Source organism: Desmodus rotundus, chromosome 1 (assembly GCF_022682495.2).
Source record: "Desmodus rotundus isolate HL8 chromosome 1, HLdesRot8A.1, whole genome shotgun sequence".
In the NCBI taxonomy this organism is placed as follows: domain Eukaryota; kingdom Metazoa; phylum Chordata; class Mammalia; order Chiroptera; family Phyllostomidae; genus Desmodus; species Desmodus rotundus.
In genome coordinates this window covers 112661055-112949412 of record NC_071387.1, presented here as the reverse complement: position 1 = coordinate 112949412, position 288358 = coordinate 112661055, and the positions used below count along the sequence as shown (strand labels likewise).

The window sequence follows — 288358 nt, the reverse complement described above, 5'->3', positions numbered from 1 at the left end:
GAGCCATCGAAGATTTTCTTCCCACTTGGAGAAGGCCGAATCCCAGCTGAGTCCGGCTGATCCTTATCTGGCTCCTGGATCACGTCCTCTTTGGATAATTGGCATCAGTGAGCTCAAAACACTCCAGCCTTCCTCCTGGGAGACCAAGGAGCCTGTCTTGGAACTACGTGGCAGTAAAAGTACTTTCTTGATTCAGGGGGCAATACAGCCAGGCTCCAGGTTCTCCATGAGACATAGGTCGGGCCTTCACACCCTCGTTCTCAGCATCACTGAGAACAGCAGTGTCCTCAGGAGCAAAGAAGCTGTGTTCTCAAATGGAACCCGACAGATCTGCAGTTAGAAGTAACTAGAGATATTATTTTATCAGTTATCACTGATAGCTCCAACTGTATATGGCCAAGTCTTCTGGGACCAATCTTCCCTTTAATAAAAGTGCTTTTAGCTGGAAGCATTAGAGCTTGCAGAAAACCCAGTTCAGCCGGCCTTAGACAATGATAAATGTGTAATCTCATATAACGAGATGAAATCATAAACAAAACAAAAATGGTTATTCTCCCCACTTTTATTCAGCGTTGTACTGGCAGCTCTGGTCATGGCAGGAGGGCAAGAAAAAGCAATAAAAGCATAAAGATCAGAAAAGAGGAAGTAAAACTCTATTTGCAGATGACATGATTATTTACTAGAAAAGCCTAAAGAATCTAAAAACAACTATTTAGAACTGATAAGTGAGTTTAACAAGATTGCAGGGCATGGGGTCAATACATAAAATAATTATATGACAAGATGCCCACAGGGAAGGAGGTCTCAGCGTTGGGCAATGTCATGGAAGTCCCAGGTTCTTCCGAGCTTTCCACAGTGCGGACACAGTGTTGTCCCTCGTGGGTGCATGATGACTGACAGCCCCAAATGTCACATCGCTGCGAAGCAATGTCCAAAGGTCAGAGCGAGAAAAGAGGACATGCTTCTTCCTTGCGTCCACTTTTAAGATGAGGAGACTTTCAGAGCCCCGCCCCCAGGCTGTCCTTCACTGGCCAAAAGGGTGTCACATGCCCATTTATGAACCAGTCACTGGCCAAGGAAGCAGAATTGTCATGATCGGCTTGAAATACTCAGGACTCACCTCCTGTACCCACCCCCATTCAGTGGGACTGGGGAGAGGGCCAGCATTCCTTAAAGCTCAGGAACACAAGATATCTGAACAACAGCAGAATTTGATGGATGAGTAAAAAAGGGAATGTGACTACCAGGTGAGCAACAAAGAGTGTCTGCCAGATATTCCACACACAATTTCCAGAAGCAGCCATGGGAGGGCTCTGACCTGGTCATGAACGAGTTCTTAGCTTCTGTCCGCTCTGGTGCCCACTGCCTCCGGTGGCCTCCAGCCCCTCTCTGGCTTCCAACTCAACCAGCAAAAGCCTGCATTTATTTATTTATGTATTCTTGAATGTTAAAAATTATAAGTACATTTTTAACTTTTCAAGGCAATTCCTCATCCTTTGTATCATTCTCTCTACACAGCCAACCCCAAGAAGCCCCAAGAGATTAAATGATGTCCCTAAAGTCACCAGAAACACAGAAGCCACCGTGTATCGATGACCTTGTATGCCCCAGAATCTGTGCTAGGCCCTTTCCTCACTACAACCCAGTCAGGTGAATTTTACTACTACCCCCATTTTATGAGAGACAACCAATGCACAGAAAGGTTAAGGACCTTGTTTGTGGTCACACAGCTAGTGGGCGGCAGAGCCACGACAGGCCTCAGCTCCTCCTGAGCCCCCCATCCCATGCTCTTTAACCTCTAAGTTAGATTTTCCCCCCTTTTTAATCATCTGGCCCCAAATACCTATGCTCATCTTGACTTATTTAGAGATGAACTCATCCCGTATTCCTCTTGAAGTTTCTCCTGGTTTCACTGCAAACAAGAACAGTCTAGGAAGGCAGAAACAATGGAATGGGGGGGAGAGAGAGGCCGCTGGTTTCTTTAACGGGCCCAGCCCCCCTCTCACAAGCCCTTTATACCCTCCGGCCCTCCCCACCCTGCCCCCAGCTCCACACCCTCCAACTCCCCAGAGACCTCGGCCAGCCACACACCCTGCACAGTCTTGGTCCCGTACTATCGGTCCCAACTTGCTGGTCACTAAGAGCGGATAAATTCTGGACCTTCCTGACTTCCAACTCGGAGAAGAATTTTTCTTTTTTCCAGCCATATATCACTTCTTGAACCCAGTTCTTAATGCTGCTTGTCTGGTGTGGCACTCTGGGGACCTGGCTGTGTTGCCCACCCCTCTGTGGGCAAAGATCCTGCTCGAGCCTGTGCAGCGCCCGAAACCCACCCCACACCTAATGCGACCTCCCTCCCTGTCAGGGTGGAGAGGTCATTTGCACTCTATCCCATCTTTCATATGCTGTGCTTAAACCTTTAGCCTGGAACTCGGCTCCTCCAGCAAATGTATGAGAGGTGGGGGGAGGGGTGCCATTTGAGGTGAGCAAAGGGTTGGATGTGGTAAAAATGGCTCTCTCTCTCCTAATGGGAAATTCACCGACACCCTCCTCTCCCTCCTTAACCACTGCCATCCCTGACTCTCTCGTTAGCCAGTCACACATAGCCATCCCCAAACAGACCAGAAGCCAGGCCCCTGTTGCCCCTGCTTTTTAAAGAACACGTCCTATCCTCAATTTCATTAAAAAGAGTAATATAAAAATATTACTCCACCTGTACTTCTCCTATCTCTCCAGCACGATTTGAATTCAATTTTGCTAGGAGATGAGGAAGAACTCTCAATATCCTTCCTCTATTCTCTGATTTCATTATAAATTGTGAGAATTAAAGCAATATAATTTTATCATTTAGGGAAGATTTTTAGGAAATTGACATTAAAAGGAAACCGAAGAAAAAGAAATCGTGTCCACTTTTTATCTATCTAGTGACATTTGGAGGGAATAATACTCAGTACCCAGACTTGCCTGTTCTCGCCCACAGATTCTTTTTAACACCATTGAGAGAGTGAATGGCATCAATGCGAAAAGGGGAAACGCATCCTGTACGAATATCCTCACTATTTCAATCAAAAGAAATAGTTCAGCAAGAAGTTTAAAGTCATTAAGGCAAATTGATGGCTTTCAGGCTGGATGTGGTCCATAGATGTGGTGTGTTTGCTCTAAATGGTGGAATTTTTAAAAACTAGCTTCGCGGCTGGTGACCCTGATGGCTATTCCCAGCTCCCTTCTGTCTTGCCCACATATAGAGATTGTCCACTTAGAGACTGAAAAAAGCCAGATACATGGATTAATGTGTCATTTCCTAATTTGGATTATTGTGCCTTGGTTATATATAAGAATGAACTAGTCCTTGGGCAATGCCCTCTGAAATGTGTACAGGTAAAAAACATTCTGTTTGCAATTTATTTTTAAATAATTTAGAAAAATATTAAAAATAGGGACTTACGAAGCAAATACAGCAAAAAGTTAATTGGGGAATGTGGGTGAAGGATATGTGGAAGTGCTTTGTATTATTCCTGCAACTTTGCTATGAGTCTGAAATTATTTCAAAATCAAGTTACCAAGAAATAATGAAAGTAAGGAAAAAAACTTTTAAAGAGAAAGAAGAAGGTCAGATACTCACAGTCCTAGCCTATCTTGAAGCTAACAGTGTTCATGTGACCAAAGTTTGGCCCATGAGATATAAGACAAGACCTGGCCAGTCTTTGGTTTACTCAGATAAAATGGACAGCCTCCTGAAAGCACTCAGGAGTGCCATCCATCCTCTTCTTCAAAACTGGAATGCAGGTGTGATGCTGGAGCTGTGGTAGCTCTCTTATGATCATGAGGCAATAAGACTAAGGACAAAAAATGCCAATATGTGAAAGATGACAGTGCAAAGAGAAAGAGCCTGGTCCTGGATGACACTGGAATTGCTGTGTCAGCTCTCTGACTGCCAGTCTCTGGTTTCTCGTGTCTGTGTTTTAAGCTGTTCATAGCAACTTGCAGCTGAAAGCATTCCTAATACAGCTGCTGTGCTCAACTTTTTTAAACCTGCCATAGGTAAACACACAAAATAGGAATTCCAAAATAGATTTTCTTGCCCACTTCAAAGTCAAAAGGGAAAGATATTTCCTTTCTCAGTTTCCCAAGAACCAGGTACTGGGACATGTAACCAAGGTGCTACCAGTCGAAATGCACAACCAGCATTGTGAACATCGTGGGCAACTGGAAGCTGTCAAGGGTGGTGGGCTTGATGGGCTAGGGCAGCACGGCCAGCCAGTGTTGGCTTTTTATCAGCCTGCTCCCTTGCCATGACCCGGCTGTGTCCCCAGCTGCTGGGCCTCTTGTGGTTCTTGCCCATTTCCTGAACCAGTTCTCTGCTGTCTGTGCTCCCTGACATACCTTTCCCACAAACCCTTTGCCTGCTTAAGGCAACCACAGAGCATCCTATTAGCAGTTGATACCACTGACTGGGATAACTGCACACATCTGAGAATCAGAAAATTCCCATCAAAGTCTACACTCCTGGCTTATCCTGAAAAATGAAAAGGTTACGCAACGGTGGAGCTCACTTCCCATAGGGCCACGATACACTGGTGCTGAACAGCAGCTCCCATCCCCCTTTAAATAATATAGTTGGGTTATCTAACCAATACTTGGGCTCATGTCTTCCAGTCCTAGCTATTCACATTAAATGTTGTCTTTCCTTCATTTATGTCTTATCAAAAATATTCAGAATTGCCCTGGCAGGCTCAGTCAGTTGGGTATCGTCCCACAAAGCAAAAGTTCACTGGTTTCATTCCCGGTCAGGACACATGCCTGGGTGTGGGCCTGATCCCCAGCTGGGGCGAGAGGCAGTCTCCCCCAGTCTGATTGATTGTCCGGTTGTGAAAGAGGCAGTCTGATTGATGTTTCTCTCTCACATCGACGTTTCTCTCCCTTTCTCCCTCCTTTCCCCTCTCGCTGAATAAATGAATAAAATCTTTTAAAAAGTACTCAGAACTAAATTCCTGTAATGGCTGCTTCCTGGCAGGTGCTCTCACGTGGAACCTCTTAGCCTCCACATTCCGAGATCCGGGGAGTCAGGTAGAATTACACGTAAACATCATTCCTTTGAAACTTTCAGCGCTCAAGACCCAGCCACCTCAGGCCCCAACATTGTGACCTCAGTTTCAGCACGATTGTTCTTGGTCCTCACTTCACGGCTTGTGGTGCTGCCTGATGTTGAAGCTCTGGACACCGGAGAGCCAGTTGCGGTCTTGTTAGGTGCGGTTCTCAGCAGACAGGCACCGGTGCTTGTTTGGGAGTGTGTGCAGGGAGAGAAACGGACAGGGTGACTCTGAATGGCCTCCTGAATCAGACTTTGCCCTGAGAACATTTGTGCTATCGAGGTTAAACACTGAGCTTTGGTGTCGGAAAGTTTCCGAGAAACAGTAAAGAGGGTAATTTTACATTCTTAGTTTCCCTGTAAATAGGAATAAATTGATATATATTGAGTGGGGGAAATTTTTTTTCCCCCACAGCAAATAATGCACTGAAGACTGCAGCCTGTAATTTGTATTTGCTAGTTAGAAAGGACCAAAGAAGTCCGGTGGCTGAAACTGGCATCAGTAATGTTCAATAGTCGTGGGATTCTCAAAGCACATGGCGTTGGAAGAAGGGAGCGCTTGCCCAGAATCTGAGGAAGCCACGCCGATCGGCTGTGATCACTGCCTCCTGCATCGTTCAGGAGACTTTCCTCCACAGTTTTACTAGGCTTTTGTTTTAACTCCCAAGGTAATATTGTACCTAGATATTAGATACCAAATATAGTCAGTCAAAACTTAAAGCTTTTGTTCCTTTGGGGGGAAAAGGTTTAAAATGCATGCAATGTATCTAACATTGAAATGGAGAAAAGACTTAATGTTAAAGAGAAATACTTTGTATTGACATTGAAATAAAGAAGAGATTTAATGTTTAAAAAAGACTTTAAATTAACTGAATAACACCCCCATAGTGAGGAATATTACATTAAATATTAACCCCTTATGTTGTAAAAAACAATAAATAACTGAGAACTATAATATCTAGCTAACCCATTTTAACTCCATGTTGAAATTTTTGAGGTAAGTCAAGTTCAGCAACGGGGTGTAGTCAGGATGAATAAATATATACCAAGTGGGTGAATAAATGAATATAAAGAGTGATTATAGCATGTGGAGGTGTTCAGCCTGGAGAAAAGGCCACTAAGTCTGTAAATAACCAAAGAGATATTAGGTGAAAGAAGAATTTGTGTGCTTTGGATTGACCCAAAGTCAGAACTAGACCCGCAGTGTGGAATTTATACAAAAGCAAATTTCCACTGAGACCAAGAAAAACCAAATAACTTGAATTGCTCATCACAGAAGGGGCTGGCTGCTGAAGCACAAAAAAAGATCCCCATGACTGGAGGCATTTGTGCAAAGACAAACTGGGTACTGGGCTGGGATGCAGGGATTCCTGCCCTCTGTGGAGGGCAAGAGAAGACTCCTCACAGTTGACTGGGCAGCGGAATGCCCTTGGATTCCTGTGACTGGGCAGAGTGACCAGTAGGTCTGGGGTAGGGCCTGAGGTTCTGCATTTCTGACTCCTTCTCAGAGGATGCTGATGACCTGGTCCACAGACCACACTTCCAGTAGCTGTGCATGAGATCATCTCTGGGCCCCTTAGGACTCTGACGTTCTGTGAATCCAGGGCGGCCGCCTCTAAGCTCCAAACCAACAGAGACCGAATCTGTCTTGTCTTTTGTTCCACCTTCAATATCTAGCACAGCGCCTGCCAGTACTCAGCAATAAAAACCGAGTGATAGAAGCCAGTCTCAGAAGATTATCTAATGTGTGATCACATCTGTACGACATTCTTGAGAAGACGGAGCTACAGTGACACAGAGCCTATCGCTGTTTGCCAGGAGTCAGGGGCGGGAAGGGGGGACGGAATTATGCAGGAAAGCACAGTGTGGTTTCTCGGCGCGGGGCAACGGCTCTCTACTCTGATTGCGTGGTGGCCATAGAATCTGTCCGTGTGCTCAGATGCATAGATCTGCACCCCCCCAAAAAGGTTGGCTTTACTGTCTGATCATTTTTAAAGCAAAATAAATAATTTTTAAAGTAAGAATTATTATTGAAAACAGACATTTTCTGAATCACATTAGTGGAATACCTGCCCTAGGCCAGGCCAGAGCCAGGTGTTGAGGATTCCAAGAGGAGTAATAAGAAAAACCACCCCCCTCCAACCTGCTTCCACACTGTGGGCAAAGCTCCTCTATGGAAACAATTACCCCAGAGTCTTCAGTGACAAATGGAGGCACAGAAACCATCTAATCCCCATCAGGTTGTAATCATTGTTGTTTACGCTGGGAGTTGAGATGACTACTAATTATATTCTGTGCTTTTGATGGGCTTAGAAAAAATTCCAGAAATGCTGCTCGGATTGCCTTGTTTATTAGCCTCTCCCCACTTAACAAACCCAAGAGTTTGCCTCCACACTTAACCTTGTCCACCGCAAATCTACCCAAGGGGAAGCCAGTTTGCATAATCCAGTCTAGCAGCCGACGGACAGACGGAACATCACACAGAGCAAGCAGAATCTTGACTCCAACTTTGTAAAATCTGAAACAATACAGAAGTCTGAAATGCAGAGAGAGCCGCTACTAGAAGTTTTCTATATATTCCCCTGTGATTTTCCCTGCATAGAGGAACATGTTCATAAATCATTTGTTTTACAGCAATGTGATCATACTGAATAAACTATTCCACAAACTTGGGTTTGTTTTTTTTTTTCACTTAACAATATGAGCAATTTTCCATCTCAGTGATAGAGATGGACTTTGGGGGGGGTTAGGGCCGCGCTAATAAACTATTATTGAAATGTACCATAATGTATTCACTTAGTCCCCTATGACAGATATTAGCATTCCTTCAGTTTTCACTGTTACAAACTCCATCAGTCTGGATGTGCCGGGCTAGGCTGCTGGGAGGAGTATTTCAAGTCTTAGACATAGCTGAAAACAAGAAGGGTTTATGTTTTGCTTACGATAGTTTTTCTCTGTTGGTCGTCTGGCCTGTGCCATCCTCACTCCAGGAACCAGGCTGATGGAGCAGCCGTTATCTGAAGTCTGTAGGACAGTGTGAGATACAGAAAAGGCAGGTGACCAGACGCACTGGCTTAAAGCTTCTGCCAGGAAGTGGCCCGTGAGACTTGCTCACATTTTCTCTTTCCTTCTTTTTTGCTTCTTTCCTTCCTTCCTTCCTTCCTTCCTTCCTTCCTTCCTTCCTTCCTTCCTTCCTTCTTTCCCTCTTCCTTCCTTTTTTTCTTTCTTTCACTGAAATAAGTCACATGGTCTTGCCTGAGTTGAAATGGCAAAAAAGCACACTCCTTCCACAGGAAAGGGAGCCAAATATTGGCAGAGTCAGTCTACTGATGACCACCTTGGCACATGTATCTTTACATTCTGAGGGGAGTTTTTCAGTAGGATAAATTCCTACCAGACTCCCCGCATGCCCCATTGGCCAGATCAGGGCCAAGTGCCCATTGCCAAGCCTGGCATGGAAGGCTTAAGCCAATCAGGAGTTATTCTGGAGTCATCCGGGGAGGACTGGGGAGATGGGATAAAAATCGGGACTCAGGCTGCAGGAAGGCAAATGTGGCCTTTTGAATGCGAGCAAGAATTGAAAGAACACTTTCTTTCATGTGTAATTAGAAAAGCAAGTTAATAATCGTTATCTCATCCCTATCACTTATACCCCCAAACTAGATTTTTCTCTGTAAACTGGGATATACAATGTCCTACCCGAATGCAGAGCAATGAAAAAGATTGCCATTTCAAGACCCTTCTAGTCTGAAGAGACTAAGATTCTGAGACCTCAGCTGGTTGCATGACCTTGGACAAGCAACTGCCTTCCCTCTGAGCTCCAATGTCTTTGACTGTAAACTAAGTATGTACTACGTCCAACTCCCCACTCTCTTGAGCTCACTGCTTATTGACATTTCTTCTGAATGTACAAATGTGATCTAAATAATATCTTGTCATCAATATTATTACATTATTAAACAGACAGTACGGCCAGCTGATTAAGCATGCAAACTGTATGAATAAAAATCCTAAGTTTACTAATCCATTATTAATGTCAGTGTGACATTAAACAGATTAATTAACCACTATGAGCTTCAGTTTTCTTGGCTATAAAATAACATTTACCCTCTAGAAGAATTTTATGAGATGAGGCTTGTGATGTGCTTCAAATGTGTCTGGCACAAAAACACTCAATAAATCTGAGCGTTTGTGTTCACATTAGAGTCAATATGGTTCTCATAGTATTATCTTCTCTCCTGCCATCATGTGGGGAACAGTAGGATGACCAGGTGAGTGCCGGAGGGGCCTGTGGTGGGAGGGACAATGGTCCCCCCGAAGATGCCCTCGTCCTCATTCTCCAGGACTTGGAAATGGGTTACCTCACATGGCAAAATGAACTTTGCAGATTTAAATTATGATCTTGAAATGGGGAGACAATCCTGGATTATCCAGGAGGGTCTGATCTAATCCCGTGAGTCCTTAAAGGTGGAAGAGGGAGGTAAGCAAAGGGGTCAGAGAGATTCAACATGAGAACCTCTCCACTCACCATTGCTGGCTTTGAAGATGGAGGAAGGGAGCCGAGGAATACGCCAGCCTCCAGAAGCGAACAGCCCTCGGCTGACAGCCAGCAAGAAAACGGGCTGTGGCCCTACAGCCACGAGAACTAAATTCTGCCAACCACTCAAATGAGCAGGTGACTGAATCTCCCCTAGACCTTCCGGAAAGGAACGCAGCCTGCCAACACTTCAGTTTTAGCTCGGGGAGACCCATTTTGGACGTCTGGCCTGCAGACCTGGAAGATAATAAATCTGTGGGTGGGTTTTTTTCTTATTATTATTGTGTCAAACACACATAACACAAAACGTGCCATCGTACCCATCTTTCTTTAATTGTGCAGTGTAACTATATGTACATCGTTGTGCAACAGATCCCTACAACATTCTTATTTTGCAAAACTAAAGCTTCAAACCCATGAACCATTTTTCCCTCCCCTGGCCCCAGGCACCCAACGGTCCAGTTTCTGTTGCCCAGAACTTGACTCCTTCAGATTACTCACGCAAGTGGAGGCAGCCGTGTCTGTCCTTCTGCAGTTGGTTCACTCCACTTAGCGTTAGGTCCCCAGGGTTCGTCCACGTTGTAGCATCTGATGTAATTTTTTTCTCTTTTAAGGCTGGAAAACTTTTTGCATGTCTGGACCACATTTTGTTTATCCGTTCATCGGTTGACGGATATTTAGGTTTGCTTCCACCTCTTGGCTTTTGTGAATAATACTGCAGTGACCATAAGTGTGCAAACATGTCTTTGAGACTTTGTTTGCAATTATTTTGAATATGTACCCAGAAGCGGGGCTGCAGGATCATATGGTACTTCTGTTTACTTTTTTTGAGGAACGTACGTGCTGTCTTACAGAGCAGCTGGGCCATACATTTGTGTTGTTCAAGCCACTCAATTTGTGATAATTTGTTATGACCTCAATAGGGAACTAATATTGGGCCTTTATTGACTTATTTTTTACCCTTTTTGAAGAACACCATACACAAAGAAAAGTCATACAGCTTTATAAATTTTCACAATCTAGGCACACCTGTATAACTAGCACCCAGATTAAGAAAGACCATTTTTCAACCCGCCCCCCCCACCCTATCCAGGACCACCCCACCCCTTCATGCATGGAAAGGACTTTGGAAACCATCTTTTTGACCTCTATTTTGCAAAAAGATAAACTGAGGCCCAAGAAAGTGCAAGTAGTACCACATTTATTTACCACCATATTTTTAAAATATGCACATTTCAAATACCAAGCACTCTGAAAATACTTAATAAATGAGATTACTGGAGGAAAGAAAAATCATTCCTTTTCTAGGGAAACTCATTTGACATTTTCATTTTTAATTAGTTTAAAAAGTTCCCCAAGAGAGTTTTAAATGTGCCATAAATATAAATCATTCCATAAATTTGTGGGCTTGTTCATAAGAACCATTTTTAAAACTATAAACCCACCCATGATCTAAATTCTAAATCTAAGGAAAAATGGTAACAGATTATTTTAGTTCTCAACTGTGGCTTGGCCTCTTGCGCCACCTGCTGGTGAGTTGTGGGAACCTCACCACCACATCCTGTTGTAGGCATTCGTTTACTTCTTCAGCACACTGAACTCATCATTTGTGCCAGACACACACAGTCTTATGTCTATGAGGTTCATGATCTTGCACAGGAGGCAGACATTCATCCATATATTATCAATGTAAAGTTGCAAGTGTAATAAATTCAACAGTGACAAGTGATTCCCCAACCTGGCCGTTCATCAGGTCCTTTGTAAGAATATTGTTAGCATAACCTTTACCAAAAACTCCCCACCCAGAGATTTGAGTCCATAAGCCTAGGGTGGGCCCCAGGGAATCTGTATTTTCTACCAACACCCAGTAAGACCTATGATGCGCAGGTGAGTGTGGACACAGTAGATTAGTTTTGGAAGGGTTAGGTGTAAAGGGAACTTGGAAAGTTGAATTTGATTTGAAATGCACGAAGAGTAAAAATCTGAGTAAAGCAAAAACGTCCATTGGAAATCATCATGGAAGGAGGGCAGTTATAACTGGAGAAAGTTGTAGAGTATTTTGAGAGCGACAGACAAGTAAATAGAGAGACGGAGAGAGAGAGGGCAAGGCAGAGAATGGATTTTTACGTGGACGAAGAGGAAGGAGAGAAAGAACAAGGGGGCAGAAGTCAGATCTTCAAACAAAATCGCAGTCCCGTACTACCGGAAAACCACACCAGGGTGCTCAGCCTCTGCCCCTGTGGAGCATAGCTTTGTGTGGAAGGCCCAAAAGGACTGGAGCAGCACCAGACTTCAGCACCCCCGGAGCACAGGGCCGTGATGACAAAGTGAACTCCAGAATTCTGTATTTTGGCAATCCACAAAACTATAAAAACAAATCTATTTTTCATTTCCTCACTTTAGAGCAATTATTTGGTAAGCACTTATTGTATGCTGAGCAATATGTTACATGCATTATCTGTTAACAACTTTACACGATAATGTTTTGTCTCCATTTTTCAAATGAAGAAACCAAAATTTACCAGAAATTAAGCAATTTGTCCAAGGTCAAACACCCAGGAAGTTTGAGATCAAGCTTAGATTTGTTTGACTTCAGAGTTCAAGCTCTTAATTAATGGCTAAACTGATTTTCATCCATATGATTATGCACTAAACACATCCCCAGTGCATTACAATTTCTTTGAAAACAGCATTTTTTTAAAGATTTTATTCATTTAGTTTTAGGGAGGGGAAAAGGAGGGAGAGAGGGAGGGAGCAAAACATCAGCGTGAGAGAGAAACATTGATCAGCTGCCTTCTCTTACCTGCCCCAGCTGGGAACCAAACTGGTGATCTTTCGGTTTGTGGGATGACACCCAACCCACTGAGCCACCAGTCAGGGCTGGGATATCTTCAATTTATGCCTTTATAAATGGCATTTTGTTCTAAATATGTATCAGCAAACTATGGTTTTGTGGGCCAAGTTCCCTTGGCCTATGTTTCTAAATAAAGTTTTATTGGGACACAGCCACACACATTCTTTTACACATTGTCTGTGACTGCTCTCACTGCAGAGCTTAGCGTGGAAAGAGAGACCGTATGTCCCACAAAGCCTCAACTATTTATGATCTGGCTCTTTATAGACGGGTTTGCTGGCCTCTGTTCTACATGCTGATTATTTCTGAGAATAAGCATGGAGGGTCCAGCCAAGCTGATTTCTAGAAAGTTAATTCTGAACAACATGCCACCAGCAGTTTGTTTGAAGCCCGTTTCCCACACCTTCCAGCTTTGCCAGCGCTGGCCACTGTGTAAATAGATGTCAAGGAATCCCAGTGCTCAAGGCACTGGGGACACAGCCGGGACCAGAATATACAAGTCCCTGCCCTCATGGGGCTCGTAATCTACTGAAGGGGTGAGGAGATAGAATAACCTACTTGACAAGTAAACATACCACTTGTCAGTCGGCGCTAGGTGCTAGGAAGTCAACTAAAATGGTAGAGGGAACGGTGACTATGAGCGGCATCGAGTGGGGTGCTAGTTGACACAGGGCGCTCACCCACCACCTGTCTCTGGAAAGGTGACATTTGAGCAGAGACCTGAAGAAAGAGTATCCCAGATGGAGGAAAAAGCAAATATAATGAACACGGTATTTTCAGATTCAAGGGGCGAAATAGTGACAGTATTTTTTCGAGTATTAGTTACAGTACTTTTAACTCCACGGTGGGGTTATGCTGCGACTTGCATAGCTCCAGAGAGCCAGGGTGTCGCTTGTCGTTTCTAGTTGGCTCTGAGTCCCTGGTACTCGGGCGATAGCAGCAGCAGCTGATTTGCCTTAAGATTGGGTTTTGCTAAAGCTACCACTAAAATTAGTTTTTACTTCCTAAGTAAACAGCAGCTGGCAGTACATTTGGGGGTGGAGCACAGCCCAAATGAGCTGGGTACAAGACAAGACTCATCAGAGGGTTTGTATTTTCTGGGGAGGGAGAGGCATGTATCAGCCAGTACGTGTTCCAGACCTCGGGAGAGGTGTCTTCTCAGTGGTAAGTCAGAAACATCGCTGTCATCCGAGAAGATGTTTGTCCTCACCCCCTCATTCATTCAGTCACCAAATCCTATTGTATCTCTCTCAGAAAGAGCACTGGATTCTGGGATCTCACCTTGCTCCCGGTCACCACAGGACAGGGAGGGCTGGTCGTCCTTAATAACCGACCTCACCTTCTTCCTCCTGAATTTTAGTTGGGCACATGGCCATTCAAATTAAAGATCACATCCCCCAGTCTCATTTGCTGCTAGTATGGTCATGTGACTAAGTTCTTCCCCATGAAATGTGAGCAGAAGTGATGTGTGTGGTTTCCAGGTTGTGCCCTTCCAGGTTGGGAGCATGACCTCCAACGTCCCCTTTCCTCTGCTGTCTGGCTGGAATGTGGACATGCTGGCAGGCACTGGGACAGCTCTCTTGGATCACAAGGTGAAGGCCCGGTGCTTCGAATGCAAAATAGGAAGTTGAAAGGGTTGTGTCCCCAACCCTTTCATCCCACGATCCGAGCCCTAGGCTTCCAAGATGGACTGTTAGGTGAGAGAGACAAACAGGCTCTTCTCAGGCCTCTTTGCTGCAGCCCCCCACCTGTCTCCTAACCACCTCACTCTCTCCACTTACTCGATTACGACACTGCCCAGACAGACCTGCTACCTCTAGTCCCTCACATCTCTCTCCGCCTTCTAGAGAATGAGCGTCCTAAAACTGGTCATGTCTCAACCCTGTATTAATAACGTCTGATGGATTCCAGTTAAAACTCTTACACGTGGCATACGTAAGTCCCACATCCCCAGCCCCAAACTGCTTTACCTGCCCACCGCTGCCCCGAATGCTGTCATGTCTGCCCCTGGCTGGGCTCTACCAGACTCAACTTCTCCAGAATGTTCCTGTGGTGGCCAGCCTCCAAGACGGCCACTGGTGATCATGACCTCCTGGTGCTCGTGCCCCTCGTCGTCCTTCCCCACACTGAGCAGGGGTGGGGACCTGGAGGGTATTGGGAAAACGACAGCATGTGGCTTCCAAGTCTTGGTCAGTGAAGACACTGTGGCTGTCTCCTTGCCCTGCCTTGAGCCCCTCCCTGGGGGACACCGGCATTCACGTAGTGAGGACCCTGACACAACCCTGCGGACATGCTCCTGTGGCAAGAAGCTGAGGCCTCCGGTCCGCAGCCCCGCCAGTGAGCTTCCTTGGACACCTGACTCCCCTCGGCCGTGTGACAACGTCTGACAAGTCTCCTGAAGCACCAGGCTGTTGGCCAGTGTCCTTGCTTGTCATACTCATTCACCTGCATCCTAGTCCCTGACGTGGAGGGAGGAAAAAGTGTCCAACCATGATGGATTCAGGGTTCCAGTGGGTGCAACTGGCATCCGCACAGGCTTTTTAAATGACAATACCTGAGGCCCGAGGTGATCTGGTGAATCTGCCCCTTCTGTAACTCTGTGAAATGCAACCTGATCAATCAGGACTTATTCTCACATAATTTGAGTCCCTTACACACAGAGAGCAGAACTATTCCATGGTCCCAAAGTTTGGCATCTTCTGATGAGAAAAGAACCTTCCTGAGTGGCAATGGGTGCTTGGTGTTTGCCCTTAAAAAGGGAGCCCTTCCCCGCAGTTTCCACAGCTGCTCCAGCGTCAGCAGCCAAGTGAATGGGTCCAGGCACTCAAGCCCTGGGCTCTGCTGCTCTGTGGAAAGACTGGCCCCCGGCACTGGTGGTTTTAAAGACGGCTCAGGCTCCTCCAAGCGAAAAAACGACCCCAAGCGTTTGAGCCCAGAACAGCCTCTCGGCCTGACCACTCCCTGGAGGTCCCGGAACTGCCACTGGCCGATGTCCGTGCCTTAGTAGAGGACTGGCTGGCCAGGGAGAGAGGCAATGCACCTAGCAGTGAAGGGCACAGCCTCTGGCGCTTCAGTCCCAGCAGGGGTTAACGCACTAGGTCCATGGGCCACATCTGGCCTCTTACCTGTTTTTGTGGATAAAGCTTTCTTGGGACACAGCCACGTCTATTCGCTTACATGGTACCTGTGTCTGCTTTGGTGAAGCATAAATTACTCACCGTCTGGCCCTTTATGGAAAAGGTTTCCTGACCCCTGAGAGAGCATTTACGAATTAGCCCGCTTGACTCTCGGCTGACACTCGGGGGAAATACAGCTTCTTGTCACAGGGTTTGATGAACGACGTGCACTGGGTCCAACACGGTCCTTTCACTGCCCTGTGAGGCTCTGGGCTCAGAGCCCAGGAACAAAGTGAGCCCCAAACATGGTTTTTGAGTTTCATCCATAGAAAACTAACCAGCTTATAATTTAGCAATCTAATTTATTTCACTCTTTTTCTGACTGACATAGAAAGCTTGTCCCTCCAATACTCTTCAAACCAGTTTTTGTCTTTTTGTTTTGTTTTGCTTCTGGTTGTTTCTCTGTAATAACGGTCCGTGCAAGAAATATCCAAACCTGTAAGAATTTCTGTGAGTTTATTTGAGCCAAACTAACAATAATTGCCAGGAAACGATATCTCAATGGACTGAGAAAATGCCCCAGGGAATGTGGTTTTGCACCTTATTTTAAACCTGTGAGTCAAAGGAGGAGAGGTAAGAAGGGTTACATGAAATTCAATGGTGATAGATTAGGGAGGTGGGAGAAAGCAAAGCGGGAAATTTCTGAGATTGGATACAGAGTAAAACGGAGAGACAAATATTTCTTGTACATTGGTGGGTACAGGAGAGTTAACAGTGCAGGTTTACAGCACATAGAGATGGCACATGGGCAACAAGATAACAGTGAGGGTTCAGGTTTCCGTGGTCTCGAGCTCTGGTGGGAGATTGTGCCTTGAGGGGTCTGGAAAAGACAATTACTCTGATGTCCCGCAGATGTTACCACAGATGCAAAAAGACAATAGACAGGCTCGGTTAAGGTAAAGACAGACCATTGTCGAGGATGATACCAGCCTAGGACTTGACTGCCCACCGCGACTCCATTTTAGTTAGGAAGTTTCCTGTTCAGACCATCCTGTAGGGTTCCTTTCACCTCCGAGTTTGTAGGCCCACCATGCAGGCCTCCCCTGAGCTTGTCAGGGTTAGTGTGTGGCCCCTTCTTTGTCCACGTAACCTAAATAAATGACGGTACCTGAAAATGAACAATTATACATTTACAATTGCCAACGGCAGAGTCTTCAGGCTGTGTAGTGTACCTAAAATGGCCCAAGGAACTTGATTTAAAAATGCAGATGCCAGAGACATTGAAATTAAGAATACATTGACAGTAACCAGAGGGGAGGTGGGAGGAGCTAATGGGGGGAAAGGGGGAAGGGCTGTCAAGGAACTTGTATAAAGATTTCATGGACAAAACCAAAGGGGGTTAGGATCAAGGGTGGGAGGTGGGGATGTCTGGGGTGGGGGAGAGTGGGGGGGGGAATAGAGACAACTGTACTTGAACAACGATAAAAAATATTTAAAATAAAAAAATAAAACATAAAATAAATAAAATGAATAAATCAATCAAAATGCAGAGTCCACCCTGGCTGGTGCAGCTCCGTGGATTAGTGCCAGCTTGTGAACTGAAAGGTCGCTGGTTCGATTCTCAGTCAGGGCACATGCCTGGATTTCAGACCAGGTCCCCAGTTGGGGGCGCACGAGAGGCAACTGATCGACGTATCTCTTGTACCTCCCTCTCTTTCTCCCTCCCTTCTCCTCGCTCTCAAAATAAATAAATAAACTCTTTTTTAAAAAATACAGATTCCAAAGCTCTGTCTCTGGAGACCATATGCTTCAGGAGATCTGAGTGAGTCCTGGGAATCCCCACTTTTAAACAAAGAGATCCTGCTCCGCTAGGGGATTCCGAAGTAGCTGGTCTCCAGAGTCCTACAAGATGAGAGCCGAGCTCCCTGGTTTATATGGCCCCGCCCCTTCTTGCCTAGCTCCCCCATCTTAGAAAGTTCTGACATCTAAGACTGGTCGCAGCTCCTCTGAGGTGCCTTCCTGACTTCCCCCAGGTTTGAGCACAGATGTCTTTTGTGTCCACACAGTACATTCTTTCTATCTCTTACATAGACCGTGTGACACTACAGCTGTTGATTTGCGGAAGGGTCTATCTGCCCAAATACACTGTGGGCACCTTAGGGTGGGGGCCAAGACTTATGGTTCCTGTAGCCTCAGTTCCCAGCCCAACAACCAACTAGGAGGTGCTCAGTGAATGCTTGTGACTAGAAGGGAGGGAGGGGAGAGGCATTTGCAGGGTCGTCATTGATCATTTCAACAGGAATGTGCCCATTGCACTGCCAGGAATATGTGCACAGGTACAAGGGTAACTGCTGCACTGTTGTGACTGAGAAGGAGAAGGGGGAGGGGGGGCAGGAAGGGGAAGAGAAAGGAGGATATGCATAGGAAAACTCCGGGATTTTCTGAAATACACAAGTGATCCATCCATCTGAGATGCGGAAAGCTGGTCCAGGAACATGACTTTTCATGTTCTATCAAAGCTACTTGAAATTACAATTATAATCATAATTAACGTTATAATTACAATTTTTAAAGTCTGTTGACCTAGATAGCTCTACGTGCACCCCCGAGTGGCACATACTGAGACGTACTTTCCAGTTTTAGTGTGAATTTGTGGTTCCACCCCACTGTGACTGGAATTGACTCCTGTTTTTGCCTGCGATGGGAAATGGAGGGCAATTGCCGAACCTTCCACCCATGGCCACGAGAGGGCGCGCCAAAGCAGCCAAACCCGCTAAGGACCTGTAGGTCCACTGGGAACCATTCCGAACAAAAAGCCGTCTTATTTTCAAAAGGCTGATAGGGGTCCCCACAGGGTGTTCACACTCCTTCTCTTCATAAGTAAACGAACATAATTGCAATTTAATTTCTTCCAAATTGCATCAACAATTAAAGAGAAATAACTTCCCTTGCCTTTTTTTTTTTTTTTTTTTCCCAATAGGCGCCTTGGTAATTTCAGCAATGTAACAAACTCCTTTGTGGGGAAGCAATCGGATTGCATTGCAATGACTTTGCTCCTCTGAGCTCGCCCACAGGTAGGATCTGCCTCCTCCGCCTACTTTTGATTTACTGTGAATCTCCCAAAACCTTAATGCATCATTCGTTTTGCCTTTGCTGTCTGATGATAGATAACCTCCTTCCTAGGAACCGGGCGTATAAATACGTCTGTCTGTTCCCATCATGATTCACTTTTTCAAATTCAAAAGGGAGAAAATAGAAAGCTTTTTCCCTGGTTGAACCCCTCCCTTCCTCCCTCCAAGTGGTTTCTACTGTTATCGCCTGTGTGATCATTTATTCTTTTGATCTCAGATCTACAAGCCTTTTAGTAATACTTGTTATGTACCAGGAATGATAGAAATTAATAACACCTGGCCTAATCTCCATTCCTCAGTTGCACTGAGGAAAGTGCCTATTCCCATAGGCACTGGGGAAAGGGAGTGGACCCCCCAAAATCCTACCTTCTTCACAGTCACCAAAAGATAGAAACAATGAAATGCCTGTAACAAATAAACAAAATGCGGTCTATCCATGCAATGGAATATCATTCAGCCATAAAAGGGAATGAAATACGGATACGTACTACATCATGGTAAATCTCAAAAACATCATGCTAAGTGAAAGAGGCCAGACACACATTGTATGACTTCACTTATACAATACCCAGAGAGAAAGTAGGGGAGTGGTTGCCAGGGGCTGGAGGGAGGGGGATGGAGAGGGTGGGGAGTGCTCAGTTCATCCCGGGCCTGCTTTAGGTCGATGGGAACATTTAGGAACTAGATGGAGATGATGGCTGCACAACGCTGTGAGTGCACTTAATGCCATGAATTAATAAACACTTTGCAATGGTTAACTTTATGTTATACGAATTTCACATCAATTGAAAAGAAAAAAAATCCTGCCCTTACAGAGTTTGCATCCTAGTGGGAGTAGATTGAAAATAAACCAATAGGTAAATAGATAATAAATATGTCACATGAGCTCGCGGTCACATGGGAGAGACAGATAAGTCACCAAATCATTGCCGTCTAGTGTGGTCAATGCCCTGGCAGCCACAGGCTAAGGGAAGAGAATTTCCAGATGACTCAACTGTACTGCAGAAGTTTCCAGCAGCCTCAGCTGCTGCCCCAGGGTTGAGCTCCAGCCCTGGCTGAGTGGCCCTGGACAAGTCATGTGTCTTTATTCATTTATTCACATGAGATACATTGAATTGACAGAGATGGTGGGAGTTCCTAAGTCATTCTGTTCTTTCTGGATGCATCCATCTTCTCTGTTTTCAAAGTCTTAAATCCTGTTTTAACCAGTCTCAGCTTGACAGCTATATTGAGTGGTACTACTCAGGGACTCAGAGTACACTGGGGTTTCCAAGAAGCAGGGGGACCTTTTTATATGAGGATGCGGAGAGAGAAACCAGACAGGGAGCTCGCTGGGATTTCCCCTGAGAATTCCCGCCTTCCTGGTTGCTGCTTCTTTAGGGGACTTGAGGGTGTTGGTTTGAGCGACTTGCATGAATCTCCAGGCACACAGACGCTCAGAAGCCAATGAAGACCAGTGGGCAGGACCCCCTGGAGAGTAACTTCCCACGCCTCAGTGACACTGAAGATGGGCAAGCCCGGCCCTACCGTGATGTCCATCCCTGGTTTATTCCAGGGATTCGGGTGACACAGCCAACCCTGGCTGCTCCTGTGGAAACTTTGTGGCTATTGGAGGCACAGGAGTAGTTTATATTTATATAAATATAAAAAGTATATAATTTATATGTTACATAAATACATAATTTATAGATGATATAAATATTAAGTATTACATATACTATATATAAATTGAATTAGGGCCTACCCTAATGATCTCAATTTACCTTAATTACCTCTTTAAATGCCCAACTCCAAATACTGGTGCTAGGGGTTAGGATGTCAATGTCTGAGTTTTGAGGAGACACAAATCAGCCCATAACACCCCCTAACATCCATAAACATCTAGAACTCTTAAGTCCTCAAAAACCAACTCAGAATGATTTCTGACTCTCCCTCTCTAGCCTCCTCCTGGTCCAACCACATTAGTCAGGTGGTCTGGCCACTGAATGAATGCCGCCGTCTCCAGAGAGGAACCATCTCCTCTCTGTCACTTCCAGAATGAAAGAGGTAGGGGGTCCCTTATTTTGGAAATTCAGAATTCCACTTGACCATTTCTGTGCTAATAGAAACCCAAGCTGTCTCCTCCTGGAATGTTACTAGTCTGGGTTCTCCAGAGCAACAGAAACAATAGGAAACAGTAATTACAGTCGTACGGTTATGGAGGCTGAGAATCCCAAGATCTGTGATTGGCAAGCTAGAGACCTAGAGAGCCGATGGTCTAAGTTCCAGTCCCCATCAGGGTGTGGAGGTGGAAGAAGACTGGTGTCCCCATTAGAGGCCAGAGGGAAAGGATTCCTCCCTTACTTAGGCTTTTATTCTATCCCTGTCTTCCTTGAATTGGCTGAGGCCCGCCCACATCCGGGAGGGCAATCAGCCTTCCTCAGTGTACTGATTCAGATGTGAATCTCAGTCAGAATCACCCTCACACCACCCCCCCAAAATAATGTTTGACCAAATGTCTGGGTGTCCCATGGCCCAGTCAGGCCAACACATATAATTAACCATGGGAGGGTGGAAACCTGGAAATGCAAACTTAATTCTTCTCCAGCCTCCTGAACTCTCTTATTGGTTAACATGGTCCTGACCATCAGGGTAACGGGCAACTCATTGAGCACCCTGCTCAGCGAGCCCCCTGAAGTGGGGCGACGGTGGTTCTCTGAGTTTTAGCACAGTGCCTTGTCCTTGCACCAGCCTCACAGACAAGAGGGCAGGGTGTGAGCAGGGGATGACTAGAAAAGGCAGGATTATAGGTACTGAAAGGGATGCACATTTTGTGGCAGTGGAGGGAGAAGCCACCGAGGCACCCGGGGAAGGAGCACCCTGGACTCCGGGGGGCAGGGAGAAGGAAAGGGCATTAACAGTCCTTGTCTTTCAGAGCCCCCTCTAGAGCTTACCTTACAAAAGAAAATGCCCCGGTCTCCAAGATGCTGCAAATGCCTTACATCTGCCTACTGGTTCTGCTGCCCCTCCCCCCTCCCTAGATGGTTCTGATCATAATTTGATCACTGTCTCCTTACCCCTTACCGAGAAGTCTGTTGAGAACAGCAGGGGCTGGCCCCAGCTCCTTCATCCCCAACACAAAACACCTGCCAGCCTCTTGTCCATCTCCATTCCCACAGACATCACTCAGTTGTTCTGTGGGGCAAATGCCCCAGCTAGTGGCAGAGACAAACAGGACAGGCTGGACTGACGGCCCTCAGGTGGTTTCTCGATTATTCAAACCATACTGGCACCTCTAGGTTGGCCTGCTGGCCAAGAGACCAGGAGGCCACAATAACCGTGAGCAACACTCTCTTTCCAGCAGCACCGTGTACACCCCTGGACTGTACTTCTTGTGTGCAAGCCAGTCACGAGCTTAACTCCCACCTCAAAACACCAGGACTTGGGTCGTCGTAAGAAATCTTCAAGTGTTTAAGAAAAACTCACAAATAGATCCTATAGCTTTCCGATGACGGCAGAGATCTCTCCAAAGTGAGGCTACGCTGATATTCCTCGAATGATACCCAACTTAATTTTCTGCACCCTGTGGACAGCTATCCCTATGATGGAATTCATCCATCCAATTGGAATAGGTGGCATGAAACTTGTCCCTGACTTTAGCTAAAGTGATCAATGACACCACTTCGTCCCTGGGAGACGTTCAGGTCAGCCTCAACTCACTGACCGGGGTTGCTAGGGCTGAGATCATTGCCCTGGGCTTCTATTCTGCGGGCCCTGGGGAATCTGCAATCGCTAGTCCATCCTGTTGTACCTGGACTGATGCCTTGGCCGAAAGGAAAGCTCAGTACAAACGTTTAAGGAGAAAGCCACCTACCTGGCTTTCTCAGGTTGACCTGGGTGGTTTATGGGATTTGTTCAGCTGGCTGAGTTCTTGACCATGGGTGGGGGACTTGCCGAGGCCAATGTTGTTGCTTGGAGTCCTCATGCTGCATGAGACGAAGTATGGATTTGACTGGCTTTGGTTCTAGCCTCCGTTGGTCAGATTAACTGAAGTGGCCAATGGAGTGGAATTCTCCTGGGGGAGTTTTTCTTAATTTATTGATTTTTTTAGAGGAAGAGAGAGAGAAACATCGATTTGTGTTCCATTTGTTTATGCATTCATTGGTGGCTTCTTATATGTGCCCTGACCAGGGATCAAACCCTCAGCCTTGGCGTATTAGGACGATGCTCTAACCTAACTTAGCTACCTGGCCAGGGCTCATAGGAGAATTTTCCAAAAACCAAGACAGTGTAAAAATAAGGGATGAATGGAAATTTTTGGAAGACAATTCTCCATGGGTCTCTTGTGTTTCTGCATGTTTCATGAATAGAGTTTTTCCAGAGTGTCTTTTTAAAAATGAATAGCAAACAGCCTTGGAAGATAGAGTATGTCTCTCTGTTGCAAAGAGCAAATTTGTTTCCTGTCCAGTGCAGAAGGTAATGTCTCTTTCTGGGCAAAAGCCAGGTAGGCTTATTGCCCATTTTGCAAGATTTGAGGTAGCTAAGCTGAAGCTTCCTTCTCTGTAACACACCCCATTGAATATGCAGGTACCCCACAGCCCTTTTGCGCCGCCCTTTGGGAATGGGGCTTGGAGACTGGTAAAAATGCCACTGCAATAATAAAGTCCTTTGCTTCTGACCTGGGAGTCTTGTTCCATGCACTAGCATCCCCGCAGGTGTGGCGGGCCAACTCTTGAACCTCCGAGGAAAAAAAGATCTCAGACCCTTCAACGTTCTTGACAAACCCATCCAGCGTATTTTTATCAAGAACCTACTATTTTCTCAGTACTATCATAGATGTTGGGTGCACAGAAATAAACAAAACCAAGTCTCTGTCTTCATGAAGCTCGTAATCCGACAGAAGGTGGGAGAATAAATCGGGCACCCTTTATGCGGAGCAATTTGGCAGATTGTATTTAAAACCTTAGAAATGTGTCTACCTCTCAAGCGATTATAAGAACGCATCCCAAGGAAAACATCAGGCAAGTCCATCAATGTATGTGCCCAAGAATATTTATTATAGCGTTATTAATGGAAGTGTTTTCTTTCTTTCTTTTCAGACACATTTATTCACTATCCTGATCAGACTATTACATTTAGCAGCCAACAGCATGGGTGCAAAAAAAAAAAACTTCATGGAAACCCTTTGTTGGAATGCTTTACACTTCCCACAGAGTGGAAACTAAGATAACCTGTTACACAATTAGTCACAAACACAGACCTCGAGGTTTTTTGCCCATCACACAAGTGTTGTCTAGAACATGTCTTCTTTGTAGCAGCTAGGCCCCGCCACCACTGTGCTTGGCTGAGTCCCAAATCTGTTGTAACCTGTACCTTTCCTGTCTCCTCTGGCCTTCCTCTCCTGCTAAGCTTTGCTTCTGGAAGTAATTAAAGCCACTGCCGCAGCTGCTGCTGCTGCTGCTGGAACCGCCAGAGTCACCTGGGTTTCGTGGTTTGGCAAAGTATTGGCCTCCACCACCACAGACGGGCAAGCTCTGGCGAGGCCTAGGGCTTCTGGTTCCAAAATTTAAAGATTGATTGTTGTAATTGCCAAAATCATCACAGCTTCCACCACCTTCCAAACGGCTTCCATCATTACCAAATCCATGGTAGCCATCCCCACTGCTTCCATATCCACTGCCACCACGGCTGCCGCCAAAGCCACCCCAACCACCGAAGTCTCCTCCACGACCGAAGTTGTCAATCCCACCAAAACCACCTCCACAACCACCTCCGAAGTTTCCAGAACCACTTTCATTCTTTGGCTGCATGAAGCGCTAGCCGTCTCTTGCTTAGATGGGGCTTTCCTTACTCGCAGTGGTGGCCGTTCACAGTGTGGTGTTCCTGCACGACAGTCTTGTCTACAGAGTCATGGGCGTCAAAGGCCACAAAAGCAAAGCTTCTCCTTTGCCACTGCCTCGGTCAGTCATGATTTCAATCACTTCAACTTCCCCACACTGTTCAGAATAAGCCCTAAGGTGATGTTCTTCAGCGTTTTCTTTAATACCGCCGACAAAAATCCTCTTCACAGTGAAGTGGGCACCAGGGCTTTGAGCATCTTCTCTTCAGACAGCCCTCTTTGGCTCCACGCCCTTCCACCCTCCTCGTGCGGCCTCACATCCATGGCTGCATCCACCTCCTCCCCAGTGACCCAGGTGACAAACCCAAAGCCTCCGGAGCCCTTGGTGTTCGGCTCCCTCAGCACCTCACAGCCTGTGAGCGTTCCCCACTGCTCGCCACGGCTCCCAGATCTCATCCATTGTTTCAAAGCCCAGACCTCGGATACAGAGCCCCCGCAGCTGCTGGGCTCTCAGGGAGAATCACGCCCAATGACCACTGTGGGAGGGAGACTTCAGCGATGCTTACTCAGCAGCATCCACCTGCAGAAAGCTGGAAGTGCTTTCTGAATGTCTCTCATTCAAGCACTAAGTTCACGGTCTGTGTTACAGCCACCATATTATTATCTTAGTCCTTCAACTAACTGAAGATATTTGATGGACACATTTTACTCTTTTTTGTGAGAGAGAGACAGAGAGAGAGATAGGATTCCTGTATGTGCCCCAACCAGGGACAGAACCTGCAACCTTAGCATATCAGGACAACGCTCTAACCATCTGAGCTATCCCGCCGGGGCAAATACACTTTATTCTTAAACATTATATGACTATGAAAAAGGCTAGTTACATTTTTGTCAATAACTATATAAGTAACTATATAATATACTAAATATAATTATAGTTTAAATTATGATTATAATTTAATATGCTATCCAGTATATTAAATATACTATTTAAAAGTTTAACATTTATCAATGTATTATCCGAAATTGCCCTGTATGACTCCAGTTACACATACCACATTTTGGAAAATTACTGCTTTAACACTAAAAACTTGGAAACAACAACAATTAAACAAATTGTAGTATATTTGTATAAGTTATATTTGTATAAAGGAATGTTAGCAGGCATCATAGATGATGATATAAAGTATATTTATTGTCATGAAAAAATCCTCATGATAAAATATAAATAGAAAACAAAGCAGATTTAAAATATGGCCATTCTATTTGAATATGCTAATATATAGTATACATATTATATACATTTGTTTATATATGTATAGAAAATATCTAGAAGCATTAATTGCCTTTGAGTGCTTGGAACCATGGTTAATTTCTTTTTGGTTTACCTAAAAAGAAAATTAAGGGGGTTTTTTGTATTCATTTCTAAAATTAGACAGAAATAATTCATCACGTTTATGTGCTCTGGGAGAAAGCATGATGGCTTATGTAGATCTAAACACCAATTTCTCTGTGGTCCTGGTCTCCGTAGATCACCAGGGGAGCTGGTAATTGAGAGGAGCTGGAGGAGGCGCTCACCCCCATTCAGACTTGAAATTTGGGATTCACACACCATGATGGACCGACTTCCTCTTCAACCGCTAATGTATAATAAAAGTGCAGGGATGGAGGGTTTATACTTTCATAATTTACATCAGAAGTGCCTCATAAAGCCACAGAAAACTCAAGCGTGGAAAAGTAATCGTAAAGTTACTCTGTCCCCAACATTGGGAAGATGGAGAGATTGAAACTCACTCATATTGGCTGACATGACCACACATTTGCATTAATGACAGAGAGAAAGACAAGACCCCTGGTGTCTTGTGCCCCTGCCCAGTGGGAGAACATGGGTTGTTGTGGGATGCACATGGTGGTGATGATGGTGTGTTCAAATCCCAGTCCTGCTGCATCCTCATATCCTAGCTGAGGCCCCTTGAGTGAGTTAATTTAATTTCTCAGAGCCAGGGTTTCCTCACCTTTGGAATGGGAATAATGCTTAGCTCAGAAAACTTCAGGGACACTTAGACAGCATTGCAGACACTACCCAATGTCTACTACTCTTTCCTAAAAGGATCTCAACTTTGTGTGGGGCAGCAATGAGACTTTGTAAGCACACTCATGTCCGTGATGGCCAATGACACAGTTTCTGTCAATGACTAATAAGCTGAAGTTTCTGGGAAAGCTTTGGCCTGTGCAATCAGGCCCTGCCCTTCACTCTTCCCATTTGTTCCAGCAATGCAGATAGGGCTGGAAGGGGAACAGCCATGTTGCAGTTATGGAAACGTATGTGTGAAGGCAGAATCCAACACGCTGAAGATGGTGAGGAGGGAAAGAAACTGGGATGGCATTGTTGTTGAACAGCATCACCACCCATGGGCTGTCTACCTCCAGACTTCCTGTTGTAGAGAAAAAGAACCCTTGTTTGGCTAAGCCACAGAGATTGGTCCCAATTATTTCCTGCTGTGCAGTAGAATCATCCATCTACACTCTTGGCCTCAAGGGAAGGGTAGAGTGTCTTTCCCCAAAGACCTTGACTTTGGTCTTGGTCATAGGACTTGCATTGGCTAGTGAAATACTACTGGCTGATGAAATGCGAGCGGAGCCTTAAAATAAATATGCTCGTGCAGCTGGGCTTGCCCTCTGTGCCTCTGCCATCGCCATGAGAAGAATGTGCATCAGCAAACCTGCTGGTTGGCCTCAGCCCTGGCTGGCTAACTCACTTGGTTAGAGCCTCGTCCCAATTCACCAAGGTTGCAGGTTCAATCTCCAGTCAGGGCACATACAAGAAACAACCAATGAATACAAAAATAGTGTAACAAAAAATTGGTGTTTCTTTCACTCTTCCATTCCCCCTCTCTCTTCCCTTCTCCTCTCTCTAAAATCAATCAATAAAATTTTTTTAAAAAAGGAAACTGATGGTCTCAGAAAAGGTGTGGGAAGCAGGACTTAACCAAACTCAAGCCCTGGCGCTAAGTCCACCCTTGAACAGTCAACTCCAGTCAATGCACAACTGTATGAGCAAGAAAAACATGTTTGCTATCAGAGGGTGAATTATTCATTACCCAGCAATAGCCGATGAAAGACATCCGCTACAGTCACGTGTTCTGTTACTTGTATCCAACAGGATTCTTAACAAATAAAAACAAGTAACCCATGAAGAGTGCCTGGTACCTATGAGATGTTCAGGAAGTATCGATGGCTTTCTTTTTACTCTCCCACACATTATCATTTCTAGAAAAGGAAGAAATTTATTTGTGTGTTAGTTGGCCTTTGATTTGGGTCTGTGGCTCTTTCAATAGGTTTTCACCTGGAATTCAATCATTCCCATTGTGTCTATTTTTCTAATATAACATTATTCCAGGATTCAAGAAAGAAATTAAAACAAGCCTTCAGCAACATGGGCTATGGACTTAAAATTCAAAGAGCTGAGATTTCTGGCATGGGATTAATAACTATAGCCAAAAGTTTTATGGAAAGCATTAAAAACTGACTTTTTGCTCAGCCATAAGAAATAGTGAGTTAAATCAGTCTGTGAACTTTCCTTTATTTTACTTTGTTTGTACGTTTCATGTGTGAGCTGCGGCTGTAATACGAGGCAGCTGCTGTATAATGGTCTCTTGCTCCTCGTAAATGCCCAGGCCACGCCACAGAGATTGTTTTCACAACAGGAGACATTGATCTCGTGACACTGTCCCATTACAGTGACTGTGTGTATTCTGCTCCATGACTGAGGGGCTGAAGTGCACTTGGCTTCAGGGTCCTGTTCTTGGACAGCTGCCCTTTCTTCAGGAGCTCAGGGGAAAGAACTGCAGTGTTGTGTAAGCTGAACTGCTCAACCAGGGGCAGGCTACAGCGTAGACCTGCCTCTTAGTATGGACCAGCGGTGCCAGCAGGAGCTGGGGGCTTGTTAGAGATGCAGAATTGCAGGCCCCCGCCCTGAACGTACTGCCTCAGAATCTGCATTTTAACAAGATCTCCAGGTGAGTCTTTTTGTCATTTAAAAAATTGATATGTGATTCATATACCATCAGTTCATCATTTTAAAATGTACAATTCTGTGGTTTTTAGTACAGTCACAAAGATGTGCCTCCCTCCATCACCACAATCTAATTCCAGGACATTTTCACGACACCCAAACAAACATCACGCCCGTTAGTGGTCACTCCCCACTGCCCCCCACTTCTCCCAGCCCCTGGTAACCAAAGTATAGATACTTTGTGTCTCTATAGATTTGACTATTCTGCGTGTCACACACGTGGAACCCAATATTCTGTGACTTCTTTGTGTCTGGTGTCTATCACTTAGCATAACATTTTCAAGATTCAACTCTGTTGTAGTGTAAACAGCTCTTCATTTTTTGTTGTGGACGAGTGATCCACCGTTGTATGGATATACCACATTTCCTTTATTCATTCATCAGTTTACGGACATCGGTTTGTTTCCATTTTTGGCCATTATGAATAATGCTGCTATTTGTTTAGACACAAGTTTTTATGGGGACAAATGTTTCCATTTTTCTCGGGTGTGTGCTAGGAGTGGATTTGCTGGGTCGAATGGTAACTCTGTGTTTAGACTTTGGAAGAACTGCTAGACTGTTCCTGCTATTGCACAGTCTCGCCAGGGGTATCTGAAGGTTTCAACCTCTCCACATCCTCACCAACACTTGTTATTGTCTCTGTTAACATTTTGATAAAACATTTATAATGCAAAATTTATCATTTTAATCACTGTTAAGTGGACAGGCCAGTAGTGCATTCATATGACTGTACAGCCATCACCACCCGTCTTTAGATGTTTTTATCCCGCAGAACTAAAACCCTGCACCCACGGCACACTGACTCTGTGTTTTCCTCCTCTCTCTCCCTGACAGCCACCAGCCCGCTGTCTGTGTCTATGATTTTGATGAAATTATACAGGATTTGTTTTTGTGTGGGTGTGTGTCTGACAGTTCATTTAGCATATGAATTAAAGGTTCATTGGTGTTGTAGCATGTGTCAGAATTTACTTTCTTTTTGAAGCTGAATACTATTCCATTGTGTATGTATATGTCACATTATGTGTATCCATTCTTCCATGGAAGGAAACTTGGGTTTTCCATCCATGTTTTTGCTGTTGGGAACAATACTGCTATGAATGGTGGGTGTACAAATATCTCTAAGAGACCCTGCTTTCAATTAAAAAATTTTTTCTTTCATTGATTCTAGAGAGAGGAGAGGGAAAGAGAAAGAGAGGAAGAGAAACATCGATGTAAGAGAGAAACGTTGATTGTTTGCCTCTTGCGCACACCCCAAGTGGGGACTGAACCCACAACCCAGACATGTGCTCTGACTGGGAATCGAACCTGTGACATTTCATTTTGCAGGACAATGCCCAGCCAACTGAGACACACCAGCCAGGGCCCTGCTTTTGATTCTTTCAAAAAATTGAAATTCAGAATTTCAGAAGTCAAATTTCTGGATTACGTGGTAATTCTGTGTTTAATTTTTGAGACACCACCATACACAGCTGCTCCATTTTACCTGCCTACCTTCAATACACAAGTGTAACGACTTCTCTTGATCCCTCCAACACTCAGCACTTTCTAGCTTGGGGTTTGTTTTCACTTTATAACGGTCATTCTAACGCACATGAGGTGGTATCTCATTACAGTTTTGATTTGCGTTTTCCTAATGATTAGTGATGTTGAGCATCTTTTCGTGTGCTTATTGACCATTCCTGTATCTCCTCTGGAGAAATGTCTGTCCAAGTCATTTTTTATTTGGGGCGTTTGTTTATTTGGGATGTTTGGCAGGTGCCCAGTAAGTGGTAGCTATTTTTATAATTATAAAATCATTATAGTCATTATTACCAGCTCCCTACTCCATCCAACCTCTGCAAACTTCTATAGAAATATGTATATTTGCCATTACTCTTTCCTTCTGCACGGAATTTAAGCCAATTTAGACATTTATATTTTTGATTAAGGAAATAGAGATAATGATCGAGCCTGGGTCCAGATCTTAAGACTGCTCTTTGAAATTTTCTGAAATTGTCCATTTCAACACCTTTGGAAGGAAAATGCACCAGGATGGTAAAACCAAAGCAAACAACTCCATATCCATTTAATGATCAAAAAGTAAAGGATAAAAATACATTTTGAGATTAAAGCAGTCTTCTGAACATGGGAGAGGAAGGCAGAGGGCACTTCCAGCCAATTTAATTGAATATTTTCTTCTCATCCTTGACTGCTAAAAGTTAATGTTGGTTTTGAAGCCAGGGCACAGTGGCTGGGAGAAAATGCAGCGTGAAGTTTACAACTATAAAAATTGTGGAGACACCAACTTGGAGACGCTTCAGGGGGGACCAGAGGAGCAGAGATTGTATTCAACTCAAGGCCAGATTAAGTCCTTCAGGAGCCGGAAGCCCCCAGAAAGTGTCGCAGCATATAATGCTGTGTGTCTTCCTGATACGATGCACTCTGAGGGATATATCACCTATGGAACCTTCTTGCCCCTGAAACAGTTAGCCTGGATGTAACCACGCCTCTGGAACTAACTTCCAGTTTGCAAGAAAGATGGGGAAGTGCGTTAACCCAAAAGGAAGCCATCAGACACATTCAGAAGGTGGGATACTTTTCACGACAAGTGGCCTGATTCTTTTAAAAGTCAGTTTTTGGAAAGTTCATTGTTAGTGTAAAGAAACTGCTGATTTTTGTGTGTTGATTTTTTATGCTACAACTCTACTGAATTCATTTATTAGTTCTAACAGCTTTTTTATGGAAACTTTAAATTTTCTTCTTATAGGATTGTGTCATCTGAAAACAGATAATTTTATTTCTTCCTTTCCAATTTACATGTCTTTTATTTATTTATTTTTTCGTGCCTAAATGCTCTGGTTGGAATTTCCAGTACTTCGTTGACTAGAAATGATGAGAGAGGACATCCTTGTCTTGCTCCAGATTTTAGAAAAAAAACTTTGGTTTTTTTTTTTACCATTGAATACGTTAGCTGTGGGCTTTTCTTACATGGCCTTTGTTGTGTTGAGGTAAGTTCCTTCAATACCTAATTTGTTGAGATTTTTTTTTTATCATAAATGGGTGTTGGATTTTGTCAAGTGCTTTCTCTGCATCAGTTGAGAGGATCACGTGGTTTTTATCTTTTATTCTGTTCACTAGGTGTATCACATTGATTTGGGTATGTGAAGTCATTCTTGCATCCCAGAAACACATCCACCTTGGTGAGGTTGTATGATTCTTTTAATGTGTTATTGAATTTGGTTTACTAATATTTTGAGGATTTTTGCATCTATATTCATCAGGGATATTGGCCTAAAGTTTTCTTGTAATGTCTTTGTCTAGCTTTGGTAACATAGTGATGCTGGTCTCATAAAATAAATTTGGGAGTGTGCTCTCTTATTTTTTGGAAGAGCTGTAAAAAGGTTGGTATTAATTCTACAACGTGGATGAACTTAAAGGACATTATGCCAGGTGAAATAAGCCAGACACAGAGGAACAAGTGCTACATGATCCCACTTCTATCAGGAGTCTAAGATACTCAGACTCATGGAAGCAGAGAGTAGAATGGTGGTTGCCAGGGGCTGGAGGGACGGGGAGCCCAGGGCCTGTTGGTTAAAGGGTACAGAGTTCCAGTTATGCGCGATGAATATGTTCTAGCTATCCACTGAATAGCACAGTGCATGTAGTTCATGGCACTGCATTGTATTAAAGTTTTGTTCAGAGGGTAGATCTTATGTTCAATATTCTTACCACAACAAAAGAGGGAGGGAAGAAACTTTTAGAGATGGTGGTTATTTATATTTACAGCACTATTTATGGTGACAGTTTCACAGATGTATACTTACCTTCAAACACAGGAAGATGTAGACATTAAATATTTACAGTGTTTTTATACGTCAGAAAAGTCCGTGTCATTCAGAAAGTAGATTGGTGGTTGCCAGGGGCTGGGAGGAGAATGAGTAGGGAGTTACTATGTAACGCATGACGAGTTTCAGTTCTGCAAGATGGAAAAAGTTGTGGAGACGGATGGTGGTGATGACTGGACAACAGCGTGAATGTACTTAATACCACTGAGCTGAGCAAACACTTGAAAATGGCTCAGAAGGCAAAATTTTGTTATGTATATTTTACACAAGTAAAAAAAAAAAAGATGGAAAGAGATGAGAGATGAGAGGACTGTTCTGAATAAAAAGAGACTGAAGAGACAACAGTCATGCCAAACTTGAATTTTAGTGGCATCCTGGTTTGAGAAAAGAAAGCAGTCATGGGCGGCATTCTGAAATGCGAATGTGGCCTTGACATTGGACGACAGCATGGAGTCGCTGTTGGTTTCCGCAGGTGACGGGATGGCATTGACATTGCGCCGGAGAGGGTCTTTAGTCCTGCAGGACGCATGCTGAGTACTGAGGAATGAACTGTTCCCAATGGCTGCAGCTGACTTTCAGATAGGTCAGAAAAATAAGCCAGCTAAAACAAAATAAGTAATAATAGAAGGCAAAAATGACAAAAGGTTTGACATTGTTGCATACAAATGGAAAGCGTCCTGGCGTTCGTCGTGTCACTTCTCCCACCTTTAGGGGTGTCCCAGCGTTTCTAGAAAAAAGATGATGGGATGAAATGATTGTGATTCCTTTCTGTCCTTTTTCTTATGTAATTCAAAACAGAAGCAGAAGTAGGTGTGGGGGACAGATATGCAGTGAATCACCGGGGATTTTAGGGCAGTGAACTATTCCGATGTTGCTGAAACGGCGGACCACGGCATCACGCATTTGTCAAAGCGCAGAGACTACACAACACAAAGAGTGGACCCCAATAGAAGTTACAGACTTTTAGTTAATACTAACATGTTGCTATTGTATCATCAGTTGTAACAAACAGACTTGCCAATGCAAATTGTTAATCACAGGGGAAATTTCTGGGGAAGGCATATGTGGAAACCCCCTGTACTTCCTGCTTGATTTTTCTGTAAACCTGCTATTTCTATAAAATGGTTCTAAAACATAATCTATTAACTAAAAATTTTTTAACCATAGTATAGCTAAGTGTGAAAAATAAAGGTAAAAAAATCAAAAGAAAAAATAAAAGTTAAATAATAATCTCTGAAGTTAGTGGTCAGAAACGCATGCACTGTATTACTATATAATTATAAAATATGGACCACAAATCAGCTCTGAGCTTCATGGAAGCTGAGCAAAGAGGGAAACACAAGATAAAAAACGTAAATTTACTCAATAGAGGTTAAGATGTTTTTTAAAGGAAAGGGAAGAAATATGAAAGAAGTCTTTCCCATGGGTCCTAATTAAAAGAAAAAGAAAAAGCTAATAAAAGGCTGTATAATTGTTCATATCATCCATATTCAAAATAAGTTTTATTCAAAAATTACATTTATTCAAAAACAAGTTTTATGTGTCAATTATGACAAGTAAAAGTGAGAACATAAGAATAGGAAATAAAACCCTAGACAGCAAAAGGCATGTAAAGAAGTTCAACAAAATGTTCATTTCCTCATTTTTTCAGAATGATGACTTCATTGCTTTTATCTAACTATCAAATATCAAATTCTTTCCCAATAATTTGGGGTACAGGGTTCCCCTGTTTCGGCACTGGCCCTAAAGTCTGCTGGGAAATCCTGCCCTGGTATAGCTCTTTTCTTTAGCAAACATTTATTTGTTCAACAACTGTTGACATTTTGATATCTGCCAAGTGCCAGGCATTATGTTTGGTTCTGAGATGACAAAGGTTAAAAACAAAAACCCCTGTTCTCCAGGAATTTGCTCGATGGGAGGAAGGGAGGGGACTGACCAGCAAATCTCATCCTGGTGCAATGAGCCCAGAGCATCAGGTACCGGGAGGGGATTGCGGCAGCAGCCAGGAGGCTTCATTGCATAGGCAGTGACTCCCTGAGGCTTGAAGGAGAGCAGCCACCTGCCACGTAGGGAAGGAAAGGGAAAGGAGGGAGGTGTGTCTGGTGGAGGCAACAGCCTGGGCCAGGGGGAGGGCAGGGAGGAACAGTGTGGGGGAGCGGAGGCAGGGAGTGCCTTCAAGTGCTCAAAAGGTTAGAATGTAGGCTGCACCCGAGTTAAAGCTGCAAAGGTGGGCAGGCTCCAGAAAGCCTCTTCTCTTAAGTTTAGACTCTAACCTGATGGTAACCGAGAGAGGCTGCTATGTGGAGAAGTCCCCCGGTCAGAAATGGGTTGTTTGGGGAAGTGTCTCCTGCCTGTTTTGGACGCCAGACTGAAGGCAGCTAGACCAGTTCTGGGCTGTTGCTGCAATGAAGGCCTGACCCAGGATGGAGAAGGAGGAAGGGGTGGACTCACTGGGCGTTCTGGAATAGAACCAACGGGACTTACTGACGGATTATGGGGTGGAGAGGGTGTCAGGGAGGAGGTAGGCAGACTCCCACATTCCAGCCGGGGCCCTTGGTGGGGATTCCGGGTGAGGAAAACAGGCGAAGAGGTGCAGGAGGAAGGGAGGAAGTACCCAGTAGGTCTGCGACATGTGGAGTCCCAGGTGTTGCCAGAGGAAATAGCATTATTCCACAAGATCGCAGGAAATGCATTTCATGGAATCACGCAGAGGATTTGAGGTATAATGGCAAGATTTATAGGAGTGTAAACAAAGGAAGGGTAAGGCGATGTCTCATCCATGACCAGGTGGCTCAGCTCCGTCTCGCTGCCGATGACTTGCAGCCTCTGGGGCCACAGGCCTGTACTTGTCCCCACCAGGCCCAGGAGGAGGGCCAGGACCCAGAGCTGCCATGCCTTTAGTCTGGCATCCAAGCTCCGGTAGTCCAGCACCATCTCTGTTCCTGTTCGGACCACTACTGGGGCTGCACTTTGGCTTGTGCAGCTGCTGAAGGGAGAACATGAGCCTCAGGCCTTTGTTAAACTTTGATTATATTTCCTTGGGCTTATGTTAGAGTAAGCTTTCTATCAAACTGTCCTGGCTCTTTCCTGGCTATGCCGGTGTCTCCCCCTATCCAATCCCTTTCCTAGGTTTTTCTCCTCCCCTTTACGGTCACCATTTTTGCTCCTACTGCACACGCACTTATAGTAAATGGACCTCCCCCTGCACCATCCTGGGTCCTACTGCACATGTCTCAGCAGAGGAATTTGCCCCTCACTGTTTATCCCTCCCCCTGTTAATCTGGGGGAGCTGTCCAGTTGTTCCCTAGGGAAATTGGGAAACTGGTCTTTCATGCCCACTTGGACGTTAATCCATTTGGCAGGGCAATTTCAACAATTCTCTGGAGTTTCTGCAAAACTGTAGTCTCCCAACTTAATCAGGCTTAGCCAGTTTTCTTGCTTCTCTTTTGTTAATACCTAACCAGCTATCTGCCCATCATAACACAGGGGCCTGTAGATGTCCAGGTAGAGATGGTGAGTTGTCCCCTCTGTGGGCAGGTCTGGAGTTAGAGAGAGGATGGGGCTGCAGTTACACCAAAGAGTGTGCTGTGGGCTTGGGTGTCCCAGCAGGGGAATGAAAAGACTGCACTGACCCCTCCTCGGCAATGTGTGGTCACATCATGCACAGTGACTGTCCGGATGCCCTCTGTGTGCCAGGCCCTGTCCAGGTGACGGAGGTTGTGGACATTGATAAAGACTACCCACAGGAGAACAAACAGAGCTCTTTATTCACAGGTTGTTATAGCAAGGACTCAGCCACCATATTTGTGCTTTGGCAGACTCAAAGGCTGACAGAAGGGTGGGAAAACTTCATAGTGGAAAAAAGAAAGGCTCCATGTGCACCCAGATTGAAGGCTGTCGGCATGGGGAAGCTGGAGACACCCAGCTAGAGGTAGGGCATCCTAGGTGATTGGCTAGGAGTGCACATTTGGCTTCCTCTGGTTGGTCCAGAGAAAGGTAAAATTTAGGGAAGTTGTCAGTTATTAATCAATTTCTGGCCATTGGGAGCTCAATGATACAGGGGTACCATAATTGTTTGGCTTCCTAGGGTGGTTGTTAGAGATAGTGGTCTGACTTCCTCCAAGTCTGACTTAGAGATAGCAAGATGGCTCCCTGGGCTGGTTACTATAGATAGTGGGATGGTTTCCTGGATTGGTTGATGCACATTGTGGGTCAGAAATTTATTTTTATATGTGGTCAGGCCACTGTCAGTGAATTCAGGCTCTCAAGGTGCAGAAGTGAACATATCACATGCAATCCTGGCCCTCACGGTGCTTGCATTCGAGAAGGTGAGACAGGTACCAAGCAAGCAAACAAATGCATTATCAAGACCTTTCCTCTGGCCTCAGTTGATTAGAGCACCCTCCCCATACACCGAGGTTGTGGGTTTGATCCCCAGTCAAGGCCCACATAGAAATCAACCACTGACTGCATAAATAAGTAGGACAACAAAGTGATGTTTCTCTCTTTCCCTTCTCTCTGTCTCTAAAATCAACTTAAAACAAGAAAAGACCCTTTCATCGAGGTCTCAGTGTTTTTTTTAATCCTCACACGAGGATATGTTTTTTGATTGTTGTTGTTGTTTTATTGAATTTAGACAGAGAGGAACAGGGAGAGAGAGAGAAACATCAATCAGTTGCCTCCTGTACACACCCCACCTGGAGATCAAACCCACAACCTTTTGGTGTCCTGGACTACGTTCCAACCAACTGAGCCACCCAGCCAGGGCGAGGTCTCAGTCTTCTACTGTCCCACCAACTAGTTCATATTTCTCAAAGACACTTAGCACTCACTTAAAGGGTCTTGATGCTAGAATTCTGACAGGTTTTCAAACAAAGACCTGTACCTGAATGTCCATGGTAGCGTTAACCACAGTAGCCCCAAATGTCTATCAACAGATGAATGAAAAAACAAAACATGGGATATCCATACAATGAAATATTGTCCAGCCACAAAAAGGAAGGAGGCACGGATACTGCAACAACACAACATGGGAACCTTAGAAACCCGATGCGTACTGAAGGAGACCTGGCACACAAGGCCCCAAACTACATGATTCCACTGAAATGAAACATCCGGAACAGGCAGATTCTTAGAGAAAGAAAGCAGCGTTTTAGTGGTCTCAGGGGCTCAAGAGAAAGGAAATAGGGAGTGACTGCTGAATGGGCCCGGCTTTCCTTTGGGGGCGATGAAGAGCGTCTGGAACTAGACTGCGGTTGCAGCCGCATGGCGGCGCTGTGAGTGCGCTTAGTGCCACACGACCGTACACTTCAAAACGGTCCGTTTTACCTTCCGGGTATTTCACGTGCGTGATCAGTTCTGATGATTTAATTAGATTAAACATATTTATATCCAAGTCTTTTGTTTGGCCAACTTTGATCCAACAGAGGGATACTCATTTTTTTTATTGAGAATATCAGCTCTTGGATAATTAATACACTTCAAATGTACAATGTAATATATATCATAGAAAAGACAGCTTTTACCCAGCATGGGCTGTTCACTTTCTAAATTATTATTCATGCAAAAGACAATAATTAATAATGATGAGTAAAAAGGTGATTTTCTATTTGGTAAATATCACAGTTTTTACATTGAAAAGATATGTAGGACAATAACTCAATTTGAATTATTTCAGAGAGACTTTAATAATATAACACTGTAACCTTTTTAAGGGAATAGCAATGAACATTTTTTTCCTCCAGTTAAAGAACTCTGGTTCTTTTACACTATTCATTGAAAACCACCATGAGTTTCAAAAAGGATAATTTTCGGTCTCACTCTTCTGTTGGATACAATTTATTCTGCACTTTCAAGGCACTAATCTGTGGGACATACCCAGCCACCTAATTCACACCATCACAGTCCCCTGCGTTTTGTGGAGAGGTGACATAATTCGCCCAAGTTCTCTCAGGTGGTTAATAATGGATCTGGGGTTCGGAGCTTGCTTTCTTCAATTCCAAATCCTATTGTCTCAGCTGACAAGCTTTCTCTGCACAGGGCCGGATAGCAAATATTTGAGGCTTTGCTGCCATGTGGTCTGTTGCAACTACTCAACTTTGCCCTTGTAGCACGAAAGCACCACAGACAGTTCGTAAACAAGCGTGGTCATGGCCTCTGTTTCAATAAGGGCATGAAATTTAAATTTACCTATTTTTTCATGTATCACAATCATTCTTTCCCTTTCCTCCCATCAATTTCAAAATGTAAAAACGATTCTTAGCTCGTAGGCCATACAAAAACAGGCAGCGAGCCAGATTTGGCCCAAGGGCTATGGTTTGCTGACCCCTCCTCTTGATCCCTGGGAGGGCCCCAAATCCAATGTCTGCAGTGGACAGGAGCATAATAAAATGAGTGAAACAGGCTGGGCAAACCTTAGAGGTTAGTGGAGACTGTAGCTACTAGAAGAACCCACAGCTTCCTCGGGGAAGCTCTTAACTGTTGCTGTCACGTGAGAATGTGGGCCTGGTATTGCCAATCCTTGCAGGTTCTCCAAGGAGAGAAGCTGGAAGTTCAGGTTTGCCACTTACAATCTTCCTGTTTCAATATTAGCAGTAAATTCAAATTTCTGGAAGATAATACTGTCTGTGAAAACCCAACATAGATCAGGTATGGCCCTTGTGTGCAACCTCTTCACTAAGGTTGCATGGGTTCCCCACCCTGGCTATTTCAGGGGGTCATTTTAGGTGCTTAAAAAAAATGGAGATGTCTGGGCCTCACCCCCAGAAATCGGACTGAAGTGGTCTGCAACGGAGCCACTGTGTATTTTTAGAGCCCCCTGCTGACTCTGAAGTGTAGCCACCCCTGCCTCTGTCTGCCAATTACACCAGCTTGTCTCCGGAGCCAAGCACACGCAAACAGAGGGAGGGCAGATTTCCAGCTGCTCTCGGTCCAAAAGTCAACTCATTTAACCTGTTCCTCTACCTGCCCCACAGCTGTTGCCTATAAACACCACCACAAAGGACTTCGGTCTTTTACTCATTAATCCCATTCGTTGGAAACAAACAACAACAACTGAGGAGCAAAGTCATAACGATTACTTGCCAGTGAGGTCTGAACACACAGGGAACCAGCTGTGGGGCAGATTTGGGACAGAGTATGATGGCATTTTTTTTCTGCCCAGTGCTCTGTCCTGTTTAAAATGCCGGGGGGCTTGAACACTGGCTGCAGACAAAGGAGCCCCAACCATAGACATAGGCCAAATGCCTGGTTCAGAGCCTTCAATAGCTTCCCTTAGCCTTCACCTTGGCCTGTGTGGTGTGGCCCATTGTATCAGTCAGGGTTCAGTGAAGAAACATTATGGGTCATAGGATGAGATTCATTCTACGAATTAGATCCTACAGAGCTGTAGGAAGAGCCAAGGAACGGACAGTCTGAGAGGGAAACTGCAAGATCAGAGAAGGCACTAACCAGTCCATCTGACCAACCAAGCACATTTGGCCACCAAAATCAAATTTGACCAAGGAAAGCCTCTATGGCAAGCTGTTACTCCATGCCGCCATGTCATTATTGCCACGAAGCATCTGGCGGTGGGACAGGGGCCACTGCTGGTCAACACGGTCAGCAGTCAGGAAAAGAGCTGGATACAGAGCTGAGGAGAGCAAGGGCAGGTGAAACCCACAGGTGTCTCTGCATCTGAGTATCACTGTGTCTGACCATTGCAACCTTGGTGATGGCTGCTGCTGCACTTGCCTCTCCCAGCTAACCTAACAGGGAATAGGATTCTAGGAAACATTTCCAACTTAACCAGGTTGACACAGTACAAACCACACATCCTTGCCCACCTCTTTTGCCTCTTTTAACTGTCATCCTCTGTGATGGTTAATTTTATATGTCAACCTGGCTGGGCCACAGGACACCCAGATATCTAAACATGATCCTGGGTGTTTGAATCAGTAGGCTGAGTACAGTAGATTGCCCTCCCTGATATGGGTGGGCCTCGTCTATTCAGTTGAAGGCATGGGTAAAACAAAAAGAACGGGGCGGGGGGGGCGATAGGAGAATTCTCACTTTCTGCCTGATTGCTGAACTGGGACAACAATCTTGCCTTTGGCTGGAAACTTACGCCGTTGGCTCCGCTGGCTCTCAGGCCTTCACGCTTGAACTGGAATTGCACCGCCGGCTTTCCTGGGCTTCCAGCCGTTTGTGAGACTCTGCCTTCATAATCACATGAACCAATTCCTTATAATACCTTCCTCTCTCTCCATATATATCCTGTTGGTTCTCTTTCTTTGGAGAACTGTTACCGATCCACACTCTTTCCTCCACGGTTCTTCTTTCAGTTCCCAGAGGTTGCCAAGTTCTTTCCCACCCCAAGGACATTTCACTTCTAGCTGAAATGTTCTTCCCCTCACCAGGTCCTCACCTACCTCCTGTTCCTCACCCTCTAGGGTCCAGGGAATGGCACATTCTCTAGACTTCCAATACCAATGATCTCCTCATTCTTTTTCTCTCACCGGTACAACTAGGGGCTGTATCTCTGCACAGAGTGACAAGTCTCAGCACACAGCATTGGGTTGTATGTTTACTCACAGTGTCTCTTTTGCAGGCTCTGAAGCTCACTGAAGGCAGGGACTGTGTCTATTTTGTTCACCGTTGTAAACCCAGTGCCTAGCATGTAGTAGGTTCCAAAACATACCTGTTAGATGAACCAACATAGTCATTTTTCAAGGTCAATGTTTGACATAGTATTTAGGAGGGAAAAATAGTATCACCTGCCTCATTCATGGCTTCATCTTGCTATATAATTTATGGTTTACATGTAACAAAACAAAACATAAAAACACTGAAAGTCTCTGCCAGCAGGCAAAAATTAGCCTTACCACCCCCAACCCTTCCTGGGTCCCCTGTAGGCCTGGAAAAACCATTAAAAGCAATTACTAAAACTTTGTTGTGTCATTACATAACCAGCTCTCAGCAGGAGTTTTAATGGCTACCGCATGAGGCCCAAAACTTTCTATGGCCTCGTGGCCCACATACATTCCCAGCGCTACATGTTTAATATGTGCATCCTTTGCTCTGTGAGAATGTTTTATCTAAGTAGGTGATTTTGCATAAAAAATTTTTTTCAAAAAAATTCCAGACACTCATGTGTCCACTGATAGCAGTGCTTTCTACTGCAATTCGTGAGCTAATGAAGACGAAGCGGTTTGTGGCATCCTTGAGACATAGTAGGTGCTTCATAAATGTCACTTTCCTACCCACACCCCTGGGGCTATTTTCTTCTAAGGATTAAACCAACTTGCAACAGGCAGGAAGTAAGTCCTAGAGTTCAAATGCACGCTGTAGTGACTACAGACAACAATATTGTATTATAGTTAATCAAACTTGCTAAGAGACTAGATTTGAATTATTCCACTCACTAAAAGGAAGTGATAATTATGTGACATGATAAAGGTGCTAATTATCACTCCAATGGCATCATATTACACTATATAAATATACTAAGTTAACATGTTATACACCTCAAATTTATGCAATGTTATATATTAAATTTGTTTAAAATTTTAAAGAAAGATTAGTTAAACTCAGACTACTGATTACAAAAATGTCCCTGAAAGAAAAGAAATAGGAAAATAAAGAAATTTTCTTTGGGGAAGATAAAAATAGGTATTTTAAAAGATCTGCTGGACCTCACCTCTGCTCCATCTTAGTTGTATATGTATAGCATGCTTTTTTCTTATTTTTAATGTAAAAAATTAATTAAAAGCTGGAGGAAAGATTGCACTGATTCAGAAAATAACCCTTTGGAGTAAAGAGCTCAGTGTTTTTTAGGGATAATCTTGATTCTTCCATCTTACTTCTTCTACCATATCTCAGTATCCCTGTGGTTGTTATAGTGAAGCTCTTCTGCCCTTTTCACAGGGTAGTGAACCATCTCTGTGGGTGGCCTCACGGGCTCCTAAAGAAGCCAGGGTGGATAGATGTTCTACCAGCATCTATACTTAGTGGGAAATCTGCAGCTTGTTGGATGTGGACAGTCACCCTCCCTGTCAGCACCACCTCTCCAAAGACAAGGCTACCACCCTGTGTTGTAGAGGGGCTACAACTGGCCTGAACTACGGCGAAAGGGGTTGTCCACTTGGAGCGGACAGGTTGCAGTGCTGGCAAGCCTTGTAGCATAAAGCACGGGCCATAGGCTGCCTGTCGGTGGTGAACAGTCCTCTCCAGGTAGCGGGACAGTCAACATAGCTTCTTTACGTGAAGATCAGTGCCTCCCCGTGGTGACACAGCTGCGGTCTGTGTGGTCTCTCTCCTCTTCCCCAGCCTACCTGCAGTGGGTCTCAAAACACGACCCCCACACCAGCAGCAGCAGCTGCAGCAGCACCTTGTTAGCCTACAAATTCTCAGGCCCCACCCAGACCAGTTGAAACCCTGCAAGGTGGGGCATCTGTCTGAGCGACCCCCCAGGTGACTCCAGTGTGTACTACAGTGTGAGAGCTACTGCTCTAGTGCGTCTCCAGCTGTGCTTCATACTAGCATTTCCTGGCAAGCTTTGAAAAAGCCTAAAGCCCAGGCTTCGTCCACACTTATTAATTAAATCAGAGTGTGGCAGTGAGAGCCAGGTGTCAGTAGTTCTTAAAGGTCCTGCAGGTAATTCAGAGAGGCAGGCAAGTGTGAGAACCAGTGATTGGCTCTGGGGCCTGGTTACTCTGAAGTGTGGTCTCTGGACCTGAAGTATGGTCTCCAGACCTGCAATGTCAGCAGCATCTCCTGGGGGTTTGCTAGAAATGCAGAATCTCGAGTCCCAGCCCAAACCTGCTGAATCAGTCTGCACTTCAGCAAGATCCCAAGAGACTGGCAAACACAATAAAATGTGACAAGCACTGGCCTAGGGTACAAAAAGTGCAATCGGAGAGCGTGTGTCTGAAACTTTCTGACTTATAGATCAATGATTCACGGAATCAGGTTCAGAGGTTGTTGCTTTTGTTTTCCTGGTTTTCTGGTGATTTCCTCCCCGCCCCGCCCAGTGAATGGATGCTTTGGCTGGGGGGTGATGACGGGGAGAGGAATTAAATTCAGTGAGCAACTCTAGAAGGGCCTACAGAGTGAGTAAGGCAGGAGGAAACACTTTAATTCACATTTGGATATATTCTAGACAATCTGTTCACCATATTATTAATTACCACATTGTCTAATAGCTGCTCCCAGGAGGCCTCCTCCTAAACCAGCTGTCTCTTACTCTCTGTCCACCCCACCCTCCAGTTCCTTCTTTCATTCATTTCTCACCAGATCATTACCCAGTGATTTAGAAAGTGAAACCAAGGCTGTCTCAGAATTGGAATAAATATTAACTTGGACTTACTATATTTTTAAGGAAGTGAAAAGAAGCTCAGATTAGAATAAGCTAACTTGTGATGAAAGACAGTAGAAAGTTTATTGCCCTGCAATTGTTTTAACTGACAAGATCTTTTTTTGTTAACCCCCATAGTTCGTCTTTTTCCTCATACTGAGAGTAAAATGTGGCTGTACACCCATCTCGGTATATGTGTAGTCACGAGAAATAGTTTTTCAAGATGCCCATGTACCTTGTGTAGGGGGGCTGTGGGGTGGGGCCACGTGGGGAGTGAGAACACCTGGATCCCTCGTAGCAAGTCACATTGCTATGCTGGGCCTCAGTTTTCTCGCTTCTATAATAAGGGAGTTTGACGGTTGAGGTCGCAAATTCAAATGCCTACAGCAGCCGGGGTGGAAATCTAAATGGGACTAAGAGCAGCCCCTATTCTGCCCTTCTCTCCCTGTTTACCTTGGGAATGTGGGTCCAGTGTTATCAGAGGTCAAGGGAAACAAAAAAAAAATCTGAATTTTTGTTTGCAACTTTCCAACTTTTGAATGCTGAAAGCTAATAGACCTTTTTATTTTTCAGAATTTGAAAACCACTCAATACACTCCTGAGGCTACAGTTCACCTGGGGCCAGCCAGGTAATGACCTCTCGGCTAAGTGATATCACAGGACGTTTTCTGAATTCCACCTCTTTTTTTTTAAATTATTGATTTGAGAGAGTGAGGGAGGGAGGGAGGGAGGATGAGAGAGAGGGAAACATCGATTTGTTGTTCCACTTAAGTTGTGAATGCAATGGTCGCTTCTTGTATGTGCCCAGACCAGAGATTGAACCCGAAACCTTGGCGTATCAAGACAACTCTAAGTAACTGAGTTACCCGGCCAGGGCCCCAGATCTACCCCTTTAATGAATCTGGGTTTTTTAAATGTGTGTTGTCATATCTGTGTCTCTAGTTTATTCTTTCAATAAACATTTGAATACCCATTATAGGCCAGAAGCCGTAGTTGATTTAAAAAAGAATGAGATGGGATTTCTACTTAGGTGAGCACATGGGAGAGCTAAGTGAGATGCTCCAGTAAATAATAAGGCTTCCTGAAAAAATTAGACTTCCAGAAAGCTAAGGAAAGGCAGATTTGCTTCTTTAACAAGACATAGTCTTATTAGTCTTGGTAGTTTCATCTGTGAAATGGGGAAAATAACACCTCCCCATCAAGCCTGTGTGAAGATTAAAATTGTGTCTATAAAGTGCCAGGCACATAGTACATGCTCAATAAATAATGCTGTCTAGTGCTACTACTTCTATTGTTATATTATAAACTCCTTGGAGTAGGGTTGGGTCTGATTACAGTCATGCAATGGCAGTCGGTAACCTGTAGCAGCAAGCAGGTGTGTTCCCACAGTGAATGCCTCAGAGCTCGTTTCCCATGGAGACAACATCCATTCGTTACTTCCCCAAGGCAAATCTGGGAAAACCTCATTTAACTATACTATGGCCTAAATATTGCCCAGTTGCAATTTTTTAAAAATCAAAAAGCAGCACTGATGGGAGGCAAATACAACTGAAAAAGCTCTTTCAGGTTCTTTTTTAAACAAATGAAGTCACAGGGCTTTTTGCTTGTTGTGAGTGGTGTTTGAGGTTCTAAGGCAGGTTTACTTAGAAGACGAAGCAAGAGTTGCACACTTGATGATCCTGGAGGGGGCTTTGAGGGGTGCTGGAAGGCCTTTAAGATGGATCATTCCAGGTTTTTAAAATTTGTCTAATTGCACTTAAAAGCACATAACTTTCCTTTTCTTTGAGTCACTTATCTCTGACATTGTTTTCATACTCACCCTTAAAGTACCATCTTTAGGGTAATGACTCTCAAATTTACATCTTTAGGCCACACTCTGACATATTCAGCTCTTAGCTTGGAATATTTACTCAGAGATCTCATCCACATCTTGGATTTAACATGGCCAAAACAGAACTCTTGACCCAAATTTGCCTCCTTTCAAGCCTTTCCTATATCAACAAATGGCATTGCCATACACTGGTTGCTCTGGTCAAACCCTGGGAAATATTCTTATCTTCTCTTATTCCCATCACGCCCCACATCCAATCCCTCACGTAGTCGTGTGTACTTAGGCACCAGTATCCCATGGCATTATGTGCAAAATGTAATCTGTTCTCACCATGTACACACTCTCTCTGACACAGACCTCTAGTTCTCCCTCAGTTTCTACTCTTCTCCTTTCTCCCCAGAATGGAAACTCCTGTTTTTAGCTAAGTCCAAAATAGGCCAGTTCCCCTTAAACTGTTCATGGCTACATGACTAAGTTCTGGCCAATGCAATATAAACAAAAATATAATGTGGTAGCTTTTAGGAACCATCTTTAAAAGATCATTGGCATATACCCTTTGCCTGCACCCCCCTCCTTTTATTTATTCTGTTGACTGGAATGTGATGTGATGGCTGGAGTTGGAGCAGCTATACAGACAATGAGGTAACCTTGGAAATGCACAGCAGAGCAACAAAATAGAAGGAGCCTCTATTGCTGAGGACTTCAAGGAGCAGAATGGTCATAGCCAACATGGATTACTTGCTTCTGGACTTCTACTTGTGAGAGAAATAAACTTTTGTCTTGTTTAAACCACTGTTATTTTAGATCCTGTTGCCAACTTAACTCTAACTAATAGACTATTTTAGCTAAAACAGCCCTCTTTCATATTTATCTGTATTTTTTCTTCAAAGCACTTAGTAACTGAAATTACCCTACATATTTACTTATTATGCTTTTATTTATGTTTTTATTATGTGCCTTCCTCTCTCTGAAGTAAACTCCTTGAGGCCAGAGATTATCTGCTGTTCAGTGCTGTATCCTTATTCCCTGGAGGTGCGCCTGGCACATAATAGGTACTTAATAAATGTTTGTGAAATGAATTGGTGAATGAACACCTACTACCAGGGAGGGAAGATACAAAGATGATTAGCACGTGTTTCCTGCGTCCCTTGCTTGCGGAGTTCACTGTCTAGAGGGAGCTGCCTCTAATTTGAATGGCAGTCATCCTCATTGAATTCATCTACTGTAGAACAGTGATTCTCAGCCGAGCCAGTTGTGCTCCCCAAGAGGCATTTGTCAACATCTAGAAACATTTTGACTGTTGCAATTTGGGGGATGCTACTGGCATCCAGTGAGTAGAGGCCAGGGATGCTGCTGAACATCCTACAAGACACAAGGCAGCTCCCGCAACAGAGAATTATCCGGGCTGAAATGCCACAATGCGGAGGTTGAGAAACTCCGACCTAGTAAAAGTTGGTGCCAATTAGCTTTGCCAGAGAGAAAGCTGTTTGGGCTGTAAGAAAGTAAGAGCCATGGAGTGCGGGTACGCTTCCCATGTGGCCTCTATAATGGTATTAGCGAGAACGTGAGATTAAGCCCGAAGCAGAGGTCTGCTGAATTGTCGAATTCTGCAAAGCACTCCATTAAGAGGCCAACTGCAACAGTTAACCTTTACTTGTCACAGGTCCCATGTTTTAAGGACAATGTGAACTCAGAACAGGTAAAATTATGACCGGAACTCTAGACACCAAGACAGAGAAGCTCTTTGAATGGTATCATCATTAATATAAAGAGCTCCAAATGAATTTTCACTTTGCCTGGTTTCCCTGGGAAGGCTGAGAGAGCTCCGAGGCTTTGAGGCTGTAATAAATTTCTTCTCTATATTCACAGCCCTCCTGCAAAATGCAATTTTCTCTTGCAGGTAAACAAATGATAGATGAAGGTAGTGCAAGGGACAGGAGATTATGGAGGTGATACTTCTGAGCCACTTCATATATGTTTTTAACTTTCCAATATGTTAGACATTGATGCTCTTGGTGACCTAGGGCAGGAAACTTAATCTCCCTGAACCTCTGTTTCCTCATCAGCAAACTCAAGGGGTTGGATCAGGCCATGACTTAGTTGCCTTCCACTTTAAATAAGGGATTCATCTCTTACCTGTTGCCATGAGATAACTGATAGCAATAAATGCCTGGGTTTAAAGAAATAAATTTAAAAATAAAGGGAAGACTACAGTGATTCCTACCATCAACATAAAGCTCCCCCCCATTTTCAAAAATAAAAAAGGCATTAATTTTTGGAAAAGTATTTCCTAAACTATATTTCTTAGAACACAGCTCCTTAAGATATGAAAATGGGACTCTATTTCAAAAACAAAACAATGGGGAGGATACCAGATCCCCTTCTTGGAGAGTAACAATAAATCATTTTAACTCTGTATAAACCCAACATTTCTCACTTATTTGAATAGAGAATCCATTTTTTACTGAATATTTATTAATACCCTCTAGAACCAGTATTCTTTGAAGTTCACTTTTGGACACCCTGCCTTGGTATACAATGCCATTACCCTTTGTTCTGTACCTGTTAGGAGAAGGAACGATGGGACCTGCTAAAAAGAATCCCAAAGAAGACAGGCAGCATACTTCCCAACATCTCTGGCCTTCTTTAGAAACATGGGAATTACCCATATACCTGATATCAGGCAACAATGTCATACTTGGACACACTATTAACAAAATCTACTTATTGGACTCATTTTGTTGTTGCATAACCTGTAATGCAAACAGAGAAAAATTTGAACTTGTGCTTCTTTGCTGAATCTACTCTGTCAGTCCTATTCACTAAGTGTCTCTATTATGTGGATGGCAAATACATAGGTTCTTTTCTCTCGTGACAAGTTTGATCAATGGATAGTAGCTGCCTGGAGCTCTGAATTGAAAACAATATTAGACCTTCAATGGGCTTGAAGGGAAAAATATGCTGTGATTGATTCCTAATGTCTGTCATGGGTATAGTGCTGTGATTGATTACTGATGTCTGTTGGGGGTGTTGACTAGATAGAATGAATAGGATGCTTACTGTGTGTTTCCTCACCAAAAATCAGAGGCTTCTTATAAACTACCCACATTGGTTTGGTTGGGGAATTAAGACACTATACTGAAATGCCTTAGATGAGTGGCTAAGATAATTCTATAGGGGGAAAAGGGGGAGTTTCTTTAGGCATTAAGGCAAAGATAAATTTTATGGAAGACTTGACTTGTGCCTTGAAGGGTAGAAAAGTTAGGTCTTATAAAGAGACCTCGGGATGTAATTCTCAGCAAGGACTGCTGATGAGCTGCCAGTGCCCCAGGAATAGCTCATATCTCTAGAGCTGCCCAGGTACAACGTAGGCATCACTTACACATAGAGAAACGGGTGACATCAGTTTTAATAATATACTTTATTTAAACCAATATATCCCAAATATTATCACTTCATGTAGTCAGCATAATTTACTAATGAGATATTTTACATTTGATTTTTGGTGATAAGTCTTTGAAAGTTGGTGTATATTTTACTTACAGACATGTCTCAATGGGAACCAGCCACACTTCAAGTGCTCAGCAGCCACAGGGGGCTAGTAGCTATCATATTGAATAATGTCAGACTAACCTACAGCTCTTGTTCATAAAGTTTGAATACAGTTAATGAGGTTTCCAGCAGTTTTCCCAAACTCTATTCTCAAGAACAAATTGGTAGTAGCAATATTTTTTGATTTAAAAATTACTTCTATAAATAACATACAAAAAATCTATTAATTCATTACTTTAAAGTAATTTAAATAATTAATGATTTGTAAATGAAAGAGACTGTTAATTTTGTTTACTGTTAACATTAGGAAGGCAATGCTATTAAATAGAGAACAGTAATGGTTCCTGCGACTTGTTTTCTCTCTCTCTCTACATTTTTTTCATTGTGGTAAAATATACATAACATAAAACTTACCATTTATGTGCACAGTTTAGAGGCCTTAAGTACATTCACCTTGTTGTGTTACCATCACCACCATCCATCTCCAGAAACTTGTCCTCCTCCCAAACGGAAAAATCTGTACTGGTTAAACAATTACTCCCCATTTTCCCCTCCCCCAACCCTTGGCACCCACCATTCTACTTTATCCCTATGAATTTGACTACTCTAGCTTCCTCATATGGTGGAATCGTACAGTATTTGTCCTTTTGTATATGGTTTATTTCACTTAGCGCAATGTCCTCAAGGTTCATCTATATTATAGTATATGTCAGAATTCCCTTCCTTTTTAAGGTGGAACAATATTCCATTGTATGGATAGCCACATTTTGTTTATCCGTTCATCCATCAGTGGACACTTGGGTTGCTTCCACCTTTAGGCTATTATGAATAATGCTGTTAGGAACATGGGTATAAATATCTGTTCGAGTCCCTGCTTTCAATTCTTTGGGGTATACACTCAGAAATAAAATTCTAAATCATATGGTAATTCTATTTTTTAACTTTTTGAGGAACTTCCCGAGTGTCTTCCATAGTGTCTACATTATTTTACATGCCCACCAGCAATCTACAAAGGTCCTAATTTCTCTACAAGCTCACCGACACTTATTTTCTGTTTGTTTGTTTGTTTATAATAGCCATTCTAATGGCTATAAAGTGATATCTTATTGTGATTTGCATTTTCCTAATGACTGGTGATATTGAGCATCTTTTTGTGTGTGTATATTGTACATTTGTGTATTTTCTTTGGAGAAATGCTTATTCAAGTCTGTTGCCCATTTTTTAGTGGAGCTGTTTGTTTTGTTGTTGTTGAATTGTAAGAGATTTTTGTATTTTCTGGAGATGAACCCTTTTCAGATATATGATTTGCAAATACTTTCTCTCTTCCATGGGTTGCCTTTTCCCTTGTTGATAGTGTCTTTTGATGTTTGTCAGTTTGGTTCATTATAGGATGGTCAGAAAAATGCTCCTCCTCATACGCCCCTCACGACGTTTTCAGGTAGGGGGATATCTTTGATATCAGAAAGCCCAGGGTTCAAAACCAGTTTCTGCCACTTTCTAGCTGGGTGGCCTGGGGCAAGTTACTCACTAAACTTCCTGAGTACGGTTTCTTCCTACATGCAAATGAGTGTTTGATGATATTTACCTCCCAGAGTTTGAGGAATGGTGGTTGGAAATAAATACAATTAAAATTCTCTGTAAGTAGTCATTACTTTAACAAAATGGTGAAAAAGGTAGTATCTGTTTTTAAATTGGGAGCACAGGGCCAGGCTTTGTCATTTATTAGCTTTCTTCCATCCTGCTATTTGCTGGTAGTAAACGTTTCCCAAACATTTACTGATGATTTGGAGATTAGGCTATTCTTTGTCTACAATTCTATTATTTTCATATTTCTGTTTCTCTTACCTAAAGTGATGTCATTCATACTTGGCCATCTGCTTCCCCTGCTTCCAAAAGCTACCTCAAGTGTTTTTCTGAGATGTTTCTTCCAGGGCCCAGCAGGTAGGACCTCTAAGAGGTGGCATGCCTGGGGGATGGTCCAAACACCATGCCAAGCATAGTGACCTTCAAAGCATTTTAGCATAAAAGACCTTCCAGAATAAACCTTTATTTGCCTCCTTAGCATGGTACGAAGGGATCATTTTAGTTATGACACGTATAGCAGACCACCAAAGAAGCTGAATATTTCTAATGTCTTAGCAGGAAGCTCTGGAGGAAAATATTTATTCTTGGCCCTTACTTGGTACACTCTTTAACTCTCTAATTATAATGAATTAAACTTGTGACACTCAAATTGCTTTTAAGAAAATGGGCTACTCATACAATCACAGGTAAAGTTGATTGTTGGCTGAAGTAAACTATAGGAGCCACATGCAGACAGGCAAGGCAACCGCCTGCGGTTTTAAACTTCAGCTGTGTTATTTATTGGCTATGTCACCGTGGGCAGGTTGTACCCTCTGCAAGCCTCTGCTTCATCATCTGTAAAATAGGAGTAAGAGGAGCAAACAACTTTATGTGGTCATCTTGAGGATTCAACTAGCAATGAGCTAGTTATATAAAGACTGGCAGGGAACAAGAGCCCAGTAAATGTTAGCTATTATTAGTATGAATTGTATCATCATCATCATCATCATCATCATCATCATCATCATCATCAACGGATTTGGGTGACTTCCAAGTGGTGACAGCAAATACCGAATGCACCGCTCTCCTTCACCCTGGCTTTAACTTCCATCTGCACACTTCCTCCTCCCGCCTCCACCACACATTAATATCTTTTCTCTCCAGCCCAATCCTGGTGGGCCCTGACCTTTGGCAAGATGTTTAAGAAGGCTGGAGTTGGGCAAGAACCCAAGGAAAGACACCAGAAGCCATAGTTTAAAGTAAAAGTCATGGGAATATAAAGCACAGCACAGGGAATATAGTCAATAAGTAATAACTACGTATGGTGTCAGATGGGTACTGGAAATATTGGCGGGGGAGACACTTTGTCAAGTGTGATTGTCTAACCACTATGCTGTACCCCTGAAACTAATGCAAAATGCTATTGAATGTAAACTGTAATTGAAAAATAAAATGCCCTGGCTGTTGTGGCTCAGTGGATTGAGTGCCGGCCTGCAAATTGAAAGGTCGCCCTTTTGGTTCCCAGTCAGGGCATATGCCTGGGTTGTGGGCCAGGTGCCCACTTGGGGGCATGTGAGAGGCAACAGATCAATACTTCAATGTTTTTCTCCTCTCTTTCTCTGTCCCTTCCCCTCTCTCTAAAAATAAATAAATAAAATCTTTTTAAAAAATGAGTAAAAAACCCAAAGGCTACATTGCTGCAAGCTCCTTCTGCTAAAAGCCGGAGAGAAAGGGAGATGCACCCTCTCTGGCCAAATAGTTCAAAGTAAAAAGTCTGGCTTCCATAAAATCCAATTCTTCATAAACACATTTACTACAATATGCATGTTAAATGATAGCTGTACAAACAATAGATGCAATGACTTGCTGCTGGAGATTTTATTTACATAATCTGCATTTTATTTACACGTGTCTCTGATATTGCTTTAATCTTGAGAAGCAGAGGAGGTGGCTCCTTTAGAATCCCCACACAAATCCTCGGGCCTCACTGGGCCAAGCATGGGGCAATCTCACCCTCTCCTTTTCTCCACATCATAAGTCTCGAATAGCTTTGGCCGGGCAGCATTGCCCTCCTCTTTTATTGTTTGGAGAGTGCATGAGCCACTGGGCAGCACATCTTGTGTCCTGATTCACAGAAGCTTGGCCCTTGCCTCAAGCTGAGGCAGCCTGAGTGGAGGTTTCAAATGTGTCATGAGGTTTCCCAGCCAAATTTCTCCAGTACCAGCTTGAAAACTGGCTATAAAAATAGCTCTTGCTAAGGGAGCCTGACCTGTGACAATTTCCTATCTGGGAGTAGGAATAGAGGACTGCTGTTTTTCTTTTTCTTTTTTCAAAAAAAATCTTCTGTAATGTCTCTCTGATATGGATTTGCTTTTAAGATTGCATTTTAAAATCCTCCTGTACTCAAGTCTCCTGTTTGGGAATGAACTTCCTACATGCTTGGTGACTAATTGGGGTTAGTCCAGCATTGGATATAGGGATTAAAGGGAACAAAAGAGAGAACCTTATTTTCTGTTTATCAGGATATAAATTTGCGTATTTACCTAGGAAATTTGGAAGATCTGTTTAGGAAAATCCTGGTGGTTAAGGACTCTGGGGTGGGGGGGTCTTTCAGAAGTTAAGAAAGGCTCAGGTCAACTCTCAGTGTTTGAAGCTCTAAAAATTTAAGAAATAGCAAACAGGGCATACAAAATTTATGGTAGATTTTTAAAGTTTTTCTTTTTACAACTGAATGCTTTAACCACAAGGGGAAAAAACTACAATACAATATAATGACCTGTAGAGACCCTAGAGGTGTGTGGGCCAGAAAGGGGCCACAGGTTTGAAAATCCAGACTTCTTTCCTGTCACCATGCCTCTGGGACTCCGTATAACCTCAATAAGCCATAATGCCAAAGGTATAAATCTGAGGCCTCTGACAAATGTAAGGTCTGGATCAAATGTCTCTTCCATCCCTTCCTGGGACAGTTCCTACCTCCCACCAGTGGGTGACCTTGGACAGGCTGCTCAGCTCCTCCTGGCCTCACTCAGTGATACCTACCTCACAGAGTGGTTTTGGAGAATTCCATGAAGTAGCCCACACAGAGGATTTGGCTCAGTGCTTGGCATTAGTAAATGCTCAATAAATATTAGCTAGAGTTGGTTTATTTAATTGGGCTATGTGGGTCAGCACCACACCCCATGAGTATTCATTCTTTGTCTATTCATTCAACACATACTTACTGAATGCTTAATTTTAGTTTTTAAAATTTTTGTTTTATAACTACCACTTCTGTATTAAGAAACTACTGATAATCAGGGAAAAAAATCACCCATGATCCCACTTATCATAGGACATTAGTACTAGGTAAGTTTAATATTTTAATACATTTTCTTCTAATCTTTTCTCTGTGAAACATCCCCCTCCCTTTTTTTTTTTCTATCCTTACCCAAGGACAACTTTTTTTTTCTTTGCTCAGAGAGAGAGAGAGAGAGAAGGAGAGAGAGGGAGAGAGAGAGAAAGAAACATCGATGTGAGAGAAAAACATTGATTGGTTGCCTTCTCATACACACTTGAACCAGGGATCAAACCCGCAACCTGGGTATGTGCCCTGACTGGGAATCAAACTCGTCTACTGGATGATGCCCCAACTAACAGAGTCACATTGGTCAGGGCTCTCCCTCCCTTTTTTAACTGAGTTGAGGTCCTAGCACATGTTTACTTCTAAATCTCATTTAAAAAAGAAAACAAACAAAAACAAGTTCACATATTTTCCTGATTTTATTAAAAATTCTTCATAAATATAATTGTAATGACTACAGAAAATTCTAACTACGAATATACTGTCTCCTAATCAGTTTCCTATTGTTGGACATTTTTTATTGCTATTAATGAGTAAAACTGAGATGAACACTTTAGTATTAATCTTAGTCCATATTTTAGTTAATTTCTATTTCATCCCTCATGTTAACAGCTATTTTTGAGTGCTTATTCTGGGTCAGGTGCTGTGCTATGTACTGGGGATCAAAAGGGTAGAGGTGGGATAGGTGTGGACTTTGCTTTCACAGGCAGAGTTCACATCCTAAGGGTGTGACAGATGAAAAAATCTTAAACTTGCAGACGGTGTTGGGTGCTACCAAGGAAAGAAATAGGGTGTGTAACAGATTACCTGGAAAGGGTACTGGCCAGCTTTTTGGGGTTGGGAGGTCAGGGAAAACCTCTTAGAAGAATTGGGATGGGCCATGGAAAGCTGCCAGGACTGGGGTGAGGCAGGGTTGGCACTTGCACAATCCTGAGAATGAGCGTTTCCTTGAATTTGGCACCGTAAGCAATTCACTCTCATCCTAACTGGAGAAGGAGCTGTCACACCCACGACGGTTTCAAAAGCCCTACAGGAAGAACTCTATGGTTATAACAGCACCCCCACCTGCAACTTCCTCTTCCCCTCTATAAAAGAACTTCCTCTCCTTTGATTTCCCCAGACTTGAACATGGCTTGCCATAGCTACACATGCTGGCTTGCAATCCTTCCCCACCCCCATGCCCACCCCACAACTCCCCACCCCAAATAAATCCTTTTTGCTGAAGGATGACGTGGCTGCCTTTCTGGTGGTCAACACAACCCTGATGGCAATCGTGTAGGAAAAACATTCCAGGGAGAGGGAACAGCAAGCGCAAAAGCCCAGAGGCTAGAGAGGCTTGACGTGTTTCTGGAACAAAAATTGGTCCCTATGACTGGAGTGAAGTGGAGAAGTGCTAATGGAACCACTGAAATAGAACTACCAAAAGAAACGAAAAGAAAAATGTTTGAGAGTTTTGAGACTTGATCATTTTTGATATATATATTTTAAAGTATCCAAGTAGTTGCCATGGTAAAAACAAGAATTTCAATTCTTTTCTTCACAGTGGTTTAGAATTGTCTTTATAACCCACATATGTTGGGAAGTGAGGTTGGGGGAGGCACTGATAACATTTTCAGTGCTGAGGGGCTCAAAAGTGGTGTTTCTAAACTTTGGCTGCACATTAGAATTCCCTGTGGAAGTCTTAAAAAATACTGATACCTGGGCCCACCCTGAGAGATTTGGATTTAATTGGTCTGGGGTACAGCCTAGGTGTAGGGATTTTATCGTGAAGAAAAAATTGAGACTTATCTTCAGTGTCCTGATCTGGGTATGAGCTGCTGTGGGATATTTGCACTGTAGGAGAAATCAGCTTTTACAGGCTCTGGTGACAAGTCTGGATTCTATTCTAAGAAGAATGGGAAGCCCTTGATGTGTCTTAAGTAGGATAGTGACATGATCAGATTTTAGTATATGTGCTGCTGAAGCAAGAACGATCTGATTTTTATTTTAAGAAAATCACTTTGGCTGCAGTGTGCAAATTCTTTTAGGGTAGATTCCCAGAAGTGGAATTACTGGAGGAAGTGGTATTAACAATTTTAAGTCTTTGGATACGCACTGTTAAATTGCTTTCCAGGAAGTTGAGCCAAATTACACCTATCTGCTGTGTCCTTATACCACCCCTTTGCCAACACTGAGTATATTTAGTGATTTCTATGTGAGAAGTACAAAAAGCAATGATAAATAATGCCCCGGCTGGTGTGGTTCAGTGGATTGAGTCCCAGTCTGCGAACCAAAGGGTTGCTGGTTCGATTCCAGACAGGGCACATGCCTGGGTTGCAGGCCAGGTCCCTAGTTGGGGGCGTGTGATAGGTAACCACGCACTGATATTTCTCTCCCTCCCTTTCTCCCTCCCTTCCCCTCTGTCTAAAATAAATGAATAAAATCTTTAAAAAATGATATCTTTAAAAAAGATTAAAAAAAATAAGAAGCGTTTGAGCAACTGGGTACAACCCCTGCCAGTTACTTTTTTTTTCTCCTTCATTGGACAAATATTATCCAAATAACTATGTATTTCAGTAAAGTTGTAGATATGATTTTTAGTGATCATTTATTGATTACTGTGTGGCAGACCCTGGGCAAATTATCAATACTTTACATGCAATATTTCTATTAATCCTCTCAATATCCTTAGGGGGTTGGCACTGCTGTTATCATCTCCATTTTAAAACATTTTCATTTTACTTACTGATTTTTAGAGAGAGAGGAAGAGAATGAGAGAGAGAAATACCTATTCATCATTCCACTTATTTATGTATTCATTGGTTGATTCTTATGTGTGCCCTGACCAGAGACTGAATCTGCAATTTTGACATCTCTGGACCATGCTCTAGCCATCTGAGCTACTCGGCCAGGGTATTATCATTTCCATTTTACAGATGAAAAACTGGGGCACTGTGAGAGTCAGGAGGTTGCCAACACTCCCTCAGTGTTTAAGTGGAGGACTTAGAATGTGAACCTAGAGTCCTTCCTCAAATTACTCTGCTGTTGTTCTGTAATTTGGAAAGGTTAGAAGACTCCTGTAATTTTTCTCAGGGGTCTAAGGTTCTGGTAATATTCTGCCGCAAATCATTTTGGAATATGAATAATGGACATGATTTGGTCACTCTATCGTTATTGCAATCAACTATTTTAAAAAGTAAAAATGATTTCTCAGCCACATCAGCCATTTCCTCATGAGTCTGAAGGTCCCAAACAAGACAGAAGCATCAAAAGGAAAGGATCTGAGGAAAATAGCAAGGGCATTTGGAACTTAAAATTAAGAAAAGGCTTTGGGAGAGGGGGACTTTATAGTCAGATAGCAAGACAGGCTTGCGTGGTGGTGGAGAGAGGGCAAACCTAAATATGTCAGTTATTTCTTATAATAAATCTATCTTTCTCACCCCTACCTCCGGAGTTACTTGAGGACAGGAATTGAGTCTTGATCAATGTCCCTGTCCCCAACTGCTTGATTAACAGATGCTCAATAAAACTTACTGAATGTTGAATGAAAGAATAAATCATGATTAGGCTGAACATTAAAACCATGCATGAGGAAAATGTATTCATTATTGCTTATGTAATTAAACATTAACTACAAACATACAAAACCAAAATACCCTTGTGACAAGAATAACAGTCTCCCAGAGAGGACCATATTAACAAGGGGACCCTAATCTTGGGGACTTGATTCGGGGCACTTTTTCTCTTCATAGAAGAATAGGGAAGAGGAAATGATAAACAGAGAAGGACACTTTTTTTTTTTTTTACAACTGATAGAACCCCTCCTCATATCCTCCCATCAGCAAGAGAAAGGTGGGAAAGTATGGAAGTACTAGGGCAAATTTCAGGATATTCAGGATAGAGTATGTACATGTACAGTATATCCCTCTTAACTCGGTGTATTATTATATTTTTACACATGTGGGTGACCATGGCTGGGTCTGACCTAGTGGGAATTTCTTCATTGAGTTAGGTATCAGCTCCAGTGCAGAGCAGGAGTTTCTTTTCTCCTGAAATGGGGAGATGGGGATGGCTCATTTGAAAATCTAACTTCCCATCCTTTACAATTGTCAGGATCCCAGGTAGAAAGCAATTGGTGGGGATAAAACAAGGAGCCAAAGGGTGACAGGTATGTGTGTGGAGATATCAACGTTTCTTATAATCTTCAAATACTTTTGGTAATAACTTTAAATTACACAAAGAGTCTTTCTTGCAACAAAAATAGGCTAAAACCCTCTGGACAGATAAGGTTAAGACCCTTTGACTATTCTCCCAAAGTTAACTCCAGTTACCTGTTTGATATGAGTCTTGCCTACCTTTTCTTTCTGTGTCTGCATCCACAGTATGTATTAGGTGCTTTTGTAAAGAAAGTCTTCTAAGGAGACTGTGTGTGTGTGTGTGTGTGTTGGGGGGGGTGGGGTTGGAGAATGCTCAGGTTTGCCCCTCTCTAGCCAACCTCTTTCTGGTGGGCAAGATGGACAAATACTAGGGTGAGATGATTTCAAAGTACAGTTCACGTTGTGCGGATGGATTGGTGGTCACTCTCCTTTCTCCCTCCATTTAATGTAGTTTTTCACAATGTGAAGAAATGGTCAAGGTATTAGGACTCCAGGGCACACTATACAGGTGGTGGCCGGGTAGGTGGATATCCACTCCCTTTCTTTTTTTATTATTTTTATTTCTCACCATACATGGTGGGCACGGTGGGCGCACGTGAACCCTGAGAGCGCGCACGCACACCCCAAGTCCTTGATTGGATGCCTGCTTACCCCTGATCGCCGGGCCCTCGAGGGTCAGGTGGTTTCCGAGGCAAGCCCGGACCGTGAGCGTGTAGGGTGGTAGCGGACATCCCCTCTCCCATGAGCCCATGCGGCAGGTCTTGGACTTTGGCGCGTTCTGCTGGAGTGCGGGCGAGCCCTGGGCACTGGAGGGCTGTCCGCTCGTCACGCCCACCGGCCCCGCCCCCCTCTCCCGACCCCGCCCCCTCTCTCGGCCCCGCCCCTGTGCCCTAGCCGAGCGGGCGCCGGCTTCGCTTCCCGCTCCCAGCATGCCGTGCGGCAGCGGCGGCGCGGCGGGCGGAGTCGGGAGGCGGGGAAGCTGTAGCTGTATGAGCGTAAGGAGGTGCTGCCACCGCTTCCTCCTCGCTGTCCTCCTTCTGGGCCCCGGCGTCGCGGGCCGCGCACGGGCCTGGGAGAGACGTCGACTCCCTTTCCTCCGCCTCCCCTTCGCCGCGCCGCTCCCGCCTCCTTGTCCTGCGCTGCGGGCTCAGGCGGAACCCGGAACGGCCGTCTGCCTCCCCCGCCCTCCGCCGCCTCCTCCTCCTTCTCGGTTTCCTCTTCATCCCCGGGCCGGAGCGGGGTCTCGGCGGCGATCGGTTCGGGCGGCGACTCGCGCTTCTTCGGGCGGCGGCGCTTGGCCATGTCGTGTCGGGGAAGGTAATGAGCCGCAGAGCCCCGGGGTCTCGGCTGAACAGCGGCGGCGGCGGCACCAAGTACCCGCGGAGCTGGAATGACTGGCAACCCAGGTGGGTGAGCTGGAGCCCAGCCCGCTGCCCCGAACCCCTCGGCCCCGCCTCAGGCGGGCCGAGGCCTAAGGCCGCTGGGCTGGGAGGCGCGGCCTAGGCCCTTTACCACCCCCCCCCCTCCGGGAACCGGGCGCGGCTTTCTGGGTCTCCTCCCGCCCCGGCTCGTGGAAGAAGGCCACTGGGAGGCTAGGCCTAAATGTCTCCTCTACACCCGGGGTTGGAGCCGAGACCCTGAGCGCCCGGCGGAGGCACTGGCCTAGGAGTTTGTTCTAGGGTGGTGAAGAAAAGGGCCTGGTGATGGGGACACTTTCTAGTTATCATCCCCCTTGTTTGGGATAAGAGTTGGGGGACCCTGATAGTCCAGGACTCTCTGTGTTACCTTTTCACTTCCTTGGTCTCTCGCCCTCTCAGCTCCCATGTGAAAGACTTTAACTGATCTCTTCTCTGACCCCTTCCCCACGTGTTAATACTTAAAAAACCAAACAAAACACCCAACTCTTAAGGTTTTCCTTTGATTTTAGGCAGGATAGTTGTGGGGCACGAGATGAGAGTGGGAGTGCGTTAATGGGACCGACCCACCGTGGTCCTGGGAAATGAAGTCTTCCCAAGTGCAGGGCCAGTTAACCTTGGTGGAGAGCAGTTCATACCTGGCCATTCACTTAAGAGTAGTACAGATTTTCCTCTAGTATGGAGGATTTGCTCTCAGATCGGTTTGGGGCCTAGTTGGTATGGATATAATAAGTAGGAGCATCAACTTAAAAAAATGTGATGGTGTCTTTCTGATTAATCATGGGGCAGTTGTGCTTAATTCAGTAGTGATTTATTTTTACCTCTCTTATTAAGTGCTTGTAATATTCAGAGACTATTTAAAATTTAGCCTGGTACCTAGAACTCCCTAAATATATATATTTTAGGATTAGTTGATTCATGGAGCATGCATACTTTGAAGCGTACTTGCATTATGATTGTCCAGGAACTAACCAAATACATGTAAGACACACAGGTAGTTGAGATAACTTCTTTTTCCTGATGTTAATTCCAGCAGTGTTTGGAAAGAAATAATTTGGTAAACTGTTAGTGCTTAACATTTTAAGACTTGATTAAAAAAAATCAAAATAATCTCTTGGCTAATGAGTGGTGTGCATCGTGTTCGATTTAATATGCCTTGCCAAATCCAGTGTCTGTTGAGAACTGATGTGTATAACTAGATGACTTTAAAAATTAATGTCTAAATCTAGAATTAAGATGTTATCTAGTTTTTAAAAAATGGTTTGAAAACATATAGTCAGGTAGGGTTTGTGAGTGCTTTAAATAAAATCAGTTGACTAGCTCAACTATTTTTATCTGCAATTGACATTCTTCGTTTTGTACTTTTGTTGAAATGTGTAATTTTTTGCATCTAACTAATTAGATAATAAATGGATGTGAATTTGACATTTGAGAGCTCTTCTTTGACATTGGGTTTTTCATTATTTTTAGGTATTGTGGTCAGCCTATATAAAATAATTTAATATCCCTTTAGAGTATTCTATAAAGTGCCCTTCTCAAACATCCTAGAGCTTTTGGAAAAGAATAAATTATAGCTTATAATTCTAATGAAGTAGCTGGGGTCACCTGCTGGGGTCACCTGACTTTTATTTGACAGATATGAAGCAAAATGGTTTATGTAGTTGTGGATATGTACATGTGTTGTTAATATTATCCATGTTTCTTTTTTAAAAATAATTTTCATTTATTGATTTCAGAGAGAGAGGAAAGGAGAATCATTGATTTGTTGTTCCACTTTATGCATTCATTGGTTGACTCTTGTGTGTGTGCTGACTGGGAATCGAACCTGCATCCACAGTGTATCAGGATATACTCTAACGAACTGAGCTACTGTGCTGGGGCTTCCTGTTAATTCTTATGTTTTTCTTTTTTTGTTGTTTGTTTTAGGATTTTACTTACTTTTAAAGATTTCGGAAGGGAGGGAGCAAAAGGGAGAGAAATATCAATGTTGTGTGAGAGAAACATCAGTCGGTTGTTTGACCTACACTCCCAGTTGGGGCGAAACCCAGGCATGTGCCCTGACTGGGAATTGAACCATTGCCCTTTTGGTATGCAGGACAGCGCCCAGCCTACTGAGTGACACCAGTCAGGGCCCCATAGTTTCTTTTTAAAAGTGCTTTATTTCTTGGCTGTTTGTGGGGTGGGGTGAGCCAGAGTTGGGGAGGATGTAGTTTTCTTTGAAGCTATGCTCTGTCTCAGAACTTAAGCCTAGGTAGACAGGTACTGTGAGATATACTTGGTTACATGGAGTAGCACTTGGTTAGGATGTTGAAATACTTGATTTTTTTTTTTTTTTTTTTTTTTTTTTGTAGGAGAGGGAACAGAGAAGTATGGACAATACCCCATAACTTTATTTGAATGATCACCTCAGTTGTTTTGTTAAATAGCCCATAAAAAAACCTCAGATGTTAGCCAGGTCATAAACTTTCTAGGTTAGATTTGAGGTTGTTCTGTCCCCACTTCACTTCAGGAGAGGTGACAGTCTCCAGTTAACTGACAGAGCGGAGCTTGATCTTCCCCCTTGTTTAAATGTGTTTTATTTTTTTAAACATCTTCAAATGCAGGCGGATTCCTGTGGTTCACTTGAACCATTTTGGTTTTTAAAATTTTTTTTGCCTTTCTGTGCCATTCCTCCTTTGGTTTCTTTGGTTCTATTTCCTAAATATAGGCGTTTGAGAAAAGTAAAATTTAAAGTGATATTTGTTGGTTTCTTTTAGTCAGTGTGGAAACCTACTGTTGAGTCAATCATGGCCACACATGATACTTCACACATATTGACAGGAAGTGTTCCAGGTGGCTGAATTAGACTAGTGTCTTATGGGAGCAGAGGAAGCCCACCTTCCCTAGAAGCATACCTGAGCAGAAAGCATGATCTAGTACTGGATTGTAGTCTTCCTTTCTATCACTGTACTCTTCAAAATTTAAGAGTGATTAGGCAATTTTTTTTTAAAAAGTCATTGCCATTAGCCAAAGCCTTTCCTTTTTTTCACTTATTTTGGGAAGTAATCAGTTGTAGCAATCAAGATAGAGATCAGAATGATTTGTTTTAAAATTAAATGTGTAATTAGTTATTGTGCACTTCAGTATTCCAAATGACATGATGAATTTGACATTGAAATCAAATAAACATGAGTTCAACAAGAGGAAGCATTTAGGTCAACAGAAAATAAATAGACTTTACTTATACACTTTAGGAGTCTTAGGGCTTTATTCGTTTAACACATATATACTGGGTGTCTTACAGTGCCCAGTATAGGATCTTTCTACAGTTCTGAAAGGATGAAAATGTATGTTAAAACCAGCTTCCATTTTTTTGGTAAAATCTACATATACTAAAGTTCTCAAAAGTACAGATACCTTTATTCTCTATTGTCATAGACCAAAGGGCAAGGCAGAGCGCTGTGAGATAGTGTAGGAAAGCTGGAAACTAATGTCTGACATTGTGAGAAGCTGGGGTTTTGAAGTCAGAGTTGTCTGTTGAGCCTTTTATGAGTCTATACTGTGTAATGTCCATAGGTACATAATATGGTAAACTGCATAAGGGGAAGAATTCAGTGGAATTACATATTTTATAACTATAAGTAGAGCTTTAAATAGAATTTAATGATTGCCAATTCTGTACCACAGATTTCCAAGCACACTAAGGTTTTTCAGATAGAATGTGTATGGGTGTTTAATTTGAGGGAGAAAGTTTATTTTTTCCATTATAAAATAGATGTGTTGTTTATGAAACAATTGGCAATTGTATCTTTAAATTGAGCCCTTTTCCCCCTTCTGTTTTGGTTCCTTTTTAGATTGGAAATACAACTGAAGGTTGTTTTTTTTTTGTTTTGTTCTGTTTTTTTGGTTAATAGGAGATTATGAAATATTCTAATTCATTGAAAATATTCCAGTTCAGGAAATACTGATGCTTTAGGGATTTTATGACTAATAGAGGAGGTTATAGTTAGTTAGGCAGATAAGAAAGGACTTTGTAAAAGGTAAAGCATTATATGGATATTAATTGTGATGTAATTCTCGGTGTAGTGATTTTTATATGTGATTAACAGAGTTTAAAACCTGGAAAGTCAGCCCCTGCTGGTGTGGCTCAGTGGATTGAGTGCTGACATGGTAACCAAAGGGTCGATGGTTTGATTTCCAGTGAGGGCACATGCCTGCATTTCCGGCCAGGTCCCCAATAGGGGGTGTGCGAGAGGCAAGCGCACATTGATGTTTCTCTCCCTCTCTTTCTCCCTCCCTTCCCCTCTCTCTAAAAATAAATAAATAAAATCTTTTTTTAAAAAAACCTTGGAAAGTCAGGAGGGAAAGCTGTGGTTGAGTTGGGGGAATCAGTGAGCCATGAAATTGAGCTCTCCTAATTTGACAGTAAATGGTGTGTGTTTGGGGAGTGGTGCATCTTTAAAAACAAAAAACAAACAAAAAAACCCCAGAAGAAAGTAGGGGGGTGGCAAAATGTAAGTTGTCCATATTTCTAGTTTGTTCAGAAGGAAGGGGTACTTCTGAGGAGTGACACAAATAAGAGAGAAAGCTCCAGAGTTGGACTGGAGCTGGACGGTAGGCCTTGAATCATAGTTTAAGTGTATGTATTTGCAGTGGCTTTAGGGAACAATTGATGTTTTACCAGCAGGAAAGTGGCATAATTTAGGAAGATTAAAATTAGTTGGGTGTGTGTGTGTGTGTGTGTGTGTGTGTGTGTGTGTGTGTGTGAGTGTGTGAGAGGGGGCGGGTAGGGGGAAGATACATACCACAGTAGGAGGCAATTGGCAAATAGTCTAAACAAGAGAGTGCTAAGACCTGAATATTCTATTCATAATTCATGATTTTAACTCAGACAAAAGTATTCAGCCCAGTATTGGGAATTTTCATAAGCAAAAGTTGGTCATTTGTTATCTGGTTTTGATTTTGAGGATGATCACTAAAGTACTTTTTTTCTGCTCACACTTCAGGTTAGGACACTTGACATTACATGGAATAGTCTTACACATACAATGGAGTGGGGTCCGTGGTATCTTTTGGGAACGTTGAATTCTCACAACTTTTTAACTTAAGATTTCTTTCCTTTACTGCCTGGTATATAGTAGCACTTGCTTGCTTACTTTTCTTTCCCTATTCTAACCACCTAAAATAAATCGGTAGGGCTCGTTTTAGAGGACTTCGATTTGTGGATTCACACAAGCTGTTATTTGTTTGGTTTCTCCTCATATTGCTGTTATTTTGGTTACTTGTTTTTGGCTGTTTTAAAGTTTTCTCTGAACCCATTTTATTTTGAGGACTACAAAATAAAACACCCCCCGCCCCTTGTATAGAGTGCTAACATTAAAATGTAGAGTGTTAACTGTTAAATTCATATAGCTTTTTGATGTAGAGACATTTGTGTTTTTAAAATAGATGTACTCCATCTTGTATTAGTTGAGTGTAATTTTCTTCTTAGGTGGATTCTTTTTTGAATTCCATTGTGTTACTTTTTTGAGATAAAATTTACATATGTTTAGTTCTTAAATTCAGTGTAACCATGACCCTAATTAAGGTGCAGATACACAATGACTTTTTAGTTTGGTTGCACTCCCATCCCCGTCACAGCGCCCAAAAAACCATCGCTGGAGTGTACAGGTAGATTTTGCCTTAATTTTTTTTTTTGTAGAAAGAAAATCTTTGAATACTATCTATAATTTATTACCAACTTAATGGTTTCTGAGGATTGACAGCCTCATCGTCTTCAACATATTTCTTTTATTCCTCTTTTGCTATAAACGTACTTAATTGGGATATTTGAAGATCCCTGTGAAATCAATTTCAAATAATGGATCTGCTGTTAACCTTTGCAGACATTTATGTCCTGGAACACAGAAGAGCTCCTCTGCTTGGCTAAGTTTATTTCTATGAGCTACAGGTTCGTGTATTAATATCTTTCTCCACCCTCTCCATGCCTACTTTTGCTTAGCTCTTGTTTTTCATATACTCAGCAATATAACCCTTGTGCTTTCCTTAAGACTCCTACCATGCTACCTCTGCCCTTGGTTATCCCTCTGCTTTCTGAATCCTGCAACAGATCTACAGTAAAGCTGACTGTGCTTATCACTTTAATCATTGATCTCTTGTTCCCCAATTGGTTTTAAGTCCTTAAGGGCTGAGCCAGAGCCATATTCTCCCCTGCTTCTTTGTCTTTCTTGCCCCAACGTACTAACTACTCAAGCTCTTTTCTGCCTTAGGGAGTTTCCATGTCCCTTCTTGCTGCCTGCTACTGCACAGCTTGCTGGTCTTGGAGTATTTGACCTGGGGTACTCATGCTGTCTCAGCCTAAATGTTACTCCTTAGGGAGAAGAAGTAGCGTTCTCTTAACACTTCACTGTAGGTTTTTAAAAAACATTTTTATTGATTTTAGAGAGAGTAAAGGAGGGAGGGGAAGAGGGAGACAGACATCGATTTGTTCCACTTATTTATGCATTCAGTGGTTGCTTCTTGTATGTGCCCTGACCGAAGACAGAACCTGCAACCTTGGCGTATCTGGACAGTGCTCTAACCAACTGAGCTACCTGGCCAGGAGTGGGTTTTCTTCATAGCACTTAGCACCACCTGAAATTTTCATTTATCTTCCCCGGGAAAACATAACCTTCATATGTACATGCACTCCCTACTATAGTGCATCAAATAATGTACACTCTATTGTATGCATTTCTATTTTCCTTAAGTAGATACATGAAAATGGAGTTCTGCAATTTTGTTTCTGCATTTAGAGTTAACTTCAAAGTTTACAACACTTTTACTGTAGGAGGCATTTTGAGAGGAACTATTCATTGTACAGCAGCCTGGTTAGCCTGAGACAGCAACTTAAATAAGCTGATTGAACGGGTTCAGGGGGACAGTGTTCTAGTAGACTTAGGTGGCCAGATCTTTTATAGAAGAGAGAATATAGTCATTGAAGAGTCAGAAGTTTTATCTATTTTGGAAAAGTACCTTGCTCGCATATTTAAAATTCTTTTACACATTATCTTATCCTGTATCTATTGCATCTACTTGTACATTCTTTAAATAATCTAATCACTTCAAAGTTAAGCACAGGGTTGAGCTGGCTGGCATTCCATCAGAGTGACAGGAGGAAACAGACTTCTTGCCAGTTGTATGCCTGCTGATTAGGGAATAATGGAAACCCAGAATTTCCAGATTTAACAGATTTCTAAACAGTGAATTACTTATTATATCAATCTTTATATCCTTCCAAAAAAGGAAATGGTATTCCTGTTACAAATGATTGCTTTGGAGATTAATGTTGTTACTTACATTGTTATTCATAGTATGTCTAGGACCTCATGTTTATTACTTAAAGACCATTTACAGACTTTCTGTATTAATTATTTAAAAAAACTTTTTTTCAGAGGGGTTTCTGATATCAGAATTGTAGTTTTGTTTTTTTGGTATGGAACTTCCTAAGTGATGCTATTTCTTTAATTATAAATAAGAGACACTACTTTTTTTTCCTTTATCTTACTTTTTATCCTAATAAAGAACCTCAGCAGCATTCTTACAGGCTGTGTAGGTCAACAAGAAAGTTATTAATGGCTCTGCAGTGGCCTGAGGTAATTGTATACTCATATATACCGAGGTCTGTCCAGAAAGTATCCAGCCATGCACGATCAAAGAGAGAGACATTTATTAAAGAAGGTACAAGAAACATTGTACATAGGACAATGATGCCTCAGTCCCCTTCAAAGTGTAGGCACCTTTGGACCTCAGAGTTCTCTCAGCATCTCTTCCACTGTTCAAAATGCTCTGCAAAATCCTTTGTGGGAATCACCATCAGCTGCCCCATTGTATTTTCCTGCATGTCATTGATGGTCTGAAATCTCTTCCATTTGAAGGTGATTTTAGTTTTGGGAAAAGCCAGAAGTTTCAGGGCACCATATCTGGGCTGTAGGGAGGCTGAGTCAGAAAACTGCATGAGATGTGATGCATAAGAGGGCACTTTGTCGTGATGAAGCTGCCAATCACCAGTTGCTCATACCTGCTGCCGTTTTCGTTGTATTGCCTCTCTTAACCGACGAGGAACATTGAGGTAGTACTCCTTTTTAGTTGGTTGGCCTGGAGCAGTGTACTTGTGATGGACAACAACTTCCCAGTCAAAAAACACAGTTAACATGGTTTTGGTCTCTATGTGACTTTGCTGCAACTTCTTTGGGGTGTGGAGAACCAGAAGACTTCCATTGGGACGGCTGGGCCTTTGTTTCTGGATCATGGCTGTAGACCCACAATTCATCTCTGGTTATGACCTTCTTGAGGAAATCTGGTTCATTGGTAGTGGTTTGAATCGAGTCATTAGCAACTACAGCATGATGTTCCTTCTGCTCTGGTAGCAGAAGCTGTGGAATGAATTTTGCCACTACACATTTCAGGCTAAGAGCCTGCGTCAAAATCTTGGACTCAGTACTTTTTGGAATCCCCAGATCAGCTTCTAGTTCTCACACTGTCAGTTGCTGATCTTTGTTGATTGCTGCGCATACACATTCAACATTCTGGGGTGTTCTCCTTGTCGTAGGACTTCCAGAAAGTGAATCACTTTCAACATACTCTCTACCATCTTTGAAGTGTTTGTGCCACACTTTTATTTGGGCTTCACTCATTGCATTGTCCCTAAAAGCCTTCTGATTCATCCAAATAGTTTCCACAAAGGAATGTTTAGGCTTAACACAATTTTTTTTTTCTTTTTTCCTGTTTTTTTAAAAAAGTGTGTTTTATTAATTATACTATCACCATTGTCCCCATTTTTTCTCCCCTTTATACCCCTTTGCCCAGTACCCCCATTTCCTGTAGCCTTCTTCTTTAGTTCATATCCATGGGTCGTACATATAAGTTCTTGAACTTCTCATTTCCTATCCTCTTCTTAACCTCCACGTGTCTGTTTTGTACCTACCCATTATGGCTTCTTATTCCCTGTACCTTTCCCTCATTCTCCTCCCTCCCTCTCCCCACTGATAACCCTCTATGTGATTGCCATTTCTGTGATTCTGTTCCTGTTCCACTTGTTTGTTTAGTTTTTGCTTTTATTTTTTGGGTTTGGTTGTTGATAGTTGTTTGTTGTCATTTTACTGTTTATTGTTTTGACCTTCCTTTTCTTAGATATGTCCCTTTAACATTTCATATAATAAGGGCTTGGTGATGATGAACTCCTTTAACTTGACCTTATCTGAGAAGCACTTTATCTGCCCTTCCATTCTAAATGATAGCTTTGCTGGACAGAGTAATCTTGGATGTAGGTCCTTGCCTTTCATGACTTGGAATACTTCTTTCCAGCCCCCTTTTGCCTGCAAGGTTTCTTTTGAGAAATCAGCTGATAGTCTTATGGGAACTCCTTTGTAGGAAACTGTCTCATTTTCTCTTGCTGCTGTTAAGATTCTCCCTTATCTTTAATCTTGGGTAATTTAAGTATCATGTGTCTTGGTATGTGTCTTCTTGGATCCAACTTCTTTGGGACTCTCTGAGCGTTCTGGACTTGCATGTCTAGTTTCTTTGCCAGATTGGGGAAGTTTTCCCTCATTATTTTTTCAAATAATGTTTCAATTTCTTACTTTTCCTCTTCTTCTGGCACCCCTGTGGTTCTGATATTGGAACATTTAAAGTTGTCCTGGAGGTTCCTAAGCCTCCTCTCATTTTTAAAAATTCTTGTTTCTTCGTTCTGTTCTTGTTGAATGTTTATTTCTTCCTTCTGCTCCAAACCGTTGACTTAAGTCCTGGTTTCCTTCCCTTCACTGTTGGTTCCCTGTATATTTTTCTTTATTTCCCTTTGCATAGCCTTGTTCTCTTCTACCCCTCCTCCTCCCCCCTCCTTCCTTCCTTCCTTCCTTCCTTCCTTCCTTCCTTCCTCCTCCTCCTTCTTTTTTGTCGATACTCAATCATTTCTGTAAGCATCCTGATTAGCAGTGCTTTGAACTCTGCATCTGATAGGTTGTCTATCTCCTCATTGCTCATTCCTTTCTCTGGAGTTTTGATCTGTTCTTTCATTTGAGTCATATCTCTTTGTCTTCACACACCTGTTGCATTGTAAGGGGCAGATTCTTAGGTATTTGCCAGGGCAGGCAACCCACTTCCCTGCGTTGTGGCACTGTGTGTGGGGTAGGTGTCAGAGGGGAGAGGGGGAACACTGGCACTTGCTTGGCTCTTGCCCTGCTTTCAGTCACTTCACGTACTTCCCACAAGTGAATTGTGCCGTTTTTGGTGCTGCCCTTGTTCAGATTCCCAGGTGGATGGGCTTGTATATGTTCTAGGACCCCGTGGGCCCCTCCAACAGACTTTCCTGTGAGACTGGCAGTTTTTCCTGTGACCGCATCCCCCATAGATTGTTACAGCTAGAGGTTTTGATACTTTATTTTCCCTGCACTGGAACCCTGGGTTGGGTGGCCTGTCTTGCTCCTCAGTTGTTCCTTCCAGTTTATCCAGATGTGAATGTGGACTTACTGGTCTGCCAGCCACTGCCTTGCCCTATGTCTTCTCCACCCTGGCTGCCAGTCTCTGCTCCTCTAATCAGTCTGGATGAATGTTTCTTTAACTCCTTGGTTGTTGGACTTATATACAGTTCTGTTTCCCGGCAGTTCTGGTTGTGTTTGTTTTTAAATTGTTTGTTATCCTTCTTTTGGTTGTGCAAGGAAGCGAAGCGTACCCATCTACGACTCCACTTGGCTGAACTTAACGCTGAAGTTGATGCAGATTCATTGCTCCATTTGCTCAGTCATTTTGAATGCGATGGCCACAAAGTACACATGCTCTCTCAGTGGCATCTACTGCGCCTACTGACTAGTACAGTGAAGTCATCACTGTTCTCTCATGTGCATTCCAGTCCACTCTCTGGCTGCCAGGTTACATTGATGTCGTGCAAACCGTTCTCATTACATTAATGGTGGGCTTTTTCTGGACAGACGTCGTATGTCCACAGATTTAAAAAAAAGTTAAATCAAATATTTATAAGATCTTTGTTTTTGGTTGGCATCCGGTGTACAATGGGGGACCCAAGGAAAACCAGAATTACTTTCTGGAGAGTGGGCCTCTTGTATACAGGCCTCCTCTGATGAGTGTTCTGGAACCTGGCTGTATTAGTGTGCCAGCTGGCGTTGTTATAAGAGGCTGCATTTGGCTTCAGGGAATTTTGTTTTTTAAGATTCCTTCAGTGCCTTTGTCCAGTTCATGATGGGTGATTTATGAGTGCATCTGCCCACACAGTGGTATGTGTTCAGTTTTTGACCAAAAAACGGCATGACCCCCATGCCTCACCCTCCCTATTCACCTGATCTTGTCCCGAACAACTTTGTTTCCCTGATGAAAAAAGTCCTGAAAGGGAAACATTTTGTTGATGTGGAAGAGGTGGAAAACCAAAAAGAAAAAAAGGTAGAAGCACTAAAAGGCATCAAAACAGACAAGTTCAAAAACTGTTTTGAGCAGTGGAAGAGTCTCAATAGGTGCATTGCATCAAATGGAGCATATTTTGAAGGTGACTGAAGTTTGAACATTAAGAATAAATGCACAATTTTTTCTAAATAAATTCAGGGGTTTTTTGGGTCCCCCCTCATATTAATACCTTTTCTGTTGATTAGGGAAAAGGCTCCACTAATAAATATGCCTTGGGCTTTAAGTGACATAGATTAGGGTTTTTTCTCCATATTTGACAGCACTGGCAACATTTCATTTTTTTTTACTGAAGTTCTTTGAATATAAATGTTTTCCTTTTTATTTAAATTCATTAAAAGTTGTCTTTATTCTCTTTAGCATTTTAATCTGATGATTTTAAAAGAGGCGTGTTGTGTGTTTGAAATTTTAACTTTCATCTTGAAATACTTAGTTCTTTGAAACAATCCATTACTCCTGCTGTTCAGTTTCTTGAGGGTTTCCTTGGTTTATATTCCTGATATGAACCCTTTCTTGTCTGAAAGGTAACACTTCATTTCCAGATTCTTTGTTTTGATTCTAACCCTGGAAATCCAGATTCATTGCCCTAATGACAGATTCTGTGTTGATGTGGGGGCTAAAATTTAAAAAAAACGTTCTCCCACGGTATACATTCTTCTAGCTGGGCTAATAATCACTGTAACAGAAACAGATTAACAGGAGAAAAATCAACTTTTAATATGTGCACATGGGGAATTCACTTAAGCATGAAATTCTAAAGACAGGCAAAATTGGGTGTATATGTCTTTTTGGACAGAGGAGAAAGACAGGGTAGTAGTGATGGGATTTTAAAGGAACTAGGCAATTTACAGGTAGTTGAGGAAGACTGAAAATGCTTCAGGTAAATTCTTGTTTCAGTGGGACACAAGGGGTGATCTAGCTAACCAGGCCCTTGCTTGAAACCTTCCTGTCTACCATACTTGATTTAAATTAAGCCAAGGTGAATAAGCTGAGATTTCTTTCCTGTAGCAGGTCTTTCATCTGACTCTTTTGGTCAGGAAAGTGGGAAAGTCTTTTGTTTCTTAATAACCACCTTAAATCAGCATCCCAAAGGGCAGGACTTTGGTCCCCTTCACTGACCTCTGAGGTTTGCTAGAATTTAGACAGAAAATCCTATTAATTTAAGGAAAGACGTCAAACTTTCTGTTGCCTTCATAGAATTGGACTGTTTCCTGATTAGATTAAAAAGATCCAAAGATGACCCTATCACATAGTATGGCACAGTTGAATTAACATATATTTAATTAGAAAGAAAACACATCCTGGATTTTCTTTCCTAAAACTCTGATTGTTTTTCTTCCCTGACTTACATTCTTTGGATAAACCTGAAGAAAAATAAAAATGTAGTCGGCCCAGCAGCAGGACTGAAAAACTTGAGATTTGGTGTTTATTTGTTAGTTGGGTTTAAAGGAATCTAAAGACAGTTTGTATTGTTTTTGAATGACTTGAGTTAGTATTTTGTTAAAAGTGATTAATTCTGTCATTATTTGAAATACTGATAGCATTTTATTAAGTGGAATCTTGTCCCTTTTTGGAAAATATTTTGAAATTAAAAATTAATTTAGGTTGTGTGTGAGGAATTACCAATTAACTGACTACAAAACGAAGTTTTGTAAAAAAGAGAGAGAGAGAGAGAAAAACCTTTTATTTAAAATCGCCTTTCTTGTGTAGTTACTATAATGCTAATGTTGCCAGTGTTTTTATTGTAATCTTACTGAGGATGTGAAAATTACACCAATAGCGCTCTTCTCCCCTCAGTCCATTGAAAAGTTGTCTTGCTGTCATGGTAGAATTGCATTGGAGAAGATAGAAATAGAACCCCACGGTGTTTGAGAATCTTCTCTAAGGAGTATTTATTTTTAATAATGTGTGCATTTTTAGTATTTATCCTTCACAAATATTTATCTTAGGAAAGGCTGGTGTCATCAAAATAGCAGTGGACTAAGAATGGGAAGACAAAGGTCTTTTGTATTGGCATTACCAGCTGTCCCCCTGAGGAGGTCATTCTCGCCTTCCTAAGATGTGGGGTTAGAGTTTGTTAAAGATAAAGTTGGGAAAGTTACTGTCAAAGCTGTTAAAGTGACACACAAGCGCTAATGTTGCCATGTCTGACCACGTGTGGAGTTTTATCTCTCTTCCTCAAAAAGTTTTAGAATTTACTACAAATGTACATGCTCACACTTGAGTTCAAATTTCATTGGTCTTTTCTATACTGAGTGAGTGTGTGTGTGTGTGTGTAATAACTTCTAAAAATTTTATAACAGCTATTTATATTGAATCTCTTAGAGTGTACGAGAGTGATGTGAATAGAAGCTCATAATTTTAAAATTTCTGTTAAGTATGGCATATGACATTTGTGTTATTGTTATATGCATACTTAAAAAAGATTCAGTGGAGATGCAGTTAATTGCCCTCTAGTATAGTAGTGGTTTTCTTTCTACATTTTCTACTCCATTAGACTATAAGCCTGTTTCAAGTTGGGCTTATGAGGAATTTGACTGTAGATCTGCATCATTTTTAATTTTTTCTTTATATTTTTTTCTTCACACTTTAAAAACTTGGTACCAGTTGAAATCCTGATCCAACAAAAATAATCTTTGTGACTACATATATTGGAGGGCAGGAACAAATAAAATTAAATAGAGAAAAAGGGCAGATTAAAAGGTAGCTTGTAGCTTTCTTAATTTTTGTTATGTCTTTGGAATTTAAGAACTAATCCTTATAAGATCATTACTTACATGCTTCTTTGCTTTCTCCCAGCCCCAGTCGGGGGGGGGGTGGGTGGGTGTGTGTGTGTGTGTGTGTGTGTGTGTGTGTGTGTGTGTGTGTTAAAGGCGGTAGGGAAATGGATCCATGGAATCATGGAAAAGATAATTCTCTGCCAGTCTCTAAGCAAAGATAGGAAGTAGTGAAATTTTATACCATTATACCAGTATCTATACAGTATTAAGCTATCATGAGATTTTGGTACTATTTTAAATTATGGCCTTATAAATTTACTCAATGAGTAAATGATGTTTCCTAAGGAACTTGATATCTAGTTCTCTTTTGTTGTAAAAGGGAATTATAAAAGGTTCTTATTTTTAAACCATTTAAATCAATCTTATTAAACCATTTCCTATACAATATAAAAAAAATAGGGTTTATATAGACCTTGTGGGTTTAAAAAGGCTTAAGTGATTTTGAACTGTTCCATAGCTTTCTGAAACTTAAGGCTACTTTAAATACCTCAGTATGTTATTTCTGGTTACTGATGAGCACAGCGGGAACATTGTTTCCTGGCTCTTGGTGCCTCTTGTATGTTTCAGTAACTACAAAAACTGTCTTCATTTAGTAAATTTTTCTACAGTTAGAATAGTGTGATTATTCTGAAAAGTATCTTTCTTTCCCAGCTATTTGATATAGGAGATCATATCTTTTGAGATTTTTCTGTGAGACCTTTTTATTTCTTTATGTTTTAGAGGTAGGAAGTGGCTGTTTCAAGATGGCCCCTAAAAGATATTCTAGTGCTTAGGTAGGAGCTTTCACCATACATATTCTGCCTCTGAATACGCATAGTGTGTTTCTCTACCAGTTTGTTGTTTTACGTTGTTTTAGAGCATATTCCCTATCTTAGGATACCTAAGGAGATAGGTCCTATAGGAATTACTGAGGATGTTGAAAGGAATCAGAGTCCATTTAAAAATCCACTAGCTGTCTTAGTATAAATGCATTAGGAAAGTTAGAAGTAGAACCCCAGGGTATTTCAGATTTCTTCCTAAGGTATATTTATTTTTTAAGAGGGTTGGAGTGGAGGTCATGTGTGTAATTTGAGAATTCCCTAAAGATATTTCTAGTAATGTCCTCATCTTTTTTGAGAATTACTGGTGTGGAGTATGAAATTCAGTTAAATGTCTTCTTTATATTTGTCATTTAACATGTGTTAGATGTTCAACGATGCATGATAGAATATTGATTGTTGTTTTGATGCCCCCAGACCTTGACTGTGCCCAAGGTTTGTCGGGTGTACTATATACCATTGTGGCAATGTAGTGCCTAAATTGCTGTTAGTTTTCTTTAGAAGTACCTATATCTGAATTGCATATTTGTTTCTTCATAATGTGTTTACGAGTGATTTTTGGAACCATATTTTTGACCAGTTTCACCTGTTAAAAAAAAGAAAAAAAGTGGTGGTAATGTTATATGTTACACAGTACATTTATTTTTAAAGGCGACCATAATACTTTTTATTTTTAAAGATAAGATTTAAAATATGTAATCGTTAGAGAATCTCACATGCATGTCAGCCCCTTGAGGATATGCTTGAGTCTATGAGCTAGAGGAACTTTATCAGATTAACTCTACAGTCATTATTTGCCTGTTTTTAGGACTTTATAAAAGTGGTTGTACTCATTTCTTATATTAATAAAATACTCCGCCTTTTTCTTGATTACAGAGTCCTGGTCTGATTTTAAGATTCTTTCTTTTAGGATTCCTGTAGTATGTAGCTCTTAGTGATTCTTGATCTCCTCTGTCCTTACGGTGCTATGCTTGGCTTTTAACTGAAGAGCCTGGGGTGGGACATGTTTCTTTGTAAACTTTGTCTTTTTGTTCTTCTGCTAGGGAGGTTCTGGAGTAAGAGATTTCCTTTCGATCTTGGCCATTTCCCAGGCTGAAATGGACGTTTCTAAAGTACTTCCAGGAGCTGCTAACAAAAGAGGAAGAAGCGATGCAAATTGGACCTGAAGCAGAGTTTCTTTTTAAGTTTGGAACCTAGTTTAGGTTAAAAATAAAGGCCAAGAGAAAGTCAAATTAACAAGGTGCCTTAAATTCAGGAGCCTTTAGGTGAATGATTCTTTAGTATAAACAAAATTGTTTTTGTTAAATACTGAATGTTGAATTCACATTTGTATTGGAAGTTAAAAGCATACAGGATTTTGTAACTACCAATATTCTTGATCCTAGTAAGATACGAATTTATGCCAGTTGAGGTACAGGCCCTTAAAATACTTAAATTAGCAGTGGATTTTATGTCTCTGACTCCGCCAGTGATTTTTCTGACTTTATCAGCTGTAGTACTTTGACTCTAATTTTTTTACATTGTCTCAGTGGTTAGTTAATAAGAACTAAGCCACAGTTTTGAAAGCTTATCAAAATGGGTAAGCAGTAAAATATTAAGAACGTATAGTGCATTTCTTTTTAAAAAAACTAAGTTCTAAAGGACTGTCAGGTATTTCTTGGGCATTAATAAAGAGTAAAATTTCTCTTTTGCTGTAGATTTAGAAATTATTATCAGTATAGGTAAGAGTTATCTTTTACTGGTATAAATGCACTGTTTGTTTCTTTCTGTATCTCCGCTAAGTTAATCTTTTTTCAAGTTGTAAATTCCAGCTCTTCTCATATCCGATTGATTAATTCAGACACTAACCGTCCTTGGTTTCATTGGAAAGCAGTGACTTTAAGCCGGTGCTATGTTACCTTTTTGCTTTTCCATTTAGAATGGCTAAATATGGTAGGTAATACAAGACAGGAAATACTGAATTATTAAAAGTAAATCAAGTCTTTTACACCTTTACTGTAAAGAAATATATTGTCTTTAAAGTGAGCTTTATTGAGGTATAATTTACATGCTGTATAGTTCGAGTTTTGACAAATGCATATAGTATTGTAACCCTGACCACCACAATCAAGCTTATAGCAGTGATTTTCAACTGGTGTGCTGCAAGAATTTTTAAAAGATGCAGTACCTGACTATTTAGTCAGGGGCACTGACCTCTTTTCCCTTAGATTGTCAAATAAAAAAATGACAACAACTAACACAACAATAGCTGTCCTTTGTGAATGAATCAAAATTATACCTATTTATTTTGGTTAGATTGGCAAAAAATACATTTTTGGTGTTGCAGATTTTTAGTAATTAGTTTATGTGTGCCATGAGATGCAAATGGTTGAAAATCGCTGAGCTGTACAATAGTTCCATCATCCTCCTCAATTTCCTTGTGCCTCTTTGCAGTCAACTTATACTCCTTGCCCTTGGTAAACACTAGTCTTTTACCCCCTGTAATTTTATCTTTTCAAGAATATCTTAAGTAGGAGTAGGGGTTGAAGGTAGAGGGATTGAGCAAAAAAAGAAGAAAGGAAAAAAAAATCATGAAGTTCTTTAAATTGTGGTAAAATGAATATAAAATTTACTATTTCAGAATTTAGTGTTATTAAGTACATTTACAGGTGTCATGCAACCATCATCACTATCTAGTTCCAGAACTTTTTATCATGCTAAATGGGAAGCCTGTACCCATTAAGCAGCCACTCTGCATTCTCCCCTTTTCCCAGCCTTTGGCAACCACAAGCCTACTTTCTCTATGGATTTGCCTATTGTGCATATTTCATATACATGGAATCATACAATATAGCCTTTTGTGTGTGGCCTCCCACTTAGCATAATCTTTTCAAGGTTTATCCATATTGTAGCAGGTATCGGCACTTCATTCCTTTTTATGGTTGAATAATACTGCACTGTATGGATATACCAGTTTTGTTCATCCATGCCATCCTTTGGTGGACATTCGGGTTTCTGCCTTCTGGCTATTGTGAATAGTGTTGTGGTGTCATCTGCATACAAGGTTTTGTTTGAATACCTGTTTTCAGGTCTTTTGGGCATATACCTAGTAGTGGATTTGCTGGGTCTTATGGTAATTCTATGTTTAACTTTTTGAGTTACTGCCAAACTTTTCTAGAGTGCTTGTACCATTTTACATTCCTACCACTAATGTATAAGGTTTATAACGTATAACGTATAAGGTAAACAAAACCTCTCCATATCCTCACAACACTAGTTATTTTTCATTTTTAAAGAAAAGTATGGCTATCCTAGTGGGTGTGGCTTGTCATTGTGGTTTTGATTTGCATTTCTCTACTCACTAATAAAGCTCAGCAACTTTTTGTGTGCTTATTGGCCTTTTGTATGTCTTTGGAGAAGTATTTCCATTCAAGTCTTTTCTCCATTTTTAGTTTGGATTGATTGTCTTTTTTGTTGAATTGTAGTTCTTTATATATTTTGGATATTAGATTCTTTTTTAAAAAACATATTTTTTGCCCTGGCTGGTGTAGCTCAGTGGATTGAGTGCCAGCCTGTGAACCAAAGGGTCGCCGGTTCGATTCCCAGTCAGGTCACATGCCTGGATTTCAGGCCAGGTCCCCAGTAGGTGGTGTGTGAGAAGCTACCACAAATTGATGTTTCTCTCCCTCTCTCCCTCCCCCAGGAATATAAATAAATAAATCTTTTAAAAAACATTTTTTATTGATTGATTTGAGACAGGGAGAGAGAGAGAGAAAGAAACTTTGTTTTTATTATTCCACTTATTTATGCATTCATTGGTTGCTTGTTGTATGTGCCCTGACCAGAGATCGAACCTGCAGTCGTGGTATATTGGGATGATGCTCTAACCACTGTCTTGATATAGTGTCCTTTGATGCACAAAAATAAAGCTCTAAAAATGCATATTGAGTATATAAATTCAGAATTTATTTAAATATATTGCTGAAGCCACCCCTTTTTCTTTTCTGGCTTCCTTTTTTTTGTGTGTTCAGAAAATTTACTTTTTTAAAAGTTTTTTTAAAGACTATTTATTTTTACAGATTAGGAAGGGAGGGAAAAAGGAGGAGGACAGAAACATCGATGTGTGAGAGAAACATTGATTGGTTGCCTCTTGCACACAGCCCAACTGGTACCAGGACCAGGCCTACAATCCAGGCATGTGCCCTGACTGGGAATCAAACCGGCAGCCTTTCGCTTTGTGGGATGATGCCCAACCAATTTTGCCACATAGGTCAGGGCAGAAAAGTTACTCTTAAGATCATATGCGTAGACCAAATTTTAATTAGGGAAGTCTTAAAAGACAAAATTTTTATTTAATTTAAACAGTGATAATGGTCATTTTCTAATCCATTGCTGTCCCCTCTGCCCAACAACCATTTGTTCTGTTTTTCTTGTGAAAGGTGTGTGGTATAAGTTAGTACCCCTGACTTTGGTACTAACATCTGAAACAAATTAAAAAATTAAAGCTAGTATGTAACTAGTAAAGTACAAACTTGTGTTGTACATGCTTTTTGAGTGCTATAAGAGTTTGAAGGATGAGCTGAATGATGGGCTTTTTTTTTTCCTTAAAATCACAGCTTTTAAAAAAATAATGTATTTTTAAAAGATTTTATTTTTAGAGAGAAGGGAGGGAGGGAGAAAGAAACGGAGAGAAACATTGATGCACGATAGATACATTGATCAGTTGCCTCGCACAGGGCCCCAACTGGGGGCCTGGCTCGCAACCCAGGCATATGCCTTGACTGGAAATCGAACCGGCGACCGTTCGGTTCACAGGCCAGCACTCAATTCACTGAGCCACATCAGCCAGGGCAAATCACAGCATTTTATACTATTTTTAAAAGATTTTATTTATTTATTTTTAGAGAGAGTCAGGGAAGGAGAAAGAGAGGGAGAGAGAAACACAAATGTGTGGTTGTCTCTCATGCGGCACCCCCCACTGGGGACCTGACTGGCAACCTAGGCAATGTGCCCCGATCTAGAATTGAGCCTGTGACCCCTTTGTTCACAGGCCAGCACTTAATCCGCTGAGCCACACCAGTTAGGGCAGCATTTTATATTCCTAATTGCAATTTAATACTGACAGTTCTGTTCTTTCTGGGTTGTAAATTCATAGAGGGTTGGAACCGTCTTAGTTTACCTTTTGGAGTTGTTAACTTCTAATTAATGCCTTTGTTTTAGTAAATGATCAAGAAAATATTGCTGATTTTAATAAAACATTTTGGAGAAGAAATGTGGGTTGCAGGTGAATCTTGAAGAAAAGTAAGTTAGTATTGGGTTAGATTAGGGGACTGCATTCCAGGGTCAAGAGAAAGGCCTCAGTTATGAGAATAGGCAATCATTTTCAACAGGTAATTTATGTGCCATCTAGGTGACTGAAATACAGTGATAAGCAAAACTGACAGGACCCTGCCCTTCTGGTGTTTATAATCTCCTGGCAGAACACAGTTTAAATAAACTTTTCAAATGGTCCAAGAGCTAAGGAAACTGTTAGGTTCTCTAGAAGCAAATATGTATATGAGGGACTTTTATCCAGTTTCAGGGGAATCAGAAACTTTCCCAAGGATAGCTGAAGCTTGAAGGATAAAGAGAAATTGGCTAGGGTTGGCTAGGGTCGGGGACAGGCTGTTCCAGGCAGACGGGCTGAGCAAGGTGATTCTGTCCATGGCGCTGAAAGATTAGGATGGGGTATGGAGTGTAGAAGGGGTGGTTGGTAGAGACTTAGCTGAAAAGGGAAGTGAGATACGTAGGATAAGGGCAGTGGGAGGACATCATATTTGTGTTTTAACAAATTAGCATTATTTTTGTTGAAATGTGAAGAAGAGATGAGGATTGGAGATGGGACACATCTGACTGATCAAATAGTGCCATTTATTAGAAAATAGCTAATGATTGTACTCTTTATTAAAATGGGGATTCTGGGAGCAAAGGAGCCAGTTGTGTTTGAGGCATTAGGACACTGAGATCTTTTTAAAAACAGTTAGTATATACCATAGGTCTGGACCTCAGAGTAGACCTCTATGATAGAGCCCTAGATTTGGGAGTCAGTGGAATAAAGGTAGGTGATAAATACTGCTATCAGCATGTATTGAGGGAAGAGTACAAAGGGAGGAGAATAGAGGGCCAAAGCTTTGAGAAACTCCAAGATTTGTGGTTTGGTACAGGAGACTGAGCAAACCTTCAAAGGCTCCTGAGAAAATAGAACGAGAGGTGGGACGTAGTACGGAGTGTAACATCTCATAAGCTAAAGGAAGGGAAGAATCCAGTTTAAATTCTCAGGATCTGTGCACAGTGCGTTATTATAAGAATTTTTAAATGTGGTTTTCAGCCCACTTCATTCCTCTGCAAGGCTTCTTTGGTGTAGGCCATACTCAGCCACACTGTGAAAGCTGCTGGAGATCATGGTTGGTTTGGCCAAAAGTGATGCAGTAGAAGTTGGATCAGTGTGGATTTGAAGGGCTAGCAGAGGTGAAGAAATGGGAGTGGAGAGTAGAGACAACTCCTAGTTTGACTGCAGAGAGCAAAGGCAGATTGTTTGGTGGAAGGACATAGAAGATTGATGAAGTTTTTGTGGTTTAAAAAAAATACAGGTTTTTGTATTTCTAAAGGAGGGGGAGACCTTAGAAACTTTTACATGTTTAAGGAGAGGATTCAGTTTGGTGGGACTCCCCAGGACAAAGAGTATTTGAAAAGAGATAAAAGTAGATGAAATTTTAATCAAGGCGTCTAGAATTGGGTGCAGATGTGTTATGGTATCTTTTTTTTTCTTTTTCCTTGGTGACTGCAGATAGTATGAGAAAGTTTATGAGTGTGAGAGTGTTTGAGAGAGTGTAGGGTGGCAGTTAATTTTGGGATCTGAAGACAGTGGGGAAGGCCTGCATAATGCACGTAGCAAATGGGAGATGGGACATCAGAGGACCTGGGAATGTGGTGCTTACTGATGGATAATGTGTAATTGATAGCTGGGTTTATCCATGGTTGGATTTTGCCAGATTGGTGTGAGTAAAATATTAAGGGAGATTTAGGGGGTTGGCAAGAGTTATTGAAATGATAGACCGTGAACTCTAAGCTGGTTAAAGGAGGAGGAAAAAAGCACTTGAACTAGGAAAAAGTAGAGTCACTAGAATTTGAATTACTAAAAAAGCTTTAGAATGGTAGGGGGAGAGGAGTATAAGGAGGTTAAATGGTAATGGAAAAAATACAATAAAAAAGACATGTACAGTTATAAAAAAAACCTTGAGAGTGGTGTTGAGAAAGAATGTGAATAGATAGTTGTCAAAAGCAAGTCACTGGGGCGTTGAGCAAGGTGAACTGAAAAGGGTGTATGGGATTTGAGAGACAATAGGCCATGAGTGGAAGTTTCTGCTTTGGTGGGAACAGTTTCAGTGGAGTGCTGATGATGGAACCCAGGTAACAGTTAGTTGAAAAGTGAGTGAAGGCAAGGCAGATAAAGTTTTCTCAAGAGGTTCTCTGTGGTGTGTATACACACTTAGAATTAGGAGGAAGAGAATTAAGAGTTAGATTTCTTCGAGAGTGCTTATATGTTGATGATGTGATGAGCAATAGGAAAGTGGGAGATTACCTCAGAAGTTGGGGGGAGGTCTGGATCCACAGGGTTACTGTAGGTAGGTGGTTTACGTGTTCCATTATGTGATGGAAAGGTTGTGTGTGCACATGTAGGTGAATTTGTGGATTTAGTGGAAAGAGGTTGGTAGGCAGTGGTGAAGTGCCGAAGAACTCTAAAGTTAGAACTGAGTTTGAGTTCTTGCTCTGCCTTTTACAAGCTGTGCAACTTTAGGTCAGTTATGGAACCTTGGTTACCTCATCTTTAAGGTGGTAACCAATAAGATTATGTGAGGGATCAAATGACATAATAAATGTATGTTAACTGCTTGGGTAAGTTGCGTACCATACTTCGTAGGAGCTCAAAATTATTAGCTCTAATTGAGGCTGCTATAGAAGGAATGAATGGCTTCTTCACCAGGGGTTTTCTCCTGAAGCAGGGATCTTTGTAAGGTCATCCACAGGTAGTGCTGGGGAAAGGAGGAAGGTACAGAAAGTTTGAAAGCTGTTTTGGAAAGGTGAGACCCCTGGCCAGGAAAACGTGGGCAGCATTGAAGACCTCGTCAGAACTATATGGGAGTGGTGTCTTCATCAGCCTTTTCAATGAGGATAATTGTGCACATGAGGCAAAGGTTAAAATCTGATGTAGTGTCCTCCTAGAGTTACTTGCTTTGTTACTCCTTTCTTGTTAATTAGATTATAGTTCTGTCAGTACAGGATTTATGAGATTCCTTGGAAGAGAAATAAACTATAGCAGGTCTTCAAATAACATCGTTTTATTACAATGTTCATAAGATGCATAGGATCTTATCTCATTTATATCAATTAGGTAATACTGGGTTTGTCATGTCATTTCACTTAAAGTTGCAGAACCTACTGATAGTGTGAAGTGGTGACTGACTATACTGAAAGTTAGTTCTTTATTATGTTTGCTAAAGATGTTATTAAAAAACAATTTACAGTCTTGTGAATTTGGGGTTAGGGTTCAGTAATTTTTAAATATAGATGCAGAGTTAGAGAGGCTATGATTGATTCATAAGACCACCTTTACTTCTGACACCAGTTGCAAGTTTGGAGGCCCCAAGACTATTCTTAGGATACTTCACCAGAAGGACTTACAGAACTTGTTGAATGCTGTTATACTCATGGTCACAGTTTATTACAACTAAAGGATATTAATTAAAATCAGCCAAAGGTAAAGGTGCATAGGGCAGAGTCCAGGAAAGTTCCAAATTTGGAGCTTCCAGTTGTTCTTTCCCTGTGGAGTTGTGAACAGTATTACTTTCCACGTGTTGATGTGTGACAATGTGCATGGAGTATTAACACCCGTGGAAGCTCATCCCAGCTTTGGTGTCCAGAATTTCTGTCGGGGCTCCATGATTGACTGCCCACATGACTGAACTTAGTTTCCAGTCCTTCTGGAGATGGAGGTGATTCATCTGACTAAAATCCCTTACCTTAAATCACATGGTGAATAAGAACACTGTTATTAGGCATGACATTCTAAGAGTTTAGAGATTACTTTCCAGAAGCTCAGGGCTTAGGAAAGGTAAAGTTCTTACAGTTTTACAGTAGTTAAATATATTTTGTATATTTTGAGTCTACAGTGGCACTTTAGTTGAGAGTTTAAATAATGATTAAAAATTGGTAATAAGGAATCCATAAATAGGTTGGTATTATAGATACTTAAGGAGCTAAGGAAGTGTCAGCAAGAAATTATATAAACTTAGTATTTTAATATTGTAAAACAGATGCAAACTCATTTATAACTTTGACATGATGGTTCAATTCTTTCACTAACTTTGAACTTAACTATTTTCTCCTGAGAGGAGTTTCATGTAATGAAGTCTCTGAGTCTCCCAAATGAGATTTTTGGCTGTAGACTCATTTCAGAGCAGTGTTTCTAAAGTGAAAGTGAGGTACATACAAAAGGCCCAAGGTTACACAGTTCCACTTTTTTTTTTTTAATCCCTCATGAAAGCATGTCTGAATCCAGGTGAGTAAGAGACACCACAGGGATAACCTTGAATTTATTTCTAAAAAAGATAAACCACTTTCAAGTGGTATTAACTATTAGTGTGAAACACTCGGCATATCCTACAACTGCTTTGTGACAGTGATACTGTCTTTGAGTACCACTGTTGTAGCAAATAAATGTATTCCCACCTCATTGGCTTTAGTGCAAATCTCATTTCCTGGTTGATACCCATAACAAATTAGATCTCACTAAGAGAGCAAAATCCCTTAATAAGCCTACTTAAAAATAACTTGAAGCAATTTGATGCTTATTCCAGTGGCACCACCAGGTGTGGTGTTTGCATCAAGTCATTTTGGGGTGCTTTATTTCTGGGTGCTTTATGGAAATGTTCCTTATAGGGAATTCCCTGACTCCATAGTTCAGAGTGGCTCTTTTTCTTTTTGTTATTCTTTATAGTGCTTACAAGAACTGGACCACATTTAGCCAGGAGATGCTGTCCTCTAACACATGATAGATTGTTGATGTGAGGTCTGAGGATTTGGTCATGCAAAAATGAATGACCTCTCAGATTTGTTACATTTTCTGTATACTGAGAATAGGTCACTAAAATATTGTAACTATATTTGCATGTGATTTGTATGTTATAATGAACATTTAAATTCTTCTTTGTATTAATTTTTTTTTTTTTTTGGTTGCCACCTTAAGCCTCTCCCCTAAGGCACAGAGTGGCTTTCCATTTAAATTTTTGCTTCAACATATGAAACCTAGAGGGCCATAGTTTGACTAAAAGCACCTAGCCCATGGATGGTATTTGCTACATGTTTGAACAACAAATGTTTTAACCCACTGCCTTCACTAATATTGTAACTACTGTCTTACAGATTGACTTGATGCAAAACATCACAAAGGCTCCATATTATACAGTATGCGATTTTTGAGGTATGAGCTTTAGAAACTTACCTCGCGTGTGGCATGTACATCAGGCTTTTAACTTCAGTTTAATCATTTTGGGGAAATTTATGCATTTTTTTCTCTCTCTCCATAACATTTTTAGAATATTAAAGGGGCTAAGAAGGTATTTTGGGATCCTTGCTCTAGGATTCTTATTCTTAACAGATACACTTTCTTTTATCACTAAATTGAGACACTAATTCTGTCAGATAATAGCTTTTTCAGCCCCTATAAACTAGTTGAATATTTTTGCCTGCCTCTTTGAGTTCAAATCTGCATTTCTATTTTGTGCATTTGATTGCCTCATTTTAAGTGCTCATTTCTCTTCTTTAACAGTTTTCTCTTTATTGGACTACATGATCTTGGTGATTACAGCCTGATACTGACAGTTTTTTGGGATCTAAGCAGTCTAGATATTAGAAAATAGAGATTTTGTGTACATGCTGAACCATTTTGTGCTTTTGGGTTCAGAACACCAGTAACTTGAATTGGGAAGTTGCTCCTGGTTTTATTTTTTCCAGTTTAATTTGAAATCAGTATTTGCTAGTTAGAAATGTATTTTTGGTAGCAGTAGATCACTTAATTTCTTCAATGAAGAACTAAAATTAATTGCCATATAGAGGGCATAAGAACTTACTTTGATTGTATGTTCATGAACTACTTATACTTTATTTGTTAGACTGGAAACCTTGAGTTTATTAAGTAATATGGCCATAGTTACTGAGTGTACACTATAAGCACAGTATTCCTAAAGAATTCATTCTCTTACTTCAGCCTCACAATGGCCTTCCATATTAGATAGGTATAGCCCCTATTTTACACAAGAGACAACCAAGGTTTGGAGAGTAAGTACCTTTTGCAGAGTCACACGTACCTTTTTGGTACTGGAGCTGGGATTTGAGCCCAGATCTTTTTTTAAACCTGTATTCTCTGCTGCCTTATGTTTACTGCTATGCCACCCGAAAACAATACAAATATTTAACTCTTACTAGTAAGGGAAATATATGTGATACATGAGCATAATGCAAACAGGAAGTTCAGACATTTAAATATTGGTAGACTTCAGTTATCTAGGTGTTTCAGAATTATTTTATTCATTTCCTAAGAGCTCACTTTCCCAGATTGTGTTAGATGCCATACATACAAGAAAGTTCAAAACCTGTCAGAAAAGCTCATATGCTCTCTTTAATTTTTCATTTCCTTTCAGGAATTATGTTATAGTATATTATGCATTATTATAGGTGAACATTTGATGTGGTATTTTTAGATATGTGGGTAATGTTTTTACATTAGTTTTTTAAAGTGCTCATGTTCCACTTAGTATTAAAGGTACTGAAACGTTTGTAGACTCAGTATACTTTGAAAATGTCCTCATACATTTTTCTTGAAATTCCAGAGATTTTATTTTCCCATATGTTGAAAGTACTGAGCTTCATTTATTAATTAGTGAACTCTGTTTGTTTGAAGAAGATACACTATTATGAAGTCTTAGTTGTTTTAGTATGCTAAGGTTACAGAATTTTGTTTCAAATTGAGAGCCTTTAGGAATACTTTAGACTTGTGCCACTTAGGTATCCAAGCTTAATTGGACCTATTATTTATATTCTATATTAACAGTAGTTACAGTAAGTACAAATCAGGGTGTCTGATTGAGCCTATGCAAAGTTTCATGTTTTAGTATTTTTGTGGGTGAGGGCACTGAAAGGCTAACAAACTAGATGAAATATATTTACAAACACTGCAGTTATTCTTATACATATATTCTTATGCAGTTATATAGTAGAGAGGCACAGGGGTTGAGGAATAGAGTAGTTTCTGCTCCTGCCAGTGTCCTTAAATTTTTCCAAGTAATTATGAGTTCAGAAGGTGTTTTCAAGAAACATAGAACTGATTTATATTTCAAAAGGTTTTTCCTCTCAGAAGAAATAGCAGAACTTTTTTATGCTGCCACGTAGTATGTAGTATTGTCTTACTTCTTGAGCTGTATGATTGATGGTTGGAAGAATAAGGTTCACGAGAAATTAAACGAAGTTCAGCTCCATGTTTTACTGATGAGGACATGGAGGCATAGAGCTGATCCTCGGAGAAGGGCGCTGATTTTACCCTGGAACTGTACCTGTCGTTTATTAATATCTAAGGATCCAGGGTTATTTTGGATAATACTTGATTTTTATATAGATTATGAACTGTAGCCTTCAAATTTAGCTTTATTAGATTCCTGATATCTTTCATTTTCTTCACTTTTTAGAATTTTAATAGATATTCTTTATAGTTAAGAAATCTTCAAAGAAGTCTTTAGTATTGCAGTTCATCAAAGTAATCTTACTTTGTAACTAATGTGTTCTAATACCCCACTGAGCTTGCTTTCAAATATCATTCCACAATTATTTTCCATCAAGTAGTCAAGTTACAGATTTAGGTGAGAGAGAGAATGCCTTATTGCCATGAGGCAGTACTTTAAAAATAATTCGGTAACACATCGCCTCTGCCTGGTACGTTGCCAGTGTTTTTTATGACTGGGAAGATTAATTTTTCCAGTGATTACCTATCCTGGGAGGAAGAACTACTTTTTTCAAGTCAGGGGAAGAGAATCCTGGACCGGGTGACCAAGTGTCCCAGTTTGCCGAGGACTGAGGGAGTCACTGGGACACAGGATGTCCAGGGCTGAAACCAGTGAAGTCTTGAGCAAAGCGGGATGAGTTGGGGACCTTAATCCTTGTAGTTATTCATATTTCTAACTGGGTCCTTAGAATAGTAGCAGAAAGGGCTCAAAAACAGGCATTTCGTCCATTGACAGTCCCTTACCAATTGAGACTTACTAGACACAGGAGTGCTTATTTATAATTGTAATGATTCAAATAATTAAATAGGTCGAGAGAGGAGAGAGGCTTGTGTAAAAGAAAGATTTCTGATTTAGGCCAGTGATTTTCAACCTTTTTCATCTCACGGTGCACATAAACTAATTACTAAAATTCTGCAACACACCAGAAAATGTGGTTTTTTTTGGTCGATCTGACAGAAAAAGACCTGACAAAAAGAAAAAAACTGGTATAATTTTGATTCATTCACACCGGACAGCTATTGTTGTGTTGGCTGTGTCATTTTATTTTATAGTTTAAACTTGATAATCTATGGGAAAAGAGGTCAGTGCCCCTGACTAAATAGTCAAGTATTGCATGTTTTTAATAGTCTTGTGGCACATCAGTTGAAAATTGCTGATTTAGGCTATTATGATATTTAAAAGTCTAATCTTATACTCTTCTCTCTTTACAGAACTGATAGTGCATCAGCCGACCCAGATAATTTAAAATATTCTTCATCCAGAGATAGGGGTGGGTCTTCTTATGGACTGCAACCTTCAAATTCAGCTGTGGTGTCTCGGCAAAGGCACGATGATACCAGAGTCCACGCTGACATACAGAATGACGAAAAGGGTATATAAATTTCCTTATTGGTAGAGGCATGTTTTCTTATTTGTTTTTTAACCTACCCATCCCTCCACCCCTTCCTCCCCTACCCTTCCTCACCCCTCTCTTCTAATAGCTTGAGATATAGTTATTTTATACTTGTATAAAATGTTAAAGTAAAAAGCTCTTTATAATAGGCAAGACAATTTGGTGCAGAGGAAAGAAACCCTGGACTTAGAGCTATGTGGCTGACAACACACACACACACACACACACAGAGTGAGATTTTTGAAACTTCACTAAGTTTACCTCCTTAATTTTTTAAAATTAAAGTACTCTTTACATACATGTAATACATAAGTGAAGTTTCCTTGCCAGAAAAGAAAAATACACTATCACTAAGGCTGAAGTCTCAACTACTCTCCCCTCTAGACTTCCCAAAAGTTTTAAGACAGCAAATCTGACTTTAGTTTTCATTTCTCTTACCTTCCATTGATGATACTAAAATGAAATCAGGCCCTGACTAGTGTGGCTCAGTTGGTTGGGCATCAGCTAGCAGTGATGGGTTGTCACTTCAGTTGCCAGTCAAGGCACATGGCCTAGGTTTCAGGTCCCATCCCTGGTCCCCTGTTGGGTTGCTTTCGAGAGGCAACGGATCAGTGTTTCTCACATTGATGTTTCTTTCCCTCCTCCCTCTCTCAAAATAAATAAATAAATAAGTAAGTAAAAATCTTTAAAATGAGATGAAAATATAGTTTCAAGGCAGGCAGGACAGGGACAGGTAGGAGAAACAACGGCTGGTTGAGCTGTAGAATGGGTGGTAAGATCCTGAACTCTCAGGAATTCATTGAGTGAAACAAAGAGCCTTATTAAAATAATGTAAATGTTGCTGTTTTCAGGTGGTTACAGTGTCAATGGAGGATCTGGGGAAAATACTTATGGTCGGAAGTCGTTGGGGCAAGAGCTGAGGGTTAACAATGTGACCAGCCCTGAGTTCACCAGTGTTCAGCATGGCAGTCGTGCGTTAGCCATCAAAGACATGAGGAAATCACAGGGTAAGCCTGGGCAAGCTGGGGACCAAACACAAACGCCTCCACAACAACCTGTATCTTCTCCTCTACTGGACAGTTTCTTTCTTTCTTTTTTTTTTTTTTAATTTTAATTTTTTATTGTTATTCAATTACAGTTGTGTGGCTTTTCTCCCCATCCCTCCACCCCACCCCAGCCAAACCCCCGTCTCTCCCCCACTTCCACCCTCCCCCTTGATTTTGTCCATGTGTCCTTTATAGTAGACACTTTATTTCTTACTAATGCTTTTGCACATGTGTGAGTTAGTTTACTCTGCGTTGAAAACATGTGCAGGTGATAATTTTTTGCATTCCTTTTCCTGTGAACTGTTTCTTAAGATTAAGTTCCTATGAGAAAGGTTTTAATACTTTTTAGAAGAGAATTCTATTAAAATAAGATTAGAAGACTGGATAAAATTTTAAAGAAAGGATTTTCCTGATTATTGTGGCTACCGAATGTATAGTGGGCTCTTACTGTAGCAGGTCCTTGAACCCTAATGCCTGTGGGGGGTATGGGTATCTATGGAGTGGATCCTTTCTGAAGTTAAATACTTCAGAAGTGACACCACTTTCTGCCTTATAATACAAGCCTCAGTGTATAGGTGAAGTGCCCTGAAAATTCAGAGGATTAGAGGTAATGATTTTTTTTCTAAAAGAAAAATTAATTTCATTGGTGAAGCTGAGTATGAAATCAGGATTTGCACACTTTGTTGGATGTAGTTACTGTGGACTTTTAGTTTATGAACTTTTCCCACTGGAGTGTGTGTATGTGTGTGTTGTGTAGATCTTGGTGAACATCTTTGTGCATCTAGGTCTTCTGGTGTATAGCTTTTAAACAATTATTTCTTTTGGATGAATTTTGAAAAGTAGAAAGCTGGATCAGAGGCTATACTGTTTCTTCGTAGTGTTTGAAGTTAGACTTATGTATTATAAAGCTAGAAAGTGACTCCATGCTAACTTGGTCCAATTCTTCCTCCTCACAGGCTTAGAGGTATATAGTTTGCTAGTGACAGAATTGTAAATAGAGCCTAGGTTTCCAGTCTGGTATCCTAATGACATTTTCCGTATGCATCCTTACTGAAATACTCAAGAAATTCCTATTCCTTTTCTCATATGTTGTAATTTCTTTTATTGTTAGTATTCCTTTCATGCCATGGAAAGAAACGAAACTGTCATACTCTTTGATGTGGTTTGTTAATATCCATTGGTTAGTTATGATACATAGCAGTTGAAAACTTACAAAGAGAATTTTTATACCTAAATGCATTTTTACTTATTGTCAGGCATTGTTTGAGCATTCCTGCTTATTCTTGTCATTAAAAAAAATAAAGGGAGGAAAGGTTCTGATCTGCCACTTTGTGAGTGGCAGCAGACCTTGTACATAGTAGGTTGTAGTGAAACATGATTTCAGTTGACCAGAACTTTGTGCTAGGAAAATGATAATGTGAACAAGAGGCTTCGAGCCTTCCAGTGGAACACCTAGGTGAGACATAGAAGCATGTAGCCTGTTTCTCCTGGTGACACTTTGCCTGTAACCTGAAGAAAATAATTTCTAAGCATTTTTTTCTATGTCAACTGACCCTGTGGAATGAGGTATTTACTTGGGCTTACTTTTTCTGAGGGTCTGTAATATGCCCAGCAGTCTGCTTGGGCTTGGTTTGTAGTGATGAACAAAAGTGTGATGGGACTTGGCATTCATTGACCTTTTATTATCTAGTAGACTATGATTTTTGATGTACTTTAAAATATTTGGGATATAAGGTTCCTATGCTTATTTATACTCCATGGATAACAAAATGTTTATATGTTTTTATTCACAGAGCGATTGATGTCTTACTCTGATGAGTCTCGACTGTCGAATCTTCTTCGGAGGATCACCCGGGAAGACGACAGAGACCGAAGACTGGCTACTGTAAAGCAGTTGAAGGAATTTATTCAGCAACCAGAAAATAAACTGGTGAGTGTAGTTTGTTGGGGAATGTTGATAATTTTTGTGTTTCCATAATAAACTAGATAATGCTATCCGGAGTGGTTTAAGAAGGGAAAAGGTTTGCTTTTAAGCAGAAATAACAGGGATTCCTTATTCCAGGTTAATTTGGCCTGTGTTACGATGATTTAGAACGTTATGCCCCTGATGTGTGATTTGTCTACCATTGTTGGATCCACATTGGTTGCCTTCTGCAATAAAGTGCCTTTAACACATGTGTTGTGTTGTCCTCAGAATTTTTTTCTATGTTCCAGGACAGAATATCTGTTGTTTTTCATATGTGAAATTGGGGGGTACATACTTTGTTCAAGGATAAGTTTGGTCTAGTGTCCAGGGCCAAATAAATGAAAGAACTCCTTTTAGGACAAAGTGCAGGAGCAGTTAACAAATTTATCTTTACCCCCAAGTAATTTTCCTAATGTGAAATTAAGAATTTGATATAGAGTGGGAGAAAATTAATGAGAAATGGTATGGTGAGTCACATAATATTTCATTCAAAACAAGCTTCTTGTCCTCCCCCCAAATGTTATAAAAAATTACAAATAGACAGTTAAAAGGACTTTACAGTGAACATAATATGCCCATCGTCTAAATTCTGTTGTTAACATTTTACCATATTGCTTCATCACATAGTCATCTCTTCATCTATGAATCTATTTTTTAAAAAATGCATTTCAGAGTAAATTAAACAAACCTCTTGAGTTTATTCTTTTTTATTGATGACCATGGCTCAATGATTTGTGTGGATAAATTATTTTCATAGTCTGAAAGAAAACTTACAACAGTCTTGATATGTGTTAATTGGGGGCTGGGAATAAGGAAAGTAAGGTGTTGTCCAATTATTTGGAAGGGGACACAAGAAAAAAGTACAGAATGTTATTCTTAAAAGTTTATGAATTTGAGATTTTTATAAATGTGTTTTTTTAAAGGTACTAGTTAAACAATTGGATAATATCTTGACTGCTGTACATGATGTGCTTAATGAAAGGTAAGTAACTAATAATGGTTAAATTTAAAAAACTGTATGATATATTTTTAGAAGTTATTAAAAATAAGGTAAACCCATTGGTTTCATTTATGAACATCTATTTAATGTTTCACTGGGTTCTCTTGTCATCTTCATCTGTGTTAAAGTATTTATATGTTAATAACCATTGAATACAAATAGAATCATTGAAAGGGAATACCATTTTAAAAAAAATTGGTCAACATAACTGAATAATTGAGCATTGACATGTAAAGTGACATAAACTCTTAATGCAGGCATGAATGAATGAATGCAGTTAACGTTTGTAAACTACAGGATTTTGAAATTGCTTAGAGGGTAGAGGTGAAAGGACAACAGTGGATTGAGACCATACAGTCCTTTTTTGGGGAACAGTAGGTTGAGACCACATAGTCCAGGGGACTGCTGGCATTCTCCAGAGGAATGCAGTCATTTATTTTTATGTTGATTCCCGAAGAATTGCAGTGTTGGAAAGCACCCAAAAACTCATCTCAGCAGGTCATAAAGCTTACTGCTTTTCGATGGTTTTATTTTATGTAGTTACCTATTATACTTAAATGAGTGTTGTTATTCCTTTATTATATTTAACTATTACAATTTCCTATTTTTATATCCCTTGTATATTGAAATTACACAGTATATATTTATACTGTGTTTTATTTAATCATTTGTTGTTGCTCTTCTCTGTGAATCATTTAATGAAGCTTGAGATAGGATTTTAAAGCATGAATTTTTGGTATTTCTTGGTCTTCACTTATCGTTTGTAAGTAATTGATTCTGTAAAAGAAAGCCCAATGTCTAACAAAGTTACTTTTGGGCACTGCAGGATAGAGAGAATAGAAAATACTTAAAGTGAATAAAATCTCAACCTTTTAGGTAGGTTGAATAGAAATTTAAAAAAAAAACATTTAAAACATTTCTTTTGTAAGATTTCATTCTTGTCATCTTTGAAAGCTTACGCTTTTGTGTGTTTTGTTTTATTTTCGTTAAACTAAACACAGTAGCAAATTGCTTCAGGAGTTGAGACAGGAAGGAGCTTGCTGTCTTGGCCTTCTTTGCGCGTCTCTGAGCTATGAGGCCGAGAAGATCTTCAAATGGATTTTCAGCAAATTTAGCTCATCTGCAAAAGATGAAGTTAAACTCCTCTACTTATGTGCCACCTACAAAGCACTAGAGACTGTAGGAGAAAAGAAAGCCTTTTCATCTGTTATGCAGGTAAGAATGGGGGTGGGGAGGTGTTGATGATATGCTTGGAAAGAAAACTGTCCTTAACACATGTCCTTGGAGGGGAGCTTGAAGAAAGGAAACTTAGAATAGGGCTGTCTACTGATAGTAAATATGATGTAAGTGAAATTCTTCTTTCTGAATTTGAGTAAAGGACACACATTAAAGGTAGACTTAAAATGTTAGGTGTCATCTGCCCCCTCCCCCAATTGCTTTCTAGAAGCTTTCCTTTGAATTTGCTTAGTACTAGAATCATTTGCTGGTTTGAAAATAGGAACTCCATGGGGACAGCTGGATTAGGAGAGGCTTCACATTTTTTGAGGGAGGCAAAAACTGAACATCACAATTCATACTAAGCTTTTTTAGGTTTGATAATATGTCAAAAATTCTTATTCTAAGTTATTGTGTGTGAATAAATATCAGCCCTACTTAATTCTGTTCTGCCTTTTTAAAAGATGCATTTTTCTTTGATTATAGAGGTTATGAAAAAATTTTTTTTTGGAAAAGATTCAGAAAATTACCTGTAACTGAACAGCATAATAACAAAGTGGGCTTATCCTCTATAGTTGTTGTATTAATATTCCAAACATTACAAAATATCTAATTTTGTATGTTAATACTTCTCTCCAAATATTTATTTTGAAACTTTCCAAATCCACAGGAAAACAGATCAGTACAATAAACATCATATATCCTTTACCCAGATTTGTCACTTACTAACATTTTGCTACAGTTGTTTTATTTTTACACATATACTTTTTTATTGAATCATTAGAAAATAAATTATACTCATTGTGCTTTGACATGCATCGCCTAAGAATACGGCTGTTCTCCTATATAACAACATTATAATCATATGTAAGAAAATTAATTTTATTACATAATACAATCTATATTTAGATTTCTGCAGTTAGCTCAAAGATGTCTTTTATATCTTTTGTCTTACCGGACCCAGGATTTCATCAAGATTCATGTGTTGTGTTTGGTGGTGTGTCTCTCTAATCTCTCAGTTAGAATAGTTCTCTGTCCCTTTTTGTTCCCCATATTTTGTGGAATGTTCTTCTTTGTGGGTTTTTCAAATTGTTTTTTCCTGATTAGATTTTGTTTAGACTTCAGGTCTTACTCTGTGAGATGAAGAGTTTGATTACCTGGTTGAGGTGATGACCACCAGATCTTTCCATTATGAAGGCTGATTTTTCTTTCTTTGTAATTAGTGAATATTCTGGCATGATGCCATGAGAGCATCCTGGTTTTTTTAGTAATATTTCAGTCAGTGTTCTAGCATCCATTCATAGTCTGTACCTGTGTTGTGTATATTACAACTTTGGCTGTTGCAAAATGTTGGTTTTCTAATTCTAGTATTTTTTCTATGTTTATAACATTCTTTTGTAGAGAGGAGCTTTCCTTTTTAGGGGAAAACGTGGTTTTTAACAGCTACAAAATATTCTGATAGTGTTATGCCATTATTTATTTTAAAAACATATGTAGTGGTCTACGGCCATACCACCCTGAATGTGCCCGATGTCGTCTAAAAACATACGTAGTGGTGATGTGGGCCTGTGGGTCATTTATGAATTGGGGCCATGTTAATCTTCCCTAAGTGATTTCAGTTTGAAGCACATACTAATAGTTTAAAGCATGAACTGTACAAAATTTGCTCTATATTTTCAACTAGAAAGTAATTGTGGTATTAAAAAAATGTTTCTAAGCACATTAGATTTCGTACTTGAAATTTAATCACATCATTGGTATTAAAGAGTGTGCTTAGGGATAATATAGATAGACATTACATAGAAAGAATTTTAACAGACATCAGATAAAACAGTATTTGTTTTCAACCTAATATCTTAGTGGAATGAAATGTTTTCAATTTCTCTTTTGTGCTAAAATTATAAAAAATTTTTGGTATCATAAATTTGGATGTAGTCACTATTAAATAATGAACCTAATTTGCTTGTTTTCTTCCTTTTTTGTTGAATGTTCGTGGTTTGTAATTTTATTTTTCAGCTTGTAATGACCAGCCTGCAGTCCATTCTTGAAAATGTGGATACACCAGAATTACTTTGCAAATGTGTTAAGTGCATTCTTTTGGTAGCTCGATGCTACCCTCATATTTTCAGCACTAACTTTAGGGTGAGTCCCCCAATCCCCTCTTTCCAGATGATAGATTGAGAGATTTGGTTGCATATATGAAGACCTTGGAATTCAGAAAACAAAGCTTCTGCTACTTTGAGTATAATCAGTGATGTTTCAGGGTCCATGATTGAATGGTGCAGCAATAATGTTTTTATAGAAAGTACTATCTGTATTTTCTGACACTAATGCCTTGGGATGTTTAAAGAAAAATATGTCATTTTATCAGTATCATAAATGAAATTTCATTATTCTCTTGGTTGCCTTTCCCCTTTTTCCCTTTGTATGATGTCATGTAGGTAGAACATAGATGTCCTTTCTAGGGCCTCTAACTCTGAAATCACCCACAGGTGGAACAGCAGTTAAGTCCTTAAAATGCTTAGTGCCCTTCTCTGTTTCCATCCAGGATACGGTTGATATATTGGTCGGATGGCATATAGACCATACTCAGAAACCTTCGCTCACACAGCAGGTGTCTGGTAAGCGGTTCAGCATATACCAGTTATATAAATATCATGGGGAGGGTGATTGGTCCCGCAGAGACCAGCTGTTAGTGTTTCTTTGATAGTGCAAGAAAAATACTGTTTAACAGAAATAGTTTGGTTATTATAAATGAACATTATTTGTTAGCTAAATTTATCTTTTCAAGAGAAAATTGTGTACTTTGTAGTAGATAGGGACAGTCCAAGTACAGATTATAATGTTCCAGTGAGAAATTGAAAGGACTTAACTAAGTCATTTGTGGCATGTGCTGGTAGGAGGAGATATTATAGTGGTCATATCCTGAAGTTTAAAATGGAAGATCCTAGATATTTGTGGCTTGTGTGTTTTTTTTTTTTTTTAATTAAACAAATGGTTTAATTTAGAAAACTATCACAAATGATAAAATATTTGAGTTAAGTGAATAACTAGCCTGACTCACTTGGATATTTTAGCCTGTTCCAAGTTCTGTAGCATATTTGGGGCAATAAACTTCCGAAAATATGATGTGCAGGTGAGACTGGTACTGTGTCATTTCCATTGGGGTGATAAGTACACACCTTTGGTGGCTAACTGTGGCCCTAGAGTAGATAAGCAGCCTGGTGGTTGATAGGTTGTGGCATTTTAATCTAAGCCATCTGTTTAGTGACAATATGGTTATTAAATCTGTTGAAAAATAAGGATGTGAGATACACATTTTAATTTCTGGAGAACATTCATTCCTGCAGCATTTAAAAGACGCTGGATAATCATGGTCAGCAAGCTTAACAGTTAATAGTCTCGTTTTATGATATAGATTGTGTTTTAAGAGTTGGCAACTTGAAAACCAAGTCTCTTAAATACATTTTTTTATTTGGATATTTTGGTTTTTATACTGTTTCAAAATTTCTTATATGATTCCTAGGGTGGTTACAGAGCCTGGAACCATTTTGGGTAGCAGATCTTGCTTTTTCTACTACTCTCCTCGGTCAGTTTCTAGAGGACATGGAGGCATATGCTGAGGTGAGTATAGAGAAAGCCAAGTTATTTAAAAAAAAAAAAAAATCTTAAACTGTGCTAGATTTATTTTTAAATAACTTAGACCACCTGACATTTGAGCAGAAATTGTAAGACCATTGCCAATATTTAATTTTATTTTTTTATTTTTAATTTTTTTAATTTAAATTTTATTTTTTATTTTTTTAGATGTTATTTTTGAGTTATCAGCAGAATTACCAGAAAGACTCAAAGAAAAATTGTAGGTCTAATTTTGCAAAGCTTAGAGTGGTCTTGGTAGCTGGTAGTTTTCTGAAGACATTTCTGTAGTTCATTCTTACTTTTGTTAATGAAAGAGTCTTAAGCCCTGGTCTAGTGGCTCAGTTGGGCGCAGCGTCATCTGGTACCCTGAAATTCGATTCCCTGGTAGGGGCATATATGGGAAGCAACTGATATTTCTTTCTCTCTCATTAATAAATAATTATCCTTGGGAGAGGATTAAAAAAAAATCTTAAAAAATGAGGTGAATTGTTACTGTATAAAAGCCCCTAAAGACTTTCCTCTTAACACGTCTGGAGATCTTGGAACATACTTTGGAGGACAAGACTTGGTTTCTGCCAACTTTTACAGCTGTACAAGTACATACTGTAGCTTTAAGGATCCTGCTGAAGTTTCTGGTACTGGTTCTTGGCTTTCCGGGCCCTACTGTCATGGCTTAAATGTGCCATTTTTTGTCTGAATCTTTTTGGGTTTCTTCCCTACTCAGATCTACCATGATTCTTGTTTGGTGTTCAAGGCTCCCATTAAGATTTAGCTTCATCTTTTCTTTATAACCATGGCTACTTCTAGCCAATAAGAATGCACTACTTTTAACTGTACCAGTCTGCTTGCATCCTTTCAGGGAAAAATGAGGGAATATTTTGCTTCCACATGTTTTTTCACTTCCACAATTAGAATGTCGTTGTTCCTAGCCCACATTTAAAGTTGATCTGCCCTTCTGAAGCTAGCCATTGTAGATTGTAGAGACTCTCTTCCCCTTGGTATCCATAAGATCTAACTCTCTCCTATTATTTGGTTGTTTAAGTACAGGTAGTAACATATTGATTCTAGTAGCCCATTTTTTGCTAATCTTTTCCTTTTTATCTGCAACTAGATTATAAAACTGTGAATCAGATCTTATAATTCCCTCCCCACCATTCCCCCTTCCCACATACACACTCTTTGTGTACATAATGTTGGTGTGGAGTACTTATTATTGAGTCAAATAGCCCCAATACCTGGAATGAGATTTTAGCAAACAATTCAGGAATGGGAAAAGTTTCTGGCTCCATTTATACCTATATAAAACTATAGTGTATGTACCAGAATTAATTTTTCCCAATACCTATCTGAGTTGGTACAAGAGGTTATTTCCTTAATCTACTCAGGTTAATGTTAGCTTAAATAAGTAGCTTAAAAATCTACTTTTATCTTAGATTCATGTTTCCTTTTCTCATAGGCCAAAATACCTCTTTATTTGTAAAAATTAATTATAAAGTTAATTGAAGAGTTTTATATAAATAAGAATGCTGTGAATTCACTTCTAGGACCTCAGCCACGTGGCCTCTGGAGAGTCAGTGGATGAAGATGTACCTCCTCCTTCAGTGTCATTACCAAAGCTGGCAGCTCTTCTCAGGGTATTCAGTACTGTAGTGAGGAGCATCGGGGAACGCTTCAGCCCAATTCGGGGTCCTCCAATTACTGAGGCGTATGTGACAGATGTAAGTGTCTTTAGGAGTCCTGAGTATTATTCAAAAATAAAATTGTTTTGTGTTGTAAATGCTTCTGTTTACCTGGTATACTGCTATTAACCTTTCATTTGTCTAGCATGTATGTATCTGGCCGCTTTCTTGAATAGCTGGAAAATTTGGGAATTTCTATATCCCATCCTACTTCTACTTCCTTTTTTCCCCCCCTTGAAAAAAAAGGCCACTGTGAATTTTTAAATGTCCGTGAACTTTTGTATTAGGAGATCCTTTATAGATCCCATTTATTCTTTTTTTAAACATATATTAAAAATCTTTTGCTTTTTAATAATTATTATTTTGCTTTTAACTTTGAATCTCCTTTTAGTTTTCCAGCATATTAAGAATAACACAGTATAGAGAAAGCCTCAAAAAGTACTTTTATGTGAGCATGACAGGACAAAATAACTTGATAGCCTGATATCAAAGGATATAAAGCTGTAAGGACTTAAAATGTATAGTAATCTGAGACCAGTGATGAGATTGCCACACTTCTTCTGGCTGGGCAGCTCAGTTGGTTGAATCGTTGTCCCATGCACCAAAAGGTTGCTGGACCAATTCTGGTCAGGGCCCATACCTAGGTTGTGGGTTAGATCCCTGGTCAGGGTGTATACAGGAGGCACCCAATCAATGTTTCTCTCTCTTCCTTCTTCTGTCTCTAAAATATGTCCTCGGGTGAGGATTTAAAAAAACAAAGCTAGCCCCTCTTCTGTTGCCCCCAGCATCAACTACACTGTATTACAGTTTGGTGAGTGGTTCAGCATAATAGACATCAGAAATGAACCTCCATCATTATACTCTGCTTGAAGAAGAATGGAGAAATGTGTGATACAGTCAACAAACTTAGTCTAAATGATTAAAATTTTACTGTGAGGACAAAATTTTAGCTTTTGTGAGTATTTGCTTTTGTTAAACATGTTGCTAGATAAAATGGTACGTTAATTGTGTGAGCAGAAACGTCTGATCTTGAAGATAATTAAAACTAGCATGTTGATAGTTTAAATCTGGTCAAAATGCTTTAAGATCCTTCTTTTTTACTATCTCAAAGGTGGTTATTTGATGACTATGTCAATGTTGAAATAAAGGCCAGTTAACTCAGATATAAAATGAAAGGAACATAATAGTTTTCCAGGATAGTTACATATTAAATGTATTCTTTCATGAAGTTCTTTTAGGCCTTTTAAACCTATATATATAGGTTTAAAAAATCTGTGTAGTGGTTGTTGACTATTACAGAAATATTTTAGAGATATCTTTTTGTCAATTTGGTTTTTTTTCCCCAAGTTATTTTTATTAGAAATTTAGTACATTAATATTGACTATTACAATTTAGTGGAGGTTTTGGTTGGAAATTACATGATTTTTATAATCCTCATATAGGTATCATATGTTATGAATGAGAATACTTTTAGTTTTAAAAGATTGATTGTCCAAAGCCCAAGTGCTAGATTATAGAAAGTTACCCTTTTGGCAGGTTATTCCCATGCTGTTAATACTACTACTGGTCTAAGTTTTGGCATATTTCATAATTGTAAAGATTGTGAACTTCAGACCGTTAGTGATGTTGGGAACGTAGGAAGCGGGTACAATGGAAACAGGACTGCAAATTCCGTTTCCTGAAACAGTTTTAAGCAAGATCTTTTTTGTGTAGTATACTAGAGATACGCTTATTATTACTCCCTCCGAGAACTAGAATATTAAGAGACTGCTGACAAAACAGGCAGTTAATTTTCAGTTGAAACTGCATTAAATAGAAAATAATTTTTTGCTCTGTGGAAGCATGTGAATTTTTTTAAAAAGCTGCTTGTTTTCCCCATTTGCAGGTTCTGTACAGAGTAATGAGATGTGTGACGGCTGCAAATCAAGTGTTTTTTTCTGAGGCTGTGTTGACAGCTGCTAATGAGTGTGTTGGTGTTTTGCTCGGCAGCTTGGATCCTAGCATGACTATACATTGTGACATGGTCATTACATATGGATTAGATCAACTGGAGAATTGCCAGACTTGTGGTACAGATTATATCATCTCAGTCTTGAATTTGCTCACATTGGTATGTGAATTTTTTGTTGTTGTTGCTTTTTAATATGTTGGTTTATTCAGGCCCTTAAATTTGCATTGATTATGGATGAAATTAAGGCCTTGGTTGTTTGGGGGCTTTTTTGAGCACATTAGTCTTATTTATATAATCTAGTTTGCTTTTGCCGTAGTACCTATTTACTTTTAGTGTTTGAAGGCTTATCTCAGTGTAGATATACTAGGGGTTTTTTTGTTTTGTTTTGTTTTTTGATGAAACACTGTCCTTTCCATGAGACTCCCTAATACTGCTGGCAAGTACCGTATAAGAGAAGGTACTTGATAGCTATTTTGAAAGATCCTGTTATGTTTTGTTTTCCATATGAAACTTCTATTATAATTTTTGTCCTTAACCATAAATATTCCCCCTCAGCCTTTTATTTTAGATACTTGTATGCATATTTAAAAAATAGAATAGGATAAGGAATCTCTGCATACTTGATACATTTGGCCCATCTGATTCCATCTAGGCCTCTGTCTGACCCACCCATGCCCTCCTTGCTGTTCCTCCATCCCCATTTGGATTATTTTAAAGCAAATTCTAGATGATATTCTGCTGAACATTTCTACCGAAGTTACACTTACCTTTGCCAATGTAAAACAAATGCCTGTGTTTAAGTTTAAATTTAAAGTATATTATGTAAACATACAGCTGCTTTTTTTAAATTAGTGGACTATTTTTTCAGAGGAGTTTTGGTTTACAGAAAAATTGAGCAGAAAGTACAGGGTTCTCATGTATCTTCTTTTCCCAATAGTTTTCCCTGTTATTAACATCTTGCTTTAGTATGGTATTCATTACAATTGATGAGCCAAACTGACACATTGTTGCTAATTAAAATTCATAGTTTACTTCAGGGTTTATTCTTTGTACAACTTACGGGTTTTGACCAATGTATAGTGCCATGTATTTACCATTACCATATCACCAGAGTAGTTTCACTGCTTTAAAAATCTCATGTGCCCCACCTACTCTTCTTCCTCCTTCCCCTTGAGCCTCTGGCAACCACCAATATTTCTACTGTCTCCATAGTTTTGACTTTTCCAGAATGTCATAGTTGAAATCATAGTATGAAGCCTTTTCAGATTGGCTCCTTTCACTTAAGCGTATGCATTTTAGGTTTTTTGATGTCATTTTGTGACTTGATAGCTCATTTCTTTTTATTTTATTCTCTTAGATTGTCGAACAGATAAATACAAAATTGCCATCATCATTTGTAGAAAAACTGTTTATACCATCATCTAAACTACTGTTTTTGCGTTACCATAAAGAAAAAGAGGTAAGTGATACGTTCATAAATACTCCTGATAACTTAGGTCATTGAAGTTTGACTTATGTTGTTTAGTAGACTTCATAAATGAAATGGTAAATACTCGATTTAGAATGTAGTGATTATAATGATTGTTTTAACTTGATATTTGTAGATTACCAGATTATATACCTTGATGAATGAATGCCAGATATTCTTTTCAGATTTTCATTGTCTTTATTAAATTTGTTCAGAACTAATATATATTTTATAAATTAAAATATTATTATTTATTAGTTTTACAACTGACTAAACCACTAGAGATTTTCTAAGTAGATGTAGGGAAATCAATAAACTGTTGTTTGTATATGTGTTTTGACACTGGCTATATTTTTTTTTTAATGTCCTTTTAAGAAATTTCATATGGTCAGGTTTTAATTTAGAGTTTCCTTTCTTTATAATAATGGTTGGAGATTTTAAAAAGCTTATGGATATGTGTAGGTTCCCAAAAGGTTGAGTTTTTAGAAATTCAGATCTTCAGTGTTCTATTTAGTGATTTTTATCAATCCTAAATGTTCTATACAGTGATTTTATTAGTCTTAAATTGATTTGCATCGTCACCATATGTAGATACTAATTTATTTTTCATATAATTGTGGATGATGCGTTTTCCACTGATGTGCTACTTTCCTGAATTCTCTGTTTAAGGTTGTTGCTGCGGCCCATGCTGTTTATCAAGCAGTGCTGAGCCTGAAGAATATTCCTGTTTTGGAGACTGCCTATAAATTAATTTTGGGAGAAATGACTTGTGCCCTAAACAGCCTGCTACATAGTCTACAACTTCCTGATGCCTGTTCTGAAATAAAACACGAGGCTTTTAAGAATCATGTATTCAATGTAGATAATGCAAAATTTGTAGTTATATTTGACCTCAGTGCCCTGACTACAATTGGAAATGCCAAAAACTCACTAATTGGGGTGAGTCTTTACGTGTAATCACTTTGTTTTATCCACATTGAAGCCTCTTCTCACTGCATATATATGTGTATTTCATTTCATTTATTGCCATGTCAGTGCATCTGCAGAACCCTGTAGAACAAATGGCCATATTTAGGAAGGCAGCTATGCTCACCACTATCCCACCAGCGCCACAAAATGGCCATATTTAGGACATGCCTGAATAATTGAAATTGACAGTAATATTTTGTTACCATTATGTTTAGCTTTCTCCTTCCTTGACATTGTCCTTTGATAAGATTTTAAAAATATTTTATTAAAAAAATTTTTTTAATGAATTTCTCCTATTTACTTTAACATGCTTATAGAAAATTTCTCAACATTTTCCACAGTTCAAATTTGTATAGTTCTTTTAATTGGAGCCCCTTCTTTCCCTGATACCTTTCTCCCCCTCTTTACTAAAATTAGTGCTTATATATGGTCTTACTTTTTGACTGCTCACTTTTCTAGTAACATTCATATATGATTTCTTAATATGATTCCTCTAAGAAATTTGAAGTGATTGTTTTTTAAATTTATAATTATTGCTGTGGTTTGTATATTTCTTTCTCCTAGTGGACCTTGCAGGATTGAGAAAATATTATTTCTAATATAGAGTAATGGCATATAACTAAGGGATTACACTTTCTAAGAGAAAATCTAAGGGAGGGTAAAATCAAGATTTGATTTATACTTGCATGTACTTCATATTGTTAGGTCAGATTGCCTTGTAACACTCTATAGCTGTTCCTTCCCTCACTGCTAGTTCTGGCTTTAGTAGACTCTTCCTTTCTTTACAGTCTAAAATGTGATGCTGGGGAATTCACATTGTATACAGATTTGAGGAGCTTTATGTCCTGTGGTCTGGAAACAACAGGAGGGGGGTGTGGGCGGGGGAGGGCTGGAGCCTTCAGGTGGAATGGAGTATTTGAGCTTGTAAAAGGAAAAGGGAAGGATGGAAAAGGCTTAGAGTGGCAGAATTTTTCTTTCTTATTGGACTGGGCACTTTGCCATTTGCAATATACGAAAAATTGAGGAAATAACTACACTAAAGGGTACAAAGGGCTGTGTTTAAGCCAGGGATCTGTAAACTGCCGCCCATGGGCCAAATTCAACCCACTGCCTGTTGTGATCACTTAAAAAAAAATCCTTTATTGAGGTATAATTTACATACCATACAATTTCCATTAGTATATTACAAGTAAATGATTTATAGTATATTCACAGAATCTAACCATCACCAGTCACCTGTTTTTGTAAGGGAAGTTCCCTTGGAGCATAGCTGTTCATCTGTTTTGTCTGTGGCTGTTTTTTGTTACTGCAGTAGCAGAGTTGAAGACATTGCAACAGATATGTCATATGGCCCACAGAGTCTGAGATATTTACTCCTTACAGAAAGTGTTTGCTAACCCCTTGTTCAGTGTACTAGATTGTTTCTAAATTTAAATGTCATTTTAATTTTATAAAATGTATAGGCATACTTATTTTGAAGGATAAACTCTTTGTATGCTCATATACATATTTAGAGGAGCCAGACATTTACTTTCTCTTGTTCATCATCAGATGTGGGCACTGTCTCCAACTGTCTTTGCACTCCTGAGTAAGAATCTGATGATTGTGCATGGTGACCTGGCTGCTCACTTCCCTGCCATTCAGTATGCCGTGCTTTACACTTTGTATTCTCATTGTACCAGGTACTGTATTTACAAATATTCATTTAAAAAAATTAAAGGTATTTAAAAAGTCTGTGTTGAGCCCTGACCAGTAATGGCTCAGTTGGTTGGAACATTGTCTCAAACTGAAAGGCTCCAGGTTTGCTTTCCAGTCAGGGTACATGCCTAGGTTTCGTGTTTGGTCCTGGTTGTGGAGCATGTGAGAGGCAACTGATCGATGTTTCTCTCTCTTTCTCCCCCCCCTCCCCTCCCCTCCCTCTAAAATCAATAAGCATGTCCTTGGGCGAGGACTTAAAAATATATACATGTTGGTTTAACTTTGGAAATGCTGTTTTAGAAAAATTAGAGATGAATAGATGATCTGAACTTTGTCTTCCAGGCATGATCACTTTATATCTAGTAGTCTTAGTTCATCGTCCCCGTCTTTGTTTGATGGAGCCGTGATTAGTACTGTCACTACAGCTACAAAAAAACATTTCTCAATTATATTAAATCTCCTGGGGATATTGCTTAAGAAAGATAATCTTAACCAGGACACAAGGTAACTGAGTAATATTGTACATTAACACTTTTATTAATTTGAGTTTATGATTTGAGAATAAGCAATGAAAATTATTAAGTTGAGGTAGAGCAATGTCTTCATTATGAAACACTTTAAAATTTGGTTTTATTGTTTAGTCTAAGATTTCTTAGTCCTTTTTAAAAGAATTATATGAAACACCCTCCACCCCAATGTTTTATGGGAGACTGTATTTATTGGGTTGGCCAAAAAGACCATTTAGTTTTTTCTTTTATTTTAAAAAGACATGTTTTCCATTTTCACCAATAACTATTGATTTGGGTACTTTGAGTATGTCGACAATCTCCTGCTCTTGGCTTCTAGTGGGTAGAGGCCAGCGGTGCTGCTGACCATCTTCCAATGCATAGCACAGCCCCACAGCAAAGAATTATTTGGCCAAAATGTCAGTAGTACCAAAAAACTTCACAAACCACTTTTGATATATTCAGTCAGTCACAGCACCTTCTCCATACACTGCACAAATCTCTTTTTTGCATTTCAGTTGAGTTTTTACCTTTCTTAAAATAATAAAGCCTAATACACCAAAAACACTGTGTATCTTCTTCCATCTTCAGTGTTAAAATGGCTGCACAAAAATTCACCAATTTCGATGTTTTTTTTTAAATGCACGCTGATACTGATATCTGTCACAATACAGTCTAACAGAATTGTCTCTAATGAAGTTAAAGACAACTAAGCACTACCAGAGCCATCATAGAGAAAAAACTAAACAAACTTTTTAGCCAACCTAGTGTTTAGATTTTCAAAAGATATACAATTTTTCACAAAGGGATTTCTAGAATTTCAATTTTTATTTCTTAATTGCTTGAGATAGTTAAAAAAACCAAAACAAAACTAATAAGAGATTTTTAAAATTGATTTTGTTTTTTGAATGTAAAATCACTATATTTTGTGCTTCAGGAAACTGTTGATGACTTGGGCTTTGGAAGTGGCTGTTTTAATGAAGAAGTCTGAAACATATGCACCTTTATTCTCTCTTCCATCTTTCCATAAATTTTGCAAAGGCCTTTTAGCCAACAGTAAGTTTCTGTGATTATTTAATTTTGTTCACTCTTAAAAAAGGGATCATTGGTAATAAGAGAAAGTCACTTAAGTACTTCTATGCCCTGAAATGAATAATTCCCATTTTGATGAGAGATGCATAATCTGTGTTAATTTTTTTATTCTTAATATGTTAAAAATAAGTAGTTTCAAGTGACTGTCACATTTTAAAACTTACGTGAATGTGACATGTTTCACGTGCTTTTAAAAGTTCCTTCATAAAAAGTTTTGGGTGAAGACTAGTCACTTTAGGTGGATTTTGTTGAATCTTATTTTCCCAAACATTAATGTCAGAATTCCTGGCAGGGGCAGAGCCTGCTCTACAGTAGGTGCCCACTGTTTGTTGAATGTCAGAAAAGTATTACATACTGGTATGTAAATTATTTTGGCAAGCTGAAAATAACTCTTAATTTTTGGTAGCTCTTGTCGAAGATGTAAACACCTGTCTGCAAGCATGCAGCGGTCTGCACACGCTGTCCTCTTCCTTGCCAGATGATCTTTTACAGAGGTATGGGCTAAAGACCCTATCTTTTAACTCTTGCTCTAAAAACTCGGAAATGCCACCACACTTACGTCATCTATTTCATTTTTTGTAGGTGTGTTGATGTTTGCCGTGTCCAGCTAGTTCACAGTGGGACTCGTATTCGACAAGCATTTGGAAAGCTGTTGAAGTCAATTCCTTTAGATGTTGTCCTGAGGTATAAGTTGGGTCGGGGCAAAAGCATTCCACTATGTTTTCCCTGCCTAGTCTAGTTCAGGAAAAGATAGATCTCCTATTAATGAATTAATGTCATATCTTGTATGGTGCTTCTCAGTGATTGAAGAGAAATAAGCTTATGGTAGTTAGTGTAATTCATGTAGCGCCAAATTGTGTTTCTTAGTTCAGTTCTTTGAAAAACTAAACTCTGATCATTTATTTGATTTAAGTTAATTTGGGAGCTTTAAGAACCTGAAATTTCAAAGTTGCAATAACATTCTGCCTGTTTTAAAGCCTTAATTTTATTTTATTTTTTTTACTTCCAAATTTAGTTAGCAAGAAAATAGCCTGTTTATAGTAGGTACTAACCTTTTAACTAAAACATTTTGCATGACAGTAACCATTTTCTGTCTACAGCAATAACAATCACACGGAAATTCAAGAAATTTCTTTAGCATTGAGAAGTCACATGAGTAAAGCACCAAGTAACACATTCCACCCTCAAGATTTCTCTGATGTTATTAGTTTTATTTTATATGGGAACTCTCATAGAACAGGGTAAGACATTTCTTTGACTCTTTAATTGGGAAAATTAACATATACTTGAATATATTGACCCTATACCTGGTTTGAGGGGTGGTGGAGTAGAAAGTAATATTCTTCTTAAATAGATTAGTTTAGTTTTCAGTAGGAACCATTGCTTTGAAGATAGCAATTTTTCCAAAGACAGAAAAATGGCCTTTGGAAGTGAATGATGAAATGTGGTTGACAGTTAATTGATCTGACCTTGTTTGTCATCAATACTTTGGGGAAGAGTCTGTGGCATAGACATTCTGGAGATGCTTAGTTGGAGTGAATGTTTTAGTCTGATAGCCAAATTATCCTGAGCCATTTACCTTAATAATTTGTCCATACCATACCCCATCCTGTTTTAACAGTAACAGACCTCCTCACAATGAGAGGTGGGCGTTTAATGCTTTTCTTAGATTTATAGGTTTTGCCTTTTTGGAATAGGAAAAATTGTAGTTCCCTACTCCCATTCCCCTTACAAGTTTTATTATTGTTTTTAAAATGAAGTCATTATTGTCTGTTAAATGTGAAACTACTTTTCCCAGGAAGGACAATTGGTTAGAAAGATTGTTCTATAGCTGCCAGAGACTGGATAAGCGCGACCAATCAACAATTCCCCGCAATCTTCTAAAGACAGATGCTGTCCTTTGGCAGTGGGCTATTTGGGAAGCAGCACAGTTCACTGTCCTTTCTAAGTTGAGAACTCCACTGGGCAGAGCTCAAGATACCTTCCAGACAATTGAAGGTAATCAATTCTGGTGCTTTTCCAAACATTGTGATATAAATACTTTCAAGCCTTACATTAAGAAGTTTGTCTTTGTTAAAATAAAAATTGGAGAGCATAATTTTTCCCTGAATACTTTATCACTTAATCTTTTAGATATGGTTAAAATAAGCTTTCATTGAATAATTGTGTTGGCAACAACATGGTTGTCTCTTTCATTTAAAAATTTAAGGGATTTGTATGGAGAAAACATTTTTTGCCCCTGAAATGAAAAATCTCTTATGTTGAGAGTTTTGTTTTTAAATGATGGCTGTACAGAAGAAACTTGGTAAATGTGAAATTATCTCTAAGTACTTCTTCAGTTTTTAAAGATTTCTTTTAAACTTGGAGTGTTCTCTTTGCTTTTAGGTATCATTAGAAGTCTTGCAGCTCACACATTAAACCCTGATCAAGATGTTAGTCAGTGGACAACTGCAGACAACGATGAAGGCCACAGTAGCAACCAGCTTAGACTTGTTCTTCTTCTGCAATATCTGGAAAATCTGGAGAAGCTGATGTATAATGCATATGAGGGATGTGCTAATGCGTTAACATCCCCTCCCAAGGTTGGTTGCAGTGGGCTAAGTGTTGCTCTGTAGCAGTGTTTTATGGTAAACTTCGTGGTGTGTGTAGAGCCGACATCACGATAGACTTGTGTATTTGTTGTATGTGTATTTGAGTCATCGGCACCTATAATTTGAACCTGCTTTTTTCTTTATTCTAAAGGTCATCAGAACTTTTTTCTATACCAATCGCCAAACTTGTCAAGACTGGCTGACTCGGATTCGACTCTCCATCATGAGGGTCGGATTGTTGGCAGGCCAGCCTGCTGTGACAGTGAGACACGGCTTTGACTTACTTACAGAAATGAAGACAAGTCTATCTCAGGTACAGCTCTGTGTTTACAGTTCATTTTAAGTCTGTTGATTAGTAAAACTGGGATTTAATATCCTTGCTGTTATTTAATCTCTGGGTAAAATAAATGAAAACTTTCATTCATTTTCAAAGTTTTGATCCAATATTTTATAAAAGCAAAAACTTCCAAAGCCATATTAGAACATGTCAAAATATGTATTACTTATACTTAAGGTTGGAACATTAAAGGTAATTCTAAGAAATTTGCAGAAGAAATAATTTTTATAATTTGTAATGGCAGTTGTAAAATGCATAGGGAAATATATGTAAATTATAATGAGTGCAGAAGTATATATAATAATGTTGTAACATATGAGAAAAGTGCTGGCTTGTAAGTGGGCTCAATAAGTGTGATCCAAAAATAGCAAATGTTTGCCAATTATAGTAACGCCAGGCAATATTCAGAGATATGACATTAATCGTCTTTTTATTCGTGTTTATTTATATTTAATTTTGCTTTATATTTACTTTATGTGTTACTCCTCTAGATGCCACAGTTGAAATGCTGGGAACTTTTTATTTTGTAAAGACTAACACCCATGAGCTGTTAAGGTTCTGTCAGTCAAACTTTGTAGCTCCGTTATACATGACATTTTAAGAATTCTAAGGGAAATAATTTAATATTATTGTTGTAAAAATAATTGTTTAGTATATTTGACTTTCAGTAGGCTTTCCTGTGGTCAGCAGTTGAATTTTAACGCTGTCAATGTCTGAGGTTAATGTTTCTGAGGGCCGTTTTCAGGGGAGTGAGCTGGAAGTAACCATCATGATGGTGGTGGAAGCGCTGTGTGAGCTGCACTGCCCTGAAGCTATACAGGGACTTGCTGTCTGGTCATCTTCCGTCGTTGGGAAAAATCTTCTCTGGATTAACTCAGTGGCCCAGCAAGCTGAAGGGAGGTAAGTCGGAAGGAAGGAAATGGGTGATAGGATTTCTTTACGTTTACGTCATTTTAACTATTGGCTAACATTGTATTTAAATGCTAAAACAGCTTCGTTCCACTTTAGTAGTTGGAGTTTGCTATGTAGTATTTTACTAGGACACATCTTCAGTCTTTTCTTTAGTGGCAAAACTTGGGTATCTTTCTTATTTATGAATAAGTAGGAAATCGTTCTTAAAACAAGATCTGCCAATTATTTGATTTAAAAATACTTTTAAACTTGATCCTTAATTGATAACCTTTCAAATCAGAGTCTGGTACAAATTGCTCTCTTTGGCTAGAGTAATAGCTCATTTAGCCCCGCACACTCAGCATTCAGACTCATTTGATTCCTCTAGGTCAGTGAGCACGTACCGTAATAGTCTGTGCACATTGATGTAAGTTTTATCAAATCTGTAAAATGTAGAAAAAGATAAGAGAACTGCTCATAATTCCATCTCCTAGTTGTAACTGTAGTTTTGGTATATCTGCCTTTCTAGTTCTATTGCCTTCTCATATAAGTTGTTTCGATCAGCCACATGATTTGCTTTTTCCACTGAGATATAGATACACACATACACACACACACTTTTTTAAAAAAAATTCTCACCTTAAAGATATGTCTTAATTGATTTTAGAGAGAGAGGAAGGGGGAGAGAAACATTGATGTGAGAGAGAAACCACGATCAATTGCCTCTTGGACACGCTCCGACTGGAGATCAAACCCACAATGTTCTTGGTGTATGGGATGTCGCTCCAGCCTACTGAGCAATATTTAAAAAAAATATGTTGCCATGTTAAATACTCTACAGTGTGATTTTTTTCAGTGGCACAGTTTTATTTATTTGTTAATGTACCCAAATTTAACATCCCTATTGTTGGGCAATAAAGTTGTTTCTAGTTTTTTTTAAACTAATCTTAATGCAGCATGGCACTTAGCTTCTTGCTCACGGTTGGGATTATTTTCTTTGGATTCATTCGTACAAGCTGATTTACTAGAAGAAAGGCTACAGATCAGAAGGTTTAGGATACATACTGTTGCTAAGTTACCCTGTATATAAGATGGTGCCAGTTTAAATCACTGAAAGTAGAGTAACCCCTTCTGTTCACCTTTGTGAATACTGAGGATCACCCAGAAACAACCCTACCACCATCATCAGTGAAAGAATCAGTATTTGTTTTATTTTATTTTGCATGATTAATGTTTCATAGTAGAACTTTGTCGGTGTCTTATGTTGACCATTTGTTTTTCACAGAGATAAATCTTCATGGCCTTTTGTTGCTTTTCTTTATTGATCTGTGAAATTTTAATATACACCAAATTGTTGATACTATTTAATTTTTTGATTTGTAATTTATTTTAAGTGTTTATGGTGTCTTGATACCCAAAAATTTCAAGTTGTTGTACCATTAAATCTGTTACTTTTTATGAATTCTTGTATTTATTTTTCTATTTAACCTTTGCACACATTAGAGATCAGATGCTTACCCCAGTATTTTCTGTTAGTTATTTTTTGCTGTCTTTACTTTCAACATTTAACAATGTCGTTTATTTTCATTTGTGGCGAGGAAGAAATCTAATTTTATGTATGCCTAACCCCATGCAAAATGATTGTCTAGCTAAGTTTATTGAGTGATTCGTTCAAGTTTTTTATAGAAGTGAGTATGTGGATAATTAAAAAATAAGACTGTTTCAATTTGTGCCGAAGGTTTGAAAAGGCCTCTATGGAGTACCAGGAGCATCTGTGTGCCATGACAGGCGTTGATTGCTGCATCTCTGGTTTTGACAAATCTGTTCTTATGTTGGCCAATGCTGGGCGAAATAGTGCCAGCCCCAAACATTCTCTGAACGGTGAGCATTCAGCATTTAAATAAAAAGTAGTAGTAGTGGTTAAATAGTTTGTACTAATGAACTTACTGTATATTCTTAGATTTCTGCACTCTTTGAAATATTTATAACTGCTTTGCATATCTCTCTATTTTATAAAATACTTTCACTCAGGTGACTCCCGAAAGACTGTGTTGTCCAAAGCAACGGACTCTTCCCCTGAGGTTATAAATTATTTGGGAAATAAAGCATGTGAGTGCTACATTTCAATTGCTGATTGGGCTGCTGTACAGGAATGGCAGAATGCTATCCATGACTTGAAAAAGAGTACCAGCAGTACTTCTCTCAACCTAAAAGCCGATTTCAACTACATAAAGTAAGGATTTTTTGTAGTTATAAATTGTGATACTTAACTGCATTGAACAAATTTTTAGTAACTTTAAAGGCTGCTTTTGCGGCTGCAAAATACTGAAATTGATCATATCTACTATTGCAAGATGGTTGTAGTTCTAAAAATACTACATTCTAAAAATGACTATAGTGAGAAACCAACCTTAGATGTGACGAGGGTATTCATTCTATGCATAGACAGACTCATAATTATTGAAGTAGTTATTTGGTGTGATTATCAGAGCCTATTCTAAAACAAAAATGAACACACAGTAGTCCCCCCTTATCCACAGGCAATACATCTAGGAATCCCAGTGGTGCCTGAAACTGCAGGTAGTACCAAACTTTGTATACACTGTGTTTTTCATAAACATACCCATGATAAAGATAAACTAGGCATGGAAAGAGACTAACAACAATAATAAAACAGAACAGTTATAATAATAGACTATAGTGAAAGTTAAGTGAATGTAGTGTGACCCTGTTGCTCATAACCAATCTGAAATAACCTGTTGATAACTGAGATGGCTACTACGTGCACATGGGCAGGTATCATGTGCAGCGTGAATATCTGGACAAAGGGATGATTCTCATCCTGAGTGGGATGGTGTGACATTTCATTATACAGCTCTGAACAGTGTACAGTTTAAAACTTATGAATTATTTATTTCTGGAATTTTCCATGTAACATTTTTGGATTACTGTTGACTGTGGGGAAACTAAAACCACGGAAAGTGAAACGGTGGATGGCGGGGGGGACTACTAGAACGGAAAATTTGTCACACTTTATAGAAAGGATTACATTTGATGGTGTTTTGTAAATTAGATTTGAATACAGTAACTTCTCACTTAACATCATTGATAGGTTCTTGGAAACTACGACTTTTAAGTGAAACATTGTATACTGAAATGAATTGTATCATATGCTAATTGATATAAATAAGAGTTAAGTCTCTGTGATGTATTCCTGGTCACAAAACCATCAAACTGCTAAATAGAGACCCTAAACATGTCTAATATTAAACATTGAACTACATGTGAGCTATAAATACATTTACGAAAGGTTAATGAAAACAAGTAAAAACAAGTAATAAAAAAGTGTGAAAAGGACTGTGACCCCTAATAAGATAGAAAATCTTCGGTAGAATTTGAACAGGAGGAGCATATCGATCTGTCTTAGTGTTGTGTTGTGAAGAGACTGGAGATACGGGGGGGCAAGGGTAGAAGCATGTAGACCATTAATTTGTGGGGGTATAGGTAGAGGGTGTAGAAAACATACTATTAATTGAAGCAGGAACACACAGAGCAGTGAAGCATGTTTAAGGTGCTTGTGAAACATGCAGATGAGATTGTTTAGTATGTATTTGGGCTAGCCAAAGTGTCTGTATGGTTTTTTTTGTAAAATAAAAGACATTTTTCATTTTCACCAATAACTTTATTGATTTGGATATTTTGAGTGTGTCAGCTGTTTCCCGCATAATATAACATTGATTGTCCTCAGTTAATGTCTCAATTTGATCACTATAAACTTCAATGGGTCTACCCAACAGTGGAGCATTGTCCTGAGAGAAATGAACACGAAACTTCACACACCGCTTTTGACACACACCTTCAATCACTCGCAGCACCTTCTCTGTACACTGCACAAATATTTTTTGTGTGTTTCAGCTGAGTTTTTACCTTTCTTGAAATAATAAAGCATAACATGCTGAAAATGTTATATATTTTCTTTCACCTTCAATATTAAAATGGCTGCACAAAAATTCACCAATTTTGATAAGTTTATTTTTTAATGCATGCTGATATGACAGCTGTCACAATACAAACTAACAAAATTGTCTCAAGGGGGTGGAGGGACTGAGCAAAAAGGAAAATGGACTATGGACAATAGTGTGGTGGTTGCTGGGGAGAGGGGTGTATAAGGGAACTAAATGGTAATGGAAAAAAGTACAATAAAGATTAAATTTTAAAAAATTGTTTCCAATGAAGTTAAGGACAACTAAGTGCTACTAGAGCCATCTTATGGAAAAAAACAAATGAACCTTTTGGCCAGCCCAATAGTTAAGAATCGGATTTGGAGCTAAGGAGGAAAGTTTAAGCTAGAGATTTGGGGATCGTTACTATATAGGCAATAATTAAATGCCTGACTCTGTACCCTGGAGCCTTTGTAAGCCACCAACCACAGATAAGGCTCTGGAGAAGAGTGAGTGAAAAGGAAGGAGGGTTAAGGTCAGAATCCTTCTGAGCATCTGTTAAGGGATAGGAGAAGGAGTCACTGTAGAAAACACAAGGACATTGAGAAAGGAAGTGTTGGAGATGTAGGAGAGCCAGACTGGAGTAGTCAGCCTTGTCAGGAGCCCCAGACTGCAAGCAAGAAGAGCTTTGTGTAGAGAGGAGCAGCCAGGTCAAATACTGTTGAGTGATAGAAAAATTTGAAAATGTAAGGTTTTAGTTAGGTTATTTGGGTTTCTTGAAGTCAAGGGGGAAAAGCTGGGCTGAAAGAGAATATTCTGTGTTCAAATATTGGTGAGATCAGGTGTTCTTTCAGATAAAGGAGGAGGAGCCACTAGAAAGCAGTTGAAGAAATAGGATAAAGACCATTCATTGATTGAAGAATTAACTAAATTCTACCTTTTCTGTGCCTCAAGGAAAGCAGTTAAAGTTAGATATAGATGCTTTTGGGAGTGGATAGTGAGTTGGGGTAAGGGTAGAGGAAACTAAAGCCTGGGGGTTTTGTCCTGTCCTGTCCTGTCAGTTATTAGTTGGAAGTGTGAGGGCACTGTAGGCTGTAGCGGGCACAGAGGGAACCTGCCACTGGAGAAAATTGACCTTTTAGTGCCAGAAGAGGTAAGTGTTTTAGTCTGTAAGCCTCGAGAGTTCATCAGCTGTATAGCTCACCTAAGAGGCTGGTGGTTGCACTGAGCCAGGCATGGGGCTTATTAATGTGGAAGCAGGTACAGTCAAGTAATGTCCATTTACATTTCTGGGTTCAGGCTAAGATGTTAGGGAGATGATGCAGTGAGGGGGACAGGAAAAGATGAGAGATTAATGGGAAAGCGAGATGGAGAGACTAAGTTGTTGTTCTAGCTGAGAATAGCTATAATAGGAATGAGAACAGGGTCAGGGATCTGAAAGTAGTGAGGAGCTGGGAGGATGAGGCCCCTCATCTTGGCATTGATGATCCAGGATTATAGGAGGGAGTTTCAGAGGTGTTACTGTTTTCAGATAAAGTGAGGAAATAGGAATTTATTGAAAGAAGAGAAACAGGTTCCATGAAACCTAGTGGAAAAGGTAGAGAGGAAGAGAGGGTCAGCAGTGAATGAAGGCAGGACTGTTAGAATATAAGATTGAGATAACAACATAGACCTACAGGGTCTTAGGCTTTAAGTGATGGGTGGGGCCATGTAGGGGGTTGGGGGGTAGCTTGGGGTAACTAGATGCTGAGGTTGTCCTGCAGACAATTGTCAGTTTGTTGGAGGGGCCCCAAGGAAAATAGGCTGCAAAAAGGGAAAGGAGCATTGAGGGGTGAGTATGCTAAACTGGCCTTCAAAGCTGTGACGTTCAGGTTTGCTACTCCAGTTTTAGTGCTAATTAAGATGGTGGTCACATCTTCAAAATAAAAATCAAACGCTGGGCTGTGTTGAAAGAACTTCATTAAAAGAATGCTGTAGAATTGTGCTGCCTTTTTCTAGAATTTGTTCTTTTTTTTTTTTTTTTTTTTTTTTTTTAATAGTTCCACAGGCTGGATAGGGTGTAATACAAACTAACCAATATTTTAATTACAGATCACTAAGCAGTTTTGAGTCTGGAGAATTTGTTGAATGTACTGAACAATTAGAATTGTTACCAGGAGAAAATATCAATCTATTTGCTGGAGGATCAAAAGAAAAAATAGGTATTTGAGATAATTTTAAAATTAAATACTTTATGGGCAAGTCGTTCAAAATGTTTGGCTTCGTGTATTTTACTAGAAAATCTGGAAAGTTACTGTACATTTATTTTGGGGCAGAGTCCCATGTGAATCAACAAATTTAGGAGTGTTCTATTTATATTTAATTTGGCAAATAATAGTTTAATTAAAATTAAGCCAACAACAAAAAAAAGCTACACTAATACTTTGAAATTTATCTAGCCATTTGCTTGAAAAAGTGTAAGTAGTACTTAAGCTAAATATTTTTTGTGCTTGACATCTTTTTAAAATCATTTTTTAATTAATATTTGAATACAATTGCCTCCATTTTCCCACCACCACTTTCCCCCATGTGCTTGACATCTTGACGTGGTTCATTAATTCTTTATCACAACTGAAACATTTTGTATGCTGTACTACAGTTAGTATTGTGTAATCTGTGTGATATTATTGGTTTGCTAGATTCAGTAACATCTGCCAAAGTAGGTCTAGATTAGCCTCTATAAACAGTAGGTTACTAACTGATTTTCGAGCCTTGAAATTAACTGACTTGGGAGAGGTCTGAAGTATAATTTTATAGAGAGTATAATTTTTATATAGGTATCAGAAATTTAATTATAGAGTTTAGCTGGCTGAACCTGATATGAAAAGAGGTATTCATTGGTGATTATTTTCAGCACTGTCAAAATATCTCATCACCTGTACATTAAAAGCTAATTGACTGAATGGAATCGATTTAACTTTTGTAGATATGAAAAAACTACTTCCTAACATGTTAAGTCCAGATCCAAAGGAACTTCAGAAATCCATTGAAGTTCAGTTATTGAGAAGCTCTGTTTGTTTGGCAACCGCTTTAAACCATCTAGAGCAAGATCAGAAGTGGCAGTCTATCACCGAGTAAGTTGAATTCTAAGCAGGTGAATGTGCACTGTGTATACCTTACGACAAATGTTTGTACGCTGATGGGGGTGAGGCAGTTTCCAGCGCACTACAGTGCTAGTCATGGTAGCTTCGCTTTAACTGTAGAAGTCATGGAATATGTGGATGCCACTTACTTACCAAGTAAATAAAATATTAAAATCTCCCAAAACAAATGCTCTGACTTGCTTATGCCGTTTTACTAAAGAGCAGGCCTGCTCCTCTTCTTCCCCCAGTTTGGGTGCCAGTATGGAAGCATCTCATCAAACTGCTTTATACCCTTTACAAGTGGTTACAAGTTGAGAAAACTCATTTATGAATTAATAAACATCTTGTTTCAGAAATGTGGTAAAGTACTTGAAGCAAACCTCCCGCATAGCTATTGGACCACTGAGACTTTCTACTTTGACGGTTTCCCAGTCTCTGCCAGTCCTGAGCACCTTACAGCTGTATTGCTCGTTTGCTTTGGAGAACACAGTTTCTAACAGACTTTCTACAGAGGTGCGTATAGGTGTATTTTTACCAGGATAGTCTTCTAAACATCAGTAGGCACTAGGGCAGAACAAAGACTATTTTTCAAGTTTTTAAAATAGCATCTGTGACTTTTGTTGGACAAGCTAGCAAACCCAGAAATCTAAAATGCCTTTTCAGGCAGATTTTCATTTCAGAAATGTGTAAGGCAGATGGAAGAACCTAAGGTATATAATCTCAGGGATGCTAATTGCTTAATTTTTTTTCTTTTTCTTTTTGGAAAAGGGGTTAGTGTACATAAATATATTTCTGTTTGGGCAGATTATATAAATTTTATATTTGACTAAGATGAAGACACCCCTTACTCTTCCCAGATAGGGTAAAGTTTAACCAAAGATAAGCTCTTCCAAAGAGAACTAAAGATGATGTGCATACTTTTTCATAAGCACATTGGTAAGTTGGACTTCCATTCTGAAAAACAGTTTTTTGGTTGGGTGAAAGTATTTTCTCTTAGAGTGTCTTTTCCTCTTATGATTAGAAGATGCAGTGAAGAAAGTGGAGAATTTAATATAAATAAACCTGGAATAGAGCTGATAGTCAACCTATGGAGATTTAACTGAGCTCAGTCTACAAACATGTAAGGGATCCTGTTTCCACTAAGGAGTTTTGGTTTTACCCCGGCAGGACTGTCTTATTCCACTGTTCAGTGAAGCTTTGCGTTCATGTAAACAGCACGATGTAAGGCCGTGGATGCAGGCATTAAGATATACCATGTACCAGAGTCAGTTGTTGGAGAAAATAAAAGGTAACTAAGTTTTTAAAAATAATAGATTTATTGAGCTATAATTTACATATGATAAGTGTACAGTTCTGTGAGTTTTAACACATCCTCACCTATGTAACCACCACTAAAATCAAAATATACACTAATCTACCCTAAAAGGTTTCCTTATGCCTTTTCACAGTTACCTCCTTTATCTGCCCATCCCAGGCAACCACTGATTGGCTTTCTATCACTATAGATTAGTCCTGTCTTTAAGTCCTGTTTTTAATAAAATGTTATATAAATGTAATTATAAAGAATGCTCTTTTGTGTCTAATTTTTGTTGCTTAGCATTTTATTTTTAAGGGTTTCCCATGGTACAAGTACCAGTGTGGTCTTTTATGTTGTTGAGTACTATTCATTGTATGGATGCAACACAGTTTGTTTTATCTGTTGACCTTTTGAGGGATATTTGAGTTGTTTTTGAATTTGGGCTCCTGTGTATAAAGCTGCTGTGAAATACATGTGCAAGTGTTTTGGTGAAAATTTACCTATATTTCTCTTTTAAATGCCTAGGAGTGGAGTGCTGACTGGTGAGGCTCAGTTAGTTGGTTGGGTGTCCTGCAAAGTGAAAGGTCACTGGTTCAATACCCCATCAGGGTACATGCCTGGGTTGTGGGCCCGGCCCGGTCCCTGGTTGGGGTGTATGCGAGAGGCAGCTGATCGATGTTTCTCTCTGGCATTGATGCTTCTGGCCCTCTCTTTCTCTCTTCCTCCCCCTTCTCTAAAGATAAATAAACGAATGAATGAATGAATAAATAAATAATTAAAATTTAAATGCCTAGGAGTGGAGATGTTGGGTCATATGGCTTAACTTTCAAAACAGTTTGGCAGTTTCTTATAAACTGCTTGTACATACTACATTCTTTCTGGCATGTACATTGTTGGTATTGTCAGTCTTTAATTTTAGTCACTGGAGTGTATATGTAGTAGTATCTCATTGTTTTATGTACATCTTCCTGGTGATTAATGATGTCGAGCATCCTTTCATTTGCATTATGTCCATTGTATATCTTATATTCTTTCTTTATTTTTTAAAAATATTTATTTTTAGAGAAGGAGGAAGGGAGGGAGAAAGAGGGAGAGAAACACCAATGTGTGGTTGCCTCTTGTGCGCCCCGTACTGGGGACCTGGCCCACAACCGGGGCATGTGCCCTAATGGGGAATTGAATCAGCGACCCTTTGGTTCACAGGCTGGTGCTCAGTCCACTGAGCCATACCATCCAGGGCTATATCTTATATTCTTTAAAATGTCTGTTTAAATCTGGCTCATTTTTAATGAAGTCGTGAGACTTGTTTATGTCTTTGTCAGCCATGCCAAATGAATAGTTTGAAAATTAGCATTTGTAAAAATATTTGTCTCATTTTAAAGAAATGTCATGTTAAAGGGATGCTAGCAGTTTACTTTTACTGCTCTAAAGTGGAAAATTTGCCAGAATTCTGTAGAGTTTTAGTTGAAAATGCGGTAGCTGTGCTTATGGAGTAAATTTGAATGTTAAATTTTGACTAAGCTAATACTGGGAGATGGACTTGCATTGCAGGGTGACTGTAACTGTGGCTCACACCCTCAATGTCATAGATCTGGGTTTGGGTCTTTAACCCAACATTTGCAAATTGAAGCACCTTAGGGCAAGTCATTCAACTTCTGAGTCCCTTTCTTTTTTGGTCAAGGAGATTGCTCCACTGATGTGATTCTTGTAAGGATTTATAGGAGATGAGACAAGATATATAAAAGCCTTTGCACAGAACATAGCATGCAGTAGGACTACAAATATCATCTCCTTTTCCATCCTCTTATCAAACATGTTTTAAAATTGAAAAGAAAAAGTCAGTAATCTGTTTGTTGTATTTAGAGACAGAACTCCACTCCTCCTCACTTTTCTTTTATTGATCAAGTGTTTATCAAGTGTGTGCTTTGTGCCAGGTACTGTGCTTCAATTTAGGATGTAATGATGAAAAGACAAGCCTGTTTTCTGTATTCCTAGGACCAAAGGGATTCTAGAGTCTAGCAGGGAAAAGTGACATTAAATAAGTCACAGCAATATGGTGTACTGCACGGAAGTGCACATGCAAGTTGCTAGAAGAACATGCAACAAGGGCACTGCTTAATCCTAGGACTCGAAAAGGACTTCAGAGGAAGTACCATTTAAGATGAGACCTGAGGGAGGTAGAGGTGAGAAAGAAGGCAGACTGATTTAATTTAAATAAACAAACATCATAATGTGAAGGACAGTGGCAATGATGAAAGATGCTTAGATGACTTCGCTTAAGGGAGAATGGGAAGAGATGAAGCTGAATGAGATTGAGATTGTAATGGAATGTAAAGCATCAGTGCCTTACAAGCCACATTCAGGAGTTTGGGCTTTGTCAGAAGGGCAGTGGGAAGCTATCAAAAGGAAGTTAAGTGTTGAGACTTCCCTCTGTGTAAGATTGCTTCAGTTGCAGGTTAGAGAATGGGCTAGAAGAAGGGGAGACTGGGGGCAAAGGTACCAGTTAGGCTGAAGTCCCTGCTAAAGGTAACCAAGGTAGTGGCGTTAGGGACAGAAAGAAGCACATGATATGAGGGTTAAGATGAGAAGTCTAAGATGACTGCTGGGACCTGCTCAAATAGCCAGATTGAGAAAGGGATAATAGGAGAAGGAAGTAAAAGGTTTGAAGATGGAAAATGGATTTCACTTGATGCAGGTTAAAAGTGCCTTTAAAAATCCTGAGTATAGGTGATTGGTAAGTGGTAGCACTCACATGTATGGTCTGGGCTAGAGATAAAGATTCAAGGGTCATAGGCATTTGTATGGCAGTTGAAGCCATAGGAGCAGGTAATATTGTCCAGGGAAATTATGCATAATGAGAAGAGTAGAGAGCCGTAGGACCGACCTGAAGAACACCAGTTTTAATGGATTAATGGTTGGGTAGTGGAGGAGAAGGGAATGGAGGAGGATCCCTCAGAAAGGTAGGAGTAAACCAGGAGAGAATGGCACGGTAGAATGGCAGGGCGTACTTGTATGTGAAGCGGGGGTGGTCTAGCCTTACCCTCATTCCCCACCCTTTGGCCTAGGCTCTTTTCTTAAAAGATTCAGAAACTAAAACGTTGAATTTCTTTTAGTGAATGATTTTTACTTTTGTCTACTTTTTTGTATATGTTTATTTCAACAAACATTGTTTATTGTATGGCAAGGACTATGCTAACTGCAAGGGATTTAAAGATGGTAATAAAATGACCCTTTATTTAGGGAGGTGGTAGGCAAGGCAGGAGTTGGGGAGGAATTTTTTGGTTGTGTTTCTGTGCAATCTGGGATTAGACCAATCAGGGACTGATAAAATGTTTTCTTTTCTTCAGAGCAAACAGTTCCAATTAGAAGCCATCTCATGGAATTAGGTCTAACAGCAGCAAAATTTGCTAGAAAACGGGGGAATGTGTCACTTGCAACAAGACTTCTGGCACAGTGTAGTGAGGTTCAGCTGGGAAAGACCACTACTGCACAGGATTTAGTCCAGCATTTTAAAAAACTATCAACTCAAGGTCAAGTGGATGAAAAATGGGGGCCCGAACTTGACATTGAAAAAACCAAATTGCTACATACAGCAGGTTAGTAAAATGAATTACGGTTAATACACAACTATAATAATAATCATGTGTATGAACATTATGGTGTGAGGCAGTGGTAGAAATGTTGAATTTTTTTTTCAGCTGTTGCAGAACATTTGAGTCCTGAATAAGAATTTTATGTGTTGACTTACCTCTGTAATGTAGTACTTTGAAAAGAATTTTGTTATTGGTTATTAAATTAAGATAGGCTTTAAGAGATCATTGGTTATCACTGAATTTGCGTGTTTTTAAAAGTTTATTTCACCCTGAAATTATGCCCATTGTTTGCTTTGAAGGCTTCTAAGGGTTGTTGTTGGTTTTCTGTAGGCCAGTCAACACACGCAATGGAAATGTTGAGTTCCTGTGCCATTTCTTTTTGCCAGTCTGCCAAAGCTGAATATGCAGTTGCCAAGTCAATTCTGACACTGGCTAAATGGATCCAGGCAGAATGGAAAGAAATTTCAGGGCAGCTAAAACAGGTTTACAGAGCTCAGCAACAGCAGAACTTCACAGGTCTTTCTACTTTGTCTAAAAACATACTTACTTTAATAGAACTGCCCTCAGTTAATACAGCGGATGAAGAGTATCCTCGGATTGAGAGTGAGTCTACAGGTAGGATTTCTTTCTCTTACTAGCTTTAAAATAATTAACTTTTAGAAGTTATTTTGTTCCCTGTTTTAAAGTTTACAATGTTATGCTGGCCGTAGCAGGCCACCAAAGTGTCTCTATGGAAATTTATATCGCCTGGAAGTAACTAAAACACATTTCTTTAGTGTTTCTGCCCCACAAGCCATACTTCCCAATTCACTGAGCTTTTATGGACTTAAATGTTTGTGCTTGCAGTAAGGTCCTGCCCCAGATATCTAAAATTTCACATCACACTAGAAGGAGCAACAAAGGTATAACAGTTTGTGGTCCCCTTGACTGGCGGAGCACAGAAATTCTAGAAATGGCCCTGGCCAGATAGCTCAGCTGATAAGAGCATTGTCCCCATATGTCAGGGTTGAGGGTTCAATCCCTGGTCAGGGCACATACAAGAATTCAAAAAATTTATTTAAAAAAGAAAAGGAAATTACAGAAAGATTTGTTTCACATCCTGGCACTGGTGTTAGTGACAGAAAGGTACCCAACAAATAGGGTAGTTAATTCATTCAGTATTTGAGTGCCTGTTATGGTAGGTACCATTGTCCAGATTTTACAGATTGGGAGGTAATTAACCTCTGCTGAAACATGAGAGTGTTGCCTCATTTTGCTGTCGTGAAGCCTAGGGTCTTAATTACTTACAGTGGTCTTAATTTCCTAATGTGCATTATTATAGGGTCTTGATGTTCATGGGGGATAAAACTTCATATTGAGAAATGACACTAGAGCAGGTGATTTTTTTTTTTTTCACTTTTAAACTGGGAATAATGTTATTTGCCTCCTGAATCTTTGAATGAGATTGTATATTCATCACCTTTGTATTCATTTTGCCAAAATGTTTAAGCTAAATGTAATCACAGGAAATAGTCATTCAGATTTAGAACGCAAGACATTCTACAGCGTATCTGACACCTGAACTACTTATAAAGTTCAGGATCATGGAAGACATGGACTTATTTCACAGGGTTATAATTTAAGCTTCCTTGGGAAGCTGAGTGATTCATCTCAACATATTAGACTTTTAGAAAAGCATAATACAAATGAAAGCATTATCAAATTATGAACTATAGTATTGTGGAACTTACTCTTTGCAGATAGGAAAATGCTAATGTTAATGGGAATTGCATGGGGGCCCTAAAATGTTAATGGGAATTGCATTAGAAATTTGTGAATGTAACATTGCTGATTGCTTTCATCATTCTGTTCTTCTCCATGGCAGTACATATTGGAGTTGGAGAACCTGACTTCATTCTGGGACAATTGTATCACCTATCTTCAGTACAGGCACCTGAAGTAGCCAAATCTTGGGCAGCCTTGGCTAGTTGGGCTTATAGATGGGGCAGAAAGGTGGTTGATAACGCCAGGTATGTGTGTTGAAATGTGTAATTTATTTCATGTATTAATTGCACATTAATAATATTGCAAAATAGAGATTGAAAATGTCTGTTGACATGGTAAAGGTTTGGTAGCTGAAATACCAATGACTTGTTTATTTTTATAGTCAGGGAGAAGGCGTTCGTCTGCTGCCTAAAGAAAAATCTGAAGTTCAAAATCTGCTTCCAGACACTATAACTGAAGAAGAAAAAGAGAGAATATATGGTATCCTTGGTCAGGCCGTGTGTCGGCCAGCGGGGATTCAGGCAAGGAAAACATGATACAGTGTTTGGGGGGAATAGTGTCAAGGTCACTGTTCTAATTCATTCATTTTGAGGAAATTGATCACATATACTTGATTAAATGTTCTGTTTCAAATAAAAACTTTGGTTTTTAAGATGAAAGTGAGTTACTATTTTTCTGATTGCTTGAGAAATCAAGTCATTTCCTTAGGCTCCTGTTAAAAAAGGATGAAGTTCACTTACGTAAAGTAGATTACTCTTTAAATGCCCTTCTGATCAGAAATGAGGTTTTTAACACTGGCTTGGGCCTGAGCCCCACCCCAGATTTTCTGGCTGGAATGTGTGTGTGTGAGCTGCCACGTGCACGTGCATTTAACCATGCTGGGTGGTTCTAATACATGGTGAGAGTTGGAAAACAAGGGACTAGATGATCGGTAGGGTTTATTCTCTCCACTCTCAAAGTTCTACAGTTCTAGAATGTCGTGACTGTTATTTAGTTGCAGACTTTAAAAGTTTGGGTTTTATTGATTCAGCTCTTACTCTGGACTCTGGCATACATCATTGTCTTCCAAAGCCTGTGCTACGTGCGCACACAGTACTGTGCGGAGTAAAGTCTGTTTTGACTGTATTCTGTGTACCTTCCATCTCAAACTTTTGAACAGATTGTGTTTTGTTTTCTGCAGGCAGAATATTATATTGTAACTTAGAATATTAAAAGTCCAAAAATCAGCCTTTGATCTTTGTGAGGTACTTACATCTTCTTAAATACATTAGTAATTATACCGTAAGGAGAAGCATATTGACATTGATTTAGCATATATAAAGCTAAATATGAGTAGTTTGGTTTTTCATAGTGAGAAAAATACTTGCATTTGTATAGGGCACCTTTCTCCCTTTTCAATTTGTATGAAAAATAGCATTTTTTGCCCAACGTTTCTTTAGGATGAAGATATAACACTTCAGATAACAGAAAGTGAAGATAATGAGGAAGATGACATGGTTGATGTTATCTGGCGTCAGTTAATATCTAGCTGCCCATGGCTGTCAGAACTTGATGAAAGTGCAACAGAAGGAGTCATTAAAGTGTGGAGGAAAGTCGTGGATAGAATCTTCAGCCTGTACAAACTGTCTTGCAGTGCATATTTTACTTTCCTTAAACTCAATGCTGGTCAGGTAGGTCATGCTGTGTTCTCCTTTAGCAAAATTTATTTGGAATTTCTTTCCTAGTAGACAAAAACAGTATTCTAACTTGTTTCTTTCTCTTTTTTAATTTTTCTTTTTGGTCTTTCACCCTAGATTCCTTTAGATGAAGATGACCCAAGGCTACATTTAAGTCATAGAGCAGAGCAGAGCACTGATGATGTAATCGTGATGGCCACCTTGCGATTGCTCAGGCTGCTCGTGAAGCATGCTGGCGAGCTTAGGCAATATCTGGAACACGGTTTGGAAACAACACCTACTGCTCCGTGGAGAGGTGATGCTCTAAAAAATGTCTAATGAAAAATTATTTATGGGTAGGATATCTAAGGCAATAAAAAATAGTACCTTTATGCTTATTATTTGTGTTATAGAATAGCTACATTAGTTAATATGACACCTTGAGTTGCTGTTACACCACTTCCCTCTCACCTTTCAGAAGAATGGAGGGCTGAGAGGCAGAAGCTTTTTATATACAAAATAAATTTTGGGGAGAGTGGTTAAAATAAATTTCAAAACCTTCATGTACCTTGTGAATCCAAATAACAAAATAAATGAACAAACAAAATTGAAATAGACTCATAGATACAGAGAGCGGACAGGTAGTTGCCAGAGGGGAGAGGTGATGGGGGACTGGGTGAGAAACATAAAGGGATTGAGAAGTACAGATTGGTAGTTACAAAATAATCCCAGGGATGTAAAGTACAGCACAGGGAATACAGTCAGTACTATTGCGGTAACTGTGGTGGTGCCAGGTGTTACTGCAAAACCAGGGGACACTACAGTTGTAGAGTAAGTACATCATTATCTAAACCACTATGGGTTGTACCTGAAAGGAATACAAAATAATATTGAAAGGGAACTGTAATTGAAAAAATTTTTCATATACCCTTTGTAAACATTGTCTCTGTCTACTTTTATAGTCATTCACAGAAAATACATTTCTCTAGAACATTTTTGAATTGCCCTAGATTTTGATTATAGCGCTATACCCTAACCAGACTTGTAAAGCAAGACTATTGTATATGGTTCTTGGAAATCACAGGGAGAAATTTAAGGCCCTTAGAAGTGATGCAGGCACACATCGAGTTGTACCCTTTTGCATCCACTATGTTGATCCCTTTTAGTAACTTTAAACTATGTTTCTTTCTTCTTATCCTGAAGGAATTATTCCACAGCTTTTCTCACGCTTAAACCACCCTGAGGTGTATGTGCGCCAAAGTATTTGTAACCTCCTCTGCCGTGTGGCCCAAGATTCCCCACATCTCATACTGTATCCTGCAATAGTGGGTACCATATCGCTTAGTAGCGAATCACAGGCTTCAGGTATGGAATATTAAAATACTGCTACTTTGATTATAAATTATTTTGCAAATAATGTTTGTTAGGTAAATTTTTTTGAGGTTTATATTCCAGAGTTGATAGAGTTTATAGTTTTTTTTAAATACCATTTTAATAATTGCCATTTATTGAGAGAGTAACTGCTGTGTGCCTGGCACCTAGGACATGTGCTTTACATGTTATCTTCAGTCTTCCAATATCCACCAAGCAGGGGAAATTGAGTCACTCTCATGTTCACTGAGCTGAGTAATGGGTGGATAAGAATTGAAACCAAGTTCAGGACTCTGGCTGGGAGAACACTTTATTTCTTGATACTTCTTTTCTTCCATTTACCTTCTGTTAGGTTATAATATTAATAAATATAAATGCTCAATTTTTAAAAAGTCAGAATATCCATGATCCTTGTTCAGTTTAGTGCACAGAATGCCAATTATTTAAGCGAGTGCTCTGGAGTTGAAGAGCTCATTAGTATTTTCCCTAATATGATACATACCCATGGGAGAAACGTACAAAGTCTACCTTATTCTCCCATTTTATTATAGGAAATAAGTTTTCCTCTGCAATTCCAACTCTGCTTGGCAATATTCAAGGAGAAGAATTGCTGGTTTCTGAATGTGAGGGAGGAAGTCCTCCTGCTTCTCAAGATAGCAATAAGGATGAACCTAAAAGTGGGTTAAATGAAGACCAAGCCATGATGCAGGATTGCTACAGCAAAATTGTAGATAAGCTATCATCTGCAAACCCGACGATGGTGTTACAGGTACAGAGAACCAACTCATATGTTTTAAGCCAATTTTTATTAGAACTGTTTTCCCCCCAAAACAGCCTATAAGCAAAACCCATTACAAACTATTGTGGAGATATCTGAGGAACAAAGCTTTTAGAGTAATTCAAAATTGGTTTTACAAATCTGTATTGATAGGCAGACTCACTAACAAAGGTTGTCTAATTGTTTTGTGAACGAAAGATGCACACGTTTAACCAGCAGCTTCCAGAGTTTGCAGTTGTGCTGTCTGTGGACTTGTAGATGAGCATGTTTGGATGTGCTGTGTCTGCAGGTTCAGATGCTCGTGGCTGAGCTACGCAGGGTCACTGTTCTCTGGGATGAACTCTGGTTGGGAGTACTGTTACAGCAACACATGTACGTTCTGAGACGAATTCAGCAACTTGAAGATGAGGTGAAGAGAGTCCAGAACAACAATACCTTACGCAAGTATGTTTGTTTTAAAGATTTCATTTATTTTTAGAGAGAGAGAAAGGGAGGGAGAAAGGGAAATAAACATCGATGTGAGAGAGAAACATTGATCGTCTGCCCCTTGCACACGCCCCAACCGGGGACTGACCCTGTAACCCAGGCATGTGCCCTGAGCAGGAATTAAACCAGCAACCTTTTGCCTTGCAGAATGATGCCCAACTGAGCCCTACCAGTCAGGACATGCAAGGATATTTCGTACTCCGAAAATGAAGCTGCCTTTCTTTTATTGTTTTATTTTTATTTACTTATTTTCCATCCACCCACATATTTTTTGTTGTTGTTGTTGTATTTTATTGATTATGCTATTATAGTTGTCCTGACTTTTCTCCCCTTTGTCCCCCTCCACCCAGCATCCCCTACTTAGTCAGGCATCTCCCCACCATTGTTCATGTCCATGGGTCATGTGTGTAAGTTCTTTGGCTACTCCATTTCCTTTACTGAACTTTACAGCCTCATGGCTGTTCTGTAACTACCTATTTGTACTCCTTAACCCCTCACCTCTTCACCCATTCCCCCACATAGCCCTCACATCTGACAGCCATCAAAATGCTCTTTGTATCCATGATTCTGTCTCTATTATTGTTTGCTTAGTTTGTTTTTTTAGATTCAGTTGTTGATAGATTTGTATTTTTTGCCATTTTATTGTTCATAGTTTTGATCTTTTTTGTTAAATAAGTCCCTTTAACAATTCACATAGTAATGGTTTGGTGATGATGAACTCCTTTAGTTTTTTCTTGTCTGAGAAGCTCTTTATCTGCTCTTTGATTCTATGATATTTTTACTGGATAGAGAAATCTTGGTTGTAGGTACCTGCTTTTCATGACTTTGAATATTTCTTGTCAATCCCTTCTAGCCTGCAAAGTTTCTTTAGAGAAATCAGCTGACAGTCTTATAGGAGCTGCCCTGTGGGTAACTAACTTCTTTTCTCTTGCTGCCTTTAAGATACTCTCCTTATCTTTAACCTTTGGCATTTTAATTTTGATGTATCTTGGAGTGGGCCTTTTTGAATCCATCTTGTTTGGGACTCCCTGTACTTTCTGGACTTACATGTCTATTTCCTTCACCAAATTAGGGAAGGTTTCTTTTATTATTTTTTCAAATAGATTTCCAATTTCTTGCTCTTTCTCTTCTCCTTCTGGAACCCCTCTGATGCAAATGTTGGACCTCTTGAAGTTGTCCCAGAGGCTGCTTATACTATCCTCATTTTTTTGGATTCTTTTTCTTCTTGTTCTGATTGGTGGTTTTTTGCTTCTTTTGTTCTAAATCATTGATCTGATTCTCGTCCTCATCCGCTGTACTGTTGTTTCCCTGTAAATTGTTCTTTATTTCACTTAGTGAATCCTTCGTTTCTGGCTGGATTTTTTTTATGCTGCTGAGGTCCACACTAAGTTCTTTGAGCATCCTAATAACCAGTGTTTTGAAATCTGCATCTGATAGATTGCTGATCTCCATTTACATTAGCTCTTTTCCTGGAGTTTTGATCTGTTCTTTTATTTGCGTCATGTGTCTCTGTCTCCTCTTTTTGTCAGCCTCCCTGTGTTTGTTTCTATGTGTTAATTAGAGCTGCTTTGACTCCTTGTCTTGGTAGTGTGGCATAATGTAGTAGGTGTCCTGTAAGGTCCAGTGGCACAGCCTCCCCATCCCCCAAGCTGGGTACTCAAGGTGCACCCTTTGTGTGGGCTGAGTACACCCTCCTCTTGTAGTTGAGCCTTGATTCTTGTTGGCAGATCAATGGGAGGGGTTTACCCAGGCCAGTCAGCTGCAAGGATTGGCAGTGACCACTGACCACCAACCTCCATACTCCATGGAGGGTCAGCTGTGCAGGGGCAGAGTGATGGTGCTCCAACGTGGTCTATAGCTCTCCACTGGGTGCACTTGCCCTGGGGTTTCCCAGGTGGTGCAGGCCAAGGTCAGCCCCCACCTGTGTTTTGCCCAGGGCCACTCTTACTGAGCTATAATGCAATCTGAGATGGCTGCTACTTGTGCTGGGCTTGGAGATTGATTACTAGGTGAAACCAAGCTGTGAATCTAGGCTACCTGCTGCTAGTGCTGTGCAGAGAGCTCATTTAGGCCAGCTATTGCTTATTTGAGAGGATTTAGGAGGTTTTACAGCATGAGTCAAGACCAGCCATTCATACAGAAAAGCAGCTTGGGTGGGCCCATAAGTTGGGTGGGGCAGAGTCTCTGGGGATCTCCAAGGTGTTAGGGTCAAACAGTGTTAGCCAGGTTGATGGATTCTCAGATATGGCACCAGCTTGCTGGCTCTGTGGGGGGGAGGCTTTCAAGAAGGGCAATGGCCTCTGCTTGCCTTGATGCCAGACACATCTGTTCTTCCCTTTATGCCACTGGTACCTTTCAAGCTGCTTCCCTGGTGCTGGAGCTCAGAGGGAGTGAATCTGAGTAGGTGAATCCATGTTTGGGTTCTTTAAGAGGAACTGATTGGGGCTCCAGAAATTTCTTCCACTGACTCAATCCCCTCTGGTTTTTGCAGCCAGAAGTTGTGGGGACTTAATCTTCCTGGCACTGGAACCCTGGGCTAGGTGGCCTGGTGTGGGGCTGGGACATCTTGCTCCCAGGGTATCCATCCTGAATTTTTACCCACCTCATGTGGGTGAGGGACTGGCCATTCTGGGTCTGTGCCCATCCTACCAGTTTGGATGGATGTGGTTTCTTTAATTTCATAGTTGTCAGACTTCCGTTCAACTTGATTTCTGACAGTTCCGGGTGATGGTTGTTCTGTCTTTTAGTTGTAATTTTGATGTGGTTGGGCGAAGAGGTGAGCCAAGTCTGCCTTCGCTGCCACCTTGACAGGAAGACAGCTGCCTTTTTTTAAAAAAGTAAAATATACATAACATAAAATTTGCCCGTTAACTAGTTTTAAGTGTACAATTCAGTGACATTAATTAAGTACATTCACACACGTGCATCCATCGCCACTAGTTTTCAGAACTTATTCCTCATCCCAAACAGTATCTCTGTACCCACTGAACAGTACCTCTCAATCCTTCTGTAACTCCAGCCCCTGGTTATTGCTGGTCTACATTCTGTCTCTGTGAATTTGACTCCTCTAAGTCCTTTTGTGTCCCTTATTTCCCTGAGCTTAATGTTTTGAAGTTTCATTCATATTGTAGTATCAGAATTTCCTCCTTTTCATGGCCGATTATTACATCGTATGGATATGACACAATTTGTTTATGTACTTATCTGTCAGTGGACACTTGGGTTGCCTCTCTTTTGGATATTATGAACAGTGTTTTTATGAACATCAGTGTACAGAACGATTTTGTGTATGAATCAGTGCATTTGCAAGGTCATATGGTAAATCTGTATTTAACTTTTTAAGGAACTGACAAACTTTTCCACTGTGGCTGCACCATTTTATATTTCCACCGACAGTGCCTATAAATTCCAGTTTCTCCATATCCTCAGCTGTATTTGTTTTTTGCTGCTTTTCTTTTCTGATAGTAGTTATCCTCATGGGTGTGAAGTGGTATCTCACTGTGGTTTTGATTTGCATTTCCCAGTGACTAATAGTGTTGAGCATCTTTTTGTGTGCCTATTGACCATTTGTATATCTTCTTTGGAGGACTGTCTTAACCACATCCTTTGCCTATTTTTGAATTGGGTTGTTTATTGTTGTTGAGTTTTAGGAGCTCACTGTATATTCTGGATATTAATCCATCATCAGATACATGATTTGCAAAAAATAATTTTTCCCATCTTGTGTGTTGTCTTTTCATTCTTTTGGTAGTTAGTGCCTTTTGATGTATATACAAGTTTTTAATTTTGATGTAGCCCAGTTTACCTATTTTTTTCTTTTATTGTCTGTGCTTGTGCCATATCTAAGAAATCATTGTCAAATCCAGTGTCAAGAAGACTTTCCCCTGTGTTTTCTTCTTAGAGTGGAATTTTTAAAGTCTTAGCTCCTAAGATATTTGATCCAGTTTGAGGATTTCTTTGCATATAGTGTAAGGTAAGGGTTCATTCTTGGGCACGTGGATAGCCAGTTTCCTAGCACTGTTTGTTGCAAAGGGAGACTGCCTCTTTTATATGCTGGATTTATGACAATGCCATGTTATAAGTTACTTTGCTAATACTTATTTTTTCTTATTCTTTTGCACTGCCTATTTATACTTGATACATTTAAATTGTTCCTTATTTGTATAAAACTTTATGTCTTCCTGGTTAGGGAAGAGAAAATTGCTATCATGCGGGAGAAGCACACAGCTTTGATGAAGCCCATTGTGTTTGCTTTGGAGCATGTAAGGAGCATCACGGCAGCCCCTGCGGAAACGCCTCACGAAAAATGGTTTCAGGATAACTATGGTGAAGCAATTGAAAATGCCCTAGAGAAACTAAAGACACCATCAAACCCTGCAAAACCTGGAAGCAGCTGGATTCCATTTAAAGAGGTACAGAAAAATGTCAAGAATGCTTCTAAAATGGGAGCTCTTCTATGAGATACAGAATTTAAATAAGGGGAATCTCCTTACTTGGAACATGAGAAGATTTTGAAAGCCCATGGAAGTCAGCTTCTAAGAAATGTAGAGAAAGGTGTTCTCTTCATTTTGAGAATCTGGGGGTAAATGAGCTTAGGATCGCAAACTTTCACTACAAAGGGTTTGCACCAAGGAAGAGTGTACTCTAAGAAATTAGTTAATGATGGGTCTCTGGCCTTGAGCTGAATATTGATTGCGTGCTATTTTCTCATGAAAGACTAAGAAATTTAATCTTGTGCCTCTATAGCTTTTCTAATTCATTATTTAGAAGTGAATTGTGCATAGGCTTTTTGGAGATGATCAGTATATTTAAATATTTGAGAATCTTTATCTTTTCAGTTTTGATCTCCTTAGTTCTATATTTTCTTTGGTTTCTATCTGTTATAGCAGTAGCACTAGGTGTTGGGGGAACCTATTTATTACCTTGTAGTTTTTCCTTATCCCTTCTTTCTTTGGTTTACCTTTATGGTTCCCAACTGATTTCCTTACTTCGGTAATGAGAAAAAGCACACCTTACTGTAACTAGTTAATGCAGACTATAAAATTGAAAGAAAATAGCTGGAAGCACAAGACAACACCAACGTGAAGGATGAACTTATTTTGTGTTGCCTAGCCAAAACTTGTTTCCTTGCATTCCAACAATGGTTTCTTGCTTCTTTGTTGTCTTCTCAGTAAATTAACCAAGAAACCCAGGGGAGGAGACATGAAGAATACTTTTTAAAATCAAGTGTGGGGGGGGGTATGAAATAAAAATGTTTGATGGGTGTGATCATTTAAAAATTTTAAAAATTAAAAAGAATACCTGTGTCTCCCTTTCTTCCTGTAATGAAGCTAGAAAAATAGAATTAGCTAAAGAAATACATTTTAGAAGTTTCACATGTTCCTCCCTAATTCTCTCTTCCTCTCTGCAACCACTCTTCTGAATTTTTAATTAATCACCTACTCAAAAAAATAGTTCTTGTTTATTGATGCATTTCTAAATGGTATATTGTTTAGGTTTTGCCTGTTTTTTAACTTCGTATAAGTGAGATCTTACTGTATATATGTGTCTGTGCTTACTACTTCCATTATTTGTGAATTAGCCTTAGGGGTTTGTTTTGTTTTTGTATTTTATGATTCATCCATATTTTCTGTGCAGCTGAACATCAGTCTATTATGGGAAAATACCACAGTTTACCCATTGTTCTGTCAGGGGGTACTGGGGTTTTTTTCCAGTTGTCTTTTTCCTTTTATGAACACAGCGTGCTAAGGATTGATTTAAAATTCTTTTCACATGAAAGCAGAGTCCACAGTTCATTAATTCAGGTGTAGATTTTTGAGTTAGCTGCAAATAGGAACACAAGTATGTATGTGATCTATTCCCTGTCAGTTATTAGAAGGGATTATGGTGTTTTCCTACCTCAAGTGGTCAGAGCTCTGAGCCCCACTTTTCAAGCTGCTTCCTAAGGATGTGTCTACCTGACAACCAACACTGGCTACATCTTTCGCTGTATTGCAAGGGAAAAATTAATTTGATTTGGCATTGATTAGAAATAGCTTAACAGTGGAGAATTAGTCTTCAGGCCCTGAATTTTTTGATCACAGAGTGATTTCCATCCATCTGCTGTGATTTTATTGCTAGTTTGGACAGAGGAGGAGGAAGGGGCCTGAACAAAGTAAACAACCACCTAGAGCATACCAGCACACCGGTGTTTCCCCTCCCAGGAATACCCAAACACGAGGGGGGACTCCCAGAAAATGGAGTTATTTTCTGGAGGGTGGGCGGGCCCCTTGTAGTTTAGGCTTCCCCCCCTAGGTGATGTGTTCTAGGACTGTATCAGTATACCAGCTGGCATTGTTGTGAGAGGCAGCATTCAGCTTCAGTGAATCTCTTTTGAAGACTCAACACACTTGTCCATTTCATGATGGGTGATTGGCGAGTGCATTTGACCAAAAAAATGGCATGACCCCCATGCCCCACCCTCTCTTATTCACCTGATCTCACCTCAAGTGACCGACTTCTTTTTGTTTGTTTTCCCTGGATGAAAAAAGTCCTCAGAGAAATGTTTTGCCCATTTCTCTGAAAAGGTGAAATAAAAAATGGCAGAAGCACTAAAAGGCATCAAAATGGATGAGTTCCGAAACTGTTTTAAGCAGTGGAAAAGAAGTCTCAATAGCTGTATTGCATCAGATGGAGAGTATTTTGAAGGTGACTGAAGTTTAAACATTAAGAATAAATACACAATTTTTTATAAAGAAATTCTGGGTTTTTTTGACTCCCCCCATACGTGACCACAAATTAGATGTGTTGGTATTTCAAGGTTACTTTGATGCCAGACTGAATATGGAAGAAAATAAGTGTTGTAAAGGTAATAGACACTTGTTTTACCCATCTTACAGATAATGCTGAGTTTGCAACAGAGAGCACAGAAACGTGCAAGTTACATCTTGCGTCTTGAAGAAATCAGCCCCTGGCTGGCTGCCATGACTAACACTGAAATTGCACTTCCTGGAGAAGTCTCAGCCAGAGACACTGTCACAATCCACAGTGTGGGCGGAACCATCACAATCTTACCTACCAAAACCAAGCCAAAGAAGCTTCTTTTTCTGGGATCAGATGGGAAGAGCTATCCTTATCTTTTCAAAGGTTAGATTTAAGAGAGCATTAGTTTAATTATTAATGCTGTGTGTGTGTGTGGTAGGAGAGGGTTGCTTCGGATGAATTTTTATGTGTCATGAGTAGCTGGGAGTATCTTGTATCTTACGTGATTTTGAATGGAAGTGGTTGGATGCTGCCGAGTAAAATTTCCCATTCCCACTCTCTCTGCTTATGAATTTGTGCCAGCAGAGTAACTGAGATACAGCTAATAATGCCAGATATATTATGACCGAATTGAATGTTCTCTAAAGCTCTCAGTGTGCCTACTTGGCTGTCATTTCTTGACTGCTATTGCCAATTGAAAAGGACACAAAATGTGGTATGTTTCCAACCCTGTCCCATCGTACTTCATCCTGTTTGGTCACCTGCACTAGTTACTTTAATGTTGTTTCCACAGGATTGGAGGATTTACATCTGGATGAGAGGATAATGCAGTTCCTGTCTATCGTGAATACTATGTTTGCTACAATCAATCGCCAGGAAACACCTCGTTTCCACGCTCGACACTATTCTGTAACACCACTGGGAACACGGTCAGGGCTAATCCAGTGGGTGGATGGAGCCACACCCTTGTTTGGTCTCTACAAGCGTTGGCAACAACGGGAAGCTGCCTTACAAGCACAAAAGGTTGATAAAAGTTGAAGTATACATATACTTTTATTTGAATGTGCTTAACAGTTATGTATATTAGTCTCCATTGTTATATGTGAAATATTTCTAGGTTTACGTACTTGAGCATTTTTTTAAGTTTGTAAGTTAAAGAAGGAACAGACTTGAGGTACTTAAGAAAGTGTTTTTGAGGGACATTTTATAAAAATAAAGTTTTAATGGGCAGAAATAGTGACATTGGGTTAACCTTCTAGGCCAATACTGGGAGCTAGGGTGGTAGTGTGGTTAATGCTCTGATAATTAACATCTTAATACTTTTTATTTGGCTTACTGGGGTCTTTTAAATTAAGTTTGTAAATACGAGATAGCTTTGACCCAGGTTCTTTTAAGTATGTAAGAAAAAACTTTAAAGTTAGTCACTGTTTTGTACCTGTGAAATTTATACTTTGATGTAGACTAGGAGTTTTATTTAGGATTTATTTTAGTTAAGTGTCTAAGTCCTTAATATCTGCCAGGAACAGTAGTACTAAGTGCTGTGGGTATAAAGATAAGTTTTATACAGTCTCAACCTCATGATGCCACATCTGTCCTGAGAAAATGATTCTAATCAGGCTTGGTACGGGAAGGAGGAAGAGTTTGAGAGGAATCAAGTTATAAAAGTAGGTATAGGAGACTGCAGAACAATTATTGAAGGGTTAGTTAGAGATGGACTATCTAAATTTTTGTCTAAATCTATTTAATTGATGATGAAGTCATATTGATGAAGAATGAAATATGTGTGTAAATGATAAGTTTAAACCGAATCGTACATTACAAAGAAGAATGTACTTGGATGATGAGTTTGAATTGAACTTCAAGAAAATATAACACTAGACCAAGTTTTTAATAAAGTAGTAGTAGAGCCTAATTACGAGAAAGACGTAGATTGTAAGAAAGATGCATAGTCCGGGAGATTCTCACCTGGGTGGATGGAGAATCCCACTGGGTGGGGGGAAACAGTTTTAAAAACACTGTTTTGCATTCAATCTTTATACTTACTTAAATGAAGTTTGTCTTTTCTTTTAAAATAATTTTTTTACAGGCCCAAGATTCCTACCAAACCCCTCAGAATCCTGGAATTGTGCCCCGTCCTAGTGAACTTTATTATAGTAAAATTGGCCCTGCTTTAAAAGTGGTTGGACTTAGTCTGGATGTGTCCCGAAGGGATTGGCCTCTTCATGTAATGAAGGCAGTGTTAGAAGAGTTGATGGAAGCCACCCCGCCAAATCTCCTTGCTAAAGAGCTTTGGTCATCTTGTACCACACCCGATGAATGGTGGAGAGTCACACAGGTATGTTTTTGATTGAAATCAGGATTGTTTCTCATGCCTGCTTCCTGTCTTGTCTGTCTGGGTGACCCTTCTTCCTCCCTGCCTCCCTCCATACTTGGTGGTTTGAGACCTGTATTTGAATCTTACATTACACTTATTTTTGTAAGACATGGCCATGACCGTGTAAGGGCAGAACAGAGGGAATTATGAATGAAATGAAAAGAAGAATCAAAACTTTAGAAAGAGGGAAACTAGGGAGGCTGAAGAATAGTTTTGTTTTTTAAACCCAGCATTCTGATAATATTGGGTTGGCCAAAAAGTTGGTTCTTTTTTTCCTCATAAGATGGCTCTAGTAGCATTAGTTGTCTTTAACTTCATTTGAAATAATTTGGTATTATGACAGCTGTCATATCAGTGTGCGTTTAAAAAATCTTAATCAAAATTGGTGAATTTTTCTGTAGCCATTTTAATATTGAAGATAGAAGGAAATATACGACATTTTTAGCATATTATGCTTTATTATTTCAACAAAGGTAAAAATGCAGCGGAAACGCAAAAAAAGATTCGTGCAGTGTGTGGAGAAGGTGCTGTGACTGATCAGATGTGTCAAAAGTGGTTTGTGAAGTTTTGTGCTGATTTCTCTCTGGATGATGCTCCATGGTTGGGTAGACCCATTGAAGTTGATAGTGATCAAATTGAGAACAATCAACGTTGTACCACGTGGGAGATAGCTGCCTACTCTGAATTTCCAAATCAATCAAGTTATTGGTGAACATGAAAAACGTGTCTTTTATTTTCCAGAAAAAACCATACAGACTTTTTGGCCAACCCAGTAACTTAAGCAGGACCGATGAGGACCATGGTGTTGTGTGCAGCTGCTCAGTGCAGAGTCTCTGTGACCATGCGTAGCCGCCCCGAGCAGTGCTAGTTATTCATTTAGAAACAAAGACAGGAGGGTTATAGAATTTTTTGTTTTAGAGCATCAGTGCACGTTGGAAAGAAATTTGCTGATGTGCTTACTTACCTTGTGCCCCCACCCCTTCCTTTTCAGTTGTATGCCAGATCGACTGCGGTCATGTCTATGGTTGGGTACATCATTGGCCTTGGAGATAGACACTTGGATAATGTTCTCATAGACATGACAACTGGAGAGGTTGTTCACATAGATTACAATGTTTGCTTTGAAAAAGGTAAAATTAACTTAGACTTTATATTTAAATGAGGGTCATATTTTTTTGTTGAAAAGACAAAAATACCATGATTTGTCTTCTCAAGGTAAAAGCCTTCGTGTTCCTGAGAAAGTACCTTTTCGAATGACACAGAACATTGAAACAGCACTGGGTGTAACTGGAGTAGAAGGTGTTTTTAGGCTTTCGTGTGAGCAGGTATACTGTTTTCTGTTACACCTCTTAAAATAAATCCTGTGGCATGAAAAACTACATTTTCATGAGGGAACTTGTGGCCAAACTTAAAATTCTTTTAAAAACAGGTTCTACACATTATGCGGCGTGGCAGAGAGACACTGCTGACATTGCTGGAGGCCTTTGTGTATGACCCCCTGGTGGACTGGACAGCTGGGGGTGAGGCTGGGTTTGCTGGTGCTGTCTATGGTGGAGGTGGCCAGCAGGCTGAGAGCAAGCAGAGCAAGAGAGAGATGGAACGGGAGATTACCCGCAGCCTCTTTTCTTCCAGAGTAGCTGAAATTAAGGTGAAGTCAATGATAAGAAGTCATTGCTATCTTTTTGTTAATAGAGTTAATGTGTCCATAAAAAAGTTGAGTGAAATTTTTTTTTTTTTTTGCAAGACTTTAATGTATAATATTGAAATGGCAGTAAACGGGGCAATTTGATGTCTTTTTGTTAGGAAACAATTCCATACAAAGACACTTTTTTTCCCCAGCTGTGTGTAGAATTTTTTTCTTTTTTTGTGTGTGTGTTCAAGTGCAGTTTTCTATAAAGACACCTTTTTTAATAGATTGAAATGTGTTTGCCAATGACTATTTTAACTTCTTTAATTAGATGGCCTCCCTCAGTCTTGGTTTTAATATCCTGGTAGCCAGTGATGCTAATCTTCTTTTGTGTGGTATGGTGGTAACTGTTTAGTATTGTGGAATTGAGTGTCACTTTATGGCTTTGTGAACTTGAATGCTGTTGTTATCTTTGTGAAGTGTGGGTGATGCCGTTACCCCCTCAGGGTTGTGTTAAGATTTAAATAGAATAATATGTGCAAGATAGACTTGTACCATGGTCCTTCTGAGAGTATCTTCGTGTCTCATAGTTGACCCTGTAAGAATCTTCCTAACCATAATTCCTTTCACAGGTGAACTGGTTTAAAAATAGGGATGAGATGCTGGTTGTACTTCCCAAGCTGGACAGCAGCTTAGACGAATACCTCAGCTTGCAAGAGCAATTGACAGATGTGGAAAAACTGCAGGGCAAACTTCTGGAAGAAATAGAGTTTCTGGAAGGAGCTGAAGGAGTGGATCATCCTTCTCACACTCTGCAACACAGGTTTAAAACAGTGTTGAACTAATTTCTAAATATATGCCGTTAAGGAGAATTTGCATATTTATGTAACAAATATTGTCAACTTGAATTAGAATTATTGCAATAACTCACGTAAATGACAAAACTCTCCCAGGGACTGCAGTTTCAAAGTGTTGATAAATAAGAATTCACTTAAATATTCTGCTTTATTATATTTAATTTAAATGTTTGAGCAATTATTAAGGGTACTTGAGTGTAAGGGTTCTAACACTGAACTGGGCTTCAGAAAAACCTAGATTGTGGTTTTCTCTGTACACTTTTTGTCTGAATCCTTAATCATGTGTACATTGGCAATTTCATTTACTTCTCTTGAGTTCTTATGCATTAAGTTAGCATGACCTAAGTGAATGAACCTGGCACACAGAGTGGATGCTCAGTAAGGGGTAGTTGAATATGCAAGTTCCAAACACTGCATGAGGCTTTAAGATTATAAAGATCTATGAGCATCAGTCTTTTTTTACCTTTAAGTAACTCAGAACCTGGCCTGTGTGGTAGACTTTTGCTTAAAATGTTGTGAATATAGTTGAAGGAACTGTGGGATCAGGATAAACCAGAGAAGTAAGGGACATTTGTGCCCTCAAGATCGAAAAGGAGCTTACCAGGCAGTCCAAGTATGAGCGAGTCAGGGTCATGAAAGTACATAGAAGAAAGAACAGAAAACAATTTAAATTTTTCTCCTCTATTAGGTATTCTGAACACACCCAATTACAGACTCAGCAAAGGGCTGTTCAGGAAGCAATCCAGGTGAAGCTGAATGAATTTGAACAGTGGATAACACATTATCAGGCTGCATTCAATAATTTAGAGGCCACACAGCTTGCAAGTTTGCTTCAGGAGATAAGCACACAAATGGACCTTGGTATGGGTTGACTTATTTTAGGTAACACGTGGGAGCATGTGTTTTGTAATTGTGTCTTTATGTGTGGGGTTCTGGTTTGTGCTGTCTTACAGTGACTGCTGATTTGAAATGGTTTCGTCATGATTAATAATTATCTTTTACTCCAAGGTCCTCCAAGCTATGTGCCAGCAACAGCCTTTCTGCAGAATGCTGGACAGGCCCACCTGATTAGCCAGTGTGAGCAGCTGGAGGGGGAGGTTGGTGCTCTGCTGCAGCAGAGGCGTTCAGTGCTCCGGGGCTGTCTGGAACAGCTGCATCACTATGCAACCGTGGCTCTGCAGTATCCTAAGGCCATATTTCAGAAACATCGAATCGAACAGTGGAAGACGTGGATGGAAGAGCTCATCTGCAACACCACAGTAGAGCGCTGTCAAGAACTCTACAGGAAGTAAGTTTATAGTACTTTATTTATTTCCCACTGGGGTTAGAAGCAAAATTGTGTTCAGTTGTTTAATTGAATAGTGTTTAATTTTTCTTGAACAAAATAGTCAGCAGATGAAATTTGTCTGGAGTCATTTTTGTCTTGGTTTTAAGAGGATGTTTTCCTGTGTAAGTGGTGGATTTTTTCTAATTTATTAAACTGTATCTCAGTGTTAAAAGGAGTGGGACCAGGCTAAAGGGCTAAACTCAAACATTGGTTCTGTCACTAACCAACAAGTCATCTTCAGATGTTACTTTGGCTTTTAAGACTTTACCATCTGTAAAATGGAAATGATAATTCCTACTCTTTAAGGTTTGAGTGTCAAATGCAGTATTCAATATATAGTAGTACTTTGTAAGCCATGAACTTTATTTACAATAGGGAGTGGTTATATTATAAACAAGTACCTCTTTCTATTTTTATATAGATATGAAATGCAGTATGCTCCCCAGCCACCCCCAACAGTGTGTCAATTCATCACTGCCACCGAAATGACCCTGCAGCGGTATGCAGCAGACATAAACAGCAGACTTATTAGACAAGTGGAACGCTTGAAACAGGAAGCTGTCACTGTGCCCGTTTGTGAAGATCAGTTGAAAGAAATTGAACGTTGCATTAAAGTTTTCCTTCACGAAAATGGAGAAGAAGGATCTTTAAGTCTAGCAAGTGTTATTATTTCTGCCCTTTGCACCCTTACAAGGTGAGTTAGCTAACTTCATGTTGAGACCAGTTTATTGTCTTGGAAACATTGATGCTTACTGAGATTTCATGAGTCTTTTGTTTAATCCCAAACTTGAGGTATTTTACTTTCATTACTCTTGCCGAGTGTTACAGCTGCATTATTTCCTTTCATATTTTGAGGTATCCTCATTTGTACGTGAGTTTAGCTAAGTCAGTTTCACTGCACAAATATTTATCACATGTAGGCGTAACCTGATGATGGAAGGTGCAGCTTCTAGTGCGGGAGAGCAGCTGGTTGATCTGACTTCTCGGGATGGAGCCTGGTTCTTGGAGGAGCTCTGCAGTATGAGCGGAAACGTCACTTGTCTGGTTCAGTTACTGAAGCAGTGCCACTTGGTGCCACAGGACTTAGACATTCCAAACCCCATGGAAGCATCTGAGGCAGTTCACTTAGCTAATGGAGTATACACCTCACTTCAGGTGAACGCTTTTAAATTAGCTTAAGTTTTCTAAGTTTGTTTTAGATATTGAACATTGTACTTCTCACCTCTTTAAATCAGAAAAGCAATTTGACTTCCTCCCTTTTAATGTTGCTTAGGCAGTCACTTAAAATAAAGATCATGTCCATAACTTGGTTACAATTGCATCAAGTTTGTTCTTAAATTACGGCACTAAGGCTCTAAAATGTGTAACTTATCTAAACTCAGAAAATGTTAAATACATATTTCTTACGTATTTATAGGAATTAAATTCAAATTTCCGGCAAATCATATTTCCAGAAGCACTGAGATGTTTAATGAAAGGAGAATACACACTAGAAAGTATGCTTCATGAATTGGACAGTCTTATTGAACAGACAACCGATGGCGTTCCCCTACAGACTCTAGTTGAATCTCTTCAAGCCTATTTAAGAAATGCAGCTATGGGGCTCGAGGAGGAAACCCATGCTCATTACATCGATGTTGCCAGGCAAGTGCGCTCTTTTCTCATGAAAGAGATGGGGAGTCAGATACGGGTTTTGAGCTTTTATTTTACCGTTTACTTTTAATTTTTGGAGCAGGTATAATTACTTACAAATGCTTATATACATGTCTTTTTAAAAGCCTTGTATTTGGAAATAATTACAGATTCACGGGAAGCTGTAAAAAAACAACGGGCAGAAAGGTTTTGTGCACAGTCATCCCTTCTCCAGTGTTAGCATCTTGCATACCTGTAGTAACACCGTACAAACGACATTGGCACAGAGCTTACTGAGATTTCACCAGTAACATAAGCATTCATTTTTGTGTGTGTGCAGTTCTTTGTGGTTTTATCACATACATTCATATATTATTTCAGGGCTGTAGTTTCACCATTTGTGCACACAGTACAAAGTGGAGTGCACTATTTTTAAAGTTAGCCCTTAGAACTCTGTGGAAGCATCTGAGCCAGATTAGTTAGCTAATGGAATATATACCTCAATTCATGATAACATTTTAAAATTAGCTTAAATGTTATAAGGGGTTTTTTTAATGAATATTGAATACTGTATGTCTCAGCTCTTGAATTCAGAAAAACATATCTTGGAACCTGTAGAGATTGGGTGGTTCCTCTAGCCATGCACTGTACCTATCACTAAGCCCTAAGCCCCTTTGTCCCTGGTGACTCAAGACCTCATTCTTTGGCATTCTGATGTCCAGTTCGCTCCAGAAAGTATAATTGAGGGACTGGAAATAAATTGTCCCATCAAACTTCTTCCCATGGGGAAATTCAAATATAAACTCAGTTAGAGAGAATAGTACGATGAACTCCCATTTTTTACCACTGTCAGTAATTACCCGTATATGGTCATTCTTATTTAAATTGTATTCGCCCCAGTTCTTTGAAGCAAATACTATTCTTAAATACTGTAGGAAATATATATATGTAGAATATAAATTTATTTTTCTTAATCATGGTGCCATTATTTCAGCAAAAGAGGTAATAATAATTCCTTAATGTTTTCTGTTATCCTGCATTCAAAATTTTCCTATTTTCTCATGTTTATTTGTAGTTGTTTTTTTATACAATAAAAAAGTGAGTTTAATTATTACAGCACAGCATGCCAGCTAATAGTGATAAATGGCAGGTATTTCAGTTGACTATCAATTTAGTTGGCTCCACCACTTGACACTAACGTGAACATACTTAACAATTTTTGGTAGATCTACCAGCTTAAGAATTGTGGGGTTCTGGACATTTTCTTTTTTAATATTGATTTATTTTCACATTCTGTGTATGAAGTAATACTGTAATATTTTATATAGTTTTTAAAAAATTGTCATAATTCAAGTTTACATAAAATTTATGTGAATAATTGCTAATAATGAATTGGAACCATTGATGCCCCATTTTGATTGACAGTAAATGCCATTGTATCATAACACTCCTTCCTTAATGCTGAAAGACTTTTCGCTAGACTTTGCATACTGTCTGTTAGATTTTTTGGTCATTTGTGTTCCCCCCAAATTTATTGTCCTCTAGTGAGGTTTTAACTCCCCGTTTTATTTTGTTTTTTCTTCTAGAATACTTCATGCTCAATATGGTGAATTAATCCAACCAAGAAATGGTTCAGTTGATGAGACACCAAAGATGTCAGCTGGCCAGATGCTTTTGGTTGCATTTGATGGCATGTTTGCCCAAGTTGAGACTGCTTTTGGCTTATTAGTTGAAAAGGTAAATATTGATTGGTTTGGTTTTATGAGCAATTTTATGAATGTATAAAAGTAGTTCATTGTGTGAAGAGTACAAAATGAACTTTCTTTTTTTCATTTACATAGTTAAACAAGATGGAAATTCCTATAGCTTGGCGAAAGATCGACATCATCAGGGAAGCCCGGAGTACCCAAGTAAATTTTTTTGATGATGATAACCACCGTCAAGTGTTAGAAGAGATTTTCTTTCTCAAAAGACTACAGACAATTAAGGAGTTTTTCAGGCTCTGTGGTACCTTTTCTAAAACTTTGTCAGGTAATATTTCATATTTATTTATTTATTTTAAAGTATATTTTATTGATGATGCTATTACAGTTTTCCCAATTTTTCCCCCTCTATACCCCCTCTGCCCTGATCTCCCCAGCCCTCCAGCATTCCCCACCTTAGTTCATATCCATGGATTATACATATAAGTTCTTTGAATTTTCTGTTTCCTATACCATTCTTAACCTCTCCCCGTCTGTTTTATGCCTACCAATTATGCTGCCTATTCACTGTACCTTTCCCCCTATTCCTCCCCCCCACCCCCGAAAACCCTCCATGTGATGTCCATTTCTCTGATTCTGTTCCTATTCTAGTTGTTCGCTTAGTTTTTGTTTTCATTGTTTTTCTTTTTTTTAGGTTCAGTTGTTGATAGTTGTGAGTTTGTTGTCATTTTACTGTTCATAGTTTTTTATCTTCTTCAATTTTTTAGATACGTCCCTTTAACATTTCATATAATAAGGGCTTGACAATGGTAAACTCCCTTAACTTGACCTTATCTGGGAAACACTTTATCTGCCCTTCCAGTCTAAATGATAGCTTTGCTGGATAGAGTCATCTTGGGTGTAGGTCCTTGCCTTCATGACTTTGACTATTTCTTTCCAGCCCCTTCTTGCCTGCAAGGTTTTTTTTTTTTTTTTTTTTTTGAGAAATCAGCTGATAGTCTAATGGGAACTTCTTTGTAGGTAACGTTCTCCTTTCCTCTTGCTGCTTTTAAGATTCTGTCTTTATCTTTAATCTTGGGTAACTTAATATGCCTTGGTGTGTTCCTCTTTGGGTCCAACTTCTTTGGGACTCTCTGGGCTTTCTGAACTTCCTGGAAGTCTATTTCCTTCACCAAGTTAGGGAAGTTTTCCTTCATTATTTTTTCAACTAAGTTTTCAATTTCTTGCTCTTGTTCTTCTCCTTCTGGGACTCCTATAGTTAAGATATTGGAATGTTTAAAGTTGTCCCAGAGGTTCCTAAGCCTCTCTTAATTTTTTGGAATTCTTGTTTCTTCATTCTGTTCTGGTTGGATGTTTATTTCTTCCTTTTGTTCCAAATTGTTGATTTGAATCCCGGTTTCCTTCCCATCACTGTTGGTTCCCTGAATATTTTGCTTTATTTCACTTTGGGTATCCTTCATTTGTTCTTTCATTTTGCAACCAAGCTCAGTGAGTTCTGTGAGCATTTTGATTACCAGGGTTTTGAACTCTCCATCAGATAGGTTGGCTCTCATCACTTAGCTCTCTTTCTGGAGTTTTGCTGTGTTCTTTCATTTGGGGCATATTTCTTTGTCTGGGCACACCTGTTACATTGTAAGAGGGCAGGGCTTTAGGTATTCACCAAGGCAAGGCAACCCTCCTTTCTACGTTGTGGCACTGTCTGTAGGGGAGGGGTCAAGAGGGAATGATGCAACTCACTTGCTCACCTCTAGCCCACTTTGCAACGAACTCCTGTGTGAGTGTGTGAGACTGGGAGTTTCTCCCAACGTGGCAACCCCCGCAGTAGTTCAGTCAGCTCTGAGTCTCAGTTTCCCATTCAGTCAGCCCTGCCCGCTCAGTCTGCCACCTCACTGTGGGTCCTTTCAGTGGGCCCAGCACTTGCAGTTCACCTCCTTGCAGGGGGTCTTCTCTGCCCACCAGGCGGCCTGGCTCTTTCCTACCTGTGTGGTTGAATGTTTCTCTAATTCCTTCATTGTTGGAGTTCCGTGCAGTTTGATTTTCTGGCACTTCTGGTTGTTTATTGTTTTTAGATTGGTTGTTATCCTCCTTTTGGTTGTACGAGGAAGTGAAGGGTTTCTACTACCTATGCCTCCATCTTGGCTGGAACTCTCCAGAACAATCAGTATTTCATATTTAGACATGCTGAATTTAGTTCATAGTGCTTTGGAAGGGGGCAGGATTGAGTAAACCTAATTTATTTGCTCATAAAATCTTAAGTTTTTAAATAAGCAGCATTACTACCTTATTTTAGTTTTGCATGAAATACTTGAAGACACTTTTCTTTTTTTTAGGGTCAAGTTCACTGGAAGATCAGAATACTGTAAACGGCCCTGTACAGATTGTTAATGTGAAAACCCTTTTTAGAAACTCTTGTTTCAGCGAAGACCAGATGGCCAAACCTATAAAGGCATTCACAGCCGACTTCGTGAGGCAGCTTTTGATTGGACTGCCGAACCAAGCCCTGGGACTCACGCTTTGCAGCTTCATCAGTGCTCTCGGTGTAGACATCATTGCTCAAGTAGAGGCAAAGGATTTTGGTGCTGAAAGCAAAGTTTCCATTGATGATCTGTGTAAGAAAGCCGTGGAGCACAACATCCAGGTTGGGAAGTTCTCTCAGTTGGTCATGAACAGGGCAACTGTGTTAGCAAGTTCCTACGACACTGCCTGGAAGAAGCATGACTTGGTGCGCAGGTTGGAAACCAGTATTTCCTCTTGTAAGACAAGCCTGCAGCGTGTTCAGCTACATATAGCCATGTTTCAGGTAAGTATTTTTTTTAATAATGTGTTTTCCCTCCATGTGGGAATTGAAAAACTGGGGGAATTAATATAAAACATAACTCTTTAAATTTTCTGAACCTGTGTCAGCCAAGAGCAAACCCAGCTTTGATATTTGGTGCTTTCCAGTTATTCTTATTTATCTTATATGTAGTTGAGATAATTTTGCATTTACAGTTTGTGTCTTTTGAATTGGTTTCTATCAGTGTTGTAATGGTTAGTATTATCTGTGTCATTATTACTTATAAATATAATTTCTGATGATTGTGTGTATTTATTATGTGCATATGTCTCCTGTATTGTTTATCATATAATTAAGATTCTTTCCAAAGTGACTTCGGTTTCCCTGAGGCTCTAATGATCTGACAACAGCTTTGAGTAAATCTGTCTCATCTGGGAATTGTTTTTAGAAGCCTGTATTTGTCTTTGCATATTTAGCGGGGAGTGTGACAACATAGGCTTTATGGGGGAGGTGGATTTGGATTCAGGTGTATGAACTTCAATTTAACTTCTCTAAGGTCTGATTTCCTCATCTGTAGAATGGTTAATGACTGAGGGTAAAGATGATGATGTATGTAAGACAGCAAGCACAGTGAAACGTGTAGCTACTTTTTTTTATTTTTTCAAATACTGTATAGTCATCAGTATTGTCAGTAGTTTCAAATAAGTTGCAGCATGGAGTAATATTTTGGGACTGCGTTCTCCTGGCATCTGTTTTGGCACGAATCAAGGTTCCTTTGTACCATTTGTATTGAAGGTGCTTCCTGGTAGTGGAATTGGTGGTTTCAGCTCAGTGCATGGAACCCAGCCTATTTCTTTGTCTTTGCAGTTTTATTGTTGGCTGTTTTCTTAGTTCATAAGTTAGTAAAAGTAATTTATTCAAATTATGAAGTTGCATTTGTTGTATAGAAACAGTCCCTGTAGCACATTGGGGTGTGTTTTTGGAATTGTTTTTTACTTCTAAAAAATACAATGCTGAAAAATTTTTTTACACATTTGGAGTTTTTTCCCTCAAAAATTGACAACTATTGGGGGAACCTTGTAAAAATCCTTTCACTTTTATCTGAACACCTTTTAAGTTCTAAGCACAATGTGTAACTTCTAAATTGTTGTCCAAATATCCCCTTTGGCCTTCTGGGACCTTCCTTACAACACACGAAATGGCTTGATAACTCTCTCAATAGCTGCCTGCCCCTTTCTGTCACTTCTGGGTTCTCTGTTTTGAGAATTCTTTTGTTACTGCTGCCATTAATTCTTTTGGTCACTTGGCTAGCCTCAGTGCCGAACAATCTTCCCCACTACCACACCTGTTTCAGCCTCTTAACTGGAGATTATCTTTTGGGTAGGAGGATTGTGTACTAGTCTTTTACATACACTAGGAAACATCTTCAGAATTACTGGCTTAGCGTTGTGTGTCACTGATCTAAGAAATTTATCACCCATTGTCTACCTCAGAATTTTCACCTGGTTGTGATTCTTTTGTAATGGTTCTGCTATTATTCTTCCTGCCCACCCCACTTGGCTGCAGCTGGGTTTCTTTGTCTTCACCCTCATCCCAACTCACAGCTCCCCTTACTTGTTTATCTAAGGGTTTTTTCCTCCTGGTTTTATTACATTTGTTTTTCTTTGAACAGTGGCAGCATGAAGATATCCTTATCAACAGACCACAAGCCATGTCAGTCACACCTCCCCCTCGGTCTGCCATCTTAACCAGCATGAAAAAGAAACTCCATACTCTGAGCCAAATTGAAACTTCAATTGCAACAGTTCAGGTCTGTTTTGTCGGATCTTCCTTCCAGCACCTCTCCATTTTTAGGAATAACCGACACTGTGATGAAGTGAAGCGCCTGTCCTTGGCATTTAAGCCACAGGAACATAACCCCCTTCTCACTTTTATTTTTAACTTACATCTTTTTTTTCTTGCCTTCCTAGGTAATTGAATCTTACAGGAACAGTATATTTGTAACCAGAAATATAGACATACTAAATATTTCAGGTTTTTAATGAATTTGATAATTACTATGCGTTAAGAGAACCTTGGTAATTGGAAAACTTTGGATACCATATTTTGCTGTGTATACTGCACACTTTTTTGTCCAAATTTTTAAGGGAAAAGTAAGGATATGCATTATACATGGGTAGTACTAATTCCGTATCTACCTAAATGTTTTTAATTCGTTATTTATGCTTATGTGTTAAAAGTGTAACTCTAGAAAGCAATAATGATGTCTGTATGGAAAATAATACCCTGGAATACAGTAATTGGTTCTGTTTCTAAATATAAATAAACAAATAATTGAATTACAAAATTAAAATGAGAGATTTTTAAATTTTTCCTGAAAATTTGGGCCAAAAACGTGGGTGTACAGTATACATGGGAGCACATTATACACAGCAAAGTGCAGTACTTTTTTTTTCTGAAATGTACATAAGCAATTGTATCCAGCTTCTTATATCTAGCAGAATATTTTTCCAAACTTATTATTGATTTCTTTGTCATTTTAGCTACATATTTAATCTCTCCTCCCTATTTTAAATAAAGAAACTGGTCTTGATGGTAGTTATATAGTTATATATATCTTTTCTTATGTTCCTTAATATCTCATGTACTTAGTAGTAACTGATATTTTTCTGTTCTTTTTGTAAATTAATATTAGTATAAAACAAGTATAATCACTTCTGTAATATTTTTTATATTTTTAATGAACATTTTCTGGAGCTCACTTCTTTGAAGATTGAAATATCTCTCCTATACAGCTATTAGTCCTAGCTTTTAATTTAGGAAAATGAACTCTTGCTCCCCTTTTTTTCTGATTTGGGGGAATGTGGAAGGGAGAGAAGCAGGGGAAAGAAAGAATGTGAATTCCTCCACCTGAAACGTTGAATAAATAATGAAATATCTTCATTATATAAAACCATCCATGCTAAGATAATGTGGATGGATTTTTACCATTATTTAAAAATTTTTGTATTTGTAGGAATCTGATTTTTATCTTTCACAATTACAAGTATGATGGATTTTCTTATAAATAGCACTTACAGTGCAGGAGGTAGCAGGTGTTTTGTTTTAGACTATTTAAAAATGAAAATGAAACTTCCTTCTGCAGATTGTAAGACAGGAAACTAAAAGCCAATTCTTAACCCCCCAAGACTTGTTTAGCTTTAAGCATTCAAAGTGAAATTAAGATTCATTCCAAAAGGTGACTGTTTGTTAAAGATGTTTTCTAAATTACATATGCCCCATCCTACTTGTTTTGAATCTCTCATATTTATATAAAATGCTCAATAGACAGGAAGTGGAGAGTGTCAAATATTCACTGACATTCTCTTGGCTTTTTATAGGAGAAATTAGCAGCACTTGAAGCAAGTATTGAACAGCGACTTAAGTGGGCTGGTGGTGCCAACCCTGCACTGGCACCTGTACTACAAGATTTTGAAGCAACAATAGCTGAAAGAAGAAATCTTGTCCTTAAAGAGAGCCAAAGAGCAAGTCAGGTATTGTGGCCCTTGTACACCATCTTTCTTTTCAGTTGCAAGATGATAAAACTGATTGGAAGTTACGTTTTGGATAACTCGGGGTAGCTTGAGAGCTCGCCCTCTATCCAGTTCACATAGCTCTGGGAAGAGGGGCCAATGAAGGCTATGCGGGGGGCAACATCCCTTAGGCTGAACTACAACCAGGTATTTCCCTGGGCCCTTACTCCCTCCCAGTTAAACATAAAGTGGACTCAGTCTCTGATGGAAGATAAAGGGTTTAATTCCATATTTATCTAAGGTTTTCTTTATATGTAATTTAAGGTGATCTAAAGATTTGAATATTACTTTTTTCCACATGGCAATAAAATGTTTTATGACCTAGTGTTCTGCCAGGGTGGTGGATTAACTTTGTTGTGACGAGGGGGCAAGGGAGGACAAAAACAAAAAACTTAATGTAATTTTCAATTAGTTGTAAGATTAAACTAATACAATGATTTTCATATTCCATATACCTATGACCAAAATTTTAAAATTATCAACTTAAGTCCTATTTGATTTCCTCTGTATTTCCTACTCCTCTTTTCCATCCCATAGTCAGTGGAAATACCCCATATTAAATAAGTTTATCCGTAAATGTGTCAGGACGTGTCTGTAAAGATAAGAACTATTTAAGAACATAATCACAATACTGTTATCTACCTTTAAAGATGTGCTTAATATTTTCAAATATCTAGTTAGCATTCTGTGATCTTTATTGTAAAGTTAGGCAGGAGTAGAACCAGAAAGGGAACCTTCCAAATCAAAATTTGGACATAGCACAATTTGCAGCTGATGATGACAACAGTTTTCTCTTGGAATAAAATTTTTTTGTGTTTGTATAAAAACAGTCATGTAGGAGATACATATGCCTAGTTATACTTAGGTGCTTTTGGCCATCTCAGACCTAACTGTGTTAACAACCAAAAATGTGCATTTGTTTACAGGCCATATTTATAAGGATTAGGTTTGTGTTTCAGAAGAGTCATGAGCATGCTCAGGGCCTGTTGTGGGCCTGAGTTCTGGAAATGAATGGGTAGTAGTATTTCATGTCGTCAATTGCCTTTTTTTCGTCTTCTTGTGATGGTCCCTTTCCTCTTTGCCTTTTCACAGGTCACTTTCCTCTGCAGCAATATCATTCATTTTGAGAGTTTACGAACTAGAACTGCAGAAGCCTTAAACCTGGATGCTGCATTATTTGAGCTAATCAAACGGTGTCAGCAAATGTGTTCATTTGCATCACAGTTCAACAGCTCAGTTTCTGAGTTAGAGCTTCGTTTATTACAGAGAGTGGTGAGTTTTGATTCTTGGTGGGAGTAGAGACTTGGTGATTAAAATGATAAGACCAGTGTTATACTCTCAAAATCAATGTATTTGGTCAACTTACATTTATTGAATGTGTACTGTATATAAAATGTTTTGAGGGGTACAATGATGATTAAGTCTTTTATTAGCCCAAACAAATAATACAATGAATGAAAAAATGATTCTCAGAGTGCTGTGCAGTTTCAGACGGGAGGAAAGATCTCTGTATAGGAAATGACTCAGATGCACTGAAGGTAGGGTAGCAAGTTCACAGAGGGCTGGTGAGAGGTGAATGCTGAACAAGTGAATTGGATCCAGAAATATCAAGTTGAGATATTTAGTGTTTATATTTGGTGGGGAGGCTTTAGGCTGTGTGTCAGGAAATTCCAGTTTCATTTTAAAGAGTGAATTAGGGCCCTGGCTGGTGTGGCTCAGTGGACTGAGTGCCTGCCTGTGAACCTAAAGGTTGCTGGTTTGATTCCCGGTTAGGACACATACCTGGGTTGCTTGCGTAATGTTTCTCTCCCTGTTTGTCTCTCTCCCTTCCTCTCTCTCTGAAAATAAATAATTTTTTTAAGAGTGATTTAGGGTCCTGGATATAGGCTATCTTTGTTATTTCATATACTTAGATCTTAAACTTTAGGTGTTTATTTTTTGTATGATTGATTATGCAGAAAAGTTAAAAATCTTAGCCTGTACTTCATATGTTGTTTAAATTAGTGTTTTGTGGGTAATTAATTCAGCAATGGAGGTTCTTTGTGTCAAATTGAGTTACTAATGCCTTTTGACGATGATAAAGAATCATATTATTCCAACTGACACTTAAAATCAAACAAATGCCTGTTCTGTTTAGGACACTAGTCTTGAACATCCTATTGGCAGCTCTGAATGGCTTTTGTCAGCACATAAACAGCTGACCCAGGATATGTCTGCTCAGAGAGCAATTCAGACAGAGAAAGAGCAACAGATAGAAACGGTCTGTGAAACGATTCAGAACCTGGTTGATAATATAAAGACTGTGCTCACGGGTCATAACCGGCCACTTGGGGATGTCAAACACCTCCTGAAAGCAATGGCTAAGGTAAGACTAATAACATTGGTACACGGTGACTTCCCCCTTTTATAAAATTACAAATAGTTGTGTTTATATTACCTAAACAAAACAATTAGCTCAGGTCACATCTTCCAATTTGTAACTGAGTTAATTTGTTTTCATCAAGTAATGTTTTAAGCAGGTAGTACTATTTGGATTTTGTACACAGAGAAAGTGAGGCTTAAGGAAATTGGTTCACCAGAGTCACATCGTTTATAATGGAGCTGAGACTTGAACTTAGTCTCAGAGTGTTTAGATCTCCAAACTCTCTTCCTTCTCACCATTACCCCCAAACTCATAGAGTTTGTCTCCAACATGACTAAAATATTGTCTCTTTTTTCTAGTGTCCTACATAATTAGATAATAAGGAAACTGAGCTCCCCAAAAAGGCTAAATTATTTATTACAAAACAGTAAATCGTTTAATTTTACGATTTATTTTACTTGGAATTTTTATTTTGTGCTGGAAACAAGATGCTAATAGAAAAGGACTTTAATGGTAATATGCAGATTAAATAAATGCATTGGTATTTGAAAAGCACTTACTACTTGTTATTTGGAAGGTGACCATTTTAAGAGTAATTACTAAAACACATACTCTTTTTCTTAATCATTAATATACGGGTTCTAGGATGAAGAAGCTGCTCTGGCAGATGGTGAAGATGTTCCCTATGAGAACAGTGTTCGGCAGTTCTTGGGTGAATATAAATCATGGCAGGACAACATTCAGACAGTGTTGTTTACGTTAGTCCAAGCTATGGGTCAGGTTCGAAGTCAAGAACATGTGGAAATGCTCCAGGAAATAACTCCCACCTTGAAAGAACTGAAAACACAAAGTCAGAGGTAAGAACACCTTCTGGCCTAAATTTAATATGTAAATTCAAAACTTATGGTGTAATAAGTTATGTTTATTTCTTTAATTTTTTAAATCTTAATATTTATAAGTAGTAATCTGATAAAGCATTTTATAAGTAAACCATTTTATTTTGTATTTCAGTATCTATAATAATTTAGTGAGTTTTGCATCACCCTTAATCACCGATGCAACAAATGAATGTTCAAGTCCAACGTCATCTGCTACGTATCAGCCTTCTTTTGCTGCAGGTAGGACTTCCCTACTTGAAAAAGACCTGAATCTTGATCTGTTAATCTGTACATAGAAGCTAAGATGTTTATCTGTACTGTGTCTAATGTTTATAGTCATCACCTATTGAACGGATTTCCCTGAATTTTGTCATATCCAAAACTGAACAGATTTTGGCTTAATTTTAAAAATACCTCATGAGATAGTAAAAATACCTTGTATTCAAATACTCTTTAAATCGTTTATGAAATATATAGGGAAATTTAGAAAAATAATTAATAGAAAAATTTGTATTTCTGTACTGATTAGAGGTAAAACCACTTTGTGGTGTTGATGGACTTCTCTGTGTATGCACGCACGTACTCATAAATTGGTATTCTGTGAATGTGATTTTTGTTGCCTTTTGCCACTTAATATTGATAATTTCCCTGTCATTAAAACATCTTGAAAATGACTTAGTGGCCAAGCTTGTTTATTTTTATTGGCCAAATATAATCTGCCATTCTGTGTTAATCTTGTGTTGTTGGACAGTTGAGATATTTATAGTTTTTTGATGCCACAACAAGCTAGGGCACCCCATTGTACAAATGTGTACCTGAATGTCTAGCTGTTTAGGGTGTATTTTTAGGAAGACAATTTCTATTTCAAGGAATAAGGACTTTAAGTTAGTAAAATCATCTATTTTCAAGGCTGTACATTGTAGTCGGTGATTGAGAGTGTTGCTCTGCTGTCTCTTCCTTATGTCCCTCCATTTTTCTGTTTACGTGTAAATTGAGCCACCAACTCTTTCTCTACAGCAGTCCGAAGCAACACTGGCCAGAAGACTCAGCCTGATGTCATGTCACAAAATGCTAGAAAGCTAATTCAGAAAAATCTTGCTACTTCGGCAGATACTCCACCAAGCACGGTTCCCGGAACTGGCAAGAGTGTTGCTTGTAGTCCTAAAAAGGCCGTCAGAGACCCTAAAACTGGGAAAGGTAATTAGTTAGAATAAGGATGCCTTAAATATTCATACAAAGTGGTGGTTTGACTTGCATGTGTTTCCATTGCTTCGTAGCTGTGCAGGAGAGAAACTCGTATGCAGTGAGTGTGTGGAAGAGAGTGAAAGCCAAGTTAGAGGGTCGAGATGTTGATCCAAATAGGAGGATGTCAGTTGCTGAACAGGTAGGTGATCACTCTTTAAACCTGAACCACACATTATAATGCTGCCGAAACTATAGGTTTAAAGATCCCCTCATCCATATCGTTGGTGCTTGAAACTATAGGTTTAAAGATCCCCTCATCCATATCGTTGGTGCTTCATCAAATAATGAGAAACTTGCCCTGGCTGGTGTGGCTCAGTGGCTTGAGCGCCGGTCTGCAAACCAAAGGGTCACTGATTGGATTCACAGTCAGGGCACGTGCCTGGGTTGTGGGCCAGGTCCCCAGTAGGGGATGTGCAAGAGGCTACCACACATTGATGTTTCTTTCCTCCCTCCCTCCCTTTTCCTTTCTAAAAATAAATAAATAAAATCTTCTTTAAAAAAAGAAAGAAAACCTCTTTTTAAAAAAAGGAATGAGAGACTTTAGGCTTCAGAAGAGTTTGAGTAACAACTCTGTAATCATCAAACATTAACCATTTTACTCTGACCCTATTAACACTTTATTTTCTCCCTCACCCTCTTTTAACAGAAATTTACAGTGTGACTTGACCCTCTAATTTGCATTTTAAAGAGGATTATCTGAAGGTTTCAAGTGAACTGAGGATGACATTTTGGGTGAAGGAGTAGTATCTGTAGTATTCTTGGATGTCAGTTTGTCTGAAGTCATTACTGTGAAATTTTTCTCAGTTTTATTAAAATTATATATATAAAATATGAAAATGAAATATTTTCCCCTATCTTTCCTTTTGAAAATTTTCAAACCTACAGAAATGAAGGAACTCTAATATACTCTTTCCCAAAATTGGAAAACCAGTTGTTAATGTTTGTGTACATCTGTTTCACTTTTTCTGTGTGTATGCTGCACGGTTTTTCAGAACCATTTGATAGTTGTAGACATTATAACACTTCATGTCTAATACTTCAGCATACGCCTCCTAAACAAAACATTGTAATATCTAGCTACAATATGATTATGTAACTGTCAACTCAGGAAACAGCTTTCTGTTGTTGTTGTTGTTGTAATGTGATGTTATAATATTTTGTTATTTCCTACTGGTATCATTGGCTTTTATCTAACCTTCAGGCAATATTCAGATTTTTCCAGTTACCCTAAAATGTCCTCCGATGAAACTGTCCCTGCCCTCCATACAAAATCTAACCAAGGTTCCTCCTGCATTATGCACTTGTTCTATTTTTAGTCTCCTTTAATGTCTAGAACAGTTTCCCAGCCTCTTTTTCCTTTTGACATTGACTTTTTTCATGTGTCCGGACCAGTTGATTTGCAGAATATGCCAGTTTGTATTTGTCTGATACTATTTTTCTTTTTTTTAAGGTTTTATTTATTTATTATTAGAAGGAAGAAAGGGAGAGAAACATGGATGTGGGAGAGAAACATTGATCTGTTGCCTCTCGCATGTCCCCAACTGGGGACCTGGCCCTCAACCCAGGCAGGTGCCCTGACTGGGAATTGAACTGGTGACCCTTTGGTTCACAGGCCAGCACTCAATCCACTGAGCCACACCAGCCAGGGCTGATAGTAATTTTCTTATAATTAGATTCAGAATCAGCATTTTTGGCACGAATGCTTGTCAGTGATGTGTCCTCAGACACATCAATTTTACATCAAGTGACACATGTTTGTGTCATCTCTGACACAAGTTAGATCACTTGGTCAAGGGCGGTGTTCTCCTGAATTCTCCATTACAAATGTAACTTCTGTAAAAATTTGAGACTTGAATGTCTTACTTTCAAATGGTCTGGTATTCAGAATTCAATTTAAACATCAGCAAGAGAGGTTTTTTTGTTTTTTGTTTGTTTGTTTTTAATTTCAAACGCTGTTAAATCGCTGCATAGGACCTGAGCTTACACTGTTCTTGGTCAAGAGTCACTCTTCAGAAACAGTTTGTCAGGTTTGTCAAAATCTTGCACAATGGTTTGAGTCAGTATCTTTACTTCAGAAACTTTCTCATAGGTTATTGGGTTGTATGCTTTCATGACTGTCCATTATTATTATTGTTTGTAAATCCTCACCTGTGGGTAGGAAGAGGAAGGGAGGGAGGGGCAGAAGGGGGATAGAGAGAAGAGAAACATTGATCAGCTGTCTCCCATACACGTCCTGACCAGGGATTGAACCTACAACCTTTTGATGTACAGGACAATGTGCCAATCAACTGAGCCATCCAGCCTGGTCTTTGTTCATCTTTTTAAAGCAGGCTTGGCTGTTGTACTTTTTATTCTGATAATTATTTCATTTTATGTGAAAGCAAGTTAAGGGGTCCAGGAGTGGGGTTAAGAGTAGAGTTATTCGCACACAATTTTTAGTATAGGTGGTGATTTAGCAGCCATATCATGAACATTTGCTATATAATTGGACCCTGATGGATGCTCTGGATTTAGAGAGATGATCACATCTCTTAAAATAAAAGACAATTTACCTGAGTCAGAATCAGTGGACAGTTGTTGAGCACCCACCTGTGTTCCAGAATCTGCTAGGCACTTTCCTTTATATACCACTTAAGCATTTACCCAGTGACTATAAATGTTAACCCCAAGAGCAGCTATGGGGTCAGTGGGGCTCTGTCTTCATCTAAGGATCCTTAAGGCTCAGAGGGGTTGTGGCTTTCCAGAAGTCCATCTTGTAAGCTGTGCAATTACGAGCTAATAAGTAAGCTCAGCTTACTTATTAACCTTTCCACCACAGCAACTATACTTCTTTTGAGTAATTAATTTGGGTGATTATAAACTTATTAAATGATTTGTATTCCTCATATATGAACTATGTCAAGTTTTAAATGTTTTTAAATACTATACTGCCTATTTTTACAGGTTGACTATGTCATTAAGGAAGCAACTAATCTAGATAACTTGGCTCAGCTATATGAAGGTTGGACAGCCTGGGTGTGAATGGCAAGACAGTAGATGAGTCTGGTTAAGTGAGGTCAGACATCCACCAGAATCAACTCAGCCTCAGGCATCCAAAGCCACACCACAGTCGGTGGTGATGCAACTGGGGGCTTACTCTGAGGAAACCTAGGAAATCTCGGTGCGCTAGGAAGTGAATCCTGCAAGGCAGCTGCACTCAGGGATACGCCCAACACCATGGCCTGCAACCCCAGGGTCAAGGGTGAAAGAAAGAAAGCTCACCGCTTGTACACGGAGATTGTCTTTCTGCCTCAGAACAGCTGCAAACATGTCAGGAGGTTAGCTGCAGAAAGAAATCGGGATGCCGCGGAGCACAGAGTGATTTGGAACTCCATTCCACCTGACCCTGTGTGTACAATCCAGGAAAAAACAAACCCCGCTCAGAAACAGAGAAAACTGGGGCCGCGAAGAAATCACAGCCAAGGAAGATTTGATGCATTCAGATTCTCGTGTAACACTTGTTGCCTGGCAACAGTGCTGGTTGGGTTGACCAGTAAGTACAAAAAGGCTATGTGATACGACTTTCAGAAATGGACTGAAAATGGAGAGCTATGTAACAGATACACTACATGGGAAGAACTTACTTCTGAAAATAAAGGGAAAAGAAACCCACTCATCATCCTTCTCCCCAGACCCTGCCCCCTACCCTTCCCCTTTTACCTGATGTAGATTAGCCATCTTTCAAATTCACTTTTAGTTCAATCCTTATATTTCATATACTTCTGTCTCGATGCTGTTACTTAACATATTTGGAGCGATAAACAGAAATTTCTCCAAAACTACTGATAACATGGAAAATTCAAGGATTGTTTGAAGGCCTGATGATCACATACAAAATGTAATTCTGGTTAAGTCATTTCTGTGATTCTATCATGTACAGTTTCCAGAATTGTCACTGTGCATTCAAAAGTAATGAATCTAACACATTTGGTTTCATGTACACTCCCCTTTGCTTATAGTGTGCATTTTTGGGAGGTCATTCAAATGTCCCCTCTTCTGTGATTGCTGTAGTTTCTTTCATAAAAGTAGCTAATCCAATGTAATCTTTTTACCTTTTTAAAAAACAGAATAGAGTACCTATTAAGAGTTTTACATTGTTGATGACAGATTAAAAATAAAGTGATGTGTTCTTGGAGGTAGAGTGAAATGTTTTTTTAATTCAGTTTTCTCATTTGATACTTTTAATTTACAAGGTGTAAATTAGAAGTGCTTTAGTTCACCTGGCATTTTAGGATATGTACATGAAACATCAGCAAAAGTGAGAACCACCGATTTTTATTAAGTTTGATTAGTCTGTGAAAGTACTTTTCTTTTTACATAATTTTAATAGTTTGCTATTTAGTAATACATTATAGTGAATTCATGATCAAGTTTTCCTTAAATTTTAGCATTGCATTTCTGTACTGACTGTGTAAACTCAATTGCTGATCCAAAAAAAAATCCAGATTAGGATTCTCCAAATCACTTACAACACAAAATAGACTACCATTAAAATCTTGACTTGAGTCCATTTTCCCTGCATCTTAGAGATTAGGACTGTGATCAATTTCTAGTTGCCAATCTTCTCAAACTTGAAAGGTATTAAGAAAAATTCCACATAGCTCTAGCTCTGGCCTTTTCTGTATTCTTATTGCCACATTAATCTGTAATCTTTAAATACCCGTCAAAGAATGCATTTCAGTATCAGTGCTTTTTTAATACTTTGACAGATATTGCAAGAAAGATGGTATATTTTTTAATACCTGTGTGTGTCTAATAGCAAGATAAAGAACCTAGTGCATCAAATTTTACTCATTCATTTTGAACCTTATTTTCACAATCAAAACAACCTATCTGGAATAATAATGCCATATTGTGTTTTGCAAGCTGCTTTATTTCCTAGAGGCTGTGGGAGCTATTGCATTCATCACTTGATTACCTCTGCTCCTCAAGATTAAAGTGTTCTCAGCAACATTGCCACAAGGAAAAACGTCCATCAAAATAAAAACCAGTTCATATTAGTTTGTCCCTGTAGGTAGTATTCAGAAATCGCTTCCTCTTTGGTCAAGAGGATAAATGAAATAGGTGAATTTTACTGCCTGTGAATTTCAGGTGTCAGAGGGACCTGGCACCTTATCCAAGCAAAACCAAAATAGCTTTATATCAAAAACATGTGCCTCTGGTAAATTACCCATCACTTTTATTTTAAAATAGTCCCTCAGAGAATTGTGTGGCACATACACGTTTGGTTGTGGGGCAGATATGAATGATGACGTCAAAACTGCTCTTTACAAAGCTGCTCTTTACTGCATCCTGGTCATCCGCAAGTAGCCTTGCCATTTTAAACTGTTGTAAGAGAACTCAACAGAGAGTTAATCAAGGGTAAGAAGTCCTGGCGATATAGCAGATTGAGAAGTCAGGGCTGTATGTTGGGGATTCTCTTTTAAAATAATGTGAAGTTTAGAATGTTGTGGTTATGAAGTCATACATTTAAAAGTTTTATTTAATTAGAGTAAGAAACATAGATTGGTTTCACCCATTTATGCACTCAGTGGTTGGTTCTCAATTGTGCCCTGACCATGGGATCAAACCCGCAACCTTGATGTATTGGGACAGTGCTCCAACCAGCTGAGTTGTGGAGCCAGGGCCTCTGAAGTCATACATTTTTAATGATACAAAATACCTATGGAAAACCAGGGGTTGGCTCTCCTCCCTCTTTCTCTAAGATTCAGAGGGTAGAGGGTAACGCAACTTCTAATTCAATGTACCCTTGGAAATTGAAGTTTATCTTGTGTTTTACTGCCTTTAATTTTCTAGAATTGCCTGAATATTAGTTGATTTCTCTACAAAGCTGTGGAGCTTAATGGTTTATGGCGCTGTCTATATTTCGTCGGTATGTCTTAACATTCTTTATTTCTGGTCATGAGTTCTTACATAGTTTGCTAGATGATTATTCAGATTCGTTTGTGTCTGACACTTGTGGTAAGTTGTTTTTGAGATACGTAAGATTTCTTTGAGAACTGGTAATCAAGCTCTTGATCTGCTTCCCTAAATTGTTTTTTAAGAGCCCAAACCCCAGGTTCGGGGTGAGGGTTAAAGAAAAACTCCCATCATTTGTGCCCTTAACACTTGCCTCTATTAACTAAGCTTAATGTGTAGTTTTAAAATATTGTACAATGTTTGGTTCTTTTTCTGCATTGTTTTGTGGTTGTTCTGATGTGTGAAATTTAAGGAAAGAGCCATTTAAAAAAAATACCACGCAGGGCAATGCAAGTACAGCCAAATATTAGAGTTGATGTGCAATCTTAGGTTCTTTTAAGTCTGGGGTATATAGGCAGTACTTTAAACTGAAAAGTCTTCCTGGCCTATTTTCCTCCACATATTTCTAATTATTCTGGGCTTGTTTTGGCAGTAAGGAGCTGGTTCTTCTTTTCTCCCAATTCCTTTCATATTAAAGAAAACACAGTTAGCCTGTTGGTCCTTACTCATCTACATCAAAAATCAGTGAATGCTTTACTATTAGCACATTAAATACCTTTGTTTTATATAAAATTAGATAAAGATGAAACCAGTCATCTCTCTCAACAACAACAACGGAGGAGGAGGAAAAGAGAGAGATCTCTCTCTCAACAACAACAACGGAGGAGGAGGAAAAGAGAGAGATAATGTAAGGGTCACTTGAAGAATGTGGATGTTTTCGATATTTGGGTTGTATTAGGAAGATTTCCCCTATGGGGAAAAAGTAGCATTATAAAATTTTCCAAACATTGGGGAAGGGGACATTCGCTGTGTTATAACCCCTAAGGGTTTGTGGCACTTTTCCTACCTTTTAGGCCTGGGTAACGATATTGCTATCCCTTCTTTACAAATGGGCACGTGGACTCTTAGAGCAGCTTTGTAGGTCCAAGGGTTAAGTTGTACAACGTGAACTGCTTGGAGTCTTTTGCTTTTTACAGGATTTGACTGGGCGTATTAGGGAAAAGGTGTTGGTTGTGCTAATGTAAAAATGTCATACAATTAGCTTAACTTTTGAAGATGGTAAACTTAAGGAATTGCATGTTCTGAAATGCAGACTTGTAGAATGTTATTTTCTTTCAAAACAGGCTGATATTTTTTCCTCTTTTCCTGACTTTCAGGAAAAAGCCTTTTTCCTCAGTCCCACTTTCAGCTCCTATTTAAAGTTCTTGTGTCAGTTACTTTTCTGTTTTAAATTTCCCTTATTTCCACCTGTAATGTCAGTGGCCACATCATACTTCATTTGTTAATTTACTTTACCCTTATTATAAGAGCAAATTGAGTTGAATTGAATCTTCCTTGTCCTAGTAAACATTGTATAAATTAAAGTGGCTTCTCTGTACAAAAGGTTGTAATGCCTTCTGATGGATATAATTTCGTGATTGTATTTAAGACTAAAAGTTGAATAAATCACACCAGCTTCCTGAAAATGTTCATAATGCATTGTTTGGAAAACAAAAATACATGCCTACTTTGTGCATATTTGCATTAACATGGCAAAGATTGTATGAAATACCTGTTTTTCAAAAAAATAAAGTCTTAAAAGACATAGCATTTAAGCTCTGAATTTATTGGTCGAAGTAGTTGCCAGAAAATGTAATTTTGCAATATGGATAGCTTTTTTTTTCTTAAGCATCAATACTTACAAAAATGTTTACAATAATTTTTTCTACCCTCAAAGTTATAAAGTATTTTTGAACAGCAGTAGAAATTTTACTTCAGTGAGAGTTAACATAAAATTATGCTTAATTTTGTCTATATTTAAAACTAGAACATTATTGACATGTACATTTCCTGGGATATAAAGCCTGAAGAAAAAATACCCAGTTTGCTTTACTGTGTGAAAGTTAGATTGTATTTGTTGCTGTCTTCTGACATGTTAGGAAACATCACGTCTTGTTTTTATAGTATAAAAACAAAGCTCAAAGCTACATTAAGGGTAGGTTTTCTTTCTTTCTTTCTTTTTTTTTTTTAAATTAGCCGATTGTAAAGGATCCTTAGAAACCTTGTAGAAGTGCCCCTGGGCTGTAAAGGTGCAGTAGCTCTGGGAACACCGTTCTTAAACAAAAGTACTCCTTGGAGAACCTGCTGCTTGAGCTGCTTCTATTTTTTTCACCTACCTCAATTTCACAAGTTGGTGTTCAAAAGTCTTCCTTCTTAGTTGTACATAGGGGAACTTGGGTGAAAACTAGAAGTGCTTCCCAAAGTAGAAACGTTGGGGGTTTTTTGTTTGTTTTTCTTAGAAAGGCCACTTTTGAAAGCCTAATAACTCTGTGGCCTCTTACTTGAAAGTGGATGGTCCTACTGCACCAATAGCAAAATTTTGCACTCAGTGCTCAGTATATTCACTAATTACACAGCTGTTGATTGGGACCTTTTTGTTTTGAAGAGAGAGGGAAGGGTCTGGCCCTCAAACTTCGTAGCTTTAAAATCTCCCAAAATGGGGTCTCTAGATCAGCTTGCTGCATCTTACCTGCCTGTAACCTATTTCCCACCCAGTGGTCCCCAACGTAGTACTTCATTGAAGAGTCCCTTTCCCTTGCAAAGGCTTCCCCCACCCCTCCACCATCAAGTGTTTATATCTGATCCAGATGTTTTATTTTTCAAAGATCCTTCTGAGGCAAGGAGATAACATAGGAAGAACTCAGACTGTGCTGCTGTTACCGGCCAGCATCTATCATCTTGGTTGCCAGGAATGCCTTTTAGCACTTAGGTAAAATGAATAGCAAACCAAGGCAGGGAGGAGGAGGAAGTCATGTCTCACCTGCTAACAGTCCTGAGCCTGGCCCGATAATATTTGCCAGGTGTTCCAACATCGTGAGAAACACTTTTGTTTGCACGAGGAGGGAAGTCCTTGAAATCCTATGTATTGTTTCCACTATCTGGGAAGGAAAGCCTTTGAAACCGTATTCATCCCAAGGCCTGAAAGTGGGGAGAGGGTCCACGGTACCCAAAGAAGCCCATACAACAACTTTGGTAAATTGCCTGCCTCTGGTCACTATCTGTTTTACGAGGGAGTCCCTAGTGCTAAGAGGAAGAGCCCATAAAAATCTTTGGGTACTTGCCCCAACTTTAACGGCCTCCTGTCATGTATCTGTTTTACAACAAGATGAACACAGAAGGATTTGGGCTAACAGACCCCCACACAAACCTAAGTTTGGATAGTCACGTCTGTGCCCTCCCCCTGAAAGATGACACCACATTTACCCTCCCCTCCCTGGGGAGGCTGACACCATTTTTACCTGTCAATATGTAACTTCTTTACTTTCATTGTTCCAACTATGTAAGTCCTCAGAACAAAAGACTCTCCTGGCTCTCTGGCCACCTGGCCTCAGGCCCCTTGGGGGGCTTGCCACCCTGGCCTTTGGCTGCCCTTACTTTCACTGCCCTGTTGTACCCTGATGCCTTTCACTCCGTCTGCCCCCCACCATACCTAGGTCCGTTCTCTTCCATGGGAACCGATCACTAATAAACCCTAAATGCAGGCTAATAGATGTGCTGATCTGTAATTCTTTACATGAATGGGCAAGTAGAACCAGGTCTCTCCTGTCAACACTACCCTTTCTTGACATTCATAATGCTCCTGTACCCCTGGCTTTCTGTGTTCTGTAGCTATACTCTCACATTTCTTTACGCCTTCTTTGAACTCAAGAACCCGGTAGTTCTGTAAGGAATGATTTTAAAACAAATTTAAATTCGATGGTGTAATATAGATGAGTATAAAAGGATAAAATGCTGTAAGTTAAAAGCTTGGTAAGTTTTCCTAAAACAGACTGACCAGGTGAACATTTGGCATGATTTTGTTTTGAATAATGAAAAGCAAAGCACTTGTTAATCCTGGAGAGAAAAGACCTAGAAGTGCCTCAACACAGTTCATGTAGATCCTAAATTGCTTATAATTTCCACAGCTCATAAGAGGGTTTACATCTTTCCTTAAGCATGACCCCTGATGTCAAAACTAGCACTTTTGGAGAGGGGGCTCGTAGTTTCCTAACTCAGGTGCCCCAGAAAGAAAGACCCTCGTATAAGCCAGCTTTATAAATCCGTGCATTTTTCACGAGCTCTTAAACTAAGCCCAGACCCCCCGCCCGTATCCCCACCCCCGCAATCGAGCTAAGGCCTTTTCCCTAATGTGTAGGGAGGGAAAAAATGCAGAAAATCCACATAAATAGCTCAAAATGTAAGGAGGTGGGCACCAGTCGCAGTCACAAATCTGGGCTGACCCAGGCGACCAGAGCAGGGATTAGAAGATAGGGCCGCCTAGGGGCACAGCAAGGTCAGGGAAACATGCCCATCTCTGCCTGATACTGCGTGGATTATTTCTTCGAGAACTAAATTTCAGAGTCTCCTTAGCTGCTTTGAGATTCAGCAGAAGATCCAAGAGATACCCTGGCGGCCAATCCTGGGGATACTAGAGCCCGGCCAAGCGAGGAGCTGCAGCTGTTGAACCGCTTTCGAAAGGCCTGAGATGGGCCGTGCACATCTCCTGGCCGCTGATTGGTCCTTTTCTGTCCCCGCCCCCTCAGCCCAGCGCGGCCTCTCTCTCCTTTGACCTCTATTTCAAGCCCTGCGCTGGGCAGCGGTTGGTCCCACTCCCCTATTGCTTGGGTTCGATATGCCCAATGACGAACGGCCTTCGCGGGGGCTGTCGGGAAAGGCGGCCGGCCTATATAAGCGGTTTGCTGGGCGTGTCGTCGCATTGGAGTTGCTGTGCTTATCTCTGAGCAAGGCTGGTGAGGCGGCACCTTGGGGATGATGGCAGAGGGAGATAATCGTAGCACCAACTTGCTGGTGAGTGCCGGCGCCGCTTCGCGAGAGAGCCGAGCGGGGCCTCTGTACTTCTGAGGGCTCCACCGGGCGGAACTGCGGCCTCGTGTCTGTAGCCCGCGGCGGCCCCGGCCCTCGTCTCCCGGTCTCCAGGCGCCGGCGACAATCCCTGCCCCTGGGGCTTCTTGGGTAGCTTCTGCTTGGAGGTCTCTAGCCGTGCCTACCCCTAACATTCCCTGGGAAAGGGGCGAGGGGGGCGCGTGATCGGTCGTCGTGAATATCGGTTGAGGAGGAAGTGAGAAAAGGGGGACTGTGACAAGTCTTGGGTGTAGCCTGGGGCAGAGGACCGCGAGGTGACTGTCGGGCGCATTTGGGGCCTAGGCCCCAGTCGTAACCGGATTTCCCCGCTTTGATCTTAACCGGGATGCCCTCCGTTCTTTTTCTCCATACTTGGGCGGGTGTGGAGGATCACAAGGGATTGCAGAGGATTTCTCTAAGGGCCGGCATAGCTTAAAACGGCAGAGGGGCAGCGATTCACCGTAGAGAACTGGGAGTGGGGTCCAGCTGCAAGGACAATGGGAGGTGCAGGCTTTTGTCTGGAATTTGTCGGTCCAGGAGTCACAGGACGACTTTAGAATAAGCAGGGGTCCTAAGGAACTGAAATGAGGTTATATCACAGGTGTACAAAAATTTAACCTCATTACGAATTTCACAGCACGCTCTAGGCAAAAACAAGAAAAGTCCGTGCATTTTCTCCATTGCCTTTCCTCAGGAAAAGGGGGGTCACACACCACAACCACAGTGAATAGAAGGAGCAAAGGATTTAACTTTTGATTTTTGATTTCCCAATACCCAGGTGTAAGGAACTTGGGGATTTTGCCTGCCACACACACACACACACACACACACACACACACACACACAAGGAACTTGGGGATTTTGCCTGCCACACACACACACACACACACACACACACACACACACACACACACACGCCCCCGCCCCCGCCCCCGCCCTCTCTCCGGTGAGCACAGTGAGCCCCAGCCGGGATCTGTTCGAGAGCACACAGAGGTTGCCCGAGTTCCCACAGCCATTGGAATGGCCGGTGCTGGACTGGAGCTCAAATACTCTTTCCAGCACAGCAGTGTAACTCTAAGGAGAACAGGGCCCTTGGCTCTGGATTTCCTTTATTCAGATCTCTAACCTCCGTGTATCTGTTTCCTCATCTGTAAAATGAGGATAGTAACAGCACCTTTTATCTCGTTGGGAGGATTAAAGTATAAGCATATAACACACTTAGATATTCTTTCACATAGGAATCTTTTATTTAACTATTTAAGTATGGTATATAAAGTCAGAAATATTGAGGACTCCTGGGGGATCAGTGCGGCACAGATAGCACTGTCCCATCATTTGCATGTTTTCCTGAGACATTTATAAGGACATGTGGATTTTTTGTTCCAATTTCTTTTCCCTCTACCAAAATCAGCTGAAGGGCTTTAATGCTACATTAGCTCATCCTGGAAGTCAAATGGTCAGCTTTTCAGAGAAATGTGAAGTCTAATCAAAGTGTCCTGATAAGTGTAAGAAGCACTGTAGAGGAGATATATATTGAGCTTAAAATGCCTCATATAATTTGATGAAAGTAGTTTTCTTTAATTGCACAAGTGATGTCAACATCTAAATGATTCCATTACACAAAGAGCTATTTTAGAAATTGAGTGCCTGTAGGCAGAGGCTTTCCTAATGGACTTAGAAGTAGGGATTTAAATCAATGAAATGACAAAACAACAGATCAGTTCCAACCACCTGAAATGAGCAAATATAACGTGATCTGGGTACTGTGCTTGGTAGTACATAACTTTAGGAAAGTTAGTTAACCATTCTTTAATTGTAAGATGGGTTTTAATTATCTCTATCTTATGTAAAGAGTGTCCCAGTTCTTAGTCATGGAAGGTGACCATTAAATAATGGGGTTTTTTTTTTCCTGCATGGATTTCTGTCATTGGTACCAAAATTGTAGTTTTTAGAAACTAATTTTTAAAATAGTGATTTGGTTAACAGCTATTTGATACGCTTGATGGCTTAGAAGAGTTTTAACTCTCTAGGAACCACAGAAATGCTGAGAGTAGTAAAATGATGGTTTTAAATGTTGATCATATATAGGCTGCAGAGACTGCAGGTCTGGAAGAGCAGCTGCAAGGATGGGGAGAGGTGATGCTGATGGCTGATAAAATCCTCCGATGGGAAAGACCCTGGTTTCCACCGGCCATCATCGGTGTGGTTTCTTTGGTGTTTCTGTAAGTGAGCTATGCAGTTACTTAAGATTGTGCTTATTAATAAGGGCTCAAGTAATACACAGCCTCCATTTATGGAAGTGTCTTAAGTCTTTTGTAAAGAATAATCTGTAAAGAATACCTTTTCTTAGAGCAGTTTGCCTAGTTTTCAGAATTTGTAGTACTTATGTGAACTCGGTAACATAATACAGTTGAATAAATCAGTGACTCTTAAACCGTTTGGCCTTAGAACCCTCTACAATCCTAAAAAGTATTGAACACCCCAAAGAGCTTTTTCCTCTTGTTATTTACATTACAGCTATGATGTTGTCATATCATAAAGCTTCCAGAAAACCACTTACGAGAAAATTAGATTGAAAAGGGCAAGTAACATCTATGACAACCAGAGAACTAAGTGAATAAACGTCTTCACTTAGGAAAAATGGCTATGTTTTTCTAACCTTTATTAATTTTTTTTTAACAGGACCATCTACGGTCTAGATCCATCTGTTCTTTCCGGTGTTTCCTGTTTTGTTATGTTTTTGTGCTTGGCTGACTACTTTGTTCCCATTCTAGCGCCTAGAATTTTTGGCTCTAATAAATGGTAGGTGGCATGATGATTTGGCATTCTAATTTCTGAGAAGTTACCCTGTTGGCTGTGATTAGTATGCTGTGATTTATCACAGAGAGCTGTCTAACCATCAGATACCTAGGGGTTAGAGTTACTGTTTTTAGTGAAGAGTATTTTAGCCGTTTCACATATAAATCATGAATTTCCAGTACTTACATATCTCCATTGGTCTTTTATAATCTTTTATTTGGACTTTTTTTTTTTTCCTTTTTAGACCTTTCTATTGAAGTGAAGGTCCCTTTTAGGTAATGTTTTATCAAAGATTGTTGAACTCATATGAGCTTTCCATAAAAGTAGTACATTTACATTTTATATTTATTTTTGTTAATATTTAAGATAGCATATTAATTTTACAAGTTATTCTTGAATGGATATGAAAACAGTAACTGGTAGATTTTTGTCCATTTGTTTAGCAACTATTTATTGAATGTCTACTTTTATGTTCAGCACTGTTCTGGGTGCTGTGAATTATTTTGATTTTTAAGATTGGCCTTGGTGTAAGGTTGAGAACATCGAAGCGGTACAGTGGTAGTTGAATGCATAGCAAGTGCTTCAGAATAGGTTCAAGTTGTGTATATACAAGTGGGTTGTTGATTTCATTTATACTATTCTTTGAGTTAGTTGCTGAGTTCCCAAGATATAGTTAAGTGGCTATGGATCATATTAAAGTATTTTAACTTCTCCGTAATGTTGCATTTCTCACTTTTCATCCAAATAATGAGCAGAACTGGGGGTCGGAATAGATTTTTTTCCTCCCAGCTGCTATTTTCCCTCAGTTGTTTATTTTAATTTGATTAGTCTATTTGTGCCTTTAGCTTTTTATTCCCCTGATAATAGCGAATTATAAAATAATTCTTAAAGGGGAGAATTTCAAATGTAAGCCCTTGGATCTTTGAGAAAAATTCAGGTGTTTGGGGGAGTTTGCTTAAGTTACGGGATAATTAGTTATATTTATTTAAAGATGTTTCCCCCATAGCAGAATGGGTGAGTATTAGAAAATGTCCTTTGAGTTGAATTGTTTTTCACATGCAGTAATGAATTATGCTGCTTTTGGGGGGTGTGATCACACTAGTAATACTAGTAATATACTAGTAATATACTAGTAATCACACAGTATAAAGATTTAACAAAGGGAATCAACTTCTGACCTTGATTTTATTAGCCAGCTGACATTATAATCTGCTAATTCATAATTTCTGGAGAAAAGTTTTCAGAAACAAACACTGAGTTTCATGGTAGTCAGTATGTGGCTCGGTCTTATCGACAGAGCAGTTTTACTGTTTGATCCTTATGGGGAAGGAAGAACACTGTTGATAGCCATAATCAGCCTTGACTACAGGCAACCTAGAGGTTGAATTGTTTGCAAGAAGTTCCAGGGCTCAGCAGAAACCCTCCTACTGTATCTTTTGCTGCAGTTTCACAGGGAGGAGAACTGGAGGAGAGAAGACAATATATCCCCCAGCACAAGGCCTGTTTTATAATAGCAGCCATTATAGCCACATAGCAAAGACAGTGCAATGGCAATTTCTATCAGAACCTCCGCCCTCCCCCGATTGTAAACGAAAGGGCTTTCTTGGAGGATCTTGTAGTTTTACTGATGTTTTGTTTGTGAGCATAGTATTTCTCAATGGGACTAAACTTAGACTGGAGTTGCGTGTTGCTGCTGCCTTGGCATCAAATGTATGAAGCCCAGTTGTGGGTATTAATGCTGTGAATGCCGATAGTTACTGTCTTACTGAAAAGTGCTCAAGTAGAGCTGTTTGAAGAAACTTCATGTCTTCCTCAAAATAGTGGGACTCTGGTGGGCTGTAACCCAGGATTCACTAGAATCTGAAAAATAATACAGCAATAGAGAAATTAATTTATACTGATTTCTGCGCAGCCCATAGTAGTATGAGTCTCTTGTTACTGTCACTAACAAAATGTGGCTTCAGCACCGTAGAGTACCGTTACTTTGTACACATACACACTCACACGTATGTTTATGTGAAAACTTATTCCTGTGCCATCTAGGGTGTCTTATTGGTACAAGAACTTTTTCACCTTTGTAAGATAATGATGAATCATTATTTTTTATTTAGGTTTTCTGTAGAAGATAGCTTTTTAAATATGAGAGGATGATGTATTTCTGTTTACTATAGAGATTTACTTACAGTAGAGGGGGGAAATTCTTTTTCCAGGACCACTGAGCAGCAGCAACGATTCCATGAAATTTGCAGCAGTCTAGTAAAAACTCGACGCAGAGCTGTGGGCTGGTGGAAACGCCTCTTCACGCTAAAGGAAGAAAAGCCGAGAATGGTACTTTTTTGTTTTGGCCTATTCAAGTAAAGCAAAATTTTAAGATTCAGTCAGTTTTTCTTCACTGTAATATAATGATAGCCTTTTGTGTGAATAGTTATATTTTGATATTATCCATTCGTGTAATTCCTCTTGAGTACATTCATAATGCATATCTGCATTAGCCTGAGTCCCTAGAAGTTAAAATTACATTTTATATATAATTTATATTCTAGTGGAGTGAAAGATTTTTTTTCATACTGAAATAAAGTAAAAGACATATACTTAGAAAGCATTTGTTTCCTTAATTCAACTTCACTTGAAGTTACTATGTGGCATTATTAATTGTAAAAGTAGTATAATTTCTGTTATAAACTGTTTAACTTAAATATAGAATTACAGTAGTTCAAGAAGGGTGTGTATCCAAATTCTATAAAGCAGGTCTATTGGAGATTTCTATGGGTTTTATATAATATAAAGATACTAAGTATTTTTAAAGAAAAGTGGTAATAAAATCTGAATCATTTTCCAACTTTTGAAACAACCTTCTAAAGTTATGCTTCTTAGCCCGTTTCTAGGAGTTGATGCATTCTTATTTTTATTACTAGTACTTCATGACCATGATCATTTCTCTTGCTGCGGTTGCTTGGGTGGGACAGCAGGTCCACAACCTTCTTCTGACCTACCTGATAGGTAAGTCTTTGAGGACAGGCACATCCTGGGCAGTGAAGTCTAACTGGAACTTAGTGAAACAAATATGTTCACGCTTACCAAGTTTAAGGCACTGAACAAGGAACTGGGAGTCTGAAAGGATTAATAAAACTCAGATCCTTGTTTGCAGGGAGCTTGTGGTCTTGCGGAAGCTAAGACAGAACATAATAACCAGGGTAGAAAGAAATGTGCAGGAGGTAAAAATAAGCAGTGTGTGTCATCTGAGGTTGGGAGCTATGATAGCTGAAGTTTCTAGAGGTAAATATCAACAGAAGTAATGGATTCCATAGTTCTTCCTCCCATTAGAATGCCTGATAGTCTGGGAAACCACCTTCTCTAGCATGTGATAACATTAAAGAAGTAAATGGCTGCCTCCTTAATTTTGTTTGTTTATTTTTAAGTGACTTTCTTACTGATGCTTCCTGGACTAAACCAACATGGAGTCATTTCGAAGTACATTGGAATGGCCAAAAGGGAGATGAACAAGCTTCTTAAGCAAAAAGAAAAGAAAAATGAATAACAACTTCATTCAGTGTGATTAATGGCGTGTATATTGATTGTCCTTGGGAACAGTTTCTATTATCTGGATACTAAAGTGTTACAGAAGTAGCTCTTTGCTCTCACTCCTTCTGCCCTTAGTTACTAGAAAATCAGACTTGCCACACAAGGCTTTTATACTTAGTATCTTCGTGTCAAGTGTATCTGGGTGCATTGTCATCAGTTGGCCTTATATGGACAACTCACTCATGAATACAACTTGTTTTGATTTTTCTTACCCAGGGTTAATTGAATTCTTATAGGCAGCTTCCTTTAAAATAAAATAGTGGTGTATCTCACCCTTTAGTACAGTTAGCAGTGACTTTGGATAATTGTTCGAGTTGATCTTTGCTTGCTTAGATATGAGGTGTAGCGGTCTGTGGTTACAGAAAACTGGTTCTACTGCCTACTTCCACAGTCTGCGTAAAAAACTGTCTGGCTTCATGAATACAGAGACCAAGTTTGCCACTTCCAATGAAGAAACCAGTGAAGATTCATTCCCCATTCTGTTTGTATGCCATGGGAGAAGAATCCTCATAGAATAAAATGAAATTAATTACATGCCCTCGTATATGTTGGTTTCTCCCTTGTGCAAAACTTAGCAATTTGTAGAAAATACTGATTCTTCCTCTGAAATGGGGAATATGACAGACTTAGAACTCTGGTCCCCTTACACTTAGCATTCAAGTTAGTAGGTCCTTAAAAGCTTTTTAATAGCAATCTTCTAAAAGCTTGGATTTAGGATTTTTAGCATACTTTTAATTTCAGATTTCAGCTGTCTAAAACTAAAGTACATTAGAGATGAAGACTCGTGCCTATGACTTTTACTCCAAGACCAGCTAATCAAGGACAGAAGTCTTACTGTTTCATCAGGATTCAGTAGAAAATAATCTTATCCTACTGATTTTTCAGTTCTCATCTTATGGTCATGTTGGCTGCTTTGGTCACTGTAGATCTGGCCTAGGAGGTGGTGACTACGCTGGCATCTGACTTTTTCCCTGACTATTTCTCTGAAGAATACGAGGGCTGTTGGTGAGAGCAGACTTTGGGAGATAATGGATGGCCTTGAGTCTGTAGATACTTTGTAAGTCTTGGAAAGCATCTTAGTAGCTAGAAGTTTAGAGTAGAAGTCTGTGGAATGAACCTCTAAGGGCCAAAAATGTGACATATTTGGGAACAGGTCTTAAACTCTAATTAATTAGCTGTAATATAGTTTTGTGAATTTATTGCACTGATGCTTTAAAACCTGGACTCTGTGGTATGGTGTATCTGTCCCTAAATAAGTGTTGTTTTCTTCCCTTCAATATTGCTGTAAACAGTGGCACTCATGTAGCATATGTTTGATTTTTCTTTTTAATGTTTCATATGAAAACTACAAGCTACCTTAATTTACATGTGTTTCCTCATTGTAAATAAGCCTGTTGTCTTATCTGGATCTTTTTTTCCTATATACATGGTCTACCAATTTAACTACTTTTGTGGTTTTAATCCTGTATTGTTATTGTTATTATTTCTTTGTTTTGTGAAAAGGGGAAAAAATAAAAGCTGGAATCCCTTTTTGTGTCCTTTCTTTCTACCTTAGCCAGTACAATATTTACATGGGTGGATTTATGGATCCGATGGAAATTTGGGTTTTTTTTACATAGAACTCAAATTGTATGTTTTATCATTGGGCCTCACCAGCTATACTTAGTGGATCCTGGGAACAGATTAAATCAAATTAAATTCTGAGACCACTGACCCCTGCAAAAAAAAGGTATGGATTCTTCTTTGGAGCCCCCTGGGGGGTTTGGTTTGGTAATGTCCAGAAAAGAAGTCTCAACCCGAAGTCACCACAGGTGGTCTCCTGATGCTTTGTAATGCTGGATTTCTACCACATACCTGTGATTACATCTTGGCCCAGTCTCATTGGTTAGCTTTCTTCTGAAGCCATCCTGGCTACCCTTGCGCCAGCTCTGGCCACAGCAAAAGTCCCTTGTTGACACTTGCCCTGGCATCACCTCCAGTGGAGGTCCTGTCATCCCAGAGTTCACAAAATGTCGAGAGGAGGTCATTTGGAGTTGTGCTGAAATGATTGTAAGAGAGGTGATTTAATGCAAGTTCACTGTTTACATGGTTGCCATTTATTTTAACAGACCATGCACAATCCTATTTGTAGCCCTCTCGGCAGGCTCCAGTTTGCCTATAGCATAAATCTTGAACTTGTAATCAAGGCGGTTTGTTTATAGTTGGCCCTCTGCTCCAATTCTACTCCTCTACCCTATTTCCCAATTCCAACCCTGCCATTATGAGATTTCTGTTCACCTTTATTTCATGCCCTCCTAGTTCTTGGAGCTGTTGCAAGCCTACAGTATCTATTGCTCACACACACACGTTTTGGGATAAGGTAGACCTAGATCCAAACCCCACCAAGTTACCTAGTAGTTCAGACAAGTAACCACTTTTTGTCCCTTTGACTTAGAATTCTAAGGTTGAGTCAATTTAAGATTGAACTTCATCTTCTCATTTGTGAAATGGGGATAACAGCATAGATCTTACAGGGGCAGTATATAATCACATTTATTGTTTGGAGGATTCAATAAATTAATCTACAAGAAACAGTGGCTGTTACAATTAGTGGTTGGTAGTACCCTTCACAGCACAGATCAAATTGCACTTCCTCTGTGACAGCTAAAGCAACATCCCAGGCCACCTCTGCACTTCTCTATGGCACGTTGCCCCCTATACTGTGTTATCTGGAGTTCTGTCTCCCCTACTGTGATCTGCACCTCTTAAGGGCAGGGACTTGTTTTTGTCCCCTCAAACCTGGCACATGATATTTTGATGTTTGTTCAATGAATGGATGAATGAATGAAGTGTATTAAGAGATTGTGGATGGTGCTCTTTTTCTATTTATGGTAAGTCTCTAAGTAAAGTGGGTTTATTCACTTAACCACCCATGGCTGCTAAGGCCCTCAAGGTGAGCTCCACATTTTTAGTAAACAAAACTTTTTTTTTACATAAGTGCACGGGAATCAGTTCTTTAAGGAAATTTTCATTTAAAAAGCAAATGGCCCTTTTGTAATGTATATTTAATCAGAGAATTCTATATCCCTGAGATATCCAAATTGGGAGATTTGCTTTCCGGGGGTTCGCTGAGGATTTGAGAAGTGGGATGTGGTAGGCAGAGGCTTTTATACTAACGAATGTTAATGTTGATGAGCACTTACTCTGCCAGATTTTGTATTAACCTCTTATGAATTATTTCACTTATCCTCACAGCAACTTCAAGTGATTGGTGGTATCATCCCCATTTTATAGATGGGGAAATGGATTTGCCATTTACTTACTCATTTTGTACCTATATATCATCTATCTATCTCCAAGGCCTACTATGTGCCAGATATCTTCTCTGGTAGCTATGAGTACAGGGACGGACAAACTTAACTCCCCGCTTGATTGGAACTTAATGTGGACAGAAAATAAATGCACTTCCAATTTTTCAGGTGGTAAATGCTATAGAGAAAAATTAAGCAAGGCCATGGGGACGGGACAGCTCGGTGGCTGTACATTTGTGTTACTGAATAGAGAGCTGAGGAAAGCCAGGGAGCAAAACACCTGGCTAACTGGGGGAGAAGTGTTCAAATTAAAGGGAAAAGCAAATGCAAAGGCCCTGAGGTGGAGTATGCTTGGAGTGTCTGAGGAAAGGCAGGCCAGGGAGAATGATGGGCTAAGAGGTCTGGTGTGTGGTGCAAGGAGGCAGGTGTGCACTTCAGGGGCGACCTTGTAAACTTGGTAAGGAATTTGCATTTGACAGGAGCCCTTGGAAAGTGCATGATCTGACTGTTCCAGTTTTGAAAAGGTCTTTCTGGCTGCCATAAGACCAGGATGGTGGAGGATAGGGTAAGGGTGGAAGCAGTGAAATAAGGAGGGTATGAGTAACTGGCTTCAAGGTCACGCAGCTCCAGAAAGAGGTAGAATTCACTCCCTTGCATCTGATTAGACGCCTGGGCTTCAAGCAGTAGTTACAACTCCCTGCTCTTTCGGTTGCCGAAATATATTGCACACCTACTACGTGACAGATGTGCGAGCCCATTGTCACCATTATCTCATCTGACTCTCAAAGTAACTTTTAAAAGGCAGGGATTGGTTTACATCTGGGGAAAGTTCAGAGAGGGTAAGAGACATATAAACTGGTAATTGTCCGGGTGCAGAAGAGCAGAAAAAAGCCACTGGATCAGAATCCTGAATGTTTATTTCGAAACATTTGTGGCTTTCATCCAAACTGTGTTTCCCAGAACTCGAAAGAAACGTCTGGAGCCCTAGTAAATAACTTCTAAGATTTAGGGAGAGTCAAAAAATATTTTTGACTGCTTTGAAGATGTAATGTATATACCTTTCAAACAACAAAACATAATTGTATAGGGAGAACGGCAAGTCTTCCATCCCAGTTCCTAATGCCCTGCTCAGAAGCAATTACCGATTTCTGTAGGTCGTTCCAGAGACACTATACATACGTAATATCAAAATCTAACCTAAATGGTGAACAGTTAGTGCAATAAAAATTAGCAAATATCTAGGCTCTTGTTGTCAGTTTTTAATTTTTACAGATTAAAGTGCTAAAAAGGAATGGAACCTCCGACTGATACCTTACATTTATCCTCTACCCGTGCCTTTACCTGGGAAGGTCGATTCTATCGACTCTCTATTGCCCACCGCTGAAGAGGCTCCGCCCTATGCCCGCCTCTTCCACCAGTCCTCCCTCCCAGAGGCACTTTGAAAATCTCGCGATAGTCTTCCATCTTCCCATAACTCCGTGGGCTCGCCCCGCCCGTCCTCTTTCCGCCATCTTTCCGTGCCGGTGAGTACCTCTCTGTGAGCCATCCAGCATCATCCGTCAGTTATCGGCGCCATCCTGCTGTCTCAGACTCGACTTCTGTGCTCTGCGAGGATGCCGGGGCTTGTCTGGGCTGGGGATACTGGCCTTGAGGGGGCCTGGGCAGGCGTAGGGGAGAGTCATGCTCGGTCGCCCCACGCTCAGTACCATGGGGAGCTGGCTTACAAGGCACAGGCCACAACGCTGGCGGGAACCGGAGCTTTCGACCGCCCGGAAAGTTGGTAGTCCCCGGCTCGGTCGGCGGCGCCAGGATCTTCTCGTAGTGGGTGAGGCAGCGCCTTGGCACGGGGCGGCGGGAAGCGTTGGGGACGGTGGCCATCGTGGGCCGTGCATTAGTGCGGGCGCGCTGGGAGGTTGGGCGGCTGGGGACACGGAGCAGGGAATACTGCCTGGGGTGGCAGTTGGGTGGGAACTAACCTGGGTTTTCAGTGCTTTAGGGTTTCCCTTCAGGCTTTCTTGAGCTTGAGGAAGCAGGTTGGATACCTGCTGGTGGTACTTGAAGCATGGTTTGGTCTCCATCCTTAGCTTCGACAACTTTTCAGAACTCTTGCAGTTCGTGCCCATTGGGCTAGGGTCCATTCTTGTGCATGTAAAATGATTCTGTTTGCTTTTGTGATGATGCTTGCTGTTGGACACAATTTCAGATGTCACAAAGACATTTTATTCTTAACACTTACGGGATAAGGTTGACACTGAGCTGATTTAAGGGACAGTGTTAAAATACTAAATAGTACAGGTGCTGCTGGATTTCAGAGTTAGGAAAAATTGTCAGTGACTCTCAGCTTCCTGTATGAAGAACTGACCGACCATATGATATTTTAGTTTTGTTAGCTGACATTATGCTGGGGATGTTGAGAAGCCAGCCTGCTCAGAGATAGGAAAACTTAGTCGTGACAGAGACAGAAGAAAGAGGATGTGGAATGATTGGGTCCTTGTTGATGCTGGCAGTGATGGTAAAACTCTTGTCTTCCCTGAACAGCCATAATGGTGCGCATGAATGTCCTGGCTGATGCTCTCAAGAGTATCAACAACGCTGAAAAGAGAGGCAAACGCCAGGTTCTTATCAGGCCGTGCTCCAAAGTCATCGTCCGGTTTCTGACTGTGATGATGAAGCATGGTAAGTGTTGCTGTGTTTTATGTTTTGATGTACAAAGATACGTAAGGAACCGAGCCTGTAGAAATTGTGGACTGGGACGGAGGGGGAGCCTGCTGGTCCCAGTACCTGGGGGTTGTGTGCAGTAGACCTGTGCTGTGGCCAGGATGGTGTGGAAAGATGATGCTGTTCAAGAAGCATTGAGTAGGTTAGGACTGTTGAAAGGAGGAATGAAGTTTGTGGCTTGCCCTGCTCGGTATCTGGGGTTTACAGTGTCTTTCAGCTGTAACGTCATTGAATGGGCTCCTGAGCTCTTCTAAGAGCATTGGGATGGAAAGGATTGTTGCACGTCTGGGACACAAGGTAGTGTTTGGGAGTGGGGAGCTATGAAGGAGCAAGGGGAAAATAATCCGCTTTTGAAGAATTGCAGGGTGGGTTTTGGGTCCTGCCCCCTGAATTTTAAGTTTTTTATTAGGCTGTAAAAATTAGTCCTGATTCAGAGGAACTAAGCAGCTTTTCTCAAGCTGCTTAGAGAAATAACTGAGATGAGGGAAAGGAGTCCGGTAGGCAAGCAGCAGGAATACTAGAAGAGCATAAATATTCAGGTCTGTCAAGTTGATATCTGCCATTTAACACAATCAGTTATGTTCTGTAGGCTACATTGGCGAATTTGAAATTATCGATGACCACAGAGCTGGGAAAATTGTTGTAAACCTCACCGGCAGGTTGAACAAGGTAAGAATTGATTATTTTCCACATTTAAGAATGATCTTACATGGTGTTGACATTGCCCTTGTAAAACTGAATAGTGGTGTGGTGTGCTTATTTTACCTAGTTGGGTGAAGACTATTACGTTAGGAAGTGATTAAAGTTATTAAATTTTATATCACATTTTACTTCATTTGTTCTCCAGGGTTGCACTTGTTCTGGAATTGTTAGTTGACCTAGTGTTTGTGGAGTATGAGCCGCCTGAAGGGCTATACGGGGGAGTTGAGGTGAAGCTGGTGGTCTTGGTATTTGAATCTTGGGGTGGTTCACTGCCTGCCTCACTGACTTGAACTTGGGTGGCCAAAGCCACTAATCCTCAGTGTAAACAACTTTTGTCCTTCCTCTCTTGGTGATTTTGTTGGGTTTTTGAACCGAATAGGATTCTCTAACAATGTTAATTCTTCTCTTTTTCCTGGCATAAGCTGTATATATGTCTCTGAGGGCTGTGTTCCCTGTCAGTTTGAGTTGTCAGTGTAACTTAGTGGATCTGTTTGAGCCATTTGACTTTGTGGTTTAACTGATTTGCAGGTATTTTGGGAGCAGGTGTCTGTTAGCTAAGTCAGGGTCCCTGAGCTGTCAACCCGCTATCTGTGTTCATGTTTGTAGCTTTCAGATTTGCAGGGAGTCTGAGACCCTGTAGTCCAGCACAGATGGGGAGGGGGAGCAGGCCCAGAAATTGAGTCAGATTGATTGGTAAGGTTATTTCCTCGCCCAGCAACTTCTTTTAGAAAGTTGCTCCCTGTGAACTTGGTTTACGTGTGGATGGATACTGAGTGGTGTTAGATGAAAACTACTTTGGTGAACCTTGTATGAAAGATTTGAAGGGTTTTCTAGGGTAACTTAGAGCATGTCTTGTTTTCTAGTTAAAACCATTAGGCCACCACCCCAAAGAAAGAGAGTTCTTGAAGGAGAAGAAGGTGTGTCATTGTTTTTTCCTATTTTGGGGAGTTAGGAAGCTTGAGATCTGAGCTCTGCTCAAGGTTTCTCAGTTGCTTGGTAACCAGTGGGAGACCAGATAGTTTTATAGCACATCTTAAAACTGTCCTGTAGAAAATACATAAAACTGAAGGAAAGAAAGAAAGCCAACCTCTTTAAGTGGGAGAAGGGCTGCATACCAAATTTGAACATTCACTGTACATAATGACTTGAGAAATAAGTTCCAAAAGAGCATTTCCCTAATGGACCTCATTTGTGGCATTCTTGTTCTGTGGTATACTGGTTTGAAAAGTTCTGGCTAAGAGGTAGTTGAAATCCAGGCTCTGCCACTTAACTGTCTGCCTTTGGGCAAAACAGACCTCAGTTTTCAGCTTCTCTGAGTTTGTCTTCCTCATTTTTGCCTGTTTCTTTTGTCCAAGAGGTAGATATACCCTTACTGTGGAAATGTGGGGCTGGGAGGAAAGGTAGTATTTAAAGACTGTACATGAATAAACAAAATTCTGGCCTTGAGCCCATCCTCTTAAGATTTATCTGATTTGGGAAAGATGTGCTGCTTTAATTCTATTTGAATGAGAGCGATTTTTCTACTGGAATAAAAAACCTGGATACTGTGGAATGGAGGCCTCTGAAAGGTCTTTCATTGTAGGTTGCTTGGAGAACTGGTTTTCCGTATTCCTGTATTTTTTTCCATCCACTGCGAGATGGAATCAAGTGACATCATAGCTAATAGGAAGTAGTAGGTAGGCTTTCTAGCATAGGGCAGTTGGGCCTAAGAGGCCCATTTTCAGTTTCTGTGGATTCAAACCTCTACCTAGGGAAGTGTAACTACTCCGAAACTTGGGTAAGTTCTAACTTCATAATCTCCTTCAGTTTACTGTTAAGCATTTTGGAATTTTTTAATGATTGTCTGGTATGGGTGTGCACATAACTGTCTACCTGCTTTCTTAGTCGTCTGGAGTTTACACTTTGATGGTACTAATCCTGAGTGTTCTCACATGATCATTTCTTGTGTGTAAATAGTGGGGGCCTATCTGCATTGATATTCTTAGGTGTGCTGGTGATTTATAAGCACTGGTATAAGTGGGGTGGCCATACTGGGCTCTAATTAAAGAGGCTCTTGATCTCCCCAGCTTTCATTTTCCAAAGCCAGCTGATTAAGTCAGATACCTTATATGAACTCATAGGTAAATCACGTAGCTTGTTCGTAGATGTTTGAACATGTATTGTGTTTTAGGATTTGTGTACGATTGAGTGATTGAAGTATTGTGCTTTGGCTCTTGGAGAGCTCTCACTGGGAGAGGACAGTTGCTGTGTCTCAGTAGCAAACAGGTGGGATAACGTTAAGATCTCTGATCTTTCTGCTTCCCATCCATTTTGTCAGATGAGTTTGGAAAGCTTTGCCTGGGGTTTTAGGGAAGAATAAGCCTCGGAAGTATTTAGTGATAATTTATTGGTGTGGAGCAGTGTTCTTAAATTTTAGCTTAGTGCCTGTGGAGCTTGTTTCTTAGAAATTCTAATATGTTGCATATTTCGTTTATAGGTGAAGGATTTGAGACCCTACCTAACCATATTATCCTTACTATGTAAAAAGTTTTGACTGCAGTTTTGTCTAAGACTTTGTAATGGGACAGCTGTCCAGCCTGTGGGGAGGGCAGGGTGCACGCTGGTGACCTGGCACTGCCATGTGTCCTGCCTCTTTTGACTTTCTCTGTGCTGTGCTTTTTTTCCCTGGGTTGCACTGTCATAGTTTAGTGTGTTTCAAATGGCATTTATGTCAAGTACTGTACCTTAAATGTTGGTTGGTTTGTATGACTGTTTAGCGATTAGAAATGCTGTTTTGTGTTACTCTTCTGTTGTTGATGAAGTGTGAACATTGTTTTATGTTACGCTTTTACAGTGTGGAGTAATCAGCCCCAGATTTGACGTGCAACTCAAAGATCTAGAGAAATGGCAGAACAACCTGCTTCCGTCTCGTCAGTTTGGGTAAGTTGATTTTCCTCATTTAAAATAAGTTAATGCTAAAGATGACTGTGATGCAGTTTGACAAGCTGAGTTTTGTCTTTTGTCACAGCAGTGGGAATTGTGTTCATGCTCAGCCTTCTTGACTCAAGGATTTAGCTGTTGTCACAGTTCACATGCTAGTGTGAGGGTTCAGATTCTGAGAGGCATATGAGAGCTGAGGTTGAGAGAGAGCAGATTCGTGTCCCCTTTAATGTCTGCTCTTTTGGTTCAGTGCATATAGTTCATGTTCATGTGTGATGTGATTTCCTGTCCTGTGGCCGAATCACTTCTGAACTCCAGGCCTCTGGGGAAACTCAATTTGAAAATTTTCATCTTTGGTAAGAGGCCGAATTCAAATCCTTGTTTTCCTACTTTAAAGCTATGAATCCTTGGGCAAATGATAGCCTTGATATCTTCATTTATAACAGTGGTAATAGTTTTCTTAAAAGCTCTGTTATCAACTGATTTAATTCTGGTAAAGCACTTTAGGGTCTGGCAGCACTTGTTTTATGGTTAGAAACTTAAGCCCTGCTGTCCTGTTTGGTGCTGTGGTTGGATTTACTCCCACTTTATGGTTACTGGGTAGCAGGTACAGTGGTAGGAGCGAGTCATTTCTAGCTGTAATTGTGATCCTGATTTCAATGCCCGCAGTTGGCATATATTGTGTGCCCTACTTGATTCCCGTAGTAACCCAGGAGATAGGCCAGGTGGGACTCCCATTGTCCAAGTGACTGTACAGTAGTTTGCCTGCGGTCATACATTTGGTAAGTGGCAGAAGCAATTCCATCCAGTTCGTAGCAATACTTTGATGTTTTAAACGCCATGTCTCCTTACCTGAGAGCAGAAAGTGACATTTTGAAGATGGGTGCAGTCTTTGTTTTCAATTAAGCTTAATAGCATTGTTTCTCTTTGTGAGCCCAGGGCAGAGCTGTGTGAGTTTTAAGTCTTTGGTTCCAGGAGTTGTGCCTGTGCACCGCCAGCCTGTGTAGGCACTATCAGTCTCTGTCTGTTATGGGAAAGTATCTTAAGCACTGATGAATGTTGCTGCTTTTCGGTACCAGAAATTGGCTTTATGTTGAACTATTTAGGAAAAACTCACCAGCACTTTTTTTTTTTTTTTTTAACTCTCCATAGTTTCATTGTACTGACAACCTCAGCGGGCATCATGGACCATGAAGAAGCAAGACGAAAACACACAGGAGGGAAAATCCTGGGATTCTTTTTCTAGGGATGTAATACATAAGTGCAAATAAAATGCCTCAGTGGACTCTGGTGCTTCACTCGGTCGTTTCGAACGTGACAGCAGAGTAGCAAGAGCTCCGCGGCGGTTTGCAGCCTTTGTATTAATTGGTGAATGCTGTTTCCCTGAAGTGAACAAGAAAATCTTGGCTGTGATAACTCCACCGTCACCCTCGTGGCTCAGCACGGGAGGGTGTCTGGCCCTGGGTGGCTGAGTCTGGGTTGGGGTCCAAGTGATGAAGCTGTTCCCTTCTGGGGTCTTATGTCAACCCTGGCAGGAGTGGTGCCTTTTTTCTTGTTTTTAACTTGATACAATACTCACTTCATGCGCTGTTAACTGCCCTGAAAATATAAGGTTAGTTCACTACATAAGTGTTTATAAGGAAGCAGGCAGGAAGACAAACAGAGCCCACAGCTCACTAAGACCTCAAAGTAAATTTGGATGGCATGTCAGTAAGATTTTAGCAATGTGTGTTCGTAAAGTGGCATTTAAAAAAATGAAACATCTTTTTAAAATTGTAGTTGTACTATAAACCTGTCACACGTGTCTTCCTGGGGTTGGGGTGAATGAGTTTGCTATGCTAGACCACTTTACCTGGGAAATGCTGGTAAACAGGTCAGCCACCAAACAGGGCAGGATGGCTCCTGTGAAATAGCCCAGGGCTCCACCCTCCTTTTCTGAGAGCAGTACTGTCCAGGGTAGACTGTAACGAGCTACACGTGTAATTAAACTTACTAGTAGCCACACAGTAAAAAGAGACATTGGGATTGATTATTGTTTTTTAACATTTCGTCTTCAGAATGTTAAAATTTGAACATGTAATTGATACAAAATGAATGGAATTTTACTTAGTAATAAGTCTGAAATTATTTATGTTATATGTTACTTTACACTTAAAGCACAATTTAATTGGGACCAGCCACTTAGTGACCACATGCGGCTGGTATTTCACATTGGAGAGTATGGGCTATCCTCTTTATTTTTGATAGGACTGGTTGAGTCTGGCCAAGGAGAAAAGAGGCTTGGAAGAGAACCCAGCTACTGGACAGCTAGCCTGCTGTATTTGCCTGACATGGGAGTGGAATGGATGGGGCAGTTCAGAGCCTTACATAAAAGAATAGCAGCTACCTTGGCTTCTAGTCACGTGGGCCGAAGTAGAAAAACAGCTGCCAGATTGTAGGTCTGATTACAAAGCATCCAATAGACCTAATAGGAAGTGGTGTGAGGTGCCAGCGGTTGTTTGATGCTGTATAGGTTTGATTCGATTGTCTTCAGAAAAGTGTGTTTCACTGTTACCTATTGGGGTTATTTTGGTAACTATCCTGTAGGGCTACTTTCTGACTGATGGGTCAGGCAGTTCTCAGCACTCTCTATTTCAGCCTGTGTGGGGATGTTGAATCATCACTGACCTGGTGTACGGTGATTTCCAGCAGGTGACAACTGAGTCCTCTCGTTCTGTCAGAAGGGAGAACCTACCTCATCGGGTTGCTAAATGAGTGCATGTAAAACAACCCAGGGCCTGCATTCAATAGCTTAGTAACTTCCTGAAAGGAGGGCCTGTTGCAAGATGTGGCAATTAACAACCCCATTTGGTAGGCTCCACCTGCTTAAATGTTAGGAATTGAGAGAGGTCTGGGTCTGAGGCCTCTGATGTTCCAAAAGCCGTGAGTGATTAACATGTATTTTGGGGTTCAGCAGACCAAGCACTTGACCATCATACTGTTTTATTTGTAAGACACAGAGGTGAGTTCATAATAATCTTCAAAGAGCTGATAGTTGATTTTTTTCCCTTAATGCCAAGATTGTAGACTCCAGGAGGACAGGATGTGTTTTTGTTAACTTGCATCTGGTCACTAGCGTGATGACTGGCCCAGAGGGGATCCTCAATTTATGTTGAGTTGAATGAAACTTACTGGGCACTGACTACAAATACTAAAATAGGCAAGAAAATAGCCCCATTTGCCATCAAGATAACAGTGGACATCCTGTGTACTTTGAAATGGTTAGGGTTGGTAAAACTGGGTTGAAAAAAAATGGGTGACCAGTTGGTTAAACAGCATATGTTCTTTGGATTAATGAAGGAGCAGATGAGAGGGCCTTGGTCCCTGTTTCTGAGTCCCAGTGAGAACAATTCTAACATGACCTGGGGCTGGTTGGGGCTGGACTCAGGTTTTGAGGATCTGGACAGTTTAGGTGCCTGCTGGCAGGATGATTTATTTGGCTCAGGCCTTCCCTCACAACATGCTGTCACGGCAGACCTAGCAGTTGGGGTTGTGTATGAGTTGAGCATCCCACCAGATGCACCAGAGTCATAGCGTTGAAGAAACCTTAGCACATATCCAGACCCTTGATTCATAGCCTAGAATCTAGATGGATGTCAGGGACACTGAAGTTGACAAATGCAAAGTTGACTTGCATGCATTTTTCTGGAGAGACAGCTTTTGATCAGAGGCTGAAGGAAATGAATTCAAAGGGTCAAAAAAACCACTGCCAAGGACATCCTCCACATAGTGCATGAGTGCATGTTGTGTTCTCCTTTGGAGGCTGTTCGGCTTACCTGTGAGAACTGGTACCTCAGGTAACAGTGTTGGGTAGAACAGTCAGTTCTCTGGGCAAGGTGGAGTTGCAGCCTTTCTTGGTCGGCCTACATCTCAGACATGACTTCCTTCTCCCCAGGCCAGAAGTTTACTTTGCATTCCTGACCCCAAAGACAAAATCTGATTCTCACTTGGCTTTCCAGTCTAATCCACTGCTTGGACACGTATGTGCCCCACCTCTGGGACTTTGTTTGTGGCTCACTCTGCCCAGAATGCCTTTTCCCCAGAGAAGTTCCTAAGAACCAGGTTACATGCCACTTCCACCAAAAATCTTCAAAAGGAACCTGTGTTATATGTTACCTTTTTTTTCTCTTAAATATGCAAATGCCTAAATAAGATAACAGTGCTTGTTAGATGTTTACTATGTGCCAGGCATGGAACTAAGCTTTATGGTATCTCGTTTAATCTTAACAGTGCTGTATCATGGCTCCTACTGACTCCACTTTTTCAGGCGAAAAAAATGAAGCACAGAGCTGTGAAGACAACTCTGTGTCTTGTCTGCTAGTTAGCATCTGTTCAAGATGCTAACAAATGGCAGAGTTAGGATTTAAATGCTTTTAAATTATAGACAACCTGTGACCTGGCCCTTACTGTGTTCTGTCGTGCATTCTTGTCTTCACTGTAACTAGTGTGTGTTAGATGTCCAGGCAACAGGAATGGGTACTAGGGCAAAAACACAGTCCATGTCCTGGTTGTAGCCTGTTAATCAGACAGGTTGAGTCCTCCACAGCAGGAACCCGGTTCCTCTATCCACAGCATCCAGCCTATCAGGGATATCTGCAGGTTTAAAGTCATCTCTGACCCTCGTGGTGGGAGAGCAGTCTTCTTAAAGTGGAATGATACGCAGTGCTATATAGTGTTCAGTCTATAGAATTACATAGACCCGAAAGTAGGTCTTACGGCAGCATGGAGTGGAGTTGGATGTGGGCAGGATTCAGTTCTAGGTCACTGTCCTTGCACCCAGTTACCCACCTCTACGTTTCAAGTAATCTAATAGGCAGTGGGGGTGCTGAAGACCACACAGAAGATATGCCAAAAAAGGCAGTAAAAATAGGGTTAAGAAAGTGGACTTTGGTCCACCTGGGTGATCTTGGGTCAGTTGCCTGTGTGTCAGTGTCCTCATCTTTAATATAGGGATAATAGCAATACTTCCTGTAGTGGTTGTGAAGATTAAATACAATGATTGTGAGGTGCTGCAGTGGTAATTAGAGCTGTTTGCAAAATACTCAGGTTCTCCCCCTGCCAGGAACATACACTTTCCATGTGACTAATTCTGGGCAGTGAATGAGCTGTGAGCAGAAGTGGTGTGTCACTTTCATGCTGGAGCGTATAGTGGCTGGTGTGAGATCTACCTCTTGTCTCGGCTGTGGTGATGGAATCTGTGCCAGTTAATGGCCGCTCCATTCGCCCAGGCCTGGGTGTGAGGGTGGCAATGCAGAGCTCTAGCGCCAAGCAATGGGAGTATAGGAACAGCAAAAAGTCACCTGTGGATTCACGTTTGTTACTAACCTGATACAAATGGCTAGAGCAGTCTCTGAAATTAGTAAGGGCTGAAGTTACAGAAAGGAAAAGGATGGGATATCAAGTAAAAAAAGGAATTGGCTGCCTTTGAGCCATGGCAGGAGACTGTCCATCACACTGTTTTCAGGGTGGCTTTTCCCATTACGTTCTCTTGCCCTTCTCTTCCATGCGTGCACATGGTTCTCAAAGGCTCCCAACTCCTAGCCCTCTGACAGGTACTTAGCCCTTGTGTCAAACCATGTTGAAGATACCTTAGGATATTTTGAACTGGGGAGCTGTGAGGTTTATCTCTTTAAAATGATGGAAGTAGTAAGATAAGATCTTGAGTTCTTCAAGGTATTTGAGTCTGGCTGCCAGTTCCTGAGATGCAGCTGCACCCCTGCCCTTCCGATATTTGTGTTCCTTGAGCAAGGATTAACAACCTCCTTTAAAAAAGTACCAGTTTGAGCTAAATTTAAATTTAGTTAAAATAAATTAATAAAGCTAAATTTAAATTTGCTGGTTTGAGCTAAATTCTAGTTACTTGCAAACTAACAACTCTCCCGACTCTCACTGATCTGCTCTGGGACTGCTTGGGGATCGATCTCATCCTCTGTCAGGTGGGGGTCAGGATACTGGTGCCACCCTGCTTATTAGTGCTCTTAGTTGGGGGAGAAAACCCACGTTAGCGAGTTTATTGAAGGATAAAATGTAACACGATCTCTGAAAGGACCAGAGAATTAGTTTGGAGGCTTTGCAGCTGGAATGGTATCTCATTTTCCTGCTGGCCCATTCCACTGGAGAACCCTGCTGCAGCTGTGTCCATACACCACAACCCCCTGTTATCCTGTGTCCCTAACATGCTCCTGAGTTCTGTGCCTCGGCTATTTTCGGAGGCTTGAGGTTTCTCGATTACCCTTACTAGAATAACTGGTACTGTTGGCATTTTGGGTTGGGGTGGAGGCTGTCCTGTGCATTGTAGGATGTTTAGTAACAGTCTTGGCCTCCCCACATTACATGCAAGTAGAGACAAAATGTCTCCAGACATTGCCAAACTTCCCTGCTGGGCAGAATCACCCTGGCTGGAGAAGCATTGCTCTCTTGGATCGAAGGTTCACAGCCTAACTAGCTGCGAGCAGACAGTGCCAGTGCCAGGGCAAGAGGTTAGAAAGAGGCCTGTGTGTCCTATCTCTGTGCACTTACAAGTTATAAATCAGGCTAACAAGCTGATTCATAAAATGTTTTATTTTCCTATCTGACGTCACAACAACAACAAACCCCCCAAATCCGGTTTTGTATGAAGATGTTGGCAAACTATCAAAGAAAACTGAGTTTAATTATATCTGAGCAAATTGATGGTCCAGCTCTATTTGGATGAGAGATAAAGATGCTTATAACTTATAAACTATTATATATATATTTATTATCCACAAATTTATTTCTCTTATTTCTATAAAATCACTAAATATGTTGTTATGATAAAAGTTTCTACATAATTTATGTTCCACTGGTAGTGATGATTCAAAGGACAAAAAATGTAATTATGTAGTTTCAAAATATAAAAATTTGAATGTTTTTATAGAAAATATAAATGAAAGTAAAATAAAAAATTTTAAGTCCAAAGCCTTTTCAAAGTTGCATTCTAAATATTTAAAAGTGTGTGGTAACATTACAGGGTAGAATACAAATATAAGTAATAAATATCAAAGTTTTAAATCAAAAATTGTTTAAAGCTGAAAATTTTAACATTAAAAAATCTTTATTAATCTTACCAAATATTTATATAACTTTTTGAAATTCCAGTTTTCAATGTCAGTATAGTTGCTAATTAAAGAATTGGTATCACTTCACACATCTGGTGTCTAGATCTCATATATACAAATTAGAAACCGACATGAATTAAGTTGCAAAATGTACCTCAGCTACAGTAATCAACATGAAACAGAAAAATGAATGCTCAGCACTGCTGGAAAATGATACATTTTAGGCCAGAATCTAATGCATGTGTGCTACTTGAGAAGAGGAAGTTAATTAAGAAGTTAATTTTTTCTTTCTCTCACTTAAGTGTTTTCAGCACTCAAGTTCCCTGCATGCTCTGAAGCACAGCGTCTGTCTGCGACATTGGCAGAGGCCACAGCCCACACACCTTTGTGCCATTCATATATAATGCGTTTTGTTTAGAGACTTTAGGGCAAGACATGAGGAGAACGTTCTTTGGCCAGAGCTGTTGGTTATGAAAGGGTTGTTTAGATTGACAGAGTATGCTGAGCCAGCGCCAAGCATGTGATCTGAGTGACAAGAGCACACCTGTGTTCCTTAATGAATGAATTTTTTTATCCTCACCCGAGGACATGCTTATTGATTTTATTTTATGTATTTTTTTTATGAATTTATTTTTTGATGTATTTCTAAGATGCAGGGCCACCTTTTCAGTGCAGCTGCGAGGGAGACCAGGAAAACAAGTGCCTGCCTCTACTGTGGGGATCTTTAGATTCATAAAACAGGCATTTGCTCACATGCAGAAAGAGTGCTCAAAATGGTGGAATAGGGAAGGAACTAGTGAGCGGGCAAAAATCTGTCGGAATCAGCTTTTGAAGAACTCTGGACTCTAGTCAAAACTTACAACAGCCAAGGGAAAACGTGAAGAGAGAAACTGCTGCTTCATGGTAGGAGTGCTGTTGGGTGTTAGATTTGAACCCACCACTCCTCACATTCCACGGTGGTGGCCCGGACTGCCCGTGCTGGTGGCTGGTGCCCGAGGAGTAGTAGGGAACTCATTTCCAAAGAACTGTGGTTGTGGGTGTCAGCCCCTAGGGTGGCTCCCTCAAGGACGGGTGGAACGGCTTCCTGTTCATTCAGGGCATTCCCAGGGCCGAGGTGGCTTTCTAGGTGGCCTTGGCCTCAGCAGCGTTGGGCGAGAGACAACACTTGGGACAAGTAATAGACCAAGAAGTCTGGGAAAGAAGAGTTTGGGAAAGAGATTTGTGTGGGAATAGAGCTTTTCAAAGCTTCCACGAATGCCAGGGAATCAAGAAAGCCAAGAGGCTTTCTCATACGGAGGCATACCCAGATCTGTTGCTGAGCAGAGGATTGAACGTAAACATTGAAAGTCTGTTTCTGTAAAATTTGTAAGACACTGAGGGCCCAGCAGCCCCAGTTGGGAGCCCTCTCAGAGTGCGGTAAGACAAAAGAGAAGAGTCATTCTTCCCTGTTCTTCTAGGCCAGGACAGAGGAACTCTGACACAGGAAGGCTCCAGGCCTTGGGAGTTGACCCCTCCTGGAGCAGATGCTTCCTGATGGGGCGGGTCTCATCAGTGTTACATGCAAGGCACCACACAGGGACTCCCAGAAATGCTGAGAGCACTTTATGGAAACTGTTGACCAACAATTAAAAAACAAAGAAAGAAAAGAAAAGAAAGTGTTGACCCTTGGAAACCAGCAGGGTACCGGGCCAGTGAAGTCGTGAGTTATTATTTATTATTAAGGTAAATTCATATTACATGGGTAGTAGGCCCTCAGATAACAAGAAATCTTTGTTGTATCACAAGGGTGCTTTAAACCATGCAGAAACCACTCCTGTCAGCAGAGGTGGGGTCCTGCCTGGTCAGGTGTCTGGCACATAGAAGGTTCTCAAGAAATATTTTTTGAATAAATGAATGCTGTAAAGTTGTGTAACATCTTTCTAACAGCCAAAATTTCTTGTTTTCCTCCTTTGTGCCTTGAACTGGGAAGAATGGCATAGAGAAGAAGTAAACCAAAGTATTCTTGAATGACCAGATACCTTCTGTCTCTTTTCTTCATTAAAAATAAAGGCCTGTTTTGGGGCCATGAAGATGGGAATGTGTTTAGAGGAGATTTATACATGGGCGGTGATACCAGGACCCGCTGTTTGATGTGTTTTCTCTTGCTGTAACAACAGCTGGTGTGAGGTGGGGTTGCGTGTCTGTAGAAAAGTGAACAGTATGGCAAGGGAGAACTGGGGAGAGCACCCACGGGTGCATAGTTCCAGCCTAGGAGGTGTGTTGTGGACAGTGGGTAGGTGCCCAGGGAGAGGATGCCCACGCCCACCTGTGCTTCCAGCACAGTTGCTCCCAAAGCGGAGAGTAGTTGTGGTGTCCCTGCTTCCTGAGGTGTCCAGAGGACGGCATCTGTGAAAAGGGTTGATGATGATGATGGTAGCCATACTTGTACTGTGCATTCTATGTTCCAGAAAATGTTCATATAATAACACATCTAATTTCCATATCAATATTACTAGGCAGGTACTATTATTATATACATTTTACAGATGAGGAAGCTGAGCATGGAGAAGTCACATCACTTGGTTATACAGTTAGTATTTGGAGGAGTCAGATCCAAACCGTGGCCTCTGTCTTAACCACTCATTGGCTTCATGGGCTTATCATGAGGGTTAAATGAGTGAACGTGTTAAGAGCTTAGTCCAGCCCTAGCTGCTGTGGCTCAGTGGATTGAGTGCCGGCCTGTGAACCAAAGGGTCACCAGTTGGATTCCCAGTCAGGGCACATGCCTGGGTTGCAGGCCACATCCCCAGTGGGAGGTGTGTGAGAGGCAACCCCACATTGACCTTTCTCTCCCTCTCTTTCTCCCTCCCTTCCCCTCTCTCTAAAAATAAATAAATAATATCTGTAAAAAAAAATAGCTTAGTCCAGTGCACTGGACAAGTGTTCAGAAACCTGTAGTAGCTGTTACTAATATAAGAATCCAAACACACAAGTGGGGCTTTCTCCAACTCTCTAATGGCATGTGTTTGTATAAAGAGCCACCTTTCATAGGGGTGTGCGGACATCATAGGAGTGCACTGGACTAGTAAATCTTAGAACAAATATAAACACCCTTGTTCTGTGTGGAAGATAAAATTTGCTCAAATCTTCCTTCATTTGGCCCCAGCCCCCTGCCCCACTCGGCTAGGTGAGTTGGTCCCCTCTGTCCCTCAGCCTCTGTGCTTCTCCTGTAGCGGGGCACTGACCTCACATCTGTGTAACTGCCTGGTCACGAGCCAGCCTCTCAAAGGATCTGAGAGGTGCACAGGTCGTGGCTTGTCGTCTGCGGTGACTCCAGGGACCCTGGGTAGAGACTGGGAATGTATGGGCCGCCCCCTCCCGAGGCTATTTTGGCATTCCGCTTGTTGGAGCAAAATCCAGACATCAGAGAATTTGATTTTCCTTGTTTTCTTCCCATGAAATAGAATGTAGGTCTGGTGTGCGGGGAAGAATCTGGTGATTCGTATTTTCTGCTTATTTGGCTCCCGGCTGAATGGGAGTTTGCATTGCTTAATGTCTGGCTTCTTCCTTGGGAATCGAAATTAGTTTCCTATTCAATTATTTAGCAAATTTCACAGCCCAATAACCCTTTTACTTTCACAAGTGGGATTCTCCTTGGTGGAGACATCTGGATTCTCTGAGTAGTTGATCCCTCAGGCCCTCTGTTTCCACTGTGCTTGCCTGTCTGTGCAGGGAGTAAAACTCCCTCATTCACAGGTTAGGAGCTTCGAAATGGCAGTTAGGGAGACTTTGACCTTGCAAGCCAGGGGCGAATTCTTCACGTTCACCATCTGTGGGGTAAGAGTTTGTGCTCCCTCCCTGCCCTTCAATCCATCAGCTTGGGATATGGTCATACAAACCATATCTTTAGCAAGACTTGGGCTTGGGGGCGGTGGAGGCAGAATGTGTCAGGAACAGAACAGCGTACAGGGTCCAGTGGGCCCTGTCTGGGCTGATCAGGAAAAAACAAACCCGGAAAAACAAAATCCCCAAACGCCAAAAGACTCTGTTGCCCTTGAGGTGGAGCCGATAGCAGGCTTGCTGAGGCACTGTGTCTGGGAAGCCCTCAGTTTAGGTTCCGTTAATTTTCTTTCTAATTGGTCCCGTTTGTCCCCTCAGACAGTATGCTTCTTGAGGATGGCTCAGCCAGCTCTCTCTTTTCCTTCCTTCCCTCTTATGCCACCATGTGGATAGCACGATTTTATATAGGTGTACATCGTGAAATGATTACCACAATCGCGTTAGTTAATACATTCATCACTTTCCATAATTACTTTCGTGTGTGAGAAAGCTTACAATCTACCCTCAGCAAATTTCAAGGATATAATACAGTATTATTAACTGTAATCACCAAGCTGTACATTAGATCCTTGGAATTTATTCATCTTATAATGAAAGTTTATGTGCTTTGACTAACATCTCCCCATGTCTCCCACCCCCGAGGCCCTGGCAACCACCACTCTGCTCTGTTTCTGTTTGACTTTTCTGTTTTAAGGTCCCACATGTAAGTGATACCATGCAGTTTGTCTTTCTCTGTCTGGCTTATTCACCTAACATAATTCTCTCCAGGCTCATCCATTTTGTCGCAAATGGCAGGATATCCTTCTTTTTAAAAACTGAATAACATTCTTATGCATATATATGACATGTATAGTCATATTTACTTTATTCATCCATTGATGGACACTTAGGTTATTTTCATATCTTGGTTATTGTGAATATTTTCATGTCTTGGCTGCAGTGAACATGGAAATGCAGATGTCTCCCCCAGTTACTGATCTCCTTTCCTTCGGATATGAACGCAGAAGTGGGACTGCCGGATCATATGGCAGTGCTATTTCTAGTATTTTGGAGAACCTCCATGACGTTTTCCATAATGCCTGTACCAATTTACATTCTCTTCAATAGTACATGAGGCTTCCCTTTCCTCCACATCCTTGCCAACATTTGTGATTTATTCTCTTTTTGGTAATAGCCATCTCTTAACAGGTATGGGGGGAATATCTTCTTGTGGTTTTGATTTGCACTTCCCTGATGACTAGTGATATTGAGCACCTTTTCATGGACCTGTTGGCCTTTTATATGTCTTCACTGGAAAAATGTTTATTAAGATCCTGAGACCATTTTTGATCAGATTGTTATTTTTTGCTATTCAATTGTATGAGTTCCTTAAGTATTTGAAGATATTAACGCCTTATCAGATAGATGGCTTGCAAATATTTTCTCCATTCTGTAGATTGCCATTTCCTTTTATTGATTGTTTCCTTTGTTGTGCAGAAACTTTTTAGTTTGATATGGGTCCCCCTTGTTTCTTTTTGGTTTTTTGCCTGGCCTTTTGGTACCATACCTGAAAGAATTATTGCCAAGACCAGTGTGAAAGACCTTTTTCCATATGTTTTCTTCTAGGAGTTTTACAGTTTCAGGTCTTATATTTAAGTCTTTAATCCATTTCAAGTTAATTTTTGTGAGTGGTATAAGTTTGGGGCCCAATTTCATTTTTCTGCATGTGGATGTCCAGTTTATTGAAGAGACTATCCTTAACCCATCAGGTGTTCTTGGTGATTTTTTCAAAGTTCAGTTGGCTGTTTACGTGGACTCCATTCTGTTCCATTTGTCTATGTGTCTGTTTGTATGCCAGTGCCATATTGTTTTGATTACTATAAATTTGTAATAGAGTTTGAAATAGGGAAGTGTGAAGCCTCTAACTTTGTTCTTTTTCTCAAGATTGCTTTGACTCCATAGGATCTTCTGTGATTCCATACAGATTTTAGGATTCTTTTTTCTATTTCTGTGAATATTATTGGAATTTTGATAGGGATCGTAGTGAATCTCAATATTGCTTTGGGTAGTATGGACATTTTAATGATATTAATTCTCCAGTCCATGAACCTGGTATATCTTTCCATTTATTTGTGTCTTTTTCAATTTTTTTTCATCAGTGTCTTATAGTTTTCAGTGTATAGGTCTTTCATCTCATTGGTTAAATTTATCTCCAAGTATTTTTATTGTTTTTGATGTTATTGCAAGTGAGATTGCTTTCTTAATTTATCTTTCAGATAGTTTGTTGTTAGTGTATGGAATGCACCTGATTTTTGTATATTGACTTTGTATTGTGAAACTTTACTGAATTCATTTATTAGTTTTAATAGTTTTGGGGTGGTGCATTAAGGATTTTAATATATGTAAGGTCATGTTATCTGGAAATAGAGACAATTTAACTTTGATCTGTCTTAGAGAATGCTTCATGTGCTCTTGAGAAGACTGTGCACTCTGCTGCTGTTGGATGAAGTATTCTATATATGTCTGTTAGGTGCCTTTGGTAAAAAGTGTACTGCAAGTCTAATATTTCCTTTTGATTTTCTGTCTGGATGATGATCTATCCATTGGGTATTGATGTCCCCTACTATTAAGGCATTGTTATTTATTTCCATTGGTGGATAGTTAGGTTGCTTCCATATCTTAACTCTTGTAAATAATGCTGCAATGAATAGATGGATGTATATATCTTTTCAAATTCATGTTCTAGATTTCTTTGGATAAATACCCAGAAGTGGAATTGGTGGATCCTTCTTTGTCTCGTGTTATAGCCTTTGTTTTAAAGTCTATTTTGTGTGGTATAAGTATTGCTACTAACTTTTTTTGCTTCCAATTTAATGAAATATCTTTTTCTACCCCTTAACTTTCAGTCTGTGAAAGTCTTTTGACCTGAAATGAGTCTCTTGTAGGCAGCATATGTAAGGATCTTTTTTTTTTTTTATCCATTCAGCCACTGTATGTCTTTTGATTGGAGCATTTAATCCATTTGCATTTTAAGTAATTCCTGACAGATATGTATTTATTGCCATTTTATTGTTCATATTTTTAATTTTTCTGTCTCCTTAGTGAAGACCCTTTAACATTTCTTGTAATACTGGTTTGGTGGTGATGAACTCCTTTAGCTTTTTCTTGTCTGGGAAGCTTTTTATCTGCCTTTCAATTCTAAATGATAGCTTTGCTGTGTAGAGTAATCTTGGTTGTAGGTCCTTGCTTTTCATAACCTTGAATATTTTATGCCAATCTCTTTTGCCCTGCAAAGTTTCTGTTGAAAAATCATCTGACAGTCTTATAGGAGATCCCTTGTAGGTAACTAATGGCATATCTCTTGCAGCTGTTAAGATTCTCCCTTTGTCTTTAATGTTTGGTATTTTAATTTTGATGAATCTTGGTGTGTGGACCTCTTTGGTTCATCTTATTTGGGATACTTTGCACTTCCTAAACTTGTTTATCTATTTCCTTCACCAGATTAGGGAATTCCTTCATTGTTTTTTCAAAAAGGTTTTCAATTTCTTCCTCTTTCTTTTCTCTGTCTGCACCTTCATGATGCAAATGTTGGTATGCTTGAAGTTATCCATGAGTCTCCTTATACTATCCTCATTTTTTAAAAGTTCTTTTTGCTGTTCTGATTGGGTGTTTTCTGCTTTATCTTCCAAATCGCTGATTTGATTCTCTGTTTTATATATTCTACTGTTGGTTCCTGAAATGTAGTCTTCATTTCAGTTATTGTATTTTTATTTCTGACTGGTTCTTTTTTGTGTTTTCTATCTCCAGGTTCATGTTTTCTATCTGTTGAAGTTCTCACTAAATTTATCTACTCTTCCCCTGAGTTCACTGAGCATCTTTATAAGCAGTGTTTCAAACACTATATCTGGTAGATTGCTTGTGTCCATTTTTGTTTAGTTCTTTTTCTGGAGTTTTTTCTGTCCTTTCACTTGGGACATATTTCTTTATTTTCTCATTTTGGTGCTTCCCTGTGTGTGTTTCTATGTATTAGGTAGAGCTGCTGTATCTCCTGGTCTTGGTAGTGTGTTTTTATGTAGCAGGTGTCCTGTAAAGCCTAGTGGCACAGCTTCCTAGTCACCCAGGCTGGACACTACAGGCATGCCACCCACCCCCCCCAATATGAGTTGTGTGCACCCTCCTATTGTAGCTGAGCCTTGACTGCTATTGGCACGTCAATGACAGGGATTTACCCCCATGCCAATTGCATAGTTGTCTATTTTTTAAAAATTTTAAAATATATTGATTATGCTATTACAGTTACCCCATTTCCCCCCCTTCACTCCACTCCATCCTGCCCACCCTCTCCCTCCCACATCCCCCCCCATAGTTCATGTCCATGGGTCATACTTATAAGTTCTTTGGCTTCTCCATTTCCTATACTATTCTTACCCTTCCCCTGTCTGTTTTCTACCTACCATTTATGCTACTTATTCTCTGTACCTTTCCCCCCCTCTCTCCCCCTCCCACTCCCCTGTTGATAACCCTCCATGTGATCTCCATTTCTGTGGTTCTGTTCCTGTTCTAGTTGTTTGCTTAGTTTGCTTTTGTTTTTGTTTCAGGTGTGGTTGTTAACAACTGTGAGTTTGTTGTCATTTTACTGTTCATATTTTTTATCTTCTTCTTTTTCTTAGATAAATTCCTTTAACATTTCATGTAATAAGGGCTTGGTGATGATGAACTCCTTTAATTTTACCTTATCTGGGAAGCACTTTATCTTCCCTTCTATAATAAATGATACCTTTGCTGGATAGAGTAATCTTGGATGCAGGTCCTTGCCTTTCATGACTACAAATACTTCTTTCCAGCCCCTTCTTGCCTGTAAGGTCTCTTTTGAGAAATCAGCTGACAGTCTTATGGGAACTCCTTTGTAGGTAACTGTGTCCTTTTCTCTTGCTGCTTCTAAGATTCTGTCCTTCTGTTTCATCTTGGGTAATGTAATTATGATGTGCCTTGGTGTGTTCCTCCTTGGGTCCAGCTTCTTTGGGACTCTCTGAGCTTCCTGGACTTCCTGAAAGTCTGTTTCCTTTGCCAGATTGGGGAAGTTCTCCTTAATTATTTGTTCAAAGAAGTTTTCAATTTCTTGCTCTTCCTCTTCTCCTTCTGGCACACCTATGATTCGGATGTTGGAACATTTAAAGATGTCCTGGAAGTTCCTAAGCCTCTCCTCATTTTTTTTGTATTCTTGTTTCTTCATTCTGTTCTGGTTGGATGTTTCTTTCTTCCTTCTGGTCCACACCATTGATTTGAGTCCCGGTTTCCTTCCCATCACTATTGATTCCCTGTACATTTTCCTTTATTTCACTTAGCAAAGCCTTCATTTTTCATCTAATTTGCGACCATATTCAACCAATTCTGTGAGCATCCAGATTACCAGTGTTTTGAACTGTGCATCTGATAGGTTGGCTATCTCTTCATCACTTAGTTGTATTTTTTCTGGAGCTTTGATCTGTTCTTTCATTTGGGCTATTTTTTTTGGTCTGGGCATACGTGTTATGTAGTAAGGGGCAGAGCCTTAGGTGTTCACCAGGGTGGGGCAACCCACGTAGCCACATTGTGGTACTTGGGGGGGGGGGGTCCGAGAGGAACAATGCTGCTTGCTCCACTCACTGCCAGTTTTCAGACACTTCCCCCACTACCCACAATCAAACTGGGCCCCTCTGGTGCTGATTCCCAGGTGGGTGGGTTTGTGTACGTTTTAGGACCCTGTGGGTCTCTCCAATGACCTCTCCTGTAAAGCTGGGAGTTTCTCCCACTGCTGCCTCAACCCCCACAGGTGTTTTCAATCACAGGCTTTGAGGCTTAATTTCCCCTCACTGAAACTGTGTTGTGCGGTCTGTCTGGCTCCCTAGTTGTTCCTCCCGGTTTATCTGCACTCGAATGTGGGACCGCACAGTCTGCAAATCACCACCTTGCCCAATCCGCCAGCCACTGCCTCTCCACATGTCCTCTCCACCTGGCTGCCCGTCTCTGCCCCTCCTACCAGTCTGGATGAATGTTTCTTCTTTAACTCCTTGGTTGTCAGACTTCCATACAGTTCAATTTTCTGTCAGTTCTGGTTGTTTTTTGTTTTTAAATTTGTTGTTGTCCTTGTTTTGGTTGTGCAAAGAGGCACAGTATGTCTACCTATGCCTCCATCTTGGCTGGAAATCCTGGTTATAACTTAAAATGATACCATTTTGGATATATTTTTTATTGAATTTATTGGGGTGACATTGGTTAATAAAATCATATAGGTTTTGCCCTGGCCACTGTGGCTCGGTTGGAGCATCATCCCATAAACCAAAAGGTTGCAGTTTCAATTCCCAGGCAGGGCACATCTTGGGTTACAGGTTCAGTTCCTGGTTGAGGCTCATATGAGAAGCAATCAATCAATGTTTCTCACATCAATGTTTCTCTCCCTCTCTTTCTCCCTTCCTTTCCCTCTCTCTAAGTCAATAAGCAAAAACAAAACAAAACAAAAAACACATAGGTTTCAAGTGTACAATTCAATAAAACATCGTCTGCATACTACATCATTTGCTTATGAATCTTTTCAGTTAAATTATGAAAATTAGTTTACTTCTCTTTACTTTTTAAAGTCGTTTGGTTAGTATATGATTCACATACCATACAATTAATTCACTCGTTTAAAGTGTAAAACTCACTGGCTTTAAGTATACTCACAAAGTTGTGCAACCATCACAACAATTAACTTTAGAATATTTTTAGTGCCCTCCAAAGAAACCTGTGCCCATTAGCAGTTACTCTTCATTTTCTTTTCCCTCAGCCCTAGGCAACCACTTTTCTGTCTATGAATTTGCCACTTCTGGACATTTCACAGACGTGAAATCATACAATATGTCGTCTCACGTGACTGGCTTCTTTCACTTAGCATAATGTTTTCAGGGCTCATCCATTTTTTGTAACATGTCAGTACTTCATCTCTCTTTATTGCCAAGTAAATGCCCACTGTATGGATGCACCACATTTATTTATCCATTCCTCAGTTGGTGAACATCTGGGATGTTTCCACATTTGGCTGTTATGGTTAATACTGCTACAGACATTCATGTGCAAGATTTGGTGGAGACACATGTTTTCATTTCTCTTGGTCTTTTTACTTTTCTAAACAGGGTTACCAAAAGAATTTTAACTACATACATGGCTGACATTATATTTCTGTTGGAAAGAGCACAGGCCTAGATCTTTCACCCTGGTTCAGGTGAAGATACCCCAACAGCATAAATGCTCCACCCCAGGGGCCCTGCCACATGCTAACTCTGACTCCAGGATCCTCCCCACCAAAGCTGGTGGCTCCCAGGTTGCTATGGGTTAGCATAGTGCTCAGGCCATTTCCATCAGTCTAAGGTCTGCCAAGAAATCTCAACAATTCCAGGGGCCCAACAATATAACTCAGTCATTTCTATAAGCTTAACGACCAACAGAGGCACTTGAGGTGGGTCATAATAGACAACCTTCCATCACAGAATGCAGGTTAATTCTTGAAATTCTGAAAGGCAGGCATTCCTCTTTAAGCCATGGAACTAGGGCTGTCATTTATAGCAGAGTCACAGAACTTTGGTTCCAGAGTTGGACAAACCTGGGTTCAAATGCTGAATTGGGCTCTCCTTACCTTGTAACCACAGGTCAGCCACCTCACCTGAGCCTCAGTTTTCTCAGCTGGAAACTGGTGATAATGCTGCTCACCTCTGTCCTCAGGCAATTGTGGGGATTAAAAACAAGATCATGAAAACGAGGCACTTAGCGCAGGCCCAGCACCTGATGCACAACACATGAGAAATGCTGCCATTACTGTTACTGAGTGATAGGACCCCACCCAAATCCAACGCTGTTCCTCACTGGGCCACTTCTTAAGCTTCGGGACAAGGCACCCATTTACTCGAATCAGTTGGGTACATTAGTTGCAAGCCTGACACTGGCTAACTTAGGGAAACACAGAATTTGACGGAAGAACGTGGGGCTGCTCAAAGAGTGCAAAGAAGGACTCAAGAAGCAGGCCCGGAAAAATCAGCAGCCCATGGCTGCAGGAGTCTCTCAGCCTGTGTGCCAAAGCCACCCCACACATGGTTGCCATGCAGTACCCAACATAGTAATGGATTTTAAAGGGTTGTCAAAGAAAGAGAAGGAGAAGGAGAGGAAGAGGAGGAAACAGAGATCATATATGGCCTGTAAAGCCTAAAATATTTACTGACTGCCTTTACAGAAAAGGAGGGCCAGTCCCTGCTCTAGACAGTCCCACTTAGGCACTGCTGTCAGAATGAAACTTTCCTATCATTGCACCATTCTACAAATGCTTTTAAAAGGAGAACTTATTATTTTTCAAGTATGGTGAGGCCAACAGATCAAGAGACAATTGCCATAGAAAAGATAGTTTGGCATGGCATTAGTAAGATGTCAGAGTAGGAGATACCAGCCTTCATTCCCTGACCAAAAATAAAAAATAGGGGTTTCCGGCCAAGATGGAGGCGTAGGTAGACACTGCGCCTCCTCACACAACCAAAAGAAGGACAACAACAATTTAAAAACAAAAAACAACCAGAACTGACAGAAAATTGAACTGTATGAAAGTCCAACAACCAAGGAATTAAAGAAGAAACATTCATCCAGACTGGTAGGAGGGACAGAGACGGGCAGCCGGGGCGGAGAGGACTCACCGCCAGCAAGGTGGCAGATTGTGGAACAGGGCAGGCAGTGCGAATGCTAGCAGACCCTGTGGCCCCACATTCACACATAGGTAAACCGGGAGGAATGGCAGGGGAGCGAAACAGACCGCACAACCCAGGGCTCCAGTGTGGGGAAATAAAGCCTCAAACTTCTGATTGAAAACACCCGTGGGGGTTGAGGCGGCAGCAGGAGAAACTCCCACCCTCACAGAAGAGTTTGTTGGAGAGACCCACAGGGGCCTAGAGCGTGCAAAAGCACACCCACCCACTCAGGAATCAGCACCAGAGGGGCCCAGTTTGATTGTGGATAGCGAAGGGAGAGACTGAAATCTGGCAGAGAGTGGAGCAGGTGCCATTGCTCCCTCTTGGCCCCTCCCCCACAAACAGCTTCACAGCGCAGCGACCAGCGTTATCCCGCCCCAGTGAACACCTAAGGCTCCGCCCCTTTATGTAATAAGCGCGCCAAGACAAAAAAGAAAAAAAAAGGCCCAAATGAAAGAACAGATCAAAGCTCCAGAAAAAAATACAACTAAGTGATGAAGAGATAGCCAGCCTATCAGATGCACAGTTCAAAACACTGGTAATCTGGATGCTCACAGAATTGGTTGAATATGGTCGCAAATTAGATGAAAAATAAAGGCTTTGCTAAGTGAAATAAAGGAAAATGTACAGGGAATCAATAGTGATGGGAAGGAAACCGGGACTCAAATCAATGGTGTGGACCAGAAGGAAGAAAGAAACATTCAGCCAGAAAAGAATGAAGAAACAAGAATTCAAAAAAATGAGGAGAGGCTTAGGAACTTCCAGGACATCTTTAAATGTTCCAACATCCGAATCATAGGTGTGCCAGAAGGAGAAGAGGAAGAGCAAGAAATTGAAAACTTATTTGAAAGAATAATGAAGGAGAACTTCCCCAATCTGGCAAAGGAAACAGACTTTCAGGAAGTCCAGGAAGCTCAGAGAGTCCCAAAGAAACTGGACCCAAGGAGGAACACACCAAGGCACATCATAATTACATTACCCAAGATGAAACAGAAGGACAGAATCTTAGAAGCAGCAAGAGAAAAGGACACAGTTACCTACAAAGGAGTTCCCATAAGACTGTCAGCTGATTTCTCAAAAGAGACCTTACAGGCAAGAAGGGGCTGGAAAGAAGTATTTGTAGTCATGAAAGGCAAGGACCTGCATCCAAGATTACTCTATCCAGCAAAGGTATCATTTATTATAGAAGGGAAGATAAAGTGCTTCCCAGATAAGGTAAAATTAAAGGAGTTCATCATCACCAAGCCCTTATTACATGAAATGTTAAAGGAATTTATCTAAGAAAAAGAAGAAGATAAAAAATATGAACAGTAAAATGACAACAAACTCACAGTTGTTAACAACCACACCTGAAACAAAAACAAAAGCAAACTAAGCAAACAACTAGAACAGGAACAGAACCACAGAAATGGAGATCACATGGAGGGTTATCAACAGGGGAGTGGGAGGGGGAGAGAGGGGGGAAAGGTACAGAGAATAAATAGCCTAAATGGCAGGTAGAAAATAGACAGGGGGAGGTTAAGAATAGTATAGGAAATGTAGAAGCCAAAGAACTTATATGTACAACCCATGGACATGAACTAAAGGGGGAGGAATGTGGGTGGGAGGGAGTGTGCAGGGTGGAGGGGAATAAATGGGGGAAAATGGGACAACTGTCATAGCATAATCAATAAAATATATTTAAAAAAGATATATCTAATGTAAAACATTACTAGTAAGATGGTTCACATTCTATTTTAGGGGTAACAAATCCTTGGAATTTGGTATATATTTTACAGGTACAGCACATCACTTTGGATCAGCCTCGTATAAATTGCTCAGTAGCCACACGTGGTTACTGGCTTCCGTACTGGAAGGTGAAAATCTAGGCAGTTCATAGTGTTCTACCAGTAAGAAGTCTCTATGTCTCCCTTTTTCTCCTCCTTTACAAGCTCACACAACCCTGGGTTCAGATCACTTTCTGCCACTTACTAGGAGTATAACCTTGAGCTTGTACTTGTTCTTTCTAAATGAGTTTTCTGTGAAATGGCACAATTAAAGAGGGCTTGTGGTGAGCGTGAATTGAGATACCCATTGTGAAGCTAGAATGGGGCCTGGCATAGAGTGTTTAATCAGTGTTAGTTACTATTGTTTCTTGGTCCTGCAGGGCAGGGCAGCCTGTGTACTCAGGTAGAAAGACATGGAACTAGAGAACCCAGGTTCAAACACATTAATTAGCTTGTAGAAGAGCCCATTATGTCTACGTATCTGCCACACCACAACCCCTTTGCGGGGAGTGGGGGGCGTCTTTACTCTGAGTTTTCCCACTTTGCACGTTAAGACTCAGAGTACAGCTCATTGGAAAGGTGTGGACACCCACCCTAATGTCAGGGACGTCTAGGTTGGTCAGAGGACTGAGCTGGTCTCATGTGAGAAATCCAACCCAGAGGGATACTGGGGACAAACTGAATGATTCAGATCCTTTCTTCTAGTGTATTTGAATATGAGACCTGGAGAAAGGCTTAGTGTCAGTATGGGGGGTAGAAGCTGAGAGTCATAGAAGAAAAGTTCTAAGGAGAAGCCTTGAGTCAATACAGGCTGTGGCGAGGAGGAGGAGCTACGAATGAACAGGAGCTGGGAGTCAGCAGAAACTAAGCTCCAGAGTAGAGTGCAGACAGCAGAGCGATAGGCCAATGCCCAGAGGTGCTGAGTCACCTGGTCAGTGGAGCCCCAGAGTACTCAGCTAGGATGTCCCCTGGTGAGGGCATCTGAGAGTGTTCCCACGGATTTCCAAGCTGCTGACAGGCCACTAGAGCTATGCCTAACTGGAAGCTGTTCCAGCCTCTGGGAGGGGTCCTGGTTGGGTGGCTAAAACTTTGGTCTCACCCATCTTGTAATGAAACTGACACTGTTTCTCTTCCTTGCACCTGCAAGAACCCGACCCACACACCAGCCATATCAAAACTCCTTCGAGACTCAGTTGCCTGTGAAATGGGGACAGTTGTTGCTTTGGGTTGTTCAGCATGTCTTCCTTGGGGCGATGACTTTTATTTGACACTTTTGCAGTTCTGGGCCTGCCTGTCCTGGGTCCACTTTGGAGGTGGCCCTGTAATCCAGGCTGTCGCCGTCAGACTCTCCATTGCAGGGGTTTGCCTCTTATGTGGAAACACCCCTGGGGCAAAGGGTTGGCACCGTTAAGAGCTCCTGGGTTCTTCTGGTCGGGATTTTCTGAACTAGCCTGGTTCCTGCTTTGCAAGGCCTGTTCATTCTGCTCTTCTGTTTTAGGAGTTTCCTGATTGCCTTGACAGATCCCTTTTCTTGTTTAAGTAATAACGCTAACCAGACACACACCTTGTAGGGGTTTGTAGTGGAATAGTACGTCCTAGACAGATGCACCTCCCGCTTCCAAATGTGCCCTGTCTGCCCTCTCCAGCTCTGCCTGATGCGCGTCTGCACTCCCTACCTAGTAATTCTGGGCTCAGTGTGCCTCAAATAGCGCAGTGTTTTTTCCCTTTGAGAGAAGGTTCTAAACTTAAACTAACCCCCGATTTACCGTGGGCTTTGCCAAGTCTTTGCCAAGTGTCTCTTCAGGCTTCAATTTCTCTTTCTGTGAAAACCTACTCTCGGCGATGGCTCCTTGGGATCTAAGTCTAACGGGGGTGGCAGGGGCAAAGGGTGCGGAAGGTGCGGAGGGGCTGGAGAGGCTGGAGGGGGTGCGGGGTGGGGGCTCCTCTGCCTGCAGTACCACAGAACTACCTGTAGGTGGCAGCACGTGACCACAAATGTCCTGGAATATTGGTTCAGAGCCCTAGACTTGCCCGGAGAGAGGGTTTGTGAGCTGCTGGGAGCGGGGTTGGAGTAGGAGGCAGGGGTAGAAGAGACTGCTAGATGGAGGAAGGAAAGTGGGCGTGTCACTGGGCTTGAGACAACAGATATTTGGCCTGAGGTGTGGAGTTCAGTGGTGGTGTACTCAATCCATCCACTCCTCCACCTACCCAACAAACATTTTCTTTTTTTACCTTTCTTTTTTTTTAAAAATACATTTATTGATTATGCTATTATAGTTGTCCCATTCCCCCACCCTCACTCCACTCCATCCTGCCCACCCCCTCCCTCCCACATTCCCCCCCTATAGTTCATGTCCATGGGTCATACTTATGAGTTCTTTGGCTTCTACATTTCCTACACTATTCTTACCCTCTCCCTGTCTATTTTCCACCTATCATCTATGCTACTTATTCTCTGTACCTTTCCCCCCCTCTCCCCCTCCCACTCCCCTATTGACAACCCTCCATGTGATCTCCATCTCTATGGTTCTGTTCCTGTTCTAGTTGTTTGCCTAGTTTGCTCTTGTTTTTGTTTTAGGTGTGGTCGTTAATAACTGTGAGTTTGCTGTCATTTTTACTGTTCCTATTTTTGATCTTCTTTTTCTTAGGTAACTCCCTTTAACATTTCATATAATAAGGGCTTGGTGATGATGAACTTCTTTAACTTGACCTTATCTGAGAAGCACCTTATCTTCCCTTCCATTCTAAATGACAGCTTTGCTGGATACAGTAATCTTGGATGTAGGTCCTTGCGTTTAATCTTGGGTAGTGTAATTATGATGTGCCTTGGTGTGTTCCTCCTTGGGTCCAGCTTCTTTGGGACTCTCTGAGCTTCCTGGACTTCCTGAAAGTCTGTTTCCTTTGCCAGATTGGGGAAGTTCTCCTTAATTATTTGTTCAAAGAAGTTTTCAATTTTTTGTTCTTCCTCTTCTCCTTCTGGCACCCCTATAATTCGGATGTTGGAACGTTTCAAGATGTCCTGGAGGTTCCTAAGCCTCTCCTTGTTTTTCCAAATTCTTGTTTCTTCATTCTTTTCTGGTTGGATGTTTCTTTCTTCCTTCTGATCCACACCGTTGATTTGAGTCCCGGTTTCCTTCCCATCGCTTTTGGTTCCCTGTACATTTTCCTTTGTTTCTCTTAGCATAGGCTTCATTTTTTCATCTGTTTTTCGAACAGATTCAACCAATTCTGTGAGCGTCTTGATAACCAGTGTTTTGAACTGTGCATCCGATAGGTTGGCTATCTCTTCCTCGCTTAGTTGTATTTTTTCTAGAGCTTTGAAGTGTTCTGTCATTTGGGGCTTTTTTTTTTTGTCTTGGTGCTTCTGTTACTTAAAGGGGCGGAGCCTTAGGTGTTCCGGGGCGGGGCAACGCTGGTGCTGCTGTGACGCTACATGTGGGGGAGGGGTCAAGAGGGAGAAATGGTGCCCGTTTCACTCTCCTCCGGATTTCAATCTTTCACTCTGCTACCCACAATCAAACTGGGCCCCTCTGGTGCTGGTTCCCCAGTGGGTGGGTTTGTGCACACTCTAGGCCCCTGTGGGTCTCTCCAACGACCTCTCCCGTGAGGCTGGGAGTCTCTCCTGCTGCTGCCCCAACCCCCACGGGTGTTTTCAATCAGAGGTTTGAGGCTTTATTTCCCCCCCGCGCTGGAGCCCTGGGTTACGCGGACTACTTCACTCCCCTCTGTTCGTCTGGTTTATCTGTGGGAGAGTGTGGGGCCGCAGGGTCTGCTAGTGGTCAGACTGCTTGCCCCGTTTGTCCCACACTCCGCCAGTCTTGGTCCCGCCACAGCCACGCGAGTCCTCTCCGCCCCGGTGCCCATCTCTGCCCCTCCTACAGGTCTGGATGAACGTTTATTTTTTATTTCCTTGGTGTCGGACTTCCTTGCCATTGGATTTTCTGTCAGTTCTGGTTGTGCGAGGAGGCACAGTGTGTCTACCTATGCCGCCATCTTGGTTCTCCCAGCCCAACAAACATTTTTGATATGTTTATATCAAAACATATCGTTAGGTTGTAGAGATGCTGCAGGGAACAAGACAGACACAGGCACTAGCCGTCCTCACTATGGGCGCGCCTGAACTTAGAACCCTCCTTTACCCCCAACATCCATTATGGATCACCTCCCTTTGTCTACTGGGCTTGCTTCCCATCTGCAATATGGGGTAATAAACCACGTACCTCACAGATCTGTGGTGAGTCGGAGGTGCTGGCGCCCTCAGCCCCACCCCTCCCTTCCCAGGAACCACCAACACTGTGGACTCCGACTCCTGAGAGTTGCCGGGGTGAGGGCGCGTGCTCCGCTCTGTGTCGGAGAGAAACACCAGCCAGGGCACCCTTCCTCGAAGTCTAGTTAAGCCTTAAACTCAAAGGAAAGTACCTCAGGCCTCTGAGAAACCTCTTGAACCTCAGAGGTTTGAATTTGATAATTTATATTTATTCTAAGTTTCAGGGGGAAAATGTAAGGGAACAAGTTGGAGACGTTATTCTACTGATACATATACAAGGTTGGGCAAAAGTAGGTTTATAGGTGTGAATACGTGACATGCAGAGTTCATTCTTGTGTTATTTATTAATTATTTTATTTTCCATATGAACAACTCTAAACCTACTTTTGCCCCACCCTGTATTATATATGTACACTGATATATATCACACAGGTCCATTTACATATAATGTACATACCCACACACACGGAAATGTCATATATACACATGTACACACACCGGTATGTATCATGTACGCTGGTATTCACATATGTGTGCATACACATGTATACGCACTCATATATATATATCATACAGACGCACATATGCATACTGATATATATATCATAATGCTAATATATGTGCACATCTATGCATATACACATGAGAATAACTGGCACTACCTTTCAATGAGTATCAAGGTTGATTTTATTTGTCTAGCTGCCTTTGGACTTTCTGTAGTGCCCCTATTACTAGCATTTCTAATATTAATACCCTATTTCCAATAATCTTACTCCCTGCCCCATTAATTCTTAATGTAAGCTAGATGTTATCTGGGAGCCTTTTTGGGCCTTCTGCTCTCAATAAAATTTCTGTGAATGTCCCTTCTTCTGCCCCTGCCTTCATCCCATTTCCGAGGAGGTCCTCAGCCCTCTATAGGGTTTCTGCCAACTCCTGGCTTCTTCCTCCCCCTAGGGCTCTGTCTTCTAGTGGAATGCCTCCGGACCTGCATCATAGCACATTCTTTGTTTTTTTTTTTTCTTTCTTTAACAGCAATAACAATCACAGAAAATTATTCACAGGACTCCCACTAGGCCCCTGTGAGTTTAGCACACTCTACAGAGGCTTTTGGGAGGCTTCCTGGGGGTGGGGGGATCACATTCCTGGCTCCTTCTTCTCTCCTGTTGCTCATGCTGTGCCACCAAATCTCATCTCCACCCCTGTGGGCCTGATTTGTCCCAGGTGCACCACATCCTTCTCTGTCCATTATGCCAGCCCTGTCCCTGGAGGGCTGGGGAGATTTTGAAGCTGGGGTGCCAGCTGGCAGCTAACTGCCTGGAAATTCACCAGTGGTGATTAAATGCACAGACTCTGAAGTCAGATGTTTGACCTGAGAAAGTGGGAAAATGGGGGAGAAGGAACACCTCGTGGGGAGAAAAACCTCAAGTCTTGGCTTTGACCAGTTTGAGTTTGTGATGCCAAGTTAGACCTCTGTGTGGTATTCAGGGGAGAGGCTGGGGGAGGCAGCACAGAGTCGGAGCATGCCATCATGATTAGTGGGTACCTACAGCCTTGAGAATGGATCTGTCTTTTAGGCAGTGCGTGACGTCTGACCCCCAGGCCCTGGCACATACTTGCACGCCCCTGCCTCCCTTTGCTTGACTAGCTTCTAGCCTCCTGTGGAAGGCTTGCTGCATCTGCATGGGCCGGATTAGGTGGCTCAGTTGACACACAAGAGATCTAAGACCTCAGGCAAATGTACTTCTTTTCTTAGATGTCTCTGAGGCCAGTAGGCTTGGGGACCAAGCATCCCAACAGCAATACGGCTTTGCTTCTCTCCTCAGTTAATTGACTTAGATCTTGTGTTAACGGACCTACCTGCAGATGCTGGAGCCTGTAAGTAGCCCTCGTTCAACGTGGCAGCACAGGACAGATAAAGACTACAAGGGAGGCCCCCCCAATAAAACCCCTGTAATTATCTTCTGGAGGGTGGGCCCCTTGTAACACAGGCGTCCCCTGCTAGGTGCATGTTCTAGGAACCATCTGTATCAGTGTACTAGCTGGAGTTATGGTGAGAGGGCTGTGAGGCCTCAGTGAATTTTGTTTGAAGACTCTTTCAGTGCATTTGCTCATTTCATGATGGGTGATTTACAAGCACACCTGCCCACACTGCGCTGAGTGTACAGCAGTTTTAGACCAAAAACAACATGACCCCTGTGACTTACCCTCCCTATTCACTTGATCTCAACCAGAGTGACTTTTTTTGTTTGTCCAGGTGAAAAAAGTCCTTAAAGGGAAATGCTTTGCTGAGGTGGAATACGCGAGACAAAAATAGTGGAAGCACTCAAAATCGATGCATTAAAAAACTATAGTTTGGGTTTTTTTGCCCTATTCAGTATAATTTTATTTTGTTATATTTTTTAATTGTTTTATTGTTGTTCAAGTACAATTGTCTGCATTTACCCCTCACCACTCGCCCTCCACCCCAGCCATCCCCACCTCCCTCACCCGATTCCACCCGCCCTTGGTTTTGTCTATGAGTCCTTTATAGCTGTTCCTGAAAACCTTTCCCCCTCCTCCCCATTATCTCCTTCCACTTCCTCTCTGGTTACTGTCAGTTTGTTCTTAATTTCAGTGTCTCTGGTCATATTTTGCTTGCTTGTTTGTTTTGTTGATTAGGTTCCACTTAAAGGTGAGATCATATGGTATTTGTTTTTTACCACCTGGCTTACTTAGCATAATGCTCTCCAGTTCCATCCATGCTGTTGCAAAGAGTAGGAGCTCCTTCTTTCTTTCTGCTGCGTAATATTGGAGTTTTTTGATCCATTCATTTACTGATGGGCACTTAGGTTGCTTCTAGCACTTGGCTATTGTAAATTGTGCTGCAATGAACATTGGGGTGCAGAGGTTCTTATGGATTGGTGTTTCAGGGTTCTTAAGGTATAATCCCAGCAGTTAGAGTATAGGGTCAAAAGGCAGTTCCATTTTTAGTTTTATGAGGAAATTCTATACTGTTTTTCACAGTGGCTGCACCAGTCTGCAATCCCGCTAACAGTGCACTAGGGTTCCCTTTTTTCCACATCCTCTCCAGAACTTGTTGTTCGTTGATTTGTTTATGATGGCCATTCTGACTGGTGTGAAGTGGTATCTCATTATGATTTTAATTTGCATCTTTCTGAAGGCTAGTGATGCTGAGCATCTTTTCGTATGTCTCTGGGCCCTCTGTATGTCCTCTTTGGAGAAGTGTCTGTTCAGGTCTTTTGCCCATTTTTTTAAATTTGGTGGTTTGTCTTCCTGGAGTGGAGTCGTGTGAGTTCTTTATATATTTTTGAGATTACAACCTTGTCCGAGGTATCATTGGCAAATATGTTTTCCCATACAGTTGATTCTCTTTTCATTTTAATACTATTTTCTTTAGTCAAAAACTGTTTTGAGCAGTGGAAAAAATGTCTTGGTAGGTGCATTGCATTGAATGGAGAGTACTTTGAAGGTGACTGAAGTTTAAACATGTAAGAAAAAATATACAATTTTTTATAAATAAATCCTGGGTTTTTTTGGGTCCCCCTTGTATTTATTTGCCTTCTCCTGGCATGAAAAACCTAGGAAATCTAAAACTTTGTAGTCTGAACTGGGGCACCAAGGTGTCTTGTATAGCCTATTGGAATATCAAATATGAAGTCCAGTCACAAATGTGGAGAAGGGATTTGAAAGGGATTTGAGAGGTGGAGTGACTTGCTGGAGGCCACACAGCTCACTGGGTCGGATCTGGGACCAGGGATCAAACGTACAACCTAGGTGTGTGGCCTGATTGGGAATATGAACCCACAACCTTCTGGTTACAGCTGATGCTCTGACCAACTGAGCCACATGTTCAGGGCTTGTTCTTCAATGAGGGAAGCGTGGATGAGTGTTTATACCTCAGAGCTGTGGGCTGAAACAGTGTGTCTAATACGGCTGATGTTTGGGAGCTCTGTTCTGAGAGGGTCTAGCTTTGTGGGTCCCCAGGACTCAGGGTGGGACATGCCCCTGCTTGGGCAGTGTCTGGGACCAACCTGGGGGTAGGGGGTTGGGACCCTTAATCTCAACCCAATCCTGTCCCTGTGGAAATCACGTGAGACTCACTGTTAATGGGGTGAGCAGACCTGCTTCTCTAATCACTAATGAAAATATCCTGGTTCCCATAAACAAACAACTCATAGTTTATTCAGTGACATGAAAGAAGTATATATGAAAAGAAGGAGGAACATTCATAGGGGGCGAAGTGTCCAGGTGTTTGAGTTGAGTTGCTCGGAGTAATTGATTCATGATGCTACATGTCAAAGACATTTTATCCAATCAGGAGCTATGTGTGCAATTTCCTATTAACTGTCACTGAGTGTCATGCAGGACAGTGAGTTGGGGGGCCACTTATTTATCCTTATTTAGCTAGTTTTATTGATCCAAAGGGTGCCGGACCAGGGAAAATGTGGAGGGTACAGACCTGGGATGGGGCCACCAGGCCTGGATGCTGGGGGGCTAGAAGCTGTTTAGTTGAAGGGACATATTCTTCGATTTCTTGCTCTTCATAATCTGTCACCAGTCCATCAATTTGTCCTCCAAAGCGTCTCTTGGCTTTGTCCACTTTTCTCTACCTCCACCACCATTTTCAACTTGCGCCTGGTGACTGCAGTGGCTGCTTGCCTAGCCTCTCTGCTTCCTCTGTTACTCCCCTTCTTCAACCCCCACCCAAGAAGATACAGTGTGAAGGTGACAGTCCCCTGCTCCACATGCTTCAACGGCTCCAATTGCCCTGAGGGTCAAGACCAAAATCCTTAACATGGCCTACTATTCATCCAACAGGTGAAGTTCCAAGGCCCAGGGAAATTAAGGTCCTAAGGCTACTTAGCAACACAACAAGGAATGAGTCAGGTCTCCTGATGCCCAGCCTATTTAGTTTTCCTACAGCGGTGTACAACCTGCGGCCCGTGGGCTGCATGCCTCCCAGGATGGCTATGAATGCGGCCCAACACGAAATCGTGAATTTACTTAAAACATTGTAAGATTTTTTTTGTGATTACATGTCACAGTGTATTTAATGTGTGGCCCGAGACAACTCTTCTTTCATGGTAGCCCAGAGATGCCAAAAGGTTGGACACCTCTGGCAGAGATCCCTTACCATCTGGCTCCTGCCTACTTTTCAGTCTTATCTTTCATCACTTCCTCCAGCCCAACTCAAAGACCAGTTTCCTAAGTCTGCCATGCAGCCATATTTTTACCCCAGGACTTTGACCTTGATGCTTGGGAGCTCTGTTCTGAGAGGGTCTGGCTTTGTGGGTCCTCAGGACCCAGAGTGGGACTCTCCACTTCTTGGGCAGTGTCTGGGACCACTACCCGGGGGTAGGGAGTTGCACGGAATGATCTTTCTTGTCCTTTCCTAGACCAATTCCTGGCCATTCTTTAAGACTCAGGTTAGGCATCCCTTCTTCCTGGAAACCCTGTCTGATGCCACCTTCCCTTTTGCCCCAGGGAATAGGTTTGTGCAGCAGGTTGTATTTTCCAAAGATGACAGCAACAATGTCTCTCATCCCACATGTTCTTTTTACAAGGTGACCTTGACTTTCCTCCCATTGAGGGGTGGGATTTACGTCCTGCCCCCTTGAATTTGGGTATAGCTGTGAGACTGCTTCCATCCAAAGAGTACAACAGCGGTGATGCCGTGCGACCCCCGAGGCTAGAGCATAACATCTCCGCACACCTTCTGTCTTCTCTTGGGACCCAATCCCATGCTGTGAGGAAGCTCAAATTAGCCCATGGGGAGAGGCTTCATGGAGAGGTCCCTGTAGGTGTTCCAGACAATGGCCCAGTGCAGGTCCTCGCCGACATCCAGCACCAACTGCCAGATGTGAGTGAGGATGCTTCCAGATCATTCCAGATGGCTGCCTAGTCACCCCCAACCCTTTAGACTTCTCAGCTGAGCTCCAGACATCATGGAACATCCCCAGTTACCCAGAGTCCATGAGCATGATAAATGGCCATTTTATGCCACTGAGCGTTTGCAGCAATCGCTGAGCAGGGCCGTTAGAAGGTCCTCCTTGCGTCTTCCACAGTCTTCCACTACCCAGGATGGAAACCCTGCGTTCTCGTCGCCTTGTCTTTCTTCTCTCCGGGCTGAATCTTTTGTGAAGTCTCCTTTTTGGGTTTACTTTCCCTAGATCTAGTATAACACATAGAAGGCACTGGAATATTTTATTTTTATTTTTAAATATTTATTTATTTATTTATTTATTTATTTATTTTGAGAGAGAGGGGAAGGGAGGGAGAAAGAGAGGGAGAGAAACATCAGTGTGTGTTTGCCTCTTGAGTGACACCACTGGGCACCTGGCCTGCAACCCAGACATGGGACTGGGAATCGAACTGGTGACCCTTTGGTTCTCAGGCTGGCATTCAATCCACTGAGCCACACCAGCCAGGGCTGGAATATTTTAAAGTGTACTCATTTTTTAGAATCAGATTTAATTGCTTGTGTAAAATATATTCTTCTTAGAAAAGAATACAAAACAAACTCCCTTTAGCTGCCATTCCCAAAGCCCAACCCCTCCCTATTTTGAACATGTTACAGATCCTTGAGGACCTTGAAATATTTTCACAAACATGTTTGCATCTTTGGTATTGTTTCAAAAACCCCAAGCCATACCATGCTGTATTGCATATTTTGCAACTTGATTTTTCTCACCCAACAATGTTTCTGAGACTGACCCCTGCTGATACACGTAGAGCTAGTTCACTTCCCTTAGCTTCTGTGTAGCATTTCATCATCTCTTTTCTCTTTTCAAGTGATTCTGTTGATGGACATTTAGTCATGTCCACTTCTTTGCTATTGCGAATAGCACTTCAGTGAATGTACCATATGGGCCTTCCTCATGCCTACATGGAGAGATTCCTGCGGCCAGTGGTTGTCAACTGGGCTGCAGATAGAATCATCTGGAAGCTTTATAGTCACTCTAGTGCCCCACACCCAAAGATTCTTAATTCATTGGTCTGGAGGTAAGCACCAGTGGCTTTAGGAGCTTCTGAGGCAGGCCCTGGCCAGGTGGCTCAGTTGGTTGGAGTGTGTCCCATGAACCAAAATTTGCAGGCTGTGTTCTGGGTCAGGGCACATTCCTAGGTTTTGGGTTCATCCCCTGTCAGGGCGTGTAGGGAAGGCAACCAGTGGATGTTTCTTTTTGAAATGGATGTCTGTCTGTCTGTCTGTCTGTCTCTCTCTCTTACCTGCCCCCCCCCGCCCCGCCCCAATCAATAAACACATCCTTGGGTGAGAATTGAAAACATTAAATAAATACAATAGAAAGTTTCCAGGCAGTTTGAATGTGCATTCAGGGTTGAGACTCACTGTTCTGGGGTGTACACAGGTGTGCGTGTGTGCACATGCGACACGGAGTCTGTCAAATGGGATGCACACCCCCGCTGTTACCAGGCACAGACCAATTGTCTTTCAACGTAGCCGGACTCATTTGCACCCCCATCAGCAGTGTGTGAGTGAAAAATGACTGTTTCACATGAGCGAGTGAACACAAGTCACCGCAGCTTGGTGAGCCAGGGCCCTGGTGCATTGCACAAACACCTCCCAGCCCGGGGCGCGGCCCACCCGCTCCGGCGGCAGGTTGGAAATGCGTTGCGCCCCTAGGTGGCAGTGTGGTTCAGCTGCAAAGGCACCGGGAAGAGGAAAACTGGGATACCACTTGACACCCAGACCCTGCCTCCGTCGGGGTCCACCAGGTCAGTCTCCCAGGCTGGGCCTTGGCGCCCCCACCTTGAAGAGAGGAGAGCTGCCATGCAGCGCAGGTTCCTTCTAACATTCACCTTCTGGCTAAGTCACGCGTTATTTCCAGCTGGGCAGTCACAGAGCATGCCGGCTGTGGAGCCTGTTTCTTAATCTTTTCCGTGCCTCTTCTCATAGTTGTTTGTAGCTGTAAGATCCATAAGGTTACAAAGGCGAACAAATATACATATTTCTCTGTATACTCATCTTTATTGAGGTATATGTGACAAAATTGTAATACATTTAAAGTGTGCAATGTGATGATTTGATCCACATTTACATTGGGAAAGGTTTTCCCCCCATCAAGTTAATTACCACATCCATCACCTCACATATTTACCTTTTTTTGTTTTGTTTTTTGGCGAGGACCTTTAAGTTCTACTATCTCAGTAAATTTCAGTTCTATAATACAGTGTTATCACTGCAGTCACCACGTTTCACATTAGACCCTCAGACCTCATTCATTTTATAGCTGAAAGTTTGTACCCTTTTACTGACGTCTCCCTATCTCCCCCACCCCCAGGCCTTGGCGACCACTTTTCTGCTCTGTTTCTATGAGCTCAGCTTAGTTATTTATTTAGATGCTACATATAAGTGATACAATGTAGTGCTGGATCTTTTCTGTCTGGCTTATTAGGCAACCGACTGCATTGAAATACAGTTAACTGGATACTACAAAGCCAAATTGTGATACAACAACACATGTGCGTCTTTGTTCACACACCACATACCAAGAGCTGGCGGTGGGTAGGCTGGGTAGGCCACATTATTACGACTGTAATTTCAAGGCAGTGATGAGTGTCAATGATATTTCAGGACATCTGCAACAAAGGTAATGGGACATGAAAATGTCTCTGATTCCAGTTGGTGACAACATCCTGGGGCTGCTGACGCGACTGCCATTAGTTATCTACATTCATAACGGAAAGAAATGCTACATTTCAGTCAGATGTTAGGGTAATTAGGAGACCATCTGTTTTCCTATCCGAGTTCACCACCCCTAGGTTACAAGTTCATGAACCTCAGGCTGAGCCCTTGCTGGAGTTAGATAGACTTGGGTTTCAGTCCCGGCTCTATAGCGTCCTGTGTGGGTGCATTTGGGTGAATTGCTTTTCCTCCCCTATAGTCTCAGTTTCCTCACCTATAAAATGGGTGTGAGACTAATGAGCTCAAAGAGCTGCTGGGAGCAATAAGTGCAATAAGCCAAATTCAGCATCCAATTATTTATTTAAAATTGTATTTTTTCCCCCTGTGGTAAGAACATTAAAATGAGACTTACTCTCTAAACAAACAAGAAGCTGACACATTTTGGCCAGGATGTGGAGAAACTGGAATGCTTATACACCTTTGTTGATAATGCAAAATGGTGTCGTCACTATGAAAAACAGGACAGAAATTCTTCAAAAAATTAAAAGCAGAATGAGCATATGATCCAACAATTCCATATTTGGGTATTTATCTCAATCAAAGTCAGGACTGGAAGAGCTGTCTGCAGTCCCGTGTGTGTTGCAGCACTATTCACCATAGCCAAGGTGTGGAAACGACCTACCTGTTTATTGATAGATGAATAGATAAAGAAGATGTGATATATACATACAGTGGAATATTGAAGAAGAAGGCAATTCTGTAATATGCGAAAACATGGATGAACCTTCTCAACATTTACTGAGAACTTTTAACCCATGTGTTTTAGGTGCCGGGGACTCTGAACCGAATGAGAGAGGTGAAATCCCGCCCTCAAGGGGTTTGCAGTCCAGGGCAGAGACAGTGAGCCAGTGGGCAAAGAAATACATGTGCCTTCAGACAATATTAAGGGCTTTGAAGAAAATAGAACAGGTGATAGGACAGAGAACAAATGTTTGGTGCAGGGAACACAAGATCAGGTAATCAGGGAATCTGAAAAACGAATTCTGTTAGAATGTATTTGAAGTGCTTGGCACAGTGCCTGGCACTTGGCATTGGCCATGTGATGATGATGATGATGCCACATTGCCTGTGAGGCCAGGAGTTCCCTGGGGCACAGACCTTCCCGCAGCTCCCTGTGGCTGGTCCTGGCGCTGCCTGCTGTGCCAGGGCTGGATGAGTGTTGAGTGATGGGAGCGGGTGAGGAGCGGCCTGTCAGAACTGGATCTGAGGGAGGCAGGTCTGATTAAAGGAAGATAAAGTCTTCTCTCTGCTGTGTCTTGTGGGGAGAGCCAAGCAATCAATAGGTCTCGCAGATCAGTGGAGGGTGCTTGGAATCTGGCAGCATGGGGCTTTTTAATTAAACCTGTAACTGCAGGAAAAGGTAACTGCCTTATTTCGGCAGCTTGTGTTTCTGTCTGCCTGCCAGAAACTGAACAAATCAATGCACTTCCAGAGGTTCTGAGAGTCTCGATGAGGTGGCCTCTGGTTTCCGGAGGGCCAGACCCTGCTCAGATGGACACCTGGAGGGCCGGCCGGGTGTCCGGCACCAAATCTAGAGGCTCAGGTGTTATCTTTGGCATTTAAACACCCACGGCCGGTGTGGTTGTTGGCTGCACTTCCTGAGAAGTGACGGCCCTTCCAAGGCAGCACTGATTTCTCTCCCAAATCATTGGTTCTGCCCTAAGATGCCAACATTACTTTAACAAATTTTCCTTTTATTATAAAATAGAGATTTGATACTTCCAGTGTGGTCCATGGACCAATAGCCTCAGCACCACCTGTCGGGGCTGAGTCAGAAATGGAGAATTCCGGGCCCTGCCCCAAACCTCCTCGGTTAGAACCTGCCTTTCAGCAAGATCCCCAGGAAATTCACGCGCATGTTATAGTGTGGAAAGCACTGAAGTATGAGACCCGGAAGACAAACCAGCCCATCGCCAAGGTGCGGATCTTAATGTAAATCCTGAAAAAAAAAGTAAGAGGAAGTATGACATTCATGAGACAGTTGGAACACATTGGCTATTTGAGGACAATAAGCAATTATTAACTTGTTAGGTGTTATATCGGTAGTATTGTCAGACCTCAAAAAAGAGCTCTTACCTTTCAGGGTCACACTTGGAAATATCTACAGATGAAATAACTTCCTGTCCGGCCTTTGTTTCCGAGTACTAGTGCACTTGGAGCCTGGGGCGCACACGGGGCGGGACTGGCCCTCCCTCCTGGGTTTGGAGGTCTGGCCAGCGGCACGTGAAACTGCGCCATACTAGTGTGTTTCCTTGGTTCACGTGTAAAACTCTCCATAATGAAAAGTTAAAACTAGGAAACACAACATTCACACAGAAAGCGCGTTAGACTTGAACGTGCTGTGCATGAGTAGGTATTCGCGTGAGCGTCCACGGTCTATTACTAGATCAGCGACAGCCACACCACCTCCCACCTGGACCGCGTCCCTGGAGTACCCCTTCCCTCCCGCTCTCTCGGGTTCTCAGCCTAGCTGCCCCCAGGATCACCTGGAAAGCCTTCACGAAGTAGTGATGCTGAGCCCCTCCAGACCGACGAAACACAGTCCCTGGGGGTGGAGCGCAGGGGATTCTAATGGGCTTCGCAGCTGTGAATCAATGAGCTTTTCTGACTTTCCGGGCGCTGTTGCCTTCGTGCTTGAGTCTTCCAGTGAGCTTACTGCTCCACTGCATCAAGTCGGCCAGGCCACTGACTGTTGCTCGTCGAGGTCGGAGATGCTGGATTGTTTTGTGAACACAGATTGCATTTGCTTGTGCACATTGCAACCCACTGTTTTTAGAAATGGCAGTACCATATGATCTCACCTATAAGTGGAACATAATCAAAACAGACCAGTGAGCAAAATAGAGCCAGAGACTTGGATAAAGAACAATCTGACAGTGACCAGAGGGGAGGGGGAGGGGGATAAGGGGGGAAAGGTCAAGTCAAGGAACATGTCTAAAGGACCCAAGGACAAAGACAACGGGTGGGGGGATTGAAAGTGGGATGTGGGAGGTGGGCAGGGCAGGGGAGAGTAACAGGGGAAAATGGGGACAACTGTAATTGAACAATAATAAAAAAAAAAAACAAAAACCAGTAGTTACTACTTACTGAGTGCTCTCTCCACGCCTGACACTGCGCTAGGTACTTTGTATGTGTTTACTACATTTAATCCCACAACGTGGGGGTTGACATCACTCCCCACACTCTGTGGACGAAGAAACAGGCTCAGGGAGACTGTGGCTTGCCCAGTGTCACCCGGTTTAGAAAGTGCAGAGTGTCGGACTCAATGTTCTTCATCGTCACACCGTGCTCTCATGGAGGACCTTGAGGAGAGAGTTTAGGGCCGTTTGACAGCCCATGCAGTACGGAAAGTGACCTTAAGTCACATGCCTTTGGTAAAAATCACTTTGAGCTGTTTCTGTATATGTCAAACGAGGACATTGCTGCTCTGTGTTCTTAGCTCAACCTCTCACTCATCTCTCAAAAGTGCGTCAGTTGTCACAGGATGGGGAGGCAGAAGCCGCCTCTGCGCTTTGAGTGACCTTGGCTGAAGCTGAGTTAGTGGCGCTCTCCTCGAGCCTCCCTGAGTGCAGGCTCAGGCCTCCAATGCCACTGGCCAGCCCTCACTCACGGTGCAAGGTCCCTGCCCCTGGAAGCCTGGAAGGCTCTGCTTTGTAGTTTTTTCTGTGTGGGCAGAAGCCAGCCCAGGGGGTGGCCTGTGTCTGTGATTTGAATGAGCGAGGGCCCAGCTCAACTACCAAAACTTCGGCCAGAGCACATGATCTAGTGATGTAACATCCAATGGCAGAGCTGTTCAGAGACAGGTGCAGGGTAGTGGTCAGGAACTGGTCTCTCAATCCAGACGGCCAGGGTTCAAGTCTCAGGTCTGGGGTGAGTTATCCCACCTCTCTGGGCCTCCCTTTCCTCATCTGAAAATTGCGGGTAACAACAGTAGTTACCTCGCGGGGTTTTATCGTGAGGATGGAATGAGTTACTAGTTGAAGTACTTACTCCACAGGGCTATCAAAAGGAAGGAACGGGTTAATTCTTGAAAAGCACTTAGATGATGCCTGGCAGTGCTGTGTGGACCTGGAGGCAAAGGGAAACATTGATAACGCCTGCTCTGTCTTTATTTAAAACTTAGATTTTTTGTTCATCGTGGATATTTTTGCATTTGTTTTGATTGTTTTCAAATATTGCAGCAAAATATTATTTACCTTTATGACTTTTTTGGTGCCCCCTTAAATTTTGCGTCCAAGGAGAGTGCCTCACCTGCCTCCCCCTCCCCCTGCCCCCAGCACTTAGGAAGCTACACACGTTTTTATTGGTCGGGAGGGGGCTCAGTATTGTGTGTATTAAAAGTGTATATTTATATACATGCAGTTCTTGTGCAGGGGCTACTGTCCTGCTGTGGGTTGGGGGATGGAGCTGCGAGTGAGATACTGAGAGCTGAGTGATGGTCATTACCCCGTACTGAGCACTTACTACGGGTCAGGCTGGTGCTAGCGATGCTTTCCCAGTCTTCAGAGTGACCTCTCAGGAGGGGATCCTTATACTCACATTAAAGATGAAGAAACTGGACTCTGAGTGACTATACAACTTGCCCGAGAGCATGAAGCTAAGAGGGAGGACCAATGCCCAGGCTCCTTCCACCTTGACCTTTGGGTGAGACAAGAGTTCTGCACCACCTTCTGCAAGATCATCTTAGAGGCTGAGGAAATCAGCTAGATTTTTTCAGGGAGCTTTATTGCTCAGTTCCTCTCATTACTCATGTCTCTGGAAGCTCCAGTCTAGACAGGGAGGGGCCTGTGGGAGGCAGGCCTCCCCCTTTAAGAGTGGGTTTGGGACACCATCTGCCATCACCCGTTCCCTGTGGGGAGAAAAACTCTGTGGGAAAATCTCTGAGACAAGATTCTGGCGCGCTCTGAACACACTGGAGAGGTAGCTCAGGATCTTCTGGCAAAGGAGAGAGGGGCTGAGGGTGGAAGGGAGGAAGAGAGAATGGGACTGGAGGGGGGGGAAGTGGGGCAGGGGGAGCATGGGAGGGCTAGCAGACAGCCTCCCAGGCCACCGCTTTGAAGGTAACCAGACGGCACAGCTGTGTGTCCCCAGAGTGTTTCTGTTAGACAGCCACCCTCCCACCCCCAGCAGGAGACTGGCTCCTGCCAGCAGCCTGGGAGATGCAGTTGGGGGTGGGGCGGTGGGCCAGGTGGAGGTAACAAAGCCCATGGTGGAGCCTTGCTAGGAATTTGAGATGGAAGGAACTTGTGAGGTTCGAGGTTTGGGGCCAGCACAAGTAGGTGTTCCATGTGAGTCAGTTCAGCCCCTTTCTTTCTAATCTGGGGCTTCTCCCTTGGAAAGGTAAGAAGTTGCCCCAGAGTAACAATAGCTACAATTATAAAGCGTTTACTGTGTACCAGTTACTTCTCACCCATGACTTCCTTTAACCCACAGAAATAGCTGGTACCATCATTGCCCCTTCTGCAGATGAAAAGGGAGGTTCAGAGCTTGTAAATGACGTGCATGAGGTCACACAGCCCACGCCTGTCTGCCCGGAGGGGCCGTGCTGTCCAGAGTCAGGGCCCTGGCCCTGTGTGGCCACTGAGCACTGAGTATGTGCCTAGTGCAAAGAAGGGAGTGAATTTTAAATTTTATTTAACTTTAAGTAATTTACATTTAATTTAGAAGCTGAAGCAATAAAAATATTTTTCTGTGAAAACAACTTGATTGTTTCAGTGGGATTCCATTTCACTTTAACTGTTGAAAATTTAATGTCCAAATTGAAACTGTTATAAAATACACAGGGATGTTTAAAGACTATGCATAAAGAGAAAAAATAAAATATCTCATTAATAACTTTTTAAAATTGTATTTCATTGACTATGCTATTACAGTTGTCCTGACTTTTACCCCTTTGCCCCCCTCCACCCAGCACCCACACTTCCCTCAGGCAGTCCCCCCACCATTGTTCATGTCCACAGGTCATATGTGTAAGTTCTTTGGCTTCTCTCTTTTCTACACTGTACTTTGCATCCCTACGGCTATTCTGTAACTACCTATTTGTACTTCTTACTCCCCTCACCTCTCACTCACTGTCTCACACCCCCCTCCCATCTCTTTATCTTTAACCTTTGGCATTTTAGTTATGATGTGTCTTGGAGTGGGCCTCTTTGCATCCATCTTGTTTGGGACCCTGTGCTTCCTAGACTTGCATGTCTATTTCCTTCACCAAATTAGGGAAGTTTTCTTTCACTCTTTTTTCAGATAATTTCTAATTTCTTGCTCTTTCTCTTTTCCTTCTGGCACCCCTATGAAATGAATGTTGGACTGCTAAAAGTTGTCCCACAGGCTGCTTGCACTTTGCCCTTTTTTCATATTCTCTTTTCTTCTTGTTGTTCTGCTTGGTTGTTTTTTGCTTCCTTTTGTTCCATCTCATTGATTTGATTCTCAGCTTCATCTACTCTACTGTTGTTTCCCTGTCAATTGTTTTTTATGTCAATTAGTGTACCCTTCATTTCCAACTGGATCTTTTTTATGCTGCTGAGGTCCTCGCTAAGTTCCTTGAGTGTCCTTGTAACCAGTGTTTTGAACTCTGCTTCTGATAGATTGCTTATCTCCATTTTGTTTAGTTCTTTTTCTGGAGTTTTGATCCATCCTTTCATTTGGGCCATGTTTCTTTGTCTCCTCCTTTTGGCAGCCTCCCTGTGTTTGTTTCTATGCATTAGGTAGAGTTGCTATGACTCTCTGTCTTGGTAGTGTGGCCTAATGTAGTAGGTGTCCTGTAGGGTCCAGTGCCACAGCCTCCCTATCACCCAAGCTGGGTACTGGAGGTGCACCCTTTGTGTGGGCTGAGTACACCCTCCTCTTGTGGTTGAGCTTTGGTTGCTGTTGGCAGACCAATGGGAAGGATTTACCCAGGCCAGTCAGCTGCAAGGATTGACTGTGACCACTGATCACCAACCTCTGCCTTCCACAGGGGATCAGCTGTGTAGGTGCAGGGTGGTGGTGCTTCAACTGGGTCTGTAGCTGTCCACTGGGTTCACTGGCCCCTGGGGTTTCCTTGGTGGTGCAGCCAAGGTCAGCCCTCACCCCCCTGCCCCCTTGTGTTTTGCCTGGACCACTGTGCCTGAGCTATAAAGCAATCTGAGATGGCTGCTACTTGTGCTGGGCTTGGAGATTCCCAGGCGAAGCCAAGCTGTGAATCTAGGCTGCTAGTTCTGGGCCTGGGGCTCACTGAGGCCAGCTGTTGCTTGTTTGAGAGGATTTAGGAAGTTGTGAAGCAGGAGCCAATACCATTCATATGGAAAAGCAGTTTGGGTGGGCCCATAAGTTGGGTTGGGTGGAGTCTCTGGGGATCTCCAAGGTGGGTCAAACAGTGTTAGCCAGGTTGATAGAATGTTCGATACAACACCAGTCGGCCAGTTCTGTGGGAGGAGGGTTTAGCAAAGGGACAATGGCCTCTGTTTGCTATGATCCAGACACCTCAGCCTCCATCCAGCATGCCACTGGTGCCCCTCAAGCTGCCACTCCATCACTGGAGCCCAGATGGAGTGATTCTGAGTAGGTGAGTCCATGTGTGGGTTCTTTAAGAGGAACTACTTGGGGCTCCAGAAGTTTCTTCCACTGACTCAATCTCTGCTGGTTTTTGCATCCAGAAGTTGTGGGGACTTACACTCCAGGCACTAGAACCCTGGGCTGGGTGGCTTGGTGTGGGGGTGGGACTCTTTGCTCCCAAGATATCCCTCCTGAATTTTTATCCACCACACGTGGATGTGGGAGCAGCCTGATTCACATCTGTGCCCCTCCTACCAGTCTGGATGGATGGGTTTCTCTAAGTTGGTAGTTGTCAGACTTCCATTCAACTCAATTTCTGTCAGCTCTGAGTGATGTTTGTTGTATGTTTTAGTTGTAACTTTGGTCTGTTTGTGCGAAGAGGTGAGCCATGTCTGCCCATGCTGCCATCTTGACAGGATGTCTCAGTACATTTTTTATATTGATTACATGTTGAAATGAAAATGTCTTGGAAATGTTAATCCAAATAAAACATTAACATTAATTTCACCTTTTCACAATACTTTTATTTTTTTAATTTTAAAATTAAATTTATTGGGATAACATTGGTTAATATTACATACATTTCAGGTGTATAACTTCATAATATGATATCTGTATACTTAATTGTGTGCTCACCACCCAAAGTCTAGTCTCCTTCCATCACCATACATTTGACCCCCTTTGCCTTTTTTTCCCCACCCCTGCTCCCTTCCCCTCTGGTGACCACCATTCTGTTATCTGTGTCTATGAGTTTGTTTTTTGTTTGTTGCTTTCTGTTTTATATCCCACATATGGGTAAAATGATATGGTTCTTGTCCTTTTCTGATTGACTTATTTAGCATAATACTCTCAAGATCCATCCATGTTGTCACAAATGGCAATATTTATTTCATCTTTTTTATGGCTGAGTAGTATATATGTATACTTCAGTTGTATATATGTATAACATCTTTATCCCACCATCCATTGAAGGATACTTGGGTTGTCCCATGTCTTGGCTACTGTGAATGATGCTGCAATGAACAGAGGGGTACATATGTCATTATGAATAAGTGATTTCAAACTTCTCACGGAGATACTCAGGAGAGGGATTGCTGGGTCATATGATAGCTCCATTCTTAATGTTTTGAGGAACCTCCATACTTTTTCCATAGTGTCTGTACCAATTTACATTCCCAACAGTGCATATGGGGGGATCCATTTTCTCCACATTCTTTCCAATATTTGTTATTTTTGTCTTATTGATAGTAGCCATTTTAATGGGTGTATGGTGATATTTAATTGTGGTTTTGATTTTTATTTCCTTTATAGCTAGTGATGTTGAGCATTTTTCATATATCTCTTGGGCATTTGTATGTACGTCTTGGAAAAATGTCCATTCAGGTCCTCTATCCACTTTTTAATCAATTTTTGTTATTGTTGAGTTGTAGGAGTTCTTCACACATTTTGATATTAGCTCCTTATCGAAGATATCATTTGCAAATGTCTCCTCCCATTCAGTTGGTTGCCTTTTCACTTTGTTGGCAGTTTCTTTTGCTGTGCAGACGTTTTTTAGTTTGATGCAGTGACATTCATTTATTTTGCTTTCACTTTCCTTTGGGGCCAAGTTCAGAAAGACCCCTCTGAGACCAAGGTCCATAAGTGTAGTGCCTATGTTTTTTTTCTATGCAATTTTATTTTAACAACACTTTAAAAACACTTTTTAAACTAGAAAATTTAAACAACGTAAATGGTTTGCAATATAATTCTATTGGACAGCAATGAGCTAGAATATGCACCCAAGAAATACGAGTTTGGAGCACAGGCTTTTGATGACTACTTTATATATTGTGGGTCCCTTGAGTACAAAGGTGTGTCATTCACCCCTGTGGAGGGTGGAGGATGGAGCAAACTGTGGAGTTCCCTAGAATATCAGACTCATCTTCCCCAAATGCCTGGTACTCCTATAAGACCTTCTTCTACCCAGAGTGGCCCTTCGGATACAATGACCTTCCAACAACTTTGGGTGACAGAGAGTTTCTATATTGTCAGGAGAACAAATGTTGCTTCGTTCCCATTACTGCATCCATTCATTCAACAAAGGCTTGTTGAATTCCTGATATGTGCCAGGCACTGTTCTACTGAGGATACAAGAAGAAACAAGAAAGAAGGTAAATGGGAGGCACTGGGAACTGTATTAGTTCCTCGTGGCTGCTGTAACAGATCACTACAAATGTAGTGGCTTGAAACACTCCATATTTGTTATTGTGCCAGTTTGGAGGTTAGAAGCCTAAGGTGGGTTTGCAGGGCTGTGTTCTTTCTGGAGGCTCTAGGGGAGAACCCATTTCCTTGCCTCGTCTAGCTTCTAAAGGAAGCCCACGTTCCTTTGTGCCTGACCCTGCGTCACTTCAGCCTGTGCTTGTTGTCACATCTTCTCTGACTCTGACCTTCCTGCCTCCCTCCTCTGAGGATCCTTGTCATTGGATTGCGCCCATCCAGACAATGCCCTCATCTCAAAATCTGTAATTTAATCACATCTGAAACGTCCGCAACCCCCCTTTTGTGCTGCGAGACACATTCACAGGTTCTGGGGACTAGGATGTGATGTCTTTGTGGAGAGGAGGGCATTATTCTGTCTACCACAGAGATTAAAATGTTATTTTATTAGTATATTTTATCGATTATGCTATTACAGTTGTCCCAATTTTTCCCCCTTTGCCCCCCTCTACCCAGCACCCCCAACTCCCTGTGGGGATCCCCTTCCTTTGTTCATGTACACGGGTCATGCATATAAGTTTTTTGGCAACTCCACTTCCTATACTTGCTCTTAACATCCCCCTGCCTCTTCTGTAACTACCAGTTCGTAGTTCTTAATCCCTTCTCCTTTCCTCCATTCCCCCAGAACCCCCTCCCCACTGGCCACCATCCCAGTGCTCTCCACATCTATGATTCTGTTTCTGTTTTATTTTTTTAACGATTTTGTTTATTTATTTTTAGAGAGAGGAAAAGGGAGGGAGAAGAGAGAGAGAAACATCAATGTGTGGTTGCCTCTTATGTGCCCCCAAGGGGGGACCTGGCCTGCAACCCAGTCATGTGTTCTGACTTGGAATTGAACTGGCAACCTTTTGATTCATAGGCTGGCACTCAGTCCACTGAGCCACATTAGCCAGGGCTATTTTTAATTTTTTTAAAGCTTTTATTTACTTATTTTTTTAGAGAGAGGGGAAGGGAGGGAGAAGGAGAGGGAAACATCACTGTATGAGATACATCAATCAGTTGCCTCTTGACCTGGCCCACAACCGAGGCACATGCCATGACTGGGAATCAAACCCGTAACCTTTAGGTTCACAGACTGGTGCTCAATCCACTGAGACACACCAGGCAGGGTGCTTAGTTTAATTTTTAGGTTCAATTGTTGATAGTTATATATTTATTGCTGTTCTGCTATTCATAGTTTTGATCTTCTTTTTCTTTTTAAGTCCCTTTAACATTTCATGTAATAATGGTTTGGTGATGATGAACTCCTTTAGCTTTACCTTGTCTGGGATGCACTTTATCTGCCCTTCAATTCTAAATGATAGCTTTGCTGGGTAGAGTAATCTTGGTTGTAGGTCCTTGATTTCATCACTTTGAATACTTGCCAGTCCCTTCTAGCCTGCAAAATTTCTTTTGAGAAATCAGTGGACAGTCTTATGGGAACTCCTTTTTAGGTAATTATCTGCTTTTCTCTTGTTGCTTTTAAGATTCTGTCTTTGTCTTTAACCTTTGGCATTTTAACTATGATGTGTCTTGGTGTGGTCCTCTTTGGGTCCAACTTGTTTGGGACTTTCTGTGCTTCCTAGACTTGTATGTCTATTTCCTTCACTCAGTCAGAGAAATTTTCTTTTATTTTCAAGTAGGTTTGCAATTTCTTGCTCTTCCTCTTCTCCTTCTTGCACCCCTATGATTCAAATGTTGGAACATTTGAAGTTGTCCCAGAGGCTCCTTACACTATCCTCGATTTTTTGTATTCTTTTTTCTTCTTGCTATATGGATTAGGTGTCTTTGTTCCTCATGTTCCAACTCATTGATTTGATTCTCAGCTTTATCCACTCTGCTGTTGATTCCCTGTAAATTGTTCTTTATTTCAATTAGTGTCTCCTTCATTTCTGATTAGATCATTTTTATACTGTTGAAGTACTCACTGAGTTCCTTGAGCATCCTTATAACCAGTGGTTTGAACTTTGCATCTGATAGATTGCTTATCTCCATTTTGTTTAGTTCTTTTTCTGGAGTTTTGATTTGTTCTTTCATTTGGGCCATGTTTCTTTGTCTCATCAGTTTGGTAGCCTCCCTGTGTTTGTTTCTATGTATTAGGGGAAGCTGCTTTGACTCCATGTCTTGGTAGTGTGGCCTAATGTAGTAGGTGCCCTGTAGGGTCCAGCAGCATAACCTCCCCTATTCCCCAAGCTGGGTACTGGAGGTGTACCCTTTGTGTGGGCTGAGTACTCCCGCCTCTTGTAGATGAGCCTTGGTTGCTGTCATCAGATCAGTGGGAGGGATTTACCCAGGCCAAACAGCTGGCAGGACTGGCTGTGCCCACTGGCCAGCAACCACCTCCCTGCATGGCTTGTGGAGGTGGTCAGGTGGTGGTGCTCTGACATGGTCTGTAACTCTCTGCTGGGTGCATAGACTCTGGGCTTTCCCATGTGGTGTAGGCCAAGGTCAGGCTCCACCTGTGTTCTATTTGGGGCCCCTTGCCATAAAATATAAAGCGAACTGCAGGTGGCTGCTGCTAGTGCTGGCCCTGGGGCCACTCAGTGAGAGGTACAGGGGCTGGGCTCAGCTGTTGCTTCTTTGATCAGATTTAGGAAGGTCTGAAGCCTGTGCCTTGCCCAGCCCTTCATATGGGGAAGCCACTGTTACCAGCTTGGGTGGGTTTGCAAATTGGATGGGGTGGAGCCTGTGAGCCAGGTTGATGGAGACTCAGGTATGGTGCCTCTGCACTGTGGCTCTGTGTGGGGTGGGCTCAGAAAATGAACAATGGCCACTGTCCAGGAGGTGGCTGTCCCCCAGCTCTTGCCCTGATGCAAGACACTTCAGTTCCTCCCCACATGTCACTGGTGCTCTTCAAGGTGCTGCCCCAGTACTGGAGCCCTGAGGGAGTGAGTCTGAGTAAATTTGTGCATTGGGCCCTCCAAGAGGAGATGGCTGACAATCCCTCAGTTTCTTCCACTGACCCGAACCCTATTGGTTTTTACAGCCAGAAGTTTTGGGAACTTACCTTCCTGGCATTGGAACCCTGGGCTGGGTGGTCTGGTGTGGGGCTGGGATCCCTAAAACCCACGAGATATCCCTCCATTTTATACCCAGCACATGTAGATTTGGGACCAGCTCATTCCATGTCTCCATGTCTCTGCCCCTCCTACCTGTCTGGACGAATATGTTTTCCTTAATTCCTTAGTTGTTGGGCTTCCATACAGCTTGGTTTTCTGACTTTCTGAGTGATAGGTGTTCTGTAGTTTAGCTGTAATTTTGCTGTGGTTGTGTGAGGAGGTGATCTGTGTTTACCTACGCCGCCATCTTGGCCAGAAGTCCTCTGATTGTTCTTCAAGACTGAAAGTTTAGATAAGTAGCCAGGGAAGGACTCATTGAGATGACATTTCAGTAAAGTCCTGAAAGAAGTGAGATACCTGGGGCAAGAGCCTTCCAGGCAGAGGAAAAAGCATGTGCAAAGGTCCTGAGGTAAGGGTGTGGTTGGTATGTTTGAAGATCATCAGAGAAACCAGAATGTCTGCAACAGAGAGATCTGAGGGCAGAAAGGTAGGATCTGAGGTCAGAAAGGTAAAATGGGGGATGGGGTAGGAGAGGCAGATCATGGAGAGCCTTGGAGATAATTTTAAGAAATGTATCTATATATTCTGAATGAGATGGGAAGCCTTTAGAGGCTTTCTCTAAGTATTTATTCAATAATTCACTGAGAAGAAAAGTCTGAAACCAAGTAAAAAGAGAAATGCAAAATGGGGTATAAACATGCAAAAAGGGAATAAAGAAACATGAAAGGGAAACAATTGAATGCAGGAATCAGAAAATGCAAAAATTAAGCCGTCCATGTATGAGGGGAAAGGGCTAATATCTTTGTGTTTCAAAGACCTCAAACAAGTTGATAAGACAAGTCCTGAAACTGAGTAGAAAAACAAGCAAAGTGGTGTGGACAGACAACTAGAAAAGATGAAATGCAATTAGCTAAGGACATGGGGAAATGACCCACCTAACTAGTAATCAAACAAATGCAAATTAAAACAACAAATAGCTATCTTTCCACCTAGTAAGGATTTTAACAATGATAATGCTGGATTGGCCAGGGTAGAATGAGGTAGACAAGGGAACCCTGGACACAGTGGGAAATGAAGATTTCATCCTTTTGGAAAATAGTTGGGCATCAGGTATCAAAACCTTAAGCATTGGGCATACTCATTGGCCCAATAAATCCATTTCTGGTAACTTAGCCCAAAGGCATAATTCAAAAAATCTGGAGAAACTTTTATTCATTGCAGCCAAACAATAGAGACAACTAAATTGTAAGCAACAGATTAAGGAAGCCATGAGGATCATTCCTTTGATACTTTTGTCAAATAATATCAATTTAAATGCCAGTTGTGTGCCAGGCAGTGTTCTAGGTGCCAGGAGTACAGCCATGAATAAAATATCCCGAACTCCCTGTCCTTGTGGGGCTCGTATCCTAGTGAAGGAGAAGAAAAAGTGAAGCTATGAACGTGTAATATGATGCAGAAGATTGAAGCAGGATCATGTGGTAGATGGGGGCCACAGGACGAACAGCCGTCCCAGTTTGCTAGGTGTCTGAGGAGGTTCTCATTGCAAGAGATTTTCAGTGTTAAAACTGGGACAGTCCTGGGCAAACTGGGATGAGTTGGCTGCCCTAGGAAGGGAGCCTTTTGATGAGGTGGTCAGGGCGTCTTTAAAAATGTGGCGTTTGATTAGGGACTGAATAAAGTGATGAAGAAGGTTGGGGCATCCGAAGTCAGCTGTCAGATGAGTCCCGTGTCTTCTAGGAGCGGGCCTGCCTCAGTTTCCGTGCTGCAGTCTGCCCTGGGTGGGGTGCAGTGGGTTTCCAATCCAGCAGGCGCGTTCTCGTGGTCACCAGACACTTAGCCCTCCCGGGATGGTTGCTACGATCAAATGAGACAAGGCATGTGGAGCACTCCATACAGGTCTAGTGTGGTATGAGCACTTGACACATTTTTCACTATTATTATTACCCAAATGCTCTTTTGAAGCCAACAAAAGAAAATTTCCTTTTCCTTTTGTTAGCAAGCATTCCTTGTAGCAGAGACTGTGAATTCAGATTCTTGTCAAGGAGTGAAGAGGGTCAGGTGTAAGACATTTAGGGAGCGGTGGGGACTACGCAGAGCACATGCCCCATCTAAAAGGTTTTGAAAAATAACCTGTCCCAGACAAAGCAACTGCATCTATGGGCTGAATTTGTTCTATGGCCCTCCAGTTTGAAACCTCTGCCTTATATGAACACCGTTGTCTGTAATTACTCCTGATATTCTGGGTTTGCAAAAGCCAGGAAGTCAATCTAATTAAAGGAAAAGGAAATAAAAATAGTAGGGTTGATTATTTCCCCCCTTGTTGAGTAATTTATAGTGTGTTTGACCAAACTGAGAGATCTGACTGGTTGAGTTTTGATTTTGTATATGGCTTTGGTGTTGGCTTATCTGACAGGTTTAGAAAGCAGACGTGGAGAGCTGAACAGCATGGGTTGGCATCTTGGCTCCCTGACTTTCCAGCTATGGGATCTTGGGCAAGTTATACAATCAAGCCCTGGCCGGCATGGCTCAGTGGATTGAGCACCAGTGTGTGAACCAAAGGGTCTCCGATTCAATTCCCAGTCAAGACACACATCTGGGTTGCGGGACAGGTCCCCAGCAGGGGGCGCACGAGAGGCAGCCACACACTGATGTTTCTCGCCCTCTCTTTTTCCTTCCCTTCCCCTCTGTCTAAAATAAATAAAATATATTTTTTAAAAGTTATGCAATCTTTCTGTAACTCAGTCTCTCCATCTGTAAAATGGGATGATAATGAATTATATTTCCCATAATAATGGGAAACACTTCCCTCATGGGGTTGCTATGAGGATTTAATACATGGAAAGAACTTAGGGCAGTGTGGGGAACATGGTAAGGCAGAAAAAGTGTTGATATTATCTGTGGTTGGTGAGGGAGAGAGAACATGGCTTTTCTTCATCATTTATTTCATGTAAGTCCAAAACTTAATGATTGGTTTAACACCCAAATAGGAATGAGTTTCTCTTACCCTGGTGATATAATCACACATAATAATGCCACTTATATAAGCTTTCTTGCCTCCTTGTTAAATCCACACACTCTGTTCCACTTCCTCCTGTTAAAGACTTTTTTCTCCCAGAGGGAAAAATATACCCAACTTTATATTAATAATCACTTTAAAGCAGTGACCAATGCGGGGTAGAGGGGATGGAAAATGTGTATTTGACAGTGCTCTTGATTTGGGGAGTAAAGTCTTTAGTCAGAAGCAGTGAGTCAGGCCTGGAGACCTCAGAGGGATGCGCAGAATCACAGAGCCAGAGGCAAACCATGGCCTCCCCTAGATCAGGCAGGCTCAGTCCATGCCTCAGAGAAACAGTGGACACAAGCCAGGTCTCTGCAGACACCGAGCTGCTGTTTCCTTTCTTTTCTTAAAATCTGAAATATGTCCTACACTGATATAGGTTCATTGTTGAAAACGTAGACAATAGAGGGGAACAAAATAGAAGTGTAAAAGTCAGAACTTGTTTAGCGGTAAGAGTCAGAAATCAATCCCAGACTGGCTGAGGTGATTCAGGAGAATATATATGCTCGTATAACATGGATATTTCAGGGATGAGTCAGGCATGGCTGTACCCAGGCCTCGAACACCACTGACAGGATACCGTCTTGCACTCTCTCTATGCATTTCTCCAATGGGCCATCTTGGGTAGGGGGCAGGGATTTGGACACTATCAACCACAGACTAATCCCTATCAATTGACTGATTCTACTGGAAAGGAAAAGTCTTTTCTCAGTGGTCAGGTAGAAAAGTCTCAGGGAGGGACTTAATTGTTCGGGTGTGTATCACATGTGAATTCTTGAGCCAGTTCCTGAAGTTATGAATGAAGTGCTATGATTAGTCAGGTTAGTGAGCAATAGGCTTCCCATAGGACGAAGGGATTCTGTTCTGGAAGAAAGAGGAGAAGGAAATGAATTGATGTAAACAATGGGTGTCACTATAAGAAGCAAATACACATTTCTCATACTCCCAACACCCAAATATAAGAACTGCTGACTTCTTTATGTAGATCCTTCCAGAATTCCCCATACCTCCCTTATCTTATCTAATGCTCCCCAGAACTCCAGGGAATAGGTTCCACCAGATCCGTTTTGCACATGAAATGTAGAGATTACACAGACAGTAAGTGGCAGAACTGGGCTTACACTCAAGTCTCTCCAACTCCAATGTTTTGTTCTTTACTACTCCTACGTGTCATACTTCTGTGAGTCTGTTTCCTTAGTCATTCACTCACAAAATATTTACTGAGCACTTACGAGGTGCTACACATTCTACCGCTGATGTGGGCAAACGAGACAGATGAAGTCCTTGTATTATGGTGTTTATTATCTCCTATTATTCTAATCTGTAAAAGGAGAGGACCCCATCCCTCTGTCATGGTTGCTGTAGGGATTAGGGAAATGTGTGCCAGTACGTAGTAGGTGCTCAGTACTTGTCAGCTCCTGATCTCCTTTACCCCCAAGAGCTGGTAGCTTTCTATTCACATATGTGGGGGAGAACTGTTAGAGCCAATTCCAAGAAGTGAACTATGTTATTCTAGAAAGAGGCATTGCTGCATGGTCCTTAATATTCATGCAACCCATGCCCTATTAACCCAGCTGAGCAAATGCTCATTTTCCTGGCCTCTGTGGGCAAGACTCAGGCTCTTGCTCCGGTCTGTCCATTCTGCCTTCTTACACTCTCATCTTCTTTCCCATTCTAGCCAGTTTCTCAGACTATACATGAGTCTTGACAGACCAAAGGCAGTGGGCAATGCTTAGGGAAAAATCGATGTGCAATTTTGAGAGATGAAAAATGGAGGACTACAGGCTCCAGGCAACTGATGCGATGGAGGATACAGGAAGAAGATAAGAGAAACTGTTGCTTAGGAAGATGAGTTTGCACAGGCAATGGGAGAAAGATAAGTAACAAATATTTAGGGGTATTTTCCTTCAAGCACCTGGAGCTTTTGAAGAATGTGGATAGAAGTCTACATCTCAGAAATCTAGGTGGTTATTACATAATTTCCATCTTCAAAGCCATCTTCTGTTTCCTCCTATATAATTTGGCATGGGAGAGAAACCAGGGGGAAGGTTGAGAGACTTTTAAGTCCCAAAGAGATAGTAAATAATAAATCTATATAAAACATACTATAGGTATGTCTCATATAATTTACATACACATAGCGTCTACATCTAAAAATTATATATGCATAAATATATTACAATCTATGTCCTACATCCTCAAATGAGGGAAAGGCACGAGAACTTGGAGAACTTGTATGGCACAAAATAGGTTAATAGCTGTGATTAATAATGGTAATAATAGTTGTGTGATTTATTATCATGACAATAACAATAATAATAATAATAATAATGATAAAACCCAAATGTGTGCATTTTAAATCCTTCTTGTGGAAGGGTTTAGGTAGTGAGAAGTCAAGCGGTACAGTTTGGAGGATTACCATGTGCCAGGCATGTTCTGAGGTTGGTTTGTTTATTTTTTACTCTACCTCCTTTAATACTCACCATCCCAGCCGTGCCTTGAAGTTCATATTATTTCAGGAGGGGACATGAGCTCAGAGTCAATTTTGTTAATATTTCATATTGTGTTAGGAGACGAAGCATCCAGTTTCACGAGTGGGGTTGATTGAGTGGTGGAAAATCAGGCAGTTTGGAAGGTGAGACATCCACTCGCTCACTCCCAGAAGAGACCTCATCCACCGTCAGTCTTGGAGGCACCTCTGTTTATTTCATTAGGGAAGGCAGTCTTTCCTCACCCCCACTGCCCTGAGACCCACGGCCGAGGAATCTGAGAAGTGGCGGCCCCAGTCCACAGGGGCCGTCTGTTCCAGTGCGCAGCGAGCATGCGTGGCAGGCGGGGTCCGTGCCTCTCACTGCTTCGGTGATAAACCTTGAGCCACATTGCAGTTACCCTGCTTGTGTTCCACCATCTGGGACCCCCGACTCCAGGAGCAGTGCCCTCGCACTCATGTGTCCTTTCATTTATGATTTTTATCGAGTCTTCTGTGAAGTTGTAAATTGAACGGCCCTCCAGCTGGCTGGAGCCTCCTCAGGAAGCTGTCAAAGGGTGAATCACTTCTCCTGGGCTGCACCTTTCATAAAGGTTCACTGCAAAGGCTGGGATGTGTCTAGCAATTTGCTTATTAGAATCCATCAGTTCTAGGCAGCCCACACCAACGTGTTTTTTTTCCCATTTAAAAAAAAGTAAAATAAAAAATGGAGAGTAAATGCCTGTATTTGGTCAGGGGCTCTTTCATTTCTGTATGTGATTCAGGAGAAGCCTCAGTTTCTGGATTTGTGAAGTGGACGAAGTTAATATACTTTTATTCCTGGCCTCAAACTTTTCTGAGTAATTCTTGTATCAGGAATCTAGGGACAAGGCAGAGACTGACATATTTCCAAGAGTATCTGGGAACTGGCAACTTAAATCAAAATGGAGATTAGACCTTGGACTTGGGATAGACTTGTGTGGAAGTGATTTTCCTAAAAGCACGGGGTGCTGGAGAGTTCCTAACAGCTTCGCAGACACCCGTCAGGCCCTGTGCTGAGCGCACAACATGTATGATCTCATGGATACCTCAATAGTTCCTGCTTTGCCCCATTTTACAGATGGCAATGCTGAGGCTCACAGAGGTTGTGTCACTTGCTATAAGACTTACTCAAGGTGACATGGACAGTAAGTGGCAGAGTCAGAGTCAGGATTTGAACCCAGATCCTCTTTAGTTTTATCTAAATAAAGCAACTTAAATGTACATTTCAATGGTTTTGAGTGAATTTTAGAAGATGTGCGACCACCATTACAATCCAGTTGTAGAAATTTCTACCACCCCAAAAGGTACCTTGTGCACATTTGAATTCAATCTCCATTTCCATCCGTAGGTCCAGCAACCCACTAATCTACTGTGTGTCTTTCTACAAATTTGCTTTTCCCTGAGCATTTCATATAAATGGAATCATACAATATTTAGTCTTTCTACCTGATTTCTTTTTATCTAGCCAGAGGCACATCTATGTTGTTGTATGCTAGTATTTCACTAATTTTTGTTGCTGTATAGTATTCCATTGTGTGGTTATCCTGCATTTTGTTTATCCATTTACCAATTGAGAGACATTTGGGTTATTTCCATTTCCTGGATATTTTGAACAATTCTGCTATGAACATTTATGTGCAAGTCTCTGTGTGGATGTATGGTTTTTATTTCTTTTGGGTACACTCCTAGGAGTGGAATTGCTGGGTTTAATGATAAGCTATGTTTATAATAAACTACCAACATTTTTAAAGTGGCTCTGCCACTGCACATTGAACTCCAGTCCCTGTGACTCTGAAGTCCATGTTCTTAACCATTGCGTTGTGTGTGTGTCTTATATTACTCCAGGGCATTAATGATCAATGAACTTCAAAAGTCACTGGTTGATGTATATTGTGTTCTGGTCCTGGTACTAGGTAGTAGAAAGAGAGAGATAAAAAAGACAGTTGTGTTCTGCCTTCTGTGGTAGATTGGATTGTTAATCACAATTCTTCTGTCATATGATCTTGACATGCATGAGATAAGAGGAGTGTGTTTCCCCAAGATTTTGGGGGTTGGGAAAGGCAGTCTCCTGCATGCAGCCTTGTGAAGCCTGTGCTGGGTTTTCCAGCTTCTGAAGGAGTATCTGTGTCTGTTCTGAGCTTGAAGTGATGCACACACCCAGCTTTCTGTACTTCGGGCCCCAGGGGGAAGGGCTGAGGCGTTCCAGCCGCAGTGCGAAGTGGGCATGTGCTGCAACACCTGTGGAGTGGACCTGCTGGCCGTTGACACATGGCACTGGGCTGGCTCGGAGCTCACCCTCTCCCCGCTTTCTCTGCAAATGAGTGCTGGACCCCTTGAGCCCTGTGCGTGTGTGTGTGGGGGGGTCAGTTTTCAGTGACATTGAATCATGCACTGGGTGACCTCTAGCTGCCTTTTAATTTTGGCCACACTCATGTTATAGCCTATCCTGCAGCACAGCTTGATCACCCAGTCAATGGTCAAACATGGGGCTTCGTCCCGTGACTGATGCCTCAAGTGTGCTTTGGCTCACCTTCCTGCACTCTTATAATCTGCTGTAGAAGAGCAAACGGATAGCTGCTGCTCTTTCAACCTGAGGTTGAAAAACCTGTGGATCAGATCTGAATCCAACCTAGAGCTAAGTGCTTGTTACCCATCTCTCCTTTTACTTGGAGAGAAAAAAGGTGATGGGTCATGTTTCCAGTGCTGACCATTAGGTGGCACTGTCAACCTAGGACAGCTTGGCTGCTTTGCTGATTGTAAGCATGTGCCCTTCTATGATCTGCTCTGTACTACTGGAGCTGGGAACTTGCACAAGCTATTTCCAATGCTCCTCTGCGCTCTGGCTTCTTCTTGCATTGCATTGGCTAGAAACCAAAAGGTGAGAAAGAAGGGACATGTCCATAGTTGTAGCAGCAGCAGAAGTGGAATGATTCCAGGCTCCAGTACCCCCAGCAGAGGCAGCCCCTGGTGTGCAGTGCTAGCTGTGGAAGAGGTGGCCCCTCTTTGATGAATCCAGAAGTGGTTGCAGCAGCATCTCCAACAGTACAACATCAGGTGTAGGATCATGGATCCAACCTGGGGGCATCAGCAGCTCTGTTCTCTGGTTATCACCCTTCTTCCTTTTGCTCTCAGACCCCCCTTTCCACTTATTCTCCCATTCATTCCCAAAATCTTTATATATAATTCCTTTGTTTCAAATACCTAGAGTGGTGTCTGCTTTGCTGATACTATAGATTTCTGAAACACAACCATAGGAAACCGTTGATCTTGAGGTGAGGTGGGGAGGAGAACGATGAGAAATTGTCCGCTTCTATGTATGAGAAAAACATTGGCCAACCTGAATTCTGCAGGCCCAGGGGGGCTTCCAAATTACATTTATTAATTCTTCTTTTTTGTATCATGATGCATTGAACATAGCTAGTCAATGATTGGATGCCAGGTAATTGACGCTAAGATTTTCTTGGGACTTGAGTTTTCTTGTTTATTATGAAGATAGGTTGAAACGAACCAGTGATAAGCTGAGTCAGTTTAATAGAGCATCATCCCAGGAATTCTCCTTCTTTCTCTCCTACCCTGTTCTCCCAGCTGAAGTCAGTGTCTCTAGGAGGCAGATGAGCTAAGTGCTAAGGTACACTTAAGGCCCACAAATTGGTGATCTTTCTATACAGTGACCTTAGCTCTCCAGCCCTTTCTCAGCTGACTTGTTTCTTAGAACCCGCGTGGTCCCTTTTAAGGAAGCCCATCAGGATCCAGAGTTTTATAGATGATGTCAGGAGGAGTGATTAAGACTGGAGAAAAAGGACCCCAGTCACAGTTGCTAAACCGTGTCCTGAGGTGTGCAGCAGCCCCCAGGGTCTCTGTTGATTACTTTAAGCAAAGCTCTTCAGTTTCTCTGTGGGGAGCTTCTCTCTAAGTGACTACAATCAGGTTAGGCAGGTGGATGAGGAAACAAGGCTGAACAATGGGTTTTCCATTCAAGTTAGTTCATATCAGCAAGAAGCCCTAAATCTGTGTTTTTTCAGCCTCATTTGGAGGTGAAGGAAAGGGTTTGATCATCTTGCTGAGGAGAAAAATAGGCCATTATCTCCGAAAGACAGCGCCTGCCCTAGTTTCAAAGGCTGCTGGTTGTCTGGATGGTGTCTGGGTTTCAGAGGGGTGGCCTGTTGACACCATCTCACCCTGTGTACCTGGGAAGGATATGAATGTGCAGGTGTATTCTTCATGGAGTCAGGCACCTGGGACTTGATATTGAAGCTTCTGGCATCCAGTCAGCTTATCTGGTTTTCCCAGCTCCCCACTAGAGAAATCCTGTTTTCTTTTCTTCTTTTTCTTTTTTTAGAAGTCCTGTTTTCTTACAAGCATAAGTCACATAGATTTTATCCCTGTCATACCGCCAGCCTGATCCTTAACATATGGTTCAGAAGCAGCTGTGGAAGACACCCCTTCCTGGAATCAGGCAGTCAGTGTTCAAGTCCCAGCTGGATCTCACCAGAGTCATGTGCCTTTGGGGGAGTCCCTTCACCTCTGAGAACCTCAGTTTCTCCACCTGTAAAGTGGGGCTGGCACTAGACCTGTACTCCTTACTTGGCAGTCCTGTGGGAACTACCAAAAAGGGTGATATCATGTAAGTGGTAGGCAAACTAGTTCTAGCTTTCCGAGGTGGCATCTGTTCTGTCACACATTGGGAACTGTCGCAGCTCACAGGAGCAGGTTATATTCTCTTTACTGTTATTCAACCTCATCTACGGCTTCTGGTCAAGATGGAGGTGTAGGTAAGCACTCTTCACCTCCCTGCACAAACACAGAAAGAATTATAACTAGACCTCAAATCAAGTAACACCCAGAACTGTTAGAGAATCGAGCTGTTTGAGAGTCTGACAACGAAGGATTTAAAGAAGCCACATTCATCCAGATGAGTAGGAGGGGTGGAGGAGCAGAGATGGGTGTAGAGGTGCGGAGATGCGGTGTGGTGTGGAGAGGTGGCGGCAGTGGAACAGGTGATCCTACATTCATGTGAGGTGGATAAAAATTGGGAGAGACACCTTGGGATTGAGTGAACCCAGCCCCAGGCCAGACTGCACAGCCCAGGGTTCCAGTGCCAGGAATATAAATCCCCATAATTTCTGGCCATAAAAACCAGTGGGAGTTGAGTTGGGGCAGGGAAGAAACTGCTGGATTTTCAGGAGACTCTGCTTAAATGGCCTTCATGGACTTAAAATGTTTGCTGGCCCACCCACTCTGTGTTTCAGCTCTAGGGCAACAGCTGGAAGGGTGCCAGTTTCACAGGGTGAGTGCTGGGCAAACCTCCAGAAGCCAGGCAGCAGCATTGTCCCCTCTAGTCGCCCTCCCCCAACACAGAGCCACAAAGCAGTGAAGCAGGTTGCCCTGCCCTGGTGATTACCTAAGGCTCCATCCCACACAATTTACAGGTGTCTTTTCTACAATAGGCCATGCTACTAAGGGAGTCAAAACATCTCTACATAATACACAGAAACAAACACAGGGAGGCTGCCAAATTGAGGAGACAAAGAAATATGGCCCAAATGAAAAGACAGAACAAAATCCCAGAAAAATAACTAAAAAAAATAGAGATAAGTAACCTATCAGATGCAGAGTTCAAAACACTGATGGTCAGGATGCTCAAAGAACTCATTGAGTACAGCAACAACATGAAGAAATGAAGGTTACATAAGTGAAATAAAGAAAAATCTACAGGAACCAACAGAAGAGGGGATGAAGCTGGAATTCAATGATTTAGAATATAAGGAAGAAATAAGCATTCAACCAGAACAGCAAGAAGAAAAAAGAATTTAAAAAAATGAAGGTAGTATAAGGTGCCTCTGGGACATTTCCAAATATACCAACATCCAATTCATAGGGATGCCAGAAAGAGAAGAGGAAAAGCAAGATAGTGAAAACTTATTTGAAAAAATAATGAAAGAAAGCTTCCCTAATTTGGTAAAGGAAATAGACATACAAGTCCAGGAAGCTAAGAGAGTCCCATATAAGTTGGACCCAAAGAAGACCACACCAAGACACATCATAATTAAAATGCCAAAGGTTAAAGATAAAGAGAGAACCTTAAAAGCAGCAAGAGAAAAGCAGATAATTACTTACAAAGGAGTTCCCATAAGACTGTCAGCTGATTTCTCAAAAGAAACTATGCAGGCAAGAAGAGACTGACAAAAAGTATTCAAAGTGATGAAAAGCAAGGACCCACAACCCAGATTACGGTATCAGCAAAGCTATCATTTAGAATGGAAGGGCAGATAAAGTGCTTCCCAGACAAGGTAAAGCTAAAAGAGTTCATCATCGCCAAGCCATTATTACATGAAATGTTATAAAGGGACTTATCTAAGAAAAAGTAGAAGATCAAAACTATGAACATTAAAATGGCAACAAATTCACAGCTATCAGCAACTGAATCTAAGAAACAAACTAAGCAAACAACCAAAATAGGAATAGAATCATAGTTATGGAGATCTTTGGAGGATTATCAGCTGAGAGTGATAGGGGGAGAATAGGGGAAAAGGTGTATGGATTAAAAAGCATAATTTGTAGGTACAAAATAGACAGGGGGATGTTAAGAGTAGTATAGAAAATGGAGTAGCTAAAGAACTTATATGCATGACCCATGGACATGAACTAAGCAGAATGGGGCAGGGGATTGCTGGATGGAAGGGGGGACCGGGTAGAGGGGAGCAAAGAGGAAAAATTGGGACCACTGTAATAGCATAATCAATAAAAAATACTTAAAGTGGCCAAATCAATAAAGTTATTGGTGAAAGTGGAAAAAAAAGAAGCATAATTGGTAGATGCAAAATAGACAGGGGGATGTGAAGAACAGTATAGGAAATGGAGAAGCCAAAGAACTTATATGCACAACCCATGGACATGAACTAAGAGGGGGATTGCTTGAGGGAATAGGAGTACCAGGTGGAGGGGGGCAAAGATGGAAAATTGGTACAACTGTAATAGCATAATCAATAAAGTATATTTTTAAAAAACCTTATCTACTACTCATTTGGCCAACCCTTGGATATCAGTTGGCTTGTTTAATGCCATGACTGAATTTTCTCATACACTCATGTGAGAAAGGTCTTTCATGTTCTAAGTCACTGCATTTCAAAATGTTACATGCACATGAATCACCAGGAATGTTGTTAAAAGTGCAGATTCTGATGCAGTAGGTCTGAGGTGGGGCTGGAGCATCTGCATTTTCCAAAGTCCCAGTTCATACCCATGCTGTTGCTGTGATGATTGCATTTTGAATAGCGAGAATCTAGGGAATATGATAGCTTTTCTTGGTGCTCTTTGCATTATGCTACACTTGTATTTACTATTTTAAGCTCTACTCTACCTTCTACAGTCTTGCATGACCCACTGAGCTCAACACAAGTCATACAGAAATCACTGTAACAGTAAGTACCCCAGTTGTAGGGAAAAAAACAATAGTGTTTGTACAAGGACTAAAACTTGGCCGTTCGTCATGAAAAGTGTGGAGCACACCGTTGGGTGTAAACATTGAGGGACACAAATGAAAGTTTTCACATTGTTGAGGGCAGAGATGCCCTTTTCTCTTGCTTGTTTTTGTGCAGAAGTTTGATGGCTTGCTCATTTTTGCCTTCCCAGATGGCACTGACCCTCAGTAAATGTTTGATGAGCTGAAATGTCTTCAGAGAGTAGGAAATTAAGCAATACTTCTTCCCTGTTGGAAGCCTCTCTGTCACTCCAAACTTCAGAAAAATGGATGGTAACTTCTTTAGAACATCTCCTCCTCCACACTGTTTTATGTCTTTCCACAGAGAGCTGAACTCATCACCCAGCACTGAACCTCTACCCATCTTGTTCTGTAAGCTCAGATTTATAAGGCCAGGGCAGAGAAAGCCTCAGGCTCTGGCAGTTGGTATTTCCTGTAACCCTGAAATAACCACATTGGTCACTTTTATTCCCAAAGCTCATATTGAAATCCAAATCTCCTGTTATTCATTTAGAGGAGGCAGTGGCACCCATCAGCTCAGCACTTTGCATCTCTGCTTTCCCCTGTCCCCCGGAGGAATGGTATTGCATGATGATCAAATCCTTTGGACATGAACAACTTCATTGTCAAAGCATTGGGTGACTCAAAAATACCTATGTGGCTAAAGATAGAAAATATATATCTGTGTGTGTGTGTATACAATATATACACACACACACACATATTCTGTCCAGAGGGTATCCAGCCATATAATATAAAAAATAGAGACCTTTACTGAAGAAGATACAAGATAGAAGAAACATTGTGAGGCTGGGTGCAGCCAAGAGGAGGGCCCCAAGAAGGGATTTGTAATGGGGTCCAGAACTCAAGGTGTCCAGGAAATATTAGAAAATATATATAGGATGTCCTCACCCCCACAAACCTGAGCCAGGGGGGATGGGACACATGGAACAGGGCCATTCAGAGCTGTTTTGGGTAGCAAGAGCTTTGCAGCTAACCCCTGGCATGGTCATTAAAAATATCTATAACCTTTAACTGGTCTCATGGATGTGTTAAATAGCTGTGGCCATGCTTTGAGCCACAGGGATGGGACCAAATTCCACCCAAGGTGAGACTGGGAAGCAACTCCCCCTGGTTACAGGGCCTGCGTGAGAGCTTGGAGATGTTTGGCTCCATGCCACGGGGCCACACCTGCCCGGACTTACTATGGCAGCCCAGTAAAGTTGGAAGAATAGGGGGATGCTGGCAGGTGTAACTGACTGTAGGAGGAGTCGGAAATGGGGCTGCAAAGGAAGATGGGCACTGGGATTTAAACCTAGGCATGGCAGGCATAGGAGAGAGAGAAACACGAGGTTCTGAGCAAGTAGATAGGTAGAGGTCCACGTGGTTCTGATGGAGTGAATAGGGAAGAGAGAGGACCACGTGGTTCTGAGGGGAAAGGAAGAGGACCATGAGGTTCTGAAGTGAATAGGAGAAGACCACGTGGTTCTGAAGGAGAGGAGAGAGGACCACGAGGTTTTGGAGTGCTTCTTTTTGTCACGTGGCTTAGGCAGCAGGAGAGACTTTGCCGGGAAGAAAAGGGGAGGAAGGACTCTTGCTGGTGGGCCATGAGAAGGTGCCACATGGTTTTGGATTAACTGGAGATTGCAGCAGCCACACAGCTGATGGTGTTGGGAGCCTGAATCACGGACTTCTACTTCTTTTCCTGAGACACGGTACCCCGGACTGGGCACAGGGAGAGGGAAGGACTGTGCATCTGTGGGTATTCTCGAGGACTTTAGTATCTTATTGAAGACATTAGGTCATTATTCTAAGTTTGTGTAACTTTTAAATAAATAATTCCTTTCCTTTTCACCAGTCTCTGGCATTGAGAGACGTCTTTCCTCTGGCAGCGGGCATTTCGAACCTAGCAGGTGGGCATGAGGGGAAGGAACCTCCAGAGACAGAAAGGGGGGATCCTTTCTGTGATAATTTATCGTGAATCACCCCCCACCTTGCTCTGTAACAATTGTACATTGGACAATGATGCCTCAGTCTCCGTCAAAGTAGGCACCTTGAGACCTCACAGTTCTCCCAAAGGCCATCAGCCACTCCGTCGTATTTTCCTGAATCTCATTGACAGCCTGAAATTTCTTCATTTTCAAAGGGGATTTTAGTTTTGGGAAAAGCCAGAAGTTGCAGGGTGCCAAATCTGGGCTGTAGGGGAGCTGAGTCACCCGAGTGATTTGATGTTTTGTCAAAAACTCTGCAAGAGGAGTGACGTGTGACCCGGCATGTTGTTGTGATGAAGCTGCCCATAGCTGTGGCCTCCTGAATCATTCAATAGTTTCCATGGAGGCATGTTCAAGCTTAACGCAAAATTTGATGCCGATTCATTGCTCTACTTGCTCAGTCATTTTGAATTCGTTGGCCACACAGTACACATGCTCACTTAACGGCGTCTACTACCCCCACTGACTAGAACAGTGAAGTTGTCATTATTCACACAGGTGCATTCCATTTCACTCGCCTTAGGTGTCAGGTTACATTGGTGTCTCACAAACCATTCTCATTGTATTAACAATGTCTGGACTCTTTCCAGACAGACTTTATATATATGTGTGTGTGTATAGGAGACCATTCTGCGTGGTGTGGGCCCAGCTCCCACTCAGAAAGGCCAGTGGGGAGTGAGGTCCAGCACACAGGACCCACACCCACAGATAGGTTCTCCTGTGGGGAATCTGGCCCTCATTGTACCTAGGCCACTTTGAGACTTGCTTTTTGCTAAAACTCCCTCACCCTGAATTGAGGCAGCAAACGTTTACTGCATATCTTTAAAGTAACTTCCTAAAATCTATGCTAAACCTCCCAAGGAGGAGTGTAACCAGTTCAACCACTTTTCCCTTTACATTTGCAAATATCCTTCCTTTTTGATGTAATTAGCAACATCCTCTCCTTTGTTTTCTGTAAAAGGTAATCCTGTGCATAGCAAAGCAAACCTGTGCCTAGTAAATGAGGACCATCCTCAATGTAATGTGCCCAGAAGAGCAATAAAAGCCTGTCCAGGCAGGGGTTGGGCTTTCTCGGGGGCTCTCTCTAGCCCTTTCACCCTCTCTCACTTAGAGAGTGGCCATGCCATCCCTTTTTCTCCGCAGGATTTCTGTAGTCCATGTGTATTTGTCTATTGCAGCCACAACACATGGATCCTGCCGTTGTGTGTGTGTGTGTGTGTATTTTTACATTGTAAAGCACTGGAGAGTGTAAGAATCTTCCTTTAATCCTTTCCTTAGTTTCCTCATTCCCTCTATTCTCCCTCTCTCCTTCCCATCTCTTTCTTCCATCTTTTCACCTATATCCATCATTTTGTGTGACACCCATATGTTGGAAATTAGGAGAATAACAAGGAAGGGAAGGGGAAAAAGGGCTCAAAAAAAGGAAAAAGGAAGATAACTAGATTTTGTAATATTTGAAGGTGTGTATTTCAGGATTTCAGGCTTTTCTTTTGCTCCCCACAAGACAAGCAAACAGACAAATAAAGAAATCCCACAGGGATTGATTAACACAAGATGAGCAAAGTTCGAGAAGCTTTTTTTCTCAGGAAAACAAAACAAACAAAACATGGTGATTGATAAACAGGGTATCTGTTGTAAGAATTTGGAAGGAGATGGAAATGTATCACTAGCCAAATAGACATTTGTCAAAACAACTAAATTCTATGAAGTGGAAAGGGTGAAGGAAAGAACCAATATTAAAGAAAGATGTTTGAAATGGGTTCTATTGTGTTAGGATTTTTTACAAAGACAGAAGTTTTCAGCTGTGTGGGATAAAGGCTCTTGCTAAATGAGAAACCAATAGACCTTGGAAAGGGATGTTCACTTTCACCTTGTAGGGCAGGCGGCTTTGTCAACTCTGGATGTGGTTTTGTCAACTCTGAATGTGTGGTCAAGGCCTCTTAAGCTTATACCTTTCCCAGGATTCTTGAGCATCCTCCCTGGGTCCGGAGCATGTGTCTGATTCAGGGATTTAACGGCCACCTCTTGGGTGTGGGGGAGGGCTCATGACACTGTGATTGACATTCCCACTGGGCTGTTCACAGAGGGGCGAGGGGACGCAGAAGGGTGAGGAGTGGATACTGGCCAACTGAAAACAATAAATGCCTCCTGTACTCCGAGAATAATCTGATTCCAATATTGCACTCAGCCTCTGTCGATGTCACAGCTGCCCAGATGACTCTGGGCTTGACTTTCCATGCCATGTTTGTTAAAAGTGCATTTGTTTTACTGAAGTGTGAACAGTGAGCACGCCTAGTGCTCAGGCCTGGGTTCCTAAATAGCATTGTCCCCTTAAAGTTACCAGGGCTCATTGGAGAAATGGCTGATTCCGGGGCTGGGGCAGGAAAGGTACAAGGGATACCTGAAGCATCTGTTTTCATCAGGAAGTGTGGATCACTTAAAAAAAAAAATAGAGGTTTGCACAGTGATACAAGACCCAGCTTGAAGGGGTTCCCACTGGCCAAATCTGGGATAATCTGGGCATCAAAATTAATAATGATAGTAATGGGTTATAAAACATGGAATTAAGGGAGAATCCATGAGTCCATACTGATGTTAAGCAAGAACAAAGACATGAGAGGGAGGAGAGAAAGTGCCTGCCTACCAAAGAATGTCACCTAATAAATGTAGAAGGAATGGTAGACTTAGAAACTCACATTTTGCAGCCAACGTGGGAATACTCAATTCTTGCAAGAATCATCAGCCTAGGTTAAAACCTGTTAGATAAAATGTTGTTGTGAAGAGTATAGCACCAGTCTCAAAATATCTCCTCACAGATCATTTATTAATTCACAGCAAAGTACCTTTAGAGTGAAGAAATGTGCAGACACCACTGTCACTGAATAATCAGACTTGTCATCATGTGCCTCCTGAGCTGAGCACTGTGCCTGTCACAGCAATACCCATGCAGTGTTCTTGCCAAAGAGAGAGAGAGACCATGAGGAGACAATCTGATAAAGCCAAATCGAGGGACACTGTGTATAACAATTGCTTTGGACTTTAAAAAATATCAATGCCATAAAAATAAAGGATATGGACAAAGCCAAAGGGGGTAGATTAGAGGGTGAGAGGCGGGTATGGGTGGGGTGGGGGGATGTGGTGAGGTAAACATGGAGACAACTGTATTTGAACAACAATAAAAAACAAACAAATGAATGAATGAATGAATGGGAACTATTCTAGATAAAAGGAGAATAAAAGACATTTAAATGGGATCTGTGATGATCTTTGATTGGGTCCTAGACCAAAAAAAAGAAAAATCCAGCTTTAATGGACATTATAGGGACAACTGAGAAAATTGGAATGTGGATTCATAATTAGATAATAGTATTGTACTAATAGTAAATCTCTAGAGTGTGATAATTGTAATTATAATTTCTTGTGTTCTAGGAGAATATTTGTTTATTATTAATTTTAAATCCTTACCTGAGGATATTTTATAATTCATTTTAGAGAGAGAGGAAGAGAGAGTGGGAGAGACACATCAATTTGTTGTTCCACTTATTTATGCATTCATTGGTTGACTCTTGTATGTGCCCTGACAGGGGATCAAACCCTCAACCTTGGTGTATTGGGACGATGCTCTAACCAACTGAGCTTCCTAGCCAGAGCCTAGAAGGATATTTATTGATATGGTAAACTATTCACAATACTTTGTTCAATGGGGAAAAAAGCAGAATGTTGATTGAAATTATACTAAATATATAGATACTTTTGGGGAAAAGTAGCATCTTTGCTGTGTTGGGTCTTCCAATACATGAACATAGTGCGTCTGTCTACATTTAATAGCACAGTGTCTCTGTTCTTAGGAAATACATGGCAAGCTCTCCAGGACCGAAGTGTCTGCATTGACTCAGCACGATATAGATATATGCATATATATTTATTTATATGTCCGTGAAGAGAGTAATTGGGAAAAGTGACAAAATGTTCACAATTAGTCACATCTAAGTCACGATAGTATGGTCTCCTAAAGTAGCATTCTTACAATTTTTCCGTAAAGTTGAAAAATTTTTTAAAGAGTTTATTTATTTATTTTTAGAGAGAGGGGGAGGGAAAGAGAGAGGGAGAGAAACATCAATGTGTGGTTGCCCTTTGCACACCACCTAACTGAGGACCTGGCTGGCAACCCAGGCATGTGCCCTGACTGGGAATCAAACTGGTGACCCTTTGGTTCACAGGCTGGCACTCAATCCACTGAGCCACACCAGCTGAGGCCATAAAGTTGAAGTTTTAAAATAGTAAAAGTTGGGAGGAAAGTGCATCTGTGTGGTCCCAGTGTTGGCAAGAAAGTTTTAGTTCACTCTTGGACTTTCTTAGCACCCATCTCTTTTTCTGCAAACAGCCATGTTGCTGACAGTTACCTTTCCAGATTTTCATGGTCAAAGGTGTTGGCATAGTGGGCCATTGACCAAACTGTCCAAAGGATGTGTCTCCAAGCTCACCTGGAGAGAGAAATCGGCAGACACATTGGGGAGATGGATTCTGAAATGGCTGGTGGTTCTTGCCCTAAGGGCTGTCTTTGGGACTGGCCGAGTGAGCTCTCGGAGTTGTGAAGGTCAGTCTTAGAATTGAAAGTCAATGTATGTCAGCAAGATGGGAACCCCAGAAATCTCAAAAGAAAAAAACAGATTTGACCATGTACTGATGAAAATTCTGAGGCATTAGAGTAAACTATAAATATCGAGAACGTATTTGGAATACATGGCAAAGAGTTACTTTTTTTATACTTTGGGTTATAATCCAATAGGGCATTATTTATTTTGTTGCTCAAATTGTTCCAGCTTTGCCCTTGAGCGGCTCTTTCAGGTTAGCTCCTGTGTCCCTTTGCCAGGCCCACCCCACTCCTTTTTTGGAGTACTTTCTTACTTTTTATCACCACAAGGTGCTTCTCTCAGCTTGTCTTGCATTGCCCCTGTCCTGGCGGTAGCCCCAGCCATTTCTCTGAGGGGCCTGGTTCCTTTTACTGGAGCAGGCTATTGAGAAACCACGACTGGCAGGTAGGTGGCAGATTTTATTTTTATTGCTCATTAAACGTTTTCATGTTCTCCATTAGGCTATAAGCTTCCTGTTGGGTGGTAGCTTTGCTGCCTTTCTTATCATTCATTATCGTTGTACATCATTCTGTACCTAAAATGTCTGTTATTTGTTGAATGAAGTTTATTGGAATGTGTTTTAGCTTTTTCCTTTTATCTTCCAATATTGCCACTAAATTTACCTTTATGTAATGCTGTCATAGCTAGATCAAGAAAATGCATAATGCCTTAACTTCCTGTCATCAGGAGTTAACCGAGATTTCATGTCATAAAGACATGTATAATGCATTCATTGAGTGTGGATTACCATGCAAGCATTTCACCAGCAGTCACTCATAGTCAATGCATATTTGCAGTTCAAGGTTACTTATTTGTATTCCTGGCCAGGAACTGGAAAAGGACAGATACACTGTTGCTCCCTTCTCCTCCAGTTCTTTCCCGGCCTCCCATTTCCATATGTCAAAATTGGACCCAGGCCTCAAGGCTTAACTCCAATGTCACTCCAAGTTGCCTTTCTGTCTTGTGTCTAAGCCAAAGTCACCTCATCTCTGGGTCCCATGAGTGCTGTGGTATTTACATTTTATTAATTGAACTTATTTGCATATATCATAATGCTCCTGTAAGACTGTTAGTTAATCACAGGCAGGGTCCATATCAGATCGAACTTCTTGCCTACAGATAACAAGAAATCCATTGTTCAAAGGGAATTGAACATTTTAAAAATTAAATTCTGGCTCTGTAATGATAGCTAAATTCCAGGAGGAAATAAAAAAAGAACAAATAAATCAGTTGATCAAAAAGAATGGGAAACTATATAAGTTGAATTCTAGCTATTAAATCACAAGTGATCTCTATGTGGAAGGTAGCTAAAGAATCTAATACTACAACAAAATTCTCTTTTTATTAGATTTTATAAAAAACAAAACTAAACAGAAAAACCCCAATAGTCGGTAATATCTGGTGCTGAAGAGGGTATGATGAAAAGCTTACATATATATATGTAAGGGAGAGGAATCTGACCTAAAATTACAAAAGATAAACATACAGGAAAATTTATTCCAGTGTTGTTTGTACCAATGAGAAGTAAAACAAATTGGAAGCAACCTGAATGTCCATCAATAGCAAATGACTGGGCAAAAGTTGGCACATCTGTGCGATGGAATGTTATGTAGCTACTAAAACAAATTAGGTCTCTAGCTACTTACCTGGAGAGCTGTTCTTGGGGTGCTGCAGTGTGAGTGTGCAGAAGACCAGCCAGCTGAGTGGGAGGGAGGGTTTCAACTCTCCCACAGTGGGGAGAGGTAGCTTCTCACTCAGGAAATGATGCCTTCATTTCATTGTTAAAGATTTTATTTGTTTATTTTTAGAGAGAGGGGAAGGGAAGGAGAAAGAGGGAGGGAAACATCAATGCCTCCTGCACGCCCCCATTTAGGGACCTGGCTCGCAATGTGGGCATATGTCCGACTGGAATCCAACTGGTGACGTTTTGGTTCTCAGGCCAGTGTTGAATCCACTGAGCCACACCAGCCAAGGCAGGCCACCTTCATTTTGTGTTCCAGTTTGTTTGGGCTGCTATAACAGAATGCCGCAGACCAGGGGCTTCTACGCAACAGAATTTTATTTCTCACAGTTTGGAGGCTGGAAGTCCAGGATCAAGTTGCTGGCAGGTTTGGTGTCAGCTGAGGACTTCCTGGTTCACAGACAACCATGTTCTGTCTGTATCCTCACATCATGGGGGGAACAAGGGAGCTCTCTGGGGTCCTTCATCAGAACACGGATCCCATTCATGAGGGTTCTACTCTCATAACATAATCTCCTCCCAAAGGCGCCATCTCCTAGTTGCGTGACCTTGGGGGTTATGATGTCAACAACTGGATTGGGGGGGCACACCCATTCAGCCCACTGCACTTTGGCAGTGGCTGTAATCTGTGAGTCTCCCCGACTCCCATATGAAGGTAACATTTCTGTCTAGTGTTTTGGGGGCCTCGGGTGTCATTTGGGGATTTCCTGTTATCATGGCATCCGGAACTTTCGACGAGGGAGAACCAATTCATGTTCATTAATTTTTTTGTTTGTGGTATTTGAAAATAATGAGCTTGATCTTTTTAGAGGGGTGAGATTAAAAGGCCTGAGTAATGAGAAAGGGTTTGTAGATAATTCAAAATGACATTTATAACCATTCATTTGAAATGAGTTTGAAATGAGTTTGAAATGGTTATAGATGTCCATTCAAATGATAAACTTCTGAGGAGATGGTCAAACTCACCAGTGTCAGAGAAATGTGAATTAAGGTAACAAAGAGCTATACGTCTCAGGCTGGAAAAAATGGGAAAGACCTGTCATGTCTATTACCGGTGAGGAAGCAGGGAAAGGATTACTCTCTTAAATTGGTGAAGATAAAAATTCCTTCAGCTTTTTCGGCCGTATTTATTCCAATTAAAACATGCAGATTACTTAAAATTGTTATAGAATATTTGATATACCCCAATAAATAATATAGGTAATAACACACATGCAGGTTAAAAGAATAATGATAACCATTTGTGAGCCCACTTCTAGCTTAAGAAGTAGATCATCACCAATACCGTTGAAGTCCCCTGCAAACACCTTTCCAGGTAACCACACTTCTATTCTCTTGCTTGGTTCTATTGAAAATAGTTAAAAAGAAGCATGCATACCTCTCAATCCAGTAGTCTCACTCCTGGGAGTCCATCTCATAGAAATAAAAGCCACAGCACATAAGGACATTTGTAGAAGGGATTTTATTGCTGCAGTGCTTGTGGTTGGAAAAGAGGGGACACAAGCAAATGCTCATTGATGATTGACTAAATTACAGGACATCCACACCGTGGAATTTTGTGCAGCCATTAAAATGCGATGAAGTAGAGTAATACCAGACGGAGGGATTTCCGTGGCTTGTTGTAGAAGGAGAAAATGGGAGGCAGGAAAGTGTGTACAAAATGATACAAGCCTATGTATTGTGTAGGGTATGTAAATACTTATATTTATGTGTGACTTTACGAATATGGAGACAGATTTGGAAGTCTCTGTTCAAGGGGTCAAAAGGGATTTCCAGAGAAAGGGAGGGTGGTGTGATGTGAGGGAGGGAGGACCGGGGAGGTGAGCAAAGGGGGAAGAAGAAAGAAACTTTCCTGGGCCCCAGTGGCTTCATCAGAGAAACAGGGATAAAAATTCCTATAGTAGTTTTGTCCCAGATTCCTATGAGGATTTCCTGAGATAATGCAAAAGCTTCTTTTAAAAATGTTCAAGGCTCGGCCCAAATATGTGATGGTGGGATTTACTATAACGTGCAAATGATACTTAGAATAGTGCTGTGATTTTGAGCAAATAATTTTATTGTTCTAGGCCTGATATGGTTTCAGCTACTAGACAGGGATAATAATAACCACCCTAATTAATGGCTGGTGTCCTTCCAGGTGAACTATTAAAATCACGCTGCCCGGATGGCTTTAGATCTGTATATGACTGAATTCACACTCCTCAAACATGATAAAGTTCAAAGTATGACCCTTTGGCCCACTCACCCCCTCTTGCATTTCACCCACATGAGTTAAAAATACTGTCGTGGGGGTGTGCTGAAACTGGAGATGTGTGTTCTCTCAGGGCCGCACGACCCTTGGGTTCCTTTGAATTGAGCCCAGACCAGGCACACAGAGTACACACCCTGTATTTGTTTGCTAGGACTGCTGAGACCAACTACCACACACTGATGGCCTAGAACAGTAGAAATTTATTCTCTCCCCATTCTGGAGGCAAGAAGTTGGAAATCAAGGCCTGGGCAGGGCCATTCTGCCTCTGAAGATTTTGGGGGATGATTCTTCCTTGCCTCTTCGCTCCTGGTGGTTGCCAGCAATCCTTGGAGCTCTTTGGACTGTGAGTTCCTCACTCTAATCTATGCCTCCACCATCTGTGACATGCCCCCCACCCACGTCTCTGTGTCTAAATCTCTCTCTTATAAGGACACTAGCCAGTGGATTTAGGGCTCACCTTCTTCCAGTATGACATCCCGACTTAACTAATTACATCTGCAAAGACCCTAGTTCCAAATAGGGTCATATGCTGAGAATCTGGGTGGACATGAATTTTGGGCAAGACTGTTTAATCCAGTATAGACACAAGAAGGGGTTTCACTGTGTCTTTGTTCCCTGATTCCTGTCTTCTGCTTGAAGTGGGGTTCTCCTGGAGCCCTGGAGCTGTCCTTGCCCAGCTTGAGATAAATCTCTGTGGGTTTTATAAGAGATTTATAGCTGAGCCCCTTCAAGCATGACCAAGTCACCACTGTGAGGAGTGATGTGGTGATGTGAGCTGGGGTAGGATGTTCTGGGACCTATGCAGAAGTTATGGAGCTATGACAACATCCAATCACCATTTTTCTTCTTTTAAGAAATTGGTTTTTTATTTTTCAATTATAGTGGGCAGATAATATTATGTTTCAGGTATACAACCTAATGATTAGACATTATATAATTTACTAAGTGATTGTTCTGATAAATTTTGTACCCCTCTGACACTATAGTTATTAGAATATTACTGACTATATTCCATATGCTGCACTTTATATCCCCATGACTATTCTGTAACTGCCAATTTGTCCTTCTTAATCCCTTCACCCTTTTTATCCATCCCCTGGCCCCCCTACTCCCATCTGGCAACCATCAAAATGTCTTTGTATCTGTGAGTCTGTTCCTGTTCTGCTTGTTTGTTTATTTTGCTTTTTAGATTCAATTGTTGATAGATATGTATTTATTGCCAATTTATTGCTAATATTTTTGATTCTTCCTCTCCTTCTCCTCCTTCTCTTCTTCTTCCAGAATACCCTTTAACAGATGACGTAATACTGGTTTGGTGGTGATGAATTTTATTACCTTTTTCTTGTCTGGGAAGCTCTTTATATGTCCTTTGATTCTAAATGATAGCTTTGCTTGGTAGAGTAATATTAGTTGTAGGTTCTTGCTTTTCCTTACTTCGGATATTTCTTACTAATCCTTTCTAGCCTGCAAAGTTTCTTTTGAGAAATCAGCTGACAGTCTTGTGGGAACACCATTGTAGGTAACTAATTGCTTTTCTCTTGCTGCTTTTAAGATTCTCCCATTGTGTTTAAACTCTGGCATTTTAATGATCATGTATCTTGGTGTGGGCCTCTTTGGGTTTATCTTGTTTGGGATTTTCTGTGCTTCCTGGACTTGTACATCTGTTTTCTTTACCAGGTTAGGGAAGTTTTCCATCATTAATTTTTCAAATAGGATTTAAACTCCTTGCTGTCTCTCTTCTCCTTCTGGCACCCCCATGATGCAAATGTTGGTATGCTTGAAGTTGTTCCAGAGGTTCCTTACACTATTCTAATTTTTTTGGATTCTTTTTTTTTTCTTTTCTGATTGGGTATTTTTTGCTTCCTTATATTCTAAATAACTGACTTAATTCTTGGATTCATCTACTCTACTCTTGATTCCCTATAAATTATCCTTCATTTCAGTTAGTGTATACTTCATTTCTGATTGGTTCTTTTTAATGGTTTCTATATCCTTTTTTATGTTGTTGAAATTCTCACTAAGTCCATCTACTCTTCCCTTAAGTTCCTTGAGCAGCCTTATAACCAGTGTTTTGAATCTGCATGTAGTGGATTGCTTACTCCATTTTGTTTAGTTTTTTTTCTGAAGTTTTGTTCTGTTCTTTCATTTGGGCCATGCTTCTTTGTCTCCTCATTTTGGAAGCTTGTGTTTGTTTCTATGTATTAGTTAGAGCTGCAACCTCTCCCAGGCTTGGTATAGTGGCCTAATATAATAAGTGTCCTATAGGATCCAGTGACACAGGTGCCCCATTCACCTGAGCTGAGCACTTCAGGTGTACTTCCTCCCACTCCCCATGTTGGCAGTGTACACCCTCCTGTTGTAGTTGAGCCTTGACTGTTCTTGGCATGTTTATGGGAGGGATTTACCTCCAGGTCAATTGGCTGCAATACTGGTTGTGACCACTGTGGAGGATCAACTGTGCAGGGGCTGACACTATGGAGCAGGACTTAATTAAGTACGTCTCTGGCGCCCACTGAGTCCACCCCTTGAGTGTGTTGCTTGTGGAGGTGGTTGGGTGGTGCTTCGACATGATCTGAAGCTGTCTACTGAATGCGCTGGTTCTGGGGCCTCCTGGGAGGTACAGGCCAAGGTCAACCACTACCTGTGTTTTGCCTGGGGCCACTGGGCATGAGCTGCAAAGCAATCTGCAGATGGATACAACTTGTGCTGGGCTTGGAGGTTCCCAGGAGAGGCCAATTTGTGAACCAAGGCCGGTTGCTGCTAGTGCTGGGCTTCAGGGCCACTTAGCAAGAAGTATAGGACAGGTTGAGGCCAGATGTTGCTAGTTTGAGAGATTTTAGGAAAGTCTGAAGCATGAGCAAGACAGGCCATTTGTATGGAAAAGCCACGGGAAACAGCTTGATTGGGCCTGCAAATTAAGTGGGGTGGGGTCTCAGGGAATCACCAGGGTGGGGCAAATAGTGTTAGCCCAGTTGATGGAGAATCAGACATGGTACCACCTGCTGGCTCTGTGGGGGAAGGGAACAATAGCTTCTGCCAGCACTTCTGCTGTGAGAAAACTGCCCCTCCAGCTCTCATCCTGATGCCAGACACTTTAGTTCTTCCCCATACGTCCCTGGTGCCTTTTGAGCTGCTGCCTCAGCTCTGGAGCTCAGAGTGAGTGAATCTGAGTTAGTCCTTGCACAGATCCTGGAAGAAGAATGCCTGGGACCCCAGAAGCACTCCATCTGACTCAGCCACAGTCCCCACTGGTTTTTATAGCCAGAAGTTATGGGGACTTCTCTTCCTGGCACTGGAGCCTTGGGCTGGGGGCCTGATGGGAGGCTGGGACCTCTTGCTCCTCAGGGGGACCTCCACAGCCAAGAAATCCTTCCCAATTTTTATCCACCACAGGTGGGTGTAGGACCATCCCATTCTGAGTCTCTGCCCCTCCTACCAGTCTTGATGTCTTGTTCTTTATATCCTTAGTTGTAGGACTTCTGTTCAGCTAGACTTGAGGCAGTTCTGAATGATGGTTTTTCTGCAGTTATAATTTTGATGTGATTGTGGGGGGAGGCGAGTACTGCATTTACCTACACCACCATCTTGACCAGAACCAATCACCATTTTTCTTGACCTTACTTGGTACTCTGATGAGCAAGGTTTTCCTTAACTTTTACAAAAATGTGAAAAACAAACAGGCATGAAATCTAAAACTAAGAGAGACGTTGGGGACAAAGAACATTTCCAGGGGTGTCCAACCTTTTGGCGTCTCTGGGCCACCCTGGAAGAAGAGTTGTTGTGGGGCACACATTAAATACATTGAGACACATAATCACACACAAAACATCTCATAATAGTTAAAGTAAATTTATGGTTTTGTGTCGGGCCACATTCATAGACACTCTGAGCCTCATAAGGTCCCCAGGCTGGAGGTTGGACATCCCTGCTTAGACACAGCATAGTTATTAAACAAATTCAAATTTTCAGCCAGGGACCTACGGACGGTGCACATTCCGTACTCACTAAGGAACAGCCAGCTGTTCCATGGAAGAGGACCGAATTCCATGGTGCGTCCTGCCCAGAGCCAGTGTCTGTTAGTCTTATTTCTTTCTCACCAGCCAGTAGTACAGTTATGCACTAGGACATGCTTAGATGCACTTAAGACTCTCCTGTAACAAAAAGTGAGATTTCAGAATGAAAAACTCAAGGAAAGGTCTTTAAAATTGTGCCAATTGTGTCATTAATTGTGACAAACTTCATTTTTATTTTAATTTTTTACTGTGGCAAATACTCATAAAGTTATATTTTAACCATTTTAAAGGGTACAATTTGGTGACATTCAGTACATTTGTCATGTCATGCAACCATCTTCTCAGTCTAGTTCCAGAATATCATCATCACCCTAAAGGAAACTTAGTGCCCCTTAAGCAGTCCCACCCCATTTCTCTCTCTCCTCCCACCCCCAGCCACTAGACATTTCATATAAATGGAATTGTATAATATGTGGCCTTTTATGTCTAGCTTCTTTCACCTCATATAATGTTATTAAGGTTCATCCAGGTTGAAGCGGGTATCAGCACTTCATTCTTTTTTTATGGCTGAATAATATTCTGTTGTATGGATATATTACATTTTACTTGTCCATCAGTTGGACAAACCTATTTTGAAGCTCCTCTTATCTAACAGGCAAGCAGTATTTTAAAAAATTTTTAGGAATAATTTTAGATTTACAGAAATGTATAAAGATAGTACAGAGGGTTCCCTTATATTATCCTGCGCCCCTCCCCTGCCCTGGTTTCCCTCTTTAATAACATATGATATTACCATAGTATGTCCATTGAAAGTCAGAAGCAGACAATGACACCTTGCTATTAACTCCACTGAAAGTCAGAAGCAGACAATGGCGCCTTGCTATTAACTAAACTCCAGACAATTTGGATTTTACCATTTTTGCTATTAATGTTCTCGTTCTGTTCCAGGATCCAATCCGGGGTATCACATTGCATGTAATCACCGTGAATTCTCACTCACCTCTGGCCTGTGACCGTTTTTTACTATTTTCATGACCTTGAGATATCCCGTAGAAAGTTCCCCAATTTCGGTTTGCCTGATGCTTTTCTCGCGATTATGCTTTTTGTGCTCGCTATCCAGACAAATCCCACTGGGAATAATTCTGTCTATGAAGATGTGACCCTATAGGAGTTTAAAGAGGGTATTAAGTTGTCTTTTTCTTTTTTACACGATTGCGAATGCTGTCCAACCTACCTGCTGTAGGCTCTGCAGGGAGTTAGGGCCCCATTTCCCAGGTGAGGCAGCAGGCGCCTTGTTGAGTGGCAGAGGAGATCCCACCCTGATGCCATGATCTGTCCATGACATCACACTGCTAGTCGCTCATGGGCTGCTAAGAAGAACAAATTGGTCTGTGCAAGGGCACGTTCAACTGTGGCCTCCATTCCCCCTTGGGGGAATTTCAATATCACCTAATTAGGTAACATGGTAACTGGGCAACCATTACTTATAACAGACGTGGAGTTGTAAATTATTCTATTTAATTAAGAACTGCACATTTCCTATTAAAGAAAAGCTTATCATAGGTTAGTAAATTTATTTGGAACACTTAACTTTAGCTAATTAAGCTGTTTGAACTCAAGGCAAGGGCATTCATTAATAATCAAGCCCAAGCAGTTAAGGGCAATTAGTGAAACAGCTGGTCTTTATCTCACTGATAAAAGATGGTTAATAGAGATCTTTACAGCTGTTATTAGCTTCCCCAAAGCAATTTCTCCTTCAAAAAGTTTCATTAGTAAAGAATATGGAAGAGGAAACTAAATTTAAAAGAACCGAGTTGGTAGCCGTCCGAAGTTGAGAGCCAGAAGAAAAGTGGAATCCACCAGCCGTGGCCTCATTCCAGCCTGTCTCCACATTCTGGGCAGAGTTTGATTTCAAAGTCAGCATCCTTGTCCTGGTTCCCCTGGAATCCTGGCTGCCCTAGGAGCAGAGGGCGGGGATTGGTCATCTGTATCTGCAGAGACTGTGCTTTTTGAAAGACAAATGGAGGAATGTGGTCTGACAGAGTTTTTTCTCATCTGTGGATGTCTTCGTGTAGAAAGTCTCACAGAGTCCCTCTTTTAAAATGATATTGGCAGTCGCAGCATAGAGGTCGATGACAGAGGCGCCCAGGACTGTATTGTCTAGTTTGCAATGCGTACAGCCTGCAGTCATTTGTGCACTGACGTACATACCTTTGGATGCAAATGTTCAAAGCACTCTTAAATTCTGACACCTATATAATTTTACTAACCTGTCACCCCAATAAATGCAATAAATAAAAAATAAAATAAACTGTAGATGATACCACCAAAAAAGCTAATTCAAAGTATTTTTTGTATCTAATAGCCAATGGCATAAATAATAAATCATCAAAGATTGAAAAAAATGATATTGGCCTAAAATTCTTCTTTTCATTTTATTTATTTTTTATTCTTCTTTATTTACTACTGTTGTCCCAATTTTTCCCCCTAAAATTCGTCTTTTTAGATTGAAAAGTCTTGGCCAGGCATCTTGCAGAATGTGCCATGTCAGGATTTGTCTACTGTTTCCTCTCCATGGCGTTTAACTCGTTTCTTCATCTCCTGTAGTTCCTCTAACCTCAACATTCACTTCAGAGCCTTGGTTAGTTAAGGTAAAATATTTTGGCAAGAATCCTTCAGGGTGATGCCGTACTTGATCCCTGGGTAAGAGGTAACCCAGATCTCTTCCTGGTAAAGGTCCATTTTTACCTCTGGAATTGGTACATAATATGGGGGCTGCTCCCTTTATTTGCAGTGTTTCTCCCATGGCCTTCCTGTGTTGGCTTCCATCATTCTGGCCCCTATTCAAGTGTCACCTTCTCTCATTGGACCTGCTCTAAAGTGGCCTGTGGGGCCCCGTGTGCTGGGGTCACTTTCTGAGGGATGCCTTCCTGGATTGCACACCTCACTCCAGTCTGGGTGAAATCTCATTGTCGAATGTTCCAGCATCATGGGAGTTTCCTTCACAGTGCTCATCACACTTGGAATTTTCCATTTTATTGATGCAATTATTGTACTAATTTTTGTCTCTTCCTCCCTAGAAGCTAAGCTCCACAGGGGCAGGGAACCTGCCTAATTTTGTTCACTCAGTAAATATTTGTTGCATGAGTGAATGAATGGTCACTAGTCGATTGGCTCCAGTGGGATCCCATGTTAATCATGTTAATGACATCTTAAAGGACCCCAGTCCTATTTGGTACTGGGAAGTTTGTAGACTAGGGGTTGGCACTTTCTGGGAAGGGCCAGGTAGTAAATATTTTCAGCTCTGTGGCCAGACGACTGACTGGGTTGGAGGCTTAGTTCCCCCATCTGTAAAGAGGGATAATAGTTTCTAGCTCATATGATTATTATGGAGGTTCCATAAGCTAATATGTGTGAAGTGCTTAAAGTGGCTGATATATAACCCCTGCTTGGGTTTTAGCTGTTATTGTGGGGCTTGTATATGACAGGGGCATGGGCAACAAATGCATACACCAGTAAATAAATGCAAATGAATATCAGCTAGAAGACAACATGGTAAATAGAAGCCCTACTGGATTTCCACATGCATGTCAGTGACAGGCAGCCTGGATTATAGATCTGAGATATCACAGTGAGAAGAGCTGTCTTGTTCCCAGAGGAAAACGACAACCTGTGGAAAGAAGTAGCGCAAAACGTAGGGAGGGGAGACGGTGGCCTGAGGAAAGACAGCAGCTACGGAGGATGTGGGAATCACTGTAATATTTTCTCTAGGAAAGTCCCAGGGGTTCTCGTGGAGGCCTTAATCGCCTATTGTAGGCGTCAGAAGCCCAGCTCCTTGCTCTTTGCAAGCTGTGCTCCCTCTGGCCTCTGTCTGTCTCCGTTAGAGACTAATCATATTTGAAAGTAGTTTTTATCTGTGATTATTCAGCCGTGTGTGAGGAGCTTAGGCATTTAAGCTGCCACTTCCATCAAATCCAGGCACGTGGCCCTGTTAATACAGAGTCCTCGCTTGAGTAGGCAAAGAAAGCAGTCCCCACCCGCCTCCACGAAGGGAGGTTTTAGGGAATTAGTGAGGACGGGCTTTGGGGGTGGGGGTCGGGGGCAGACAACGCCGTCATCGACTCCTGGGGAGAAACAAATACGAGAGGACTAATAGCAGGAACTCCACCCAGGCCCCTACATCGATGGTGGACTGGTGCTAAAGGTGTGGTTTCTGGGACTTTAATAAACCTGTGTCTAGAAAGATTACGTATTAGTTGAGAGAACAATATTCCATCTTCTCGGGCTCTTTCTAATCTGCGGGAGATGATGTGCCGGGTGAGGTTTAATACTCCCACACGCATTTCAGGTTCATTCTCTGTTAAATTGCGGTGAAGGTGAGAGTGAAATCATCCCTCATGCTCCGGAGGGGGGGGGGGGGTGGTGGTGAGGTGATGGCGTGGGGGCAGGGAGTCAGCCACCTGGCAGGCCAAGGACGAATTCAGAGGGCACGAGGCCACACAAAGACAAAGTCACTTGATTGCTCTTGTTTCTGTTACTGATGTTTGCTTTTCGTCTTTTCAGTGTTGTGATGTAATTCACAGAGCATGCAATCTACCCATTTAAAGCGTGCAATCCAGTGGTTTTCATATATCTACAGTTATGCAACCATCACCGCAATCAATTTTAGAACAGTTTTGACCTGAAGAAAGCCCATACCTATATGAGCAGTTACTCCCCACTTCTCATCAGCCGCCCAGCCCCAGGCGACCACTAATCTATTTTCTGTCTCTGTGGATTTGCCTGTTCTGCACATTACATGTAACTGAAATCATACAATATACGGCCTTTCATGACTGGCTTCTTTCACCTAGCATAATACTTTCAAAGTTCATCCGTGCTGCAGCATGCATCATTACTTCACTTCTTTTAATTGCCGAAGAACATTCCATGTTATGGACAGAACACATTTTATTCATATATTCATATGTTGATGGACTTTTGGATTGCTTTCACTTTTGGGGTATTATAAACATTTGCATACAAGGTTTTGTATAGACATATGTTTTCATTTTTCTTGGGATATACTTGTATCTAGGAGTGGAATTGCTGAGTCATATGGTATCTCTATATTTAACCTTTGGAGGAACTCCCTGACTTTTTCAAAGTAGCTGCACCAGTTTAGCTCCCACCAGCACTGTGTTTCTCTCCTTTCTCGCCAGCGTTTCCTCTCTATTACTACAGCCGTCCTCGTGGCTGTGAAGTGCTGTCTTACTGTGGTTTTGACTTGCGTTTCCCTAACGGCTACTGATGTTGAGCACTTTCTCATGTGCTTATTGGCCACTGTGTATCTTCATTGGAGAAATGTCTATTTCTATTCCTAGCCCACTTTTGTAATTGGATTATTTGTCTTTATTATTGAGTTGTAAGTGTTCTTTATATGTTCTGGTTGCAAGTCTCTTATAAGATGTATGGTTTGCAAATCTTTTCCCATTCTGTAGGTTGTCTTTTTTTACTTTACTGATGGTATCATTAGTAGCACAAAATTTTCAATTTTGATAAAATCCAATGTGTCTGCCTTTTCTTTTGTCACGTGTGCTTTTGGGTTGTATCTAGTAAGACTTTGGTCATGAACATTTACTCTTCTGTTTTCTTCTGAGAGTTTTCATAGTTTAGCTCATTTAGGTCAGTGACTCTTTTTCAGTTAATTTTCGTATGTAGTCAAAATTTATTATTCTGCATGTAGAGTGCCACTTGTTACAGTGGTGTTTCTGTCTTTTGTGGCCAGTTCAGTTAATGGCAACTCCACCATCCAGTTGTTCAGGCCAAAATCCGTTCTTGACACTTTTATCGCTCATTCTGAGGTCTTGTAGAATTGACCTTCAAAACAGGTATAGAATCTGCCTGCCTCCTGTCACCTTCACTGCTACCACCCTGGTTCTAGTAACTATCAGCTTTGTCTGGATAATTTCAGAGGTCTCCTAATTGGTCTGCCTGCTTCTGCTCTGGATATCCCTACAGCCTATTCATCACACCCATCAGCTAGAGAGAGAGATGCTTACAACTTTAAAGCAGGTTATGTCCTTGCTGTGTTCAAACCCTTCAGTGGCTTCCCCCTCACTCAGAGTGAATCTAAAGTTCTTTCTATGGCCCATAGACCTTACAGAAAATGCCCTCTGCCTCCACCAATTTCCCTCTTCGATCTCATCTTCTACTCTGCTCCCCTCAAACACACTGCATTAGCCACACTGGACTCCTCCTTGCTGCTCCTCAAACATGTGAAGCATGTTCCCCCCTTGGGTCCTTTGCACTGGCTATTTCCTCTGCCTCGGAATCTCATCTTCCCCCAGATATCCTCACTTCCTTCTGGTCTTCACTCCACAGTCATCTTATCCATGTGGGAATCTTTGTACATCTTATCTAAAATTTCACCTCACCAACTCTTCCTCGACTCTTTCCTTGCTCTGTCTTATCTCTTAAACACTTTGCATTTTTCAACACAGTATGTATTTTCCTTACTTATGTTGTTTTATGCCTTCCCAACTCAAGTACCTTCCATGAGGGCAGAAGTTATGTTTACTTCACCATTGTATCTCTGGAATCTAAAACAGTGCCTGGCACATAGTAGATACTCAATAAACAAATGTTAAACAAAATAAGCATACTGATTCTGGTCTTCCTAGAATATCTTTTTATCATACTCTAAATGACCATTCCATCAACATAGTACCTAAAAGGACCACTTTTGGAAAATGTGCTCAGGGATGCAACTGTTACTTGGTCTCTCCCAGCTACACTACACGTCCAGATTTGCAGGCCTTCACCTATTATTTGCAAGGTCTGGGTTAAAAGCACAAAGGGAGGATCACATACTGTATGTTTACATATTTAAATGTAAACCAATATATATGTTCTATCCTCCTACCTTGGTAAATAACCCTTCATAATGATAAAATTAAAAAAATTCACATAAAGGCAAGGTTTTTATATGACTGAAGGTTGGCACAATATCAAAGACTACTCCATTAAGTTATTGGTTACTTTCTATATTCTGTTGGTGGACTGGCTGGCAATGTTTAGATGAGTAAAAAGACACATATAATTCATAAATTATATATTTCATAAAATTTCTTTTTCTGGCCTCACTTGAGAAAAATCACTGTTTTTTTATAATTAAGATTTTTACTAGCTTGTATTTATTTATATTAATCATTTAGTGATTAAAAATAAAGTATAATTGCACTCAAAATAGTCAACATTTGGATACAGTTTCACGAAGAAAAGATATTATAGTAAAGGTAAAAATGGAAAGATTAAAAAATTCTTTTTGATATGTTTTCAACAAAAGTCATTTCTTTCTAAGGTATTTAAAATTATTTATTAAAATTAATAGGTAAAATATAAGTTGTGAGTATATGTGAATAATTTCAATATTCAAATTTTTAAAATTTTTTAATAATGTTGAATTACATTTCTGAAATTTAAATTAGATATTTAAAAAAATTTTAAATGATAGTTCATTCATTATGTTATTACAGTAGTTCTCATTTTACCCCCATTGCCCCCCTCCACCTAGTACCCCCACTCCCTCAGGCAATCCTCCCACCATTGTTCGTGTCCATGGGTCATGTGTATATGTTCTTTGGCTACTACATTTCCTCTACTGTAATTTACATCCCCATGGCTATTCCGTAACTACCTATTGTACTTCTTACTCCCTTCACCTCTTCACTCATGCCCCAACAATCCCCTCCCATCTGTCAACCATCAAAATACTCTCCATATCCATGATTCTGTCTCTGTTCTTCTTCTTTGCTTAGTTTGTTTTTTAGATTCAATTGTTGATAGATATGTATTTTTACCATTTTATCGTTCATAGTTTTGACCTTCCTTTTCTTAAATAAGTCCCTTTAACATTTCATATAATAATGGTTTGGTGATGGTGAATTCCTTTAGTTTTTTCTTGACTGGGAAGCTCTTTATCTGCCCTTCGATTCTAAATGATAGCTTTGCTGGGTAGAGCAATCTTGACTAAGAGCAATGACCACTTACCAGGTCCCTGCTTTTCATGACTTTGAATATTTCTTGTCAATCCCTTCTAGCCTGCAAAGTTTCTTTTGAGAAATCAGCTGACAGTCTTATGGGAACTCCCCTGTAGGTAACTAACTTCTTTTCTCTTGCTGCTTTTAAGATTCTCCCTTTATCTATAACCTTTGGCATTTTAGTTATGATGTGCCTTGGAGTGGGCTTCTTTGCATCCATCTTGTTTGGGATTCTCTGTGCTTCCTGGACTTGCACGTCTATTTCCTTCACCAAATTAGGGAAGTTTTCTTTCATTACTTTTTCAAATAAATTTCCAATTTCTTGCTCTTTCTGTTCTCCTTCTGGCATCCCTATGATGCAAATGTTGGACCTCTTGATGTTGTCCCAGAGGCTGCTTATACTATCCTCATTTTTTTGGATTCTTTTTCTTCTTGTTGTTCTGATTGGTTGTTTTTTGCTTCTTTTGTGCCAAATCATTGATCTGATTCTCGTCTTCATCTGCTCTAGTGTTGTTTCCCTGTAAATTGTTCTTTATTTCAATGAGTGTATCCTTCATTTCTGACTGGATCTTTTTTATGCTGCTGAGGTCCACACTAAGTTCTTTGAGCATCCTACAATCAGTGTTTCGAACTCTGCATCTGATACATTGCTTATCTCCATTTTGTTTAGTTATTTTTCTGGAGTTTTGATCCATCCTTTCATTTGGGCCATGTTTCTTTGTCTCCTCATTTTGGCAGCCTCCCTGTCTTTGTTTCTATGTATTAGGTAGAGCTGCTTTGACTCCCTGTCTTGGTAGTGTGGCCTAATGTAGTAGGTGTCCTGTAGGCACCAGTGGTATAGCCTCCCCTATCACCCAAGCTGGGTACTTGAGGTACACTGTTTGTGTGGGTTGAGTACACCCTCCTCTTGTAGTTGAGCCTTGGTTGCTGTTGGCAGATCAATGGGAGGGATTTATCCAGGCCAGTCAGCTGCAAGGATTGGCAATGATCACTTACCAACACCCTCTGCCCCTGTGGAGGATCAGCTGTGCAGGGGCAGGGTGGTTGTGCTCCAACATGGTCTGTAGCTGTCCACTGGGCATGCGGGCCTTGGGGTTTTCCAGGTGGTGCAGGCCAAGGTCAGCCCCCACCTGTGGTTTGCTCAGGGCCACCCTTCCTGAGCTATAAAGCAATCTGAGATGGCTGCTAGTTGTGCTGGGCTGGAAGATTCCCAGGTGAAGCCAAGCTGTGAATCTAGGCTGGCTGCTGCTAGTGCCAGCCTTGGGGCTCACTGAGGCCAGCTGTTGCTTATTTGAGAGGATTCAGAAAGTTGTGTAGCATGAGACGAGACCAGCCATACATATGGAAAAGCAGCTTGGGTGGGCCTGTAAATTGGGTAAGGCGGAGTCTCTGGGGATCTCCAAATTGGTTTAAACAGTGTTAGCCAGGTTGATGGAGTCTCAGATATGGCACCCGCTTGCCAGCTGTGTGGCTTTGTGGTTGTGTGTGTGGGAGGATTTAGAAAAGGGACAGTGGCCTCTGCTTGCATTGATACCAGGCACTTCACTTTCTCCCAGTGTGCTGGTGCCTTTCAAACTGCTATCCCAGTGCTGGAGCTCAGAGCGAGTGAGTCTGAGTAGGTGAATCCATGTTTGGGTTCTTTAAGAGGAATTGCTTGGGGCTCCAGAAGTTTCTTCTACTGACTCAATCCCTGCTGGTTTTTGCAGCCAGAAGTTGTGGGGACTTACATTCCTGTCACTGGAACCCTGGGCTGGGTGGCCTGGTGTGGGGCTGGGACTCTTTGCTCCCAAGATATCCCTCCTGGAAATTTATCTTCCACACATGGGTGTGGAACCAGCCCATCCACATCTGTGCCCCTCCTACCAGTCTGGATGGATGTGGTTTCTTTAATTCTGTAGTTGTCAGACTTTCATTTAACTCAATTTCTGGCGATTGTGAATGATGGTTGTTCTCTATTTCAGGTGTAATTTTGATGTGGTTGTGTAAAGAGGCAAGCCACGTCTGCCTATGCCACTATATTGACTGGAAATCCTTTTAATTAGATCTTATTGCATATTTCTATTTAAAAACTATCCATAATTCTAATTTTCTATGTCCATTAAGTTGTAAAGATAAAAAATTAGTATTATGGGTCCTATGTTATTCCCAGACTTCTGCATGTACACAAGTAAGAGTAGTATGAGTTGTTAATACTACAGCATTTTCTTCAGTCACAACATGCAGCTGTTGCCAATGCCATACTGATTTCTGAAACGGTCCAGAGCCACAAAGTGGAGCACAAAGAGAAGCAGGAAACAGGCCATCAGCACTGTGGGGAAATGATTCCATACTATGGAAGCATCTATTGCATTCACTCTGCCTGAGAGGGAGTATTTGACAAGTTAGTTAATTTGTCTTTTACCTAAGTGCTCCTGCTGCTAAGATCATCCTGACACTTGACAACAGTGACAATTCTGCGTTTGGCCCTGGCATCTCACACAAACCTTCAAGCTGTTTGGACACAATTCCCTTCTGTTCTGAGGACAGAGGTGGAGATCTGGGGAAATATTTCTCTGGGGCATGAATGGTAGGAGGTGTTACTGAGGATGGATGTTTTGGGTAATGGGTTGTGCTTTGACAGTGCTACGTGCCAGATCCCAAGTGACAGAGGTGCCCAGAAAAGGGTCCTTGCTGCTCAGTTCTGAGGGTGGTCCTCCCGATGTGTGTGAGTGAGAAGGGATTTGAGGAAGAACTTCAGGGCCTAAACACCTGTGCAACATCTTGGGCTGCATAAAACATTTTCTTTTGATGCTTGTGGAAACTTCATTCCATATTTCTTATCTGGGTGATATATTCTCACTTCTGATTTCAGACTGTTCTGTGACTAATCCTAAGAGCTGAGACTTTTTTTGGATCAAAGAATGGTAGACTTTTCCATTTATTTTAAGGATGCAAGCATTACTTTCCTAATAATAATTAGTTTTAGTTTTGTGGACCAAAAGCATTGCCACAGAAAGATATTCTCAAATATTCTTATTCCCAGATAAAGAAATAGGCAAATGCTGTTGTTTGGATAAAAAAAGTCAACAACAAACAACTCAACATCACATGATCAATTTTATTTGAGCTATTAGCAGAGAATATTTTTGCACTAGAGACTTCTTACATTAAATAATAACCAAATGTTAAGGAAAAAAATAATCAATTATTAAAAAGTAGCTGTTATTAATGTAATCCTTTACATTTCAATAACACTGGCATTTGAAGGGGGATGTAAAGCTAGTTAAAGGCATCTGATGTGCAAAACAAGAATACAATCATGTTCCCTTTGTTAAAAATTTTTTAGAGGATCTATTTCTAAAATTTACAATTTGGAGTGGGTGTTACGATTCTGAAAGGTGTAAAATCCGATTTGATGTAGAAATAACTGATTAAGATGTTATCCAAAGCAGTGTTTTGAGGGTTTAGTGCCCTTGCAAAACCAAAATTTACTTTTAATATAGGATCTAGATACTTTTCTTATTTATTTATTTATTTATGTATTTATATATGTTTGTATTTATTTATTTATATTTCTAATTGTTGTCCTATTACAGTTGTCCCAATTTTCCCCTGTTGCTCTTCCCTGCCCTACCCTACCCACCTCCCACTTTTCTTTTTGGCCAAACTCAGGACAACTTTTTTTTAGCGAACATATTTTCTTTTACTTATATTTTAGAATATAGATAATACATTCACAGGGTTAGAAAACAAAAACAAATTACAGTGAAAACTTATTCTCCCATGTCCGTCTCTACCTACACTGTCTCCCTACCCCCAATGCTATCACAAACATCATTTTTATGTATGTCAGAGTATCTTTGCATATATCGACAAATACTAATTTCAGCTCTTATTTCACACATTTGTGACCTTAGGATTTTTTTTGTTTGTTTCTTATTTAGTAAAATGCCCTGGAGATATTACCATATCATCACATAGAGAGTTTCCTCATTCTTTATTTTCAGCGGCAGAGGACCCTGTTATAGGTTGTGCCATGCTTAATTTAACCCATATACTCTAGATGAACTTTGGGTTGTCTCCAGTTATGTTAGGCTAAACACACTGCAATTAATAACCATATGCATGCATGATTTTACATATATTTAGGGTAAATATCCAGAAGTGGAATTGCTGGGTCAAATTGTGCGTGCATTTGTGATTCTGATAGATATTGCCAAATTGTCCTTCGTGGGGGGTGGGTAATCATCTGGGATTCCACTAGCAATGAATGAGAGTGTCTGTTTCCCTAAAGCTGGTTCATGTTTTGAAGAATGCTCAAGTGCAGACTCATTCAGCTATATCATTCAGCATCAACTTTGTAGGAGAGAATAGCACTATTTTACCCCATATGTCCCTAGCACTCTGCAACCTTTTACTCCTTGCCTCTTGCTTGCTGCAGAACTGTAGCCAACTTATCTAAGCACTTGTGCCTTAGTTTCCTCAGCTATAAAATGGCACTGTAAAGGCACCTGCAGCCTGTGGTAGTTGGGAGAGTCCCATTAGCTAATGCACACACAGCACTAAGCACAGTTCAGCATAGTGAGTGTTTAAAAAGCTACCTGTGCTCTGGTTGGGTGACTCAGTTGGTTGGGTGTCATCCTGCACACCAAAAGTTTGCAGTTCCACCAGCTGGGGCACATACAGGAAGCACCAATCTATGTTTCTCACAGTGATGCTTCTCTCTCTCCCCACCCTTCCTCTCTCTCTAAAATCAATATAAATATCAATAAAATCAATAAACATACCCTTGAGTAAGGATTAAAAAGAAAAGTTAAAAAGAATAAAAAGCTGTTATTACATGGGTCAAATCAATAATGCCACTTAGAGAATGTTCCATCCCTGCCTCTACTAGGCCACAGTGTATTAATATCTATGTCAGAAAACTGTGAAGTTACTGAACATGTTCTTGGAGAGAATCTTGGTTCTAGGCACATGAAAGTGAGCCCCTTCTGTTGAGTGTAGTTGGAGAAGAGGAAACAGTAGGTGGTGAGTGAAAAAGGGAGGTGATGAAGATGGTAGAGCAGGAACAGAAACTGCAATGAGTCTTGCAAAGGGAAAGGAAACCTTTTGGTGCTTTGGCACCAAACGAAAAACCCTTTTCTCCAGGGGCAATTCTAAACTGTGTGTACTAGATGCCAAGGGCCCCAGGGCACTGTCTGGCCTGGAGTTTTTACCGGGATTGCCAAGGTTCTAGAATCCTGAGTATTCTCCGGAGGGGCTGGGGCTACTCCCCTGGGCTAAGCAGAGTTGGCAGCACAGCTGTATGGTTGAAGGCTCTTTGTCTAGAGTCAAACAGCCCTGGGTTCAAACCCTGGCTCTACCACTTGATAGTCTTAAGGTGCATTCATATTTCTGATCCTCACTTTCCTCATCTATCATCTGAGGATAAATGCTACAGTAGAGACATTCCCTCCCTGTCTGTTCCCAGGGAGGGTGTGAGGATTATATGATGTAATAGTTCTAAGGCACTTAGTATCATACCTGGCACATATTGAGCACTTGGTAAGTGTCACAAGAGGATCAAAAAGGACATCCAACGAATAGGGCTTTACAAACTCTGTGTCTCTGGGACACAGGAGGGACCCCCAGAAGGAATACATTAACAAATTAAGTCATAACATCAGAAAAGATCCATCTGGATGGATGTACAGTCACATAGAGAAAAAATGCCTCTTAGCAGGAATGTTATTTGCAACAAAGCAAAATGAATTCATAAGTGTCTTATTGCAGAAGCAGGGGAGGGAAGTCCTGAAAACATTTCCTGCAGTCCTGAGGCAGCAAATGGAAAATGAATTGTATAGTACTGATTGCTGCTAATTTAAGACTTAAAAAGCCCTGATAATGTCTTTGGTATTCTCTGCTTTTTTATGTTACTCACCAAAGGTAAAATAGACATACTTTTCAATACATTATCTTTATCCCTTTATCTCATTTCCATGTTAAGGATATGTGCTCTTTAAACACTTCTACTGCTTCTACTTATTTTTTCAACCCACCACTCTGTGTTAGAACTTAATCCTTGTGCCTGGGAATCAGCAACTGGGCTACTCTCCTTGCTCAACATGCCCTAATCTGTCTGTTCTGCTTGGTGAGCCCCTTCTTAGCCAGGCTTCATGTTTGTGAAGTATTTCCCAGGATCACCAGCCACCGATGGCCCTTTTTTCTTTGATTCCATAATGTTTCATTTATAGTATTTTTCATATTGGGCTCTAGTTCTTTGCGTACACATCTGTCTCTCCCTTTACACTGGGAAATCTTTGAGCCAAGTGTTGTGCCCCTCCTTCCCTTTCTCCATCAAAGTTTGTCAAACATGTGTTAAGTGTCAGGTCCTATGACAGGGTCTGTGGATTCAGAAAAGAATTAGACACAGTTCCTGGTCTGGTGGGGAAATCTTAACATAGTGTGAGATTAAAAAAATAACCAGGCATTCAGCTAAACTCCTTACACACATACTCTCATTTCATCCTCTAACTGACCCTAGATGCCCTCATCATTATTTCCATTTTGCATTTGAAAAGCCTGAGCCAGACAGAAAATACAATTTGCCAAAGAACACAGGGCTAGCAAGTGGCCTCAAATCGCTGTGAAAATCAAGAAACACCTCCCTCCCCAACCGGGGAGGAGGCAATGCCCAGCAATGTCAAATCTGCAAGAAGGATTTCTGCCAGATGAAGGAGTGTGGAAAAGGAATTCCAGGCAGAGGGATTGGGCTGAGCAAAAACTTGGGGGTTAGAAAGCATTAGTCTTTACGGAACTACAAGAATATTAGTCATCTCTGCATCCCCAATATTTGTACAGAGCATGGCACTAGTAGGTGCTTACTAAATGTTTGTTGTAAGGATGCATTTCTACTGCTGCCGTCCCTAGGACTGGTAGTTCTGCTCTGGGTTTGGGTTCCTGACATTCCTCAGGGTCTCGTTACCGAGTTCTCACTTTTGCTGAGGTCCTGAGGCTGCATGGGCCACTGTCCTGTCTTTGGAGAGTGTGTTCCCAAATTGTTTCTATTCAACCCCCCCGAAATACAGTGCAGAGGCTTCCTTCCCTGCCTCCACCCTATAGATGTCCAGGGAGTGTGTCCACATCAGATTGAGCAAAGCTTTAAGCATAGATGGGCAATTGCTGGGTGGACAGTTGGTGGGGTCCCCTGATGAGTCCATCAACAGGCCACATATCCTTGGGGTACTTAAAAACTACCCTTTACAGATGGGAGACCATACTCAGAGAACATGAATCTTAGGGAGGCTGCTTATGATCTGCCCATACTTCCTACGTCCTCCATATCTTTCTCATTATCTCTCCTCCTCACAGTTGTCAGGAATATCTGTCTAATCTAAATGGAGGTGATGTAGATGGAGAATCTCTTTTTTTCCCTTTGTTTTGTTCAAGCCACTCTTTCAAGAACAGGAATTGTCTTTTTTATATAACATGGCAATTAATAGTAAGGACTCTGGAGCCAGACTACTTGGGGTTTGGATCCTGGCTCTGCTACTTACCGGCTTTGTGACTTTGAGCGAGATGTTAGTCTTTGTACCTCAACTTCCCCACCTGCAAAATGAGGTTAATAACAATATCTATCCCATAGGGTTTTTGCAAGAATTTATAGACATTAAAACATTTAAAGCATTTAAGTGAAATAAGTCAGAGAAAGACAAATACCATTGATTTACGTTATATGCAGAATCTTAGAACAAAATAAATGAACAAATAAAACAGATATAGACATAGATACGGAGAACAAACTGATGGTTGCCAGAGGGGAGGGGAGGGGTGAAGGGCTGGGTGAAGAAGGCGAAGGGATTAAGTAGTACAAATTTGTAGTTACAAAATAGTCACAGGGATGTAAAATACAGGATAGGGAACATAGTTAATAATATGTATAATAATAACCATGTATGATGCCAGGTGGATACTTGAAATATGGGAGGGATCACTTTGAAAATTACATGATTATCTAACCATGGTGCTGTACATTTGAAACTAATATAAAATAACATTGAGTGTCAACTTAAATTGAAAAATGAAACAGCCCTAACTGGTGTGGCTCAGTGGGTTGGGCATCATCCTGCAAACCAAAAGGTTGCTGGCTCAATTCCCAATAAGGGCACATGTCTGGGCTGCGGGGCCAGATCCTTAGTTGGGGGCATGCAAGAGGCAACCAATTGATGTTTCTCTCACGTAATGATGTTGCTTTCCCTTTCTTTCTCCCTCCTTCCCCTTCTCTCTAAAAACAAACAAACAAATAAATAAAATCTTAAAAAGAAGAAAATAAAATAAAAAGTGTGGCTTTTGTCTAAAAATATTTTTAAGCTCTCAGGACAGTGCCAGTCACATTGTGGGTACAATGTATGTGATGATGATGATGATGATCAAAATTACTCTACACAAAACTCCCTCTTCTCTACTGGTTCTTTTGTACTAGATCTTAGTTGCCCAAAGCCCTACCCAATAGAAATTAGTTTTTTTCCTCACAGACAAGGTGAGCTTAGACTTTAAGTTTATAATTCAAGTTTAAGCTGTCTAGTGTGAAAACAAGGCCATTACATTTCATAGTAAAATAGTAGAATTGTTCCCATAAATGTTATATCCATTTTTTTAGTTGATATATTACACCAAACCAGAAAAAACCTAATCTAGCCCATTTACTGACATTATCATGGGTAAACTGAGTCTCAGAGAAAAGAACTGCCTAATGCATGGTCACACAGCTATGGGGCTGGAACTAGAATACATGTCTCCTCTCGCCTGTTTATGCTCCTTGTAGTGTCCTAGCACCAAGTAAAGGAATACAGCCATTCTTTGAAGCTTCTCTACTTTTTTCTATGACAGTGGTCAACACAGAGTGTGTGTGTGTGTGTGAAGAGCCAGATAGTAAATATTTTAGGCTTTGTGCATCAGATGCTTGTCACAACTACTCAACTGTGCCATTATAATGTGAAAGCAGCTTTAAACAATATGCCAATGCATGTAGGTGACTGTGTTTTAATAAAACTTTATTTAAAAAGTTGTTGGGTCAAATTTTACCTGTGGGCCATGGTTTGCTGATCCTTGTTCTGTGGCATCCCCAGCTGGAGTGCTGGAGCCAGGGGGTGGTCTATCAGGGGGTGGGGGGGGAACACTTCTCTATATGCAGCAAACTGTTAGTGAAATGCTAAATGTGAAAAAATAGGAAGAGGAAAGAGTTACAGTGTGTGAAGTAATACGGATAATTAGGCAAAAATTAGTTCTACTTTTCCAACCAGCTACTGCTGTTTCTTTTTATTTCTTTTTATTTTTTTTTTTAGAGGGAAAATAGAGGGATCCAAGATGGCAGCAGTCTAGGTGGAGGTTATACTCCATCAAACTGGAATTATAACTGAAATGTAGAGCAGTAAACCTGAATAACCAACTGAAGACTAGCTGGATAGACATCTTACAACCAAGGATTTCCAGAAGAAGCCACATCAAGAGTGGTAGGAAGGGCAGAGATGCAAAAAGAGCTTGTCCCACTGTCACAGGCAGTGGCTAAGATTCCAGAGAAATATCTCAGTTGAAAAGGTTCCCCCTAGGAAGTGTGGGGTCCCAACCCCACACCAAGCTCCCTAGCCCAGAGCACCGGAACTGGGAAGAGTTCCCAGTTCTGTGAAAATCAGTGGAGATTCTGTCTGCCAGGGGGAGGTGGTAGCCTGCTAGAGACACGGGTGCCCTCCTAAAGGGCCAACACACAAAATATTGTTGGCAGACACTCATCCTGGGCTCCAGTGGAGGAAGGGCAGAGTGGATTGGAGTTGTGTGAGAAGAGGCTGGGATTTGTGGCTCTGGAGAGAGAGCTGACAGGACAGACACTGGGACACCTGTGCTGAGTCCCTCTCCCACACTGCAGACACCATATATCTTGGGTGGAGCACTCCCTTTCTTACAGCATGAGCCTGGGGGAATGCAATAACCCTACCCTATGGAGCTCATGCTCTGCTGAGGAAATCAGCTGCTTGGACCAGGATGTACAGACCTGGGGTGACTCAGGAGGAGTGAGTGACTGAGTGATGTTACTTTGGGGTGGGGGCCATTCACCACACTTTCTGGTGAACCTGACTAGTACTGCCCACTTGGGAGATCCTCTGGCTCTACCCTTTGGGCTCCAGGTGACCCCACTCTCTCAACTCCTAGTGGTCCTGCACTGCTGAGTCTGGGCAGATTCCAGGACAGACTGAGTCCTTGTGTGGCTTTGGGGTGAGGCCACTACCTCCTCTTTTGCCCAAGCCTGACCGGCACCTCCCCAACATGGTAGACTCACTAGCCCCACACTCCCAACTCCTGGAGGCCCCACCCTATTGATCTTGGGCTCTTGGCAGAACCTTGAACAGACAGAGTTTTGTGGCTCTAGGATAGGGGCCATTTTTCTCTTGCATGCTCAACTGATGCAGAGCCCACCCTTCATGTGGCTAAATCTTGGTCTATTTGGGCCTGATAAACTTTTCTGGTGACTCCCTGACAACTCCCTGAGACTCAACTCTACCACAAAGGTCTGTGGGCACCTGGCAGGATACAGCTAGATTTAGTTTATTCTAGGACATTTGCACTGGCACTGAGTGAACCCATGTAAATCTGGTGGATACAACTTGCTTACACCTGGTGATTCACTGAGAACCCACCTCATGCAACTTGAGTACTGCCAGAGGCTCTTTTAGTGACTGAGCCTATCAGTCAGCCAGCAGGTAGAAGAAAGTGGAGGAGGATCTCAGGATGCCTTGAGGTTTTTGCTAACCTGCCTCTGGGCCTGAACCTGGTAAAAGCTGGCCTTGGTGTGCAGCTTGGTCTTTTCCACAGTCACCCAAACCCAGCAGAGGTGGCCACATACTGTGGGTCACTTTGTATCTCCAAATAGGTTGCCCAGGAGCAGTCACAGGCAGCATCTGACATTGGTCTGCACCAGAGTCCCTCCAAAGAGGCTCAGAACCAACATACCCAGTGACTAGACTCAGACAACATCAGAGCAAGAGCCAATAAGCTTCACAAGCAGCATATCCAAAGAGAGATCTTGACCTGAACCAAACCCTGCTGGGGCAAATTCTGTTTTGTGTTGTGAGTGACTGCACTGCGGATTGCGTGCCATGGTCGGGGTTGAGCCTCACAGTCTGCCAGCCTGAGGGTTAATCCCATGTACAAACAGGCCAATAACAATCAAGACTTAAATACAACAGGAGGGCCCACATTACACACACAGGGACATTGCTGGAGAACCCAGTCCAGGGGATCAAGGAGACTCTGCACCTGGTTCCCACAGGACAACTACTATATAAGGCTACCCCACAAAGACTGGGAGTCATAGAAGATCTATATAATACATAGAAACAAACACAGAGAGGCAGCCAAAATGGGGAGACAAGGAAATAAGCCCAAAATGAAAAAACAAGAAATCTCGTGAAATGGATGCAAGCAATTTACCAGGTATAGAGTTCAAAAACAATTGCTGTGAGGATGCTCAAGGAACTTAATGAAAACTTCAAGAAAGAGATAGCAAGTATGAAAAGGCCATAAAGAACCAGTTAGAAATGAAGAATACAATATCTGAAATGAAGAATACACTAGAAGGAATAAACAGTAGGTCGGATGGAGCAAAAAATTGAATCAGTGATTTGGAAGACAAGATAGCAGAAAACACCCAATCACAGCAACAAAATGAAAAAAGAATTTTAAAAAATGAGGATAGTTTAAGGGACCTTTGGAAAACATGACATGTAACATCATCTGCATCATAGCGGGAGCAGAAGGAAAAGAGAGAAAGCAAGAGATCAGGAACCTATTTGAAGAAATAGTGACTGAGTCCTGGCTGGTGTGGTTCAGTTGATTGGAGTGTTGTCCCTTACACCAAAAGGCTACAGGTTTGATTCCCAGTCAAGGTGCATGCCTGGGTTGCAGGTTTGATCCCTGCTTGGGGAGCATATGGGAGGCAACCGATCAATATTTCTCTCTCAAATTGTGTTGCTCTTCTGTTTCTCTCAAATCAATGAATATATTTAAAAATTAAACATAAAGAAATAGTGACCAAAAACTTCCATAACCTGGTGAAAGAAAAAGACACACAAATTTAGGAAGCAGAGTCTCAGACAGAAAGAACCCAGAGAGGCTCACAGCAAGACATGCCATATTAAAATGGCAAAAGTTAAGGACAAAGAAAGAATCTTAAAAGTAGGAAGAGGAAGACAGTCAATAGTTATCTACAAGGTAGCTTCTATAAGACTATCAACTTATTTCTCAACAGAAAATTTCAGGACAGAAAGGACTGGCATAAAATATTAAAAGTGATGAAAAGCAAGGACCTACAACCAAAACTATTTTACCCAGCAAGGCTGTTATTTAAAATTGAAGAAGAAATAAAGAACTTCTCAGACAAGAAAAAGCTAAAGGAATTTATTACCACCAAGCCAGTATTATAAGAAATGTTAAAGGGTCTTTTTAAAATCATTTTTTATTGTTCTAATACAGTTGTCTCCATTTTCTCACCACCACTTTTCTGTGTCCCACTCACCCCCACCTCCCACCCTCAACCCTACCCCCCCCTTGGCTTTGTCCATGGGTCCTTTATACATGTTCTTTGATGATCTAAAGGGTCTTCTTTAAGAAGACTAAAAATAAAAATAAAAAAGAGGAACATAGTTATAAAGAATAAAATGGCAATAAATACGTACCTATTGATAATCACTTTGAATGTAAATGGCTTAAATGCTCCAATAAAAGACATAGGGGAGCTGAATGAGTAAGAAAAGCCCCATATATAAGCTGTCTGCAAGAGGCCCAGCTTCAAATTAAAGATGCACACGGAATAAAAGGAAACAAGGAAGTGGGGGTCTTAAATGACATATTAGATCAGATGGATTTAATTGATATCTTCAGAGCATTTCATCCCAAAGCAGCAGAATATACATTTTTTTCATGTGCACATGGAATAGTTTCTAGGATAGACCACATGTTAGGACACAAAACAAGTCTTGATACATTTAAGAAATCATATTAAGCATTTTCTCTGACCACAGTGGTATGAAACTAGAAACTAATCACAAAACAAGTACAAACACACAAAGAAATGGAGGCCAAATAACATGTTACTAAACAATGGATGGGTGAACAATAAGATATGGAAGAGATCAAAAGATACCTTGAAACAAATGAAAATGAGAACACAACAACCCAAAATTGATGGGACATAGCAAAAGCAGTCCTAAGAGGGAAATTCAATGCATAATAGTCCTACCTAAAAAATAATAATAAAAAAACATAAAAGTCTCAAATAAACAATCTAACTTTACACTTAAAGGAACTTGAAAAAGTACAACAAATAAAGCCCCAAGTGAGTAGAAAAAAGGACATAAAGATCAGAGCAGAAATAAACAAAATAGAATCTAAAAAACAATACAAAAGATCAATAAAACCAAGAGCTGATTCTTTGAAAAGATAAACAAAATTGAAAAACTTGTAACCAAAATTTTAAGAAAAAAAGAGAGGGGACCCAAATAAATACCATCGGAAATGAAATGGAGGTAACAATGGACTCTTCAGAAACACAAAGGGTTGTAAGAAAATATTATGAACAACTACATGGAAAAAATTGGACAATTTGGACAAAAAGGATAAAGTCCTAGAAACACAGTCTTCCAAAACTGAATCTGGAAGAATCAGAAAATCTAATAGACCGATTATGACTAATGAAATTGAATGTGTAATAAGAAAACACCTCCCAACAAACAAAAGTCCTGGACTGGGTGGCTGCACAGGTAAATTTTACCAAACATTCAGAGTAGAACTAACACCTAACTTTCTCAAACTATTCCAAAAAATTCAAGAAGAGGAAAGACTCCCAAACTCATTTTATGAGGCCAGCATTACCCTAATTTCAAAACCAGATAATGACACTACAAAGAAGGAAAATTATTGACCAATATCCCTGATGAACATAGATGCTAAAATCCTCAACAAAATATTAGCAAACTGGATCCAGTAATACATTCAAAAGATCTTACACCATTATTAAGTGGGCTTTATTGTAGGGATGCAAAGTTGGTACAATATCTGTAAATCAATAATCATGATAACTTCTATAAACAAAATGAAGGATAAAAACCACATGATCATATTAATACATGCAGAAAGAACATTTGATAAAATCCATTACCCATTTATGATAAAAACTCTCAGCAAAGTGGGAATAGAGGAAACACATCCCAACATAATAAATGCCATATATGGCAAACCCACAGCCAACATCATACTCAATAGGCAAAAAGTACAATTGTTTCCTTTAAGATCAGTAATGGGACAGGGATGTCCACTTTCACCTCTCTTATTCAACATAGTACTAGAAGCCCTAGCCATAGCAATCAGACAAGAAGAAGAAATAAAAGGCATCCAAAATGGAAAAGAAGAAGTAAAACTGTCATTATTTGCAGATGACACAACAGGGAACCCTAAAGATTCCACCAAAAAACCCTACTAAACTGATAAAAGAATTCAGTAAAGTAGCAGGATACAAAATAAATATCCAGAAATCAGTTGCATTTATATATGCCAATAATGACCTATCAGAAAGGGAAACTAAGAAAACAATCCGGCCCTGACTGGTGTGGCTCAGTGGATTTGATCACTGGCCTGTGGATCAAAGGGTCACTAGTTCGATTCCCAGTCAGGGCACATACTTGGGTTGTGGGCCAGGTCCCTGGTGAGGGGCATGTGAGAGGCAACCACACATTGATGTTTCTCTCTCTCCCTCCCTTCCCCTCTGTCTAAAAATAAAATAAACAAAATCTTAAAAAAAGAAAACAATCTCATTTACAATTGCACCAAGTAAAAAGTACTTTGGAATGAATTTAACCTGTATTTGAAAAATGACAAGAAACTGAAGAAAGAAATTGAAGAGGATACAAATAAGTGGAAGCATATACTTTGTTCATGGATTGGAAGAAATAATATCATTGAAATGTCCATACTACCCTATAAATTAAATGAAATTCCTATCAAGATACCAGTGGTGTATTTCACACAACTCGAACAAGTATTCCAAAAATTTATAGGGAAACACAGAAGACCCCAAATAGCCACAGCAAGCTTCAGAAAGAACAAAGTTGGAGGAATCATGCTACCTGATATTAAACTATACTACAAGGCCATAGTAATCAAAATGACATGATACTGGCATAAAAACAGACATATAGGTCAGTGGAACATAATAGAGAACCCAGAAATAAACCACACCTTTATGTTCAATTGATATTTGACAAAGGAAGTAAAACATACAATGGGGTAAAGATAGTCTATTCAATAAATGGTATTGGGAAAATTGGACAGACACATGCAAAAAATGAAATTAGACCACCCTCTTACACCATACTCAAAAATAAAGTCAACATGGATTAAAGACTTAAATGTAAGACTCAAAACTATAAAAATCTTAGAAGAAAACATAGGCAGTAAAATCTTGGACATTTCTTATAGCAATATTTTTTATATGTCTCTTCAGGCAAAGGAAACAAAAGAAAAAATAAACAAATGGGACTACATGAAAGTAAAAAAAAATTGCACAACAAAGGAAACCAATAATAAAATGAAAATACAATCCACTGAATGGGAGAACATATTCAACAATGATACATTTGATAAGGGGTTAATATCCAAAATTTGTAAAGAACTTGTAAAACTCAACACCAAAAAATCTTGAACAATCCACTTAAAAATGGGCAAAGGATCTATTCTGAATAGACACTTATCCAAAGAGGACATACTAATGGCCAATAGACATATGAAAAGATGCTCAGTGTCCCTAAGCACAGAGAAATACAAATTAAAACCACACTGAGATGTTACCTCACACCTATCAGAATGGCTATCATCCATAAATCAACAAAAAACTAGTGTTGGTGAGGATGTGGAAAAAAGGGAAACCTTGAGCACTGTCAGTGAGAATGAATATTGGTGCAGCCACTTGGAAAGCAGTACGAATTAAAAATGGAACTGCCTTATGACCCAGAGATTCCACTTCTAGGAATATGTCTGCAGAAACCTGAAACACTGATTTGAAAGAATATATGCACCCCTGTGTTCATTGCAGTGTTATTTACAATAGCTAAGATTTGGAAGCAGCCTAACCGTCCATCAGTAGATGAGTGGATAAAAGTGCTGTGGTACATTTACATAATGGAATACTACTTGGTCATAAAAAGGAATAAAATCTTACCTTCTGTGACAGCTAAGGTAAGTGAAATAAGCCAGTCAGAGAAAGACAAATACCATATGATCTCATTTATAGGTGGAATCTAATGAAAAAAATAATTTAACAAACAAAATAGCAACAGAAGCACGGACACATAGAACAGACTGGCAGCTGTTAGAAAGGAGTGGGGTTGGGAGACTGGGTGAAAAATGTGAAGGGATTAAACAAAAAAAATAGAGATGGCAGTTTTTCCACATTCACAAATGAGTTTAAGGGAGAGAGTCAGGAGAGTGGTGTCTGTTACCACGGCATTCCCAGGACACCTTGCCAGAAACTCCAAATTAAAGGGCATACTTTATCTGTCCGTGTGACTCCAGTAATTTTAATCTAAGCATGAGATTTATTCCCTTAGCTCCCAGATATTAGCTTGCTTTATTAGGATATCAAGAAATAAGCAGAAAGAAGAGAAAATGTATTTAGAGAGGTGTTGCTTTAGTTTGAGGAAATGAGTTCACAGTTAATTAGCAAAAAACAGAGGCCACAGGCAGGTTAGTAGAGTAAGGTTTAATCATTACCAGATAAGTGTACGGTTATAAAATGCCCTGAAGAATTTTTTCCAGAGGTTGCATAGTTGGCTTCATCTTTTGAGACTGTTTGTGATGGAGAGTATATTAATTATTCATTGTTGCTTAATAACCACAGCCACATTTAGCAGTTTAAAACAACACACACCATTTTACAGTTTTTGTGATGCGGAATTCAGGTAGAGCTCAGATGCCTCCTCACTTCTGGGTCTCTCACAAGCTGTAATTGAAGTGTGGGCCAGGGCTGGGGTCTCCTCTGAAGGTTCAACTGGGGAGGATCCTCCTCTAAGTCCTCGTAGTTCTTGGCAGGATTCAGTTCCCTGAGAGTTGTTGGACTGAGGACTTCATTTCTTAGTTGGCTGTTGCCATGTGGGTGTCTCCAGTGTGATGGTTTGCTTCATCAAAGCGTGCAAAGCAAAAAGGCAGTAGAGTCTGTCAGCAAGATGGAAGTCACACTCTTATGTAACCAAATTATGGAAATGACATCCCATCACCTTTACCAGACTCTGTGGATTAGAAGAAAGACATCGATCTTGCCCACGCCAAAAGGAGGGGATTACGCAAGGACACAGGAAGCAAGAGGTGGGGAGGATTGGGGGACATTTTAGAGTCTACCTGTGACAGGGAAGGTGTAGCAGCAATGTCAGCCTGTAATGAGAGCAAGACCTCCTATGCTGGGAAGGTCTCTGGAGCCATATTTCCTTTGATGGGTGAGTGATGGTTAATGAGTATCTTGGGCAGAGAGGGGGGCTTGTGCACATACAGCACACATTCCAACTACAAACTCTGGTTTCTGGGAAATGCGAACTATGGGAAGACCATTTAGCCTCATTAAATCTAAGTGCTGGGTAAGACAGAGCCCATATAACACTTTGGACTCTTTCAATGGCAGTCAACAGAAAAACTAACCCAGATGGTTTAAGAGGCCATTATTTGGCTTATATAACTTATATGTCCAAGAGAAAATTTCAGTTCAGGCTTAAAGCAATGTATTTTATTTGTTTGTTTATTAGTATTTTTTGATTAGCATTTTTGAGGTATAATTATGTGTGGCAAAAGTCACCTTTTTTTAGTGTACAATTCAGTGTTCAATTTAGTATACAAACATGTCCAGTCAAGTAACCACCATCACAGTCAGGATATAGAACATTACCAGCCCCCTGCCACCCCCAAACAAATTCCCTCTTATCCCTTTGCCGTCAACTTCTGTTACCCTCAGCCCCTGACAACCACTAATTGCTTTTCAGTGCCTATTTGTTTTCAGAATATCTCTTCAGTGAGATTGTATAGTATGTTGCCTTTTGAGTCTGGCTTCTTTCACTCAGCATAATGCTTTTGAGATGCACTCAGGTTCTTGCATATATCACAGGTTATCTCTTTTTATTACTGAGCAGTAGTCCACTGGATAGATGTACAACAATTCGTTTACCCATTAAGCAAATGAAGGAAATTTGGCTTGTAGCCATTTTTTGGTAATTATGAATAAAACAACTATAAGCATTTGTGCATAGGCTTAAAAATTTTTTTTAATGAATATAACTTCATTTTTTTCTGGTAAATACCTAGTAGTGAAATTGCTGGATCATATAGTAAATCTATGTTTAACTTTATGAGACACTACCAAGTTATTTTCCATAATGGCTGTACCATTATGCACTCTCAACAGCAGTGAATGAGAGTCCCAGTTGCTCCATATACTCACCAATACCTGGAATCATCAGTTTTTAATTTTAGCCTTTCTAATAGGTACGCAGTAGTGTCTCAAGGTGGCTTTAATTTGCATTTTCCAAATAACTAATGATGCTGATCATCTTTTCATGTGCTTATTTGCTCTCTGTATAACCTCTTTGGTGACGTGCCTGTGAATATCTTCTGCTATTAAAAAAAATGTATTCTTGCTTGTTTTGAGGATAAACAACATTTTTGGATGGAATTCTAATAGGTCAAGTATGAGTGAATAGAACCAATAAAAATAACTGTATAATGAAGCCTATTTTTCAAAAATATAAAATATGAAAAAGAACACAGAACTCCAGAGGCAATAAAATAACAACATCATATAAAATTTTATTGTGGTTTTATTATTTTTAAGTTTTCAGAATTCTTTATGCATTCTGGATGCCAAACTTTTACAAGAAATGTGTTCTTGATATACTTTATCTCAGTCTGTGGCTTGCATTTTCATTATTTTGGCAGTCTTTTGAAGTTTAAAATGTTAATGAAGTTCAAGTTATCAATTTTTTCTTTTATGAATCATACATTTGGTGTCATGACTAAGAAATCTTTGCTTAACTCATGATTTCCAAAAACCTCATTTCATGTCTTCTAGAAGCTTTATAATTTTCCATCTTACTTTCAGGTCTGTGATCCATTTCAAGTTTGTTTTTGTATGAGGTACATGAGGTTTATTTAATTGTTTTTGGCAAATCGCTACCCAATTATTTCAGAACCGTGTTTTGAAATGTCTCTACCAAATTGACTTCATGCATTTGTAAAATGCAGTTGACCATATAAGTATGGGTCTCCCTCCTGTCCCTTTGAACAAGGCTGTGCTTCCCCAGAGGTGGCTCCGTTTTTAGGTGGTCTCTTTTTCACGTTACAGGATGACTGACAGTAGCTCCCAGAACCGCATTCTTCAACTTCATGTTCAGTGAAAGACAAGCGTCTCTGACCTGGTAGTCTCCACAAAAATGCTGAGTTGGATTGACTTTGATTAGATCAGTGTGATATGCACTGATTGTTCTGGGCTGAGTCACCTTCTCCACCTGCAAGACTAGGAATGAAGCCCTACTCAGACCACCGGAGTTAGAGTTGGGGAACAGTGGGTCCTCAAAAGAAAAAACAAGCACTGTTAGGATGGGGGATAGTGTAGGTTGGATGGCCAAACAACACCCAAACGATAGCAATCAAACATCCCAACAAGTATCTGGTTTTGCTTCTGAGTCAAGGATTTGACAGTGTAACTGGGACACAAACATGGAAGAAAACAAATTGTAATAGACTGTGAGAATATAGCAATTGAAATGAGTCCAAGGTACAGATGAGGAAGTAATGAAAGCTATCTAGGTGTTTTGGGAAAGGCTTACAGATAAGATCTCTGAAATGGGCTTAAAAAATAGTTTTAAAATGCTTAAGTGAAATACAAAATCTTTAAAGAAAATTACACAGGCTGTAAGTGAATGGCTCAATATATTATTATAATGTGAAGACACACTTGAATAACATGCACCCCCAAAACATCATTTGTCCCCTTTTCTCCAAAAGTAATTTATATGCTGAGTTCCAACACCATAGATTAGTTTTGCCTCTTAAAAATATAAATGGAATCAAGCAATGTGAGGTTCATTATGCACTAATATGTAGCTATAGTTCATTAATTTTCACTGCTGTATAGTATTCCATTGTACAAATATACCACCACTTATTTATTTTATTTTGTTGAACATTTGTGGTCGGTTCCAGTTTTTGACATTGAAAACAGTGTTGCTAGTTTTCAATGTGTTCTATTTTTTGTGCTTGAGTTTTGGTTCACATGTCAGGTGGGGTATGTACCTAGAAGTAAATGTCCTGGAACAAGCGAATGTTTAAATTTAGTAGATTCTGCTAAACAATTTTTTAAAGTGCTTATATGAATTTAAACTCCCACTTGCAGTGTATGAGAGTTTGGCTGGGGTTCACTGTCAACAGTTGATACTGTTAGTTTTCTGTAATTTTACCCATTGTGGTGGGGATGCAATGGTATCTCATAATGATTTTATTTTGCATTTACCTAATAACTAGTGTTGTTGAATATTTTTTCATTGGTCTGTTGATCATTTAGATGTCTTTTCTTTTTGGTAAAGTGGTTGTTTAAGTCCTTTGTCCATTTTTCTGCAGGCATACCTGCTTCGTTGTGCTTCATGCTGTTGTGCTCGGTGATTACTGTGTTTTCAGCAACTTCAAAGCAAGATCCTCCACCAGGAAGAAGATTATGACTTGCTGAAGGCTCAGATAATCATTAACATTTGTAATGAAAACATTTTAAAATTAAGGTACATACCTTTTTAGACATAATGGTACTGTATACATAATAGACTATAGTGAAGTGTAAACAAAACTTTTATATGTACTGGGAAACCTAAAATTTCAGATGACTCACTCTATTGTGATAGTCACTTTATCAAGTATTGGTCTGGAATTACACCTTCAGTATTTCTGAAGTATGCCTGTGTACGGTTACTATAATTATTATTTGGGGCATTGATTTTTAGAAATTCTTTTATATTGGGTTGGCCAAAAAATCCCTTTAGTTTTCTTCTGTAAAATAAAAGACACATTTTTCTTTTTCACCAATACCTTTATTGATTTGGATATTTTGAGTGTGTTGACTATCTCCCATATGGTATAACATTGATTTTTCTCAATTAATGTCTCGATTTGATTGCTATCGACTTCAACTGGTCAACCCAACTGTAGAGCATCTTCCAGTGAGAAATCTCTAGCATGAAATTTAGCAAACCACTTTTGACATGTTTGATCAGTCACAGCACCTTCTTCACACACTACACAAGTCTCTTTTTGCATTTCAGTTGCATTTTTACCTTTCTTGAAATAATAAAGCATAATATACTGAAAATGTTGCGTATTTTCTTCCATCTTCAATATTAAAATGGTTACACAAAAATTCACCAGTTTTGATTGTGTTTTCTTTTAAATGCATGCTGATATGACAGCTGTCACAATATAATCTAACAATTGTTTTGAATGAAGTTAAAGACAACTAAGTACTACTAGAGCCATCTTATGGGAAAAACCAAATGAACTTTCTGGTCAATCCAATACTTTGGATATGAGTTAATTTTCAGTTATCTGTGTTGCAATTTTTTTCTTCCACTGTGAGGCTTGCTTTTACACTCTCTGAATAGTGTCTTTTTATTCGTAGATGTTCTTAATTTTAATGAAGTTCAATTCATCCATCTTATGGTGTTTTCTGTGGTCTTTCTAAGAAATCTTTTCCCTCCTGAAAATAATGAAGATATGCTCTTATGTTATCTTCTAGAAGCATGCTATTATACTTTTTACATTTGGAGCTACAAACTGGGACTTTATTTTTGTGTATGGTGCGAGGCAGGTCAAGATTTATTGCTTTTCATGTGGGTAGCCAATTGACTTGACACCATTTGTTGAAAAGACCTTTCTTCATTGTCCTGCTGTTTTATAATAAACCACGTGTCACCGTCCTGCCATTTCATCATAAACCAGGTGCTTTTAGATGCATGAATCTGTTTCTGGACTCAATTTTCTTCCATTTGTTTGTGTGCTTTTGTGCTAACACAGCTCTCTCAATTTTGGTTATTATGATGTCTTAACATGTGGTAGAAAATGCCTTTCTACTTTGTGATTATCTTGGCTTCTTGACTCTGTATTTTCTTGTAAATTTTAGAATCGGTTTCTCAATGTCCATAAAAACAACAAATGGGAATTCAACTGGAGTTGGGTAAATCTATCAACTAATTTGCAGAGAATTAACATTACTACTGTATGGAGTCCTCCAGTCCATGTCCATGATTTATCCTTCCATTTATTAAAAATTTTATTCAAAACTTTTATCCATGACACTTTAGACAGAGGTCTCCAATCCCCGGGGCTGCGGACCAGCTGGTCCCTGGTGCCAAAAAGGTTGGAAACTGATGACTTTAAAGTTGTTTATGTACCAGTGTTACATGTTTTTCTAGATTTATTCCCAGGTATTTGATTTTAAAAAATACTGTAAGCAGACCTTTTTGTTGTCTAAACATTTGCTGGCTTATAAAAACACATTTAATGATTTTATATTTATCTTGATGGACTGGGTTTTGAAAGTTCATTTTTTCTCAGAAGGTAGGTTGAAATATACACCCAGTGTGCTCCGTGAGCCTCCCAGAGGCTCTGCAGATATGGTGCGAGCCCACATGGCGGTATTCACACTGAAGTGAAGGAAGGCACTGTTTGCACAGAGTAGCATGCAATTGGTGCTCCATGCACTGTGCAGCCT

The 288358-nt window shown here is 40.9% G+C and overlaps 3 protein-coding genes across 6 annotated transcripts; all 3 read left to right on the top strand.

Annotated features, from left to right (window-relative positions):
• The first annotated feature begins 59106 nt into the window (after positions 1-59106).
• On the top strand, positions 59107-160761 carry SMG1 (SMG1 nonsense mediated mRNA decay associated PI3K related kinase). 3 transcript variants are annotated; one of them, XM_053929535.2, is made up of 63 exons: positions 59107-59604; positions 88422-88582; positions 89455-89610; positions 91443-91579; positions 92539-92597; positions 93617-93830; positions 95847-95972; positions 96379-96451; positions 97357-97454; positions 99014-99187; positions 101035-101259; positions 102458-102559; positions 103238-103507; positions 105089-105219; positions 105578-105739; positions 106679-106797; positions 107240-107327; positions 107416-107517; positions 107934-108074; positions 108632-108831; positions 109219-109415; positions 109576-109737; positions 110507-110661; positions 112391-112533; positions 112684-112885; positions 116685-116794; positions 117559-117706; positions 118069-118228; positions 118883-119003; positions 122360-122608; positions 122936-123220; positions 124470-124614; positions 124752-124890; positions 125809-126039; positions 126163-126340; positions 127228-127389; positions 127947-128164; positions 128463-128617; positions 132849-133071; positions 135538-135784; positions 136194-136423; positions 137487-137735; positions 138766-138904; positions 138990-139099; positions 139204-139422; positions 140034-140224; positions 140947-141119; positions 141267-141546; positions 142007-142279; positions 142506-142740; positions 143003-143229; positions 144804-144954; positions 145059-145248; positions 147251-147720; positions 149369-149506; positions 151077-151229; positions 152361-152540; positions 153406-153633; positions 154276-154487; positions 154642-154748; positions 155526-155705; positions 155786-155948; positions 155994-156112. In XM_053929535.2, exons 1-62 carry the CDS (start codon positions 59519-59521, stop codon positions 155929-155931), a joined length of 10935 nt encoding a protein of 3644 aa, XP_053785510.1. In that variant the 5' UTR covers positions 59107-59518; the 3' UTR covers positions 155932-155948; positions 155994-156112. The 3 variants fall into 3 exon arrangements, with proteins under 3 accessions (XP_053785510.1, XP_024427412.1, XP_045060538.1); XM_024571644.4 differs by lacking the exon at positions 155994-156112 and adding an exon at positions 158697-160761 and having other exon boundaries at positions 59108-59604; positions 155786-155892; XM_045204603.3 differs by lacking the exons at positions 59107-59604; positions 88422-88582; positions 89455-89610; ... (5 more) ...; positions 97357-97454; positions 155994-156112 and adding an exon at positions 158697-160761 and having other exon boundaries at positions 99060-99187; positions 101139-101259; positions 155786-155892.
• A 5659-nt stretch (positions 160762-166420) lies between these two features.
• Positions 166421-174541, top strand: ARL6IP1 (ARL6 interacting reticulophagy regulator 1). The gene is made up of 6 exons (XM_024571554.3): positions 166421-166577; positions 168720-168853; positions 169314-169433; positions 171641-171758; positions 172346-172430; positions 172850-174541. The coding sequence occupies exons 1-6, from the start codon at positions 166539-166541 to the stop codon at positions 172966-172968; spliced, it is 615 nt and encodes a 204-aa protein (XP_024427322.1). The 5' UTR covers positions 166421-166538; the 3' UTR covers positions 172969-174541.
• Positions 174542-177734: 3193 nt separating this feature from the next.
• Positions 177735-183926, top strand: RPS15A (ribosomal protein S15a). Of its 2 annotated transcripts, none has more exons than XM_024571528.3 (5): positions 177735-177825; positions 178841-178978; positions 179610-179689; positions 182556-182641; positions 183794-183926. In XM_024571528.3, the coding sequence occupies exons 2-5, from the start codon at positions 178846-178848 to the stop codon at positions 183885-183887; spliced, it is 393 nt and encodes a 130-aa protein (XP_024427296.1). In that variant the 5' UTR covers positions 177735-177825; positions 178841-178845; the 3' UTR covers positions 183888-183926. The 2 variants fall into 2 exon arrangements, with proteins under 2 accessions (XP_024427296.1, XP_045060419.1); XM_045204484.2 differs by lacking the exon at positions 177735-177825 and adding an exon at positions 178103-178127.
• Positions 183927-288358: the final 104432 nt, after the last annotated feature.

Coding starts and splice junctions, on each gene's coding strand:
- RPS15A (XM_024571528.3), top strand. CDS start 178,846: ATGGTGCGCATGAATGTCCTGGCTGATGCTCTCAAGAGTATCAACAAC. Junction 178,979..179,609: donor GACTGTGATGATGAAGCATG/GTAAGTGTTGCT, acceptor TATGTTCTGTAG/GCTACATTGGCGAATTTGAA. Junction 182,642..183,793: donor CTTCCGTCTCGTCAGTTTGG/GTAAGTTGATTT, acceptor AACTCTCCATAG/TTTCATTGTACTGACAACCT.
- SMG1 (XM_024571644.4), top strand. CDS start 59,519: ATGAGCCGCAGAGCCCCGGGGTCTCGGCTGAACAGCGGCGGCGGCGGC. Junction 59,605..88,421: donor TGGAATGACTGGCAACCCAG/GTGGGTGAGCTG, acceptor CTCTCTTTACAG/AACTGATAGTGCATCAGCCG. Junction 147,721..149,368: donor TACATATAGCCATGTTTCAG/GTAAGTATTTTT, acceptor TTCTTTGAACAG/TGGCAGCATGAAGATATCCT.
- ARL6IP1 (XM_024571554.3), top strand. CDS start 166,539: ATGATGGCAGAGGGAGATAATCGTAGCACCAACTTGCTG. Junction 169,434..171,640: donor ATTTTTGGCTCTAATAAATG/GTAGGTGGCATG, acceptor TTCTTTTTCCAG/GACCACTGAGCAGCAGCAAC. Junction 172,431..172,849: donor TCTTCTGACCTACCTGATAG/GTAAGTCTTTGA, acceptor TTTATTTTTAAG/TGACTTTCTTACTGATGCTT.